The 288,358-nt window shown below is 41.2% G+C and overlaps 1 protein-coding gene and 1 long non-coding RNA gene across 36 annotated transcripts; one reads left to right on the top strand and one right to left on the bottom strand.

The window, feature by feature from the left end:
• Positions 1-58,752: 58,752 nt before the first annotated feature.
• LOC143838184 (uncharacterized) lies at positions 58,753-288,008 on the bottom strand. 35 transcript variants are annotated; one of them, XR_013231261.1, is made up of 16 exons: positions 287,848-288,008; positions 278,902-279,020; positions 273,960-274,052; positions 273,615-273,667; positions 249,925-250,009; positions 219,754-219,813; positions 190,613-190,683; positions 133,133-133,271; positions 131,319-131,352; positions 99,655-99,864; positions 97,520-97,667; positions 79,805-80,056; positions 68,599-68,697; positions 63,504-63,646; positions 59,342-59,480; positions 58,753-59,250 (listed from the first exon to the last, which is right to left on the bottom strand). XR_013231261.1 is itself a non-coding variant. In XM_077339129.1 (7 exons), exons 4-7 carry the CDS (start codon positions 249,986-249,988, stop codon positions 188,481-188,483), a joined length of 237 nt encoding a protein of 78 aa, XP_077195244.1. In that variant the 5' UTR covers positions 249,989-250,009; positions 273,960-274,052; positions 278,902-279,020; positions 287,848-288,008; the 3' UTR covers positions 178,538-188,480. The 35 variants fall into 35 exon arrangements, 5 of the variants coding, with proteins under 5 accessions (XP_077195244.1, XP_077195243.1, XP_077195241.1 ...); XR_013231263.1 differs by lacking the exon at positions 219,754-219,813; XR_013231262.1 differs by lacking the exons at positions 190,613-190,683; positions 219,754-219,813 and adding an exon at positions 173,502-173,609.
• On the top strand, positions 61,540-67,915 carry LOC143838185 (uncharacterized). Its single transcript, XR_013231290.1, has 3 exons — positions 61,540-61,736; positions 62,327-62,358; positions 67,850-67,915. It is a non-coding gene; the product is annotated as an uncharacterized LOC143838185 (long non-coding RNA).
• Positions 288,009-288,358: the final 350 nt, after the last annotated feature.

Genomic DNA, 288,358 nt, shown 5'->3' with positions numbered 1-288,358 from the left:
GGTGTCATGCTTTTTCCCCTCTTGTGCACTTTCAGTCCAAGCTAGTGAAGATCACCTGGGTGGTGGCAGCATTGAAATGAGAACCTGTGAAACAGGGAAGTTTATCAGGGATGGGGAGGGAGGAGGGACATCTTCTGAACCCTGCCCTCCACAGGGACAGCCCTGCTCTCCAGCAAACTTTTTATTGTTTCCTATCAGCCATGGGGATGATGGAGATTCACATCAAGCATATGTCACAAGGAGGAGGAATTAACTCCTCCCCCCCCCCCCCCATGCTGATTTCCCACCAGGATATCTGAAATTGTTTTCTGTAATTGGGCAAAAAGCTGTCTGTGACTGGGGAAACGGTGCAGTGAGATCTTTATTTTATTACTCAGCTTATATACTGCCTCTCTCCCTGCTGCCCCCCCCTCCCATCAATGCAATGGGAATCCATTTATGGATATTACAGTATCTCAGCTAGCTTGATACTAAGACATCCAAAGACCAGGAATTCCTTGGCCCCTTTATATCTGAGATCTTAAGGAAGGGCGGGGGCTCAAATAACCTGTGTGGGCTATTTCTAGAGAAACTGTACTTGTCTCTGTCTCTGTTTTGTAACAAGCATAGTGACCTTTTTTGCTCTCCCAATAATTCCAAAAGTGGCTTGCTCTTAAAAGTTCAAACTTGTCATGCAGTTAATCCCGTATGAAGACAAGGGCATATGACATGTCAAGAAACAATTGGTTTAAAAATAAAAAGGTATTAATATTCAAATTAGCTAACCTTTGCAATGGTATCAAATCTGTGGGTGGAAATTGTATTGTGAACTGGGAGCTTATAAATATTCTAATGTGCACCTGGTCACGTCTTTCAGACATCATGTTGGCCTCATGGCCAAGCAACCGGTGACATTTATGACATCACTTATGAATTCATCATAGCTGTTTGTATACCCAGTAATCCAGTGGTAGTGTGGTCAGAGTTTATCACTAAGGCTAATTCTGTGGGAGCACAAATGGCTGAATTAGGAATTTTCCACACGGAAAAAGTCTGGAAGTTGTTACATGTTTTTGAACAAGAAATTAGAAGACAAAATAGGTTGTGACATGTATGACTTTTGCAAAAAACAAAACAGTTTCATAAGATGAACTTTAACTTCTCATTATAATGTGATGGTGTGTGTGTGTGGGGGGGGAGTATGTCAGGCATTCTTAATCTTAAGAGTCTTAGTCTGTAATTAGTAGCAAGATACACTTTCAATTGATATCCCAGTTTGAGCCGATGCAGTTAGCTTTCTTTGAATCAGGCCATCAAGGCTGCTGGTGGCATATCCTTAGAACCTGATTACTTTAACCCCTGATTCAGCTTCGTTCAGAAACTGCCCTTCCTTCTTAATAGCTGGACTTGAGGTGAGTTTTGTTAAATAGCATTGTAATGGCCAGCTTGGTGTAGAGGTCAGGAACACAGACTTCTAATCTGGTGAGCTGGGTATGAATCCCTGTTCCTCCTCCACATGCAGCCAGCTGGGTGACCTTGGACTTGCCACAGCATTGATAAAGCTGTTCTGACCGGGCAGTGATATCAGGGTTCTCTCAGCCTCACCCACCCCACAGGGTGTCTGTTGTAAGGAGATGAAAGGGAAGATGCTTCAGATAGAGAAAAGTGTCATATAAGAATCCACTCTTCTTCTAATAGTTTGAACCAATACTATAAGGAATTTAGACTTTGCTAGAGGCTGACCCCCTAGCAGATTCAGCTATCCAGGTCCCCTTCCATATACATCTCCTGAAACCAATCTGAGTGATGACTGGAAGCACTATCAACAGTTTTTCGCTAGTGACTAGTTGATGGGTTGGTGATTTTAATGTTAGATGGTTTTAATAGTTTTAGTAAATTATGTTTTAATTTAAATGAACTTCTATGAATTATTGCATTTGTATTTTTATGAATCATTGTACTAGTAACTGTTGATGTTGGAAACTGCTCCAAGCAGGCTTGCTGAGGGATGGCAGTCAAGAAATCCCCAAAAATAAAATTAAAAAATAATAAATAAAATAAACTTTTGGTAGACTGGTCACACCAGACTATATCACAGGAGTAGTCAAACTGCGGCCTGCAGTTTGACTACCTCTGCTATATCATATTCATCCTCTTCAGGGATCAACAGTCACAGCAGAAGAGAACAGACAGTTCCAGGGGTGATTGAGAGGTGGAATCCCTGAAAGATAGCTACAGGGCGGCAGCAGTAGTGGCAGGGGACACCAGCAGAGGAGCTATCACAGACAATGGCAGTGACATTTCAGCTCTCTCTGGATATTGTGTAAAAAAATAAAAGGCAACAGAAAGCCATTTCTGTTCATCTCATATCTTGAAAACCAATTCAAAATAAAAAGATGGAAACAATACACTGAAGAAATACACAGAAGTTCTGAAAGGATGACAAGATTTCTTCCAGGAAGAATCTTCCGAATAAGAGCCTGAAATTTTAGAGTCATCAGGAGAAATAAATCACTAGGGCCAGAGTGGAAGGTCCGCGTTCGGGGTGGAATGGCAGTGGCTAAAATCACCAATTATGCACGCTGCAGGCAGCAACCGGGCACAGAGTCAACGTATGCCGCCGAAAAAGCCGTGTTAGTGAGATGCGGAAGAAAGTGGAGCTTGCTGGGACCAGGGCGCAACCAAAAGCGGCTCCGGAGAAGCCACGTGCATAATCGGATACTCTGGGTTTTGCTGCCGTTGCGTTCCATCTCATGCATACGCTGTTTGCTTTGCTTCTTCCTCCTCCGCGTTCTCCATGCCGCCGTTTCAGCGGCCGTGCATAATAGGCCTAGAAGAAACTGGGATATCAATAAAGCTATTCCAAGCCACAGAAATAGAGTTTATCAAAATCTTAGCAAGAATATGCCAACAAATATGGAAAACAAAATGATGCCTCATAGCATTGATATGTTCAGTCTACTTTCCAATTCCAAAAAAGGAAATGTCAAAGACTGCAGCAACTGTTAGACCACTGCATTAATTATTTATATTAAAGTGATTCTCAAAATCTTACAACAAAGACTATTACCATATTTGAAATAAGAGATGCCAATGTTCAAGTTAGATTCAGAAAAGTAAGCAGCAATGGAAATCATCTTGCAAATTTACACTGGTTATTGAAGGATACAACAGAATTTCAGAAAGATATCAGGTTTTGTTTCATAGATTACCACAAAGCTTTTGACTGTGTGGATCATAAAAAATTATGGCTGGTTTTAAAAGAAGAGGGTGTGGACTGTCAAAAAGACAAATAAGTGAGTTCCAGATCTAGAACATCAGTATATAGTGATGATCTACATTTTCCATATACTACAAGAGAAATATGTTGCCCCTATAGCATAGTTGCCCAGGTGCATGTATCATTGACCGGGGGCAAGCATAGTGCCTATGTTGGGGAACCACAGTAGTGGTTATGAATCTGTGTTGCTTGAATTCCTTAGTTCAGAAGATCAACCATGCTTTTGGTGCTCCTTCCTGTAGTACACAGGAGTGGTTTCGACCAACAAATTAACCTAGGAAAACTGCCAGTCATTGGACTCCAACTTTGTTCAGTATCAGTCACTGCAGGACTTGTGGAACTTAAGCAGGATTCTAGACATGTCATTTTAACCAAAAGCCTCATATAGTACTATATCAACAACCAAGTTAGCCTTAATGTTTCTACATTCAATAAAACCTTAAATGTATCATTATTATTTCTGGTTTAAAAAAGTAAAGCAGTTGTAGTCAGCAGTGAGCAGAAAAATACCTTAATGTAGGACATACAATTTTTAAATTATGCTGCTATGCTACCTTTACAAAGATAGATCCACACTTTAAAAAAAAATCAAAATAAGGTTTAAGGATATGGATATTAACAGAGGTAGTGGAGTTGAGAAACAATATATACAGGACCTTAGCATTGTGTGCATAATATAAGCTCCCTCCACTGCACAGCCAGGATTCTGCTGAGTTTATTCATTCACATCCCACAAAACTACAAAGGTTACTGTGGTCTTTTGCATCAAACGGAAGCCTCATGGAGGTTTCATTACAATTGTCAAGACTTCCTGCCAGCACAAATCAGAGAATTTTGTTATAAGATGCATAATAAAAGGTTCCTGGCAGTATTTTGGCAGAATTATAGGTTGTGTCGTGTATACTGAAAGCTCTTTGAGTTGAATACTTCTTGTACTGCCTAGATTGCAAACATGGCAACCTGGAAATCAGTGAAAATTATAGCTCCAGACATTAGGCACCATCCACAAACAGTTTGTTTAAAAAATAAAAAATAAAAAGGAATGTAAATTATTGTAATCATTGATGGCCCTACCACTTGGGAATCCAAAGAAATGGAGGCAACATACCGATCAGTCTGTAAACATGGTACTAATTTCTGTAAAGTATCTACATACACTCTCTTTTAGGTAGAAAGGCAATTTTGAAAAACATGCGCTAAATGGCCCAGGGATTCCCTGCCCATGTAAATCAAGGAACTGATTTGACAAAGTTGGAAGTTGTTCTGGGCTAACTAGAGTATGGTGCCGAGATATGGAGAGCCTGGGAAATGATATTGGGCTTCAGTTGGTTTGTCTGGGTCTCACCTCTCCTGGTTGTTACCACCTAAAGACAATCTCTGCAGACTGGAGTTCCTACAGACACTTAGGAGTATGTAGGTTTACCCCTAGCCAAAGGAATCGCTCAGTGTCTGTGTCTGTCTGTCTGGATTCTGCCTCTACTTGTTTTCTCTGCTTAGATTCTGTTCTTTGCTGTGCCGCTTCTGCCTAGATTCTGCTCTTTGCTGTGCCGCTTCTGTGCCGCTTCTGCCTTCTTCCAGGGCTCCTGCCTCCCTTCATTGACCTGACTCTCCATGTCCAAGAGGCTGGATGGTTACAGATATTCCTGCTGGATCTCCAATTGGGGATTTGGACCTGATGAAGTTCTGCCTTGGCCCTTCTGTTGCCAGGATGCCACTTCTGCCAACTTTCTAGTTCTGGGATGGGCTTCAGATGGAAGATCAGCTCAGGAAATTGCATGCTGGCTAACATGTTCATGCCACAGACGTAATTTGGGATAGTATCCCACTCTCATGACAGCCTGAATAAGGTTTTAAAAAATTCAGACTGTGCTGGTTTCATTCTTGGGCATGAGTCCCAGTACCTGTCTCCATAACCATAATTCACTGTGGTCATGATGTGGACCTGCAGCCATGTGGAGAGTATATGGGTATAAGTATTAAGCACTTTCCACGTTGCAGCTATAAACTATATTGAGTAAGTTATAAGAACGCAAATCAGGTGTAATGATATAGCTAAAGAACAACAATGTTTTAAAGGAAATAAATGGCAACAACTGCAAAAAAGAGTTCACTGCCCCATGCTTCTTGCCATTTGGATCAAGAATTCCAGATTTCCTGAACACTCCATGCCAATGAAATCTGGGTCAAGGCAATAAGCCAGTCCTGGCTGTGAAATGCACTGAAAACCTAGAGCAATGTTTAATTGCTTCTTCTCCAAAGTTCTTCTCCCTCCTCTTGCTTTTATTCATTTCAGAGAACCTTATTAACGTGTGCTAATGAACAGAAGCAAAGAAAGAGCCAAGGGAAGAGGTGTCAAGCTAAAGAAAAAGGAAGCAAGAAGAAAGGATTTTTTTTAACAAAAATTAAATGTATTCTCTGACCCAAAGAGAGACATATATTGGCAAGCTTTTCTGTTTAAAATGCAATCAAGGGCAGGAAGATGAAAATAAATATTAAAAATAAGGGGGAAAGGAGAAAGTCGGAAAGATTTTTAGAATAAAAGATAAGGTAATTATAAGTGAACAGGGGGAGGCTTTTAATTATTTCTGACCAAATATGATGGTGATATGTATGTTTCAGAATACTTTTTTACTGTTGTATATAACATAATTCAGTTGCTTTCAAGGGCATCAGAATAATGTTGCAAAAAGTGACTTAAAGTTCACTCTGTATTAATATGAAATTGAAAACTAGAGTTCAAGCCCTGTGATTCTGACTGAAACACAGGTTCAGGACCTGTGATCATTTTTCTCATGTATGATATCTCTGTGGGGGTACTTGGTGTAGTGCAGGGGTAGTCAAACTGCGGTCCTCCAGATGTCCATGGACTACAATTCCCATGAGTCTCTGCCAGAATTTGCTGGCAGGGGCTCATGGGAATTGTAGTCCATGGACATCTGGAGGACCGCAGTTTGACTACCCCTGGTGTAGTGGTTAGGAGCAGTGGCTTCTAATTTGACAAGCCGAGTTTTATTCCCCATTCTTCCAGATGCTGCCAACTGGGTGACCTTGGGCTAGTCACAGGTCTGATAGTGCTGTTCATACAGCACTAGTCCTAGTCTTACAGATTAGTCCTTTCAGAAGTCTCTCAGCTCCACCTCACAGGATTTTATGGGGTGAGAAAGGAAAGGTGATTATAAGTCACTATGAGACTCCTACGGGCCATGAAAAGCGGGGTATAAAAACCATCTCTTCTTCTTCATATGAGTACATGAAACCATCTAGTTCAATCGTATCTTCTCTGACTGGCATTGGTTGCTCAGGGCCCCAGGAAGAGAAAAGGCTTTCCCTGAAAAGTGATGCCAAAGATAGAAATGGCAATGTACTGCATTTGGTGCACCACTGTTGGTATTATTGATCACCTGTTTGTTCAGACTTCTTCACCAATGGAGGCATGGTGACACATAACACCTTGACACTTAATGGGTATAATTTCTTGGAATGAAGATTCAGTGCTGCATTTGCTAAATTCCTCCCTGTTTGTGTAGGAAAGTTGCAGCTCTAATTAGAAGACAATCATTAGGATATAAGCAGTAGTTATTCCAGGAGGGAGGTTACACAATCAGAAGGGCCATAAGAACCTTGTAGAAGTTCTCACCACCAGCTTTTGGGAAAATGTATTGTATCTTGGCATTTTCTGGCATCACACATTTTTTCTACTCCTCAGCCAACAAATTGACTTGAAATTAATGAGCATCAACAATAACCAATACATTTCTGATGGGATTCCTGTAAATCTTGGAATAGCATTGTTAACAGGGAACACCAGTAAAGGTCTTGGCCTCCATGCCCTTTGTTGACCCTCTAGGACAGTTGGTGATCCACTGTATAAGACTCCTACCTGCTGGAATACATGGATAACTGGCATTCTTATGCCTTCGAGATCCCCTGTACAGTATTCATTACGGATTGCCAGTTTATTATGCATATGTTTCTTAAGAGCTGCTTGATAGAAAATTTAACATCTGAGATTTTACCAACATACACATCAGGAATGCATATAGCTCTTGCATTTCTTCCTATCTGTAGCTCTTAAATGCATGGAAGCCTATCCATTAGAAAGGTGATAACCCTGGATTAGGCACAATCAGCAGTGACAGTGTGTTGAAAGTTAAAAAAAAAGAATCCACATTAAAATGACATTTTTCTTTCATTCAGGGACAAACAAGCATGAAACTAATAATGAAGTTGTTATGTACGGCATACTGAGGTAGAGGACAAATTCCCAACAAAGTGACCTATGAATGATTCAAGTGATTGAGCATGGATGTCTTTCTGAAACACCCTTAAACCTAGTGATTTTAAGCCAATTTTCACAGATCAGAAACAACCAAGCAAATGATGAATGCTGAAAGCATAAAGGAGGGAGACTGAAATTGCTAAGCTCTTTCCATAATTTCCTAAATACTCTCACCTGCATCCTCCCAATCCCTTTATTTTTAGCAGCAATAAAAAGGTATAAAGATCTCCCTTGTGTTTCTCCCTCCTATGGGTTTGGTAGTAACAAAGACTACAAAATGGAGGGAAGGAAAGAGGCCCCAGTTTTTCTTCCTCCCTCTCCCTGGTGTGCTTAGTACTACCCTTTATGCTTTTGCCACTATGCTCTCCATGTTCCTTATACCTTGAATGCTACTTTAGCAGCCTATGAAGCACAAGTGAGTGTTGAAATGAGCGACTCACCATGCCTGGACATTGGAGGGTGCTGGCATCGCTCTGTGTATAGGTGTCAGCTCCTTGAATGGGTCTTATCCTAGACACTGCTCTCTGACTCCTCCTTTCTCTCTGTTTCTCTGTCTCTTGCTTTGTCCTTTCCCTTTCTGTACATGAGCTTCCATGGAGACACAGGTCTCTGCAGGTTTCTCCTGTAGATACACACACATGGTGCTGAACAAGCTGGCCATTTGTGATGGGGAAAGTACTCATTAGATCAGGCTTCTTTATCTACTTTTGACTATGACTTGAATATGAACTGGATCTCCCTGAATGAATGTAAGTTTGGCTTTTTTTGCAATCTACTTGGGAGATGTAGCTATTGCACTCAGTAGCATGCTTCTAGGACTGGGCAAACTCTGCTATGTTACCCAAATATCCCAATAGTGAGGATAAGATCTCCTTCCTACTTAATTAGGAAGACAGTTCCCCATGCCACGGCTTGCTGGTTGGTAAGTGGGAGGAAGGACGTTTTCTCTGGCTCAAAAAAACTCCATCATAGGAGAATTCAGGACTATAATACTTGGCCTTTGTTTCAAAAATGAATGTTACAAGTTGCTGGGGTTTCTATTCGGGAACATAAACTTTGAAATCATCACCACTTTAATCTCTTACTCCCCATACTGAGTTTTTCTCTGACGAAAAGCCACTGGATTTCAGCCATCTGAAGGAAGCTCTAAAGCAGGGGTAGTCAACCTGTGGTCCTCCAGATGGGTCATCTAGTCCAACCCTCTGCACTATGCAGAACACTCACAACCCTATCGCTGCCACTGTAACCTGCTACACCCTTGTAGACTAACAAGTATTTTTGCAACAACCTGGAGTTTAAACAAATCATGGATTTTAGTGGCACCTGACTACAGCCTAAGTCTCCATTGAAGCACTCTCTCTTCCACCCTCTCTGCCCACAAGGAACAAGCCTTTAAAGGGGACATACCATTGCTTGCAGAAAAGCAGGGAGAGGAAGGGAGGCTTCAAACACTGTTGCATAAGGAGTGCTTTTGGATTGTGCTTGAGTACCACTATGAGTGGCAGACATGATGATCACGGGAACATAAAAAATGCAGTTGACTGCCAATTGGCCAGATCCTTCACTTTTACATAGAAGGTCTGAAATAGCAAAAAAAGATCAATATCCAATCAATTTTTAAAATTAATGTTGGAGACTCATTCCATTCTAAATGCTACTGAGAATAGATTTCTAATAGTAAGGCATCATTATGCAATAACACTTGCTGATATTAACAACACTGACCGATTAATAGATTTTCTAAACTTAGAAACAGTGGCTGGGAGTGCTCTGGAAATCACCATTTGCACAAATTCTGCTGCTAGCTCATATTATATCTTTCCCAACTCTTTAATCACAGCTGTATTTATGATCCTCTTTATAGCCTCTCCTCATTGCTTCTCCACTGAGTGCCTCTTCAGTATTTAATATGGTCAGTCAAATAAAAAATATTGCCCAGCCACTGATATGCATTTCTTTGTTTACAAGGTGATATAAATAAATCCATGAAAAAGGTGGCCCTGTCTGTCTGCGTTTCTCTTATTGAAATATTAGCAGGTTATCTATGTGTCTTGGCACTGCAGCAACTCGATTTTGAAATTGGTTTCACTCTTGCCCTCTTCACCTCATTTCTATGAGGGTTTAGTGTCATATATTCCCATTGATTTGTCTCTTCTGACCTGAGAGAGATAGAATAAATACTTGGATTCTGCTATGATTTTCACTAAAGCCCAAATTTATATCCCAACTTTTCGCTGCCAGTTCCTTTTTGGATCACTGGAAAATAAGAACAACCTCAGTGTGGTATACAGTGTGTTAGGTCTGTATTATATGTGGAGCAGGCAAATGAGTGACCTCATTGTCATACTAAATATAAACTCCTTCCTCTGTGATGTCAGGCAATTAATATGTATATTTGTTTAAAACAAGAGTCTTAAAACAAGACTCTTTCCTACATTGTTTAACATCTTTATGTGCCCTCTGGGCCAGCTGGTTCAGAGTTTTGTTCTGGGTTGTCATCAGTATGCTGATGACACCCAGCTCTATCTCTTGATGGATAGTGGCTCAGAATCTCCCCAAGAAACAATTTGAAGCAGTGGCAATATGACTCAGGCACAACTGGCTGAAACTCAACCCTTCCAAAATGGAGGTCCTGTGGTTTGGTAGGAAGGGGCTGGATCAGGAAGTGCCATTCTATGTGAGATTGTGAAATTGTAGTAATGTTTAATTATCTTCTTCCTGGCAAATAAATAAATTCATAAATACAGAAGAACAACAAAGCCATGTAGCTTCAGAATTAAAAACCTAGGCTGGACTTTCTGGCACACAGGTATTATGAAATAATGTTGTAGATTAAGGATGTTATCAAACTTCCCAACTTTCATGGTTTGACATTAAAAATCACCATTTCAATTTTGATTCTCCTTCATGTAAATCAAGTCCATGAATCTTTTTAATGACATTTTTATTTCCTTGCATTATTATAAAGCAACTTAAACTGTATGTTTAAATGGCATATAATTACATGTACATATCAACAATGTTTAAATGGCATAGAAGAAACAAGGAATTATCAATATGAGCAACAAAATTGGGGCAAACCAAAACTGTTCACAATGACATGTCATATAAAGGAAAAAACAAAACAGTACCCATTCTTGCTACAGAAACATAAGATGCAATTTTCTGGGGAGAAATTACTGGAGTCTTAGTGATGTACAGGGCACTCAGTTCTTATGCGTAGCATGCAGTTCAAAATGCTGAACTCTAAATCTTAATAAAACCAAGAAAAGAAATGAGCCAATTCAGAAATGTGATAGAGCACAAAGAATGTCATTTAAATCTAAACATTTCTTTTCAAAAGGGAAACAGTTTACATACTTATTTGGATATTTTTCACTTCCTTGGTTCGGTAAGTTATGTTAAAGATTAGAATTTATGACAATAGAATAAATGAGATATATTCAATTTGTAAAAGTCATCTTCAGTAAGTTAGCGGTGTAGGAGAGTCAGACTTCACAGTTCCAGTGAGTCACCTAACTGCTTGTACAGATACTTCTATATTAAACTTGGTTGACATGTAGTATTCCTGCGCTGATTTCTTTCTTGATATCCTGGGTTTATCCTGTATGTATTCCTCTAACCTTCTGCAGGATATCTGGGGGGGGGGGGGATCATGGCCATGTAAGTGAGTGGGTGGGTATAGAAGATTTTATTTCTAACTCTTGGTTCACTTTCTTCACAGCTTGACAGGTTCTTCCATGCACAAGCACTGGTCAAATTCTTTGTCCACAGTGACCATGCCCCTGAAATAAAGTTAAAGTTAATAAAACCTCTTCGCAGACCTTGCATTTACTGCATCAAGAACTGCATCTAGACAGTTCCATCTGTCCATGGTCATTCCTGGAAGTGGCTAGCTCCATGCTACCCTTGGGCTGATGTTTGTTCTGAGCACTCTCAGGTATCCACTGTCTAAAACAAGTGGCATACAATGGGACTACTGTAGTTGCGAGGGCACGATGTGTTTCCTGGTGCTCTCTTCTTTCCCAAAATATCTCTTTCCTAAAGCTATGTGCCAATCACGTCCTTTCACCATTTCAGTTATGTAGAAAGTGCTTAAAAAGAGTCCCTCATAATTCTCTTTGTTCTGTAGGGATCACTAATTTGGAAACAGCTGCCTCCATTGTGAAATCTCACAATATCTTGTGATTAGATGCAGTCCTCCCATGTCAGGGATGGGCTGCCCTGACACTTCTGAGACCACTCCCACCCAGGAGGCCGTGATGTCCTGCAATAGCCTTGACCCTATTCACCAGAACTTGCAGCATCTGCAATATTAGCTCCAACCCCCGCCCCCCACAACGTCCAGAGACACCATGAGAGGAGCCGCTACCAATGATCCCATGGAGGCACTCAGGCAGGCAGGAGCAGATGGCCAGAAGCTAAGCTTGGCAGTGGATGGAAAAATGGCCCAATACCAGATCAGGCTCAAGGTTTTGGTTATTACCTTCAAGGTCATACACGGTCTGGGCCCAGTATACCTGAGGGATCGCCTCTCCGCCTACACCCCTCAAAGAGCCTTGCGCTCTACCTCCTCCAACCTCCTGGTGCTCCCTGGCCCCAAGGAAGCCCGCTTGACCTCGACCAGGGCCAGAGCCTTTTCCATTCTGGCCCCCACCTGGTGGAACGAGTTCCCAGAGGAGATCAGGGCCCTGACAGAACTAAAACAGTTCCACAGGGCCTGCAAAAGGGAGCTCCTCCACCAGGCATTTGGTTGAGGTCGAGCTGTCCATCACTTCCAATTGGCCCCCAAGCCCTCCCCTCCTACCATGACTAAACAAATCCACCCAACCCCCTGGGTCTCAGTATGAATTGAGCTAAGGATGTTGTAGTTGCAGTTTCACCGTCCTTTAATGTTATTATTGTTATTGTTATTATGTAAATGTTGTTATCATTCTTGTTACCACCTTACTGTTACTTGAATGAAGTTACCTGTACTATTTTGTTGTTTCCTGTTAACCACCCTGAGACTTTGGGGAGGGCGGTATAGAAATACAATAAATAAATAAATAAATAAATAAATAAATAAATAAATAAATAAATAAATGAGTGTGGACCCTGGAGAGGGCTCCGCATCTGGAAGCTAGTGGGAGGGCAGAAAGCAAGGGAGATCTCTTGAGTGTTCAAGGGTCATGCACTGGGAGTGGGAAAGAGTTAAGAGAGATGAATGGTGGAGGTTGGGAAGGAAGTGGGGGACAGGGGGAAAGCCAAGAACTTGCAGTTAGTGGCAACCCCAATTCTGAGACCAAGTCCTCCTCACGGACCATTTTCCTTCCTCTGTGCCCAGCTACTGCACAAGGTGGTGGAGGGTGGGGGTAGCAATGAGTGGCACCCTGGCCCCTAACACCCCAATGGCTCTATCTAAGTGTATTGATGAAGGCAACAAGTAAACTGGCATCCCAGACTAATCTAGTGTGTCATTGTGGGGAAGTTTCACCATCCCCACTACTGCATGGTTTTACATGAAGCCAATAGAAAAAGGGACCTGGTTTGAGGAATCTTCCCACAACTTGCTGATTATTAGGCAAAACACTATATCAGACAAAATGCTCTTGCTATACAGCTAGGATTTTTACTTCAAATGTTTTATAAATTCAATAATCTTAAATGTTGTTCTCAGCCTCTTGACCATAGTCTAGAAATCTAGGGTTGTGAATGTTTTGGGGGGAGGCATTAAAATGCAGTTCCATACATCAGCAGCTTTTGGAATCTGGAAGATTAGCATGGTGAGGTTTCTTTCTATATAAAGGAAATAAAAGAAAAATGCCTTTCAATGGTTACATAAAAATGCTAAAATTCAAGAGACACAGCATTTTCCCCATCTCCTGCTCTGTTGAAAGTCTGTCATGTAGCTGTTAAAGAATGAAGAGGAAATAAGACAGTGCTCTAGCAGGAACAATTTATTGAGAACCAGTGAAATTTGAACTTGCTTCTTCAAGGTCTACTGACTTCATGGCCTCCAATGATAGTTGAATTTTTTCTACCACTTGAGACATGTTGGACTTTAATCATTTCTCCTGGTACATCTATAAGATTGCCTCTCTTCCTATAGCTGTTGAAGATACAGGATCACATCCCACAGAAAAAATCATTGTAGGTTGCTCTTCCTGCTTCTCTGCCTTTCTTTCAGAAACCTTTCTTGAAGGAGAGAGCAATTCTGATGTTGTTCTATAGTTCATTGGCCCCATCCAAATGCCTGGCAGAAGAGCTCTATTTTTCAGGCTCTTTGGTACTGAACAAGCTCCTGCAGGGACTGCAGCTTTCCTGGGAGCTCGTTCCATTAGGTGGGAGCCACGACCCAAAAGGCTTTGGCCCAGGTTGAGGCCAAGCATATGCCACTAGAGTCAGGATTCACTAGCTGGTTGGTATTTGGAACTGCAACATGTTTTTTTTTTAATCCAGTATCACATTGAATCTTATCATTGGTCTTTTCCCATTCCATACAAATTTATTTATTGCCCTTAACCAAGATTAATAATTGTGTCTTCAACATTTGAGACAAAAAGTTCAGTTTAGGCAATATATTCATTCTAACTGTCAATATCCATCCTAACAAAATGACCCCGCCCCCATCTCTGCATGTCTTCAATTATCTTTACCCAAGCTTTCTGATAATTTTCTTTGTACAGATTATTAGTCTGGTATGTTATATTCACTCCCAAATATTTAATGTTTTTGAAACTATTGCTCATCCCATTTATTTTTCTATTCATTCTTCCTCTTCCTTTGCCCAAGCTCTTGACAGTGTCCACAGTTATCAACTGGACCCTGTGAAGCGCTGGCAGTTGTAGTGCCTCATCTGGGCCTTGCTGACCCAGTCAGAGGATCTCCATCTTAGCTAGATTCAACTTCAACCAGTTCCACTTGAGCCGATCTGTCACCACCTCCAGGCAACTGATCAATACACTCAGAGGTGTAAACAGATGGCTGTCCATTAACAGATACAGCGAGGTGCCATCCTTATACTGATGACATCCTAGCCTGAAGCTCCAGATGAACTAAACAAGGGGGCAAAGGTATGTATATGATATGTACTTTGTGCAATAGGACCCACACCTCAGAAGAGATTTGTGGGATGTGGTCCTTTGGCGGAAGGAAAGGGGGGGAGAGAGAAAGAGCGGCTTCATGAACTTCAGCAAGTTCTTCTATGGAATCCAACCCACAGGCTGAATATGGCAACTCTGTTTCAATTTTTAAAAACAACAAAATCAGTTAATTAGGCCAAGTGCCTTACATATAAACAGCGTGAACAAGCTTGGCTGTTATTTCTCAAAATTTCACACAGGTGTCAGTAAAATCCATTTTAAAAAAGGTGTCCCACAAGCTTATGTCATGGTATGTCCAAGTTCCACATATGCATCTCTCATGAGTACATGTAAAAGTTCACTTTGTGACCACAAAGAGCAGATAGAAAAAGCGGGAATTCTATTGCTTTATACTGTTTGTCATAATCGGTGAAGCAGCTCTAATATTTGTCCTGTCATTTTCTCATGGATAATTCTCTGGTTTAAACTTCAGGCATCACCAGCCTCCCTGCAGAAACTCGATGTGCTAAAGATCTGGGCAGGGACTACAGCCTACTACAGGACCAGGAAGCGCGCTTACCCACCCTGGCAGGGACGCAACTCACCATCACGTCCCAGGCCAGGAACTTGGGTGTGACCATTGATGCCTCCCTGACTTTGGAGATGCAGGTCAAAAAAGTAGCGGGCCAGGCGTTTTTCCACCTTTGCCAGGCCCAACTATTAGCGCCCTACCTGTCCCCCGAACACTTAGCCACAGTGATCCATGCAACCGTCACCTCCAGAATAGATTTCTGTAACTCGCTCTATGCGGGCCTTCCCTTGTCCTTGATCCGGAAACTTCAGCTAGTGCAAAACGCAGCTGCTAGGGTCCTCACTGGCACATCTTGGAGGGCCCACATCCAGCCAGTGCTGAGGCAGCTGCACTGGTTGCCAATTGCTGCCCGGATCCGGTTCAAGGTTCTGGTTCTAACCTTCAAGGCTTTACGCGAGTTGGGACCCACATACCTGAGGGACCGCCTATCGCCCTATGCCCCTCGCAGGGCCTTGCGCTCTGCGGGTGAAAACCTGTTGGTCGTTCCCGGCCCTAGGGAAGCACGCCTGGCCTCGACCAGGGCCAGGGCCTTTTTGGTCCTGGCCCCAACCTGGTGGAATGAGTTCCCGGGAGAGCTGCGGCCCTGCAGGATCTTTCAACGTTCCGCAGGGCTTGCAAGACGGAGCTCTTCCGCCAGGTTTATGGTTGAGGCCGGGGCTGATAATAGATCTATGCCTCCCCCTGGGACTCGGGTTCTGGACCCGAAGCAAAACATCATTAGGACCTCCTCTCCACCCGCTAGTAGTGGGAGGGAGGGGGGGGAGTTGAGCTGCCATTCTTGCCATGCTGGCAATATTGGCAATGTTATTATTGTTTTATGGGGTTTTAATGGGGATTTGTGATATTGTTACCCGCCACGAGCCGCAAGGGAGTGGCGGGCTATAAATCTAATAATAATAATAATAATAATAATAATAATAATAATAATAATAATAATAATACTCTGCACACAATAGATAATGCACTTTCAATGCACTTTAGAAGTAGGTTTTCCTGTTCCGCGCAGGAAAATCCAGCTGCCAAAGCACATTGAAAGTGCATTATCCTATGTGTGCAGAATGGGCCCAACTCTCCTGAGGGCGGTGATTTGTTGCTGTTAGTGGGCACGAAGGGAATGGGGGAGATTATTGCATTGGATTGTGCCACCAATTTTATGGATTTTATTGTAAACCGCCACAAGCTGGCAGGGTCTGGGAGTGGCAGTTAATAAAAGCTATTATAAATAAATAGACAAACAAATAAAGACTGCTGCATATATGGATAGCGGAAGCAGAAAGGTGGAAGGGCCCCACCCAGATTGCTAGAGCTCCTGTTAATATCCCACAGGCTGATTCTCATTTTTTTTCCAAGCTAAGGAATTGATTTGTGCTGGCAAAGTAAGAATGGCCAGCCACTTACGATGCAAGCCTGTGTAAATCAGAAGCGGGTCTCATTGGTATTGCAGATGAGGCTCACATGAAGCCTAACAAGGCAGCCTGTCAGCCTGGGGTGTCGAGGCATACACTGCTGAAGATTTGTAATTGTGCTGAACACACACAGCAAGCTAATTCACTTCTTAGAAGATCAGTCATTTTACTGTTTCAATCTAATTAGAGCAATTTGTGTTTAAGACAATATTGATTTTAGATTATAGCTTTCTCTTGCATTACATTAGGCAGTGTTTCCCTTCTTTAACCTTGGTGACAAATACACAAGACACAAGTGAGACCTATTTGGCAAAGAGTACCATTAAAGCTACTCTGACAGTCTAGGAGATGACTTGAATTGCCCTTAATTGCTCCAGCAAATAAATAAATATAGGATGTTTAACCATTCAATTAAAAGGAGGAAAGATGCATGTTTCCTTTGCCCAAAATAATTTTCATATTAGAAGACCTTCATTGCTTAACAACAACAACAACAACAAATTAATATATCCAGTATATTTGCTCCAAAGTATATGCCTGCATTTATGTTTGCATTCAATTTTAAATCTCGTGATGATCAATGGTAACTTCCCATGATTAACATGCCAATATTTGGACTTGACTTTCTTACTTTTCAACATTTCCACTTTTCAACATTTGATCTCTGTGGCCAAAGTCATACCTGTACACACATCACTTGCTTTGCCTGTACTTGAGGACAGCCAAACTCTAGTGAGTTCAGTTGGCATTGCTGTAGCAGAGCAAAGCAATGGCATAAGCTCCCTTCCTTCAAGCACCCAGGTAGTCTCCAAGTATCCAGTATGGCCAAAGTAACCATGTGACATATATATCAATCTTATATACGTATTTACTCAAGGGTATCTAGATTCCAGTGGCTCTTAACTCCATGTACGCACCTGTGCAAATTCAGCTGTAATTGCATCACACTGCACAGGGTTGCAATTTGTATGGGGGAGGAGTCCTCAGGTAGAAGCTCTGGAGACTTTTTTAGTCTTGTTCCACTAAGTTGGGGGGGGGGGAGACCATTGGGGTATTTTCACTGATGCCCAATTGCAGCTACTTAGTAACATTAATTTGTTGTTCTTTTTTTGCCAATGTGCATGGTTTTCTCTTTGTGATTTTCAGAGACTGCCAAAATGGTTATCTCCCCCAACCCCCCCCAGTTTTGTTCACTAAAGCATGAAAGGGAAAAATGTTTTCAAAGCTTTAGACTTCCCATCCCAGTGCCTCTGTCTCTTTACATCTCATGTCAATTTCATTCCATGCTGATAACTCCCCCCCCCCACACGCACTATTTTGTTTGCATTCAGCAATCCTCATTTTCTCTTCTTTTTTTAGCATCGGGGTTGCTGCCATTTGCATCCTCTCCAGTCCCCCTTTCAAGTCAATACTACCAGGGAATGAAATCTCTTGCAACATTTTTTAAGCTACTTCCCCCTGCTTAATTTTTTTTAAGAAGAATTGTTTTTATGCCCCACTTTTCACTGTCTGAAGGAGTCTTGAAGCAGCTTACAATCACCTTAAACCCAGAGGAGGCAAACTTTTTGTGGCCTTTATTGATTTACGTATGCCATTTGATTCCATCTCAGAAAAAATTCATTCCTCTTCAAATCAATCCCTATTTATTATTTCTAATACATACATGTAACACTTGCCAAATAAAATACTAGCCCAATAGTAATCTACTTGAGAAAATCTCCATCAACAATGGGGTTAAACAAGGCTATATTCTGCCCCCCCCCACTTGTTTAATCTCTATCCCCATGATCTTCCAGACTTTATTTCAAAAATTAATGGGCACTCTCTAATCCTTGGGGGAAAGGTCCACTCCAGTGTTACTGTATGCAGATGACATAGTATTAATTTCAGTCTGCTACATTATTTTTGAGGTTTCCTTGATTACCGTAGTAATAATTACTTAGATATAAATTTTGAAAAATCCAAAGATCATTCTTGCCAAAACTGATCACAAGTACCTTTAGACTGTTGGAGGCACATCCATTGAACAAATCAACCAATTCAAATACCTTGGGTTAAATTACTACTATAACAACAAATGGGTTACTCACAGAAAGAAAATAATCAATAGCATCAAAGGGTCCGTGGCTGTTTTGATTACAGTTTTCCATCATCAGAAAGGTAATAATAATGTCCCAGTCATTCTAAAAGTATACAATCAGAAATATTTTCCCAGAATGTTCTATGGAATTCCAGTCTGTATAGAGGTTTTCAGTAACTTACTGGAGTCTGTACATTCTGCTTTCTTAAGATCTTTACTGAAGGTCCCCAGAAGTGTATCCAATCATTATAATTGCTGAACTAGGACAGCAGCAACTGGTGACCAAAGCCTGGTTGCAGACCAGTAAATACTGGATAAAAATTCACTACACAGCTTTTTTTGGAAGTCTAATTACAGATATGCTTAGTGATCCATTCATTTCAGGTTGGCACAATTAAATTCTTTTCAGGATCAAAACTGCAGGGATTGATGGCTCTTGGGCCAAGAAGAAAAAAATATTTTTAAAATGATTTCTCAAAGATTTGAAGATTTAGAACACCAACTTCTAAACTTAGCTTCCTATAGCCCTTGCTACTCCAGTTTTTGGGCTAATCCTGCATTGAGCAGGGGGTTGGACTAGATGGCCTGTACGGCCCCTTCCAACTCTTTGATTCTGTGAGTTTTTGGGCATCTTGGTTTCCTACAAAGCTTTGCTCTCTTATTTTTATTCTTTGGACTCTCTTCAGGCAATGAAAGCACTACTCCTAACAAGATTAAATTTCTTCCCCTCGAAAGTGAACCATGGCAGGTTTTGCCATTTTCCTAAAACAGAGAGACTTTGCCTCCATGGTTGTGGTCTGCCTGGCTCTTTGCAGCAAACACATCCCATTCCAAGACTATATAACTAAATTGGGGATGAACTGCAGGAATAAACAGCAAATTCTTAACAATAAGAATCATGATCTATTGGCTAAAATTGCAAATGTACTATATTCTATGTTAAAAGTTAATATTTTGTATTCGCAAAACAGCTAGCCTGTCCATTAGTTTTCAGTATATTAACTATGTCCATCTGTGTTGTGGTTATCTGCATTTATTTCAATTTTATGCCATTAAATGTAACCTATATCTACAATCACCTTCTCTTCCTCTCCCCACAACAGATACCCTGTGAGGTAGGTGAGGCTAGGAGAGCTTCTGAGAGGACTGCTCAGTTAAAACAGCACTAACAGGTTTGTGATGTGCCCAAGGACACCCAGCTCGCTGCATGTGGAGGAGTGGGGAATCAAACCCAGCTTGCCAGATTAGAAACTACTGCTCTTAACCACTATACTATACTAGCTCAACAATCTGAGATAGCCTCATATAACTGGACTAGCCTTTCTCAACTTTTTTACCATTCAGAAACCCCTGAAACATTCTTCAGTATTCTTCAGTATTCGAAAAACCCTAGAAGTGGTCTAATTGTGCAGAATATAGTTGGGAAGAATAGCTGTGTACACACACACTGGGGGCCTCTCCTCTTCCCACCCCTCCCATCACTGGCCATTGGTGGGGGGGCAGGTTAACATGACCATATATGTTTAACACATTTTAAAAAATTAATTAACTCCCATCCATTTCAGAAACTCTTCCAGGGCCATTAAGAAACTCCAAGGTTTCACAAAATCCTAGCTGAGAAAACCTGCACAAGACTCATACCATATGTAAAAAAAAATTAAAATTAAGGGGAAAATGGAGCGTATACACCAATGAAGGGAGGAGGATGGAAGAAAGTGCAGAGTGGTTAGAATAACAATGTAAGCATGGGTGTGATCTTTGAGGGGTGGCAAAAGGGCAGGGGGAAATTGGAGGAAATCTGTAGGCTTTTGAATTACCTTCAGCTTGGAAGCAAAACAAGGGGGAAATTGGCACAAAAGCACTCTCTGAAAACCTGCGAAACAGCAACCAGAAAGCAAACTGAGCACTGAAGGGAGGAAAATCAATGTAAAATGACAAAGAAAACCCAATGGACATGCACAATGAAAGTGAGGGGAAAGGCTTATGCCTAACAGGCCTCTGTCAGAAAAAGCTGGAAGCTCAAATAAGTATTCAATATCCAGCTGTTAACCACGTCTGATTTGAAGTCAGTTCAATGAATTGACTTGCTCAGAAGTGACTCACATAGATTGCCATTAATAAGCTTCCTGAACAACAACATATCTTAAACAATATTTTAATTAAAGTATGGTAGTAAGGTTGGGCATAAAGGGACCTATAGCCTGCCATATGCATTGGTTTATCAGCATAGACAAGTGGCTAGAAAAGAGTTTTGCTTTTTTGCCCTGTCACACACTAAAACCTTTATTTCATTTTGGAATCATCTTTCAGTAGTTCTCAGTAGTACTTCCGCTTTCTCCATTTGAAATGATGCTTTTAAAATATCTCTGAAAATATTCACTCTTTTCCAGCCCTAATGTTAAATTTTATGCTTATGTGGCCAATATTATAATTTACTGACTGCCACTTTTAAAGATGACCATTGTATATGCCTGTCCACATTCGGTTTCCATGATACTGACTTCTCCAAGTATCTCTGCTCTCTCACCATTCACCGAATCTCTTTCTATCCAAAATCATCACCCTTGAGATGGATATTTGAGGCATTCTAGTGAGACACTGTTGTGTTGTGGATAAAGTGCCAGAATAGGATTGGGGGGGGGGGGCAGGTTCAAATCCCTGCTCTGCCATGGAAGCTTGCTGAGTGATCTTGATATTCTAAGCATAATTTACCTCATGTGGTTTTTGTGAGGATAAAATGGAGGTGGGGAAAAACAATATAAACCATTATAGGTTACCACTGAGGAGAATGTTCTTGCATTGTTGTAAGAGAATGGGCTTCTAAGAATGAAGGGTAGGGCGTGCAAGGGGCAGGTGTTTTCTTCCTGTTCAGTTCCTTGACCATAGTGAGTATTGAAATTATTTGTATCTTTGCCCCTTACTCTTATCAGGACCACAGTGGTTTTTCAGCCACTTGGCCCCTTGGATTATTTTCTATCGTTCCCAGAAGGTATCTTTCAGAAGTTGTAAAACCCTCGTCAGGCCTCTACACTAAGTCTCCCATTGTTTCAATCTATTATAGTTAGAAGTGACTGGTTCAGACTCAGTTCAAAGACCATACTTTCTGCACAGATTAAATAAAGGCTTCAGATCAACGAACCATACCTTGTCCATATGCAAACATGCATTTTATATCCTTGCATTCCTTTTTCCTTCCAAGATTCAATTTTCAAATTACTTTTTGTTGTGGCAGCCTACAGTTTGAAGGACAAAATCAGGTCTCCATTGATAATTTCTGCCTAATGCCACCAAACAATTTAAACAAGAGCATTTCTTTATTTCTTCTCTCCTCCATTGTGATAATATCAGGATATTTCCTCCATTATTTTGGTAACTTCTTAATTATTCTATTTTAATATAGAATAAAGACAAACGCTACCAGTCTAGCAACAGATTTAGGTAATGCCAAGATATACAATAATCTGCACCATGGCTGCAAATCCTAATTGAATATTTTTTCCCCTTGATCCTTTTTGCCATTAATCTTCTTTTCATTCTGTCTGGCTTGTCTGGCTATTTTGCTCTAACTCCTTCAGTGTGTCCATAGAAAACATTTTAAAGAAATAGATTCTGATTCTACTGTGCAAGAAGGTCTTTCTTCTTATCATTAGATTCTGTTTATCAGAAGATAAACTATTGAGTTTCTGTGGAACGGAATAGCAGAAAACTCAGACATAGCACTTAATTGGTATGCCAGCCCACGCAGAGCTATCTGATTGCATTTGGTAACTAGCAAGAGGCAGCCAGCATTTCCAAAGGGAAATAATATCTAACGGTGAGTGTGTGGTTGTGTGTCAGAAACTGAACAGTAAACATCAGCCTTAATTTTAATATCTCACATTATACAAAACTTTAAAAAAAGATGAGTGCTCTGATATCCACACAGCCCCCACTGAGTTAGTAATGTTATCATAAGAGTATTATGGAAGCCAGTGTCAAACTTCCAGCTGCCATGAGATGCTCAGACTTTTAAGAGCATCTAGAACTCACGTTTTTGTCTTTTGTTTGATGTTGTTTTACCTATTAGGAGCAAAAAAACCCACCCTATTATTTCGCAGAGCTTGTAAGACTGGAGGCAATATTGTGTTTCACGTTAGGTTTTTATGGGCTAGTCAATATTATTCTCAATAGCCTTTAAAACTGAAAGGTGAAATTGTAAAACCATGAATCCAGTTCTAAATGGTCTCTTTAAAAGTGATCACACCAAATTTCTGGAGAACTCATTTCTAGTTGCTGTGGCATCTGAGATGTTGATGTAAACTGTGATGTGACCAAAAACCTGAGATAATTGATGGCAGGATTCATTTCTCAAAACAGGTGATCTACATCTTCCCACACAAAGATCTGGGCATGGCAGAAGCTTGATTCTGCTGCTTCAGAAGAAGAAGCAGTGATTACTGGAGAGCTACAGTACTGCTACTGGTGGTGTTCTTGACTAGCCCCAGTCTCAGAATCATGATGGAAGGAAAGAAGATCAAGGCAAGTGGTTCAGTAGTACAGATGCCCTGGTTTATGCATTATCACAAAACCTGGACCCAGGAAACCTCCTTTCTCATGACTCCAATTGAAAGGAAAACAACTTTTAAGAGTATCAGACTAGGATTGGGGAGACCCCAATTCAAATCCACACTCTGTCACATAAGTTCATTGGGTGACCTTGTACTAGTCTCTGTCTCTAAGCCAACCTACCCAACAGGATGGCTGTTACAAGAATAAAATTGAAGCCGGGTGAGTGCTATAAGCCACTATGGGAAACTACTGGGGAGAAAGTGTGTTATAAATAGAGAAATAAGTAAATGAAATGACATGTATGGAGTACTATTCTCTACAGAATTCCACATAGCTCTCCATGAAACTCTCTGAGGCAGATAGAGAGTGCAAACTTGCAAGCCATGTTCTACTTCCATAAAAAATGTTGTGGCAAAAAGCACATACTCAGTCTAACAATCCCGTAAAAAAACACACACTAGCTGGGAGAGGGTAAACCGAGGGTGCTGATGTAACTTGCTACCGCCACTCATGTAGGGGGGCCCTGATCTTCCTTGCTGTCCAGCCTCAACTGTAGACCTGGTAGAAGAGTTCCATTTTGCAGGCCCTGTGGAATGCTGAAAGATCCTGCGGGGCCCGCAGCTCTTCCAGGAGTTCATTCCACCAGGTCGGGGCCAGGACCAAAAAGGCCCTGGCCCTGGTCGCAGCCAGGCATGCTTCCCTGGGGCTGGGAATGACCAATATATTGGTGCCTGCAGAGGGTATAGCCCTGTGGGGGGCATAGGGCAACAGGTGGTCCCTGTGATATGCTGGGCCCAGACTGCGTATGGCCTTGAAGGTCAAAACCAGAACCTTGAAATGGATCTGGACAGCAACTGGCAACCAATTCAGCTGCCTCATCACAGGCTGGATATGGGCCCTCCATGGTATACCTGTGAGGACCCTAGCAGCTGCATGTTTCACCAGTTGCAATTTCCGGATCAAACCCCCAGGCAGGCCAGAGTGGAGCAAATTACAGAAATTTAACCTGGAGGTGATTGAGGTGATACAACTAGCCTATGGATATCCAAGGTAACCTCCTTTCATTCCCTAACTGCACATTTTTTCTCTTGTCATTCCATGGTGTAAACCCTAGATCGATTCAGTCTCTGCCCTCTACACAGAATGCGATTTCCGTTTGGATTTTGGGCGATTTAAATTTTCCTTCTGCAGAAAGAAGGATTGATCCAGAGTGACCCTACCTTTATTGTGTGATATCTTAGAGTGCTTTTAAGCCTCGATATTTAAAGGCTGTTTTGAATCTGGGCTCTCCTCCGTGGTAGAGGATCCGTGATTGGCCACAGGTGGTCATGTGACAAACTTGCCTTAAAGGAGAAGCCCCTAATTTCTCTCAACTTCTGCCAGTCCTGGATTTTTTCTCCCTTCTCTGCCTTTTTCGATCCTCTCCCACCCACCCCCCTCCAAGAAAAGAAAGAGGCTGTCTGCTTGGCTTCTCTCCCCCCCTTCAAGAAAAGAAAGAGGCTTGGCTCCCCTCCCCTTCTGAACTACCCTAACCACGTGCAGAAGACTTTCCTGTTTCAATGAGGGGGGGGGGGGAGGAAGACCCGAGTTCAAAGCGATCTGAATTCAACAGGATTGACAATGGAATAAACAAAGTGCAGACTTTGCCCATGCTACTGGATCACATTGTCCTGTTTAGTAGATAGACATATTTGTTTCAGGATCTGATCGATCTTACATTTCCCCCCTACTACTCCACTCCTCTTCCATTGTGTGTCTGATATCTTGTTTGAATCCAGAGGTTAGACTTTGTGCCTTATTTTATATCAATGCATGTTATCTTGTTCTTATAGGCAATAAATAAACACTAAACAGAGTGTCCATTTTCAGAGGCTGCTGAGGCAAGGGACCCAGAAACAAATGGAACTCTAAAGTGAAAGAAAACAGGATTGGGCTGGGAATATGCAGAGCTACAGGACCGAGCTGCATACAGTAAAATTAGAATGTGTAAAAAATCTGCATAATCTAAAATAACCTCCATATCGGTTTCTATTGTCTGCTGCTAGATGGAGGCAAAACAAATCACTAATTACAATAAGAAATTAGTTGGGGAAAGGATTAAAGAGGACCTTAAACAAGAGCTCTTTAGAAGAAAATGGAATAATAAAATCTTTTGGATTACCATAGCTAATAATCCAATTTTCTTCAAGCACTATGCACAAAGGAATGATGGAAGGGGGACACTGAGTTGATTTTTTGAAGAACACAGTGAATAATAAGAAGATATTTTTTGTGCACTATTTAAAAAGCAAGTATGTACCTGAGAGCTGTTCAAGATTTTCAAATCAAAAAGGAAGATATAGAGCAGGTCACCTTTCCTTGTAGCTGTGCTTAATGTAAAATGCAGAGTCACTTTGTTCCAACTATAATTCCATGACATTTGAATAAGGTGGCTTTAAGCCTTTGTATAAAAAATGTTGCTCTAATTAAAGGATTGTAAACCTGGCAGAAATGTCTAGCCTACTTGAAAAAAACATTTTGTGGTGGAATAGAAAGTAAAATCTGAAGTGAGCTTCAGCAGAAAAGAACGTTGCTAATGATATAAAATACAAATTGGCACTTCCAAACCAATGCGAACTGAGGAATTATGTTCATCACTCCATAGTTAATTAAACATATGCAGGACAGGCCTTAAATATAAGGTGGTGTTAGAAGGGAAACATATGAAGGTGATAGGCAGCATTTAACAGATCCATGCATATCTGTCCCTCCATGCCCAAATCTGCTTGTTCCAGGGAACAATCAGGGAACAGTGTAGCTGTTATCCGTGGCCTTCTGACTAGTCTCCAAAGTCCTGCTTTGTGCTTCTGTAGGTCATTTTTTATATCAACACAAAGGTCTAAATGAACTCAGGGTGAGGACAGGGAGAAGACCACAAATGGAGGCCACAGTAGTGACTTACTATGACCAATCTCTTTTCTACCACAGTAATTTACAAATTGCCTATTACAACTATAGAGGGATTCAGCTGTTTTTGGATGTACTCCTGATTTAAGACAATGTAGCCTATAAACCTAAGCTGTGCATTGCAGGACTGTCAAAGAATAGCCACATCAGAGAAATTGCACAACTGGAAGTAGAGGACAAACACCTGGTTAACCGAGCTTACTGCCAGGTTAATTGTAGCTAAGATTATTTTTAAACAGCCCCAAACATTTGGGTGTGTTTTGGGGAGAGGGTATGATAAAGTTTTAATTATAGAAAGGGCCATTCTAGCAGTAGAGCAGAGACTAGGGATGTACATCAGGGAACAATGGCACTTTTCAGATTTTGGGTTTCTTGATTCAGTATAACTCGAATCAGCTAAATGATTTAGTTCAGTGATTCAAGTTGGTCAGCTAAGGGGAGACCCAAACTGCTTCATCTAAATCAGTCACCAAACAGCTGATCCTGCAGTGGAGAGAAGGCTTTCTGGGACCATTGCTGCATGAAGAATTTTCCTTGGTTCACCCTCTGTTCGTGGGGTTTATTCAGGCTTCCTTATGACATTGCCTCCATCCCATGGCTTTCTCGGGGCTGGCACAAGTCTGCCTGGCCATTCCCCTGCAATAAGGGAATGCAGATAAATCCACAGTCCCTTTTTTATCACGCGAGACAATGAGCTGCAAGTGGCAGCCGGGACATGAGGAAGGGAAAACTTGGGCAGTCCCTTTCCTTTCCCTCCCAACTATTCACCCACCTGAAAGTCACTTCCGTCCTCCTCCTCCTTCCCTTATTTCAAAGGATTATTTTCCAAAGCTCACTTCTGAAGGATTGGTAAGGGAGCCTACTCCCTGGAGCTGCACTACAGAGGAAATCTTGTGTGTGTGTGTGTGTAGGTATGTGTGTCTATATGTATATGTTTATACATATATGTATATGTGGATAGAATGGCATTGCTATGTGGTTCCAGTGTAATAAAATCACACCCAGTACACTTCATGCATGCATTGCTTGACTCATGCGTTCTTTCTTTCTTTCTTTCTTTCTTTCTTTCTTTCTTTCTTTCTTTCTTTCTTTCTTTCTTTCTTTCTTTCTTTCTTTCTTTCTTTCTTTCTTTCTTTCTTTCTTTCTTTCTTTCTTTCTTTGGGGCTGTAGCCTGACCATTTGGGAAGGAACTGAGGCAGAGAGCTGGGTCACCTCGCTGATTTTTCCCTCACCTAGATTCACTGCTCAGTTCAGAGCCACAGTGCGGAGTTGAGAAAATGCAGTGGGGCACCCCACCGCCTTTCCCTTTACCCCTCTGCACTGCTTGCACCAGCAAAGCCTGACCTGTTCCCTGCCATCTTCCCTGCTGCTTTTTCCCCTCACCCGGCTGGACTGCTCTGTTTGGAGACATGATAAGGAAAATGGCTTCTTTCTCTTTCATCCCTCTGTGCTGCCTGCAAATCAATCTGCCCTGCAAAGGGAGGGGAGGAGACATCAAAACACTGCTTGCTAACTTCAAAACATTATGTGTTGCAGCAGATCTGTGTTGCTAAGCAGATCTTGATTTTTTTATATAAAAAATTATTTTTCTATGTTTGGAGGGTGGGGGGAATGCTAGGATGGGAGATTACAGTGCTGAAGGGCGATTGGTGGCCACATCAGTGATTCACAAGCCAAAATGGGGGTGGGGGTGGGTTGACCTTTCTTCTGCTCAATCTCCTGACTTTTCAGGAAGCAAAATTCCAAGAAAAGACTAGGGGATAAAGTGAGAGGAGATACCTGTCAGGAAGACAGAAGCCACACAGTAAGTAGGCATGGATCTGTAACCAGAAGGCAGTGTGCCATGGCTGCAGGAATGGTCTGGGATCAACTGTCTGGGGTCTCTGGGGGCATTTAAAGGGGCTTAGGTCCCCTTAAATGCCTCTTACTAGCCCTTCCTGCACAGCCATGGCTGTGGGGGGGGGGGAACCCCTGTTAAGCAGCTCAATCCAAGTGTGAGCTCTTTGGTAGGCTCTTTAAACCTTCCCCCCTCCCAGCCTTCTGCAGCCCCAAAAGGATGTTTGAGGAGAAAGAGCATGCCCAGCAGCTCACCTGGAACTGATAAATCAGTTGTTTGGCAGCTCTCCTCTCCCCCAGAGCCTTCCCAAGCAGTGGAGATCAAGCCTCTGCTGCCTGTGAAGAATCTGGGAGAAGTCATTTTAAGAGCTCCCAATCAGCTGACCTGGCTGATTGTCTTTGGCAGTGCTAAATTGAATCAACCGAATCAAATCCAAAGCAATTTGGGCTCCTGTGATTCAGCTGACATAAACTGTTGGGATTTTTGATTTGGCTTGGATAAGTCCGGAAACCACTCAAATCAGTATTGATTTGGATACATTTTTGCTTTTCTGAACTGAATCACCCATGTCTAGAGGTGACTTAGTCATCATCACCATTCTTCAAAAGGATGCTGTGCTAAAATGACGAGAGTCATACCATCTCTTCAGCCTGACCAATTGAATTAAAATAAGGTATTGTTCTGAGACTGCCATTTTGGCTTCTGTGAATGTGTCTATCACTGTGATTAATCTTAACGTCCCCCCTAATTAGAGACCTAGAGAACTGGCAAAATAAAATAATAGCCTTTTCATGACCATGGATTGTTGGGGAGGGATCAATCAGTAGTCGATCAGTAGTCTCTCCTCCATATTATCATCACAGTGACTCTTATAGGCAGAGTGCTAAGAGAGATACTTTACTGGGTTTTGTTTTCTGAGGTTTTTTTGTTTTGGTATTTCTAAACTGAGCACAGACTGGAGAATCTATTTTAACTACTGGTACTACTGACTCTTGTGGCGCAGGGTGGTAGGGCAGCCGACATGCTGTCTGAAGCTCTGACCATGAGGCTGGGAGTTCAATCCCAGCAGCCGGCTCAAGGTTGACTCAGCCTTCCATCCTTCTGAGGTCAGTAAAATGAGTACCCAGGTTGCTGCTTGGGGGGTAAAACGATAATGACTGGGGAAGGGAATGGCAAACCACCCTGTATTGAGTCTGCCAAGAAAACGCTAGAGGGCGTCACCCCAAGGGTCAGATATGACCCGCTGCTGGCACAGGGGATACCTATACCTTACTTGTTGTTGTTATGTTACTACTGACTCCAAATAAAAACCAAATTGGGGGGGGGGACTTTTATTCAGGCATATCAACTATACTGATCTGCTGTGTGTGGCTGCAAGAGATTGGAGCCATAAAAAATTGGCATTCCCAAATATTTCCAGAATCCCAACACCACGCCAATATTAGAATTTGAAAATATCAAGAAATACGTTCCCTCCATATATTCAAATCCACCCCCCCTTTTTTTTTTGCATATGCCTAATTGTAACCATTATGCCATGCTGGCTTCTTGATTTTAATTTTCAAGTCCCTGAGAAGGTAGAAGCATAAGTTGGACTAGATGGTCCTTGTAGTATCTTCCAACTATGTATGATTCTGATTCCAATACATACTGTCAGGATGCAGGCTTTGAAAATGATGTTTCTCTGCCGGAAGCCTAAGAAACCAGAGAAAATAATTCTAAATGGAACTGTTTCCATTTAGTGAATGTGTCCAACACTCTGTGTCTGAATTGGGACCCCTGCCACCTGTTCTATCCTTAAACTTTTGCTGACATGAAATAGCTGCTTCTATTTACCCTTCCATATTGGGCTAAAATCCAGTCAAATTAAGATTTTTGAGGAGTTTGTAGGCTATGTAACATTTTTGTGGGTCCTAATAAAAGTATTACCCTACTGTGACTCTTGATTATTTTTCAAATGAAGCAGCAGGGCTACACTTACAGGAATACATTTGCTTTCACCATGTTCTTAGCTTGGTGGTTAGGGGCATGGAATTCTAATCTGGCGAGTTTTGTAAATTATGAATGTTAAATGTTGGAGGGAAAACACCAGCTCCTTAGGCAGCTTTTACCAATGCTGAACTACTGACTGAATATTTCTGATATCTAGATATTTCTTTAATTACTAGGTCTCCCTTTACAGTTGGTCTAACAAGGTTTTTTGCAAAAGTCATTTTCTCTATAAGTAAACATTTCTAACATTTCAGGAAATCTCTATCTGCAGAAAGTTTATAGAAACACTAGAAGAACATTTAATTTGACACATGTTCATTCACAGTTCTTTGTAGTGTCATTGCCTTGTCAAATCGATTGACCTGTAACCCATTAATAAGATTTCTGTGATCCAGAGATGAATGAACAGACTATGATGACCACCCCACCACTATAACCTTTGACTTATTAGTTCTGGCTTTCTAGCTGATAAAATATCTAACATGCACTGACCTACAAATAATTGACTACATTATATGTTAATGAGAGAGACTTGGTGGATAGCAAAATTAATTATCTAGATCAAATATTGGAAGGCAAAATCATAAGTGAAATGACTGATACATATCTGCATAAATTGGTATGCATTCCAAATGTACAGGAATAAGTTTTGAAAAGAGCTGATGTTCAGAAGACAACGTAGATACCATTAATTGAAATTATGGGAACTAGGATGCTAGAATTTAGCTAAAACATGTGTTGTGATGAAAGATATTAACTATTATTTGCTATACCAGAGAGCTCCTGCATCTAACTGTAGTTGAACTCTAGCAATTCCATGTAAACTCTTTAGACTTGGTCAGAAAATTAATATTAAAACAGGAAATTTAAAGTAGTTGGGGTAAATGGTCCCTGTGTGCAATTGAGAGTTGTTTTTTATACCCAGCTATTCACTGCCGAAAGGAATATCAAAGCTGCTTACAATCACCTTCTCTTCCTCTCCCCCACAATGGACACCCTGTGAAGAGGTGTCCTGACAGGACTGCTTGGTCAGTACAGCATTCTCAGGACTGTGATGAGCCCAAGTCAGTGTTGGCTGTATGTCATCCTTGGCTGTATGTGGAAGAGCAGGGAATCAAACTCAGTTTGCCAGATTAGAAGCTGACATGCTTAACCACTACACCACATGAAAAGAAATATGAATGATGACATCAAAAGATTGTAATAAACATGTCATTAATTTGGAAAATGGGAAGTGAAATCTTCACCTATTAAGAAAATTACATTTTTGGTTATTCCCATTGTGCTAATTTTATCACTGGCCTGTTTAATAGAATTTTATCTTTGCTGGCTTTTAATTGCACAGTGCTTTGGATCTGTTGGCCACAATCCAACACAGGTTTAGGTGTGCTTAAGCTCATTGATTCAATGAATTTAAGTGCACCTATGTGTTGAATGTGGCTATGGTGTTTTTCATTGTATATATGGCATACCGGATTACAGCAAATCAGGTTTTAATGGAAAACAATTAGGCATCAAATTAGAAATAGACTGAAACAATCTAGCTCATTTTACATTGTGCTGAAACACACTCATCCTTAGCTACCAAACAGCTCTTAATAATGGAGTTTTTAAAAAAGATTAATTATAGGATCCGTGCTCATATATCTTTGCCGAAGGATGATATTTTAATCTTCTAAATCACACCAGTAATGAAATTATTATCGTATCTACATGTGATTTTGAAGCCAAGCCATGTCTTTATGGGTACTAAGTATAGTTCCTGGAGTCATTATGGCTTATTAAACATCCTGATTTCTACATCAAAATGAAATAAAAAAAATAACCAGCAACCTAGCATCTTGTATTTTCTTCAGGCAACACTTCAATTTCCTTCAAAATTCAATAGATGTATGTCATGCTACAGCCACTGACAGCCTCCTGGGACTTTCAAGCAGTTCTAAATTATGTTTATGCTAAGGGGTACTGGAGTACAGTAAATCCAACCTTCTCCATTATCTCCCAGTCTGAATGCTGCCTATTGATTAAAAAGACTAACAGCTGATCCCATAACCACCTTTCAACTGTGCAAACATAAAAGCAACCAAGCTACAGACCAAAAGAACTTCAAATATCTGTTACAAGAAAAGCATTTTTAGCACTTTGGAAAAATGTCCTAGATGAAGTTGAGCAAATTTCTTAGGTCATTAGAAGTACCACTACCATGGATTTTTAAAAAATCAATCTGAAAAAAATGCCTATAATTCTTAGACATTGTCATTCCTCAAGGCATGAGGCAAGACCTATACTGTATTCTAATAGTGAAGTCAGGATATCTTTGGATACTTGTATCTAGTGACTGGGGCTATGAACAGGCAAGACAGATCATTCTACAAACCTGAAAAAGACCCTGGGTTTGCAGGAAAATGTGAAATCTAAAAAAAAGAGAGACTTTACTGAGGGAATCTTTTTAAAGCTACAGGCACTCCTTTTATCTTTATGGGCCCAGGGGCACAGAGGGGGAAGGTGTGCAGATGAAGCAATCAATGACCCTATGACAATGGTTTGAGTAAAAAGTGCCCACAGCTTTTTACTGACTATAGTGCAGGAGCATTGGCACTGCATGGGCATGAATTCTGAACTGGATGACCCACCTACTGCCTGATGAACCAGCACCCTCAGCCTGTCTGCTGAAGCAGATCCAAGGAGTGGCAAAGCCACTATATGGTTCCCCTGCCTCATGGTGGTGAGCCTGCTGGCAGCCCCCAAACTGGGCATGCTGATAAACTGGCTCCACTCAATGCTTCAACCATCACAAGAGCCAGGGGTTACTTCCAGCTAATGTACCTATGCCTGTAACCAGCCAAGCAAACCATCCTTCATGCCATGCGACCAAATATCCATGCTCCAATTGGATAAAAGCACCTGCCCTGGAGATGGCCAATGACATGCCCATTCAGGGATTCAACCACCTGCATTGTTAACTTGCATATCTTCCTCTTAGCCAAGTTAACCCAGGACAGCAAAATGTCCCCATGACACTTGCATCACTCAAGAAGAGCAGATCAAATGATGCAAATGCTGAGGAGCCAGGAGTGGAGGGTTTTTAAGTCAGTCCAACAAATAGAAAGTCATTCAAAGAGTGGATGATGTGAGGGCATTGAACACTATCTCCTTAACTACCCACTCAAGAAATGTGCTGAATATCTCAAAGGTGGCACAGGTCACTGAGCAGCACATGGGTATGGCCTTGTCAACAAACTAGGTACCTAATTTAAATTTCAACCCAAGTAAACAAAAATTATCCTGGTGAACTGACAACAAGAAAAATGCTGACTAAATGGGAGGAGGAGGTGAGGTTATATTTGTTTAAATTCCCCACAAAACTTTCTGAATGTCAAATCCTGATATTACATTTTAATTTTAAAATCTTTGGTAACTTCTTTAACCTGTTTATGTGGATTGTATTTTTAGTAGGACCTTCCATCTGAACTTCTGTATCAGTACATATTTCAGCTCACTGCAGAAGCATACCAATAATAAAAGAAAAACCAATTAGTTACATATTTATTGAATGTTATATAATCAAACCTGCTTAATATAGCATCTGTCTCTTCTATTTAGAGGGATAGGGAGAGCTTGACCCATTCATTATATCTGGAGAATCCTATTAGCATTTGTATTAAAGTGAGTTATTGACAGTCTTCCCTCTCACTGCCTATTGTTGACCTTAAAAAAAAAACCTGTTAAAATTCTTATTACAAACCTCCACAGAGACATTTCTTGACAATCCCATTCAAGGAGATAACACCTATACATAGAGTGATGTAGCGCCCCATCCCAATGTCCAGGCATGCTGAATCCAACATGGCATAGTGTTCAATAAAACATCTTTGCTCTTGTTCCTTCCCTTCTAGGAGTACTGCAACAGGACTTGCTGATTTGAATGTACGTCCTATATGCCAGGTATAAACAGAAACCTGATTTTTCACTGATGGGTATGATAGTCCATTGATGGGTATTCAGCAGTCCTTACTGACAGCTCAAATGGCTTTCTGCACATGTGCATTCTCATACAACCTGAGTTTTGTTACATGCTTGAAGCTGACCATTGGTCTGTCAAGATCAGTGTTGCCTACTTGGACTTGCAGCAGCCTTCAGGGTCTCAGACAGAAGCCTTTCACGTCAGATGTTGCCCAAGTGATCAGTGACTGAACACAGGACCTGCTGAATGCAAAGAATAGGATCTTCCACTAAGTCACTGATCCTCTCTCTTTGTGGTATAACTGCTTCACTAGCAGTCAATTGTTTAAATAGAAAATTAGACTACTCAGTATTATATAAATGTCTTCAATAAATTTGTACTTCAATAAAAATTTCCTCTTTAGGGTTTGGCTAAGTAGTACATAGCCATGCTAAGGGCTGCTGATAACTTTGAATCAGAAGTGTCTTTGCATGAGCACAATTTGAGCCCAAACTGGTTTGGCAGGCAGTTAGAGTTTCTCAGAAGGAACCAAACCAACTGAGTAATTGAGCACGGTTCACCTTTGAACGTGGTGCATTAACTCTTGAACATGTTTGTGTTGAAATTCACAGCATTCCTTGCGATTAATATGTATGGCTGCCTTGCTCCTCACTAAGACTCCACATTGCAAGTTACCGCTGCCCAAAGTAACGTTTGTAAATATAACTTGTTTGCTTTGAAATCAAACCCAGGCTAGAGTGGAATTATGACGGCAGACCTTTCTTCATGATCAGTCTATTTTCTAGCCATCAATGTGCTGCTTTCACTAGATCCAAAGATTTTCCCCAAATTATCATCATTATTTTCCAGTACCTTGGGAACAATCATGACACTGTGTATATCAGCATGCACAGCTTCTTTCCTTATTATTTCCATAGAACTTTACTGAATGAGATTTTTAATGCTGATTTCCTCCATGTTGGAAAAAGAGAGAGAAAAGAACATAATTCTTTGCACGGTCCTAAATTATATTTTTTCCAGGAGTTGGTTCATTTATCATAGTAATCCTGTAAAACCCTGCAAAGGGAGAGTGCAGCTGATTAAGTTAAGACAAACGTTCCTAAATTATGTTTCATCTCCGGGCCAGTAAATCAGGAGATGCTTTCTAATCAAGCAGAAAAGTTTGTATATTAATAACTTTGTGGAATGCTTAAATTGATCTCATACAGTGATACAGGAGAGGAATGAGGAAGAAAATTAAAGAGTCTCTGAAGAGCTACATGACTGAGTTCTCATTTGTCAAAAATATAGGCTGAATTTAATGGATTTTGAAAGCTGGAACAGCAAAAGGACTACAGGATCAAAGAGAGACACTGGAATGCCAACAAAATACCAATTTTGCCATTTCCAGTGGATCCTAAGTTCAGTTAAAGAATGAATGTCACCATTTATCTAGTACTTTTCAGTTCAGGTCTATTGAATCCAGGAAAAAAACCAGTATTTCTGAAAAATCCTGAATCCGAATAGCAGTATGTTATTTGAATCTGGAATTTTTCAGAAATCCCCAATTTTTAGGTTCCATTAGACAAGAGGTCCGCTGCCATGGGGTGGGGGGAGAGGGCGACCCGGGGCCCTGTGCACGTGCGGCAGCCCCGGCGCAAACGTGCATGCACGGACTTGCTGCTTCAGTGGCCAATTTGCTCTCGGCCTGGTGAGCTTCTTGCTGCGGGGGGGGGGGGGGAGCCATGGCCTGGCACCGGGCCACGGCCCAGGGGTTGGGGACCACTGCATTAGATGCAAGAACACCAGTTTAAACCATGCTACAGGAGAAGTTATCCTAAGGATCTGTGTGTGGAGAGGAAGTCTCTCCCTGCTGCATGCAGATCCTGGCTAGGACAGCTTCTCTTGCACTGCAGTACTTTAAACTATACTAAAGGAGAAGCTGGCTTCAGGATCTGTGTGCAGTGGGGAATTCTCTTCCTACAACACACAGATCCTGGGGGTGACTTGGCTTCTCCTGCAGCTGATCTTGGCTGGGCAGTCCAATTTAAACCAGGCTGCTGAATAAGCGAACCCCAGGAGCTCCATCTCCATGCAGAGTCTGCTTCTCCTGCCCCACCCTAGATTGTTTCTAATGAAGGGGGAAAGGTGTTGAAAGGGACCACTGTCATTTCTGCAAGCTGAGAGCCTGTGAATGAACTTCAAATGAACCTGTGAATGAACTTCAAACTGTATGCTAATTATATTGATGTTTATTGATGATGTTACACCAACCGGTTTGGTATAGTGGTTAGGAGTGCGGACTTCTAATCTGGCGAACGAGGTTTGATTCCCCGCTGCTCCACATGCATTCAGCACTGATAAAGCTGTTCTGACTGAGCAGTAATATCAGGGCTCTCTCAGCCTCATCTCCCTCACAGGCTGTCTGTTGTGGGGAGTGGAAAGTGAAGGCAAATGGAAGCAAATTTAAGACTCCAGGAAATGCATACGTAGTAGAGGAGTATCTGCAAACATAAAAGGATGGGAGAAGAAAGAAGGAAGAAAGGAATAGCTGAATGCATTGTCTTAAAGGTAAAGGTAAAGGTATCCCCTGTGCAAGCACTGAGTCATGTCTGACCCTTGGGGTGACGCCCTCTAGCGTTTTCACATATTGATATTTTAGATTAATTTTTATTCCTTAGGCTGACTGGCAGACTATATTTTGTTCATGCAAATAAATAGTTTTAATTGTTGATATTTAAAGAAAAGTAAAAGTAGAAATTCATTTTAAAATGCTCTGTAGGCTCTGTATAAATAATCAGGCAGGAAAAGGAAGTCAGGAGGAGGACAGAATTCCTGAACCTGAGGGTGTTCTACAAACCAGCACAATGATGTCCATGGATGGATTGCAGCTGGATTAGGTCAAAGAGAGACAGACTCTACTTTGCACAAGGGAGAAGGCAGCAAGCGTCCATGCTGCCTACTTCACAGCAGAATGAGGCCTCGAGGGAGGCAGTACTTGCTTCCACTGCTCTTCTTAATGAGTGTAGATGGTAGGAATTGCTCTCCAAAGAATCATCCCACAAAGAGAGCTCCCAGTAAATTAAAGTGGCAGTCCCTGCTGGGAGAGGCTAGAAGTTGGAGTCAAACCAAGTCTAATGCTCTCTTCTGCTCATAGAATTAACTGTATGGATCTTTGGACACCAGCCTTGTTATATTAAACAAAAATTGTTCTGCTTCCATCAGCCACTGCTTTTATTAGAAGCTTATACTGGTGTGAACTGTGAAAGCTCATGCAAATGACAAATTGATAGTGTATAGAATCAGCACAACAACATACACTCCAGAAAAATTGGCTGCCTGCAGTGTAAATATAGGTGAAGAGCGAAAGGTCTTTTCCCCTTGTAGTTCCTGCTCAACTTTTGTAGCACATGAATTCTCTGCCTGCATACCAGTTTCTGAGTTTGGAGCTTGGTGAAATGCTGGAGGGTAGCAAACAATTATCCAATCATTTTTGTGTGTTGTTGGACATGATCAACTTGGATCCTCTCTGATTCCATTACTTCTTGATTGCCATTATTTCTGAGTACCAAAACCACTGCATAGCAACTGGTAACAGTATTAGCCACTGTCCTTCTTAATATGGGTGATGGCAGCAACAATCTCACCACCAGAATTAGAGGCCTGAATTTGAGAAATAACACAGTTCAGCTGGCTAGGACTTCCAAGTAATAACTGCTTAAGACAAAAGTGAAAGTCTTTATATAAATAAATAAATAAATAAATAAATAAATAAATAAATAAATAAATAAATAAATAAATAAATATATATATATATATATATATATATATAAAGATAGAAATATAGAATAGAGACAATATAAGTTATTAATACAAAGAATAGTAAAATATAGTATTCGTTTGGAAAGTGAAAGTCTTTAAATAAAGATTCTGTTTGTTGACTTGGCATTTAAGTTCCACTCTGCAGGTCCTCTGCTGCAAAAGCAGTATTTCTGTAGAATTAATGACACATCATTATAAGAGCTTCATTGCAATCTCTCAAGTGTCTATAATTAACAAGTAATGCTGTACTTTAAATGATATAAAGTATCATTATATGCATGATAAATCATTGAAAATTACTGAATGATTTGTCACCAAAATTGCTCAGGTAATTTCCTCAACTTTGTTAATAAGAGATTTCATATGCTTCCCTTTTATACTGGGAGGCTTAGAACCACAAGACCTTTGGTGACCTTAAGGCAGCACTAAATTACTGAACCAAGTCCGCAATGTAAATGTTACTATTGTGAAAAGCAGTGTTGACCCATATCTGGTTATGGACAAAGGGGAACTGTTATCTGAAATGTATGAAAGGAAAAACGTGTGAAATGGGGAATGGCTTGTGAGAGGTCAAGTAGCTTAGCTTTAGGATCAAATTGCCTATGTTTATCAGGTAATAGAGCCCTTAGGAAATGAAGGTAGACAAACCCTTAGTAAAAAAAAAATTAATAAGCAGTCTGTATTTAAATTGAAATAAAAACAGAAGTGGACAAACATGTATCAGGCACGCTGACAGGCTATCTGAGATGGAAACATAAGAGGGGAGATCAATAGAGTTTGTGTTAGCAGGTCAATGGAAAGAGATATTTACTAATCCTGGAGAAGGTGGAGAGGTGCAGCAATGCAACACTATGAACCAGCAGAGTGAAGGGCAATCTGGATGGTCCTGGAATACAGAGTGGCAATTTGGCTTGCCAAAACAAGGACTGTTGAGAAGAGATCATGCTTGGAAGTGCACCTACACAAGGTGGGCTGTCTCTGGGTTGAAACAATAGTGCAGCGGCTGTTAATGAGCTCAGATGATGACTGTGGGTAGCCATTAATGGTTCTGAATAAAAGAAACCATTGGGGTACAAAAGGGATGTTTCCAGGGGTTTCTAGAGACTAGTTGTTGGGGTGGGAAAAATGATTTCTCCTGGCAGATCAGCCAAAGTGATTTACATGTGTGAAGACAGAGCTTGGGTAGGAAGCCCTAAGAAACTGAGATTTTGCCAGCCATTTTATCAGCAATACAATGGAGTGGGGAGAAAGGAATGCAGGACATGTTGTAGGTTGCAGCTGTCACATCGGATCAGTGGTTTTGGGTCATACTGAAAAAGAAATGGGGCCTGGCCAAGCTAGTGCTCTGGCTGACCAGGGAATATAGTGTCTGGCTTAGCATAAGCCTAGAGGGATATCACTGGTTGTTGGGAACTGTGTGCCAGTTCAGCAATCATATGTAACAGAACATCCTATTATATTCAAACTAAAAATTCTGATTTTGTCTCCAGCTTTTAGAAAAACCTTTTCCTATGATAACTGAAGAATACCTGAATTGAACTTTCATTTAAATAGTTTAGCCACCAAGGAAGGTATTATTGAAAATGGGACATCAGTCCAAGGAAGTTGGTGTCTCATTAACTGACATGTGCTTCCTCTTTTTCTTTTCTTTTTTCTCAGTCAAGAAGGGCGTTCAAGTCATTAATTTACACTCCATGCTATTTCAAGAGCTATCCAGCCTCACCCAAACTTTAGTGTCCATGCAGATCTGGCACACTTCAGTCTAATTAAAGTATGTTAATCATGTCACCTCACCCAGGCTCTTTGTGCTCATGCAGACTTGGCTCACAATAGCCTAATCAAGGTATTTTTCCCATCAACTTCTGGCAGCAATTAACTTTAAACCAGCCAGTGAGTTTCAAACTTTTCATCTTGACCCAATCCAAAACCAGAATGGCTAAAATCCCACTTACTTTAGGGATCTTCTCTTCATTAAATAAGGATCCATTACCTAGCAAACTGTCCCTCCTGGGCCAGATCTCTATGGCCAGAATTCAGGTTCCCTTCTGGGAACCCCTGCTATGTTCTGCATACTTTTTCTTCTCTTTTCCTCCTTGGACTTCAGTTTCATCGGTTCCTGGACCTCTCCAGACCTCAGGCCTCAGATTTAAGGCTGTATTTCCCTTTCTTAAAACTTCACAATTTTCTCCCTTCTATCTTTTACAAGTGTGCCCTCTTGTTGGTGTCTTTTTGTGTGTGATTGCCTTGTGAAACAGTTCTCAGGTGCCTCGTATAGGTTGTTCACATATTTACTCTTTATTTTATTTTGTATGCAATAAAACTATTTATTTGTGTTTACAATCACTCATGCTCTTTTTTCATAATTTTATTTTGGGCTATTCACACCTTGATCCACATTATTATACAGAGGCTAGAAAGTCTCATGTTATTCCTTTCTCAAGCTATTTTAAAGCTAATTTCCCATTTTCAATTTGTATAACAGCAGTGAGATCCTAAACAGAGTTCCACATCTATTGATTGCAATAGACTTAGAAAAGTATAACGTTGCTTAGAATGAACATTTGGTCATTTCCAAACCGACCCAGTCATTAGTGTATATGGCTCACTTTGCTGTAACTTTCCCCTAGTTCTTTTAATCTCAAATTCAGTGGCCTCAGGTGGCTCTCTTTAACTGAAGTGTACAAGTTGCTGGGGTCGGTGAGGGCAACCACTTTCCATTTGGATCCCTCTCCATTGTGGCTGCTCAAATCGGGTGACCAACGAATAGGAGGCCCTTTGAGGGATATGGTTAACCTTTCTCTGACATTGGGAGAGTTCCATGAGGGGCTGGAGGAGGCAGTGGTTCATTATATTCTGGAAAACAAATTGCTGGATCTGTGGGACCCTGCCAGATACTGCCTGGCCTAGAAACTTGTGTTCCTGGACAAGGTGGTTGAGACTCCTGGCTTCCTTGGAGGAAATTTTGGCCCTTGACCCATATTAGTTGGGCTTCCATCCTGGCCACGGGGTGGAGACTGCACTGGTCACCTTGATGGATGATCTCCAGAACCAACTGGATCTAGGTGGTTTAACTATCCTTGTACTTCTTGATCTGTTGGCCACATTTGATGTGGTTAACCACAAGTTGTTAGTCCACTGCCTTCCCAGGCATGAATTAGGGGGACAGCCTTACAGTGGTTGGCCTCCTTTCTGAAGCACAGGGCACAGAGGATGGCAGTGGGGGAAGAGTTTTCTGGACCCTTTGCATTCCCCTATGGGGTGTTCCACACTTTTCAACATTTATATGTGCCCTCTGGCACAGCTGGTCCAGGGCTTTGTGCTGGGTTGTCATCAGTATGCTGATGATACTCAGCTCTATATCCTGATGGATGGCCAGCCAGACTCCCCCCTGGAAACATTTGCCAGTTGTTTGAAACCAGTATCTGGATGGCTCAGGCATAGTCACCTGAAACTCAGCACCTCCAAGATGGAAGTCCTGTGGTTGGGTAGGAAGGGATCAGGAAACATGCCTCCCTTGCCTGGATGGGGTACAGATTACAGCTGTGCCTGCAGTCAGGAATTTGGGGGTGATCTTTGATGCCTATGGAGGCTCAGATCATGAAGGCAGCCCAAATGGCATTTTACCATCTTTTCCAAGTTAGGCTACTAGTGCCCTTCCTGTCCCCTGAACATTTGGCCATAGTGATCCATGCAATGGTCACTTCCAGATTAGACTTCTATAACTCACTCTACATGGGCCTCCCCTGTCTCTGACCCGGAAATTGCAGTTGGTACAAAATGTGGCTGCTAGGGTCCTGACAAGATCATCTTGGAGGGCTCATGTCCAGCCAATGCTAAGGCAACTACATTGGTTTCCAGTTGACTTCCAGATCATATTCAAGGTTTTGTTTCTTACCTTTAAGGCCATCTGTGACATGGGCCCTGTTTATCTAAGGGACTGCTTGTCTCCTTATGCCCCCCACAGGATGCTTCACTCAGCAGGTATGAGCGTGAATTTGCTGGTGGTCCTCGGTCCCTGGGAGGCTTGATTGGCCTCAACGAGGGCCAGCGCCTGCAAGACAGAGCTTCCAGTGTTCTGTATGGCTTGCAAGATGGAGCTCTTCCACCAGGCATTTGGTTGAGGAAAGACAAGGAAGATCGGGTCCCTCCCTATATAGGCCCCTGTGGAGGTTTGTAGAGGCACTGTCTTTGACAACTGGCCATAGCTTCTCTCCAGAGGATGTACTCTTTTATTCTGTACTCTTTTATTCTTTTAGTGTAAACCTCCACGAGCCAGACTGGTTTCGGGAGTGGCAGGGATAAATCCAAACAGAAAAAAATAAAACAGGGCCTGGCTCTACTCTGGGAGCTCTTTCCACCAGGTGGGCACCTGGTTGGGCCAAACATGCTTCCTTGGGGCCAGGGATCACAAGTCAGTTGGAGCTGGCTTAACATTGTGCTCTTTGGGTGGCATAGGCAGAGAGGAGGCCCAAATCACATATGGCCTTAAAGGTGATTACCAAGGCTTTAATCTTGATTTGGGACTCAACTAGTAACCAGTGCAGCTATTGGTGCATGGGCTGGATGTGGACCCTCCACAGTGTTCCCATGAGAACACTGACTGTTCCATTCTGGACCAGTTGTAATTTCTGGATCAGGGTTAAGTGTAGGCCCATGTAGAGTGCATAAATCTATTCTAGCTCAATTTTCTCTCTTCAATTGCTACCATCTGTCCACAACCCCTGAGGAATGAAATCAGTCATTGGAGGGGGGGTTCCCTGTGTCCCGGTGTCAGCAAGGCAGCAAGGTAGGAGCTCATGGTCAACTAAATCAAATGCTGCGGTGAGGTCAAGTAACACAAGCAGTGCTAACCTGTCCCAGTCCAGCTGGTGGAGGAGATCATCCATCAGGGCAGCCGGTGCTGTTTCCACCCCATTGGTAGACTGGAGCCCTGACTGGAGTGAAGTTTCATCCAGGAATACTGATACTTGTTCTGTGTCAGCCCTTTCCACTATTATCCCTAGAAATACTAAATACTAGATGGTTCACATTTTTAGTTGGCAGGTTCACATTGAGCCAGATATGGTTTCTTCAGCAACGGGCATACCATGTATGTAAAAGAAGTGCTGTTTTTTAATACCTCATGTTTCACCAGCCAAAGGAGTCCCAAAGTGGCTTACCACTTTCCTATTCCCTGTGAGGCAGGTGGGGCTGAGAGAGCTCTAACAAAATTGCTCTGTGTAAACAGCCCTAAGAGAATTGTGACTAACCCATGGTCATGCAGCTGGATTAATGTGGAAGCACAGAGAATCAAACCTGGTTGTCCAGAACCATTTCTGCATGAGTAATTTACCCACCACCCAGCCTCTCATTGTTTGCAGGTTCTAATACTGCTTCCTCATGACGTCAACAGCAACCCATAGCTCTTCAGTGGGTGGTGTGAGTTTTTGTCTTCTTCACCATGTGATAGAGGGAAAGCAGTATAATCCACTTCTTGTCACAGTGCACAATGAGGCACAAACAAGGGCAAGCCTGTCTGAAAGAAGAAATGCATGACAGTCTCTGGAGCATTTTGCCCGCCCTTGCACCCACCCTCCCTTCTCCGTTTCCGGATCGATTTTTTTTTTTAATGGTGCGGTCCTCATTGCTACAGGGCTGCAAAACAACATGCCGTCAGGAAGCATGCAAACATGTGGTTTACTATTGCACGTTTGCAAGCAGGAGATGGTGCACATTGTCCACCTTCATACAAAATGATCAGATTAGAGTCCACTGTACCTAACTGCTACAGCACGCTGATTCTCTATGTGGCTTCCTATGTAGTGCATCATATCTTCTCTGTGCTATTTGTCTAATCTTAAATACCTTTTCTGTATCTACTATTTGCTCTACTTGGAAAACTGTACAATGTACCAAGGGGATAATAAATATTTTCCATTATAGTCTGCAAAGAGATTAACAGTGCAGTTCTAAGAACACTTTCTTGGGAATGAGTCCCACTGAAGGATTCTGAGTAGACTTGCTGGGGGGAAAGTGTTAAATATACCTGTCCCAGTAACACTTCACTGGCTCAGTTCTGTACATTCCATGACTGCTTCATGGATCTCCCCTGTCATATCTATTAAATGGAAGCATCAGGGCAAAATTTAGAAATAATATTAAAACCTGTCAACCTTTTGTCCCCCCTCCCTGCTGAACTTTCTCATCCCACTCTGGAACATCTGTTTCTGGCAAGCAGGGAAAAAGGCAACCTGGCTTAGCAACTGCCAGTGAATTGCACAATTCTAAAATACAACTTTGTTGAACTCAAAGCACAACTTCAGCTTTAAGAACAGCTGATTTTACGAGGATTTGGGGGGAAAGACATTCTGTAGAGCAAGAGTAAAGGACTGCTAACTCTAACAACATATCTTTTCCTTAATGTTTTTGAGATCCTGCAGTCTCTCTTCCTTCCATGCAGCTGCAATGTGTCAATGCCCCAGAAGGACCAACCAGTATAACAGGTTGCCCATTTAGGTATTGTCTTCTGCCTGGAAGTTTTAATAGACCAGGGCACAGCAGCACTCATATTCTGAATTCCAGCACTCTGCTCCAGCTGCTTCTCATTACCTGATGTTAAATATATTCTGATGACGCATCATTGTCAAGATGGTGAAAACCAATGACCTCCAAGCCCAGCTGGCAGCATCTCAGCTGTGCCTATTAAGTTGTCTACATAAATACTTAGTATTAAGTCTTCTGCTTTCTCCCACTGACAACAGTGGACAACAGAAAATTGAAGCTAAAGATTGTCATTAGCCCCCCCTGGATTCTACAAGCACACATGGACATCTATTCAGGCATTCATTTGTTTAGTAAATGCCAGCAGTCAAGTGTTAAGAATCTTCCCAGTGACAAGTTTTCATACAGCTCAATTTTTCCACCATCACTAAGTGATGTAAATATACAAGGCTCACACATCAGTGAGAATATGCCTTCCTACCTTCTGGTAGCACCAGCAAATTGCATTGAGGTGATTGTGACCAGGAAACAGAGTACCTTTCCCCCCCCCCCCATATTTCCATTTGTAACATTGCAAATGAAATTGTGAACAAAGGCCATATTTGCTCAGGGAAAAAGGACGTTAAAGCCTTGCTTTAGAATCCACTCCACCTATCCTGGGGGCGGGGGGAGAGAGAAGAAAGAAAGAAAGAAAGAAAGAAAGAAAGAAAGAAAGAAAGAAAGAAAGAAAGAAAGAAAGAAAGAAAGAAAGAAAGAAAGAAAGAAAGAAAGAAAGAAAGAAAGAAAGAAAGAGCATTTGTCACGCACAGCTTTCAAAGCTCTGCCTAACTGTCAAGTAATCCATTTCATCAATCAGAAAATTAAAGAATGTGATACATCTCCAAGTAGCTTGAGGTTAAAACTGTGCCAAGAATCCAGATATAATGGGAAGCTGGTGTCACAATAGCAATTACTTAATGGTTCATTTTCTGCATAAATGTTGATGTAGAAATGCAATTTAGTGTTCAAATTATTTGCAGCTGCACTTTCATCTTGAAAGAGAATATTTAACCTAAGGAAATGTTTATATACATGGTTGCTTTAACCACCCTTCTCGGAAACATAATCTTTTCTTGTCAGGCTGCTTCCATCAGTAGAAGCTCTTGCTAGCTTAATACTTACTCATACACCACAGCCAGTGACAGGAAGCCTCCCTTAAGACGACGCATCAAATGATCCCACTTATGTATTCATAGCATTCACATTGCAGTGGTAACCTAACATCTCACCAAGTGTAAGGCTTTCATTCTGCATTGTAAAGATATGATGTGCTTTTATGTCCATTTTTACAAGGGTGGAAGATGTGAGAAGAATCCTGAAAAGAGGCTAGCAGTTCAGGGAATGAACCCAAAGTATTGTGGTCTCTGAGAGAGATGGCAGTCCTTAGCAGCAGAAGCTTAGTTTCCCATTTCTGGTTGGTTAGAGAAATATATGTAGGGATGCAGCAGAAGGGTATGGTTCAGCCCGATCTTGTCAGGTGCTGTGACTCATGCTCAGAACTCCACAATGCTCACTGCTGTCCATAGGTTCTCTAGAAATGTTCCCTCACTGCTTTTCCTCTCCCGCATCATCTTCGTTTTTCATTATGAAGAAGTGACACCAGTTGAAGGCACATATAGGGTGGACATACAACATCTTTGTGCACATGCTCAGCATACTTACACGGAGCGGAACTATACACATGGCTACAATCGTCCACTTCACATGATCTCAGCACCTACACGTGTACAAATTGTGCTCAGGAAGGAGGCTGCTTTTTTGAAAATAGAACTTATACATAGTCATACATTATATGTGCTGCAACAAGACTGAGATGAGTGTCTGTTTGTATGGGTTAGACTAGCAGCCTGCATTCCCTGTGCACATTGCCTTGTCCCACAACAGCTCAGCCCTTGACTTTGCTGGATAGCTCCTACCCCTTGACTGTCCACCATTCTCCAGCAAGGCACAATCCCATCAATCTTGTGTCCTACCACCATCTTCTTGCTTCCTATTTCTTTCCATTCCATACTTTTTAAAAATTAATTTGTTCTTGCTCTAGTTTTGCTCTATTACCCAGTTTGCTATCTGGGATTCTTGTTGCTCAGGGCTGCAGGCAGGATTCATTTGTTAACTGCAAGTGGCTCAGTAAGACATGTGCTGTCTAATGTGAGAGTTTCCAGCCTGGGGTTTATCAGGGAGTTAAAATTGGGCTTCATAAAAGCATTTTAAAGGATGGAGTAGATACTCACCCAACCCATTACTCTTTTCATTTGTACCAGGAGCCAAATGCTGATTTATTTAATGTGCTAAGTAAAGAGAAATGGATTCCATCTAGCAGTTCTCCTTTTGGGGACTCGGTAGACAAATATACTTCACAGGACACTTCACAGGACAAAAATGTTATTTATTATGTTTTATATTTTCTGCATACTTTCATACTGGTGTACTCTTTCACATTTTTATCTCCCATCCTTTCTTCAAGAAGCTTAGGGTGGCTTACATAGTTCTTCCTACTTCCAGCTTACAAACTGCACAAGTTGGCCATGGATACTTGCACCTGCTTGTCCCTGGTGGCAGCTCATTAGTAAACCTGCAGTAGGACCCAGTTTGGACTGAAACTGCGGCAAGTGGAAAAGAAGAATTTCTGCATTCCTCCCTGTGCTGTTTTTGGTGACTGAACCACCTGGGTGTGTTGGAAGAGTGTTATTTGCTCCATTAGGAGACAACACATGCACTGAATGCTTGTACATGCTGAATCTCCACAGAGGGAATAATACTCTTTCCCCTGCAGCCCCTGGCCCTGCAGCCCCTGGGCTGTTTCAGCCCCCCCCCCAAAAAAAACAGCACAGGTAGTGCCAATCTCAATTTGGCCTAGCTATGCATTTATTCATTAATTGCTACCAGGAACTAGTAGGCACAGTATGTTTGTGTTGGAATATGCAAGATCTGCAGTGTGCATGATTCAGCAGAGTATGATTCTTTCTACAGGGGACATCAGAGAAAATATGTCTTTAACATAGTTAGATCAGGAACTTCCTGGAATTTTTCAAGTACTATCCTCCAGTGTTGTAATTGGCTCACTGGAGACTTTGAACACACTACCTCCCTGCTTGCCATCTCAGTTAATAAAATGACTGCAGACAACAGGTAGACAGAGGGGATTTTCATATTACCATTCTAAACGGATTGTTATTCATTGTTGGCCTGATTTCAAGTAAAGTGATACAGGGGTAGGAGTTTCACATGGCAATTTCCCTTCCATTAATGAGTAATCTCTGAAGTGCTATGCTAGTTTCAAACAGTGCTGTTTTTCCCCCACCCTTTTTTGATCTACCCTGGAGGGTTTTAAAAAAACATTCTAAGTTGAGCTCTATAATGCTGTAGTAGCACTACTGAGATCAATCAAAATGAAATTAATTTATATCAAAAATACTGCTATAACGCTCCAACATTATAGTGCTATAAGGCTCAAAACGTTTTTTAAAACCCTCCAAGGAATATCACACAGCAAAAAAGGCAGGAAAGAAGTGAAAGTGCTATGACATTTTACACAGCATACCATAACGATTCAGAAATACAAGGAAGAGGTGAAAGCAGTTTGTGTCAATTGTGATTCAACTACACTTTGCTGACCCAATGCAAATGGGTTTTTCTGAACAGGTAAATAAATTCCTCTAGCAGCTGGTTACTAAAACAGGTCTGTCCAAAATGACAGAAAAAAATCTGTTAGCAACCAGTCACTAAAACAGAATAGAAAGGCAGTTTGAAAAACCCTCAGCCAGTTAGGAATTTCTCTTCTCTTCTGTCCTCTTTCTATATAAAGCTATGCTATTCCTTTAAACAGTTAGTTAATAAAACTATGTTATTCTTTTAAGCAGCTGTGTTTTCCCCCTCTTTTTTTTGTTTTGTCCCTCTTTTCATATTTAAATTCTGTCAACAAACTGCATGGTCAGTTTGAGCAGTTTTTGATGTCTAGTTGAAGCTCTCATAGTTACTACAACCAGTTACGCTAAAAAAGAGTGGTTGTTCTATGGCCACTCAAGGCTTGAAATCTTCTTCCCATGCAGTGTGATACTGATCTGAACTGGGACTGTACACATCTGAAATATATGTTTAGTAAAAAAAAAATGCTCAGAGTTCTAAGATGGTACTCATAGCATGCATCTGTTTTGGCCTTAAACTGGAATTTGAACCCAAGTCTTCCTAATCACAGTCCAGTCTTCTGAGCACACTATTGCTTGTTAGAATATACACGATCTGCAGTATGCATGATTCAAAAGAATATGAAAAATATCTTACAGGGGGCATCAGGGGAGATATGTAATAGCAAATTTAGATAGAAACTTCCTAGTATTTTCAAATACTCTCCTTCTGTGTCCTGATTGGCTCACTTAGAAACCTCCTGCTCCTTTGAGGACACTTCCTTCCTGATTGCCTCCAGAAGAATAAAGTTAGACAGACTGCTAGGACTCTCTCTCTTTACAAAGTTGTTTCCATTCTCAATAAAGCTATTCATTCTTTAAGCAGCTTTGCATATTTAAACTCTGCCAACACCACTTTGGCCAGGAGACTGAGGTGTGACCCAAAAGTGCATTGCTTAACTCTAACCTCTGCCATGAAAGTGGGTTTAGCAAGGCCTTTTTCTGTGCCCTAACAGCCATCTTCACTGAAGCATGCCATCAGAATGGCTACATCTGAAAAAATCAAGCAAGCTGTTTGAGTGGAGGCACAACCTGGGTGCTTCTTAGGAATCCCTTTCATCTACATGTCAGCATTTCACAGGAGGTAGGACAATTCAGATGTACATATTCAGATTTTACATAATTAGGGCAGTTGCTGACTTTTGATAGAGCTTGGATGCAGGCCAGTTCCTCAGTCCATTTCATTCCGTTTTGCAGAATCTCCTGGAAAAGGAACAGCAATATGGAAGCAATCTCTGTGACTGTATCTCTTTATTAGGTGCTGCATTCTGAACCCTTACTTCATGTTTTACCTGGCTGTTCCCACCAGATGCTCAAGTGCTGGCGGTGAAGTCCTGCCAAGGCAAGCTATCTCCTGTCCCCAGCAGTCACATGACAACCTGTCAAGCCTAAATGTGATGCATCCTCTTATCTTATTTTTATTATGGCTATAAGAATTAGTTTCCAACTGCAGCATGGGGAATTCCTAGAGATTTGTGGGTGATACTTGAAAAGAGTGTGACAAGGAGGCATCTGTCATAGAATCCTCTCTCTTAAGCTGCCCTTTTCTCCAGGAGAATTGATCCCTTTAGAGAGGTGATCCATTATAATTCCAGAAAAATTCCAGGTCTAATCTTGAAGCTCATAACCCTAGTAGGAGCCTCAAAAACTGGAAGTAGCCAAGCCTCTTTGGGTTTTTGAGAGCACCTGATCCCAAGCATAATAAAAGCTAGTACAATATCTCATTGGGGGATATAATAAGTCCAGATATGTTTTCTCTTTGTCAATATTGACATAAAACTGCTCACAATTTTTGCAGATATTCTTGAACTTTCTGTAAAATCTCTTTTTTTCAAGCATTTTGGACCGTCATGTATAATTAATCTCTTTTTCCCCCTAACTAGAAGAAATTTTGATAGAAATATCAAAAGGAAGAGTATTTTAGAAGACCTTTTGAGTTGTCTGCATTCAGCCTTTGCAAACAGCAGAGGCCAACCAGAGAGGCACCTTACCATTAATATGGCTATTCTTTGCTGAAACTACCTCTTCCCATTTCTGCAGGGATTTGTTTGTTTGTTTAATGATCTATATACTGCCCCTCTCAATTACTCGTCTTGGGGTAATTGCGCTGCTGGTGAAAGATTGCCCATTGTATGCTTGTACCACATGGCAAAATGATACCTACGTCTCGTAGTAGGTAAAAAATGTTAGCAGTGAACAAAGATCAAGGTAAGACCACTAAGTAAGGATATACCTATGTCTGAAAGTAGAGCCTCTTGTGGTGCAGAGTGGTAAGGCAGCAGACATGCAGTTCAATCCCAGCAGCCAGCTCAAGGTTGACTCAGCCTTCCATCCTTCCGAGGTCGGTAAAATGAGTACCCAGCTTGCTGGGGGGTAAATGATAATGACTGGGGAAGGGAATGGCAAACCACCCCAAATTGAGTCTGCCATGAAAACGCTAGAGGGCGTGACCCCAAGGGTCAGACATGACACGGTGCTTGCACAGGGGATACCTTTACCTTTTTATGTCTGAAAGTAAGGATTCTCTGAATCCAGAGAAAATTGTTTAGATTAAAATCCCATTGAAATCAATAAGCATATTTGCCACTGTTTTGAACATATGAAGCTCTTCAATGAGCCAGATTGGTGGTCAATCAAAGTCGATACTGTCTACTCTGGCAGTACTCTTTAGGGTTTCATACAGAGGCCTCTCATATCATGTCCTAATGGGTCCTACCAACTTAGTTCCTAGAGTACACCAACTTAGGCTTCCCAATTTAGGTACCATAAGTGAATCTTAAGGGGCAATGAGTTTAGATGGCAGGGAGAGAAAGATTCCATACCACATGGATGAAGACATTTTCCCTTTGACCACTTATGCACTAGAGGTTTCATGCTGGGCTGCAGGCTGGAGTTTGAATCGTGGCAGGTTGCCTCACCTCTTCCTGCACCCACATGGGGGAGCATTTTGCCTGGTGTGCCTCATCCGCCCCTGATTTGTGCTCCTGCACAGGAGCTGGGGCAGTGAAGTTCCCAGTGCATAAACGGTCTTTGTTATCTGTGTGTCTCCCCTGAGGAAAAATGTGCTTTCTATCATAACATTTTGGACATTACCATCTCTGAACATAATGCCCAAAGCTGTTCTCAGAGGAAGTGTGAATTGGGTAGTTCATTATGGATATACCAATAGATTTCTTGATGAGAAACAAAAAAGTAGGAATAAACATAGAATGAGTTTTGCTCTGACCCAGGCAAATTATGTTTGTACAATATCCATTCATCGTTCAATGGATGAATAGCCAATATATATGCTTACTTCAAAAAGCTTGTCTTTCGTTCGCAAACTAATGGCACTCAGGTACACTAGGTGGGAATTGTTTTGTTGTAGCTGTCTGTTCATTTATTTTGGCAATGAGGAACCAATTGGCCATGAAGAGCAGAGCAATAAGGAGAAGAGGCAAAGAATATATCGTCAGTGAAAGCGGGATTCGAAATCCTGCACCATCTTTTAGAGATTACTCAGTTCTGGCATGTGTGGAGTTACTTTGAAAGGCAAAGGCATCTGCCTATAATAAAAGATTTTAAGAGAAGCTGCTGTAAGGTGCACATGTAGTATAAGTACACTACTACAGATTATGAATGGCATCCTGGGAAATAACATGGACAGGGAAGATCACTCAGTCCCAGACAAGGTACTTGGTTCCCATTGTAAGTTTCTGCTAAGAGAAAGGGGGCTATTTTCACCAATTCCCCCTTCTCAGTGCAGGCCACCAATTCCCCCACCCGGTACTGTTATTGAGAGTCACATACCAAAACCACAGCATGTTGGGAATCAGTTGAGATCAGAGAGGGCAGAGGTGAAGTTATGCTGATAGAAATTCCTTCAACCATATCTTACTACAGGATACAAACCATTGAATCTCCCCTAATGCACACAGTTTAATTCACTACATAACCTTGTGTGACTGTGGAGGTAATTTTGTAAATATGAGAATATTCCTAGAAAACTGCAGAATTCTTCCTACAATCCATTCTGCCAGTCCTGCAACCAAGTTTGTTGGCTACTCTTACAAAGAAACTGTGCATCACACCCTTTCTTCAAGCTGGGAGTGAGGGGCAGAATATATCATTTTCAACTTCCTGTTGAAATAAGTCACCTGACTACAGTCCTGTTTGTAGGATGGAATGGATCATACTGTTAATGGATTGTGGGCTGTTTTTTTTTTAAATAAACTACACTATCAATTTTAAAACAAGGCAATTCATTGAGACTTGGTCTGTATGGGTCAGGCTGGCCTGATATCATCAGATGTCAGAACCTAAACAGAACTGGCCATAATTGAAATTTGGATGAGAGAAGTTTGGGCTTACTATGCAGCAAATAACTGTTGTACAGCTGTATGGGGTCACCTTAAATTGGTTGTGACTTCATGGCACTTCTTACCACAGATTCATTTTGAGAATTGTTTTTACAATAACTTAATAGATTAACATGATGACGTTTTCAAGAGGTGGTCAGCCAGCCTCTGTAAGATCTAAAGTCTCAACAGTAGCTTTGCATATGTTTGAATGTTTAAATGACCAGTATATGGGAAATATAGAGGAAAATTTCAAACAATCATTGCATTAAAAGAATATTTGATTTTCCTAAACCTCATATTCTGGCTGCTGAACTGTTTGTAGATGCAACCAACAGAATCACAATAACAGTATGATGTAAATGGGAAGATTATTTTTATTTGGTGTAGATTAAATGAACATTGTCACACAAAGCAACCTTTGACTATGTTGTGGCATCTGTGGTCATGATAACATCTAGACTGTTAAGAAATCTCTTCTCAATTTCTTGAATTTTAGAGATTTCCTCTAACTCTGTTATCACCCAAATTCCATTACATATGCATGAAGGGTTTTTTTTAATCCTGCAATTTTTTTCCAATGGAGAAAGTAGAAACCAAGACTTGTTCATGAAATTCTTTCAATTTTCCATTAATAGTTCATGCCTAAGCAGAGTTACACCATTCTAATCCACTGGATCCAATGAGCTTAGGTTATAGCTCTGTTTAAGACTGCATGTTCCATCACATACATTTTTCTAGTGTTGTGAAGTGAGAATCCTTTAAATTAATGTATCAAAGAAAAAAGCTTCTCTTGGGCAACACCATCTGAATTAGCAGGGTTTCCAATTTACACAGTTCATCTTTATACATATGGATAGACTTAGTTTTGATTATAACTCAGATTCTAATATATGCCATTTGAAAATTGAGCCTCTTCAGCTGATTTTTGAACAGTAATTTCTCCAAAGGTGTTTAGTCTTAAGGCATCTCCATAATCACACTTCATAGGAGGAAACACCAAGACAACAGATATTTAGTGAGAGAACAGGATGAATTCTAGCAATATACTGTGTACACACAAGTCTGTGCATGAAATAAAAGGAGGGAGAGAAAGGACTTGTTTCTTCTAGAGGACAATTCTGATAAGGCTTTTCTTTTTTAAAGTAACAAATCAGGAACTTGTTTTACCATTTCTTGCCATTATTTAGTTCTTAATCTGATATAGACTTCCAGATCTGGCAACAAAGGGTAAACTGCAACAGCAATACAACCAGTCAACTGATGAAGAGCTTGGATTGTGACAATGATAAAAAAGTGGTTGCCCACACCTATTTTCCCATACCTGTCTCTCCCCCACTCTTCCATATACCATTTACATCCTCCAACTCGATAGTCAGTCCTGTGTATGGCCAGCAATTTTCTACTTCCAATAGTCTAGATCATAACATGTATCATAGCAGGCTGAGAGACAGTTAGCAGCTATTAATATCGAGCAATTTGCTGCCATAAAGTTTGGGAGTAGTTTGCATGGTACACTATTAACAAGACACCATTGTGTTCTGGTTACAATAGCCACAAGCAGTTTCACATATGAAAAGCAAAATGGTTGAGTGGTTAGGACACTTGACTGCATCCTTGAGTATGGTGTGCCTGACTCTTGCACTGAGTGACAATGGTAGATCTATTCATCTGTAAAAGGATACTTAAATCCACTAGAGCATGAGTTCTCAGGTTTTGTTGCGTTTCAGTGGGCCTGACTTGAAAAAGAAACTGCTTCAGAAACTCCACATGTGACTGAAACTAAGGAGAAACAAAGGTTTCTACTATGTTCTTTTCTTCAGGAAAGGCTTCCTAACTAACATCCATACTTCTACTTCAATCATACTACTGTGCAATAGAAGTGAAAGCGAGTTAGAAACAGTATGTTGTAGTTATTTAATTGATTAGATATGATCAGAGGAACCTGGGTTCAAAGTCTCATGCAGCCAGGAAGTTCACCAATTGACCTTAACCACTGACTGACCACACTATTATTCAATTCTACTTCATAGGATTATTGTAAAGATAACATTGGAGGAGTGGAGAACAATGCATAGTGTCTTGAGTTCCTTCAAGAAAAATCAGAATAAAAATATGGCATAAGGAAGGAGATTCAGCCTGTAGTAGTTACTTAGGGAGGAGAGTCTTATAATACCACCACACCGCTGACCACACTTGAGTATCAGGATTATTCCAGATTGTGCATGTTGTACTTCCTCTCCATATCTGACATATATAATAGAAAACCGTACAAGAATTTTTTAAAGCCAGGCTCTGTTCATACAAACAATCTGTTTTATACTTTAACTGTGGTTTAAATAAGGTTAAATGTGTGTGTGATTTTATTTCTATATGCCATGTATTAAATATACTCTAAATTTCATCATGTTCAATGAGAAGTTTTAGTTGTCCCATCACCAAAATGCCTGAAATAATAGATAAAACCAAGTTTATTCCTTTGAAGAGAAACAGAACACAGAAAGAGTTTTAAAAATTTATTAGAGGTAGTCTGTGGGGGGAAATGGATAGTGAAAAAGTTCTAGACCTGTAACAGTGCTTAATACTTCTCAAAGCATAGCATGATCAGAATAATCTTCAATAAAATGGTTGAAGAACTCAGCAACTCCTCTGTGTTGAGGAATTTTTAGTAACATTCAGACATACCTTAGGTCTGATTTAAAGATTCTTTTAGCTCCGTGAGAGTCACTGTGGCCTGGCTGGAGCTATGCCATTCTAAGAACATTTGTAAAGCAGCACTGTGTAGATTATGTCCTGAGGCAGGCCTCAGGATCATTATCTCCCTTCCCGCCACCCCAGTCCATGTCTCATCTCAAGAAAGGGAAAGGCACAGCAAGCAGAAGCACATTCAGCAGAAGTGTCAGTGCAGAAAAAAAGTAATTGTCACTTATGCTTTGGCTTACCAGTTGAATTGTGAGTATGGGAGTAAAGAAACCTGGACCTTCTCATAATGCCATAGATTATATTGTTGGATGTTTCATGCACAGTGTTAACTTTAATAACAAAAAAATAAAATGTATTAAAATATATGTCTTGGATGCTGGCTTAAAAGATGAATTGTTAGAACCTACTTCCCTTCTCTCTCAAATCCTAAGTGTGAGGCAACACGGCAGCAGTGCAAGTATGGCAGTCAACAACATAACACACTACATCATTTTCCAATCATAGTTAGCATATCTACACCTAAAACCATTCTATTCTGATGGCTCATCTTAGTTGATTTTTCACAATGTATTTCATGGCTTCCATCCCTACATGAGACTTTATTACTATCACATAGGAATAAAAAGCCATAAAACACTAAAGTGAATTTATCTTGATCAGATGCAATACTGATTTTCTTCACATGATTTCACATCACACCCAAACTAACTGAGAATTTCATGCTACATTACTCAACATTTTAACACTGCATTTCAATTATTAAGAAAAAATATACACCACAATAGTTACATCACAGATTAATAGTACTTTAATCTTCAGAGAGTTTGCTAACTGAACAGATTGGGGGGCAGTCACAACAACACACAGCCAATGAATTCACTGAATAGACAGGACACCACAGAAAAGTTACACTATGACAGACATCTGTGAACACATAAAAATGGACAAAACAGCTGCTTATTCCCTCTAGGAAAGGTTTAAAAATCCCTTTCTCAGTGCAGCCTCCTGGTATAGCTACAGTAGGGGGAACCAGTAATCTGTAGCTTTAAGGCATCTCGGATGAACAGGGATTATAAAAGGTAGTACATTGAGTTGGACCCCAAAATACTCTTCTGCTACATGAGAGTTTTCTTCCAATGGAATGGAACAAGTCTTCTTGTTGGAGAAAGACTCTCATTCTTCAGAAGGGAGTTTTTGGATCCAAGACAATGCTGTAAAAGACAAGGCCATCAAGTCAGGCTAAAGGGCAAATCCTTCCCTACAACTTAATATGCGCTGATCCTGATAACGCCACCATATATCCTACCATCATATTTCTATTCTCTCATGAAGAAATGATCTTAGCCTGTTAGTTCCAAAATCAAGCTAGAACTTTAGAGGTCCGAGAACAAATTCAGTAATTTGCAGGAGAAATTGCTATTCTTCCTACTAATTGGCCAAGATGAAACACAAATGTCTCCAGTAATTGACTAGTCAATCAAATGAGTTGACTCAAATACAAAGTATTTGAGAAATAAGTTTACTTGGTCATTTAGTGCATATACACTAAAGGAAACACAACATGTCTCAAAAGGCTTTAAGTCTAAGATAGTATTCATTGGTGTTAGGATTAAACGGCTACCTCTGAAAGTCTACTTCATCCTATGGATTGATCACTATTATCTGACTGCCTATCAAACCTGACTTCTTTGCATGTGTAATGTGATTAGCATAAATGATAGCAGGAAACCCATAAATGAAAACAAATACACAAACAAATGATCATGCTAAGGCATGCAAATGATTTAAAAACTGCATATGAAACGGTTGTTTATAGTCATCAATTTCAAGTTGCACTTTCAAGGGGCAAACTGGGTCCAGATTAATGCACTCCCAATCCTAAACCCTTCAGTGTGTTTTAGGTGCATTTTCAATGAGATGTAGGAAGGCACACACAGCTGCTCCTCTCCATTTTTCTCCCTTGTTTTGTGAAGGACACGGACAGCAAATTAAAAAATCAAATTGCAGTAACAAATCTCCTCCATAAATCGATTGGTCTAAACTAATCTCTGTACACTGCACAGGATGTATAGAATCTATTCAAGTTACTAATTTTTATTGTATTCGAATTAACACCAAGCACATAATTTATGTAATAAAAAAAGAGAGAGGGGGTATTGTATACCGCTAAAGGCACTCAGTATCCCTATATATTTCACTCTTCCTTTCACATATTCTCCAAGGCCGTTTATGCACTGGGAACTTCACCTCCCCAACTCCGGTGCAGGAGCACAAATCGGGGGAAGATGAGGTGCACTGGGCCAAATGCAGGAAGAGGTGGGGCAACCTGCCATGACTAAAATTCCAGCCTGCAGCCCGGTATGAATCCTCCAGTGCATAAACAGTCCAACTGAACAAGGAAAAAGTTTCGATGTGCTCGGCCAAAGCAGATGCAGATGAACATCTGGTAGCTGCCTCATATCGTCTATCTGGGACCACTGAACTAACAGGATGTGTCTCTAGTAGTATCATTGGAGACTACATTATTGTTAAATTCAGGTGGGTTGCCCTGTTGGTCTGAAGCAGCAATGCAAAGTTTGAGTCCAGTGGCAAAATCTTGGTGGTCTTACAGGTGCCACTGGACTCTAACTTTGTTCTCCTGTAGGTTGTGCATGACTTCTTGTGTTCACTCTGGAGCTAGGTCATTATCTGACAGCCTGTGTGTTTAAATGCATTTCTTAAAATACGTTTTTTTTGTTTCACTAAAAACACATGGTGAAATGAATCCAGCTGAACTTAAGCGAATCTGAATCCCACTGCTTTTATCAGTAGAGTTTTATGTGCATTCTGAACTTTTCCATGGAATCAGTGGGATGTAAAGGGTCTTTAAAGCTTGGCCCAGTTGAGCCCCGCATTTTTAATCAGCTTTGGCTTTCAGAGAGTTGTATGCAAATTTTCTTTATTTTTATTTTTAAACTGTGCACTCACTTTGGAGAGGATTGATGCTGAGTTGGCATGGCAAGGACACTTAACTCAAAAGGGTGAGAAACTCAGAGTCACGAAACTTGCTTCTATTTTGGCAAGAGAAGCAGAAGAAGAATACATTTTGTCTATTGTATGCCAGGCTCAGCTAGCCAAAATTCAACGTAACAAAACTGGCTCTGGGCCAAATTAATCCTTTCATTCTATGGGTGTGCTTAAGAAATGCAGCTTTTGGCTGAAAGTTTCCTCTAGTGCCTTTGCGCTGCATGGCAGGCTTTATTTGTGGAAGCACGGAAATTGTTTGTCTCAGCTGCACTGTTGTTGGCTGGCAGCCTGAAATGAAGAGGAAGAAGCAAAGAACTACAGGAGAAATTCAGCTGGGACGGGACACAGCCCCCAATATTAAAAAAGAAAGGCTGCATCCCTGAAAATAGGCTTTGGGTTAGGGGCTTGAGAAGAATTGTCTAGGTTGTCTTGTTTGTTGAAATGTGGTAATAAAAAAACAGAAAGAGAGAGAGAGACCTAAAGTTAGTTCATCCTAGGAATAATTGATTTGGGGAAGGATGAACAACTTGTATGTATGTTATCGGTGTCCCCCTGAGCATATATTATAAACTAAGGTTTGGCTGGAGTCTACAAGTTTAATGTGTTCCCATATTTAACTTGTTTTAGGAAGAATTCAAGCCCCAATGTGTTTCTAGACCTCCTTTTGAAAAATGGACAATAAAAAATTACTATAAAGAAGCAAAGACACATACAAAGACACACACACACATTCACATAGATGCTTTCAGACACACACATTTATTAAGTCTCCCACCCTGGGAGCCTTTTGGTGGCTATTTGTGCATATTTGCATAAATTGAATTAGTTGCAATAAATAACAGTAATAAGGATGCTATCTGGTCTTTCAACATGGTGACAAAGTTCTGACAGCCATTTAGCCTAGAAAATATGCTTATGCTTAAACATGTTTAAATTCATGGTTCCTAAAAGAGAAAATGATTGTACAGTTACAAAACCCCAAGTAACAGCTAAAGATATTCACCTCACGAAGCCATTTCTCAACTAGCCCCTTGGCACTTGCTGGAATTATTCTCAGTAGGCATGCTACTTTTTCATTTTCTGCCGACTCCATGTGGGTAATTTTTCTCTCATTATTAAAAGTGAACCTGGCAGTTCCTTCGGAGCTTTCCTTTAGGTGTGGCTGGGACCAGAGTGGATCTTTTGTCTCAGAAATGTAATGCTGAAAGCTCATTGTCACACAGAAGGGGGGGACCTGAAAGTGATAAAGCAAACTTTATATATATATCTATATATACATATTTTAGACCAATATATACAGCTGACAGATGAAGTGGACTGTTTACCTTGGGAAGAATAGTCTTTTCTTCACCAAATAATCATTCAGTCATCCATTCTGACTTCTTCAACTTATCCAGCATCTGGGGCCATGAGATAACCTTCATGGCACTGGCCTCCTTTACTGACTCCTTCATTATTAGCCTCCTGGTGAGTGAGATAGAATACAGTGAATGTAATGGCCATACTTCACACAACAGGCCATCTCTCGCTTTTAAATTGAAAATCCCCTTATTCTAAAACAAGGGGTGTCCTTTTTCTTCTACCTTTAAGTAGGACTGCCACATTCATTGCTTTTTTTTTTTTTTTTACAAAAACGCAGCTGCTTTTTAAGCTACAGATAAATAGAGTCTGCTAGGCAGTAATTCTGTTCAGCTGAATTGCATTATACTATGGCACACACAAACACATATATATGTATACATGTATGTGTATGTGAAGGGCGAGGGAGAGAGAGAGGAATGAACAGAAGTATTTTTCTTTTTCTATTATAATTGCTCTCTTTTTTACTATTAAGTTATGCCACATGGGTGGATATGTAGGGCTTTTTTGGTTCAGTAAAACTACATTTCCCCCCATCTTAGCTAAACAGAACTCTGATTATGAATGTTGCACTGACTAATGAACAACAGAAATAACATTAGACATTAGACATATAGGCTCAACAACAAACAGCCTTCTGAATATTTATATGGATTGTCTGGCTGGGGTTTTAAGAGTCCTGGTTGAGATGCAAATATGCTGGTGAAATCACTGGTAACCTTTTACAGTTCCCTTCTTTATTATTCTTTAAAATGAATATATACAAGTTTTAAAAATGACCAGTGGTAATTGTCCTCATTTACCTCCATATATATTTGTATATTAGGTGTATCACCAAAGAAGAGGAAAACCAGAGAAACACAAATAAATACGAGCTATAGTGCCTTCTTTTTCTAGTCCTAGTACATTATGGATAAGGCAATAATCAAAATAACTAGCATTTCCAATTGTACTATTACCAGTGCAGTCCTAAATAGAGGTATACCTTCTAAGACCATCATCTTTAACAGATGTTGAGGTGGCTAATTATGCTTAGGATGGCACTGCAAAGTGTGATTATTTTCAGTTTTGTATATTACTAAATAACACACAGTATCAAAATTAGCTGAGACCTTTCATAAATTAGCTGACATTCTAGGGTTATCAAGCAATTCAAGTTAATTTTAATGAATTAATTGATTTTTACAAATATCATGGTTGTGAGGACATTTGATTGAAGGATTATTTTTACTATAATGCAGATTAGCTTTGTTTGAATTGTATCTTAAATATTTGGGGGGGGGGGAATGAGAGATTAGCATGATCCAGGGCATCTTTCATTAAAATCAGATTGAAATCCACAGTCATTTAAGAAATTATTAATTAATTACTGTGGATTTCACTCTAATTAATGCCCTAGAGAAATGATACTAAGCAATCTATCCTCATTTCTTTATTCTGCCATGTATTTAAGAAGATTTTCATACAAAGTAATTTCCAGCATTTAGTCAAAAGGTTAAATGCCCATTAAAGATCCTCAGATTGTGAAGATGGAGATGCTGTGATATTTATTTTGAAAGTTAATTAATTCATTAAAATTTAGACAGACTTTGATTGGTTGTGTTGATAGTTACAAATAGCCCTAGAAAGTCATTGCTTATTCATAAAACGGCTCAATTTTGAAAATATCCAATATGCTCCCTAATGCACAAATCAAATATAAGCCTAGCATTGCAGTGAAACAAGAGAAGAAATTCAGTGATACACCAACAGAAATACAATTTTGTTCTAATAAATGCTGTTTTGTCCAAAGCAATAGAAAAAAATGGATCAAAGATTTAGATACCACCACAGGTTTCGTATTATGAAAGAGACAATTGACACCAACTAAATGTCAGAAACTGCAGGGATGAATGAGTAATCTTTTATATAATGTCAAGTTCAAAGTTATTGTTTGAAAAAAAAAAGCACCTTGCACTGTGGAAGAAATAAACTCTCTTGTGGGATGGGCGATTTAATTCCCTGTTCCCATTTTTTTTCTTCAGAGTGCTCAGGTGGCACATGTGAGGTTTCCCCTGATTTCACTCTCATGAGAGCCTTGTTTGATAAGTTAGGTTGAGAGATAATGACTGACCCAGGGATGGCCTGTGAGCTCATAATGGAGTGAGGATGGCATTGCAATTCCCCCTGTTCCTGGCCTGACACACTACACTGACAATGGGCTCAGGGCAATGCTTACCACAACAATATTTATTATTGAAATGTAATCCTTATATATGAAACGTGTACACTTAATAATATACTCTTAATAATGTGTCATGGTCCTGAAATCTTTCCTGCAACAAAACTACACCATTCCTTGGAATTGTTGTCCACACCATGGTGAGTTATTTATTATGCCTGGGATGCTGCCTGCATTTGTCAAAGCTGATTCTGGTAGGAAGATACATAGAAGCAGTGAAGAGTGCTGACATTAGTGTGAGATTCTAAAGCCTGCTACCGCCAAGAGGCTTTTTTCACTGGCAACCAGTGGGGCTCTTTAAGTTGGCTGTCTCCATATCAGGGTGTCCATCTCATGAATCTGTGCCAAGAGATGACTAATTTGCTCTACCTAAAGAGCAACAAAACCTTTTGAAGCTATCTATCTAGCAGTCCTCTTATATACTTGGCCTGTTTATTTGCCAGCAGGCCTACTAAATCGACCGGAAAGAAGTTTGTGATGTTATATGAGGGCAAGAGTAGGGGATCTGTAGTTCCACGGCCCTTATTTATTATAAATAAATGTCTGGTGTGGTGGGGGGCAATGTGGATTTTCCATAGGTTCTGTCTTTGCACTGAATCACACTGGACAAAAGAAAAAAAACTAAAAATTAATGAGATCTCTCTGTTAATTGCTCAAATGAGAGGTCCTTGGGCTCAAGTTCACGGGAAGCCCCAGCCGCTGTCATGACAATTTTTCTCTTTACTTTCAGGTTTATTAGGTAGCGAGGCAGATTGCACAAAGGTGAGTGGGAAACCCTTTTATTCTACTTTATTATTATTTCACAGCTGAACCTCGTACTGAAAACAAGTCCCAAGAAGATTCCTAGTCTTTAAAAATGTGGCAATTTCTGCCACTAGATGTGATGTCTCATCCAAGAATGCCTACTGAATATCGTCACATAGTTCTTGTTTATCCTCTCTGTAGCTGAGTGCTTACTGCATTTGAGGCAAGACCTGGTTCCCTAAGGAGCAGAGATAGCAGCACAAAAATCTGCCGCCATGGTCCAGTAAGGAATATAATTGGACTGTTCATTTCCTCTGAACCAATGCTCATTTTCTTTAACAGGGTAGCATCCTTTGGACAATAAAGGAATTATCATGAAGGAAGACAGCATGAGAAAACATGGGTCATTTACCTTTGAAATGCTGTTATTTGATTATCCTCCCCCCATTTTAGGAGATCAGGGTCATTAGGAAATATAATAATTTCAGAAATGATCTGATATTCCTCTGAAAGCCTTAAAGATAGGTCACTGACAACTGCACCAGGAAACAGTGTCTCTTGTGATGCTAACTAATTTCTGTAGTTTCTGTGTAGTATTATGGCTTGTGGTCTGACACCCACCCACCCTGGCCCGTCCTTCAGCTGGGTTTTCAGCACCACTACTCTAGTGCAAGAAGTTTTAGAAATTCTTAACAGTATGTGAGCAGTCCTATTCTGAGCACCCCAACTCAGTTCAGGAACAGAAAATGACACAATGACTGTGGTTGCTCAGAGGACAGGCAGTCTGCACATGACTCGCTGAATAATGGCAATAACTTTATAAAAGTTAAATAACACAGTTCTGAAACCAGAGAGAAGTACTGTTAAAACCAGAGGCACCATCACGAAAGCTCCTGGGACAAGAATGTCTAGCTACAGCTCAGAAGTGAGACACCAGTATTGCAATTTGCAACTTGTACATGGTAGCAGCCACTGCCTGGAATCTGTGCAGAAGCCTGCCTGTTGGCTAATTCTGTGCAGTGCAGTTTGAGTAGGTACAAGACTCCACAACTAGATAACAAAACAAACATCTTCTGGTTGGCTATTCTGGTCAGCAGAGATAGGTGAGCTGAAATGGAGCAAGGAGGAAGTGGAGGTAGAGTCCAACAGAAATGATCGCTCACCTATTTTCCACTTGGAACTTGGCTGTTGAAGCCATTGAACGTCCTTCTCTCCCAAGATTTGTCTTGATCACAAAACCCCCTCCAGACAACAGAAAATGGCAAGAACAAGGGACACTGCATCTGGAAGGTTAAAGATACCAGGGCTGGATTGAAAAAGAAAAAAGAATTACGCCACATTGGTAGAACTGGTAGGGAATTTATGTTTAAAGAACAATAACTTTTTAATATGTTTCTCCTGCCCTTTTCCTTAGGAACTCAGTATGGTGTGCATGGTCCTCTCCTTATCCTCACTACAGTCCTTTGAAATAGGCTTATGCCAACAAGTGCTGCTCAATTTGACTTGCTCATTGTGGCTTGCTTTTAATGGCCAGTCTCCACCTGGTGAAGCAGTGCTCATTACTCTCTAACTGGGATGAGTGAATCAGACCATTAAGTCTAGTATTTAAAATTACCTAACTGAACCACTAAGAAAACCAGTGGGCTGGATGCAGCTCTTCTGTATAGAAAATGATTCAAGAAAAGAATCTTTTCATCCTTCCCTTGACTAGTACAACTTCCTGTATGCTTTTTTCTGTGGGTCAGAGAATTTTAGGGATAGTATGACATGTATCACAGACACTACATCGAGAAAAAGAAACTGGTAAAAATCATGTACACCAAACTGCACTCTTGCATGAATGATGCAAATTCTAGTAATGGAGCAAATATATGGATTTTATTGGGGGTTTTAAAATGTTGTAACCCGCCATGAGCCGTAAGGGAGTGGCGGGCAATAAGTCGGATGATGATGATGATGATGATGATGATGATGATGATGATGATGATGATGATGATGATGATGATGATGATGATGATGATGATGATGATGATGATGATGATGATGATGATGATGATGATGATGATGATGATGATGATGATGATGATGATGATGATGATGATGATGATGATGATGATGATGATGATGATGATGATGATGATGATGATGATGATGATGATGATGATGATGATGATGATGATGATGATGATGATGATGATGATGATGATGATGATGATGATGATGATGATGATGATGATGATGATGATGATGATGATGATGATGATGATGATGATGATGATGATGATGATGATGATGATGATGATGATGATGATGATGATGATGATGATGATGATGATGATGATGATGATGATGATGATGATGATGATGATGATGATGATGATGATGATGATGATGATGATGATGATGATGATGATGATGATGATGATGATGATGATGATGATGATGATGATGATGATGATGATGATGATGATGATGATGATGATGATGATGATGATGATGATATATTTTTGCCAATTCTACCTTTTCTCGGTGGTTCATGGGAGAGCTAACCACCCCATGCTATTCTTAGGGTTCCTTGACTCCCTGAGTCTCAAGAGAAGCTGATGACCTTTCTGTGAATTTTTCCATTCAAAAAATTGAAGGTGGCAAATATCCTTTCTGAGTACTTTTCCATTCAAGGAACAGCTAAATCAGTCTAATGGTCCCAATCCCAATATAGTTATATGCAACAACTAAAGGTCTATTAATAGAACTAGTATCACATGGGATACCAAGTTATGTATTATAGTACTGAAAATATTGAACATCTTGAAGTACCTTCTTGAGAATGTTATATACATCTAGAGTATACATAGGATTTCCCCTATATCCACTGTTGAACCTGGTCTCCACTCAGATTGATAGAATTAGAGAAATGATACTAGATGGGTATTTTTCTGCAGATCTGCCCCCTCCCCAGGTTTTAAGAAAAATGTCAAAAAATTTAAATGAAGGGGGGTTAAATTCCTCCTGAAGAGAGGAAGATTGTCTACACAATATATACCATGAGTGAGAAGGGAAGGAAGAGCCAGCGGAGTCTGTGCTCCTGGTTGCAGCTGGGAGGCTGGCTCAGACATCACCAGCTACTGCCAATGCCCACCTTGCCATTGCCTTTCCTCTGAAGGCAGGGAAAAGGACAAGGAGGAGGAACCAGATTCACTGAAGCTCCTGCCCCCACTGCAGGATCCAGGCAGGTGGGTGCATGGGGGAGAGAAGAACAGGAACCACTATTGCCTTCTTCCACTGCCAAGGTGGCACCAATGTAGGCAGCTGGGGAAGGAGAGACCAAGAAATCCTCCCCCCAGCACCATTTGAATTAGGCATGGGAGAGGGGGCAGGGATCCACCAATGCCCCACCACCATTTGCAGCTGGGAAGCGGAGGCAGTGGTAGCTCTGAAATTGGGGAGTCTGACCAACAAGTGGAAGACCTATCAGGGGAAGGACTGGATTCCTCCATGAGTCTGGTGGTACCCCTGCTTGTCATCTAATACTGTAGATTGCCCAACATTTTAAAAAATCCACATATTTTGAATAAGTAAAACCATGTATTTAAAACATTTTATTTATCCAAAATAAGCTAAAATATTTAATTAGAGGTTATTTTTCCAGTCTTCCCCAAAATTTCTATTTTTTCTCTGCCTTTTGGTTGGAAGAATTTTTCTATTTTTCATTTATTTAAGAACAGTAGAGGATCAGCTGGGCATTCCTAGGCTGAGCAGGAATTTTTAGGTCTACCTTCAATCGACCTGAGTCAGTCCTTTTTTTCATCTTTGATGGTAAAGAGGTAAGAATGAAATTGATCAGATCAAAGTAAGTATTCCCTGAGGTATCTTAGAATAGGGAGAGCTAGCCAAATCATAGAATCATAGAGTTGGAAGGGGCCACACAGGCCATCTAGTCCAACCCCCTGCTCAACGCAGGATCAGCCCAAAGCATCCTAAAGCATCCAAGAAAAGTGTGTATCCAACCTTTGCTTGAAGACTGCCAGTGAGGGGGAGCTCACCACCTACTTAGGCAGCCTATTCCACTGCTGAACTACTCTGACTGTGAAATTTTTCCCCTGGTATCTAGCCTATATCGTTGTACTTGTAGTTTAAACCCATTACTGTGCGTCCTCTCCTCTGCAGCCAACGGAAACAGCATCCTGCCCTCCTCTAAGTGACAACCATTCAAATATTTAAAGAGGGCTATCATGTCCCATCTCAACCTCAGTCAGTTCAGGTTGTCTGATTCAAGTAGCAAGGAGGGGATTCTTTCAACTCAACCAAAGATAAATACTTTCAAGAATTCTAGCCAAAGCTCAGTAGTTTTTGTGTACCATTCAGTTTGACTGGCTAAAATCCCCCAGGCTTAAAAGAACTTAGCTATGGATGAATTTGTTCACACTTGGAGTCGATATAGTGACAAATAACTCAGAGATGGCTTCTCGGTCAGAAATCTGAACCGAAAGCAATGTTCTAGATATAAATTAAATAGTAATGGTAAGATAAGTGCCAGTATTTCCCATAAACTACTTTCCCAAGCTTTAAGTGAAATATTATGAACGATGGCTCATTTCCAAGTGGATCAGGTGTTTTATTAGCTCTACATACTAATGCTGGAAGCGATTGAGGGCAGAAGAAGGGAAAGACAGAGAATGAGGTGGCTGGATGGAGTCACTGAAGCAGTAGGTGCAAACTTAAATGGACTTCAGGGAATAGTAGAGCACAGGAAAGCCTGGAGGATCATTGTCCATGGGGTCATGATGGGTCAGACACGGCTTCGCACCTAACAACAACAACATTCTTTAGATGTTTTACACTTGTAATGATGCCTGTGACATTTCCTTCATGTAGGAGACAATCATGCAATTGCATAGAATCACAGAGTTGGAAAGGGCCATATGGGCCATCTGCTCCAACCCCCTGCTCAATGCAGAATCAGCATAAATCTTCTATGAAAAGTATCTGTCCAGCTGCTGCTTGAAGACTGATTCAAGTGGCTAGCCATGTTAGTCTGAAGCAGCAGAACAAATTTAGAGTCCAGTAGCACCTTTAAGTTTATTGGTATTAAAGGTGCCACTGGACTCTAAATTTGTTCTGTTTGAAGACTGACAGTGAGGGGGAACTCACCTCCTCCTTCGGCAGCCTATTCCATTGCTGAACTACTCTGACCATGAAACATTTTTCTGATATCTAGCAGGTACTGTCCTATAAATAGTTTAACCCCATTACTATGTGTCTTCTGCCTGCCAGCAGGAACTGCTCCCTGCCCTCCTCCAAGTGACAACCTTTCAGATTCTTAAAGAGAGCTATCATGTCCCCTTTCAACTTTCTCTTTTCCAGGGTGAACATTCCCAAGCCCTTTAGCCTTTCTTTGTAGTGGTCATAGATACACATAAATAGGGTAGATTCCAGACAAAACTGGTGATTTCCACTGATTCCTTCTTCCCGCTACAGAACCTTCACATGTCATTCCTTTATTCCCCAGGATCAGAATTCTATGGAGATCAGTGAGATGCAGAACGGGCAAGGAAGCAATAAAGTTCATTCAGACTGGAAAATTTTGTTTCGTCTATCTGAAGTCTCTATCTGAAGTCTCCATGTGGCTAGATTCAGATATATTTGAAAGGAATTGGAGGCCCAAGCTTTAGGTGCAAATCCCTGTTTGCATCAAAAGACACATGCAGCCAGTCAAATATGGTGATAGCAGGATGGGGATGTATTTAGACTGGAAATGGCAATACATAGTCAAGGCAGTTTATACACATGGATTTGGGGGTTTAAATGCAAGAGTATTTACAAGAAAAAAGGCAGATTCCAGTCGCTTTAAAACTGCCAGAAACCTTTGGTACGCTTATTAGGCAAATGTGTTCTGCATTTCTATTTTCATCTCCGTTTCTCCAAAAAGCAAAAGAGAATAGGCTAGGATAGCTGTCCATTTCTGTGTCTCACTTGGGTAATTCACTTACTTGCTGAGCCATTGTGTCTACCACATTCCAACTCCTGCAATAATAACTAAAGTGAAATCAATTTAACATGAAGAAATGTAGACTCCTTTTCCCTTCCACTTCTTAATATTCTGCCAAGTGTAATGGCACAGCTATGTTCAAGAAAGTTTTATGGAATGAAAGCAACTGAGGCATAAATCACACAGGATGGTGAAAACGAAGATGTGGTATGGAGATGAAATCTAAAAACTAATTAAATCCCACAAGCACCTCTCAAAAGGCAACATACCAGCTTAGCCTCCCATGCTAATAGCACAATTGCAGAGAGCGCAATAAATGGAGGGCCTTTCATGGTTGTAGTTTTCACAGTGTGATCTGACAGCAAGACCTGAGAGGGGAGAGAGAAAACACACACACACAAGATTAGATGCATGGATTACAGCCACGAATAGATGCCAAGGCCAAGATAAAAAGAATAGATAAGTTAAGGCTTCTGAGGAGCTGAATTCGAAGCCAACTAGCAAAACGGATTGAACCTTATTACCTCTAGTCGCTGAGAAATTCCCCAGATACTTGGATGTAATTTGAAAAGGTCGGACAGGGGTGGGAGGGAGCCTCCAAAGTATTATAGCTTCATGGTTAAGGGCGTACATTTTGTGAGGTGCCAACTCTAATCATTTTTATTGACTTGCTATCAAGAGATAGACAGACAAAGCAGAGGCAATGCAGATAGATGATCTCCCATCTCAGCTGTCTTCAGGAGACCTACGGTTTTCTGCACATTTTCTGCCTATTAAATGCCTGTTACATGATAGAGGAGATGCAAGTGCATTATGATTTAGGTGTCCCCTGTGGGAGAGGGACGATGCATTTCACGCAAACATATTAATTTTTAAAATAAACTCATGCAGAACTTTGGATTGCTTTTTTACTGTTTCCATAGTATTTTTTAAAATTAAGATGGTAGTTTTAATATTTAGCATACTCTGCCATGGATGTAGTTATTTTTACTATGTTTTAAAAAGAATCTGCTGCATTACCAGCAGTAAGAGAGCCAGTTTGGTGTAGTGGTTAGGAGTGCGGACTTCTAATCTGGCATGCCGGGTTCGATTCTGCGCTCCCCCACATGCAACCAGCTGGGTGACCTTGGGCTCGCCACAGCACTGATAAAGCTGTTCTGACCGGGCAGTGATATCAGGGCTCTCTCAGCCTCACCCACCCCACAGGGTGTCTGTTGTGGGGAGAGGAATGGGAAGGCGACTGTAAGCCGCTTTGAGCCTCCTTCGGGTAGGGAAAAGCGGCATATAAGAACCAACTCTTCTTCTTCTTCTTCTTCTTCTTACTTAATGTTCTTGCTCAACATGTTCAAATGGCTTGTGATCAATATGGCAGTGCCATACGTTCAGTCAGTTTTCTTCCTCCTGCAATTTAAATCAAATAAGATTTGCCACACAGAAGTCATGTTATCCCTGATGAAGATTAATTAACATTAGATTTTCTTTCATGAAGAAGTCGTTTGTCTTGTAGCTATAACACAAAATCACTATTCCCTGCTCAAGTGCTCTGAGACATTCTTAATGGACTTGAAAAGTATGGTTCTGTGCCTTCATCTGCCATATTATGTTTTTGGAACCTGTTTAAAAGTGCACTAAAACATTTTCCGCTTGAATAGGAGAGAGATTTCCACATCTACTTCCCCTAAGACCAACACATTTAGAGCAGCAAGGGATTGCAACTGAAGGCTAGGTACAAAGCTGCAACATGTGAAGGCTTTAGAAGACAGAAAGGGTGAGGAGGATGCAGTATAGAAAAGGAACTGGATCCGTTTCCTAATTGAGGCACGGGAGGAGGGGCAGATGGAGAGAAGAGAAAATACATTTAAAGACAACACTTTCCTCAGTATTTAAAAGTTGAAAGAAAATATTCGATGTATTATTGGCAAAAATGACATATCTATCTAAACAATCAAACTATGGCACTTTATCAGTTAGCTTTGAAAGTGTTTTAAAGTTATGTCCTATGTTGCTGTTGACCATATGCCATGAGAAAATACAGTCATGGGCAATTTTGTGCAAAGACCTTGGTGAACTTTGCTTCCTAGTGAACAACAAATGGATAAGAATTGATTTAGTTATGTCATAAGGTTGTGGTTATGGCCAGGCAAAGCTGCAGGCCAGCAGAGAGTTTTACCACTGAGTTTTGGGAAATTGCTAGAGTGTCCTGGAGTTACAGCACGAGACATCTGGTTACTGACCAGAAGTGACATTAATTTGTTCACCTAAATTTTTCCTGCTGCTGCAACAGGCAGTGGAAGGGAACTGGCACTCCGACTAAACCAACAGTTGGGTATAAGGAGCATACCACAAAAGGGAAACTCATAATGAAATTCTTCCACAGTGTCCCCATTTTTTTTAATCAAAAAGTTCCTTATTCTAGTTTTTTTTAAATGTATGCATGCCACAAATTTAAAAGCCTTTTAGAAAGTTGTGATGGAGCATATCAGTGATTAAACTATCACTGTTTCTGCATTAGGAGACATGCCTTGGTTTAGCCAAGTCAAGTCAGACTTCATTACATGTATCCATAGGTTATTGCAATATAAAAAGAAGATTTAAAACATTTCAGATCAATAATGAAATAGTAAAATAAAAGAATGTGAAATACAAATTATAATTACTAATCACCATAAGAATACTAAGAACATTTCTAGATACATATATCCACTACAGTTATTCCAAGTATATGCTCTCTGCAGGACCACTTTGGCCCTTATTTTCTTAGCCACAAGAGCAAATAATGACATTCTGTTAGAGACAAATGAATTAGTATCTGATAACATGAATACAAGTTTTTTCTGGTTGGATTAATCATTTAGCCCATCTAGTAGGTGAGAAATATAATCATAGAATCATAGAGTTGGAAGGGGCCATACAGGCCATCTAGTCCAATCCCCTGCTCATCGCAGGATCAGCCCAAAGCATCCTAAAGCATCCAAGAAAAGTGTGTATCCAACCTTTGCTTGAAGACTGCCAGTGAGGGGGAGCTCACCACCTCCTTAGGCAGCCTATTCCACTGCTGAACTACTCTGATTGTGAATTTTTTTTCCTGATATCTAGCCTATATCGTTGTACTTGTAGTTTAAACTCATTACTGCGTGTCCTTTCCTCTGCAGCCAATGGGAACAGCATCCTGCCCTCCTCTAAGTGACAAGCTTTCAAATACTTAAAGAGGGCTATCATGTCCCCTCTCAACCTCCTTTTCTCCAGGCTGAACATTCCCAAGTCCCTCAGCCTATTTTCATAGGGCTTGGTCCCTTGGCCCCAGATCATCCTCTGTACCCTTTCAATTTTATCTACGTATTATCTACGTCCTTCTTGAAGTGAGGCCTCCAGAACTGCACACAGTACTCCAGGTGTGGTCTGACCCGTGCTGTATACAATGGGACTATGACATCTTGTGATTTTGATGTGATGCCCCTGTCAATACCGCCCAAAATGGCATTTGCCTTTTTTACCGCTGCATCACACTGCCTGCTCATGTTTAGTTTACAATCCACAAGGACCCCAAGGTCTCGTTCACACACAGTGTTACCTAGAAGCGTATCCCCCATCCAGTAGGCATGCTTTTCATTTTTCTAATGTGAGAGCTCTTCCACAACTAAGGCTCCATAGATATAGAAACATTGATCTTTTGGTATTTTACTGTATTGTCCACTCAATAGAGCTGTTGGCTTTGTTTGGGATCCCATGGAAGTAAAAGCTACTCTGAGGTTAATTCTGCACAGGACGAAAAGCCTGGGGCAATGTCAGTATGGACCCCGGGCTAATAACCATGTTCATATGATGTCGTTGCCAGGCTGCCACTTCCCCAGACCTGGCACAGATTGGGCCCCAGAAGCTCTGCACTAAGGGAACATGGATTTTTCTGCACTCTCTTTTGGCGCTACTGGAACCAATGGGGCTTCTCCCACAGCAAGCCTGTCTAGAGGCTGGCAGGGGGCAAAAAATGCCCTGGGCAGGTTCATAGTGCTTCACAACACCATGGGGTGGACCATGGATAGTTTCTAGGTTGGTAACAATACCTTCCTTCCAAACTTTGTTTTAGCCCTGCTTTGGATTTCCTCTGGATGCTGCGAATCAAATCTGGTGTTTCTGCATTTGGACTTTCTTCCCCTCATTTCCCAGGCTGTAATTCACAGTATACTTTATTCACTGAATCTGACAGAGGCAGCCTCCCATTATGCTTTGCTCCTTTCCCCTTTACAAAAAATATGTTTTTGGCAGAATGGTGCCTGTTTGCACATTTGTTTTTGTTGTGCCCTTTAATCCTGCCATTCAGTATCCTTGATCACCTCCCCCCTCCCCCCCCACGTGTCCTGAATACAGATTTTTAAACATTGCTGGGTAAGACTGACTGGCATTGTAATGCAATCACCCCCTTTTTTTAAAGGCAGATATTTGGAAGGGAGGGAGGGGGAGGAAGGAGGAAGGATAGCAATAAGGAAAGGGGTGTTGCCAAATGACTCAAAATGTGGGGGAAACCCCAGTTGCATGCTCTTCTGCATTGGCCAGCTCCCAGTTAGACCACATTAGACTCCGCTTGAAAAGATGGAATCTGGTTTCCAGGGGATTCCATTGCTGTGGGGCAAGTGAGATGGCAATTCTGGGCTATGCCTGAAGAAGCAAATTTTAGTGCAGAAATGGACAAAAAGGTTGACCCTTTAAAAATGCAAGTCTGAACGATATTGCTAGTGTGGAAACAGTCTATGAGTATGCCCTTATTAACCTCACCAGACCTAGAGTGAAAATTATTTCACACACACAAAATACATTCTATTTATTGTTGCTGCCTTGGGAGTTTTTATTGGCTGGAAATGTGGGATACAAATGTTTAAAATAGATATCACTAAATATTGTTCATTAGATAGTGACTAAGAATACAGGCAATAGTATTGATCACTTGTTTAAGGGTAGGTAAAGGTAAAGGTATCCCCTGTGCAAGCACCGAGTCATGTCTGACCCTTGGAGTGACGCCCTCCAGCGTTTTCATGGCAGACTCAATACGGGGTGGTTTGCCAGTGCCTTCCCCAGTCATTACCGTTTACCCCCCAGCATGCTGGGTACTCATTCTACCAACCTCGGAAGGATGGAAGGGTGAGTCAACCTTGAGCCAGCTGCTGGGATTGAACTCCCAGCCTCATGGGCAAAGCTTTCTGACGGCTGCCTTACCACTCTGCGCCACAAGAGGCTCGATCACCTGTTTAGAATGTGTTAAATATTTAAGATTTGGCTATGATTTTTACGTGTGATATTTACAAGCTTTGGAATTATTAAATAAGAGGAAAATGTCATGAAGTAAACCTCACATATTGTACTTTGGATTAGAGGCTGAGCCATCTGGTGACAGAAGCAAAAAGCCAGGTTTCGGTAACACTTTCCTGTAATGTAATGCTTGGATTTTTGCAATAGGAACCAGCAATAGTAATTCATCTTTACTGATGAAAACAATAAGTACAGTTGGAAACAGTGTTGGAGTATGATCCCGCTTCTCTGTGGGTATCACAGATGAGGCCCAGGATCTGTGTAAGTCACAGATGAGGTCAGGCAGTCCTAATAGTGAGCAAAGCCCTCTTCAACTAGAAGTTTAGGAGGGGCTTAGGGGTCAGCAGGCTGACCATATTCACAAGCAGAATAGGTAAAGGTAAAGGTATCCCCTGTGCAAGCACTGGGTCATGTCTGACCCTTGGGGTGACGCCCTCTAGCGTTTTCATGGCAGACTCAATATGGGGTGGTTTGCTAGTGCCGTCCCCAGTCATTACCGTTTACCCCCCAGCAAGCTGGGTACTCATTTTATCGACCTGGGAAGGATGGAAGGCTGAGTCAACTATGAGCCGCCTGCTGGGATTGAACTCCCAGACTCAAGGGCAGAGCTTTCAGACTGCATGCCTGCTGCCTTACCACTCTGTGCCACAAGAGGCTCTACAAGCAGAATACAGATAGACAATTGTCCCAAATCCAGATCATTCCTATTATTTTGAAAACTTCTCACATTTCAAACTCATTTTCAGACTAGAATTTAAGAAGTTCCTATGCAAAACTAAAAGTGTAATTTTGTTCAGATACTTTCTTAAAGGTATTTATTTACTACATTTAGCTTTTAATTCCATTTCTTTCAGTGGTAAACACATTTTTGGTTGAAACCTTTTTGTCCCAATCAATTGGGTTAAAATTTTCAGAGATTCTACCTCTTACCCAAAGAATTCTTCTTGTCAAATTTCTGCCAGATGAATATCCCTATTTTATCAGTCATAAAAATGTCACTTGCATTTCCAAAATAGGAATGCATGATCACACTGGTATATGGTTTGTGTCCTTTCCTGATACCCTAAAACAGGGGTAGTCAAACTGTGGTCCTCCAGATGTTCATGGACTACAATTCCCAAACGCTGGCAGGGGCTCATGGGAATTGTAGTCTATGGACATCTGGAGGACCATAGATTGACTATCCCTGCCCTAAAACATATGTGTGTATAGGTGACGGGAACTAATCCCTGCTCCACCACCTTTTTTCATGATCTGGTTGACTCTCTCAAAACAACTGATATCCAGTATCAGAATCAGACAAGGAAAAAATGCACCAACAAATACTGGGGTTAGGCAGTGTTAATGGAGGAATATTTGTCTCCATCTTCTGCAGTCACTGCCTTTGGGGGAGGAGACATAGCTAGCCTAATGTCTTCCACTAGGTCTGATCTGGAATATTAAATTTATTTTTAAAAGACAGAATTAAATTCTGATTGTCACTAGTAGATTTCTGAGAGCACATCCTTAGCCAAATCCAGTGTTCATCAACATGGTGCTCATGAAAGGCAGGGCTTGCTATTGGCTGCCTTCATTCAAATGAAAGGCTTTTCTACTGAAAGATCAAGAAGTATGTAGTTGGGTTTCCCTTAGTCCTTGTGGTTCTACTCCTCCTTCAGCCTTTCCTTCTTCCTAGGAGGTACAAGGATAGAGGTATTTAACTTGGCTCTACCACCTCTGAAATTCATTTTGAAGACATTTTTGAAGTGATATTCATAACCCCTTATCAATTTTCCAAATGCACTCACAGGCTCAAAATGTTTGGGGACACCTACAGGAAACTGTTGTTGTTATACTATAGCCCTATAGTTTAACATAGGCCTATTATGCACAATTGCTATTATAGGCCTATTATGCACAATTGCTTTTCCTTGCTTTCACCATGCATGTCTGTTGGTTTTTCCTTTTTGTTCTGCATTTCCCCCTCACTCTCACCATGCATGTATATCTGGTTTTTTTTCCCTATTCTGTATTGATTTTCTCTTCTTCAGTATTCAGTTTGCTTTCTGGCTACTGTTTCCCTGGGCTTTCTGAAAGTGGTTTTCTGCCAGTTTTTTCCTTGCCTCACTTATGATCCAAAGGTAATTCAAAAGTATATAGATTCCCCCCTTTTCTTCTGACCCCCAGGGGCCACTCTACCACATACATTGGGGTCACTCCTAGCATTCTGCACCTTCTGTCATCCTTCCCTCTTCATTGGCGTCCAAGTGAGGAAAAGTGCATGCACTCGAAAGCTCATGTCTTGAATAAATCTTTGTCTTAAAGGTGCTATTGGACTCTATTTTTGTTATGCTACCAACAAGGCTACCCACTTGAAGTTCCACCATTGCTTACTTTTTCCATCATGTAAATGAGGATGAGTCTAGTGATGAGTTTACTGCTAAACTTAGATCACTGGGGGGGGGGAAGTATTGACAGGGAAAGGCTGAGATATATGCAGAAATCTTTTTGAAGGCTCATTCTGCATACATTGGATAATGCACTTTCAATGTGTAAAGGTACATTAGTGAATTATCCAATATTTGCAGAATGAGCAGAAATGAAAGAGAACATAGTTCAGAGGTGGTGGTTTGTGTGTGTGTGTGTGTGCCTATGCACACATACGTACGCACAGGTCAACAAGGACTTTCTCACAAACTGTGGCATTATTCCCCCCTCCAATCTCAGTGACTCCACAGCTCCCCTGTTGTTTCCCCATGTCTCCACGGGCTTCTGATTGTGTTATTCTGCTTTGAGCACCTTCCTGGCATTCGACTTGATTGTATTTCTTTGTGTTTCCATTCATGCAAGGAACTGAACCACAAAGATTTTAATAGAAGGATGGAGGGAGGGAGGGGGTCAAGTCATGTGCCACTGATCAAGCACGGTGGCTGCCACTCCCCATCTGGTGGGTGTGGGAAAGGTATGCATGCAGTTAAAAGTTTTGAAATATGTGCTTAATGAAATCATTAACCATAATGGTGGCTCAACACAGCAAACTCATGCCTCCCATTCAAATCCTGGATTTGATGATTCAGTTACTTTTATGAAAAGAAACGCAAAGAAATGCAGTCAAGTCAAAAACTATTCACCATGAAACTGACTAAACCTGATTTAGAAGAAGAAGAGTTGGTTCTTATATGCCGTTTTTCCCTACCCGAAGGAGGCTCAAAGCGGCTTACAGTCGCCTTCCCTTTCCTCTCCCCACAACAGACACCCTGTGGGGTGGGTGAGGCTGAGAGAGCCCTGATATCACTGCTCGGTCAGAACAGTTTTATCAGTGCCGTGGTGAGCCCAAGGTCACCCAGCTGGTTGCATGTGGGGGAGCGCCGAATCGAACCTGGCATGCCAGATTAGAAGTCCGCACTCCTAACCACTACACCAGACTGGCTCTCTTTAAGTCTGATTACAGCAGATGCGTAGTTCCTTTTTATTTCTAGGAATGATTCTCTGTCACCAACTTCCTTCATTGCCACACAAATACAAGAAGAGTCACCGACTCTGTAGAAAGAGATGCAGAGCGCTTAAGTTTTGCATGAAAAAATCAACATCTTCATGGCAGTGGTTGGGCTGCAGGGTGCTCTATGTCCCTAGAATCACCACATCCCTCAATTTCTAAAGTAATGAGATTATATTCCCTTTGGTAGTTATGGGGAACAAACAACATGTGGCTTGTAGCCAGACTCAAAACATGTTTTGTCAGTTTCATGGTGAATTTTTAATGGTATCACCAAGATGAGAAGGGAGATATTTTGTGGGAAAGTTCTTGCTAGCCCATTCTGCATGTTGGTATACCCGATTACTTCTGAACTATGTTCTCATTAATTTCTAAAGGTCTTTCACCTGAACCTCAGCCTTTCCCTCTCAATAATTTCTCCCAACAACCTATAAACTCATATAATTAGACTTATCCCTCTCACTTATAAAGAAACAAGACCCCCAAAATTTACATGATGGAAAAAATACGCAATAGTGAAGCTTATACGCCAATGAAGGGGGGCTGAACCACAAGTGCTCTGCTAAGATGGCTATTCAAGAAAAAATACAGCTTGAAAAAGTTCCTTTTTCAAAAAACACATGCCAAGTGCAAAACTGACCAATAAAGAGAGATCAACCACACTGCAAAAAAAAGAGAGAGAGAGAGAGAGAGCAAGAGAGAGAGAGAGAGAGAGAGAGAGAGAGAGAGAGAGAGAGAGAAAATGTTGGCATCGGTAGACATGTCCAGTTTTCTATATCCTAGGGTTCCTATGAGAAACATGGGGGGGCAGGGGGCAGAGTGCACACACAGCATTTGAAGTAAAGCCCTAGTGACTCGACTTCAGTGAAAATCAGAAGTTAGCTGTGTGTGCATTAAAGGCCTATTTCAATGCAGCTGTTAAAAGTAGAGGACCTATGCTGGATCTTCAAACTCCTTATTTATTTTAATTAAAATTATTTAAAGCTCAACTTTACATCCTAAAATAGATCATCAAAATAGCTTACAGCCTTTGGAAATGTAGAATTAGTGAATATCAAATTTTAAAAATACTTTATTTCTTACAGCTTACAAGACCATAGCTTCACTGCATAACTGTATAACAGCTTCACCTTTTAGAACGCCTAAGGTGAACTCAAAGAAGGAGATAAAATGTGGGTAAGGAAACGGACAGGTGAACTTGCATGGGAAGTCATTCCATGGCTGCACAGATCCTTGTCAAAACCCCTATCTCTTGGGGATCACCAGATGTGCTTCCGTGAAAGGAATATATACATAATGGTCTCCTAAGATTATTTATATAGGAGAATGTAAACCTTGAGACATTGTGGTCATAGAATCATACAACTGGAAGGGACCTCCAGGGTCATCTAGTTCCACCCCCTGCAGAATGCAGGAAATTCACAATTATCTGCCTGCCCACAGTGACCCCAATTCCATACCCAGATGATGCCCCTCCAGAAAGCCAGACCATTTATCATTTTAAAGATAGCAATAAAATATTTTGAGCTCAGAAACTAACTAGCAATTAGTAAAAATGATACTGAATAAGAACAATATGTTTATGTTTATTAAATTTCTATACCGCCTATGAGGGTTATGCGCTTCGGCCACTGAAGTGGCTGTTCGAAACCAAAGCAACCAGCACCGCGGCATGGAGGGGGGACCTGATCTACTTTGCCTGGCAGTCCCGGCAAATATTGTCCTAGTAGCTTCCACTGAAAATCTGGCTGGTGCAGGATGAACCAGTAGCAATTTTTTAATACTCTTTGCCACTTACCCTTCCCTCTGATCATTCTACTTCACCTGATCTGTCTTCCTGACTGACACTTTGGGTCTTTTGGTATTAGCTGCCTTTTCTTTTGGAAACTTTTTTTCTCAGTTTTTCAGATTACAGCCTGGTTCACATAGCTAGGCCAACCTGAAGTATGATAATTTCTTTTAGTCCTTCATTGCTGAATGACAGGGTCATTCTCTGAATGCCTGAAATGTTCCTTGGCAACAGAGTAGCTAATTACTCCAGTGTTTTTAAAGAGAGATAGGACAAGCTCTCAGCACATTTCAGCTCCAGTGTCTTTAAAGGGAGGTAGGACAAACTCCCAGCACAAGATGGTATGATTGCCCTGGTTGAGAAATGAGAGGAACAGAGTGGAATCCTAAAACAGTCCTGGAGGTTGCAGAGCAGCAGCAGTAATGGATAGGCCCATCATCACTGCCACTGGCTAGATCTTAGGCAAGTGTCTCCTGGTGCCAGCTTGTTCCTGGATGCCCGCCAGAAACTTTCCTAGCAAGTTAACAGTGCATACACTAGCATTCATAAGTAGAGGACTAACCAGTTTCTGGATATCTCACAGTTTATATCTTTAGTGTTAATACCTTATAAAGCACTAAACATTATAAAGTTGAAGCTGTGTGTAGACAACTCCCTACCTGAACCTCCCTGGGTGTGCCACCCATAGGGATAGAGCACACTGCTAATGAGGCCAATCAGTTCAAATTTAACTTTGCCAATGGGAGCTAATCAGTTCAAATTGCATGCAGACAACTCCCTCCCTACTTGATTGGCCCTCCCTAGGGGTGGGCTGCTAATAGGGAGAGAGCACTCTGCCAATGAGGGCCAATCAGTTCAAGTTGCATTCGGCTAATCAATTCATATTGCATGCAGACAATTCATTTCCTACCTCATTGATCCGCCCTCGGGTTGTGCTGTCAATAGAGAAAGAGTACACTTCCAATGAGGGCCAATTGTGGGGCTTTTCTATCCTCTTCTTCCTGCTGCTTGCGAGATGAAAGAGGTGCTGGCCTCTCTGAAAGGCCCTGCTGTTGGTAAGTTGCCCCATCATCAGCCTCTTTCTATCCTTCATTTCCCCAAGGCAAGGGAGGGAAGCCAGCTGTTTCTTTTGCATCTTGTGCTGGTTTCAGGTTTCACACCTCTGCTGGAAGGAATCACAGATGAGCTTAGGAGAGAATCAGTATTTCAAAAAAGGCAGAGAGAATTAGTATTTCAAAAACAGAATGCCAAGGGACAGACAGTGAGTCAAGGGTTTGTTTAGGCAGTCCAAAGGCATCACCAGAAGGAGCAGTTCCACCACCAAGGCCTTTAAGCCTCAAGTTAATGTGGGCTGTCAGCAGCCTCAGTCCTCACTGTGTCTTCAGTCCTCACTTACAATCTTCTGCAATCAGCAACTGTCTTGCTAACATGGTATGGTGTCTATTAGATTTGAGCTCTCTTCTAGCATTTACTTAATAGGCTCAGGTGAGCTGACAAGGCAAGGAGCTCTAGCTGGAGGCTGGGAAGAGGAATGAAGAGCTCCTGCAACAACTTTGGAAGCCCTGGTATGTCTGCAGCTCCATTCCCTCCTGCTGGTCAAAGCTCTCTGTCTATTGAACATCTGGCTGGGCTAAACCCCAATCCAGCTGAGGCTCAGGTGAAGCTGGGAGCTCCTGGCAAGGCTTTTCCTCCAAGGAGTCCTCCAGAACAGGGCCTGGGCTCATAACAACTCCTCATGGCCCACCTCCCTGTGGCCTTCCCTACCCAGCCTGGTGTTTGGGACATCTGGAGGAAAGGGCAGGAAGGAGGCAGCCCCCCCCCTGCTCCCTTTGCTGCCTGTCCCAGCCGTTAGGAAATGTGGGGGGAGTGGTGGCAGCCCACCCACCCCCTTGGTCCTTCCTGTTACAGTCTTTGGAACATTTTGGGGGTGGGAAGGTGGCAGTCCACCCCTCCATGATCTGCCTGGCCTAGCCTTTGGAAGATATGGGGTTGGATGGGAAAGTGGGGACAGCGGTGACCTGTGTAGATACTGTTGTATGGGATTGGGGGTAGGGGGGGCAGTGCCCCTTGAAAGTAGCTGTTTTCTCCAGGAGAACTGATGCCTTTCTTCCCTCCTTCCTTTCTTCCCCCCTCTTTCTTTCTCTGTCTCTGACTTTCATCCTGTCTTTCTCTCTTTCATCTTCCTGAAGGTTTCCAGGCTCCCACCTGGAAGTTGGCAACCCAGCTGGCTGCACATGGAGGAGGGGTCAGGAATCCAACCCAGCTCTTGAGATTAGAGTCGGCTACTCTTTAACCATTTCACCACACTGGATCTCAAGATTTAGTGGGGGGGGGGGGTAGGGGATAGGAGGGCCGGAACCCAGGAAGGTCACAGTGCAGGTGTATGTGCTCGTGCCTGTTGGATCCCTGGGTGCAACAGGCTTTGCTTTTAGTAGGTATGTAAACAGCTGAAATGTTTATTTGAAAGACTGTCAAACATACCTTGAGAAGAGGGGTTTGAAATGGCAAACATTATATTGTGGACAGTATATCTAAGCACAATTATTTGAGAATATGAGAGTATTCACATTTCTCAGAGACATTGCCCTGGATATGAATCCTTTATATATATATAAAAAAGCAAACTCTTTCAAATACTCTGAAATGTTTACAGTTCCAGAGCTAATTATAATGTTTATGCAATACCACCAACTTAATAAAAATGAAATACATTTAAAGGCAGCCAAAAATAGCTTTAAAAGATAATAACCTTGAGAATCTGTTGTTTATTCATTCCTCCCCCCCCAATCTCTTGGGTGGACAGCAATTTAACTACAGACAATATAATCAGAATAAGCTTGAAAAAAATTAGATCTGGGAACAATGCAATTGAATCTTGTATATGTTACAGCAGAATCTGATTAATATTTCGTTGCTTTGAGAAGAAAGAAGAAAAAGGATGTCTTCAATAAAAGGAGATATTTTAGCATTTCTTTAATGAAGCATTTGCAAACATGCCTTGAGTATTAGCCTTAGACAAATCATTCAGATTTCTTTACAAGATAGAAAGCTAATATTTCCTCCCATCAAATATTTCTCTAATAATTCTTCTATTCTTCCAAGAGCATGCCACTGAATTAACCACAAATAGTAAATCCTGGAAGTAAAGATAAATACAAGGAATAGGTAGATTTCTTTTAAGTACAGGGGCTTCAATATAGTTGGCAATGTAACACAAGTTACACACAGAAATGGATCTTTATAGAATTCCAATTTTGATCTCTAGTCATATGGGAGTACAAGTTCAAGGCCAATTCAACCATACAGTTTCTGTTCTTAACTTTTGTATCCAAAGTCAAAATGTTCACATTTTGTGACAAAAGGTGCTTCCAGAACATTTTGCAGTGCTTGCGCTGCCATTGTGAAACAACTGTATGCTAAATCAAAGCATTAGATACCCCTTGCGTTATTGGCTATTTTGGAACACTGTTATCCAAGTGTATTAGCTGAATCCAATGAAGTCACTTACAAACATGGAGAATAACATGGCCCTGTCTATAAGGGACTTCCTGGTTAGCATTCCAATTTACAACAGCTAGTGGTTCTGAGGAATGCTACACCTGGAATTTTCTTGAGCTTTTCTGCTTCCAGAATAGATGACAACCAAATCCTGTTACATGCCTACATTTTCCCCATGTTAAAGTATTTTTATAAACTTTCAGAAATATAGTTGTTGGAATTTTATACTATTGGAACCATTAAAATGAGATTATCAAACTTGCCATAAATGTGCAGTACTACAATAATATACTCAATCATTACGTCATTGTGCTGGCAATGCATTGGTTGAATTGGGTGTTAGTCTGTGGTTGTCCTTAATGGGTTTCCTAATGTTTTAGGCTAATTCTGTCAGCACTAAAATCAAAAAGGGAATGATTCAGTTTTAACTTACATAGCAATTTTGTATTTATTTGAGCCACCTTGTTATGATTAAGTACCCAAAGGTTAATTCTAAACTGTAGAGTGCTATTGCCAGCAGATGTATCCTCAAGCTCAAGGTTCAAAGATACCTGCAACCTATCCTCTGCTGACTGCCTAGTCTTTACTGATGTATACAAAAATATTGCGTATCCAGGCTAGTGAGTCTTTTAGATGAGGATGAAACAGGCTACAGATGCAATGTCTGAGCTTTCCCCTAAGCCCAGTCAAGTACTTCTACACAGATGGAGCATGGCCAAAGGCATAAGCCAAAGGATTCTTTATCATGGCCTGCAGCCAGTGCCTAAGGAAGAGTTTGCTGTGGAATTCAGGACCAGCCTCAGGTATAGTTTCCTGTTCTCTCTGTTGATAATAATTTATTTCATTTCCCCCCTTCCTGTTGTGAGCTACTTACAGTTCCTTCAGTAATAATGAGATAACAATTGTGTGGAAGATCCCAAAATGGAATTGTATACTTTAACTTCTGACACTTGATGCATCTCCACAAATACCAGCACTGTGTCTGCTTGTCAGCTGATTTCCCCTCTAACATCCACAAAGAAAGGACCAGGAACATATAGAAATACTGGAGGCTTAGGATGTCTAAGGTGCAGGTTTATATTCCTATGCTATTCACTATCACTGTCTTAAAGATCAGCCCCTAAACTGCTTTGGATAGTAAGTTAGTCCTGTGCTGACAAAACTCCAAAATATGGTAAAGCAGCTGGACCACTGCAGTGGCCAGAAATGTATAGCTATGGGTGCATGACAGAGAAGGAACAGGATTTTGTTGATTTCTAAATGCTCTCAGCCTAGGATTTTTCTGGGGAGAGGATTTTTTTTTTCAAAATTCACTTTTTAATAATATATTTATTTATTTAAAACATTTTAATGCCACCTTTCCACACAATCAGGGTTCTTGAGGTGGCAACAGGAAAACATTTAAACCATTAAAATACAGTTTTAAAAAATATAAAATGCAGTTTAAAACACTTAAAGAGACCGGGCTACAAGAGGGGGCCAAAAACATTACTGGGAGTATGCCGGACAAATTAAAAGAGCTTCACATGTTGGTGAAAGATACCAATAAAGGGAGAGAGAATAAACTCTCTGGGGAAGAAGTTGCAAAGTGTTGGTGCAATGATGGAGAAGGACCTTTCTAGGTTCACCACCTATCTAATTTCCAATGGCTGTGGTGAGCAAGGCAGGGCCTCTGAGGATGAGAGGAATTGATAGGTTCATAGGGGAGAAGGATCACTATGCAGAATTGAAACAAAGTAGAGGTTCAAGCAACTGGCAAGTTTGTGGATGACATGTTTGTTTCAATGCATTTCCAGGATGGCACAGCTCTTGGCCTCTCTCTGCTGATGCAAGAAAAGTGAGGGCCAATATTTTATCATGCTGTGTGCAACTTCTGCTGCCTAGAATCTCTTCCCTCTATCTCTGCAGTTTCCTGTCTTTATGAGTTCTGAATTATTTAGCACACATATTACAGTAGCACCAAGAGACTGTGAGCAGGCTCACAGAGGAGCTGTTGTACTTTGCATTGTACAACGATAGGCATCCTTCTTGCCCTAAGGATCTTAAATACAAGTTTAAAAATAAGCAGATCATTATTATTTGACCTTGGCAGTCTTGTGTTCTTCCCTTACTTCAGCATGTATAGAACATTGACACTATCATTGGGCTGGCATGCAGCTATTACAGATCTGTATATGTGACCTTCATTCTTTTTCATTCTTTCATGTACATCAATCTTCCCTCTTGCTATTGTTTCCTCTCAATTCTAGATGAATCTTCTCTAGAGAAACTCCCCTCTTTCTGTAGAAAGAACCCATTCCTACACTCTCCCCAAAATACCCCTTACATAAGCAGGTTGTCAAACTGTTCTTAATTCCAGACTGCAAGAAGGAAAATGCCATAATTTAATACTCTCCTCTGGTCCCAGTGTTTTGCTTTTTTTTAAAGCATCAACTTATGTAGAAAAGTAGATTTTAGGGAGATGGGAAATAAATTAAACAGTCACCTCGCTGCTAGGATTCTTATAATGAAATAGTATTCCAAATACAGTTCCCCATCTGTAGTTTGAAATGCTATTAGTAAGGAAAATTTGACCATGTGAGATAAGCTATTAGTTAAGTCCAGGCCTCAGCTTAATAGGCAAGAAACAAATAAGTACGTGCAATATGACGAGCACATTGTGCTGCACACAGTATACCTATTAGCAATGGACTTTCAGATTTGTGGCAACAGTGGAGCCAATAGGTGAACACAGTTGATCCAGAACACTTTATGTCCCATCTCTTATGGTCATTTCAGCACTCACTCTCCTGTTCAGAATGCAAGGTGAGGAATAAAGGTATATTGAAATGTTTTTTCCACATGAATAGGGAGGTCCTCAGCATTGGCAATGGTCTCCCTTCATATAACCCTCTCCAACTATGGCTGCCAGGATTGTACCTTGAACTTTTTTTCTGTTCAGGTGGACAGCTAAGCATCTGATGAATATGACAGATGTTATTCCAGTCCTTATTCCCTTCCATCCTGTCAGTTGTAGTTAGCTTCTATTTTCTTTGCTCAGGAATGAAGAGACAAAAGAAGCCAGCACATACAATTCCTTTCTTTATTTAGGAGATTTCTACTCTACTTTTCCTACATTCAAAGAAGGTAACACACAGTAACCACTAAATACAAAATCCAAGGAAACGATAATATCCGTACATAAAATCATTTGAAGTACAACTATACCCTACCATTTCCTTGTAGCTCAAAGCTCAGAATGAAACTAAACACAATACAATTGAAACCCAATACAATAAAACATCCCTTGCAACAGATGCCTGCAGCTTAAATCCCATTAAAAGCCTTTGCAAACAAAATATCTTTACAGTGCTTCTAACTCATTTCTAAGGACAATGCCATCCTCACAATGGGAGGCTATTGAAAAGGACTAGGCTGAGATGGGATACCAAACATGCAACCTTCTACTAAGAGACAACCAGAGAGATGCAGTCAGATGGGGACATATGGAAGAGAGATGGTCCTTGAGATCTGTGGGTCTCATCCATGCTTGTTATAACTATCACCTTGAATTGAATACGGGAAGAAACGGGCAGCCAATGTAACTGGTTTATCTAAAATCAATTGGGCTTTCACTGGATCAATGTGAAAACCTTGATGAACGACAAGCTTAAAATATCATTAAGCAGTGAATCCTTGACTATCAAACTATCGTAGCAGGAGCACGTAAAACGTGCTTCCTGATAACCTTTGATATCTTCCCTTCTGCAGGAAGAATACTGGATTGTTTTTCACCACTGACCTTGCCTTCTATGAGAAGATGCTTCATGTTGGCACACATAAACTCCTTACATTAACTCAAGGGCATTTTTTAAAAGTTCCTCTGCACCTGCTCATCTAAACAACCAGAATCTATTGAGCATGTTCTCTTCTACGGTAAGCAACATATACACCACAGAGAATGTTTCCTGAAACCATTAATGAGAAGGGATGGCTCTCATGACACCAAGAAGTTAACCAGTTACTTTCTCCAAGATTGCCACCCTCAGATGACCAAAATTATCGCCAGGTTTCTATATCTATCCTAATTCACACTTCACAACACCTCTTCCTGACTGCTTGGGTATAAATTTTGATGGCTTACTCTCTTTTATGGATTAAATTTTATTGTTTCTTTTCTATATATGCCAATAAAGGTATTGAATTTTAATTTTTAACTGGTTTATCTTTCAAGAGAGGTGAGGTGTGTTCCTCTCATCTAGCACCTGACTGTAATTAAAGGTAAAGGTATCCTCTGTGCTGAAGAAGGAAATGGCAAACCACTCCAGTATCTTTGCCATGAAAACCCAATGGACAAGTTCAAAAGGCAAAACGATATGACACCGGAAGATGAGCCCCTCAGGTCGGAAGGTGTCCAATATGCTACTGGGAATGAGCAGATAGCTAGTAGCTGCCTCTAATCTGGAGAACTGGGTTTGATGTCCCATTTCTTCACATTAAGCTTGCTTTCCTCACATTAAGCTACCTTGAGCCAATCACAGAAGGGAAGGGAAAGGAAGGGAAAGTGATTGTAGGACACTTTGAGATTCCTTCAGATAGTATCTTTAAACCGCTCCTCGGTATTAAATAAAAGGGTAAGGGCTAAGTGGGAGGAGAGTGGGCGGGCTCTGTCCAGGATAAAAACTTGGAGGAGCGAAACGAGCTCCTGATTCAGGCTTCACGGCTCCTGATTCGCTCCTCAGAGTGGCACTCCAGGGCTTTGCATGCCTCCCTATTGGCTACTTGGCCCGTCTCCCAAACACCGCGCCGCTGACTCTCCAGTCCTCCCGAGCTGCCACCCTCGCCAGATGGCCGCTGGGGAGGAGGCTTGCCCCACGCTGCTGGACTCGGGGAAAACTACTTTCCCTCTGCCCAGAGACTGCCCTTGCCCGCCAATGGAACTCGCCCCTACTCACCCCCATTCACCTCCCCAGCTGCCACCACCGCCCGCACCCTTCCCACTCCAACCCCGACCCTCCATCCCCGGCCACCCCAGCCCGTGCCCTTCCCACCCCGACCATCCATCCCTCCCTGCCGCCTCCCGTGCCCTTCCCACCCCGACCCCAACCCCCCACTTACAGGTTGGTGCTTCCTCGCATGCTCGCCTATCCCCGGCCTTCACCACCACCAACACGGCCAGGCCCCAAGGACCGCCTACTTGCCGCCACAATAGCCGCATGAACGACGACACCACCGCCAAGCCTCTCTGCCACCGAGCCTCTCCACCGCCAGTGCCGGCCATGCCCCAGTACATGGCCGGCCGCTTCCAACCTCGCCTCTACCCACCGCGCGCCTGGCCCCCTGGACTGGTGATACTGCCGACCACCACCGACAACCACCGCCACTCCCAGCAAGCCTCCGGAAGGTGAGTCTGAGCAACAGGCCGCAGCCCCGCCGACCACGCCTGGCTACCCAGCCGCCTGGAATCCCACGCTCCTGCAGCTAGCGCCCGCTGTATTTACACCACAGCGGGCTTAATTCCTAGTAAAGGTATAAAAGCCAACTCTTCTTCTAAAGTAGGCTCAACTACTATAAAACCTTTGTTCCCTTAGCATCCTCATTTCACAGCACAAGGAAACCCAGTAAACTTTGTTGGTACCATTTCCTTTTGAAAATGGTACAGAGACATTATTTCAGGGCAAGATTGATAACCTATGCCTAGAGATTAACAAGGAAAACCATGCTAATAAGTGTGTGTTTGAGTGTGGCCATTTCTACATTTTCTGGTATATGTTTGTGGGCTTGCTCTCCAAAGTAGACAGTAAAGCCTAAGACAGTAATAGTAAATGTTTATAATCTTCTTGGAAATGTTTCCGTAGATCCCAAAGGACTCCATTCTCTCCCTACACAATCCAGTCTTCAGACCAAACACTTATTGGATCAATAAGAAGGCTGTACTATATGTACCTCGGCAACCACATGCAACCACACTTTATTGATACTGGTCATTGACCAGTAAGATTCCAGCATACAACATATGTCCAAACCTCAATTTGTTAATGTAATACAAGCTAAGCAACAGGAGAATCTTGTAGGGAATAATCAGTAAGAAAGAGAGGGGCTTCACTTCTTCATCACACATGCTCAATTCTATCCCCCCTCCCCCAAGCAGGGATGCCGTGGGGGAGCATTTTCAGGAGTGAAACCATAGCCAACAACAGATTACTTCCATATATGAATCACTTCAGCAAATACAAGACTTAGAATTTCTTCTCAAAAAAGAGTGATTCTTTTAAACAAAAAGAACAGAAAAGAGTGTATAATTGAAGAGAACTAAACACTGCTCCTCCCCTTTCTTATTGTGTAGTATTTGTTTGAAACTTTTCCAGCCCAATTCAATTTCAGTATTCTAGCTGCAATAGAAGAAAAATGTCTTAAAGAAAATGGAGCATGGCAAGGGAAGTTGGAAAGAAAGGGGGTATATTTTCTGTAAAAGGAGCTGATAACTCCAAATATTTCCCGATTTACACACAAATGGGTGGAGAGATGCATAGGTAACTGTGGATCTCCTCCCCATAGTTTGGTTGCCAGTTTAAATTCTTCAGAGTTTAAATTCTGGTTTTTCTTAGTTTTTTTTAAAAAAACATTTCTAATAAGAGGCTATTCCTCCAATTGAATTTTTAAAAAACAAACCTTTTTATTGCAAGGGGATAAAAATAAGGAATTAACTCTTTCTTGAATTAACTGATACTTGTAACTGTTCCTTGATTGTTTTGGCTTTAGTAAATGCATGGCTGTATTTCTTAAATTGGCAAGCTATTTTTCCAGTATTGTTTGGTACAAAAACTGGAAACAATTTGCCAAGATATGGAATGCTAATTGTTTCTGTTTAGACATAGTTATGTAGTATAATGTGAAATAATATAATAGGTTGTTCTCTATTTTTACATCCACAGACACACACACCCTAAACAGAGTCTGTGTTATCAGAAAAACACAATATTCACATTAACTCTCAAAGTGAGTCATGAGAAGCCAGCCAACATCCCATCTGGACTTACGAATTAACCTTAGGAAATCGTATGTGATATAGACATTTCTGCCTGCATATCATAAAGACCTGACATATCCAGCCTTTCATTAAAAAGGCTCTGAGATGTGACTTGAATAACAATCCATCTCAGCTAATTAGTGTTTTCAGTTCAGCATATTCACTTTCAGACGTATTGCTGTTTGCACATGGTAATTTAGGTAAACAGATCCCATCCACAGCTGCATCAATTAACACTGCTAATCAAAACTGAATTCAGGTAATTAGGCACATTTATGCAAAAAGTGTGTAATTTTTGGGGGGAAGCTAGATCCTGTAGTAATAGTTCAATAAGAAGGAGCCTCTTTTTGGCAAATAAGGAAAAAGGGCGATTTAGCATAAGTGTACACATTGGGCAGACTCAGTGAAAAATATCTAAATTAAATCTTCTCTATTAATTGGTTTGTTTTTCGAAACTGTGTGCATTTTAATGTAATTATCTTCCTCAAGATTTCCAAAACTATGGACTGATTCACCCCAGAACAAAGAAACACATTCAAGGTCAATGTACCTACAAATATGTATCAGCAAGAATAAATTGGCAACATTCAGTCTTACAATACACAGGAATACTGTTAGGGAATGTTTTTTTTAATATGCATGTCTACTTATGTCACTTCTCTTTCTATTATCCATATTTAAATTGTTAGATAACCTATATGCTAAAATAGCTTAAGCACCATCCATGGAGGGAGACTAGGGGCTAAAGAAACCCCATTAGGGAGCCAGACAGAATGCATGAAGCTGCATGGTTAGTGGAAGCTCCACAAGAAATGGCAGGAGAATACGTCAATGATTGGGGGGGAAATGAAGGCATTAAGGAAAAAGTTAAATGGACTGTAAAAATTTGACAGGCAGCATGATGTAGTGGTTAGAGTATCAAACGATAATCTGGGGCAATCATGTTTGAATCTCCACTCCACTATGGAAGCTTGACTTGCAACCCTGGCCAGTTACACACTCTCAGCCTAACCTTCTGCACAGGGTTGTTATGATAAAATAGAAAAGTGTAACAATATAAGTTTCTCCGGATCCCCAATGGAATAAAAGTAGGGTAAAATGAAGTCAGTAAATAAATAAAATGATACAAACACACACACACACCTGAACCTAAGTGGCATCCCAACTCTCAATATGGAGAACATTCACACCCGTCTTCCCTTTCAAGGAGGACTACCTGCCTAAACTCTTGTTACTGCATAGGGCTGGAACTCTGGATTGGGAATTTTCTGGTGATTTGGAGGCGGTGGATCCTAAGGGATCCTAAGGGAAAAGGGAGGGATTTCAATGGGGTATAATGCAGAGTCCCCCTTTCAAAGCAGTTATTTCCTTGCAGGGGAACAATCTCTCTTAAAGGTAAAGGTATCCCCTGTGCAAGCACTGGGTCATGCCTGACCCTTGGGGTGACACCCTCTAGCGGTTTCATGGCAGACTCAATGCCAGTGCCTTCCCCAGTGCCTTCCCCAGTCATTACCGTTTACCCCCCAGCAAGCTGGGTACTCATTTCACCGACCTCGGAAGGATGGAAGGCTGAGTCAACCTTGAGCCGGCTGCTGGGATTGAACTCCCAGCCTCATGGGCAGACAGATTTCAGACAGCATTTCTGCTGCCTTACCACCCTTACCTCTCTTACCTGGAGTCTAATTCTGGGAGATCTTCCACCATCACCTGGAGACAGGCAAGCCAACTGCCACAAGTAAAACAGTATGCTAAGCTGCAGCAGTTTGCCTACATTTTTATGGTCTTGCAGTGTTATGTAATGGGTCTTTCCTCTGTCCTCGGAACACATTGATAGCGCATGGTGCTTGTGTACAGGGTTGACGTGGAGCATTACATCGTTTCTGCTATGCTGGTGCTGAAGCAATTGTCTGTATCTTCTGCTGGCTACTTCCACCAATTACCAGAAGCATCACAGTCAAAGACAAGAGTCAGATTCCATAGATGAGTGCATGTCACCATCAATACAAACAAAAACCATACAGTATAGGGTTGGCTAGGAAATTATCTGTCTCATTTATAAATAAAATCTACCCTTGGAAAGATCTATCAAACAACAACAAACAAACAAAAAACCCTAACAAGCAGCTAGACATTTATCAGCCCATTTTTGCATGAGAATGGCATAGGTTTGAGCAATTACTTAATTTCCTACAGGATAATCTATGTAGATAGTCACTATTACAAAAGTCGCTTGCTGCACTCATCACACACACATCCATGTCATATGTTCAGTGTACAGGTACATGGCAAAATAGGATGTCAATCCATGTTTCCTAACCAAATATGTGTCATAAAAAGTTAATAAAACAAATGTAACACAAAGTTCATTATGGGCCTAATCATAAATCTAATGTAACTAAGAAGCCAATATTCTGGTATCAATGCATCTTGTTCCAGTGTTTATTTATCTGCTTATGACAGAACAAAGACAAAAGCATTATACCAAATGTACATGTTATTATTGGACCTTAACTTTAGTCTAGAGATTTCAGCTATGTATATGCAACACAAAAAAACAGGTCTACCCAGAAGTAAGTCCCATGTTATTCAGTATTGCCTCTGTCTAGAGCACGGCTGCCAAATCCAAGTTGGAAAATTCCTGGAGTTTTAGGGGGGCAGCCTGAAGAGGACAGAGTTTGAGGAGGGAAAAGAGCTCAACAGAGATGTGCTGTTGTAAAGCAGACACTCTGAAGTTGCCATTTTCTCCATGGAAATTGATCTCTGTAGTGTGGAGATCAGTTGTGATAACAAGAGATCTCCAGGTCCCTTCTGGAGACTGGCTTTGCCAACATACTGGCTTGCATTGCGGAGAAAAGGAAAGGGCAATTGTTGGTCAAATTTTTTATAGGAGTTTGGCAAAAGTGGTATTCATGCTCCTTTAGGCAATGGTCAATTAATGCATTTTAAAATAAAAATGGCAGAAAAGTACTTCTAGTTCTGATTTACTCACATTTGGAGTTTTTTTACAATTAAGCTTGAATAATGCCATGTTGATTTTTTTTTTAAGCCAGGCAATTTTCATTAATAAATGTCTTTGTCATGTTGTAGCTGGAATTCCACGGATAACTTTACAAAGGGTAATATTGATTTTTTTTTTACAGATGTCTAAAATGAACCTATGTGCCTACCCCTGGCAAATTCACGATTTCATAATAAACCAATATATGACAAAATTGATTTGTCACTAAAATAGCATATTATCTTTTCACAAGAAATAGCAAACTTCTTTCTTTAAAAACATTCAAGCTTCTATTACTCATTTTCTAGAACATGCCATGTGAAGAGTAACCAAATTCAGTAAAACAATGTTTATAGGAGTCTTTTTCCTCATGCAAATTTATGACTGAGAATCTCTCCCAAGTTGTTTCACAGACAGTGGATTCAGGCTTGTTACTCTGGGTGAATATTCAAGTTGGTTTACATGACACAGAATCCCAGAGTATTTTAATCACATTCTATTATTCACTTTCCTTTGTCTTCTGTATCACTTTGAACTACTTTTATATATGCATACTCAGGATAATATATTATTTTCACATTATCATTTAAGTCCAATTGGCATATGGCCCAACAATGGTACTGCTCTGCTGCAGTATGCATAAAGATACTGTAACCAATGTGCCTTGTCTGTCATGCAGTTTTTTCCCACCCAAAGTGTTCTCAGTATTTACAAGCATGTCACAATCATGTGGGTATGAACATGGGAAGAAGCTTCTGTAGAACTATGTATAAATGTGATAGGACTGTATCCTCAGACAAAAAGAAACTGGGTGAATATCCCTAAATAACTAGGATTTGTCTTAGTTTAATCCACTGAATCCTATGATAACAGCTTAATTAAAGAAGATATTGCAAGTATATGTGTAGGAAAATCTGTATGAGCTGTATGTGTATACTGCCACTATAAAAACATAGATGAGTGATGTGTGTGTGTGGTATGGTACAGTGTGATGTGATAAGTTGCCACCAGTTGGGGATTTTCGTATGTAGTGTCATCACATATAGCAGTGTATGGTTAGGATATGCAAAATTTCCTATGTGGAAGTATCTGAGAAAGTTATTTTAGACTTCCTTACAGTGATGTTACTGTGTGAGTGGAGAGAGAGAGAGAGAGAGAGAGAGAGAAACTTATAAGGCACCAAAGTGGTTGTAGAATCTGGTCACCATCAAACAGTCTTCATTTTCAGGCAAAAACCGTTACTACTGTAAATAATTATATGTACTGTTCTGCCATCATTGTTCATGGACACTGACATTTCCATAAGCAAGGACATAAGACTCAAGGCCATCAGCATTCTCTTGAAGAACCCAGGGAAAGTTTCCTCTGATTCCTCTCACACCATCCATAGCCATCCCAAATGTCAGATGAAAACAAATTAGATATATTCCTAGCTTAATATGTCTTCCCAAGAATTTGAGCTCACTACTCCCTATCTCCTCAGCTACCCTGATTTTCATTTCCTCCAGAGTCCTCAAAAAGATTTTAGACATTCATATGGCACTTCACCATTCTGTCATTTGTATAGCACCAAACCCACAAATGACTGGGTGGTTTACTTACAAGTACAGCTGAAGTAGTAGTTGCAGCTTGCCATAAAGCAAATATGTAGCCAGCCAAGCAGGATGAACATCAGAAGAAAACTCTCAGAGGATAGCCAATGTTTGTCTTCTGTAGAACAGTTAGATTTGAGTCCAGTAGCCTCTTAGACCAACAAGATTTTGGGAGTATAAGGTTATGAGAGTCAAAGCTTTGTTTGTCAGATTTACAAAGAGGGCTTTCACTCTTGAAAACTTATATCCCCAAAATCTTGTTGGTCTTTAAGATGCTAACAGTCTGAGATCTATCTGTTCATCTGGAGAGCCCATTATGCACGGCCGACAAGACGGCGATTTCGGGTCACATGGAAAACGCGGAGGGGGAAGAAGTGAAGCAAACCGCTTATATACGGGATGGGACTCACGGCAGCAAAACCCAGAGTAACTGATTATGCACGTGGCAACCCTGTCGCTGCTTCTGGTTGCGCCCCGGTCACCCGGAAGCTGCGCTTTCTTCCGCGTTTCGCTAACGTGGATTTTTCGGTGGCGTGCACTGAATCTGCAGCCAGTTGCAGCCGGCACCATGCATTATCGGTGATTTTAGTCACTGCCATTCCATCCTGAATGTACATTATTCCCCCCCCCCCCCCGTGCATAATGGGCCAAAAAGGAACCTGGGGGCGTGATGATCATCTAAGTAAGGTATAATTTTTGGTTAAAAAGTATGAATGGAGCTCCCGAAGATCTGCAAGAGAAGAATGCCTCAGTGGGATTTGGCCTTCTTGCTCTTTGGAGCTTTGCATCACTGTTTTTATACATCTGATGATGAGCAACAGAGTCACAGGAACTTAAGACATTTATAAACATTTATGGTTTTTACAAGGTAAATGTTAAGAAACACATGATCAAAAGATGAAGGGCAGGAACTCCAAGAAAAGAGATAATAGAAGGGAGATATAATTAAGAACTAGAGAGTAAGAGCTAATTATAAGTCAGTAAAGTGCCTTTAAGCAAATATATCACTTAGTTAATAATCAGGACTAACTCAAGCCTCTAGATGCATTATTTAGGATATGGAAGGATTTTGTTCTGCCCCCCCCCCCCAAACCCTCCACAGTGAGTTTAGTTTTCAACTTCGCATATCCCATAAGAAGAATACTTTTTTCCCCCTGTTGGCTTGTAAAGTGTAAAGAAAAAAGCTAGAGAGAAGGAAAATGCTACCTCGGAGCCTTTAATTTCTTTACTTTCTTTACTACAATGCCTAGGATTCTGCTACCTGATGAAAGAGAAATGTGTTTAATAGGATATAAAGAGCCTGCATATTTATTATCAACTTTAATAGCATAATTTTTTAAGAGAGAAATTTTTGGAAGACTGAAGTAGAGAATTTACAAATGCTGACCTTTGTTGATCAGCACTGTGATAAAGGAAGCAAAATCTGTAGAGTTGTCTCTTCTACAGAAGAGTAAAAGCTTCTTTTCTTCTGCCTCTCAGTTGATGCATAGGCACATTGGAGAATCTGGGACAGTCAGGAATTCTCAGACTATTAGCTCAGAATGTCTTTGTGTCTCAGGGGAAGTTATGGTCCACTTCAATCCTGACTAATGATCTATTTGGGTCTCTCAAATATATTCAGGATTTTGGGGATGACAAAAACGGTCCTGAAAAGTTCCAGAAATATTTGGATTAACTGGGAACATCAGGACCTAGTGTTTGGAGGCTCCCCGGACTGTTTATTCCTCCCTCCCCCATGTTTCTGTGTCTCCTTGGGCTTAGTATCAACTTGTCAGGTGGCTTTAGGTAAGATCCTGTGAGTTTCAAGTGGTCATGTTGTTTTTTAAAGGTTTAATCTTCACTGGGATTGGTTTGTGTGGGTTTGCTTTTTTGTGGCTTCACACATTTTACATGGAAATTCTTGTATTTTATGTAGGTTGAGATACTCATGGTTTATGTAGATTCATATTTTCCCATTTTAACTGCAGCACCCCAATGGTAAATCAACTATCTTAGCTATAGAATTATTTTTTAATCAGAATTATAGGGTTGATGCTGATTGTTAATGGGTTTTTATTATGTATTTTATAATGTTTTAACTGGTTTAATTATATTTTATTGTATTGGTATGAATGTTGGAAGCCACAAGTGGGTAATCCCAGGAGTGGCAGCATATAAATTTAAAGAAATAAAATAAATTGTAAGGCTTAGCAGTAGCTTCCAATAGCTTATATTTTTCATGAAGTTGTCTCCCTTCCAGAGGAAACAGTGAAGGGCATCTGGGAAACCCTTGTTCAAGGGCTCATAGAATAGGAATTCATGGTCCAATTGACTTGAAATTTGGGGGTTCTTTAAAGGGCATTATTTATTTGTTTGTTTCCTGCACACTCCTAGTCCTCACTGCTTTACTTCCCAAATTCAACCTCAATCATGACCTTCAACATAAATTTTTCTGGGCATATCAGGGAGATGAGAGTATAACCCTTCTCCATACCATCTAGCTTGTAATGCACATCAACTTTTTAATATGAATGGAAAATGGGGAATTTGATAATGTGATAGTCTGCCTACAGTCTGAAAAGGAACAATGCAGGCACAGTTAGGACAATCACATATCGCTTTTGTAGACCAGCCCATAGATTTCAGCATTATGAAATGTTCTCCCCAGCCTAGAAAAACAGCTCCCTGTAAAAAGAATGTTAACTTTCAGCAAGTACAGGTTTACTCACCCTTCTCCTTTTTTAATCTGCAGGGAGATTTTGTGATGTCACAGGCTTGTACTCTACATTAAAGTTCTATAGCCATATAAGTTATAGGATGGATACAGAAATAGGTCCCTTAGAAAGTCCCTCAGAAATCCATATGAGAATCACTGGTTCAATTCCACTGACGTCTTTTGTGTAGTAGCATGAAAATCAACAGTAATGAATTAAATCGCAAAACAATATTATGTTATGGAATATTGGGGGGGGATTATAATTTTGATTCTCCGGTAGCCTCCAAATCTCTTCCTTAGTATCACCCCCACTCAGTGTTTTAGCACAAAGAATCCAGTTTAATCATCAAGATCTTATCAACTTTTTGAACTCTGGCAAAGTTTTAATTCAAACAGTAATGCTGAGTCACTATCTCAAGTATGAGTCATTGCAGGGACAGCATAACAATATTGACTTTCATGGGAAATGCTAAATCAAGATTTTATTCAGAATCCTGGTTGAAAGTTTGTAAGAAAGAAATTAGGTATTTATGAACATGACCTGTTTAATCAGATGATGCCCGAAAACATAGCAAACATATCATGTCAACCCCTACATTAACCACATTGACCAATGCCATGATATAATGAAGTTTCGCTTTAAACTGATCCGCTCCTAAACACAGATTATCTCTCTTCAGTGAAGAATTATTATAATATGATTTCCATAGCAAAATCCTGTTTACGATTGTATAGGAAATTCAAACATTTTTAAAGATCTGTATTAATTGCCTTCTGGGAACACAATCTAATTGATATCAGCGGCAGTAAACAGATAACTATTAACCTCTTACCTGTTTTTTGATAGCTTCAGTTCATTCTTTCTTTGTTCTGAAACTCTTCTGCAGGACATACTTTTCCGTTTTCTTGATTCTTGAAAGTCATTTTGCTATTCAAATGGATTTGCCCGAGCTAAATCATGCTCCTTTTTTATTATCGTATCTTCTCACCAACAGGTACAAATGAAAATTAAAAGGGTTTTTTAAAAATATGAATGATATTTCTCCATGTTTGCATTTAAATTGAACTCAGCCCATCAGCTTTGGGTTTTAATTTCTGAAGGGTTAATCACCCGAGCAAAGGTCCATCAAGCTTTAATCTTCAAGAAAAATTACTGCAGCCTGAGTCACCTGGGGGACATTTATTATATTCTTATTTCGGTGCAAAAGAATGCTGCGCTAATCTTCTAGCCCTTTATATTAGCACATTTGCTATTAACATATTTCTCAAAATTATGAGTTCCTCAGAAACTATTACGAGGAGTTCATTGCTACATATCCCAGGAAATAATCCTGTTAAAAGCCAGACACATCTGCTGTGACATTGCTTTAGCGTTTCCTCCTGTAATCCATGTAGACATTTGGTTCTCCAGATGAGTTCTAACAATACATTAAGTCTCAATTACATGAAATATTATGGGAGTGCCGAATGAAACAATGATTTGCTCGTTCAAGTAGCTTAATCTTTCCTTCTGTTTGAAATTTGCATTACTAATCTATTGTTCCTTCCGTATTTATATCACTTCTTATTCCAAGCAAAGCAAATTATTGATTTTTAAAGCTGATATTGAACAATAAAAATGCCAGAAAAGATTAAAATTATTACCTATCACAGGCGATACGGAAGGAATAATTTTGGCCAAGCAATGAAATTTTGATTGAGAGCAATGTCTTTTGAAAGGGAGAATGCCAGCCACCACATCTAATTTCATTTGAGGAATGAAAATATATATCTTTGCTTTATTTAGGCAGGCAGTGTAAAATAGCTAAATGGTATACTTATTGAACACTACTTGAAATGTTTATGCATTATAATATTCTCATATATCTTAAAATCTACAGATGACGTATTGCAAAAAAGAAAATCTCTGAGAGACCACTGTTTCCTTAGAGTTTTTTTTTTGCAGTTATCATTAAAAGTCAGTAGCTATTGCATATTCAGTTGAAAGATTTTAATAAATTTCATAATAGCTCAAAGAACATGCAGTCGAAAATGGTTCTTCAAACAGATTAAAATGTGCAATTTCATTTAGAAACAAAAGCAGTTACAACAACAAATAACAACAAAACACCATTCCCACCCCCCAGGGATTTTCTGCACCTAAATGGCTCAAAAGCAGGCAGCCTTTATAATGTTTTCTTGCTACTCTTTCATGGACTGCTATATGAAAAAGCGACAGCAATTGTTTTCTTTCTCTTTATTTCTATCCTCTCCTAGTCTCTCTCTCTCCCTCTCTCCAAAGTATGTGTGCTCACATACATAAACTCACATAGATATACACACACTCATCACTGTCAATATTCCTGGTCATATGTTAGCCTGGCAATTGCAGCATGGACTTTGGGGACAACTAGATGAACAAATAAACCTTACAAAGAAGAAAAATACAATCACAAAGAAAGAGCTCAGTGGAGTATTTTTTTTTTTAACCCTCCACCCCCAAGTGTAAACCTTACAATGGCGTAACTGAGACATTTGGATAATATTTCCAAGATGTTCTGGGCATTGAAAGTTAAGGCTATTAATCAACTACAATTATAAAGTTTAACTTCTAAATTATTAAATATTCACTTATCTATATTTTTAATGACATTCTTTAGCTCAATGGAAACAGGTGCGGAGGCTCCTTCCATGTTTGATGCATGATTTAAGTCACATTTAAATGAAAAGTGGAAACCATTTTATAACACCTACTGCTAGAGAAAATACTAACCATGGCAACAACCAGCACATTCCTAGCTTTTTAAAGATAATATTTGGCATGATCCTGAACAATGACAGGCAGTAATAAATTTGTTGTCCAGATAATAAATAACAAGTAACATGAGATTTGATTAAATGTGAAAAAACAGTCTTGAAACTGAAATTAAGATTCTTCTGGTTGTTCAATGAAGTGATAAAGATAACGCAACAGGGAAAAGAGACATACCATGATAGCTTTCAGGTGTACTACTTCTCATTCTTCCTACATAATTCTGCAGCTCCATTAGTCCAAAAGTCGACTCTGCTAGGTTTGTGATCTTTGTGGGCGACAACAGAATCATATTGCCAGCAAATTCTTTCGATTAAACTTCTTGGACACGGTAGCAACTTTGTTAATTATGATATTAGCCAGCTGGCGGGTACGATCAATCATCCACTATAAGAAAGCCAGACAACGAGACATCTAATCATTGCAACCAGAGCAGATAAATTTTGTTCCTTTCTTATACGTGTCAGAGATTCTATCCCTCCTGACCCCTCTACACTGCCATCGACTGTCACATTTAGATTCAGCAAGCTCCCGGCTTTTCTTTATCCCTGCCTTAGATCAGAAAGTCCTGGTTATCAGGAAGACAAGCGTCACCAGCTGTCTTAGAGCAGGAAGGCAATCAGGTGAATAGTACTTATTATCGTTGGTTGCTTTCTGAGGAATGACAAGATTGATTTGAGACCAAGAGCGCATCCATATCTCAAGAACAGTTTGTATGGCTTCAAGTTCAGATTGCGGTACATATGCAAAGTTGCATATGTCAAATGTAGGGGACTAGACCAAACCCTTGGAAATTTAGAAATTCCCTAAAGAACATGATGTGAGGAATTCCCTTTGCCCTTCCCCTTAAAAAGGCAGGAGCAGGTGATCCCTTGCGTACCCAAGGGACTGTATTCCACAGTTGGGCAGTCTTAACTGGGTCCACGGAAACAGTTGGCTTCCATTAAATGTTGTGTGTAAGCACATTCCATCTCAACCAGTCTGACAGTCCATGAACTCTTACAAGCAAAACAGATTCCAGAATTCTAATCTTATTATAGAAAAGCATTCACCTACATATATGTGAGATCATAGTTAACATTTCACTCTTACTCTTATCTATTATATGCTTGCTATTTTTAAGCAGTTAAAAATACTAGCGAGAAGCTGAAGCTTTTGGATTTACTGTCTTTACCCAGTAGTACAGTATTACATTTCAAAAATTAGATGTAAGTTATTCATCCAGCTACAATAGTTTTATAGTATAATGCAAAATTTATCTTGTAGAAGGGTTATACACACTGTAGAATACTGTTTTAACTTGTCATTGCTTACATTGATCATTTGTATCCAGGAATCAAAATAATATTTCTGTATGGTTTACTGACCTGGAATTGCTTCCTATGATGCAGTAAGGACTACCTTAATTGTTCTTCCAACCATCTGCTGGTAAAAGTCTGAAATCTATCTCTATTCTTGAGGTTAAGTAGGGGGGAAAATTAATGCCATAGAATCCTAAGCAGAGTTACAGCATTCTGAGCACATTGATTTCCATGCACTTTGAAGAGTATAACTGTTTAGGACTGTGCTGTTAGTTATAACCTGCATCTTAATCTTGAATTTGAAATTCCAAGAGAAAAACAATCTATGCAACTACAAAGTTATCTTCCAACACTATTTTTAGCATCCCATGTTAAGACTTTTAGACCTCTAAAATACCAAGAGACCTTACAAATGCAGCAATTTATATAAACAAACTAATCAAATGCTGAAGATTCTCAAATTGACCCTTGAATCAGAGTCCATCCTATTCCCTTCATTGGCCAGAGGAGGAAATACAATAACACAGCTGCAAAAATGTTGAAACATTTATTGCGTAAGAATTATCTCTCCCATTTTTTGTCATAATTTTGTAATGCATAACTGCAGAGAGAATAGGACGGGGACAATCATTGTGAAAAGACATGGTCCATAAGGGCTCTCCAATGTTACAGTAACTCAATACAACATGTATGTATATTAAAAATGTGATGCAATGAACAAAATGAATTAATTTAGAAAGAAGTTCATGGGCTATCCATGCCAGATTCAATCATCTGCAAGTGTAAACAGAGTTTATAAAACTGAATGGTTCATTTGTGCATTTAGTTTACACACTTCCAGCTGGAAATTCCCAATGGATTTCAAAATGAAAATGAATAAGGAGCTGAGATGACAGTGGAAGAGTCCCTGAATGAATAGTGTTATGTCAATGCTCCCTATCCCTTGACAAAGGAGTTGACAGCATTATTATGGAGAGGAGAAGAAGTAGGCAGAGAAGTGGAATAGAATAACGTTAAAGAAGGGACATGTCACACCACCATGGAATATCAGTCCTTCTGTCATTGAACCACACCAGCCCTTTAACTGGAGCAAACATTTCATTCCTAAGACTGTAGCCCCTCACTTGCCACTCAAACAAATGGAACAATGAAGTAAAGTAGAAGCAATTCACTCCGTATAAATACTAATTGCCTGTTTATTTAATTAACGTTTCACTGCACATGCCAGCATGGTGCATTTTTTCATTGAATGTTTCATTAAATACTGGTGGCGTGAAAGTTACATTTACAGAAAAATGCATAAATCTGAGGACACTTGTGTTTATCTGACTGCAATCATGTTCACTATATCCAGTCAGCTGACTAACATTAAAAGACTAATATGGACACCTTACAACATAAATTGTTTGACAGTCTATACATTCTTGCAAGTAGAGGCCTGATAAATAAGAGTACCATTCACCTAGAGTTCTGTTGAGATAGCTCTTGGTATTGTTTGTAAAATATTAAAAACAGAAATTTATTTTAATAATATTTATCTTTAAACTTTAAAAATGTCTATTCCTTAGTTGACTGACATCAAAAATATCCTATGTGCTCAAAAGTGTTATTTAGGCAGCAGACAGGCTATATTTTAGTGGCAGAGGCATATACATTGCATATACAGAGTATCCGTATTTCAGCCCCTGGCATCTCCAGGTAACCCACCTCAGGTAGCTGGTCTGGAAGAGATTTGCTCAAGATCCTAAAGAACCATTACCAGTTGGAGTAGACAATATTAACTCAAGCGCAGAACAAAATATAATATGTATTTGTGAAAATGCTGGTGTGATTACAAACACAATGGTGTAGGAAAAAAGGGTTGTACTTGGGAAGGCACATTTGGAGCATGGTGCCACAGTGGTACTCCCAGCATCTCATGGTCTTGATTGATTGATGGTTGTACAGGTTGGGAAGGAGATAATAGTCATAAATCATACCTGTTGTCCTCTCCTCTACTGCTGGACCTAAAATTGCTCCCAGTCCCCTTGGTTGCTTGAGTGGTGATTTATTCTCACCTACCAAGCAAAATGGTGTGGATGTGTGTTAGTAGTTTCCTACACCTCAACTAATAAAGCCACTTTACATTTTCATAACTTTATTGTTCTACTTTACTCACTGCAGTTTACTCAGTAGTTTACTACTTTCATCTGCTCAGTTTCCAGGCATTCAAAACATCTGTCCAGTGAGCCATTCTAGATCACTCAGAAAGCATCAGAATATGAAGAACATTAAAAAACAAAAAACAAAAGTAGAACTCAATCTGAAAAGGGTAATGAAGAACTAAGTAAGAATAATCCTTTCCCAAACAATGCAAATGCTATTAATTCCTGCCTGTCACTCTTGGCAGTCTTGTGTAAAGAAATTCTGTTTCCCAGCTAGGCAAAAATCTTCACAGGATAAGGTAATAAAATAGAAGTATAAGGTGAGAAAGGTGAGAAAGAAGTAATCTTTATGTACACCATTTTGATGGAGTAAAGAGACCAATATCATCTCCTAGATGGTTTTTTCTATTCTCTTTCTCCTACTTCAGTCTGTTAAAAATTCCACAAACATACACAGTTATCTAATATAAACCATACCACTAACCCATATAGCTCCATATTTTTTACTGGCAGTGACCCTAGAATGTCCCAGGTGGAGACGTATCTGCCCCCAGCAACTGCAACTCAGGGTCCTGAGTCTGGGTCAGATGCTTAAACTGAATGGGAAAAGGCTGAGCTGGAGCAAATCATGATGCAAACAACGTGAAAGTCAGTACAGGTATCCAATCTCTGCTGCAATTGACACAAAGGTGTCAAATCTACTATTCTGGGATGTATTGCCTAGCTTCTCAAGAAATGACATATCCCTGTTCTTTTCATTGACGGCATTTGTGAGTTTCTTTTGTCACACATAATCTAGCAAGAGAAGATCACACTATGAATGAAGCTGAACAATACAGAAAGTGTTTAAAATGACTGATTTGTGACGCTGAATATATTGCAGGAAATTCTTCAGAAAAGCACAGATTCTCTTGATCTGCTGTTTATTTTCCAGAACCAGCAAGTCTGAAGTCCAATATACTCTTCAACACTGAAGAGTATGGACACAGAAACAATTTTGTGACATAGATGACCCATTCAATCGATATCTCTAAAAAGTAGGATGAAGAATACACTTTGTCACCATTAGTGTAAGTATTAAATAATTAGCTATAATGCAAACTAAGCTTTCCCCGTTCTTAGTAAACTAGGAAAGCCTGCTGAATATGAGAATAAGTTTGCTTTTTTAATTCCAAGGGATTAGCAGATGTTTGACTTTCAAAATATGTGGCTGATATATGGAAAAGATTGTTTTGGAAACTGACCCTTCAGAAATCTCAGAGAACCTTTACGGGAATGTTAAAACCAATTAGCACACTTAGCAATCAGATTACTAAACCTGCTTGAGTGCAGTGCATTTGCTGTGACATGGGAGTATTTCCTGTGGCATTGTCTCTTCCTGCTTCTATCCCTTCTCCCTGCACTCTAGAGTGCTTTTTTGCCCACTTAAAAAAAATGGCAGTAGGTATATCGAATAGCAATGCTATAATTTGCTTTTGCCTTATATCTCCACAGTTGTGATGGTTTTTCATTTAGTCTGAGGAGTGCCTGCACTCAAAAGCTCATGCCTTGAATAAATCTTTGTTGGTCTTAAAGGTGCTATTGGACTCTATTTTTGTTAGATTACTAAATGTTTAACATAGGTCTAAGACAAAGTTATCATCATCAAGTATACACAAATTAAGAGTTCAACAGAACTGGAGGTTCTGTACTATCTTATATATGGTCATATTATATCTGATTTAAACATGTTGGTAAGGCAAAAAATCGTCTCCGTACAACTTTTCACAGGCTCAGCATCTCATTGAAACTGTGCTGCAGTTCATGCAAAATAGCTCCACATGCTTAGTTTGCCCACAGTCACTGCCACAAAGCAAACCTATGTACTTTCCACAGATTTTAGTGAAGGAATTGTTGAGTCTGTGCACAGTTGACCACTCTCACTCAGTCATCTGCACAGCCAAAAAAGAAGCATACACAGACAGAAATGTGTAGGAAGATTTGTAACCTATCTCCCAGCAGAGTCTGTAAAAGTAGCTTGCCAGTTGACTTGGGTGCTCCCCAGTAGCAATGGCCATGAACCAGAAAAATATAGTTTGTGTTGGTTTATTGTTAGTGATTAGATCACAAACTGAACCAAACTGATTTGTGACCACAGAAACCCTGCTGAAAGGGACTGTGGTCCCTTTAAATGGGGTTTGCAGGAAGCACAAAGAAACAGCTGAGTGGCAGGGAGCTGGCTGCTTTTGTTCTTTCTTGTGCAGTTCTTTTAAAAGGCCAGTCTTGTGGAAAGACTTCTCTCTGCAGGGTCAGTTGTTTGGTGGGCTCTGTGTGTGGGGGGGATTTACAGCAGGGGCCCACAGCAGACCCCTCTTCCTGCCAAAGAGGGTTCTTTCCACAAGATCAGCTGTTTGGCAGGCATTTAAATGGATCTCGGTCCGTTTATATGCCTGGGAGTGAAAAAGTTCAGCTTTCCCAGATATTTTCTGAATCCTAATACAGGAGCCATGAGTATAATTGGTAATAAGTGCTGGATACAATTTTCAATAAATAAATTTTAAAGCAGCTCATTTTACTATGGGTTCATTGAACTAAATCTTATCCATAAGGTTTACTGAAAAGAAAGATTAACATTAGCATACAGTCATCCCAGATTCTCTCAGTGTTGCATAATTGTCCTGTGTCTTTCTTCTAGAATCTACAGAATCACATTTTATGTCAATTTTAGAGATTGTTCTAATTTCCATCTTCTTTTGCTTTAAAGCAATTGCTTCCATTGCTTCCATTGCAGTTTTCTGCCGGAGCAAATGCAACTGCAGTAAATTTTCAATTACAAGGAAAAACTGTCAGGACAAAAGTGATTGTAAAGCTAGAGCTAAAACACTTTATTGGAGCAGTTCTATCACTAGTGTAGTATAACACATTTTATGTTGAACAGAAGGCTTCTTCAGAAAAAGCCCATAAAAGGTATACTCTAAAGCATTGGGGATATTTCCTAGGAGCTGAATGAGTATTCTGAATGAGTATAAAACTAACTGTTAAGTTTAGGGCTAATTTTCTTGGAATCGTTTAGTCACCCGAATCTACATGCTGGCAACACTGTGAACTTGTTAATGTTACAATGGGTTTTTTTTCTCCCTATGGAGTGACTACAGGAAATACATTCAATAAAACAAGATTTCTAGAAATGGTTCCCATGCATTTAAAAGCTGGGTTCATCTCGAATAGCTTTCCAAAATAAAACCACACATCTTGGTCAATGTATTTTCAAATATTATGTACCAAGCAGCGGTGGTTATATTCAGATTAATGACATCAAGTTCAATGCACATTAAAAAAAGTAAATGCCAAGAAAAAGCAGAAGAAAGTAAAATGGATGAATTCAAGTGGAAAAAAATAAAGCTGGAATTGGGGAAGATCATGCATTAAGATGAAAGATGAAATAGATGCAATACACAGCAAAGATCAAAGAGCTTCATCAATTCATTCTGAGAGTCAAAATCCAGCTGAGCATTGGAGCCCTGCACACATAATAAGAAAGGTTGACTAAAACATAAGGATTAAACAGATGAGCTGTCTCCTGTGGATATATGGCAAAGAGACCCTGCTGAGCCACTTGTAAAGACACTTCGGAATGGTACACCTGCTATTCTGCAGTCAAACCCACAGGAAGTCAGCCTGGAAGGAAAAATAGCCACTTATGTACTAAAGAGCTGTCTTCATGGAAAGTAGAAGTGCCTTGTCTGAATGCACTTTTCTTTGATACAAAATGGTACATTTCAGAAAATTATTGTCTAATGACATGCATTTTTCTTCCTTGGTTTAACAAACTGTTTACTAAAGAAGGGAAACAGCAAAAAATATTATCACAGTCACACAACTTAGGAATTCACCTAATGTCTTGATGTGGACATCATGGTTGTAGCCCAGTGATATATGAGTTGCTTTGAATATCTGCTCCATCTCTGACAAACATGCACTACCTGTCCTTTGAGGCATTAAAGACCACTCAGGTATAGCCCACAGCAATTTTTAAGAGACACATTTCCATCTTGAGCTTCCAGAACTATAGAAGAATGCTTTAAAGTGTTGATCATCAGCTACTAGAGTAGCCAAACTGGCATTCTATCAGCTCCACCAAGCTGGTGATCTACCTGTCCCTGGAACACCTAACCACATTGATCCACACAATGGTTACCTCCAGGCTAGACTGTTGTAACTCATTCTACATGGGCTAGCCTTGTCCCTGACACAGAGACGGCAACTGTTCCAAAATGCGGCAGCTCGGGTTCTCACTAAGTAATCATGGAGAGCCCACATAAAGCCTGTTCTCAGGCAGCTGCACTAGCTCCTGGTTGAATTCTGGATCAGGTTCAAAGTCTTGGTTTTAACCTTCAAGGCCATCCATGGCCTGGGCCCCTTATACCTGAGGGATTGCCTAGCTGTCTATGCCGCCCAAAGAGCACTTTGCTCTGCCAGTGCAAACTCTAGCCCTCAAAACAGTCATCTGGCCTCAGCCAAGGACAGGGCCTTTTCAGTTCTGGCCCCCACCTGGTAGAATTAGCTCCCAGAAGAGCTGCAGGCCCTCCATAAATGTGTTCAATTCCAAAAGACCTGAAAAACAGAGCTCTTTCATTTGGTTGGGGGTCAATGAATCGTAGCGTAACATCAATCTGAAGGCAATGCTCAGTCATTGGTTCTGATGGAATTGAACTGCACTTTATTGTTTTTAATTGTTTTAACTGTTTTTAATGCTTTTATGCTCCATATATTCTTGTAAACAACCCTGAGCCAGCTTGCTGGGAGAGGCAGTTATATAAGTCCAAACATAAATAGACAGATTAATAAATAAGTAGGTAAGTAAGTAAGCAAGCAAGCATTTTGGGCAGAACTGATGGCTGACCAGCTTTACTGTGGACTTTCAGCACATCCAGACGCATCAACTATTGCTACCTTCCTGTGGGCCTCTTGCTTCTGGGTCAGAACTGTGCGGAAGTCGGTTTGAACAGTTCACTGGGCTGGATTCAGCCCTGGGTTTTTAGTTGATGATCTCTATGCTAACAGACCAGAGAGGATTAAAAAAAACAACAACCTGAAGTTGATGACTGACATCTATGCATATGTATACCACACTCCTTTCCATTGTAACCATTAATTAAAGTTTTTTCTGCATTGGAAGATAATTGGACCGATCCCTTTAGTTTATTGTAAACCACCATGAGATGGGTGAATTCTGGAGTGGTGGTCTAAAAATACAAGCATAAGTAATAAATAGTAGAGAAGTGAAAGAAAGCAGGGAAGTTCATGTGGGCAAAGTAGTTTCAGGTGTATAGCAGACTGCTTTAGGCCTTTGAGCATTGGCTGGAATGTGGCATTGAACAATCATCCTATATATTGTACATGCTGGGTGGTCACTACATTGAGACCAATAATGCATAAAATATATAACTATTTTCTACTTAATACATACATAAACTAGTTTGAAGGAGTAAGCAGTGACTTGTTTATTTATTTATTATTTATTTTTAAGCTTATACCCCGCCCCTCTTGACAAGTCGTCTTGGGGCAGCTCATAAAAGCTCACATTTTGCCATAAATTTTACTAGTCTTTAAGGTGCTACTGGACTCTTGCTCTTTTCACAAACTAGTCTGGCATGGGTTTTTGCAGTTTCTTAAGACTCAAATACTTTGGCCACCTCATGAGAAGGAAGGACTCCCTGGAGAAGAGCCTAATGCTGGGAGCGATCGAGGGCAAAAGAAGAAGGGGACGACAGAGAATGAGGTGGCTGGATGGAGTCACTGAAGCAGTAGGTGAAAACTTAAATGGACTCCTGGGAATGATGGAGGACAGGAAGGACTGGAGGATCATTGTCCATGGGGTCGCGATGGGTCAGACACGACTTCGCACCTAACAACAATACTTGGGAAATGGCTGTTTTAAGCTGGGATACATTTGAAATATAAGTCACTATGCCATTCTCCAGGTTTAAATACTTGCACTCCAACAAAACAGGAATGGTTTGTACTATACCCATAAAATGTTGCACTGAATAAAAAAGGATTATGTGTCCAGTATCCATGCTGATCTCCTTTCCACAGTCAACGAGATGTGTTTTCCATTCCATTTTGAGTATATATTATATATTATGTGATGATTGCACAAGTTATGTTGCACGTGACAAACTTTGGATTGGGCCCACCATATTTTAACGTTAAAATCATTTCATGGGACAGTGGATTTTTTATTTGATATATGTTGGTATTCACAATCAGGTCTTACTTTAAAAAAAAAACAACTATACATACTAGGTCTGTAGAAGGCCAGTAGAAGACCATCAACATACACTTTTGTAGGAATACTAGTAAGTAAATAAAATTAAATTCAGTGTTCTATTGCCTAGGTTCATTTGAAGGAACCTCCCGTGGTGTCCACTCAAATACAATCCTTACAAATAAATAATTCAGCAGAAACTGTTATCTCAGCAGTTGTAACAAATGCAAAATTATTCCAATTGGCAGCAACATCAAAATGCAGTTCCAGTTGTCACTAGAGGGAAACTAGTAGATGGCTGATTTCTTGCATGCTGTTTTAATGAGGAAAACACATCTCCATCGTAGGATTCATCCAATTTCCATAATGATACTAAATGGCATTGAGTAAAAATAGATGCCAAGCAAGGTAAGGCAATATATTTTATCAGATCATGTCTGGAGTAAATTACACAGAACGACTTAAAAAAATGTTTTGATATAATAATGTCCTGTACGAAAGCTGATAAACTAATGCTCAGTCCAGGTAAGACTGAGATTTTGTTTGTGTGTGTTCATTGTGGTACTGGGAGACTGCATATTCTAGATGGAGTTGTATTCCACGTGAAGAACCAGGTCCATGATCTAGGAATGCTCTTAGATCCAGATTTACAGATGGAGGATATTTACATTCCATCATTGAGCATAGCTCCTTTAGCCAGCTTTGACTGTTTTCAGAAAGAGTGTCCTGGCCACAGGATCTGTGCTCTGATTACTCTTTATGTGGGGCTGCCTTTTAAGAAAGTTCAGAAACGTCAACAGATCCAGAATATAGAAACAAGACTACCAGTTGACATGATCTATAGGCAGCATATTATGCCAGTGTTTTTTGCTGGTTGCTTATTTCCAGTCTCAATCCAAGGTGCTGACTGATCTATACCTCTGAATATGACCTATGGCCTGTATATTTAATGACCCATCTGGCCCCATACAGTTAGGCTTAGATATTACACTTTTTATCTCATGTTGCCCTTTGTGTCTTTCTGCCTTCAAAAATTAGGCTGATGTCCATGAAGGGCAAGGTCCTTTCAGTGACTGGGCCAGTCTCCGAAAAGCACTTCACACCACCTTTTTCTGGTACCGTTGTTATCTACATTGTCATGCTTGGTCAAGATTTTTTTATTTCAATTGGTCCTGAATCCATTGTTTGTTGATTGGTTTGTTATTTCCCCTTTATATTTATGGAAAGCCATGAAGAAAAACTGATAGTCACGCAACATGTGAGTCTGTAGCAGAGATGAGAGCCGAATTCAGACAGATTCAGTTCCAACAAAGTAGCACCTTTCTGAACTCACCGGTATCAATAGACTTAGAAGGGAGTAATTTAAGATGGCATTGTTGTTTTTGTGTATTTGTGAGAACTGAGATTAGGCCTCAAATGTAAAAGATGTCATTTATTAATCTGTCAGCACATATACATAATGAAATGCTCAGCAGAAGTACAGACTTCTAAACCCATTGGCTTCAATGATCTTAGAAGGGAAAGAGTGCTTAGGACTGCATCGACAGTATATGTTCCAGATAACCCAATATTAAATCCTTCTCCTTCCACTACAGAAGGATTCATATTTGTATACGTAACAACTGGCATCATTAAAATGGAATGACCAGTTCGACCATGATGACTAAGCATAAACCTGAAGTACGTTTCTTCCCATAACAAATATTGCAAAATAGCAATGTAAACAGAGGCAGTATTTCATCGTGATTCAAAAAGTACTAAGCAAAATGCTTCAGTATTCCCATGTGGAAACAATGGTATAGTTTTGCCTGTTGCTTGGGGAGGGGGCACTACTGCAATCACATCTTTCATCTTTGTTTGGCTGACAGGACAATCTTTTTATAGCTCCATATACTGCTGATATATTTGGTTTCCAGGATCTCTACAGCCTGCAGATACAAAACCTGTGATTGTTTACAGCAAGGGAGATTCAGGTGGCCATGTTGGTCTGAAGCAACAGAAGAAAATTTGAAATTCATTGGCACCTTTTGTGTATGCAGATCTGTTGAAGACCCTAGCCTGAGGTCCAAGGCAGGACGGTAATCCTGAGCCATGATTGGTTCATGCTTGGCTGGTCTCCCCATGGGAGCAGGTAGATTTAAAAGGTGTTGCCATGCCCAACTGGGCAGCATGTGACCAGATCCACAAGGGATCCAATTGCTTTAAATCAATCTGTTGGCCAATCGGCTGCAACCGCAAGTAGTTCCTTTGTTCTGACCTGTATATATTTGGGGGTTGGTTCAGGGGTTTTGTAGTACATGAGCTGAATCACAATAGAGAGCTGAATGATTCCAGTGCCTCCATGTTCATTGACCCACAGATCCAACAGCACCTTTAAGACCATCAAATTTTTATTCAGTGTCTAAGCTTTCATGTGCATACACGCATCTTCAGGTACATGGAAATGGAAGTTACCAGTCCATACAAATAGGCAGAGGGTGAGCAGCAAATTAGCATACAGCATAATGAAGATGTTTATGCTTGAGAGGAGATGGATGGAGACTTACAACAGGGTCCCAGTTAATTACTATCAGCATTCCACAGTTAAAAAGGGCACATTTACACATCAGTCTCCAATTTTGATATATACGTTTGCTTCACTATGTTTCCCCTTGAATTAAATCCAAATAAATGGTGACCATCTAAACTAAGCTTGTTATTTGTGTTTGGTCCTTGCATCTGTTAAACATCTTCATTATGTTGTATGCTAATTTGATGCTCTGCCTCCACCGATATGTACAGATTGGTAACTTCTATTTCAATGTATCTGAAGAAGTGTGTATGCACACAAAGCTTTCACCTTGAATAAAACTTTGTTGGTCTTAAAGGTGCCCCTAAACTCGAATTTTGTTCTACCACAAGCATGTAATTGGCAACAGCTAAGTAACTCCAAAGAGACTGATTTGAGAGCCCTTTAGCCATTACAAGGAATCAGGTGGTTGATTGTTCAGTCATTGCACAGCCAACATTCTGATGCAACATACAAAGCAAAGCATGAATGAATGAGGGAATGAATACAACAATATTTTAACATGCAATCACCAACATTAATTATCCATAATTATATTCATAGAAACTTGATTTATATTTACAAAACAAAAATGAAAGTAAATAGTTGGTAATTTGCAGCATGATCAAGCTATTTCAAATGTAATTACAGAAAACTAGCATCAAGTGTATTTGTCGGGTTCATGTGAAAATATATTGGCAATTTCAGTACAAAACCCTTTAAAAAGAAAGATTTAACATAAAGGCAACTGCCAGCTTTATGCAATACTTGATTCATTCTTGGGGCTTCTGACATCATATTTCTGTAACAACATCCAAGCTTTCACTTTTTAAAAAGTCCCTAAGAAATACTTTTCAAGCGTGTTATTCTAAAGGTCTCATTCAACTCAACAGGATTTATTTCTGAGGCTGAAACTAGACATTATGTAAAATATCTAGTAATGCCACATCTTTACAAAGCAGGGTGGTGGGAAGATTTAAATTACAGCACAGGCAAGCAGGCGAGGCAGCTGAATTTTTCTTCTACCCACACATATTCATACTGGTTTTTATTTTATTTTTTCCTGAACAAGAAGTTTCTGGTCATGGAACCCCACCAGAAGAAAACAACCTTAAAGGGCATTTATGAGAAGCTGCAGAATGGGGAAAGAGTTTATCACCCTATTCCCATCTGCCTATGCTGGCCCTTGAAGTTCTTTCTAAATCCAGACTTTGTTGGGATTCGTCAGTCACTTGATACTGAAACAAAGTCTACAGTTACCATGTCAAGTGTGGCAATGAGTGTCAATGCATAGGAATCCAATTCATTGCAGTGGGTTCAATTTGGGAGTTCCAGAACCAACTTGCCCCCTCCCCTTACTCTGGAACCTGGAACACACTCCAATAGAATCATAGAATCATAGAATCATAGAGTTGGAAGGGGCCATACAGGCCATCTAGTCCAACCCCATGCTCAACGCAGGATCAGCCCAAAGCACCCTAAAGCATCCAAGAAAAGTGTGTATCCAACCTTTGCTTGAAGACTGCCAGTGAGGGGGAGCTCACAATCTCCTTAGGCAGCCTATTTTACTGAACTACTCTGACTGTGAAAAAAAAATTCCTGATATCTAGCCTATATCGTTGTACTTGTAGTTTAAACCCATTACTGCGTGTCCTTTCCTCTGTAGCCAACGGGAACAGCATCCTGCCCTCCTCCGAATGACAACCTTTCAAATACTTAAAGAGGGCTATCATGTCCCCTCTCAACCTCCTTTTCTCCAGGCTGAACATTCCCAAGTCCCTCAACCTATCTTCATAGGGCTTCGTCCCTTGGCCCCAGATCATCCTCGTCGCTCTCCTCTGTACCCTTTCAATTTTATTTACGTCCTTCTTGAAGTGAGGCATCCAGAACAATACATGAGTACAAACAGTAGCATCCTTTGGTACTGCCATTACAGTAGCAGAGACAGGCTAGCATGCAACTTTATGGTGGTCTGGTGAAGAGAAAGGCAGTATTACAAATGCCTTGCATCACATTCTGCTGTTACCCTGGTGCGTAGCAGTTACTATATTAAGGACAAGATCTGAGTCCAGCAGCATTTTCAAGACCAACCAGATTACCAGGGTATACATTTTTGAGAGTCTAAGGTCTCTTCATCAGGTATCTTATTCTCAAAATCTTATACAAGGCTTTCTCAACTAGGGTTTCTAGAAACCCTGGAGTTTCTTGATGGCCCTGGAAGAGTTTCCCAGATGAGTGGGATTTAATTCACTGTTAATACATTTTAAACATTTGTTTAACATTTATTGGGTGATATGACCATATATAGTTATGCTATTGATCAATACCGGTTTTACTGTTACAGTTGTGATTAGTGTTATTGTGGTTATAATGTACTCCCCTATGTTTTATGTAAACTTCCCTGAGCTTTAGGGAACGGTGGTATAGAATTATAATAAATAAACAAACAAACCCCTCTCAAAATGGCCAATGGTGGGCCTGGAGGAGGGAAGGGGAGGGCCTCAAGTGGGCATGTACACAACACCAGTTTGGTGTAGTGGTTAGGAGTGTTGACTTCTAATCTGGGACGCTGGGTTCGATTCTGCACTCTCCCACATGCAGCCAGCTGGGTGACCTTGGGCTCGCCATGGTGCTGATAAAACTGTTCTGACCAAGCAGTGATATAAGGGCTCTCTCAGCCTCACCCACCTCACAGGGTGTCTGTTGAGGGGAGAGGAAAGCAACTTGGAGGCTCCTTCAAGTACAGAAAAGCGACATATAAGGACCAATTCTTTTTCTTCTTCTATACTTCCCAACCATATTTTGCATGATTGCACCACAAAGCCTGAAGAATATTCCAGGGGTTTCTCAACAGTAAAAAAGTTGAGAAAGGCTGGCTTACACTTTTGAAATGATGTGGATCTTTAAATTTCTGCTGGACTGGAATCCTGTTCTTGTATTGCAGACCAAATACACAGCAACTCACCTGAAATTTGTATTAAGGAGACTTTCATCTCCATATGAAAGCAAGCAAGGTTCTATAAGCCTCACACTGGCCAATTTCACATGAGCAGTAAAGGTTGGGTGGTGTCTATATGGACCCTGAGCTAATTCCTGAGTCTATATGATGCTGCTGGCAGGCCACTACCCTGCTGGGCCTGGTGCATAGCGGGCCCTGGAAGCCCCACACTAAGGGAACACGGAACCTATCTGCCACCATCACATTTCTCAGGGGGACTCCTTTTTGTGGGACACCCAGTGTCCCACTGAAATGTGTCCCCCATGTGGATGCAACACACTGTGGATCATGCAGCTCCACAGCAATGTACTGGCAGCAGCCTGGAATGGCACCACTCATAATCACTCACTGAATGCTACCCCATAGCTGTGTCTATGCTACCAGAGGATGTTCCAGAAGATCACGTAAAACCTTAATTTGTTATAAGAGATACATTACTTTTCTTTCTTCCCAGTTGTGTATAAACAAGCAAGAGTTATCTCCTTAAAACAATTAAGAAGTCATTTTTCTAAGTTTATTACCTTTAACAACAGAATTTTCACTCTCCAAGGCAAATTTTGATTTTTCAACAAATGGAGTGAAAAATAGCAAGTCATAAATCATCTTGCATTATCGTGTTTCCAAATGACACTCATGTATCATCTTATTACCAGCATATCTCCTTTTTGCTCCTTATTAATACTGGGAGATCCTTCATAAATCATTTATTTGGGCATAGTTTCAATTGGACCACAAACAGTAAACTTGAATTTAAGATTTCACATGTCTAAAGACTGTTAAGTAATTGCTGGCTCCAGGATGGGTAACAGGTTTTGTTTCTATAATTAGGCAAATGCTTATGAATAAACTTGATATTAAAACAATTGATATCTCCCTTCATTATCAAGGCAATGTGTTCAGAAGCATGTAGCTCTAGTTAGGAGAGCATAGTGAGTAAACTGTTGGCATTTTAGATATTTTAATATCACAGTCCTAACATATCACTTTTTTTTTGATCACATTATTGATTTCAGTTCTTTTATGTTTACATTTGTCTGGCTGCCTTAAAAAAGATTTATGCAGGGCTAGAAAGTGTATTTGATCACTGGAGTAGGGGGAGATGAACAAGGTGGCAGAGGGGTCTAGTTGAGCAGATTCAGATCCCTGGTATGCCTTGCAAAAGAATCAGGAGCTAGGTTCTAAAATTCAACCAGATCCTGTCCAGGATTGTTAAGATGTTTGTTCTGGCATGTTTGTTTCCTTACTCCTATCCCATTTTTCTTTAAACAACTTAAAAAACAAGCAGATTTTCTCTGTAGCTCTCCAGTGCTTCAACTTTACCATGGATTAAACAGGGCTCCAATTAATCAGTAAATCATGGCATTTTGCACCATACAGTGCACTGCATCCCAGCCGTCAAGCAGAGTTTAAGTAATAATCACCTGAGCCCATATAGTTTGTGGTTAGCACTGAGGCACTTAAAGGAAATTCTAATGAGAAACCACTATTAACATAATGGCAGACTGCTGCATTGGTATTTAACATTAGAATTACCTGCTATGAAACTTACAATCATTCTTTTAAGGATAGATACAATGCTTACCTATATATGGTTGGACAGTTTTCCACCTCCCCCCCCCCGTATTAATGGGAAAATAAAATTTCTATCCACAATTCAAAAGGTTTCAGTTGTTTCAAAAATAGTTTCCCCCATTGATTTAAACGGATGAGAGTGATGTCAAATTACTTGATAGGAAGAATTCTATTTCTGATGACTGTTCATCCTTGAGAGCCAGCGTAGTATAATAGTTAAGAGCAGTAGACTCTAATCTGAAGAACTGGGTTTGATTCCCCACTCCTACAGATGCAACCAGCTGGGTGTCCTTGGGCTCATCTCAGTTCTTCTCTTAGAGAGCTCTCAGTTCCATCTACCTCACATAGGACCTTTTCTGGTATACCACTAGGTATTTGCGATGGGGCAGTTTCCCTCACCACTTCCTGTGTCACCAGGGGGTACCATTTTAGGTGGTGTACCCCATCTACCCTGGATTTCTGCCTCCGGATGAGGCAGCTGTGGTGGAAATGTCTACCACATAAGGGGCCATTTTTTTCTGTTTAGGAATGCAGTAGCAATACTACATTCCTAAATGGGGAGAAAATGCCCCAGGTGGATCGGTGATGCTGTGCAGCACAACGGAGCTGGCCAGGGCATTTTTTGTCCCTACAGCATTCTGGTATGCTGTAGTTATGCTGTAGGAGGAGCCAAGCCAGGTTAGCACGACCTGACGAGGGCCCTATTGCCACCTGGGGCAAAAGAGGGGATGTGGATATATCTGTATTTTCTTGTTGTGGGCTAATGGAGGGCTTGAGTCAGACCATGCCTGGGACACGCCCAACTAACCATCAACATCTTGTGGAACCTAGAATTTGCCCCACCACCAGACAAATGGCAAGGCAGAGCTAATTCCCAGTGTGAAAATAGTCAAGGTTTCTGTTGTGGGGATATGAAAGGAAAGATGTTTGTAAGCCACTTTGACACTCCATTGGGTAGTGAAAAGTGGGACATAGAAATAGCTCCTTCTTTTTCTTCTTGATAAAGAGCCTTGAATATTTAAGAGTTCTCCTTGTTGAGTGAAGTACAATGGATAATATAAACCATGACAGAGTTATACCAATCTAAGTCAATTAAAATAAAATTCTTTTGGAGGCTAGATCTCTTGCCATGCCAAAGTGATTACTTGGGGTGGCACAATAGGGAGGGCACCAACACATGGCAAGAACTTGGCTCACTTCCAATCTACTGGGACCAGGCTTGAACCAACATAGGAGGAAACAATGGGTAGATCTTGTTTGGAGTGGCAAAATATCATGAACCACACTTAGACTTATGTGCTATAACTTTTGAAGTAACCAGTCAGTGAACTTGACCTTGTCATTGATGGAAAGCAATGGAAAGGGTTTTGGAGAATGGCTAGTAATAGAAATAAGGGATTAGGAAGCACTGAGGTACAAGAAGCATTAACTGCAGTTCACGGGGAGAAATTAACAGTTTCTCTTTAAGAGCACAGAATTCTTTCTTTTTAAGATCAAACATTTGTACTCTGAGTCACTGAAAGCTAAAAAGCCAAGAGTGTGCCATCTAAATTTTAAATCTGAAGACCCAAATACTTGGCTATTTTCCCCAAGTTTTTAGTCACAGGCATTTTTAAACACATTTAATTCACCATCTAGTAATGACCATGCCTCTAATCTCCAAAATGTTTCAACTTTATCATCAGCCCATGAATTCATTAATTTCTTTATTAATTCAAATGATTTTCTTCAATTTCACATACTCCCCGAGGCTGTCTCACCAAGATCAACTCCCTCTGTGTTCCATAAAATTGTAATCAATCTCTATTATAGTCATGAAAATGGTATTTGTCACTTTGCTGAGGAAAAAAAATAATCAATATGTCTTCTAGGGCAGAACAGGCATTTAATACATCGAACTGATGCCTGTTAGAGAAATTTAGCTTGCCAGCAACTCGAGACAAGCTAATAGAAATCCAGAAAATTTGTTGATGGTTGGCAGATGAATATACAGACATGCCTGAAAAATTAATATTGGGGCATTGAGAATGGGCTGTCATTTCATATGCTGAAGAGAAAATGGATTTAGACCAGCAAGTCCCAGTGGAAATCCTTTTCCTTTTTAAAGATAAATTTCCTGCAAAGTGTGGACAAAAATGAGCATGTGCTAGCATTATCCTTTGGGGCTGGCAGCATAGCTTTCAGCAACTGAAAGATTCTTCTGCGTATACATGAACCATAGAACAACATCAAGTTGCTCCCCTGGAATAGGAATAGTATCAGCAGGTAAAACTCATACACCAGTGGATAACAGGATTTCGAATGCACTTCATTGTTTTTAACTGACTGGAGTCATGAACAAACAAGAGAGATCTTTCTACCAACCTGAGAAAACATGGGTTTGAACCCGCCCCCCCCCCAAAAAAAAATAGAAAGATGCCTGTAGTTTTAAGAAATAAATACTTTCAGTAGCTCTTGCTAGGCAATAACTACATTGTCTACATTCAAACTTTTGTCAGTAAAAGGCATGGGGTGAGGGAGGGCCCTTTCCAGGGCTGCTTTGGCCTTTGAAAGAAGACTCATCATGGCCAAGCTGAGTAGCAGTCCTCAAGCAACTCAGTGCCATGTGACTTGCATGACTCCTCCAGGACTGGTTTATTGCTAATGTTCACAAAATAATGTGATGTAGTGGCTAGAATTCTGAATATGAAAGAACCATGTTTGAGTCATTGTTCTGCTATGGAAACTGTCATATATTCTCAGCCTATCTTACCTCCCAGGATTGTTGTCATAATCAAATGGAGGACAAGAGAATGATGATTCTATGATTGTATGTAAGCTGTTGGGGTACCCATTGTAGAAAAAGGTGGGGTATAAATAAAATAATAAATAAACATAGCTGAAGATGGGTGGCAGATAAAAGTTAGGTTGGTGGGTAGATGGGAAGGAGAGATGAAAGCAGGCAAAGGGGTACAGGGAAAAATAAGGGGATACAGGGAAAATAAGGTACCCTCCCAAGTCCTTCTAGGTTCCCCACTCTGCAACTGGGCCTGGCCCACTATTAAGCACCATGTAACTGAGCCATAGTTTTACCAGGCAGAGGGTGCCAGGTTAAGGAAGGTGCGGACACTGAAGAAAAGAGCTGATAAAGGTAGATTGGTAAATGTTAAGAAGCAGAAACGAGGCTATGGGGATTTTCTGGGAACAAAATAGAGGGGAAGGGGGAAATGTGATGTACCTTGCAAGTGTCTTGCCTGTGTATGTGTATGTATGTGTGTGTGTGTGTGTTTTCTGTATTCTTAAATGAACTTTCTACCAGGAAAATTGCAGGAACAGAGAATTATTTTAAAAGTTAAAATGCCATTACAATGGTAACATATAAAATATTACTTAATTTGTGGATTTAATACTATTTTAGGCACCCTGGTGAAGCTGTATTAATAAGAAGTAATGTTTTGTTCAGGAGCCTCTTGTGGCGCAGAGTAGTAAGCAGCAGAAATGCTGTCTGAAGTGATGTCCATGAGGTTGGGAGTTTGATGCCAGCAGCCAGCTCAAGGTTGATTCAGCCTTCCAACCTTCCAAGGTCGGTAAAATGAGTACCCAGCTTGCTGGGGGGTAAATGGTAATGACTGGGGAAGGCACTTGCAAACCACCCCGTATTGAGTCTGCCATGAAAACGATGGAGGGCATCACCCCAAGGGTCAGACATGACTCGGTGCTTGCTGACACATTCTTCTTCTCTCTGTCAGGTAACTGCAATTATTTCAATTGTGTTTTACTTTGGAAGTCACCTTTCAGTTTGCAATCAAGGTTGAGAGTTTTTGGTGTATGCACACAAAGGTTTTATTTGTAGACTGCTTCCCAAAGAAGGGAATGTCTAGAGGGAACGGAGATAGAGAGCACAATATAGAATCCTGCTAGTGAAGGCCATTGGTTGGCTTTACTGGTACTCTCGCTTTCAGGGAGGAATTTTTGATTCACAAACAAAGCAAGCATTGACTCCTGAAAGCTTATGGTCCAAAATACTTGTTGGTCTTCATGGACTCAGATCTAGCTGTTCCATTCACAGAAACATTCTTATATAATGACAGACATTGGGGACTTGGAGGGAATGGGTTGATATTTGACTATCTTGTGCTGGAGGTTCAGTTAAGTGGCCTTTTCAGCTCTGGCAGCCTCCCACAGAAGAATTAGTGGGAGTCTTTGGATATAAGCTAATTAGCATTCATATATTTTGATGAAAATTTGGGTGTTAGACCAGTGGTCCCCAACCCCCAGTCCGGGGACCGGGACCAGTCTGTGGATCAGACGGTACCGGGCCGCAGCTCCTCCTCGTCCTCCTCCCTGGCTGCTGCCTTGGGGCTGCCCTGCCACTCTGCCACTGGCTCACCTTTGGTCCTCTCCACCGGCTGCCATGCTGGGGCTCCCCCTTGGCGTGGCACTGCGCAGCTGCTGCTGGCAGTGCCCCCCAGCGGGCGGTGAGAAGTCAGGGGCTCTGGTGGGAAAGCAAGTGGAGCAGGGGCTCAGGCGGCAGCAACGTCCCTTGGCAAAAGACTACCCCCCCCGGGCCTCAGTAAAATTGTCAAATGTTGACCGGTCCCTCGTGATAAAAAGGTTGGGGACCACTGTGTTAGACTACATGGGATGAAGCACTATCCTTGGAACTTGGAGGTACTTTCTGTGGCATGTCTAGTACTCTTCGTTTTTTGGATTCAAGCAAAAGTTTTGTCACTGCAGAAGAAAAAGTCCATCATTTCTTTTTGCCTACATATTTTAGTAGATATTGCTATTTCTCTCTCTCTCTCAGTGACTCCTAGAGCTAGAACTTAAGTACCCAATCACATTTCTAACGTATAAACATTGTCTTAAAAATAAATACCAATATGACGATTCAGCTGTGCAAAGCTGGCTAAATAGATACATTCTATTGTCTACCAGACAGACCCAGAACAAAACCTTCAAAAATGAATATAGGTACTGAAATATTCCTCGACATGGAATGGGTAGTCAATTGTGCTCCAAACCCACTTTATATTACAATGCTTGTGAATTTAAAACAAGTAAGACAACAAGCATGTTCACATGTAAAAATATTGCTTAATTTACTTCCAAATGTAACTTCTAGTAAAAATGACAGAAATCCATGTTATATGATATTATCAGCATTCACAGTTATTCTCTGCATGACAAGATTTTTTTGTAATTCAAATTTGAATACCAAAGTATCATCACAGGTGATAACATACTGCAGGTCATCATTATTGTAAGATATTATATCCACGTATATGATTAAGAAAAGGGTATATCTATGATATAATTCCTGATTGTCAAATAGTTGTGCTCCGCTATAATTGCATTATTTAGAAATTTTGTTGAAGGCAAAAACTGCAGCAGCCCAATTGACATTTGGGAAGAGTTTCACATGCTGTTTATTTCATGCTCTCCCTTCTCCCATCCTGTCTTTGGCTGTATAGTCAAGAGCCGTAAAAGAGGCATTAAGTATTAATATTTCCATAATCGGTATTCTAAAATCGGTATGCTGAAACCTGAGGGAAATATTCCCATTGATTTTATTGAGATAATTTCAAACACCCTATGAGTGCATTTCACCTGTTAGAAAGCACAGAATCCCCAGAGAGGAGAAGCAAAGCAAGGTATTCTTTCAATAGAATTGACTTGCAAGAGGTAACTGACATGAACTGAAACAAAGTGTGAGCATTCTATGAACATTAAAATCCGTTTAAATTTATGTGCATTGAAACAGCGGAGAGCAGCCATGGAGGAATTAGAAAAAATCCTTAAGCATAGGGATGTTCCTAAGAATGGGCCTTGCAAGGGTCCCCTCCCCTGGCCCCTGGCCAGGCAGCTTAAGGTGGCTTTGGGCCGCAGCTTGCAACCGGATCAAGTGGGGGGGGGGCGGGAGCTGGCAAGCTCATTAGCAGGCCTGGGACAGAGCTCCTTAGCAGGCAGTCAGCAGGCTGGGAGGCCCTCGTTAGCAGGCCCTCCACCAGGACCCTTTGTCCAGGGCCCTCTACCCTTACCTGCTGCTGGCTCCAAGCACTGAGGTGCATCTGAGAGGAAAGAGGCTAGAGTCCAGGGATTGAGGGCAGGAGCTGCAGGGGCTTGGCCAATTCCAACTTGGACAACTGGACAGGGCCCTATTCCAACTTGGACAACTGGACACATTCCACCCCCAGGCTGTTTCACAAATATATAGAGGAACCATGGATAAGGATGGGTGTGAAAGTTGGATGTTGAAGAAGGTTGATTCCTTTGAAATGTGTTGTTGGAAGAGAGCTCTACGGATACCGTGGACCTCCAAAAAGACAAATAATTGGCTTCTACACCAAATGAAGCCTGACCTCTCTAAATGACTAAACTGAGGCTCAATAAAATCAGAGTCCAGTAGCACCTTTAAGACAAACAAAGATTTATTCAAGGTGTGAGCTTTCGAGTGCAAGCAAGACTAGTCTGAGGAAGAGTGCTTGCACTCAAAAACTCACTCCTTGAATACATCTTTGTTGGTCTTAAAGGTGCTACTGGACTCTGAGTTTATCATGCTACTTCAGACCAACAGGGCTACTCATTTGAATCTAAACTGAGGCTATCATACTTTGATCACATTCTGAGGTGACAAGAATAAAGTTAGCGTCCATTGGCACCTTTAAGAAGGCGTAAGCTTTCATTTGCATACACTTCCTCAGACAGACAAGAGACTAAGAAGTAGACCCAAGTGCATTTACTTATTCTTTCCTGTCTTTATGTTCTTGTTTTTCTTGCTGTTCCATTGATGTAAACAGTAATTTATCAGTCATCAATGACAACAGAGGTACATTTTTGTTACCAGAGGAACCTTTTTGTGTCTGTGAGATCATATACAAGTGTGGTCAGTAAGCTAGACAGATTTTAAATGAAATTAGATCCATACCAATTCAAGTTAGAAAATCTGTCCCTTGCATTTTGGTTGCATTTATAAGGCAAAATCTTTTAAAGACAATGTGGAGTCTTTCAATGGCTTTTACCACATGTTGGTTCATGGGCTCAAGGGTCTCTTAGGGATGACAATTCATAAGGGTTCTGACGGGTGTTTTATTAGTTTGATGCTTTAAAAAAATTTGTGCTTTTTTGTGTGGGGGGGCAGGAAGAGAGTAGGGTCCCAGTTGCCTAAAAGAAAGGAGGGGTTTTAACTGTTAGCCAGCTTGGTGTAGTGGTTAGGAGTGCGGACTTCTAATCTGGTGAACTGGGTTTGATTCTGCGCTACCTCACATCCAGCCAACTGAGTGACCTTAGTCTTGCCACAACACTGATAAAGCTGTTCTGACCGGGCAGTAATATCAGGGCTCCCTCAGCCTCACCCACCTCACAGGGTGTCTGTTGTGGGGAGAGGAAAGGGAAGATGCCTGTAAGCCACTTTGAGACTCCTTTGGGAAGAGAAAAGTGGCATATAAGAACCAACTCTTCTTCTAAATAAATAAATGGATTCCTTTGAATCATGGTGTCGATTACCCATACTTTTCTACCTCTCCCAAAACATTTCAAAATGATGTTTCCAACTTCATTGTATTTAAAATTTCCCAAAGCAGGGATGACTTCTCATTGACTCACAAAATTGCTCTGACTCTGAAACAATATTATCTAGCCCTGTGCACCAATGACAGATTGAAGCAATGTAAGGGATAAAGTTAATTCCTATTTTATCCATAGGAAAAAGAGCAAGGGTTAAAAATTGTATGGAACAAGAATGGTGAACACTTTAATTTCATTTTGCATATAAAACATATGTAATATACACACATATAATATTATACTTAGGCCACTGTGTAACATAATTTGAAGACTTTATTTCTAGATAACATCAGCTTCACGAAGGAATCTAATCGTGTAGAGAAGGAAAATAAATTGCATGCACCAAATCCCTAAATGAAGACTAAAATCCAAAGTCTAAAATTTGCCTATACCACTTTAAAGAATTTAAAGAATCCTGTTCAATTTTATTAATTAGCGAAAAAAACAACACTTTCAATTTATATATATTTTCAAATAACCATTAGCATTTTTTAAAATTGTCTGTTTCAAAACAGAACTACAAGACTTCTGTCACATTATTTTCTGGGAGGACATGAAGATGGAACTTGATTTAATCCAAGTTTTGTTATTGACCAGGTAGAATCTGGCCAATTGCGATAACAACAAACAGCATGGATTTCGTATAAATTACTATAATGTTCCTTGGGTCATGTATTTTACAATTTATGGCAATATCTGCTGTCCTAAAGAGAACAGCATTATATTCTCATTTAAAGCTTAAAAATAAAAACAGGAATCAAATATTTCCTCACTCCTGCCCCTGTAGTCATCATGTTATAGTATACAGCAGTGATGGGTAATTTTCAATTCAAAACATTTCCAAATCAAACAAATTAACATGGGAGCAAATTAGTCATTTAAGCTCAGGGTTTGAACTTGGCCATGTCATCAGAGTGCCCACACTTCAGAACTATCTGGTCCTAATTAAGGCAGGGGGTCTTCAATTTGCTGAAATTGAGGAGAAAATGAACTTAAATCAAAATAAAATGAAATGCATTGTGGCCCATTTCTTTGGATATTTTTGTTAATATGCAACTCCATCCACCGAATATATCCTGGCTAAATTGCAAAGGACTATTGGAAGATGGCTATATACTATCTGAGATTAAATACACTTTATATTAGATAAAACATTATTAAAAACAGAAATACTAATATATGAGTTTGTTGTCTAGTTAGGTTCCTAGGCAGTGTCTTCTGGATGGTCCATAGTCATGTCCCTCTTGGGTAGTTTGCATACAGCTTTTCCTTATTTTATCATCTGGTCACCTGATGCATACCAAAATGTGAAAGTCTGACCAAAATCCATAGGGCCTTAGCCAGCCAGTGACTTCTGCTTAGGGATGCCAGCTTCCAGGTGGAACCTGGGGATCCCTTGGAATTACGGCTCATCACCAGAGTACAGAGATCAGTTCCCCTGGAGAAAATGATTCCGTTGGAGGGTAGACTCCATAGCATTGTACCTCACTGAGGTCCCTGTCCTCCCCAGGCTCCATATTCCAATCTCCAGTACTTTCCCATACTGGACATGGAGCCCTATTGCCCAACTCCCTCTGATGGCTAGAAGGTCTCTGATGACCCTACTTCTTTCTGTTAGTCAAAACAAGACAAATGGTTTGAAAGCTGTTATTAATGCAAAACAATTGTTATGCCATTTCTGCAAATACCTGCTCAGAACAACTCAAGCTATAAAATAGTTTGTAACTTACAAGGAGCCCATAACAATAGCTTAGAGACTAGCCCAGTATGCTTTGCATCCTGCTTGTACTGCACTCTTTTCTGTTATAGGAGCATTCCTGGGGCTGGGAGTTTCTGCAAAACTAGTATCTTTCAATGGCCAAAAGGCACAAAGTACAACACAAAATATCCTCCACAATATACAAAGAGAGTCACAAACAAGACTTTGGACCTGTTAATATTTCAGTACATAATGTGGTTAGGAAACATAGCAGATACTCCACGTTTTTGCCAGTAGCCAAAGTAGAGAGCATATGTAATTAATAATGAAATCCTATAGCAAGTTACTCCAGTCTAAATGTAAAGAAATCAATGGACTTAGAGTAGAGTCACTATGCATAGAATTGCAATATAAGATGGGCAAGCAGAATGACTCCAATAACTGTGATGTTTACTCTGATCTAAATGTCAGCAAAACAATAGAAGGCCAATATGAGACTCAATCAAAATGGATGTCAAAATTCAGATTCTCTTTATGTAAGTCAAGGTAATATTACAGAATACGGGTGTTGTCACATAAATCTAATATCGCATTCCCCCCTGAGATTACCTTCCTAGATGTAAGGGCAACCTTACTGACATGATGTACAGAATTGTGGGACATAATGTGTCTTGATTAAATCTCAGTGTAATAAGAACAAACCCCACTGAAATATTTTTAAACAACAGGGGACTAAAGGTTTCCAAAGCTATGTCATTATAAACAGCAATGGTAGCTATAGATACAAAGAAGTCACTATGAATGAGAAACTGCACAGTAGAAAATATTTCACCAAGCAATTTGGGCACCAGTTAGGAAATGTCATAGTATTTCTAATTGGTTTCACATGTTTAAAAAATTTCTAACAATGTGATCCTAAGCAGAGTGCTACACTTCTAATGACTTCAATTGATTTAGGTTTATAATTCTGGTTAGTGTTGTTATTTACTTTATTCCTGTAATAATCCATATCCTATGATCATCACTGACCAAAGCCACATGGAAATGCACACATTCTTTAAAATAATACTCTCCTCTTCCCTGCTGGTGTGTGTTGGAGCTGTTCAACGAACATATTGGACAGAGGGGAATGGGGTATCGCAAGAAGCTTATAGTTGAGTTAAAGGAACATCAGCTCAGAAGTGACTAAAGCACTTTTCTCAGAGACCTTGCCTTGAGGCTGGCAGGTTGGCCTCACTGGAGGTGCTGCAGCCTCTTCTCTCGTAGAAATATTGACATTTACAGCAGAATCAATATTCCACTCAGTGTAACAAAGTGACTCTATCATGGCTACAGCCCATCACTAGCAATGTGTGCAAAGTCAGCCCGCAGAAAATGCAGGTGGACACCGGGAAACAATGCTGAAGTACAACAATTAGGCTAGCTTAAATGTGATAATGGCAGATCCACATGTTTCAATATGGAATTGCTCCATACAAGCAGGAAAAAAGGCACGAAGGTACTTTTAAAAAGTAAACAGATCCACGGAGGGAGCAGACTGAAGAATTCTTACCTGACTCCACAGCATGACCACCTGCTGGCTATTCCTTTGGGTACTTTTCTCAACAATGATAGAGGGACTAAGGGGTTCTTACTTCATGTGGCCAACTGGAGGCTGTTGGCTTTTTCTTGATAGGGGGGGGGGAGTTTTCACATGATGCCATGCTCATTCAGAACATGGGGATCATATATGTTTTCCCTTAGGACTAGGAGGGGAAGGAGGGGAGACCCTTTACATCTGCTGAAAAGGAGAACTGTTGGGTGACTGCAGGTACTCCTCATAGGGTACTCTGCCTGCAGCCACTCCTCATAAATGGCAGAACTAAGTTCCATATTCCACTCCACCCCAAGCTCTTTAGTAGGCTTGAAGAGAGGAACTTTGATCTTGATAGGCTCGAGAAGTGGGCTAAACTGAATAAAATGAAGTTCAATAGGAACAAATGTAAAGTTCTGCATTTAGGTAGGAAAAACTAAATACACCAGTATAAGATGGGGGAGACTTCTCTTGGCAGTAACATGTGCGAAAAGGATCTTGGTGTCTTAGCAGACCATACATTGAACATGAGTCAGCAGTGTGACTCAGTGGCTAAAAAGGCAAATGGGATTTTGAGCTGTATCAAACTGAGTATTGTGTCCAGATCATAGGAGGTGATGGTACCGCTTTACTCTGCTCTGGTTCAGCCTCACTTGGAGTACTTTGTTCAGTTTTGGTCACCCCAATTGAAGAGGGATGTTGACAAACTAGAACATATCCAGAGGAGGACCACAAAGATGGTGAATGCCTTCCCCAGTCATTACTATTTACCCCCCCCCAGCAGCAAGCTGGGTACTCATTTTACCGACCTTGGAAGGATGGAAGGCTGAGTCCACCCTGAGCAGGCTGCTGGGATCAAACTCCCAGCCTCATGGGCAGAGCTTCAGACTGCATGTCTGCTGCCTTACCACTCTGCGCCACAAGAGGCCCTTGTGGCTTTGCATAGCAACCTTGATATTCTTTGATGGTCTCCATGCAAATACTGACCAGGACCAATCCTATTTAGCTTCTATGATCTGATGATCCCGCTTATGCCAATAAAGGTATCTGAATCTGATCTGATTATCCAGGGCTATCAAGGCCAGTCAAACTCATACTTTATAGTTAATGTGATCGTCTGTGCAGTTGTAATCCAGCGCCAATAATTAAATTACCCATCTGCAACCCCTTTGAAGAGTGCTGGTTCACTTGCTATTTGCATCTGCTATTTAAGTTGCCACAAGTACATTGGTAGACAAGGGAGAATTTAGACTCCCTGTATTTCTAAAAGTAAATACATAATAAGATGAGTTATTGATTGATTTATTAGATTCATAGCCCACCACTCCCAGAATGGCTCACTATAGAAATAAAAGTTTAAAAATGCCAAGTTAACATTCAAAGGAAGGAATAGTATGCCATTCCTGGGACATGGATGTTTTTCTTTTTAATTCAGGGAAGTCCTCTGTTCTAGGTTATTTCAGAAAGTAATCAAGTATTGCAAGGGACACACCTTACAGGGGAAAGATCCATGTTCCTGTAAGGCAGAACCTAGCGCATCCATTACCAGGTGAAAGTGACATACTGGCAACAGAAGCAGGACTTTGAAAACAAGATGACAGGTTCAGACAGCGTGCATTGAAAAGGTAACAACCACCACATTTATTGAACTCAAAACTGAGTGCGTGAAAAGGTCTTAGAGGGCTCTGTTGGGATGGTGTTTACATAGTATGTGATGTCTAACAAGATACAAAAACTAGAAAGGACAATGTATCTTTGAAGTCAAGATCAAATCCTGAGAGAAGGTCTCTACCTCTGTGAACCCAGGCTCATCTAGAGAAGAAGATATAAATACTTAATGACTGTGCCCAAGAAATTTCTTTCTGTTTTTTTTTCCCCAGCAGTCATTTACACATTCTCTGAACTTTGCTCAGCTTTGCTCTCTTACTCATCATTTTTTGAAACCAGCTAAGTGTACCATCGTTAACAGGAGAAAGGATGGTGCGGAAAGTGTGAAGTGAGGCAGCTGGGTGCTACCCTGGTTCCCATTCATGCACCGACTAGTTGTCCAAGGCTATCCTTGCGACCAATTCAGTCAGTATTTCCTGGAGTACAGGCCTTCAGTGACATATTTGCATTAGAATAAACAGCACGTTCTCCTGAAAGTAATGTGTGCTCGGGAATGGCGCAACAGGAGCGCAAGCAGGCTGCGCGGCTCCTTTTATGCTGGCTGCTGCCCAACCACACTCCATATGAGTGGCATGGTCACCCAGGGGGGAATTCCCTCACCCGGAGTCCACATGCCGTGACATGCTCTTTGTTCTCTGGGTCCTCTGTCTCCACAACGGCCACTGGGCGTTTAGGGCAGCGTTGGCTTTTATCCTTAAAGTGCGCACCTTTGAAAAGTCTTAATTTCTTCATGGGAAAACCACCTTGAGGCACCCACTTATTTCTTCAAAAATTATAGCTTTAAAGGGAGCATTATATCTTTTCAACTGTATGTATCTAAACTAAAATAAATCCCTTACCTTGTAGGAAAACTGGAGGACATTTTGTGTGTACATGGTGAGCGACAAAGTTCTTTTCAGTTGATTCCTATAATTTACACTTTCATGATAAAGATTCTTCCATTTAACATCTTTGATGGAAAGCTAAACAAAATATTTATTTTAAATAATCAATGAAACACCCAGTAAATGACTGTAAAATGCAGAAAAAGATATGTTCCCTAACAGATTGGGTGGCTCAGTTCTTAACATGAATATGTAGAAAAGAAAATGGTGGGCATCAGTTATTGTCAAATAATTATAGTAAGAGGTTTGAGTACATTGGTACAATCTAGCAGGGGTGGCCAATCTGTGGCTCTCCAGATGTCCATGTACTACAATTCCCATGAGCCCCTGCCAGCATGCTGTATCATCTGACTCCTGTATCATCTGACTCCAAAAAGTTACATAATTGTTGTTGTTGCCAAGTCACAACTGACTTATGACAACCCCACAGACATTCAGACGTGGTTTGCCATTGCCTGCTTCTACATCATAGCCTTGGTATTTCTTGGAAATCTTCCATCCAAACACTAGCCAGAGTTGATCCTGCTTAGCTTCCAAGGTCTGATGAAATCAGGCTAGGCCATCAAGATCAGCGCTAAGAGTTACACAGATCAGAATTTTTCTGTTAATCACACTGTGGGATTAGTTCAGCCGTCAGGTCTATCTATCCACCAAGTACATTTCCATCCTTTTTTCCCTATAAAAAGATGCAGCAGCACCCCCATTGCTCCTTGCTGCTATTTATACTCACAATATTCCTAGGAAGTAACAAATTCAGAAAAAGAGTGCTAGGTCCAGGGTCACACAGGACACCTCATAGAAGAAAAGGAATTGAAGCCTGCCCCCTAGCCCAGCTGGCACCAGTATTCATATTTCTGAATTTCAAACGATTTACCCTGAGAACCTGTTTTCCCACCTGCTGGTAGTGGCTGGATCCTAAACCTATAAATAGTCCCATAGGTCCTTTGTTCAAATTGTCACTTTCCTTGCTGTGATGAACCTCCACTGAAACCTGTCCCTGTGCATTCCTTCTAATAAACCAACTCTGATCAAGTGCCTGATGCTCTGGGACTTTGCTCCGTTGGATCAGCAGGTAAATTTCGGAATGAGTTTCCTATGGGTCGTGACACCTAGACTGTGGCACAAGACACCTGGTGTGAAATTACTACTGTCAGCATCAAACTCATAAGCACAGACCCAAAGACAGACTTAGGTACAGACTCCCCCCCAACATCTCCAACTAATATCTCCTGTTTCTCCCTCCCCCTCTTCTACTGAGCTACGAGCCTGCTGTTCTAGCCACTGTCCTCTTTGTTCCTTCCATGCCCTTTGCTGCACCCAGCATTTGCAGTGAGAGGTTTGCAGTCTCTTTCTGGCTGTCTGGCCAAGGAATATGCTGGTGCTGCAAAGTTCCTGAAGGCGTTGCCATATGTGCATTTTTCTGGGACATTCCAATACGGTAACGTTGTGCAAGTGGCATCATGGCTGCTGCTGCTCTGTTACAATTTGTTTCAGCAGCTGTCATGCTGCTATTAAACATGTAGCTTTGAGAAGATGGGATTTGGCACCACAGGCCCAAAGGGTTGGTCCAACAAATTAAACCTACTCCCCGCCCTGCTAACTTAATTTAGCATGATTGTTGTTCATTTTAAAGAATGAGAATATTTATCACTGTCTTACCTTTGGAGCTATGTCAATGCAAAGCTTGTTTAGTCTGTGGGTAATAAAGAAATACTTCAGTATGAAAGTCTTTATAGATCCCTAGACAGCAACATAAATAAATATACTAAAATGATCAAGGAAACATTGTAAGAAGTATTAGAATAATAATTGATATATTTTGTCATAAAAGAGTTTGGCTTGTTTTGGAACATGTTACTGCCAGTCCATATTGTAACTTAGAATTACACACACCAAAACAGGAAAACCATGACTTGTTCAAAAGTTAACTTTTGGTTTCTCCCATCCCTGATTTCCCTCCCTCCCCATTCCCAGGAAATTTTGAACCGGTCCTCCACAAATGCAGTTCCAAGCAACTAGGGCTTAGAATAAACAGTTCATGTCTCCAGGCATATGCGGACTTCCCTGGTGTAGCATGTGCCCATGCACAATTCTGGGGCTGGAAAGCCCAGTGTGCTGCCTGGTGGTGGCAGCCAGAGGGGAGTGGGAGACATGGGGCCCCCACTACACAATGGCAGGGGAGTTGCATGTCAATCTCCCACCAAGGTGGGGGTGGGGGTGGGGGTGGGGGAACACCCCACCAGCTCTGTGGTTTTGGGAAGCTGACAGGGGCATGTGGTGTCCCCGCAGAGACACTGTAGGTTGGGGGAAGCCTTTGGGCCAGGCTCTTCCAATTATGCACAGCGCTGGCCCAACTAACACCCACTGGTGCCCATGGCAGCTCAGGGAACACGGAAGACTCTGTGTTCCCTTACCGCCGGCCATCCGAGAGTCTGAGTTGGGCCAGGGCTGGGCGGTGGCTGGGATGGCGGTGACGTCAGACATAATGGGGAATTAGCCCCGCAGCCCTGTTGCTGCCAGCCCAGGCATTCTGCCCCATGCATAGTTGGTCTCTAAGTGACAACCTTTTAAATACTTGACAGCAATTGTGTCCCCTTTCAGCCTCCTCTTCTCCAGACTGAACATTCCCAAGTCCCTCAGCCTTTCCTCATAGGGCTTGGTCCCCAGGCCCCAGATCATTCTCGTCACTCTCCTCAGAACCCTGTCAATTTCGTCCAGAACCCTGTCCTTTTTGAGGTGAGGCCTTCAGGACTGCACACAGTACTCCAGGTGAGGTCTGACCAATGCAAACAGTGGGACTATGACTTCTTGGAGTAGCCAAGACATTTTTATTAAGAATGGCAGGATTATTCTCTGGATAGGATTGTAATCCAAGAAAGTAAAGAATTATGATTTTTGTATACTGCACCAGGGAATGTCAAATTTGTTGATCTCACTGGTTATTGTACAGATATTTTTTTTTAAAAAAGCAAGTCAATGTTTTATTTGCTGCATACATTCATGAGATATTGTGTGATAATGGCTGGGCACCGTTTCTGACTAGAATCTAGTGACAGATGAAACCTGACCATCATAATCTAGAATGGACACTCTTTCCAAGCTTTAAAAAAAATCTTAGAAGGGACTTGGGCTTTTTCCAAGAAAGAAAAACACATGAAAGGTCAAGGACATGAAAGGTCAACGTGTCACATTTCAGAAAAACATTTATTCTTCCAGGACACTTTTAAAATCAAGATCTGAATTCCCATGTGTGCTTTCCTGGTTGCAAACTTCACTATGTCCAGTGGTTCTTCTTTCTCAGTAGGTATAGAACTGGGCATCTGGTATACTAAAGAGATGTACACTGTGACATTTATTTCATATAATGTTTTCTATCGAGGGCAACAGTCATCGTATTTCTGCCTCCAACTCTACTTGTCAAACATTAATGGAAAATCAATAATGAGTTATGTTCCCAACATTTGCCAACACACCTGTGCTAAATCCTGAAGGGAGCAGCCTCAGTCTTTGCTGCGTTCATCTGGAATGTACACACAGATTTCCTACAGCCATTTTGGACTAAGCGGATTCACTTCAGAAGAATCGATGAATTGGTCAATAAACGTGTAGTTTCTGCAAAGTGAAAAGGCAAGGTGTGGGAGAGAGAGATTATTTCTGATAACTTAGCAAATCATGAACAAAACGAAAGGCTACCACCTTTTCTCTACCACAAACAGAGCATTCCACCTTGAAAAAGAACAAGTGAGTATTATTCGGTTGGCTAGCCCTGTGCTGAAGCGCAAAAGTTAAGCTTGTGTTCTGCCAAACACAGCAAAGCTCACAGTATGGCTTTGACTTGATGTTCCCATGATTAATCTCTACCCCAGTGCATATTTTTATTGCCTTTCAAACATATTCTGAATTAAGCTATTCTGTATTTCATTGTAATCCCAAGCCTTGAATGCTCCTGCCAATAAAGACTGTAAAAGTCTTCTGACTTAATCAAACATGTCATATTGTGGATTCATAGGAGGGGGGATGTTACTTGGTCTAACAGCCTGATCCTATGATGATTTAATGAATATGTGCTACTGTGTTCCAAGTAAGTGTTTTGGTCTTTGAATATTGTTATTACTATATAAACAGTGGAGGAAAGCTATTGGTTCTAATAATTCTAAGATTTAAGGCCAATTTAAGACTGCAAGTTCTGTAAAAGAGCTCCCAACATTTGTTCTGTAAATGCGTTCCCAAACATTTGTTTCTCTTTATGTGCAGAAATCTGAGACCCTAATCTGAAACCATGAGACAGGGAGACAGAGATGTAAACCTCCCACCCAGCCTAAATTTTGCAACCTGAAATAACCATACGTGGTTGCTATTTATTCCTGTTTTGGAGTAAACCTACAACTCAAGAGTTCTGTGGGGTCATTTCAGTCTAGGCTTAAATCCTCTTCACACTGCATTGGGGGCCTGGTCCAAATGAGAGCCCTGTGCACCTGTTTTTTAAAAGACAAGTGCTCAAGAGCTAATTCTGAGAACAGCTAGCACCAGGGAGAGTTCAAGTGCCATTCTCAGAATCACTTGTGGAAATGCTGCTCGATAGACATGTAAACTGCCACTCCCAGTCACCTGAATTATGCTCAGAGTTGCTGCCAGGCAACTTTGCAGAGTGTCTTTACAGAAAGTGATTTCTGTTATTTCCACTAGGAGCCGATACAAAAAACAATTCAAAGAGTAAGTTTAGAGAAATTATTTTGAATGACAAACTGAAGGTGGCTACAGTTGTATCAGTAAACTGCCCTTTGCAGTCCACGTCCACTCAGCATCCATCCTAAACAGGCTTGGTGTAACGGTTAAGAGCAGCAGCTTCTAATCTGGAAATCTGGGTTTGATTCCACACTCCTCCACATGCAGCCAGCTGGGTGACCTTGGGTTAGTCACAGTCCTGTCAGATCTGTTCTCATAAAGCAGTTCTGTCAGAGCTCTCCCAGCTCCACCTACCTCACAGGGTGTCTATTGTGGGGAGAGGAAGGGAAGGTGATTGTAAGCCACTTTGAGACACCTTTGGATAGTGAAAAGTGGGATATAAAAACCAGTTCTTCTTCTTCTAGTCCCATTTTAATACAGTCATTTAGATCCACCATGTGTGTGTGTCAGGTTTTCTTTGTCATTCAGCACTCATCCCCCCCCCCCCTTTTCAGGGCTCAATTCACTTTCTGGTCATTGTTTTCTTAGATTTTCTGAAAGTGCTTTTGTGCTGATTTCCCCCTTGTTTTGCTTTGAAGTCAAAGGTACAGCCAAAAGAGTACAGATTTCCTCAGGATTTCCCGCACCCTTTTTCTGCCCCTTACAAATCACTCCCCCAATGAGGTCCTTCCATCCACTCTGTACTATCTGCCATCCTACCCCCATTCATTGGTTTACAAGCTCAATTTTCCCTTCCTTTTACATTTTGAATATTTTTACAAGCAACATGAGTCTAGAGATATGAGACTGTTGCTAATCTTGGGTCACTGAATTAAAAAAAAATAAAGGGTGGAGTTTGAAAGGAGTTGCGTGAGGTTTAGTTCCCTGATGGTATTGACTTGAAAGGGGGATCAGAGAGGAGGCAGATGGCAGCATCTCAAATGCCCCCCATCCAAAAAAGGACTTTTGTGAGTTGCTGAACTTAAAAATTGCTTGGGATTGATCCACTTGAAGGACAGACAGCAATCTGCACAGGAAAGGCTCTAAAACAGTGGTTCTCAACCTTCCTAAAGCCGCAGCCACAGAGCCCTGCTTTCCATATTGCCAAGCACTAGGAGAGTCTCTGCTGTGTTATCAGCCACTGTGAAAAATGAGTCACACTATTTCATTGTATGGGGGAACATGTTGAATGTGAAGAATTCATGGTAGAATCCATTGCACGTTGGGATCATTGGCAACAAATATGTATGTCTACACACATGTGCAAAGTCAGCTGCAACAAGACTAAGAAAGCTCTCCAGAGCTTCTGGCATATACAAATTCCAGCCCTGTGCAAAGCATGGTGGAGTTGCATATTTGTTGCGAATGATCCCAACGTGCAATGGATTCTACCATGAATTCTTCACATTCAATATGTTCCCCCATACAATGAAATAGTGTGACTCATTTTTCACAGTGGCTGATAACACAGCAGAGACTCTCCTAGTGCTTGGCAATATGGAAAGCAGGGCTCTGTGGTTGCCTGTCAATTTAAAATAAAAATGGTCAGTTTCAGTAGTGGGTCTTCTTCCTTTGATTGCATTCCTTTCTGTTCCCTTTCATTCAACGGACTTAAGCTAAAATACAAATGCAAAACTTAAACCATGATTTAAGTGGAAGGTGCTGACTAAATGAGACTGTGCAATTTCCACAGGGCAACTGAGTAACCTAAAAAAAAATACTGACATCACCCCCCACTCGTCACAGGTAACATGCTACCGCAATTTGCAGCTGGAGGAGAAAGAATGGTGCGTAACACAAGCACAGAATTCGAAGTCAAGATTGAAGGCTTACTTCTAGGAAAGTCTGCAGTAAGATCTGTGTGCATAATAAGTCCTGGTCTCATTAGATCTCAAAAGCTACACAGGATCAACCCTAGTTACTACTTGGATGAGAGAGCAACAAAGAAAGTCAGAGCTGTTGCAAACCACCTCAGAACATCTCTTACCTTGGAAACCCTGCAGGAGGCTTCTTCAGGTTTCTTAATGGCCCTGGAAGGGTTTCTCAAATGGGTCTGTCTGTCACTATAGATATACTTATATGGTCATGTCAACCTGCCTCCCCTTCCCAAAATGGCCAATGATAGGCCTGGAAGGGCAGGGGAGGGGAGGGCCCCTGGATGGGCATGTACACAGCTATGTTTTCCTATCATATTCTGCACCAGTGGTCCCCAACCTTTCCGAGGCTGGGGACCGGCAGGGCATCGGACCGCGCCCCCGCGGACCGCACCCGTGCGGGCCACGCCCGCGGATCGGGCCGCGCCCACGGATCGGGCCGCGCCCGCGGGCCGCGCCCACGCCACGCCCGTGGGCCGCGCCCACGCCGCGCCCGCGGATCGGGCCGCACCCGAGCCGCGCCCACGGGCCGCGCCCGCGGATCGGGCTGAGCGGGCGTGGCCCGCACAGGCGCGGCCCGGCCCTGATTCCCTCTCCCCGCCTCCCGCAGTAAGAAGCTTCCCGGGCCGCAAGCTTGCGGCCTGGGAAGTTTTTTACTGCGGGGGGGGGGGCGGGGAGAGGGAGCCGCGGCCCGGTGCCATGGCCTTTGAGGCCCGGCACCGGGCCGCGGCCCGCAGGTTGGGGACCACTGTTCTGCACAATCGCACCACTTCTGTGAATTCCTGAAGCCTGAAGTTTTAGGGGTTTCCTAGTGGTAAAAAAGTTGAGAGAGGGTCACCATAATTTGGTTGCATTTCAACCGTGACCAATTCCTTTCTGTGAAGAGAGGAGCTGTTCTCCAACAAAAGGAGGTCACCAGAAGAAGGGCTCTTTCCCCTAGTAGAGCCATTGATAGGCAAATGGAAACCTAAATGAACCTTGAGATCTTTAGCAACATCTAATGCTTTCCTTCCTGCATCTTATAGTACTCAGAAACTGCTTGCACAATATCTAAAAAGGTAAAGGTATCCCCTGTGCAAGCACTGAGTCATGTCTGAGCCTTGGGGTGATGCCCTCTAGAGTTTTCATGGCAGACTCAATACGGGGTGGTTTGCCAGTGCTTTCCCCAGTCATTACCGTTTACCTCCCAGCAAGCAAGCTGGGTACTCGTTTTACTGACCTCGGAAGGATGGAAGGCTGAGTCAACCTTGTGCACAATATCTAGGGATGCATTAATTTTAATTCATCACAAGAGGCGAGTGTGAGGTTGATTTGTCTTCTGCTTGCACAAGGGCCCTCACATGTACTGAAATCTTCTAGTAGATTCAAGTGACTCTTGTTCCTGGCCAAAGGCTTAGCACAAAAGGACCAGCAGCATTTTTCTCTAAATGCTTGTGCAAGAGTACTATACTTTCTATAGCATCTCTCATGCTTCTGCAAGAGATTGGGCAGTTCCTGTATAACCTGAATCACATGTAGGAAAGTTGGGTTAAGTTGGGTTAACTTAACCCAGCATGAGCTATATAGCAGCCATCCATGAGTAGATGATGGCTTTCTAAGTGCATTTCTGGATCTAACTCAAAGTCAGGAAAACCTGAGTATGACGCCTCTCTTCTGGAAACAAATGTTGGGACCAGAGTGTCTGGAATTATTGCCAGAAATTTTTGCAAGGTTGGGGCACTAAAGTTATTTTCAAAGGAGATTTCTAAGTTCTGTGACTATTTCAATTGACAAAACAGGAGGATCTGATACAGGATGAACAGTTCCTAATAACCTTTCAGATAGAAATGACAAAAAGCAAATAAGCCATTCACTAGTAAAAGGGCATGATAACGTCTTACACTGCACTTTTCCATCTTGATGGGAAGCCCCTGGGGTGCAATGTTCAGGATCTGGGTGCCGCTTTGGACCTGTTCTGGTATATGCTAATGCAGCCTATTTCAAGGTCTTTTTTTTTGTTTGTTTTGTTAACAATGCTACAGGGAAATGATTTTCTAAGCAGGGCTGAGGAACAATAGCAATATTTTTAGATATCACATAAGTGGCTTGTAAGCAGCCCAACATGTGGCTGCCTCCAGGGAACAATTTCCATGCCAAATGTTTTGATGAGACAGAAAGAAAAATGCAACAATTAGGTGATGGGTTGTGATGTTTGCTTGTAAAGCCTGAGACATTTATGTAACTCCTGAAAACAAAACAATGAATTAGCTACAGGAATAATACCTGTAATAATAATACTTGGTTTGGGTAGTGGCAATTGGTGTTAGGTCTTGTTACACTGCAAGGAAAAAAGCAATACAAAGAAGTGAAACGTAATTGGTTTACCTTCCCAGCTATTGTGCAAGCCTACTATCAGGGGCAAGGCCTGAGTGTGGGGAAACAAGACTGTAATCCTGAACTGATATAAACCCTTTTAAGACCGTTATTTATGACAGAACTCTGTCCCATTTCAATTTAGCAGGATTTATCCATCTAAAGATAGTTAGGGCCAGGCTGTATAATCAATTGTAAACTGCCACAAACTCGGGAGTGGCAGTGGCTTGGGAGTGGCAGTGGATAAAACTAAATTTAAAAATACCGAGTACCATCTCAGAATTTGGGTCATCATACTTCCTTGGGGGTAAACTGGCAGTTAAATAAAGCTATGGTTATAGGAGGTTGTATTAGAATAAATCCCGATTACAAAATCCGTTTAGAGTTTTATAAGTATAAGACATTTTTCTTATACTTGCTTCTCGCTGACACGGATCTCAAAAATTTACAGTCCTAGGAAGACACACATTTACCAGAGAACTGTGTAAAGACAAAATATGGAGATACCTAAATATGTTAATTGGTAACTTCCCAGTGGCAGTTTCTGTCCCCTGATCTATGTGTCTTTCTTAACTATGCATGTCAGTTGGGGGGTTTGATTTCTGTAGCTTCTTCCATTATAGTGACAGTCAGATCTACATTTTAAGGCTTTTTTTGTATTTATCTAATGCAGGAGAACATCCTTCAAAGACAAACATTAGCATCTCCACTTTTTGTCCAGCTGATTAAGACCTTGACTACAAGGGCTCAAAAGAGCATGTTGAAGCAATGGTTTAGGGAACATTAAATTGTATGAAAACGGATAAGGAAAGAGGATTCTGAGCCTATTTGCACCTGTTTGGCTGAGAGATGCTCACAGTTCCACCTGCAGCCACTCTTTCAATTATTACACACTTGACATAGTGCAAGTGTAAGAAGCAGCACAAGCCACCTAGCTGTAATGAGGGGCTGATCTCGATCCCATCTGTTAGCAACCTGTAAACATCTGAGGGGGGCCTTCAGATCCTGTCTGTAGCCAGGTGTTCCATAAGTTGTTTGGCTGGCACTGATTTTAATCATAGAAAACGGATGCTATCATTTCCAGCATTCATTTGAAGCTGCAAGAAGATCATCTGTTTGATGGGCAATGGATTATTCTGATTTTTTTTTTAACAAGAGAAATGTGGCAGCAAGAGAGGCTAAACAGAACACTTTTTTTTTTTTGCTGCAAACTATAAATTCAGGGGCAGATATTAACAATTTGCATGCACAATACTTGGCCCACAAGCAGAATGTACAGAGGAAAGTTATAGGGAGAATATGAAAATATGACCTGAGCAGAATGTCTCAAGATATTGCATTCTGCTTCTGTCTATTCAAACAGTTATATTGGAGGCACCTTGGTAACAAAAAGGGATGAACTATCCTGTTTGGATTGAAATCGCAGAACTCAAGATGTTACATCCAAGTTAATATTCGACACACACTAAGCAATTCTCTCCTGCCAGCACAGAGATGGAAACACTGTGATCCGGAATCTTACTTCCAAAAGTAATTGTCCAAGGTATTTCATGAAGTAAAAAGAGGCATTCATGCTAATAATAGAGCAGATGGAGAGAGTGTTTCATTCATTTAAAACATTTAACAGTATAAGATTGTCAAAGCTAATTAATCCTCCAAAGGCTGATACAAGCCAAAATTTTACTTCCTGCATTTCAGAGAGAGTATACCATATTCAAGGTCACAAAGCCTCCAAATAATATTTTACTGTTATTACTAATATAGTACATACTTTACACAGCTGCAACAGTACACAGTCATTATATGAACACAGAAGTGACATTGGCTCTATCCACTGTCTTTTAATGTATGTTAGATAGACACAGCAAAGATAGTCAGAAAAAATTAGAGGTTGGATCCTGAGGGAAATTGCCAGAAATGGCAAAGGGAGCAATTTATGCCTGTTTCCCTCACTGGTTCCTCTCCCCTCATTGGCCTGCTGTGGGAGAAAACAGAGAGAGAAATCCCATCTGCCTGATACGCCTTCTGTCCTTGGCTGACATGGGACATAGCATCCCATCATAATGATCCATAAGGGTAAGGGAAATGGGCTAAAGAATATGATAATTAAGGGAGCTGGGTAAGTGTGATTGTGCAAGTCAGTATTTCAGAAATCAGCTCTTAAAGAAGGGCTTTAAAAAAAGATGAAAAGAATATGTCTAAATCTTTGTAGGTAAGTGCTATGAAGGTTTCTTGTATACTGAAGAGCAGGATATATATATAAATATTGTAAACAAAGGAGAACAGGAGCAAACCAGCAGAAGGCAGATGAAAATGAGTCGAAGACCTGGTGATTAAGAATGGCTGTGAGTAAACGGCGGCCGTGGTTGCCACGACGAGTGGGTGGGACAAAGAGATGCAAAGGCGTCTGCCCACCGGAACTGGGATGCGCCAGCTGGCACATCCTGATTGCGCAGCAAGGAGCGGGCCTTGGCCACTGGTATTTAAGCAGCACGAGGAAGGAGCTCGCCCATTTCACCGCCCAGAGAGCTGGAGGACAGTCACCCACCCAATATGGGAGTTTGGAGTTTATTCATCACAACTGCAGAAAAGGGGCACGAGGTGGAGTAGTTTGGCCAGGGACCAGTTTGCGTACTGGGACCCTGGGGTTGGGGGTCTCAATAAGAGACTGGCTAACACCAAGCATGGCCTTGCCCAGCTGGAAAGGTCAGGGGCTCAGAGCCAGGAGGTAGGGATGGTTGAATGTGGTGGATGCCCGACGACCATTAACCGGACTCCTCCCTGGGGAGGGCATGCAATGGGCAAGGGAGGCTTCCTCCCAGCTGGGAGGAAGGAGGACCCAGGGTGCCCATGTTAGCAGCCGGACGGCTGCATGGGATTTACTCCTCACCTCATGCCAGGCCATCCCTAGTTTATGAGTTAGTTTATATAGTTGTGGCCTTGTTGGTGCCAAAGACCTGTTTCATTTGTACTGAATTTTTCTATATGTGTAGTTTATTGCTTCTTACAAATCATGTGGGGAAAAAGCAATTTCATTGTCATAGAAAATATCTGAAGTTTATTTAGCATGTTTTTACCCTATTCCTAAGAGCCTCTTGTGGCGCAGAGTGGTAAGGCAGCCGTCTGAAAGCTTTGCCCATGAGGCTGGGAGTTCAATCCCAGCAGCCGGCTCAAGGTTGACTCAGCCTTCCATCCTTCCGAGGTCAGTAAAATGAGTACCCAGCTTGCTGGGGCGTAAATGGTAATGACTGGGGAAGGCACTGGCAAACCACCCCGTATTGAGTCTGCCATGAAAACGCTGGAGGGCATCACCCCAAGGGTCAGACATGACTCGGTGCTTGCACAGGGGATACCTTTACCTTTACCTTTACCCTGTTCCTTGTACAGTGAGTTTAAAGCCTGTCTTTCCTTTCCATATTGACTTGCAGGAGGGCATTATAGGGTGGAATAAGATACAACACACCAGTGAAGTATATAGCATGAAAGTAATGACTCAGTGCTGCAGCCAGAGTGGAAGCAGTGTGTATAGTTCCTTACAAAGAGAGACCTGGAACACTATTTTGCCCCTCCTAAGACTGGGTATAAGATCAAGTTTTGCGGATGGCACAGGCTTAAAATTGTTTTCAAGCTGCAATACATAAGTAAATGAAACTTATCAACCATGACTGAACCATGACCCTGTAGCACGAACAGCTACTGTGCTGACACAATGGTGGGATTAAGACAACATTTAACATCAAACAGTAGCTCTGAGGTGACTGGACAAGTGAATGTTAGTCTAGCAATTGTGCTCCCTTCAAAATTCACAACATGCATTTTCCTCTTAGAGTTTTCATATTGCCCTCCAGTGGTTCATTTATAAAAAATAATAACTAGGAAGGCTTGCTGTGAATAGGTGGCTATATTGTAGGCACTGCTCGCTTTATTTTTATTTTATTTCTTTGCTTATTTGTTTTAAATGCCAGATACACATATATGACTACTGCACTGATTTCCCCCAATTCTGCACTCAGCTTCAGAGAGCCCCCGCCCAAATGTGCCTGCACAATCCCAGCGAATCCTGCTGTACACACACAAACAAAACAGGCAACAAACAATAAAAGCAAAAGTCAGTTCTAAAGATTTATAATGCATTTTGGAAGCTGCCCTTATACTTGTGGCAAAGAAATATCTAGACTGTGATCATAATATATAGCATGTGCACTGTAATTTCCCAAATATTAATATCTATAACATCATTATAGCACAATAAAACCAGTTGAGAGTCATTAAGTAACTGGGGATAATTTCTGGATCTGGCATGGAAAGACTCAGGCTCAGATTCCCTGGCTTAACTTGGACAGTCAATAGGGTTCAGTCTGACCACCCTTACAGAACAGTTGGGATGATACAATAGGAAAGCTCTGTGTATCTCCTGAGACTCCTAGAAGCACAGAGTTTTGATTTTTGTATGAACATCTACAGATTTGTTTCTTAATTTTGGGAGAGACCTTTCCTTGTCTGAGACAAAAGAGTGCTGCTGCCATGCAGAATAGACAACACCAATGGTCTGACTGGATACAAGACAACTTCCTATGATCGTATGCTACTACTCCATTATATCTCTGCAACTATAAAGCTGAAGTGGTCGATACAAAGGAAAAGCAGCTTTAAAAATACTATACATCTGAAGAACTTCTGTTTTAAAAGTCCAGAGATTTCCCAATTCCTCAAGGGACTATCACCAGCCAAAGATTTTGCATTTTGATCTTGGATTCCGCCAGCACATGTTTAAAAATGCATGTAACTAGACAGCTCCCTTTTGGCTACATGTCTGAGAAGACTCGAAAAACCTAATTTATTCTTTCAAAGGTCAGCTGTAACAGACACCCAAAATTGGTTTCGAATCCTCCTGGGAAAAACTGTAGAATAAAAAGTCCTTCTGTGTTTGAGTAATTTTACCCATTTTCAGCAAGCATTCATTTCTTTCACAGGCGAATAATACATCTTGACAAGCTTATATCATATATGTGTTGCTGGAATCATATTATACATTAAGGTCACAGCATAACCATAAATACACAGTGTAGATGGTGTGACCAAATATATTTTGATCTACCAATAGACTTTCAAGATTTCAAGGTAATGATTCCTAAACTGTCATCTAATACAAGGCAATACTACCTGTCTTTTCAGTTGAATTAAATATACATTTTATTTGATAAAATTAGTCTGAAAAACTGAGATATTCACTTCAAACTGGAATGCATAATAGGAAATTATCTTCTGGCAGGAAGAAGTCTTGAACAGAGATGAATATTTTTTTATTTCGAAAGTTCTGTGCTCTGTCTTTTTAAAATGAGAAATACGGATTTTTGAATTATTTCTGTATACATATTTTTAATTTCATCTGAGATACAACATAGCCTCACATCTGATACTCAAAGCCATAGTATGCCGCATGATTTTATTTTAATGCTGATGGTGGTCTGACTTTCATTTTCATGGCATTATCTTATGGATATATTTTTTGAAGCTGCATCAAGAATTGTCTTAGGAGTGATAAATAAGGACTTAATACCACTTGCAAGCTATATCAGTTACTATATACTACTAAGGAAAATCTATGAAAAATATGTAGTTATCCTCTCTAGCATATCCAACAAACTAACCTACCACCCACAGAGTAGATAAGAATCAGTGGCCTAAAAAAATATCTTCTGAAGCATGGTAGTCATACAGGTATCCCTCTCCTCCTCTTTTCCCTGTGCACTTAGGTTGATCATGCTTATAGCAGGGAGTTGGACCAGGTGGCCTGTATGGTCCTTCCAACTCTATGATGTTCTCTCCTTCTCTAAGTGGGGATCAGAACAGTGGTTGGCTAATACTAGACTCTTTGCCACTGACTCCATGTCACCTGGAAGATCAGGCACTGCTAAACTATAGTTTGGTGTGTTCTATGGTACTGTTAGGTAGTTTTCAGGCCTGGAGTAAATTGTCTTGTAGAGGTCAGGAGTACTGTGAATTTCTTTATGAATGTGTTTGACAGACAAACTAACCATGATAGTAGGTGTTGATTAGACAGGAGCTGAACACCTAGTCTTGACCATTCATACCAAACAGCTGCACATGCATGTGTTTGTGTAGATCTACACACCTAGTTGCCATTTCAAACAAATCAGCAACCTTTATTGTCACTAATGGCTGCTTAGACAATTACTGAGGGGTAAGATTTAATTAAAAACACATGACTGGTTTATATGATCTGTGACTGATTTAATTGTCTATTTAAACAACTGTCTGCTGACCAGTAGTCATGCAGCAAGGTCAGCATGCACACAAAAGCCAGTTGTGCTATACTGCAGGCCTAGGCCCTGAAGCCACTTACTTAAAAACCACAGTGGAGGTCAGTGATCAGTTCAACCAGCCATTGAAATATCAGCTCTTTGTTCCCAACCATCAAATATGAGCTGAATCCGAGGGTGTTACTGCTGAAGTTCCTCTCTCTGATAATATAAAGAAGGAGTCCATGCCCTGAGACCATGAGCTTCTCCTCCAAAATCCAGCACAGAAGAGAACTACCCAAAATATTTATCTCACCTGTTCAGTGTCATTCTCATCCATCCAACAGCATCCACGCATATTTTCTCTTTCTTATAGAAATTTGACAAGTAAAATTACATGCATGGAAGAAATAAAACAAAGACTGTTTAGAGGATATGGGAAGGATACGAGATGAGAAGTCTGAATGAAAGTTCTATGGATTGAATGAGGGTGTCATGGATGGGCAAAGGTCCTGTGCTTTCTGTCAGTCATCAGCCTGTTTGGTGTATGAGCAGAGCAGCTAACAGCCGATCAGGGCCCATGCATGGCTGAACAAGCCAGATGGGATGAGAGAGAGAGAGAAATCAGTGACATTGCTGGCTCAGATAGGGTTGTGTCTTCAGAGGAAGAGGCTGACAATCCTTTCTCAGGAGACTTTGGATGTTTCAGTCTTATGCACAAGCAGGCTAAAGAATGAACTCTTGCACAGAGGTTTTGTACTAACAGAGGGGCAGATTGAAAATCCTTTCCCAGGAGACTTTGGAAGACTCAGAGTCAATCGTTTATGTTAAAGCAGGCTAGCCGAATAAATATCCTAGGAAGATAATGTAGTTGTCAGAAGGCCCAGTTTCTGATAGAAAGTGACTGAAGGTTTGTAGTTTGGGGAAGTTCACATTTACCCTGTTAGAATCCTGAGAACTATTCTGCACCCGTTAAAAAAAAGTGAAATCCTTACCTTTTGTAAACGCGCATTTTGCATAACATCATGAACATCCAGCCTTACAGCAGCAAACCAGCAGCTATATGCTTGCAGGGGAATCACATAAACTGAATTCCCCCTGCCATGTAGCATGAGCAGGATGAGAGCAGCCAGGAAGCCACTAGCAAAAGACATGTGTGTTACCAAAGTAGCAAGATCTCCAGCTCCAGTGCCTGCCCTCAAGCCGGCCTCCCTTTCTCTTCACCCAGAATGGGGCTTTCTATTTTTTAAGAAAAAACTGCCTGGAGCAACAAATAGGCACACAATCGCCCAGGTAGAGCACAAAATAAACGTTTCCCCACCAGTTTGCCCATAAAGCATGCCTCTTCCCCACCCAAAAAAAAATTTGCCAAAAATATTTTTTTTAAGCTTCAAGGCTCCGTATTGCAAGATGGCTTGCAGTAAAAGGAACCCTATGCATCTATGAATACATTCAGATGCATTTAAACACATAAGTCCAATTTTTTTAAAAAATTAGCTGGCATCGCAGTCCCTTTAAAAGAGGGAGAAAGGTGATTGGCTACCTGTCTTGATTTATAGGCAGAAGAGAGGAGCGTGTATAGCATGTTCCCCTCTTCCGCCATTTCAAGCAGGCGTGCGGAGTGGCAAGACACACAAGACAGCAGCAAAGGAGCCAGCAGGTGAGGAATTCCTGGAGGCGTGGGGTTTTTTAGCATTACGCCATTGTACTGGTGTAACATTAGTCTTTTTTTTTATTGTGCAGAATGGCCATGAGAATGAGGGAAAGCCAAAATTCACCTCAAAAAATTACAAGCTTGTCTGTTAATTGTTCTGTGCACCAAGCTGGCAGCTGAAATATTATAGCGTAATGAGCCCAGCAAAACTTGTATGTTACCTGTAAATAGTTTTAAGCCTCTTTAGTAAACATCCTTATTTCTTCTTTCCCTGAATAGAAGATTTTTTTTTAATTCCCCTAATGTCTGATATGAAATAATGACTTTTAGAAGGCCTCTTGGGTTCAGTCTGCCAATAAGGGGTTAGAATAGAAACAGCCTGGTCAAACTACATAGAATGCAACCTCTTATTAAACAGAATTTAACACCCTGGACATTCTTGTGGCAGGAGAAGGGCAAGAATAAAATTGCTCACTGATGATCCCATAAAACATTACATGTGTCCATTACATGTGTGAAGAAGTGGGAAAGAAAGCATTGTTCTAGCTTGTGTAGAAGACGATACAGGACACAGATACAACAAAGTCTTGTTAAAAAGGAACCCAGAAACAAACATAACCTGTAGCTGCATCATCAATATCATCACCATCATCAATATTGGTAATAAAATATGCCTAATGGTTCATGGAGTATATAAAATGTCAGACCATAGACAAATAGATCAACAAGGAAGAAAGTAGAGATTCAAATTACTTTTTTACAAAAGATGGGAACAGCTGGCAGACAGGCTCTACTGACCTCTCTCTTGCTTCTAATTCTGCCCAACAGAATGTTTGTTGTTATTATAATGACATGAATATTGTCTTTTGCTGATGGTTCCATAGCCAGTGTTCACTGTAAACTAGAATGTCTGAGGATTGCAGCTGCAAACAACCCCTTATGAAGAAGAGTTGGTTTTCGTATCCTGCTTTTCACTACTTGAAAGAGTCTCAAAGTGGCTTACCATCATGTTGCCTTCCTCTCCCCACAACAGATACCCTGTGAGGTATGTGGGGCTAAGAGAGCTATGTACGAACAGCTCTAACAGCCCAAGATCACCCAGTGGCTACATGTGGAGGAGTAGGGAACTGACATTATCCACTTTCAGCTGGTCTTCGTTGTTATTTGTAGTTGTATATATATATAGTGGAGAAGGTTATAAGGTGCACCCCTCCCCCCAGCAGTTCTGTCCGTGGATGTATCGCAGAGTATGGGAAAGGGGTTTCCCTACCATCCGCTGGCAGTCCACTGGAGAGAGTGGTGCAGATGTGGTGAGCCTTTGGGTGGGCATGGAGAGGGCAGGGTGTTGTCAGGGACTGCTTCTCTGCAGTCATGAGACATGCCCAAAGCAGATTTCGGGCCCTCACTGCTCCCCCTCCCATGGTGAGAGTGGTGTGGAGAGCATGGGGGTAGGCATGGAGTGTGTGGGCTGGTTGTACTGGTGCTGCTGGTAGAGAGGAGGGTGAAGTGCACAGGACCATCTTGCTGCCACTGGGGGATTGGAAGGATGGCAGCCTCCTCTGTGGAGGTTGTGACACCCTTCAGTACCTTGTTGCTACAGCAGCAAGGAAGTAGTAGACACCAGCATGGGCTCCATGGAGGAAGAGGCTGGTGGTGAGGAGGTACTCTGACTGCCATGCAGCTTACCTCACACCAGATCTCTGTGGTGCAGGGAAGTGAAGAAGGAAGAGAAGGGTGGGGAAGAGCGTTCTTCTTTGATAGACCATCTGTTCATGCATGACTACAGTAGAAATTGATTATATACCTCTGAACTAGTACTGCTTTGTGGAGAAGAACCTCGTTTACAGAAATTTACTTTTAGATATAGTCATTAATTCCTCTTATTATATATTTTTCTTTTTTAAAAGAGGGATTGCTCTTTCATTTATCTTTAAAGAGAAATCTTTTCTAACATTAGCCATTTTTAATGTTATGATCCAGAGGGTAGCACTCTAGCAGGAGCATAGGAAAGTCTGGGAAGACATTGCTTGCCTCTGAGAATCTACAGAGTGAAATTCTGAAACTGTGCATAATCTCTCCTTGAATTTCTCTTTAATCTAATGGAACTGATTAGACCAGCCTTTCTCAACCCCTGAAACAATCTTAAAGCTTTAAGGAATCCTAGAAGTGGCAAGATCATACAGAATATAATTGGAAAGCATAGATGTGTATATATTTAGGATGCTTGGGCTGATCCTGCGTTGAGCAGGGGATGGCCTGTATGGCCCCTTCCAACTCTATGATTCTATGTCCACCCAGGGCCCCTCCCCTTTCCATCCTCTCCAGGCTCGTCATTGGCCATTGGGGGGGGGGGGGAGCGACAGGCCAATATGTCCGTATGACTACATATGTTCAACATTTTTAAATATATAAAAAATTAACTCCCATCCATTTGGGAAGCCCCTCCAGGATCACCAAGAAACCCCAGGATTTCACTAAACCATGGTTGAGAAAGCCCAGATTAGACACTAACTTCAAATTCTTTTTAAAAGAGGAAAAGAATTGACAGATTTCAGGGAGAAATTGGATAAAGAGGAATTAAGAAACATTTCTCTTAACAAATTACTCTCAACACACTGTAATGATGCTTCTATTTAAATAATCAAAGTGATTAAAACAAAACAAAAATGGTTCTTTCAGTCCTTTCAGTGCATATTTGTGCATTACATTCCAAATCATATTAGTAACTGTGAGGACAAAAACAAAAGATGGGAGCTATTTAATCAATCAGTCCTTGCCAGGAAAGAATATTAATAGCTTTGCAAATAAGACCAAATGAAAGAAACACAAATAATACTTCCTGTTGTGTGTAGAAATCAGCCCTGATGGTTTCACACTTGTATAGACCTGGTAAAGGCAGCTTTGATTCACAAAACCTTATGCTGTTAATGGTGTTAATCTGTAAATTGCTACTAGACTCCTGTTTAAGTTTGCTACAACAAGCAAACAAGGCTACCCCTTTGGAATACATAAACCATTTAAACATTCCAGATGGAAAGCAATGGTCTGATAGGAGCTGTCCAATTCTTATGGTATGCCCTTCAAGCAATGCATACATAAAGTTTCAAAGGAAGTAAGGAAATCCATGTCTGCATAAAACCACACAGAGTAGCTAGGAATGTTACTTCGTACCACAGTAAAATATAGTAAGGACTCATGGTAATTGTAATCCATGGATATCTGGAGAGCCACAATCCAGCCAACCCTAGAATATGCCAACTGGTCACCAAACTAAACTGATGTCCCTTTAACTGATGTCCTTTTAACTGAGTTAAATGCATCAATAGTTTTGCCCACAGGCAGTTTGCAGTTAAATGCTGAGTAATAAAAGATTCGTGCCTGGGAGCAATATTTTAACAGAGTACAAGCCCTCACTTTTCTGGTCCCTCAGTTGAAGGTATCAGAGGAAATTGTAGAACAGTGATTTCTACTGAAGCATCAACGATTCTGAAAGAAATTTGAAGAATTTGTCATAAACGTGAACTACTGCATAAAATGATGGTTTATAAGGCTGCAATCCTAAGCATATATTTCTTTCCCTTTGTCTAATTATCCTACTCATTCGCCATATGGTAAATAAATAATCCTACTCACTAGTTGGCTCCTTTGCTTTAAAAATCACATCGCTTTACAAAGCTTCATATCTATTTCTTTAATCTACTTTTCTGGCAAATTTATATCCCTTATTTAATCCAAAAGTGATATTCCCATGTCAGATAAAAGTAATTCCTATAATTAAGCATATCAAAGGTAGCTGAAAATCTATTCTACTTAAAAAGAAAACTGTACATGAAAAAAAGAATATATTAAGCAATTTCCTTAGATATGAATGTAGTGTTACCTGGGACAAAGGGGCCCATTTATATTTGTTTGTTTGTTTCTTTCTTTGTTTATTTGTTTATTTGGTGTTAGTGGAGAGCCAGCTTGGTGTAGTGCTTAAGATTGCAGACTTCTAATCTGGTGAGCTGGGTCTGATTTCATGCTCCTCTACATGCAGCCAGTTGGGTGACCTTGGGCTTGCCACAGCACTGATAACGCTGTTCTGACCGAGCAGTGAGATCAGGGCTTTCTCAACCTCACCTACTTCACAGGGTGTCCATTGTGGGGAGAGGAAAAGGAAGGCAAATATAAGCCGCTTTAACTCCTTTGGGAAAAGAAAAGTGTCATATAAGAACCAGCTCTTCTTTTTCTCCCTTGAATTTTTATTCTGCCCCTCCCTGCAAGTAAGCTCAAGGCAGTTCACAAAGATAAAATAAAATACAATCATAAAAACACAGTTTAAAACCAGCCCCACCTTAGCCCTCCCGCTTGGGCAGGTTCCTACAGTAGGTGTTGTGCAGGGACAATAGGGAAAGAATCTGCAGGTGGTGCAAGCAACTGAGTATAGGCAGTGTGTGTGTGGGGGGGGGGGGAGGCACAGAGTAGGTGGTGGCAATGCATATGGGATGGAGATGTGAAGAGCTGGTGGGGAGCAGATGGGGACCCCAAATCTGAAATGTACCTGTCAGTGTTGAGCAACCCTATGCCCACAGGGATCACAGCCACTGGCCAAATCTTCACCAAGCGGCCTCAGCCAGATTACCAGCACAGTTGGAGCCGTTCAGCTTGATTTGCTGATAGACCTGCCCCTGTGTCACATAAAAACTGGCAGTGAAATCCAAGGCACGGATTCTTAAAGAGCTGTCTTTCTCAGATTTCAGCCACCAAATGAAATAACCAGCTGCTTAAAAAAAAACCAAAACAACTTGTAAAGTTTCCTCCCAAGGAGAAGTGAAAATGAGCCCCTATTGTGGAGCTAACACAGAGTTTGCATATTCACCGTGCTGTTCAGCCCTCTATTGTTTGAAATTATTATTAAGGGGTAATTTTCATATGGTCATGAAATACATTTCAAATTATATTTGATTGAACACTTTTAATGTTGGCATAGTTATAACAGTGACCCTGCTGCTTCAGAGCAACCTATTAAAAATACAATTTTCTGTAGGTGTTTTGGCAGGCAGCCCATAGCAAAAGCTGCACTGATCCACAGAGACATGGAAATGCAAATAATAAAACAGGAAGAATATTTCTTACACAAATTGGCCTATCTTATACTAGGTGTTAAGACCTAAGGATATCTCTAGGGCATGTCGGGTCTCACAAATGCAGAGGCTTCCGGTGCAATGTTGAATTAATTATGACATTGACCCCAGGGTGCATAAGACCCCCTTAAAAATATTATGTTGCTACTGCGACACAGGACTGACCACATGATGCCTTGCCAATGGCAGCAAGGAGCTGTGTGATTGGCTCCCTCAATCTGGCTGGCAGCAATGATAGTAAAACACATACAGGTAAGCTGAATTTTGTTGGACTGGCTGATGCATGCCTTCTCCCGGCCACCAGAACAGGACACTTACTCTACTTAGCCCTTCTTGCCTCAGACAGCCTTGATTACCATCACCTCTAACCAGAAATTAAACATAATTAAGAGAGCTAGCCACAGTAGATCTACTCAGAATCCTCTCAGGCTTATAATGTGGAGCCATACTCTTCAGATTGCTTTGTGGAACTTTTAAATTTCACCACCAAAAGGAGAGGGAGACATTAATAAATTCTCATAGTGTTAATAATGGCTTGAACCTTTAGAAACTGATAGTTATGCACCTGTTTGGCCTTCTGCAATATGTCCTATTTCACAATTCCTCATGCTGCACTGAATGGCATGGAGCAATGTGGTGTCATCAGAGTTATGGGGTCTATCAAGCCAAAGCCTAATGTCAATCCAAAAACTCATAATTATACATATACTAGTAAATAAGCCTGCTGCACTCTGAATGCAGCGGGCGCTAGCGAGGCTCGGGAGTCTCCGGGCCGGCGCGGGTGTGGGGCAGTGCGTGAGCTGGATCCGGCTCGTCCTAGGTCCCCCCCCGTGGTGCGGCCTACCTGGGCCTGTGGTGGCGCTGGAGGCAAGGCTGCGGCAGCGCGGTGAGGCAGCGACCTGCCCTCTCGGATCCGAGGCAGGTAATGGCAGCGGCCAGGTGGCTGCGGGCAAGCAGGAAGGGGGACGGATCGGGAGGCACTTCGCACCTCCCAATTAGTCAGTCCGGCAGCAAGGGACCAATTGGGAGTCGCGCTGTGCGCAGCTCGCAATAGGTCCCTTGCCGCCGGGCTGACAATCGGAGGGCCCAATCCAATTGTCAGTCCGGGGGAAGGAGCCTATCGGCACCCTTCCTCATCACGGACAGGGCCTGCCCTCGGGGCCCTTAACGAATTATTTAATCTGCTCCGCTAGGAGCGGTTAAAGATTATAAACATGTTATGTATCATAGTAAATAAACAATTGGTTTAATAATTAAATAAATAAACAATTGCCTTGTTTATCATTTGTTCCTTCATCTCTACTTCTACTTGTTTCAACCCTGGAAGCTTCTAACAGAAGATTTCCATTCTGACACATGTCAAAAGCTTCTTTGCAGTTTTTTTCTTTGAAATTAACTTTTTGGATGATTTTGTTGCATTTGAAACCTTTGGAATTGCATTCTTCTTGCTTTCAAGATCATATATGAATTAAGTTCATTGGCTGTTCATCTGATACAATACTACAGTCAGTGGCAATAACACAGAAGTAAAATAGATCAAAGGAATTCAAATGATTTGGATAATTCAGTCAACGTTATCTGGAATGCATAACTCTAGAGAACTTTGTGAGAGATCAGAAATAAATCATGGAATGCCTTGTAAAACCTGGCAGCCCATGATTTATTCTCAGGAGACAGAAAGAAGAGAAAGCCCTGGACTTTACTTTGCATGATGATACCTCAAAAGGGCAAAGAAAGCTAAAATACCAGAAGGCTTTGTTTTGGGGATGGGATTCTCTATATTCTATCTGCAGATGAAACTTTCTGGGCTTTTCTGCACATTGGGCATTATTGTGTGAAGCCTGCTATATGGCAAAGCACGAAAAATAATGGTGACTCAAAGGCACTCCACACCTCTCAAGCTGTCTCAAATGTTTCTGGGTGCTTTTTGCATGTCTTGCATTCCTCACTTGCTGCCGGAAACACAAGGAGCACAACTGAAGAAGAGCTGTTGCTTATGTGATATCCTGTACCTGTAATACTGGTGATATTATATGGTGTTATATTAAGACTATAATTGCAACCACTGAAGAAGCACTAGAAAGCAGGATTGAATACCTGGGACCCCGTTCTGAGTGCAAAATTATTCAGGATTGCATTTAATAAATTCCAAGAAGACACAACTTTTTGCCTTTTGGTTTTGTTTGCTTTGGGTGTATTTCTACAAGAAACCAACGGTGTTTCTTCATATGGAAACATGAGGAGCAAGGCACTTTAGTCTTGTTTCACTTTGGCCTGCCTACCAACCAGTCCCCTCTCCAATCAATCCCCTCCCAGACTTATTAAATATACTTATTCATTTAAATGCTTATCCGAATCTTCATAGAGGCACCGACAATCATAGCTGAGGCCCGTGTCCGCCTATTCGTTGCTCCAGGCGGTTCTCCATTTTGAAAAAGAACTTCCCATCCTGGGAATAGGGGAGAGGGAGGTGGGTGCGAGGGTGGGACACTGGAGGCAGATGTAATACTTTTTCACCCCATACATTTCGTTTGCTGGTGGCCTGCTGGTTGTCCACCAGGGGATAGCATTTTTTAGGTTGGTAAATCCACTTTTGGGGATTCACCAACTTGTGCTTTAAAATGACAGATGCAGCAAGCAGTTTTCTGGCCAGATGTGGTATGTTGGGGACATCATGCTGAGCAGCTGGGATATAGTGTATTCAGATGGTAAGCATGATGCTAAATTTATGACATGCAGAAAAACCCTCTAATTCTGCTTTTAGAGACCCTCTCACTTCATCAGAAGAATACTGGAATGAATTGTAAAGAATATCTCCTTGTGCTGCATTTCAACTGAAGTTCTGAGTTCTACTGCCTTCTTATCAAGTATCATCCCAGAAACTAAAAACTTCATAATATGACATTATGATTTTAAAAAATGCCTCATGATGAATTTAAAAAAAACTGGAATAGTTTAAACTGATGGATGGAAGACAATATGAAAATATGCAACACTAAAAATGATTTAAGATTAAGAAAAAATAAATATTATTCAAACTTTAATGTAAAAATTATATAAATATTCTGAAATGGATGATTATTCATTTCTATTCAGGAACACAAGCTAGTCATAAAGGGATTGAACTAGTTATCTGAATGACAGTAGAAATTCCAAGGCACCATTTGGCCTTGGACAGAGAGGGAAAATGAGGAGGGCTGAGTGGACCTTCAAAGTGCTTGGCAGACAGAGAAGTGACAAATGTCTCTCCACCATTTACCTTATGATTTACCTACCAAACCTTTCCACAAAACTAGAAAGAAGCAAAAGGCCATCCAGCTTGAATATACTGTCTAAATCCTACTTTCTCAACTTTTCTACTGCTGAGAAATCCCTGAAGCATTCTTCAGGCTTTGAGAAACCCCAGAAGTTGCACAATAATGCAGAATCTGTTTGGAAAGCATAGCTGTGTATGTGCCCATATGGGGCTCCTCCCCTTCCCACCCCCTACAGGCCTATATATGGTCATGCCACCTGATAAACATTTGACAAATTTTAAAAATATATTTAAAAATTAATTAACACCTGAACTTTCAGCCCTTTCAGGACTATGAAGAAACCCCAGAATTTCATAAAACCCTGGTTGAGAAAGCCTGCCCTAAAGTATAAAATATGCTTCCTACAATTCAATCTGTGCAAATAATACAACTGATGGCACAAGCTGTTTCCTATAGATGTTCAGTCTATGTTGACTCATTCAAGATACCACAGAACTTTGCATATCATTTCTACCACAGTGTACCACAAGACAGTATAACCTGTAGCATTGCCTAGGCCAGTGTGGGTTAACAGTAGCTTTATACATCATAAAACCAGTTTCAGAAAAGTTTGGTATGGATCTTCAGATTAAAATTGAATCTATATAAAAGTGATGGTCACTCTGGACGAGGTATGGGCATGAACTGTAAAATTCCAGTTTGGTTTGCAGTTCAGGGTTTGGAATGTTCCCAAACCAAATTTCCAAACTGAACCAAACCAACAAACCAGCCAGATCAGGGTACTCTGTTTCACTTCCATACTTCTTAGAAGTGGTGGGAAGCAAAACATTTCACTTCCCCTCACTTCAAAGTGGGGGCAGTGAAATGGATTATTTAAATTTCTCAGAGCTATTTAAACCTAACAGCTGATGGGCAGACTGACTTCTCAGTCTCTTTACACAGGTGTATCTTGTTTTTCTTGTGTATCAATGACATGTGGGGCTTTTTTGCATTTAACTCATTCCACCAGTCTGGAGCCAGGACCAAAAAGGTCCTGGCTGTAGTTGAGGCCAAATATACTTTTTTGGGCTGGTAAGGGCCAGCAAATTGGAATTTGCAGGGTGTAATGCTCTTTGGGAACAGCATGAACTTAGCCAAATTCATGAACTGATTTAAGCAAATGAAACCAAAAGGCAAAAAGTTGTGTCTTCTTGGAATTTATTAAATGCAATCCTGAATTTTGGCTTATGAACTGGTTCATGCTCATCCCTACTCTGGACTTCTGAAGAACCAAAGAATGAGGAAACATAAAAGACCCCTACTTCTTCACCTTGTCTGAACATGGAAACCTCTTCCTCATTTGTTTATTTAAAAACATTTTCATAAATTAAAATGCTCAGATGTTCATTCTGCTGCCACAGGGACAGAAAGTACATTACTTGAGGGGGGAAAGTCTGCAACCTTCAGACATGACCCGAAACTCAATCTCTTTCTATTATTGCTTCTTAAGAACGTGAGAGTGGGTTGTGTTCATCTATTTTCTTATCCATGAAATTTGTGATCTCATGGTTTTCCAGAGTCAATTCTTTCGCTGGCTTCTAGAAGTCTAACTGGACTCCTATATTATTATGGGCACAATTCAAAATATTTGTTTATTTGCTTCATGAAGGAATAGAGAGATGACAGTAAATTGGGAGGGATAGCAAACATATCAGAAGACAGAATCAGGATACAGAATGATCTTGACAGGTTGGAAAACTGGGCTAAAATGAATAAAACATGTTTCAATAGTGATAAATGTAAAAGTCTGCATTCAAGTAGAAAAAATCAAATGCATCATTATAGGATAGGGGAGATTTATCTTGGCAGTAGTATGTATAAAAAGGAACTAGGCGTCTAAGTAGACTGAACATGAGTCAGCAGTGTGACTTGGTAGCTAAAAAGGCAAATGGGATTTTTGTTGAATCAAAAGAAATATATTGTCCAGATTATGCGAGGTGATGGCACTGTTTTACTCTGCTCTGATTAGACCTCACTTAGAATACTGTGTTTAGTCTTGGGCACTACAATTGAAAAAGGATGTAGGCAAACTGGGACATGTCCAGAAGAGGGCAACAAAAATGGTAAGGGGTGTGGAGACCAAGATGTATGAGGAAAGGTTGAGCTTGGTCTGTTTAGCCCGGAGAGAAGATGACTGAGAGGTGATATGATAGTCATCTTCAAGTTAATGAAAGACTGTCATACAGAGGATGGAGCAGACTTGTTTTCTGTTGTCCCAGCAGGTCAGACCGGATTCAATGGATTGAAATTAATTCAAAAGAATTTTCGGCTAAATATCCAGAAAAAGTTCCTGACAACTAGAGCAGTTCCTCAGTGGAACAGGCTTCCTCGTGACATGGTGGGTTCTCCATTGAAAATTGTTAAGTAGATGCTAGATAGCCATTTGATAGAAATGCTGATTCTGTGAACTTAGGCAGATTGTGAGTGAGTGGGCAGAAGAGATTGTGTTGGTGCTTGGCTCTTGTGGCATTTTCCTGCATGCCCAGGAAAATTTTGGAATGGGGAGGCAAATTTCCACTGGACCAGACTAGCCAAGGATTCTGTTTTTGGGGGGGACGAATTACCTGGGCATGGAATTGGTATCACTGTTAGTGGGCAGGTGGTTGTGAGTTTCACGCATTCTGCCAGGGGTTGGACTTCCAACTCTATGATTCTATGATTAATTTATATCCCACCTTTCTCTCCAATATGAACCCAAAGGAGCTTACATCATTTGCGTCATTGTAGCCTTGGTCTATGTATTTCTTTGGTCTTTTTCTATCAGCACCTAATCCCTCATGAACTCCTGCATAAAACTAGTCCTTAATTGTTTTTTACTGGCATCATACTCCAAGCAAAAACCTGAATCACAGCATTGTCAAAGGCTGACCTATGACAACCTATTATCTGTTGGAGATTTGCCAAAGCAAAAACATTTTCCACAATCCATCCATATATATTTTATAGAGATCTTATTGGGAAATCATTTGGTATCTGCAGTTAATCTGTCATTTGTGTGTGGACATTTAGCATGCTTAATATATTTAATAGCTTTTAAACAATGGTTGCTCATATTGAGGTGATAACTTTGAAATGTTAAGTTAGCAGACCTAAGCTCCACTAAAATCACATCAGGACGTAAGTGTGTATTTCATAAAATTACAGCTGCAAAAATGGTATCCTGTCTGGAAAGTGAAGTAGGTTCTCTGGAATATTTCCTCTTAGCCCAGAAAATTATATACCTTACAAACTGCCATGAGCTTTAGAAAACTGAGATACTTTGATATAGCCGGTATATCCAAGTGTCAAGAGACTGCTTTGGTGCTTTTGCTGGCAAGCACATCTTACCATCCTACAGATTCCTTTCCACAGAAGGGAGACAGAATGGGAATAAATAAGACGGTGTTATTTTTCTAAGGCAATATTTTCAAATTAGCATCCAACAGTTGAGTATGAGCTTCTGTTAGCTACCCCTCCTTACTGTCATCTTGAGTTTCTGTTGCCATAGAAACCACCGCAGACCGTATTCAGGATAGCCTTGGCTTAATATATTCCTTCCTATTCCCAAATCTGACCTGACCAGGATCTGTGGAAAAAATTATGCTAGGAATTGTCAGAATCTCAGCAACAGGCTTCCCAAAGGTAATTCCACGGAGAGGTGACAATTTATAAACTGTTTCACCCACTTTTACCCTCTGATTGTGTCCTTCCCTCCAGTCTTCAATGCAGCAGCTGCTTCCTCTCATCCAGCTCTCAACATTGAGCTCAGGCACACAGGCTGATTAGAATGATGCTGAGGGATAGAAGAGCCTAAATGGCAAACCGCTGGCACCCTAATACAGCCAGGCTAAGAGCTCAATTGTCAACAATGTCCTGATGTGTTCGCCATAGAAACAAGTTCTGTAAAGACCACAGAAGCCAACTCCAGGGCTCATCAACACAAAATGGGCATTTAAACCAGGAGTTCTCAACTTAGCTGAATGGCTGGAACCGGTAATTTGAAAGCAGCGTGAAGAATCACCCATTTACTTGGATACCAAGACATTGAGGAATTCAAAGCCAAAACATTTACATTCAAATGGTCTACTGCTTAATGATCAAACAAATTTGTGTTTGACACAGCACTTTTGAGAATGTCCAGTAAAAATATTTGAGAACCACTACACTATTCCTCAACTTAGCATATGAGTAGACACAGTTCATCTGAAGAAGTGAGCTCTAATTTATGAAAGTTCATGCTGTTATGTCGTTAGTCTTTAAGATGTTGTTGGAATTTTGTTTCAGAAGAACTGTGTAATTCTTGTACCATCCGCCATTGCCATTTTAATTCAAACAAGCTCAACTAATATTGGCTATTCCCCCCCCCCCAAAAAAAACCCTCTTATATTTTTCCAAGCCCACTCCAAATTACTTATTTGTACATGTATTGTTAGATTTTTATCCCACCACTCTTGGGAATGACTCATGGTGGGTAACAAGTGTTACATAAAACCCCTATTAAAACTTCTGTTAAAACGCCACACAACACCAAACACAAGATTGGCAGCAATATTTCCCCCATGCCCCAGCCAGCCTTTTCAGACAATCCTCTGCCTCAAGGTATGGGGTTCGCCTGATATTCTAGTGTAGCCCAAGAAAGGGCCCCTGATCTTCCTCATTCTGGCCTCAGCAAAAACCTGGTGGAAGAGCTCCATTTTACAGGCCCTGAGGAACTTTGACAGCTCCAATTACACCCAATGATACTGAGACCGTATCAGGTCCTGAAGAAAACTCTAATTTCCTGCAACTCCTGAGTCCCTCTCTATCTTTCATCTATGTAGACTTCAGTTTCTTTCTCTGACTGCAGATGTCACTGTTGAAGGACAGAGATTTCTCAGCTTTACGAATTCCTCAAGTGGTTTTAACAGAAGGGGAATACATTCTACCTCTTAGCCACAGCCCCCCCCGTCCCCCCCACACATACCATTGCTACTGCCCCTGGGGAGACAACCACAGCTCCTATCCCCTCATCAACTCTACTGCCAGCAACCCAAGTACAGTTTCAGATCCTCTGTTTCCTCCACCCCAATGAGGTTGAAGCGGCTCCCTGTCTCTGCTGCTGGACCTGTCGCATCACCCTACATTCCCAGTGCCAGTAAGTCTAGAGCAGCTCTGGCTCCCCTCAGAGAGCACAGCATCCAACCTCTGTTACCAGACCCAACATGTCTCTTGCCCCAGTCAGTGTAGGGCAGCTCCATCTTCCATCTTTTCAGAACGCCCAGCATGGCTCTCGGCCTCTGCCACCCCCATTGCCTCCAATATTTCAGTGATCCTGGCAAGGCATCTACCCTCTACTGCCAGGGCTCCAATGACTCTTATTATTCCCACCATTGCAGCCACTGCTACAAAAGGTAGTTTAGATGCCTGCATATACAGAGACCAAAGTTGTGTCTGTTTGACATTTCAACCCCCTGGTATACTTTCGTAAGTTTTCAGGGTTTTTTTCTGCAAGCCTGTGGAGTCCCCTAAGTTTGCATAACTTTCAAGTATGAGTAAGAATGGCCCCAGTCTGCAGATTTAGATAACCACAGATGAGACCATACTTCACTGTTAGAAATATAGAGAGTTGTTAGGACCTGGATTCTAGCACTTAAATGACAAAAGAATATATGTAGGAAAGCTGATTTATTCAAATCCAGTTCTCTGTCACTAGAAGTCAATATACTGCAGCCATATCCTCATGCTCCAGGCCCAAAAAAGATGACATTTCTAGGGAGAAAAATTGTTGGAAGAATAGTTCAAGGAGGTACTAATAAATTATGGAAGAGGCTTAGAAGAAATTTGAAATGAGGCAGACGATTAACACAAAGGAAGTAAAATAAGTTTCACAGAGAATAACTTATAAGATGTAAGAAGAGAAACCTGAAAGTTAAGCCTATCTACTTTGCAAAGCATCTTTACTATGGAATGAAATACTGAACAAATATATAAATATACATAAATTATGGAGAAGGATTTAATAGATTAATATTTGGATGGGAAACCACCAAGAAATACCAGACTTTCTTGAAGAGGCAGGCAATGGCAAACAACTTCTGAATGTCTGAATATCTCTTGCCTAAAAGGTTGTCATAAGTTGGCTGAGACCTGATGGCAAATAAAAATTTGATATAATATATGGTGTGTGTGTGTGTATATACAAACATATATACACATACACACATATATATGTAATATATATAGTATATGTAATATATGTAGTAATATATGTAGTAATAGAGCCTCTTGTGGCACAAAGTGGTAAGGCAGCAGAAATGCAGTCTGAAAGGTCTGCCCATGAGGCTGGGAGTTCGATCCCAGCAGCCGGCTCATGGTTGACTCAGCCTTCCATCCTTCCGAGGTCGGTAAAATGAGTAACCAGCTTGCTTGCTGGGGGGGTAAACGGTAATGACTGGGGAAGGCACTGGCAAACCACCCCGTATTGAGTCTGCCATGAAAACGCTAGAGGGCGTAACCCCAAGGGTTAGACATAACCCAGTGCTTGCACAGGGGATACCTTTACATTTACCTTATGTAGTAATATCATCATTAACTGATCAGTCAAAAATATTTATCACATGGCAAACTTCATTGGCTGATCCTCTTTGGTATGTAAAGAACCAAGAGCAATACCACTTCTGCTGCTCTGCATTCTTCCTATCATATCCTAACACGTTTTTGTAATGTTCTGAATCTCTTTGGATCAGCATTTTGGGTGGTAGACATTTAATTTGTGTGAGTGCTCTACTTGATTGCAGAACCTGACAAAATTGTAGCAGTCTCATCTTTCCTCCAGTTTGTGATAGGAATGGCGCAACTATGTGCTTCTTTTTCTAACTTTGTTTTTAGAATAAAATTCCATGGTCACCATGGGATGCCATGAAAAACCAAATCCTGTTATTTATGCTATACCTGCACAAATCGGGAATATAGACTGTCTTGGCACTGAGAGTGTGATGGAAGTTTTTTGTGTGTCTGTCTGCTTTACTAGGGAAAGGATTCTCTTGCAATTGAATGACCACAAAAACACCCTGAAAAATTCAGGTGGCAATGTACATACTGTCTTATATAGGAGACCCAACTGGGAGAATTAGGGTTTCTAGCTAGGTTAAATGTAGAATTGAGCAAGCCTGAAAAAATGAGTAATTTTTGGAATATGATTAATGGGAAGTTCAAATATTGATGTTTCAAAACTAAACACAGGCTGATTTTTTTTCTTACCGAGGAATATAAATGTAGCTTCCTCTTCATGAGCCTTATAAAGATCACAGAGGAGAAATCATTGCAGCAAATCTTCAATATCAGTCTCTGTTTCCTTTCTTCCAATAATTCACATTTACATTTTTTTTATTCTACACTATACTGAAAATCATGTTGCTACACCTCACATTTCAGAAGATGGGAAGGGGATAGATTTGTGAAAAAGTTTATAAAGAAGGTTTTGAGAATCAGCAGTACTTCTAGTGACTGGAAAACGACAAGAAAAAAATATAGCCAGTGGGTCAAGAGGAATGATATCATCAACACTCTTGATTCTGGAAGACTAGCGATTAACTACTGAGGGGACTTCAAAAGCCACTAGCAAGTTCAGATTTCTTTTCCAGATAGGAAACACCATCTGTACTTCTGTAAGAGTATTCTGGGTTGCTGTCCAATGTGTTTCAAAGCCTTGAGTGCTTTGATCCTCATGGAAAGTTGACAGTGTTTTCTTCCCAGACTATCCCTTCCAGGTCCTGTTCTCTTAGCAATACACCTTGGATGTCTAATAATCAAATAGTATGTCTGATAATCAAATAGGAACATTGATATCAGTGTGCAAAGGTGAGACACACACATGAAAACAGATAAATCCTTAATGCATACCACCCTACTACAGTTTATATGAGTGCAACAAATATAGAGTTGCAACAAGAATATAGAGTTGACTAAAGAGAAGCTCTAAAGAGAGTTTGCTTGTTGCCAAGAGGGGACAAGTCATGAGTACCTGAGGGAAAGGAAAAGAATGGAAGAAGAATGGAAGAATATTGACTGAGGAAGTGGGCATGCACACAAAAGCTCATGCCTTGAATAAATCTTTGTTGGTTTTAAAGGTGCTATTGGACTCAAATTTTGTAATATTCTTTCTAATTATCCATTCAAGTGCAAAACAATAGCATTTATCAACCAGAAAATCATGATCATTGAATATATGGCACTTCTAAACCAAATGTAACTACAGTGGCATACTGAGTTGCTGTTCAGATAGGTGTACCCTTCCTTTAAATTCTGATTGCAAGATAAATTGCCTATGGATTCTCCCACTTATTTTGTACCTTCATTTGTTCCCTTTTCTCCCCGCTGTGCAGAACACCTGGAGCTTGCTCATTACAACATGTGGGGAGGGGACAGATGAAAGGCCTTGGGAATGGGTGGGAGAAGCCACAGATGTCTCACTTCCTAATGAGTAGAGAATTTAAAGGAACAGTTGCATTAATTTAGGTTGCAACCTATCAATCTTGGAAAAGCCCTTTATTAATTGAATGCATAAAACTGTCAGAATGTACGTCAAAAAATACAAATGCGTTAAATGCTAGGAATGTTTTCTGTGGGGCAATGGCCAGCATGGTAAGCATTAGTGCTTCATTTTGGGGTCATATATATTGTATACAACATTTCTTTTAAAAAATGACAACATTGATTTAAACACCAGAGGAAGAACAATGATGAGTACAGCATCGATTCAATGCAAGGGTGCCTGTTATTTAAATTATATATGCACTTCAGAGAAATATATCTCTAAACAAAATTATATTTCTTAAGTAGAGAACAGTATGAAATGACAAAAGTTAAAAGCAAACAGCAAAGAAAGAAGACACCTTCATAGGCTCAATTACATTAAATCATAAGGAAGAAACACTTCTCCGTTTGCTATGGATTCCTGGAAAATCATTCAGTGGTAAAAATGGTACACTGTCTCCAACAGAAGGGTGACAGCTGAAACACTGAAGCCAGCATCTCCTGCTGGTTAATCAATACTGCAGTATTTGGCAACAGTTTACTAAGACACTGTAATTCTATCACTTTATCTTTTTAAGTAGGCATATGGAACATTGGAAAGTGAACTAAGGACAGTTTAATTTTTATACAGTGACAATAAAAACACAAAGGTATTAGCTTAGCTTAGTTCCACACTACTTCATACAATTTCTAAGAATTTCCTTTCGGTATCATTGCCAAGAATATCTGGCCATTCACCTAATCATTGATTTATGCAGGAGAACCAGTAAGTTATTGTTGCTGTGACATATGAAACAACATTTTTTGGGGGGAGGGGGGTGGAAAGTTAATATCAACTCAGGAATATTTAAAAACCCTGGAACTGCATATGTTTACAGCCTTGAAATCCAAAACGTATCAGATGAAACTGGCTCTAGTCCCCAAAAGCTTATGCTAGGATAAAAAAAATGTGCTTGTATTTAAAGTGCCAGAAGACCCCATTAGTTTGTCACAATTGTAATATGACACAGTGCCATATTATTTTTTAGGGTAATGCCAAAATAAAGTTGTTCAACTCACCCCCCACCAAGCTAATGACAACACTTGGTGAAATTCAGAAAGTTGGACTGTATTCTTAATCATATTCTGCTTACAATCACACGGTTACACAAAGAAGTTGTACAAAGTAAAGGAGATCATTTTTTCCACAGTGTTCAATACTGAATTAATAAAACAGTTTTCCTTTTGAAATCCTTGATCATCTTGCCAAATTCTGCTATTTGTCTACTATTAAGATACAGGGGGGGAAATGTCTCAAACAGATCCCTTTTCCAAAGTCTGTTCTCTTAAGAATGTAGTAACTTCTGTTTCACAATCTTGATATAGGATTCAGGTGGATAGCCGTGCTGGTCTGAAACTTAGCTCTTGTGATATAGGATTGTTAAGCATTATCTCAGCTAAGCATCATCTCTCCAAATACTATAAATTGTCACTTCCAATTTACAAGACAAAAATACATAACAGATTTAAGCTGGCATGCCAAGGTTAACAAGTGTTTTAAAGAAAACCTTGTTTTACTTTAAACCTTCTAGACTGGCAATTATGACATTCACCAAAGAACTTTCAAGTGGTACCTAGTTAAGAGATTCTAACTGCAGCCAATTAGGTGTTTCTCCAATTGCACCTGTTCTATGCAAGATGTACTCTTAAAAAATATCTTTCCTTTAAAGGATTACTTTTAAGCTATTAAATAAAGAAGGAGTGAAAAGACCTGAAGGGCAGTAAGGAGAAATTTGTATAATGACCAATTAACTTGAATTATCTTTTATTTATCATGCCAGCAATCATATCAGGTATAACACTGCATTTGATTGTTCTTACAGCAGCAATCTTAGTCAGTTTAAGAACAAAATTCATTACTAAAGAGGAAGACGGGGAAGTATTGCTATGTTTTTCTGCTATGTGAAAAAGCAACAAATCATATTCCCTGCTAGCCTGGAATCAATATTGTATTAGCTTGACACACATTTCCCAAACAAGACAAACCAATAATTTTCTTCTAATGGGGTGTGTGAATTATTGTACCCCTCCCTGAAGAAAAGCCCTCTGTATTGAATAACTTCTTAATCAGAGTCATTCCTTGCTATTCTTTCATACATAGAAATGCAAGGGCCATTAAGCATCACATGAGCAGAACATTTCTAATAGTAACAAAATCTGATAGTATTTGAATTCAAGGAACTTGCATAAGCCTGAAACAGTGAGTTCCTTTCAGAGGAATGAAAGTACTTCTGACTGCATATCTTTGTACCGTCAGTGATAATGGAGTAGCAGACAAACATTATCAGATAAAAGCACTATGGACCTTTTTTGGCCTTGTGGGATAAATATACTTAGGACTGATCCATTATATCGTCAGGCTGGGAGATGGAATACTGGGCATTCCTTGTCAATCTGCATGTTGTCTCATCGTCAGATAGCAGCAATGAAACACTTTTGCAAGGAAAATGAATGCCAATTTCCTCCTTTTTGATCCAAGTTTCAGTAGCTCTCTGAATAATAGATAGCTATTCATGGAGACTGGCTTGTTCCATACCATTAACTCAGAACAAAACATATTTTGAGTGGGGCAGCAGTGTTTACTTCTAAGAAATGATTAATTGTACGCCACCATTTATCACAGGGAAACAAAGACATTTAGGCACAATTTTGGACATAAATCAAGGTACATGCTCCTAAACATTAAAATGTGCCTTAAAATGGCATAGATTGAGGTTAGATTGGTCAGAGCAACTAAGCACTTTGCTTAGGCTCCTAGGAAGATTTCGCAATGACAACATGAACAGAGATCTCTTTTTGTGTCCTCCAGTGTGAAAGTAGGAGATGAGATCACCCCGCACCCATCACAATAGGTTTCACAATGAAAAAGCCATTTCTTGCCTTTGAATCACATCAAATAAATAACATTCATCCCAGCTATAATGAACAACTTTCAAAGTAAATTGAATCTCCTTAGCACTGCTTTCCCCCGCTGAACCATATTTACATAACAATATATCACAGGAAGTTCAGAATGAATCTTGCAAATGGGTAACTGAATAAAATGCATCTCTTGCACTGATTACTGTACACTCAGGCTTCAAACTGCTTCCCTTTAAACAATGCACTGACTTGCAATAAATGGAAAATACTGTACAGCACACGGTGTCAAAGTTGGTCTTTGATTCAGACCATACATTTATATTTGTAAGGTGTTTGTTCACCATAGCAAAGATCTAGTTTGTGATCAGGAGATGATGGCATGTTCTTTGCATTCTATCCAAAAAAGGGAATACATTATACCAGGATAGAATCACTTATTATCACGTGGCTTCCTTGGGTTAACTTTTATATTTGAAGTTGTTTTTCTGGAGTGCTTCTTGCTCTAAATTTTCTGTTCCAGCCAGACTAGGTTCATTGTACTTATTCAGTTCACATCTAGGATCTTCTAAATACCTTATATTCTTACAAAGCATCAACAGAAAATGCCCTAAAGATATTTTAAGCAGGATTTTGTTTTGTTAGGAGGGAGATTGGGAGCAGGAATTCTATCCCTAGTTTTACTGTATCAAGCAATGCATTTTGCTAACATACAGCTTCAATGCTTTTTACTTAAATAGTTGTTCCCATTTTTGACAACTTCTGACTAATGGAACACATTGGAAAGCAACATATTAAAGTTTAAAGGTTACACCTGCACTAAAATGTTTCCGGAACAATCTTTCTCCTAGAGCAGCTCTTGCGGATTATATTATTTCATCTCAGCAGGGGAAACCATTAATTTTTAAAACTCCCTGACCATGTTATGGATAAGAAAGTAAAATAATTTAAAAGTAGGGCCGAGGAAACGGTTTAAGTTCAGCATGTACACAATCAGTGCAAGGTGGCATTTCACCCCATTGAGCCGTAATCAATAAACGCCGAACTATCCAATGTAATACCATCTCAAAGACATCCTGGTGGTATATCTTTAACCATGAAAGATGGGAACTGGGATTTCTACTAACTTGGGAAATGAAAAAATAAATTTGGTTTTGTATATGCAATATACATTCTGGAAGCTGATCAGAAGAACCTGCATTCACAAATAGATAATTACACTCCCCCCCCCTTTAAGATATCACTTAAAGCTAACAGAAAGCTCACAAAAGATTTTAAATCTGAGAGGATAAACATTCTCTCTTACCAAAACTTGAAAACGGACTGTGTCTTCTCTCTTGCTGTCACCTCCAGTGCCCCCTCCTGCCACCATGGAGACTGGTTCAGCTCTCTTCAGAGTGCTGTGCCTTGGTTGGGGCTGTGACACTCCGCTGTTTGCGTAGACCTGTAAAGGGTGGCTGTGTGTGTGCGTGTGCGCACGCACAGGCAAAGTAAGTGCAAAAGGCAGCCTGCTGACTACTAGACTGGGGACTGAAATCACAGGCCGTGTGAGTGCTGAATGGAAATAATCAAAGCTCTTTCGTCTGTCAGAGCAGAAGTTGGGACCCCCCCCCCCCAAAGAAAGTGGGACTGTCAAAAGGGATTCTCAGGAAGAAAACCCTAGCAGAGGCAGACCTTCTCCAGGCTCCTAGAGCCTGCTCAGCAGCCCATGCAGAATACAGGTACCTATTGTTCCTGAGACAGATATGTAGCCAGCCACTCAGGCTCTGACAGATCTCTACAAACCAGTGAGCCTGCCTTTATTTTAACTCTTTACTTTCTGGCTCATTAATTCCCTGTGACACAAACGCAGCCCTCTTTATACCCTTCTGAAGCGGGAAGTGGTTTGTATTGGGGGGGGGGGGGAGTGGGGAAACACAATTACTAGACAATTGCTGGGCTTCAGTGACAGAGCTGGAAAACAAAAATGTCTATTTGTAAAAATGAAGATCAATCTGAGAGAATGCACTAACATGATACCAAGTGAATAACAGTCTCTGTTTCAAATAAAAGCTGAGTTAGAATTATTTATTGTTTTGTGTGTGTGTGTGTACATGCACACACATACACACACACAACATATATAAATATGTTTCTTGTGTAAATGTATTTTATTTTTTATTACTGGATATACATGATAGCCTAGGTATTGACAATCTACTTTCTTTGTCCCATCATTATTTGCTTGAAAAATATATAAGTCTTTAGCTTGCAAAGCCATTTCTAATTTAAGTTTATTACTTGGTGATAATACCAAAGACAGATACAACTCTGCAATAGATGGCACAATTACAGTAGGATCTTAGGTAGACCCAATTAGAATTGTTCTGCTGCAGCGCAATTCTATGAACCCTTTCTCGGGAGTAAGCCTCACTGGACAGACCTGAGCATGACTACAGACTGACTTAGGACTGTTCTCTGAGTCACCTACCAAAAAACCTTATTCAGAAGTACTGTATGAGAGCTGTATAACTTGCTACTGTGAATGTATGCCTTGCCCTAGAAATAATGTTTATCCTGTGAGAATTTAGGACAGCAGGGTGTTTTTTTTTCTGTGTCACATCTCAAGGCAAATATTTGGCCCTAGGGAAGGCAGCATGGTATAGCCCAGTCTTTTCTTATCTCATAAGATGAACAGAGTTGGCACTTGGATGGAGGACCACCAAGGAAGGCTCTGCAGAGGAAGGCAATGGCAAGCAACCTCAACTTCTCACTGTAAACCCCTTGCTAAAGTCTCCATAAGTCAGTTGTATTTTGACAGCACTTATGCGTGAATTTGCACCTGTCCTTCTGGTATTTGTAACCTTTTCTTTAAAAAAAATTCTGCCTCCAAGCAAAGTTAAGAATTCTGTCATAGACAAAATAAACAAAATTCAAAGCCAAGCCGGATATTTTAGAGTGCTTTAGCAAAGTTACATTTTTCTTAGCTTACTGAATTCAACAGTTGTAGAAGGGCTATCTCTGGTAAAGATGGCACATACCTACATGACCCAGAGCAGATTTAGATTCTGCAAAGAAAGTTTCCATTGGTTCAAGCAAGACCTGCATCCTAGTCTTTATAACCAGTTTCTTTTAGATCAACTTGTATTTTAACATAGGTTCTAGTGGAAGTCTTTGGACATGGGCTTAAATATTGAAATCCAATTCCTTGAATGTAAGTTGCTGAGATTCTTCTTTTTAATGGAATGAAACCTTCTGGTGTCTTTTGGGAGCAACACTATGTCTTTGAGGAATGCATTTGTATTAATAGTGCATCACACATACCAAACAAACTTAGTCCAATACTGGCAAGTGCAAGGCAAGAAGAAGAAGAAGAAGAGTTGGTTCTTATAAGCTACTTTTCTCTCCCCAAAGGAGTTTCAAAGCGGCTTACAATTCCTTCCGTTTCCTCTCCCCACAACAGACACCCTGTGAGGTAGGTGAGGCTGAGAGAGCCCTGATATCACTGCTCAGTCCGAACAGCTTCATCAGTGTTGTGGCCCAAGGTTACCCAGCTGGCTGCATGTGGAGGATCGGGGAATCAAACTCGCCAAATTAGAAGTTGGTGCTCTTAACCACTACACCAAGTATAAAGTGCTTATATACTCATATGTATGCATGTGAACAAACACCTGCTAATTTGTAGAGAATGAGGAAAAATCTGGAGACCAGATTGTTTATCTGTTTTGATACATTTTGCCAAAAAAATAAATATAATATTTTCTAAATATAATTTTAAAATAAAAATAGTGCTATTATTTTCATTTTACAGGAGACACTTTTAAAGTGTCAATTTTCTAAGTGACTGACCACAAACACTGCCTTGATTCGTAAAGTTAATGTTTCTCCCAGTATATACATTTATTATGCACTGGACTAAGCATTATGAAAATAGGGTTGTTCTCCTGAAATACACATTTTTAAAAAATCAACAGCTGAAGGAAATGCATAGAGTTTACCTGTTAGGAGAACGAATTCCTAGTTTTCCGCAAAACAGAGGGCACAAGTCTATCTCCTCACTTTTCACTAATAGTCAAAATACAATCGCAGACTAAAATCCAACGTGTTAAACCATTTACTGCAGAATCATTAATCCCATGGGTCTGCTCTTCCTTCAAGGAGCTCACAGCACTTTCAGAGCAATCCTTTGAGATAGTAAATCCCCAGATCTGAGAGACCATGATCCTCAAATTCATTCAGTGAGCTTCATCACTGATTCAGGGTTCTTTGACACCTACAAACTCAAGTTTAGTTCTAGCCAAAGCACTAGAAAGGAACAGATTCCTTACTTTCCATAATTTGATTTGAAAATCCATGAAAGTTTAAAGATTTTTTTGTTAACAGCTAGTCAGAAAAAAGGTATGAGAATATAACCACAAAATCTTGGCATTTGGAGGAACAATGTCAATCAACTTGAAATGACAAAAAAAAAAGAAACCCCTAAAAGCACATTGAATTTAAAATCTCTAGATAAGAATATCTCCTGACTTTCTTGGTTATATGGATGGGAAAATGCAAACACACTCACTCACATGGTGACGATTCATATATCCAAGAAAACTGGGAAACACCACCCTATTTATTTCTATGATCAGTACTACCTACATCTTTCCCTAGAGTCCAATGCCTAATAGCTCCATTAGCGCTAACAAAAGTAACTATTTTATACTGTTAAGAAGTAAAGCCGCATCTATCATTCAAATGCCACTGGCCTTTATCTGTATAATAATTTTCTATAAACAGAATAAACGGTGTTATTATCACAATGACCGTTTATGCACTGGAGGTTTCATACTAGGCTGTAGGCTGGAGTTTTAGTCGTTGCATGTCGGCCCACCTCTTCCTGCACCCACACCGAAGAGCATTTGGCCTGGTGCCCTTCATCTGCCCCTGATTTGTACTCCTGCATGGGAGCTGGGGCAGTGAAGTTCCCAGTGCGTAAACGGTCAATGATGGCAAAAGAATCCTAATACCAGTATCTGATTAATAGTAATTATGTAGTAAGAATCTCAAGATTCGGGGAAAGGCAAATAATAAATTTAATAAATAATAATGTAATAAATAAGAGCTGATAAGACTTTACCAAGTGTATTCAGGATACAACACTACTGTGTTCAAATACTTTCATAACATAAACCTGAAGATTTGCAGGATATGTATTATATCCCTGACCCTTGCTGTAGTGGGAAAGCCCTACAATTAGGGAAAGAGTGTGAAAGAAGCTTCTCATTTCAGTAAACTAGACCAAAACCTAGTTTTGCAGCAGTAGAAAAAAGTCCAGTAGTACCTAAAGAAAATGTGTGGCAAGGAGTCACTGCTCACTTCTTCAGTGTCATCAGGTTTTGAAGGCACATAAAATAAGCTCACTATCCAAACTAAGAGAACTTGGATACTGTCAGGTGGGGAAACCACCTGGGAACCTTGGGTAAGCCACCCTGAGCACTTCAAAGGAAAAGTGGCATATAATGTAGCAAACGATCGACCTAGAGATATTTTTAAAACTATTTCTCAAAAAGTAAAATACAGCTTTAACTTTTGATACCGCTTGGTGTAGAATCATAGAATTTGAAAGAGACTAGCACAGCTTGTGGTCCAACTGTTCGTAAAGCAATATATCCTCTACTTAAAGCATCCCTGTCCAGTTTGTTTTACCCTCTAAGAAAAATGCTTTTGTAAGTTCTTTTGGCACCTTGTGCCTTAAAACATCCTTGGACAAAAGAAAAATGTGCTTAGGATGCACTATGTTCACCATAGCACCTCTATAAGTATTTTAAAAGCATGACAGGACACTGTAAGGCAGCAATCTAATGTACTGTGACTTGGAAGTAAGTTCCACTGAAATCCAGCCATCAACCAGCTGTACATTTCTTAATTCCAATCATCACTGTGCTACCCAAAGCACCTTTTATACAAAGTGGCACCTTGGAAGCAACCAATATCATAATATAAAATACTCTTTAGATATATTCTTTTTCTTCTCACTAAACTACATTTACATTTAGTTTAAGATACTTTCTTTTCCACTGGATTTTATTTAGAGAAACTAAAGAAACACTCATAAATTGCAACAGTTGTATGTCATATTTATATTCTCTAGGAGTTGTTCTGATTATTTTCACTTTGTATCTTATCCAAGTGCATAACTTGCTTCAAATGATATGGATAATATTTCCCAGAAGGACATATAAAATGTGAAAAGATGTGTCTACTTTTTATTGCCTGATACACTGGTGCATGACAGTTTTACCTGAGGATACAGCAATAGCATTCCCTTAATCTAACTCATAATGTTATGTGCTTTCACACAAAGGCGCTTCCTGATACCTCGGATTCATTTACCCTCAAGGACAGTTTTAATGAATTAGCGGCAAATCCCCTAGATCTAGTGAAATATACATATCAAATACACACAGAAGTATCGGAACTGCATCTACTTCATTCATGATTTTCCTATATGAAGTCCCAGGCTATGCACTCCAATATTAGTTCTAATTAACCTCTGAGAAATGGCAGCACCAGAGATCAAAACATAACTGCAACAAAAACACATTTTAAAATTGAGGTATGATTCTCCAACCATTTATGCAGCTGCAATAGGACTGTCCCTGTATTACTGATTCATGGTGGAGGGAGGAAAGAATAAGTAGATTCTCCAAAACTTACCTCAGGTAAGACTACATAATTACATGGGTTTGCAAAAATTAGTTCAAGAAATTGCTATTTAAACATGATTTCCATCAAAATATAATAAGGTTATTGCATTATTTGTCCAGCACTATAAAATGAACTGCAAAAAATAAATTGCCAATATTCTGGTCCAAAGAACTAGTTCTCCAGATGCTTTTCATAATCATACCCTTACATTTATGTTGGATTATCTCTTCAAAAGGTTAACTGAAAATGGTACCTCTGTCATTTCAGTTCCAAAGGGGACACAACTATCCTCTGAAAAAATCACAACTTTTGGTTCATTACTTAGACATTTTAGCATCTATAAATAGTCTTGGCACCCAAAGAACTAAGGTGGGAATCACCTTTGCATACAAGCAAGTTTCATCATTTCTGTTCAATTTTGTAACTCATAAGTGCCAAGGGGCAAAAGGATTTTTATCAAATAGTAATTTTAAAAATACTAATCTCATGTTTCTCATCCCACATAGAGTATTGAGCTAGCGAAGACAGTATTCACTTAAAAGTGTTGCTTACCATTAAGATTTTCCAAGTTATCTGTCTGGTTGTCCGAAGGTCAGTTCTGACTTGCCTCATATATTTTGTTCTGGGGAACTGGTTTGGAAAGGCCATAAGCAGAGGAGCCTGACGGGAGAAAAATATAGACATTCAAGAACTGCCTTCAGAGCATCGGTCTGCCCTATACAGTTATTTTCATCGTCTTCTTCTGATAAAAGTCTGAATGCAACATGATTTATAGCTGCTTACAACCCAGAGTGCAAAATGTTATTGAGTTCATACTATTTATAGAAGCTCTTAAAAACCAATTTACTTTCATTCCAAAGAAACGCATTTTCAACAGATAACTGGTTTTTGTGACAGGAATTAAAAGCAACACTGAATCATATATATATATAATTTAAAGAATATGTGCTTTATTAAAAGTCTACAACTATCCGGGTTTTGCAGTAATTTCCTTGTTATCATTGTTATTTCTAGTTAACTCTGATAAACAGTATCCTTCAGGAATGCTTCCTGTGCTTAAAACCTCAAATGCACTGTAAATTCTAATTCCAAACTCTTAAGAGTTTTTTGATACACAATTTTTAACAACGTGACAATTAAATGTTTGACTTAGTTATGCTTCTTCAGTCTAGGCTCAAGTTATGCTGCATGGTGAAAAGAAACTCAAGTTACCCATCAAGTGTGTTTTCTTAATGCAGACTTGCTATAGTGACCACTGGCATCACATAGCAATGTAAGCAGTCTGTGAAGTGCTCTCCCTACCCCCCTCCATCCCTAAGCACAAGCATCAACAACCTGAACTAAGTCAACAAAGCTTATACATCACACAGTGCAAAAGAAATCAATAAAATGCACATCCATAACTTAAAAGCAAAGAAATCCGGGGGGGGGGGGGGCAAAGCATTTTCTGAAATGAAGCACCCAGATAACAGCAACACTGAGAAGCAATTAAATAGTAATAACAATGACTGACTTACCACTGTCGTTTCTGCATGCATGCCATCTGAGCTCAGAAGAGTTTCAGTCAGTGGCAAGGACAGAGGCAGCCTGGAAAGCACCATTGCCTGGCCTCTGCAGGACCAGAGATGCTGCATTGTCTCTCAGCTCCCAACAATCTTCTGAAACTCTTCCAGTGAATCCAGTGGCAGCTGTCTGTTGTACCCAAACAGGTCCACGCGAGCTGTTACGACAGCAGGCACCTTCATGTGTCAGTCCTTAGAGCTCTGGGTACTGAAGTGAAGCACGCTTTCTTCCCTTTCACATTTATTTGCTTTCGGATTGGAGGGAGAGGGTCACAGCTTTGCAATGTGAGATCAAAGGTAGACACGTAATAGGATGAAACATGGCTTTCTCAATTGTATTCTTCTCCCTGAGTGACTGCATTTCTGGAAAGCATACAGTGTTTCCTGACTACATAAGCACTAAGGTTGGGGGGGAGGAAGATTTTAAACACATTAGGTCTCCCTTGTAGCATTGCCATCTCTCTCTCTCTCTCTCTCTCTCTCTCTCTCTCTCTCTCTCTCTCTCTCTCTCTCTCTCTGCCTCTGCCTCTGCCTCTGCCTCATTCTGTCTCTTGTGGAATAGTAAGTGTCCTTGCAAAAGAAAGTGCTTAATAAAGCCATGGTCAGACTGCTTACACTTGGCATTTGCTGTGATAACAAATCAAAAACGATAGCATCACACAGATTTATGAATTTTTTGCCCCCGCAGTCACAAACATCAGGCATTTACTTTTATAAAGAAAGCTTTTAGATCCTTCCTGCCGTTTCCATAGTGATCTCATTTTTTCCCTTTTATCACAGATTGGATGAAGTCCCGCCACCCTTTGTGCATTAAAAGGCTTGAGCTTCCAACCGCCGATGGGATGGTGCTGTGGCTACAAGCACAAATGGAACAATAGCTTTAAAAAAAATGGAAACAGTTAAACGTTTGTAAAAGGTTTCCTAAATTATTTCCCCTGTCTTCCACAGAATGGTACAGGGGGGGAAATGTGGTGTTGTCAGAATGAATGGCATTAACTGGAGCAGAGGTTCTGCTCCACCAAAATCTATGTTACATTTAAAGCGTTCACCGCAGATATAAAATAGTCTCCAAAGCCTAAGTGTAGATATTTAAGCTTGTTAGCCAAAGTGCGGGCAATCTCACAGAAATTATTTTAGCTTCACTCGTAGACAATGTATATATAAATTATATTTTTATATATTGAAGGTATTTTGAAATACTGTATTTAAATAGCACTTGTTTAAGGACCAAACATGCTTTACTCTGGAATACAAAATTCAAAACAAATTTTGACTTTGCCCTGTAATATGCAGGATCTCCTCTATCGCCATCTCCAGTTTATATAAATGTGTTGAAAAGAGTTCAGACTATACTTCTAAAATGTCTTGGAATGTGTTTGTTGTTTTCATATTTCTTGTGAAATGGTGTGAAGCATTACATAGTCTGTGACAGTCCTGTGGTGCATTCTGTTTGAGACTAACTTACTAACTTACTAAAAAGGCTATGTTCAAAATACGAGCAATGAGCAGATTGCAAATCTATCTCCAACTGCAGATAATTTTTCAACATGCCATAAAATAATAAAATGTCCAGTTTGGTGTAGAAAAGCGAAAAAGTTAGTGTGCAGTTCTTAAGGAAAGATTACGAAAAATGAATCCCCTATAAGTCTGCCTCAAGACACACTTTGATTGGGTTTTTTAAAATGAAAATGCAGAAAACTTTGTTCTGTAGTTTCTACAAAATATCTACTCTGCCCACTCTATTCTGAATGGTAAATCTACAGGTAGACACCCAAACAAATTAACAAGAACTTAGACCACAGACACCACAATCTTTATTTGGTCCACTAAAATGAATGCAGCTGATTAGCCAGGACTATCCTTCCTATTTGTTCTGATAGAGAGTGAAGCATGAAAAACTGTAGGTGTCTATGTACCTTTATGGTCATTGGTGCTCTTAATTTAACTGAACTTAAAACTACCCAAAGTGTCCCACTAACTTTTGTCAGGTGAGGTTGACTTGCAGGAGAGCATTTAGGCTGGAATAAGATGCAACACAACAATGTTGGGTATAAACATGGCTAGGGCTTTATTACCCCCCCCCCCACACACACACACACAGGAGGGTTGGCACAGCATGGGAGAGGAAGCCTGACCTAGCAGTCAGTGGACTGCACCAAAAGCCCGCAGAGTCCAGAGGTGCCCTGGGGACATGCACCATTCCCGGCCAGGAGAGCAGATCCCCTTGCATTCTAAAATCTGCCCTACAGGAAGTGACCTATATGAGGTATCCAATGGATGCCCATTTCATTTGGCTTTTCCCCAGCCACCTGGCAAATGAGCCCATGGTCACCCAGCAGAGTCAGCCACGCTTGTTTACATGCTGCCTCATAGGGGGGCCCAAACCTCAGGGGGTCCAATCGGCCCATGGGGCACACTGCCAACAGACTTCATCCCATGCAAACCTGCAGCTGTGATGAATTATTGAATATGAAACAACCCCTTAAGACACAGAACAAGGCTGTATTCACATTAAGATAGAGTAGGTGGAAAGGAAGCTGCTCTCCATGGCATCCTGGGCAAGAGGCCTGGGAACCACACACGTGGTTATATAGGTCCGTGGGTCCTGGTTCACCTTGATGCCGTGTGTGCTGCATGCCAGCAGCGCACCTGACCCAAAGGCTGCTGGGATGGTTGCGTTTGCCTCCAGCCAGCCCTCTGCGGGCATCAATGAGCGGCCACAGTAAGCCGAAGCTGCTTTTTATTATTACAGAGAATATGCAAAAAGTATAAACTGTGAAATACCCACTCTTATCTTATCATTCACACATTCCATATTACTCATTCCATATTACTTTGGGCTGATCCTGCGTAGAGCAGGGGGTTGGACTAGATGGCCTGTAGTCCAACCCCCTGCTCCTTCCAACTCTATGATTCTATGATTCTACTCCACCTCAGCCATACTATGGTGATCCTTCACAATTAATACAATAAAGTAACAGAAATGCCATAAAAACTAAAATACCAAACCATTTCAATAAAACCACAACAAAAAAGTCAAATAAGAGGCCCCAAAAGAAAAACTGACCAAAATCAAATACCTTCATAAAAACCACAGGTCTACACAGTATTTAGAATGTTAAATCTAGCTCTCACTCTTAAAGCTGAAGCATCATTTGTGCCTGGGAGGGGGGGGAGGAGGAGGATGACTCTAAGCATTTGGACCCAATGTACCCAACATACAGTGTTCTGCAGCTCAAAGCCAGGATCCAGCCCACTGAAGAGAAGGATCAGCAGACCTGATGGTGGCAGGTTTCTATCTGGTCCTTAGATCAGAAATTCAATGAAGATGAATTTAGGAATAGTACAGATTTGATAATCTCCTTCTATAAACAAAAAGGGGTGTCCCCTTAAGGAGATCAAGGGGTGGGTGTACACCAGCTAACTTTATTTTGTTTGTTTGTTTGTTTGTTTGTAGGGTAGTCCTGTGTAGGGCGAGTTACAGAAATCCAGCCTAGGGGTGACCATGGCATGAATCACTTTGCGGCTAATGCACTGACCATAACTCTAGGAGGAGGGTAATGGGTAGGAATTGTGGTTCCCATACCTCCCATATCAGCCCTCTGCCCTCAGTTATATAAATCCAAAAATTAAAAAAAAATAACTTTACCCCCTACAAGTGGGTTGCAGAAGGTGCTAGCAAGCAGTTGGGCTGTCAACTGCACTCATTGTTTCAGGCCTATGCTGCGTTGAGACATAAGGAACCTGCAATCAGTAAAGTTGTATTCTTATTCTTCCTGTGCTGCTTCAGGCCTTGATGAACCATTATCAGCAGCATCATGGTCTAATTCTTCCTATCACAGAGTATCTGTATCTTTCTCCTCTTCCTTCATGTGGGCTAGTGTCCAATCCAGGCCCCCATTCCAGGTTTCCCAGGCTTTGAAAAAAAATGTAAAAGGTTACAGTAATATATAAATGATACACAGATCCTTTAATCATTTAAACACTTAATGTTTTACATCACTATGGTAGGCCTGTCCAAAGAGACTTAATTGACTTAATGACTATTTTAATCGGTATCTTACTAATTTTGACATATACTTTCAGTGACACGCAGGGGTATTGCCATAGGAAGGCTGGGCAAAGGCAGCTGCCACTACCACCAACATGACAATTGTGTTGGGGGAAGAGAAGCTTCACACAACAAAAATGCAAATAGTTAACATAATGAAACGCACAACATTCTTGGGGCAAAAATGAAAGAAACTGCAGATCTCTATAAATGGTCCAGTAGAAACAGCAGAAATAAACATTAGTCTAATCCACCAGGTAGCACTTAAGGGCAGACAGGTACACAAGTGGTGGACAATAGAAACAGAAAGTAATGGTTCTTTACCATTTACACAACAAGCAACCAGTTTACATAATATGAAAAATAGGCTGCCCAGACTGGGGAACTGGAATATGGAAAACCTTTACTATTTTACACCCAGCTTTCAAAAATTGTTTTGAGTTTGTGAATAAATGTATGAAAAATGCCTTGGCATGATGTCCACCGACCCTATTCGCATCTATTTTGACTAGTTGTCTCAAGCGGAGGTCTTTCCTGGTCCTGAGACTTAAGATTTGCTTTAACTGGACCTCCCAAAGTCTAATTAATCTGGAGTTCCCACTTGCCCATGCTCTAGCACCCTCTCTATTGATACTTATTTCCTCTTCATTAACTCAAACAAAGCATTTGTGTAACTACTCTAATAAGTTAGGACATTGTGAAATATATAAAGATCACACATCTCTGAACCACACTAGCCTTAATCACGAGTCTTTCTCACTAGTGCAAATGATTCCAGTTTTAGCAGGCATTCTAGAAATCCTTGGCACTCTCAGTGCCCAGCTAACCAGTTCCTTGAACCAGAGTACAATCTCTTTTTCTTTAGACTCCTCCCAAACTTCTCTTTTACCACAAAGAATAAAAGGATATGATAAAAATGGTTAGGCCCTATTGTTTTGAGAACTGGCATCCAGCAGGAAATTAAAGCATAAATCCTACCCACCAGGTTCTGTATATTTATTAAGGAAAATAAACATCAGAAAACAAGAAATATATTGGCAGGAGTACTTAATAAAACATACATGGTGGTCCAAGTAGAATCAGACCTAGGGTCAACAGAAGAAATTTTTTTGTCAGAATAGGACTTCTAATCAAGATCTCAATATTTCTTCATATTCTTGGCAGCAACATGTGTATGTCCTCAGCAGTTCAAAATGCTAGGAAGCCTAGTTGAATCTATTACTGATTTGACTCAAACTCAGGAGTTTCTTCTGTTAAAATTATGATAGAAAATGGACTTAGAAATTTGGTTGGCTTCGATATCAAATCTCAAACAGAATTTGAAATGTTGTCAGTACCACAATAAAATATTACATGTCATGAAATCTACAAACATATGTTTTAATGTCTTCACAGTCAGTCAGAGCAATCCTAAGCTACACCTGTGCTGTGACAGCTGTCTGCACACAAATATGGTGCTAGTAGTCACTTTCCAAAGAAGAATGTTACACAGCAGCCCAAAAGGAAAAAAAAGGCCTCCAGTATGTGCTAGCAGCTGTAGCTACATTGGCATCCATGGCGCTTCCACTACAGCACTCTGTCTGCTCCAGGTGCCTGTCCACTCGTCAATGATTTTATTATGCTTTTTAATTCATTGATAGTTGGTTCAATGAATATATTTTCTGGTAAGTCAATAAGTGGTGGTTCTGGTGGTGGTCCCTGAGGTGCATCATGGTTGTATAGCTGGTTAAAGAATTCTTTCCATTGCTGCAGGCGTTTGGTTTGTAGATCTCACAAAAGTACCATCTTCTTTCTTAATATTCTCATTTGTCAACTTAGTTTTACCGCTTAGTCATTTGAGGGTCTGATATAGGGCTCTGTATTCATGCCTGGAATACAGACCTTCTTCCAGGTCTGCTGCAATATTGTTCCTGTAGGTTTCTTGCTCCTCTTTCACCTTCTGTCTAACCTCTTTGTTCAGTCTTCGGTACTGCTCAAAGTCAACACGTTTGGCTCATTTACATTTACACAGGGCACACAGGACCAATGAGTGAAGGGGACTGAGCCAAGTGGACAGCACTGGCAAAGGCTGAAGAGGAATCACTGGGATAAGTATTGCTTCTCCCCTGAAGAACACCCCTCCTTAAAGGGACCTTCTCTTGTTAGAAGCCCAGATTACGTGTCAGCAGGAAGGGGTCTGAACTATGAGTCTCTATGAGCATCCCAGGTACTGTTGTACACAAAATGCACAGAGTACACACATACCCCCAGGCTATGACCTTGGATGTGCAGGTGCAGGATGAGAAGGAATAGACATGGGCTCCATGCCCTGGAACTTGCCAAGAATCCAGAATCCCCCCCCCACTCAGGCCACCAGTGGTCATGACACCAGGCCCAGGGAGAGTTGTCCTACCATTGCCACCATTCCCTTCCCCTCTGTCTGGCAGGACAGGGCTGCTGCCATCCAAGAAAGTTGAGTCCACTCTATGCATCAGCTCCCCCTTTAGTAAACATGCCTAGGGACCCCTTTCTTTCTTTCTTTCTTTCTTTCTTTCTTTCTTTCTTTCTTTCTTTCTTTCTTTCTTTCTTTCTTTCTTTCTTTCTTTCTTTCTTTCTTTAATTGATTGATTGATTGATTGATTGATTGATTGATTGATTGATTAATTAATTCGTTCATTCGATTTATAGACTGCCACTCCTAGCAAGCTGGCTTGTGACAGTTAACAATAAAACATTATAACATTATAAGTTTAAAACACCCCATAAAACAATGATAAAATCCGCAAAAATTACAATTACAATTATCATTAAGCTTGCGATAATAAAATATAAAACCCTTTTCCCAATTACTCATAACAGTGGTATCTGGTATGGTTAGCAATGCTCTGGATGTAGGTTGGGTAAGTTGTTATCATCTGGGTTTGGTCTAGCACTAAGCCTGAAAGCTCTGTCAGTGCTCGCAACTTTTCTGGGAACTCATTCCACCAGGTAGGGGCCAAGACTGAAAAGCTTCAGCCCTGGTTGAGGCCAGGCACGCTTCCCAGGGCCCTGGGATTTGTACCCGCAAATAAGCAGATTTGTACCTGCAGAGTGGATGGCCCTGTGGGGGGCATAAGGAGGTAAGTGGTCCTGTAAGTAAGTAATTATACCCAGCAATTGGAGGACCAATGGCTGCTGTTGCCATGCACCTTCTCAAAGTCAGGGCACATGATGTCAGGGTGGACAATGACATCAGCTTCAAACAATAGGGAATACTGAACTAGGAACAGGGGTTAAACATAATAGACTGGAAATGAACCACGGTCCCATACAAACAGAGATTGTGCTGCCCTACCTGGGAGGCAGGGGCATAACAGGGAGGTTGGTTTGCAAACCGAACCAGTTCATATTGGTTCATGAGCCATTTAAAGTTTATACCACTGGTTTCCACTTCCCACTGCTGTTTGGAGGGAGCAGAATGCAGAGGGTATTTTAACCAAACAGCTGAGCAGGGCGGAGTTCACCACCACTCTGCTGTTCAGTTTAAATGGCTGGAAGATATTTAAGGTAATCAAAAAGGTTGAGACAAAGACATAGAAAGTGCATAGTAAAATATAACTATGTACACAGTGCAAATGTCCATAATATAATAATATAGTAATGAGTGCTGCAATAATCCTGTGGTTAAGCACATAAAAACCGTCTAATCCCAATATAAAGACAATCTTTATATGCAAGAACGAATACCAAGCACATTTCAGCAATAAGTCTTTCCCAGTGGTATAATTCAAACTGAGTACTCCATTAAATTAACAAAGAAAGGTATAAACTGGTCATAACTATAATGGACACTGCAATGTTCACCCGTGGAGTAAATGATGTCAAATATTCTTGAGATACAAGGGCAGCTCATCAAGATGTAAAATATTTCATTAGCCCATAGATCTTCTTAGGTCCACTTTGCAATGCCCAAAGCTCTAATGGAGAACTAAGCTATGAGTAGAAAAGAATTAGCTTTTCCTGGAGAGCATAAAGCAGTAGTTTAAATGGCTCCCAGCTATTTAAACCAAGCAGCTGAATGGCAGGAAGTGAAAAGTCACAAACTATATCAAAATTCATTAAAGTTCATGGTGGTTCTTCATATCATGAATCACTTCTTGAACCACACATCAGGCAGGAGTAGGACCACATTCATCACACAGCACCTCATTGCCATTGCCTCCCACCTCTATGGAGAGTACCACTCCTTATTCTGGGCAGACTTTTATTCATTGCCCACTCATAAAGGGCACCTTTGGCCACGAGGGCTTGAACATGCTTCTTTGCAAGACCAAAGAAATTGTTCAAGCACTTCAGAGTGGATACCTGAATTCAACATTTTGTCAAAGGCCAGGACACCCACTACACGGCCATGCGCCAGAAGGCACAGTGCCTAGGGGTGGTGGAACAGCTCTTGGTAGTGGCCAGGGCAACACTTGCATGTTCCCCCATTAACGTGTATAGCAGTGACTTCATTTATTATTATTATTATTATTATTATTATTATTATTATTATTATTATTATTATTATTATTATTTATATCCTGCCCTTCCAGTGCTCAGGGCAGGTAACGACATTTAAAACAAATACAAAAATTAAGATTTAAAAAACAGCATTTAAAAGACATACAATGATTAAGATTTTTTTTAAACATTACATTTTGTCATTCCTATAATATAATTTATGTCCCTGACTAGAATCACAAATGATGAAGGTTATGGCCAGAACTGGCCTTCAACATACCAAAATCTTTCATAGAGTTGGAAGGGACTATGCAGAAAACTCGCAACCCTATTGCTCATCCACTGTAACCTGCCACCCCTTTGAATCTTCCCAGAATCAGCCTCTCTGGATAGAGATGGCTATTTAGCCTCTCTTTAAAAATCTCCAAAGATCGAGAACCCACCACCTCCTGAGGAAGCCTGTTCCACTGAGAAACCGCTCTAATTGTCATGAACTTCTTCCTGGTGTTTAGAAGGAATTTCTTTTGAATTAATTTCATCCCATTGGTTCTGGTCCATCCCTCTGGGTCAAGAGAGAACAACTCTGCTCCATCATCTATATGGCAGCCTTTTAAATACTTGAAGATGGTTATCAGATCCCCTCTGACTCATCTCCTCTAAACAGAGCAAGCTCCCCCAACATTTGCTCATACGTCTTGGTCTACAAACACCTCACCATCTTTGTTGCCCTCCTCTGGACATGCACCATTTTGTCTACATCCCACTTCAACTGTGGTGCCCAAAACTGAAAACAATACTTGAAGTGAGGCTGAAGCAGAGCAGACTAAAGCGGTACCATCATCTCCCGTGATCTGGACACGATACTCTTTTTGATACAGTCCAAAATCCCATTTGCCTTTTTAGCCACACAGCTGACTCATGTTCAATATATGGTCTACTAAGACTCCTAGATCCTTTTCACACATACTACTGCCAAGACAAGTCTCCCCTATCCTATCTTGGTATATATGAGTTTTCCTACTTAAATCCAGAACTTTACATTTGTCCCTATTGAATTACATTTTATTTAGTTTAGCTCAGTTCTTGAGCCTATCTAGATCATCATGTATCCTGATTTAGTCTTCTGTTGTGTTTGCTACCCCTCCAAGTTTAGTATCGTCTGCAAATTTAATAAGTACCCCATCTAATCCCTCATCCAAATCATTTATACATATGTTGAACAACATAGGCCCCAGGATAATCCCTGGGGCACATCACTTATCACTCTTCTCCACGTGGATGCTGAACCATTTCCAAGTACCCAATCTGTTAACCAGCTATTGATCTGCCTGACAGAATTAGGATCCATACCACATTGTACCAATCTGAAGGGTCATCTAGTCCAACCCCCTGCACAATGAAGGAACTCACAACTATCTGTCCACCCACAATGACCCAATGCCGAAGTGACACCTCCACCAGCTTGGCCTGGAGGAAAGTCATATAACATCCCACAGTGGTGACTAGCAATTCCCTGGGTATGCAAGGAAGGGCCACAAGAGACAAACATTGGCACATCCCTTCCTTCCCACCTACTCAAAATCAGCCTAAGTTCATAAAACCAGCATTTCTGTCAGATGACTATCTAGCCTCTGCTTAAAAACTTCCAAAGAAGGAAAACTCACCACCTCCAGAGGAAGCCTGTTCCACTGAGGAACCGCTCTGTCAGGAACTTCTTCCAGATGTTTAGCCGAAAATTCTTTGGAATTAATCTCAACCCTCTGGGGCAACAGAAAACAACTCTGCTCTTCTATATAACAGCCCCTCAAGTATTTGAAGATGGTTATCATATTACCTTTTAGCCATCTTAACTCCAGGCTAAACAGACCAAACTCCCTCAACCTTTCATGGCTACAAATTCTATTTCTATTTAGATTGCTGTGTAATAAGTTATAAACAAACATGTAATTCATGGTATGTCATTTTCTGAGCAGAAACAACATATATTATAGCATATCATTGTGATCGTAAAAAAAATTCTTTTTCATTTTAAATCTATATCGGACCAACCCAAAGAGGTCTACTTGGAAGTAAGTTCCATATAAATCAATTGGTCTTATTCCCAGGAAAGTATTCTTAGGATTTCAGACTATGTTCTTTTGATTAAGCGGCAACAATTAATACATCAATTTATTTATGAAGCATCTAAATAATAAATGTAAAAAGATATTTTAAATCAATGATTTAAATGAGGAGTTTTCTTGGCAATTTAAATCAATATATGTCACTAATTTAAACCAATCCATCCTGGGAGAAATTGTTAAGTCTGCATAAATCTGACTCTTACAAGGGTCAATACATCTACTGCCCATAGTGTACACTCCTCAGCTAAAAGGCGACCTATGAATTCTTTTTTATAGACTTCCAGGACATCTACTTTGAGTATCTGCACAAGATTAAACTGGCCAGTTCCTACTCATTCCCACTTTTCACAGCAGACTCTCCTCATATCATTCCTCTTTATCCCCTAAAAAAACAGTCTTTTGTAGAGATGAGTGATAGGGTGAGACTGCAGAAAAGTTCCATTCTGCTGATGAAAAGGTTAGTCTGCATCTAGCCCACTATGGTTAAGTATATTTTTATTTTAAAATTATAATGCCTTTTTGGTAGACCTTTAGCTCAGCTTTCAGAAAATGTCTCTTAAAACCATTTATAGACCCTGTTAGAGCAGTAATACGCAACACCATTAATCATGCACACAGTGATATGATACCTTTTAAAACTGCCTTCTAAGCATCAGAAGATGAAATGCTAAGTAGAGATGTGTGGGGAAGGCATCCCCTAATTCAAGTGTCACCACAAAGAAGGTCATTCCCCCAGTAAATAACATCTTCTCTCCACAGCTAGCAGAATCCAGACCAAAGCCCTTAAAGGTGAGCATGCAGATGCAGTCATTTTGGCTGCCAGCTTTCTCCTCTGGAGTGAGGCTCCCACAGGCTGCTTGCATTGCCTTGTTGGTGCTTTGAGGTGGTGGTAGAGAAATTAAGCACATGAGTCATAGAATCATAGACTTGGAAGGGCCATCTAGTCCAACCCCCTGATCAATTTAGGATCAGTCTAAAGTAGGCTTTCTCAACCAGGGTTTTGTGAACCTGGGTTTTCTTGATGGCCCTGGCAGGGTTTCCGAAATGGTTGGGTTAATTCTTAAATATATTTTTAAAATGTGTCAAACGTTTATTGAGTTACATGACCATATACCTGCCCCCTCAAAATGGCAAATAATAGGCCTGGAGGGGATAAGAAGGGGAAGAGCCCCAGAAGGGCTTCCAAAGTATATTCTGCTTGATCACACCACTTCTGGGGTTTCTCAAAGGCTGAAGAATGTTTCATGGGTTTCTCAATGGTAAAAACATTGAGAAAGGCTGGTCTAAAGCATCCAGGATATGTATCTGTCCAACCACTGCTTAAAGACTGTCAGTGAGGGGGAGTTCACCACCTCCTTAGGCAACCTATCCCACTGCTGAACTACCCTGTGAAATTCCCCCTTCTCCTGATATCTAGCCTGTACTGTTCTGCATGTAGTTTAAACCAATTACTGCAGGTCCTATCCTCTGCTGCCAACAGGAACCGCTTCCTGCTCTTCTCCAAATGACAAACTTTCAGATATTTAAAGAGAGCAATCATGTTCTCCTCTCAACCACCTCATCTCCAGCCTGAACATTCCCAAGTCCCTCAGCCTTTCTTTATTGGGCTTGGACCCAAATCATCCTCATTGCTCTCCTCTGCACCCTCTCAGTGTTGTCCATATAGAGTTTCCAGCAATTAGTAGAACTGCCCTAAAACAATTCTGGGTTTTCCTTAGAAGTGATGCAGCAACATAGCTGATGTCATGAACTCTCCATTTCCTCCTGCTTGTTGTAAGGCTTGGTCTGACAACATTTACTTAATTACATATGGCTAAACATTTGCATTGATTGAGCTTCTTTTCACTACATCATTTGTTCTGTTTTGTTTGTCAGAGATGTTCATTAATGATAGCTATCTAGTGCTGAACCAGGGCAGTGTTCCCAATGCCATCTGTATATTTGGCTTTGGAAAAGTGCACATATTTATTTGTGTAAATAAGGAAGTGGCGGAAACATAAACCAGAATATCATACCAAAGTACGCCAAATCCGTAGCTTTAGTATACTTCACTTCCATACTCTTGTTCAACAGCAAGAAGCCTTGTTAGTTAAGATTCAAGTATTATTATTATTCATTAGACTTATATCCAGCTGCTTTCCAAAGACTCATGGCGGCTTACACATAAATCTCCCATAAAATTCCCACATAAGACCCCATTATATCCAGGTCTCTAGACCCCCTACAGCCACAAAAGAATGGTGGCCTAAAAATCCCTCCCTTGAGCAGACCTCCCTAGAGGTGGGGGGTGTAGATGTAATTGACTGAGCCTGAGGAGCAGCCATGATATCTCTAGTGCTAGCACAGACCTCGACTAAAAACCTGGCGGAAGAGCTCCATTTTGCAGGCCCTGTAGCACTGTGATAGCTCCATCAGGGCCCTCAGCTCTCTTGGGAGCTCATTCTACCAGGTTGGGGCCAGGGCTGAAAAGGCCCTGGCCCAGGTCGAGGCCAGGCATGCTTCCTTAGAACCAGGGATCTCCAAGAGATTTGCACCGCAGAGCAAAATGTTATTCAGGAGCCATAAGCAGGCAGATGGGCCCTCAGACAAGTATCATGTAAAAAGGCCACATAAAAAGCAAAACAGGAATTTCCATCCTCCATAAGTCTAGCCAAGTAAAAAGACCTGAGGATTATTAAGGATGTCTACTTAATGAATATGAGAACTCTGGGTGTGTCAGGAAAATGCATGTGTTAAAGTGATCCAAATTTATACTCAGTGTATGAGTATAAAAATTGTCTTCTCCTGAGGTTGTCTCCTGAGTATAGGATTGAAAGGCTAAGTGCTTCTGAATGTGGAGGTTCCCCTAGGTCACTATGGATAGTACCCAATGGTGGACTCATCCTCCAGGAATCTAGCTTAGCACCCTTTAAAAGCTGTTTAATATTCTGACCAAACCAGAAATGCCCCAAATTAGCCAGTTTGGATTACCCTTTCTCCAAGCTATGGGGGATTGCTTGGAAGCAGAGGGAATGAAACAGACAGGCTTAATACCTCGCAGCTATTTAAACATAACATCTGACAGGAGGACCCACCTTGCTGCTAGGTTTAAATTAATGGTAGCCATTTCACCAGAAGGTTTTGTTCTAACTACACAAATCAAAGCACTACGCCCTTCAATTGTTAGGATGAAATGGATGAAATTTGTTTCTCAAAATATTTTTCTGTCACCCAACTTTTGGGTACTCCAACTTTGCTGCTTCTTAAGGTTGGTTTTTTTCCCCTTCTGTTTTGGTTTACTTCATGCTTCTTGTACATGCAACATATCCTCAGATGATACTATAAACATTATATATTAATCACATATATTTGAAGGAATCAACATCTGTATGTCTAGAGTCTAAAAAGAAAGGGCAGATAATAAATTGAATTACAAATGGAATATTATCACTTTTTATGATTATTTACATTTCTTTATGCAACTAAGCACCGTAAAATGGTTCCTGCTTCAACAGCACCTGCCAGGGCTATAGTCTGCTCACCTTTGACCAATTTCTTTCTGTTCTTTCCTGAAGATGACTATCTTTGGGTGAGGACAGTATTTTATTACTTTTTGTCCCAAATAAAATAAAACTGTGGACACAGCCACAATGTGTAAGAAAAATGTTAACAACAACTGTCAATCTTTCAAGGGTATAGCATCGTCCCAGGAGAATCTGGAAACTTTCTCAGTTTTGTTATGGATGCCATTTGTAGTAACACATTTGACGAAAAGCCATGGAAGGAGTTTACAGCTGACAGTGCTGGACGATTTCAGATCTTTTCTATTACAGTTTTTGTCAGCACAAGGCAGAATTAACCGTTCTCTTTCTTACAAAAATCAAGTAATCCTTGGACAACAAAAAAGGATTCCTCTAACAAAAGAATAAAAGGGGGAAAGTGAGAAAAAAAGTATATGTATTGCAAAATAAAAACCTTCCCCTTCAACATAACAATGCCACATTTAAAACATTTAAATCATGATATTAATTTTAGTGGGTCCTGAATTATGCCTATATCCTGAAGACATTATTATTTAATTTTGAAAACTGACAGATATACATAGCAAAGAGCATTGTAATGAGTTTTTGAATACTTTTAAAAGTTTCACTCTGGCATTAGGTCTGTTGCTTTTTCAGAGAGCAAAGTGTGTTTCTTAAAAAGGAAATTAACAAGCAGAAGACCCACAAGGACTCTTCATTTCCTCTTCCTACCTATTTCTCTTTCCCTTTCCCAAAAGTTTTGAAGTCTCTCTTTTTCTGCTTCCTTCTGACCGCACAAGCCCAGTCAACCTACTTTTATATGCCCTTCCATCTCCAACTTTTTCTCCATTCCAATTCCTGAAAGTTTCTCCTTGGCAAAATTCTGTATGGTTCTAGCAATCAGGCTTGGGGGGGGGGGCTTATTTTCATTGATATTTTCTTCTTAAGACTACCTCCTCTTTCCCTTTCCCTGGCAGCCCATGTATCCTCACCTTTCCCAACTTCTTTTTCCCACTCACCCACCCACTAATCTACCTTTTCTCTGCACCCATCTTCAGCTACATTTATTACTTATTTGCTTCATCTCTACCTTACCTTTGTCTTCAATGGGTAACAAAAGCAGCATACATCATTCTCCTGTCTTCCATTTTATGCTCACAACCCTAAGATATAGGTTAGGCTGAGATTGTGTGACTGGCCTAACATCAGCCAGTGGCCAGTATGGCAAACTGGGGATTCAAATCTGGGTCTTACTTTACCTTACAATCAAGAAATAATAACAATTGGTATGGTTAATAATTGGGGCTTGGAGAATCTTACATAGTAAATGTTTTCTTGGGACCTTTCTCCATCTTTCTGTTTTTCAAACCACAGTTGTCTGTTTGAATATCAACTCCATCTAACTAAACAACCAATACAAAAAGTAAAAACATTATTGCTGTAATTCTAAACAGACTTACATCCTTCCAAGCCAATGTTAGAGAAGGGTATAATTCTGCTAAGGACTGCATCTTCAGCTGATCAATATCAAGAAAAAAATACATCAAAGAAGGGTGTGAAAGTACTAAATGTAAAATTCCAATAAATCATGATAGGGCAGGACAACAGACAAGGTTGCCATGTGCCCACTGGAGGAAGGAAAGCTCAGTTGCCTGCCAACACTCCAGTGACCAATGGGAGAGAAAGAAACATTTAAATCACTGTTGGTGATGACATGAACCTGGAATGACATCATTGCTTTCTAGGAATTACTGGAATTCCTACAGAGGATGGTCATCACTTTGAGCAGTCTTTTTCAGAAACGCAGAAGACTTTCAAAAACAGTTTCTGATAGGTTTGCTGTTCCAATTTAAAAAGTGTTTTTTTTTAAGAAATCAGGGCAAATATTGAATTTACAGCATTTCAAAGTCTTTCCAGCATATGGAAATCCATCCTTGATTATGAGAAATCCACACAACATACTCACCCTGGCCTCACCAAACTTCTGCAAGCTTTGATACCAAATCTTCTCCCGCACACCAACATATACTATATTATCTGGAATTGAAGAAAATGAGTCATGTGACAATTTGTAGATCTAACCACCTGCTGACTGCATTTTCCAAATATTATTGTGAGGCAACACTAGGGGCCTTTACGCACGGGGATCTTTGTTGCAAATTGTTTGCGGAATGAAAAATCGCCATTTAAAATAGTGGAATTCGTCGTTATGCATACCTGCCTTTGTAGTGGAATCAGTTGCGTTTTTTAGCGTTTCCCACAGGCTTCCGGTCTCGGCAGAAATCGCTAGAAAGGAAGCGCTATTGCCAAGCTCGTCCCGCCCCTGGCCGTCAAGCAGCCAATGGGCAGCCGTTAGCATGCTCCCAAACAGCCCCTTTCCCTTTAAGAAAGGTTTTTTTTTAAAAAAAAAAAACAGACCCATTGCAACGAATCTGTGTAGATTCATTACAATGGAGAGACCCATCCAGCTGCCTAATGTGAGCTGTCGTTTGATCGTATGATCGTTGCCACGCTGCCTCGAGTGATAAAAAAAAAAATCCCCCCCCCCCCGCTCACGGGCCCGATTTTCGGCTGAATTAATGTGTAAAAAATAAAGGGACTTTATTTCAGCAAACGGGCTTTTATGTGGTTTGTGCTTAGTGACTAAAGGTGAAGGACTGAAGCCAGGGAAGCCTCTAAACAGAAAGAGGCTCGCTGGTGCGTTTATCCCCGCTCGCTCGGAGAAAAAAAAATGGCGATCGCTTCGCTGGAAGTTTGGAGGACAGGCTCAGGAGGAGGGACTTTGAAGAAACCACAACAATGTTAACGCACAGGTCTTTATCGCTAGTGTTGCAGATTGTTTGCAAGAGTGTAGCGCTTTCCGGAGGATGAATCCACTTTTTGGGATTCCCCTGAAAGCGCTACAACGAAGCGCTTTTTGCTGATCGGTTTCAGGAGTGTTGCAGATTGTCTACGACGTCGTGCGTTATTCCAAATCAGTAGCGTTTTCAATTAGCAACCATTGTGCTATTTTGAAGCAGTGCAAAAAGCCCCTAGGTATTCTTCACTGTACACATGGAAGCAATTTCTTCAAAATGAAATCCTGCTGTTGATTATTAAATCGTATGTGGCATATGCGATAAGTATTCTGAGAAATAAATCATAAATTCTCTTTTTATGTATCTTATATTAATACTAGATTTTAAGCCCATTTTAAAAAGGAAGAAAATGGGCGCTAGAAGAGGGAGATAGATGGCACAGTGATGTGCAAAGAGTTCTGTGTGGGCAGGGAGGCAAGGAGAAGAAGGGCAGAAGAAGGGCAAGGGGAAGAAGGGTTAGGGTTCCGGGGGGAACCTACCTGGGCGAGGCATCTGCGGCGTGAAGGAGGCGAGGAGGCGTCCGCGGCCATGTTGTGGTGGACGGGAGAGCGAGGACTGAGCGCAGAGCAGGGGGCGGCGCGGTGGATTGCGGGCGGCGAAGCAGAGGGCGTGCGGCGATGTCTGGGGCCGCGCGTCCCGCAGAGCGGCTCGGCGGCGGCCTCCTCCTGTCGGCGGGCGGCGAATCAGAGGGCGTGCGGCGATGTCTGGGGCCGCGCGTCCCTCAGAGCGGCTCGGCGGCGGCCTCCTCCTTTTGGCGGGCGGCGAATCAGAGGGCGTGCGGCGATGTCTGGGGCCGCGCGTCCCGCAGAGCGGCTCGGCGGCGGCCTCCTCCTATCGGCGGGCAGCGAATCAGAGGGCGTGCGGCGATGTCTGGGGCCGCGCGTCCCACAGAGCGGCTCGGCGGTGGTCTCCTCCTGTCGGCGGCGATCTTCGAGGGCGTTGGCTGGGCGCGGCGGCGTCTGTAAAGTGCTCCTCGTTCCGGGGGCGATCGTGGAGGTCGCAGGCTGGGTGCGGCGGCGCCAGCGAAGGTGGGACGGCGGGGAGCATGCAGGCTGGTCCCGGCGGCGTACAGGTTCCCGCGGTGGGGCTCGTCAGGGTCCAGGCTGGGCAGTGGAGACTGGCGGAGGTCAGGGAGCGTGTTTGCTGAGCGGCCATTGAAGCTGGCAGCGGGTCGTCGGCGCGTTGGTGGTCGGCGCAGCCATTTTGAACTGCGGGCGGCGGCTCGGCAGCGTCATTGTCTTGGCGGCGAGCAGGCACCGTAGGCGAGCAGGTAGGACATGGGGTCCGGCGTCGGGCGGTTGGTGGCCCCATCATGTCGGCGGCGGCCTCTCCGTTGTGGTGGCGAAGTCGGAGCGCGGGTCATTCGCAGGCGGCTGGGCTGTGCGTCGTTGTTGGAGGTCGGGCCGCAGCGGCGGCAAGCGCGGTTTGAGGGGGCGAGCGAGGAGAGTTTGGGAAGGGCCTCCTGTGGGCGGAGGGGAAGCGATTTTCCCTGAGCCCAGGGAAGTGGGGTGAGGCTCCTGCGTGGTAGCCATCCGACCAGGATGGCTGCTCGGGGAGGACTGGAGTGTGTGGCGCGGTGTCTGGGAGACGGGCCAAGTGTCCAACAGGGAGGCGCGCTTCGCGCGCCTCCCAATTGGACACTTGGCCCTGGAGTGCCACTCGGAGGAGCCAATCAGGAGCCGCTTCGCGGCTCCTGATTGGCCCCTCCGAGTTTTTATCCCGGACCGGTCCCGCCCTAACTCCTCCCCACTACCCCTTACTCTTTTATTCAGTCCGTGGCGCCCGTGGCGCCACGGGCTGTGTACAGATGGATTGCAGATTGATGCAAGAATGTTCATATATATATTGGTCATAAATGTATAGAACTATAGGTCTGCATACCTGTCAGGTTTCCTTACTTGTAAAAAACTGACACTGCACATGTGATGAGGAGTATTGCTGTACTCAGTACTTACAATAAAGTCTCTTGGTAAACTTGTTCAGAGTCCATTTCCTATTTTAATTATAAAATGCCAAAGAGATGTGATCCATAGATAAATGTCAGGCTTGTTCTTGGCCCAGCAAGTGAGACAGTGCCACCTTAATGATTTATATAAATCTCTACAGTTCTGTCCTCCATCAAAAGTTACCCAGGTATTTTTTATATACAATTGAAGAAAATCTTTACAGTGTTCAGTTCTCCAATCTTTAATTCTGTGAGCAATAAGAAGTTTGAGATGAGTTTATTGTCACAGATCAAAAATACTTGTACTTGAAGAAAGGGGGGAAACTACAAAAATAATCCTCAATCAAAAAACAAATCAGATAAAGGGATCCAGTTCAATTCATTAGTTCAAATCATCCACTTCGATCATTTTAAGTTAAGGCACTATAAATGTGCTTATTGCATTTCTGTTTTATTTTAAATAAGATTACCACTTCAGCCGCAAATTATATTTGCATTCTACATGCTTCTTCCAGTCAAGTAATGGACTCAATAGTTAGCATATAATTTGGGTGCAAATCAGTAAAATGTTTATCATACCAAAAACATTGGCTTTCTCACATTAACACTGTTGTAAGACTTTGAAAATATTAACTACACAAGCAAAATTTACTCATTAGCCTTAATATGATCACAAACAGACGAATACCCTAGCTTTAAATTGCTTTTCAAAGCTGATGTTCTATTTTTGTAATCTATTTTCTAACTAAAGTGCATCCATCATTATGAAAAGAAATAATGAAAGTCATGCACATATTTCTGTCTCGTTATGACAGTGATTGAGAAAGGAACAACTACACTCAGCCGACAGTGAGCAGCTGGTATCGTTAGATAAGAAAATCATGCACATGGACAAGCTTCCAGTATTATGTAAAAATAATGTAGGCAGAGAAGATGTCTCAGCAGTTGGTCCTTTTGTTCAGGTAGCATAATTTATAGTCAATATCCATAACATAACTCAATTATAAAATAACTCTTAAAGTCATTGGCATTAGTGCATTCCATCTTGTCACCATATATCACTATCAGAAAGAACTACATTTGAGACTGGAAATGTTGAAATGTAACAGGTAAATTATAAATGCATGAGATAATTCAATCTTCATATGAAATCTTTATATATAATAGAAAGTTATAAGACTATTGTGAAGTAAAAACTCTGAAAGCTGTAGGTCTGTATATAATACAGCATGCCTCCCTTTGCCATCAGCTCTATCAAAGCCAACACAGTGATGAAGTAATATGACACCCCCTCTTCAGGTAAATAAATTTGGAATGCAGCTAGACATCATATTTTGAATCATAACACTACTGGGGGCTGGTTCCATAATGCTTCAGTTTATATCCTGACTTCCACTTTATTTTCTGTTTTAGTTCTCACTTCAAGTCACTTTGTTGGTTCCACCCTGGGTTTCTTCCAGTTCCTTTGAGAGCATTTTTTCCCTGATCATGGGGGAAATTTTGAGCGGTTGTTTTTGTCATGTGTTGGTTTTCTTTGTCCTGCCCACTCCCACTCACTGCCAGCGCACTTCTAGATGATTTAACTGTTGTAGTTTAACCACTCTCTCTCCTCTCCCCTACCCTGAAGATAAGCAGTTATTTTTTGGCCTCTGCCAAGTAAGCTGTGATGGTAGCTGGGTAATGAAGTTTAAGTGCTATGCTTCCTTCTCAGTGAGCTGGCCTATCAAAAAGGAACATGTATACATCTATAGAACTTTTTAGAGTGCAGTAGTTACAAGAATCCCATTGAGCATGTCCAACCTACAACAGAGGATTCTGTTCATTTCCTTCCTTCCTTCCTTCCTTCCTTCCTTCCTTCCTTCCTTCCTTCCTTCCTTCCTTCCTTCCCTTCCTCGCACTGGTTGTGGGATTGTTGTTTTATATTCTTTTGGACTACTCATTACAATTTTACAATTTTGTTTCTGAACATGCTCTAAGAGTGATCTGTGTTATTTATATTCAAAACAATTTTATGTACGAAATTACAGAGTATTTATGTATCATCTGAGTATTTATGCCTGAGTATTTATGCACCATAATTAAGGATTGTGTTCACACTGCTCAGGAGGATGCTGAAAGAATGTAGGCTGTGGGTGGAGAATGGAGGTGGCTGAGAAGGAGATCAGAAAGAAAAACTGATTAAAACAGCACAGAAATATTGCTGTGACTTAACTACTTATTTCCTTGCTTTCCAAGGTGTGCATTGAATGCTCAGGAAGCCTCACACATTGAATTCATTTATAAGGAAGGGCACAAACTGGAAAAACCCAAACCCAGTTGCTCTTCCAAACCAAACTAATTTGGGAAGTTTGGGATTCAGAACAGCTGTCCAAGGTCCTAGGAACTCCAGAAATGCAGGGCATCTCCAGCTGACTCTCCTCTACCTGCCCGCCAAGTTTGGTGAAGATTAGGGGGATCCAATGTATGGATGCCAAACAAAGTGTCCCCAGGAAAGTGCTTTTTGAGGAGATGCCAGAAATGGGTTATGGAGTGAGCTAGATGCATCAATCTCATGACCTCAGAATATGGACTGATTTGAGGGGGTTGAGTTACAGCACACCAAAACAGGTGCCCCTAGGAAGTGCTTTCTGGGGAAATGTTGTCAAGTAGGTTTTAGGCCATAGAATGGACAGGACAGGCCCTATTTGACACATACCCTAATCACAGAAGCATGTGGGAAACAATTGCTGTGGATGGATGTGTCTTCAACTGGGCCTATTGTCTTTCCAACAAAAAGATGAATGTAGGACCAATTCCTTCTACCCTGACCTGGGAGCCACCCACAAAGTAGATGGCCATAATGCAGGGCAGAGAAAACCCTCCTGCCATGTCTGAGAACTACCTACACGGTTGCAAGTAGCTGCATGTCCTCAGGTTCACCCTCCCTCTATGGACAGACATGATTATAGGGCAGAGACAAACCTCCCACCCCGCATGGAGCCCAGGATCCCGGAAGCCACACACATGGTTGTGAGTGGCTGCATATTCCTGAGCTCACAGTTTGGGGACAGATGACGTAATTACAGGACAGGGCTAACCCTCCTGCCCTGCCTGGGACACATAAGCCACCTGCTGTTTGGGTGCCTGAATGTATCTGGGTCCACCTTCTCACCACAATCAATGTGATCACAGGGCAAGGCCAATCCTTCTACCCTGACTAGGGCCCATGGGCCAACTGCACAACAGGTGGCTGTATATACCCAGGCCCATCATCCCACTGTGGTCAACATAACTGGAGGTCCAATCCTCTGGCTCTTCCTAGGGAGTGGATACTACCCTCAGTTGTGGGTGGCTGCATATCTTTAGGCTTGGTATCCCATCACGGTCAAGGTGACTGAAGGGCAAGGTCAGTATTTCTTCCCTGCTTAGGGCCCAAGAGCCACCCACACAGCTGCATGTTCCCACCACAGTCAACATGACTGCAGAGCAGAGCCATCTGTCTAAGGCAGAGCTGACCGGGGACTACCCCACAGGTAGTTGTTTGTCCCCAGGCCCACCCACTGCAGTGAGGTGATTAAGGCCATTCCTTCCACTCTGCCTGGGAGCCACCTATATACCTGGAAGCTCATGGAAGCCTACCCATGACCAGGGAGCAGGGCCAATTCTCAAACCCAGCCAGGTGTCCAGGAAATATCCACACAGTTGCTGGTGGCTGTGCCCCTCCATGTCCCCCCACCCCCCACCCTGCACAGTGCCTCACTGTGTGGGTGGCTGAGTGTCCTCAGCCCCATATTCCCATGGTAGTCAACCCTTTTGCCCTGCCTGGGGTATGTGAGCCACCTGCATTGTTATAGATAGATGCATTTACCTGAGCCCATGCTGCACTATGGCCAATGGTCAGCCCTTCTACACTACCTGTGGAACAGTGGGTGGCTGTACGTACCCAGGCCCACCCTTCCACTGCAGTCAATCTGACTGCAGAACGAAGCTAACCCTTCCACATTGCCTGGGGCACAGGAAACATTCACACAGTTATAGTTGGCTGCATGTCAGAATATCCACCCTCCTACCATAGGAAAGGTGACTGCAGGGCAGGACAAAATGTTCTGCCCTACCCAGGATCTGAGAGTCACCCACACAGTGGGTGGCTGCATGTTCCTGTGCCCACCCACTCACCACAGTCAACATGACTGCAGGGTCCATCACCAAGTATTAAAGGCGTGTTTATTTGTGTAATATATTCCCTTTCTCATATTTTCTGCTACTTTTTCATATATAAAAAAAATAGAATATAAATCTCTTACTTTGAATACACATTGGAATACTGTCAGAGAGGCAAAGCAATATTTCGGTTTTGTTTGGCCTATGAAAACAAGATCCATTCTAAAATCATAGCTGAGATATTTTTGGAAGCCTACTAAAAGCTGGAAGTGCTTGAGATGTTTGCCACTGATCCCTCAGCTTATACCACTAATGCACAGAAGAGTGTTTTTAAGCACCACCACCAAATGCAAAAGCAGCCAGGAGCTTTTGAATGCTAAAAGTAGTTAAATGCTTGTACATCAGTTAAGGACTGTCCTGGTCTATATGCCCCACAGTCCTGCTGGTTCATAGCAAATGATTCATCTTATATAATATTCTTATACAGTGACCAACCAGATGCCCCAGAAAGCCCACAAGGAAATTATTTTTCTGTTATTGCTCCTTACATCAACTTAATAGGGGTTTGGCTTTAGCTATTAAAAAAGTATGTTATACATATATTATGCTATATATAACATAAATTAGTAGGAGCTTCACCATATAGACTTTCTTTACCACCCAGCAAACCTTAATTTTACTATATTAGTGCATTTTAAAATAACCTGACCACTGAGGAAGACTCTTTGGGTCAAAATACATTGGATCTCAGTTCTATGATTTATTGAAAAATGTAATATACAGTATATTATTGTGGTTTATCTATGTTTTTATTTTTTAATATGTGCATTTTATTGTAATAAACATTTGCATTTTAAACTTTCCTTCTAACTCAACCTTTAGGTTCCTAACTTGTCTAGTTAGGTTGGGTTTTGTTTCCCTTTTTGATTTTGTAAGGGCCTCAGTTTTGCCAGCACAGAGCACAGCCCATGCTGACTTAACGGGGTGCCTATTTCTCTGCAGCTGGTCTGCCTAGGGGACTCAGGGGTCAAAACATACAGGTTCAACAGACTGGGTTGGCCACATGGCTAGCAGTCATTTGCTATCAAACACTTCTCACTACGTAACTGGTAATTTAACTCAAGGGAGGACAAGGGTCTCATGCTTCGAGCTCTTCTTCGCTTAGCCTTCACCTTGGCTAGCCTCTCTTTATTGGTTGGCTAATAGCAAGACTTCATCTTCTCTTGCAGAGGTTACCTTTTCTATCTTTAACGGGGTTTGATTCAGCTATCTTAAAGAAGCCAGAAAGAATGAGTTGCCCCGCAGCCCTTTTGAGGGAGCTGATCCTCCACGAATGCTGATAGAAAGGACAGGGAAATGGGTGCAGCCATTGATACAACCGCCGTGGCTTCCAAATAATCTATCACCCCAAATCTGTATGATTAAAATTTCTAAAATCTCAAATCCCCCCATCCCACAAAGTTCTGAAGGCCTATCCAGATTTATGGATGGCCCTGTGGAGGTCTATATGGTTCCTGTTAAGAATCACCACTTTAGAAGTTAAAATAAGCATCCTGAACTGGGAACAGAAACAACAAGGCAGCCAGTATATATCTTTACACACCAGTGTTATGTGCTGTCTTTAGTCTGTTTCAGCAAGCAGCCTTGCTGCTGCCTTCTGCACTAACTGAAGGACCTGAATTCTCTGCAAGGGAGGCACCTGCTGTCGCATTACATGCTGTGGCCTGGAGATAACCAGATCATGGATGATGCATGGAAGAGATGATCTAATATCACCCCAAAGCAGTGAACCTGCACCTTCATGAGGAGTGCAGCCCCATTCAGAGTATTCAAAAACGTGTGCTAGTCCAGGTGCAAGGTGCAGTCACATCCCATTTCAAAAGAAAATACTATACATTTTGAGATGCCAACACATCAGCACAAGTTGACCCACCAGGACCTTTTCCACATGGAGGACTCTCCCAGCTATTATGCCACTGTTTCCCCTAGTTTTTTGCCTTAGGATAGCTCTCCCGATCTTTTCTCATGTCCACACGAGGGAGCCTTTGGTCCACTTCTCTCCCCCATTTACCCCCAGACTAGTATCTGCACACGATAGCTAAGAGATGGGAAGTGTAAACTTCCTGCCATTTTTTTACTTGTCAATCATTGTCATGTGGTGAAAGCTCCCAATCATCTTTCAGTTCCATTTTGTTGCATTTGAGCACTCCCCTCCACATCTGAAATCTTTTAAAAAAATTATCACAATCATGTTAGAGAGCCAGTTTGGTGTAATGGTTAGAAGTGCGGACTTCTAATCTGGCATGCCAGGTTCGTTTCTGCACTCCCCCACATGCAGCCAGCTGGGTGACCTTGGGCTCGCCACGGCACTGATAAAATTGTTCTGACCAGGCAGTGATATCAGGGCTCTCTCAGCCTCACCCACCCCACAGGGTGTCTGTTGTGGGGAGAGGAATGGGAAGGCGACTGTAAGCCACTTTGAGCCTCCTTCAGGTAGGGAAAAAGCGGCATATAAGAACCAACTCTTCTTCTTCTTCTTATAATGAAAAATCATAGTGATCCAAGAAAAAGGAGATACAGAAAGGTAGGCTGTTTTATTGTGCCATTCACACACACACACACACAAACTGTCCCCAATCTCACTAAAACCAAATATGAAGTTGAATCCCCCCCCAAAAAAAGCAAAAGAAGGAAAGGTGCTGACCAAGCATGGTGGAGCATGTGGGGGTTGCTATTTTGTTATACTGGAACTGCAGTGTAGCACAATTGACAATGTTTTTTTTAGAAGCTGGGGGAGGTTGCAAGAGTTATGGTAGTGACGCTTGGGGAGGTGGGGTGAAAGCCATGGTTGGGAATGTCCAATTGGGGACAGCTCAAATTTTCCCACTTCCACATGGCCCAACCTCAACATATACCCCATTGGATCCCATGGCAAAAAAATGGAACACAGATTTTTGTGTGTTCCCTTGATACAGGGCAACTGAGGGGGCAAGTCAGGTAAGCTCTGAGACCCTGCTAGAAGGGATACAGTTTCATGTAGAACTGGGGAGGGGGTTGAATGGATGCAAACAAATAATAATCAGAGCCTAATCGGTCATGTGGAAGCAGTCAAGGAAAGGTGAAATATAAATGCTCAAATAAAAAAATAAAATAAAAGTTGCTAATAACTTTTTGCAGTTGAACTGGAGAGATCCCCCCATGTCTCCATTGGCAGACAAATGGATAAATAAATTATACTTGTAATGAGATGTGAGTACCTTTCAAATATATTGTGGATTGATTTTTGTTTCTCATAGTGAGCAATAGGAGGGCATCAGATTTCTATTTATTGGGTAAGCTTAATAATAATAGAATTTGCATGAAATTTGAGGCAAAGAAATGGACTCAGGAATATAACCAGCATAAAATTAATTCTTTGCAAAAGTAATTGTGCATCAAGCTGTGTTGCTTTGTATACCGTGGCTTAAAGGGAGAAACAAGCATACCATTTCAGAACCCTTACGTGGCAATTTGTTAGTAAATGTCATTTTAAAAAATAATGGACACTTGATTAATAGGGACCAAAAACTTGTTTAGAAGAATTTTAATTTGCTGAAATCATCTTTCTGGTAAATAACTTTCATTGACAAACAGACAAAGTTAAAGAGAAAATTCTGAATCACTATAAGTATGGTCTAGAATTTCCAAGTGCCTAGAACTGTAAACCTTGAAACTCATGGGTAGGACCTGGTGATATTTATTTATTTATAATTCTATTTTAGGCCACTGCTCAGACCTGCCAGCTCATGGCAACTTACAAGGTTAAAAATACAATGAAATACAATAAAATCCCAACCCCAAGACCCTCCCCCCCCTTGCCCACACCAGTCCTTATCATTCCAACTCCTCCCACCCCCACCTGGACTATCATATCTCCAGTGAGGATGTTCCAGTTGGACATTCAGAGAGGAAAGACCCTCTTTTGCTGAGCCTCAACCTAATACCTGGAGAAAGACTTCCATCTTGCAGGCCCTATGAAACTCTGACAGTTCTGTCAGTGCTCTCAGCTCTATTGAGAACTCATTCCACAAGGCAAGAGCCAGGGCTGAAAAGGCCCTGGCCTTGGTTGAGGCCTGGCAAATATCCCGCAGACTGGGGAACACCAGCCTATTCGCAGTCACAGAATGCAGGACCTGAGAGGGGCATAGGAAGTTAGGTGGTCCCTCAAGTGCACTGGGCCCAGACCACAGATGGCCCTAAAGGTCAAAACCAAAACCTTAAACTTGATCCAGTATTCATCTGGTAGCCAATGCAGCTGCCTCAACACCAGCTGGATATGTGTCCTCCAAGGTATCATGGAAAGAACCTTAGCAGCCATATTTTGTACCAGCTGCAATTTCTTGGTCAAGGACAAGAGGAGGCTCACATAGAGCATGTTACAGAGGTCTAACCTGGAGGTGGGCGTCATGTGGATTACTGTGGCTAGGTGATGTTAGAACCGATAGAGTGCTAGTAGCTGTCAAGCGCTAAAAGAACTCACAACAAAACTTCTATGATAAGAAAGCTTTAATGGAAGTTTACTCTAGTCACTATAACTCAAGAAGTCAAATCTACCCCACAATAGAATTGCAAGCCCTTTTCAATACAGTTCTCCTGCCCAAAACTTGAATGTTCCCAAGGGGAGGGGTGTCCTCTTCCCCAGGTGTCATCCCAGGCATCCTTCCAGAGGTGCTACAATTCGCACATCCTTGGACTGGCCGGCGCCTTGTGACAAGATACAATGTTGCTGTTACAAAAAGCAGAGCGAGCAGTCAGGGATCAGAGCACAAACAATTCGGAGCGGGCACTACAAAACATGATAACATGGGAACAGAGAATAGGCATGGGTTACATGGAAAGCCAGGAAAAAGAATAGTGAAATACAGACAAGATGGGGTAACCCCTGTTCATGGACAATTCATGGCAGAGAGCAGGCACTGATCCTGACAGTAGCCTTGCCTGGTGAAGATTGAAGAATGCCAGCTGGGCTACTATGGTGACCTGGGCCACCAGAGAAAGGGAAGCATTCAGAGTCACCCCCAAATTCCTGATGGTGTGAGGTCTTCAGTTATGTACTGTTCAGTGATGGTAAACATGCTTCCTAATCTGGCCCATTCCTACTGAACCACAGGACTTCCATATTGGAGGGGTTGAGTTTCAGCCATCTTTGCTTGAGCCAGACTGTCACTGCTTTCAAACATCTGGAAAATATATCTGTGGGGGAGTAGGGGTGGCTCTTCATCAAGAGATAGAGCTGGGTGTCATCAGCAAATTGATGGCAACTGGACCAGCTGGGCCAGTGGGTGCATAAAGATGTTAAATAATATGGTGGTGAGTATCACCCCCTGTGGAGTTCCACAGGGGAGTTGGTAACATTGTGATTGCTTTTCTCTCACAGCTACCCTCTGTGTATGGTTCCAGAGAATGGAGTACAGCCATTAAAGGGCTGTCCTCTGAATCCCAGCCTCGGTTAGGCAGTTGCCCAACAGCTCATGGTCGATAACATCAAATGCTACCGACAGATCAAGCAACGCAAGGAGGGCCAATCCACCCTGATCTAGCTAGCACTGGAGATCATCTACCATGGTGACCAGCACCATCTCCACCCCATGGGCAGGACAAAAGCCAGACTGGAATGAGTCAAGAGCTGAAGTTTCTTCCAAGAATGCTAAAAGCTGATCATAGTAAATAGCCATACTAATGGTATAACTTCATATTTTTAGGAATTGAACTCAATGCGCTGATTAATGAGTTTGTGGTCACACCATCATAATCATGCGACACTGAAGAGACAGAGATCTGGCAACTAAAACTGTATGTATAGAGAAGTCTTCCCCGCATTACCTGCTGCCATTCAGTAGGCTGGTGGGAGGACCCTTGGGCATTATGCCAATGCATAACATCATTTCCAGCAAGAAACTGGAAGTTTGTGGTATTTCCAACATTCCACATCACACATAGGTGCAACACCAAAGATCTTATCTTTCCCTCCAAAATCTCCCATCATGGTGTCAGCTATGCTGGCAACCCTAGTACATCCAAAATCCTCCTAGTTGAACAACGCATACCAGCCATGCATGATGAATTTGCAGGTTTATAGTTAGGACTGTAGAAACAAAAAAGGCTTTGTTGTGTTTTATTGTATTTTTCAGCAGTGTACTTTATGGCAATTTGCATGCTGTTGACACAACTTATTTTGAGCTGCATAGGCTTGCTGTGTTCAAGTTCCCCAAAGCCAGATAACTTACTTTGCACATTTTGCACATTGTTGACTAACTGTTTAAATCAAGTACATTAATTGTATTGTCTGCCAGCTAATATGCATTTCCTTCTGTTAACTACCACATAGAAAACATATCATAGAAAATACATCTTTAACTGATTGGTTCGTGCCAGGATTTGTTTTGGCTCACTTCTTCGACAACACCAAAGAGGGAACAAGCCATTGACCCTATAGTCTCTGGCCCCAAGACAAACTGACAGTACCAAAATAATAATTTTCACGGACATTCCATATAGTTTTGATAAATTAAATAGTTCTGAATTAAGCGTACATGTTTCTCAGATTGTTTGTAACCACAAAAATACAAATGCAATGCACCTGCTAGATAATTTTTGTACTGTGAGGATAGTACTAATTGTGAAAATATTCAAATAACTTCAAGATTTATTAAAGGTAAAGGTAAAGGTAAAGGTATTCCCTGTGCAAGCACCGGGTCATGTCTGATCCTTGGGGTTACGCCCTCTAGCGTTTTCATGGCAGACTCAATACGGGGTGGTTTGCCAGTGCCTTCCCCAGTCATTACCATTTACCCCCCAGCAAGCAAGCTGGGTACTCATTTTACCAACCTCGGAAGGATGGAAGGCTGAGTTGACCTTGATCCGGCTGCTGGGATTGAACTCCCAACCTCATGGACAGAGCTTTCAGACTGCATGTCTGCTGCCATACCACTCTGCGCCACAAGAGGCTCTTTCAAGATTTATTATGATTGCTCATATATATGGTTGCCATATATGGTTGCCAATTGCTGTCCGGATCCGGTTCAAGGTTTTGGTTTTAACCTTCAAGGCTTTACGCGAGTTGGGACCCACATACCTGAGGGACCGCTTATCGCCCTATGCCCCCCCTATGCCCCCCGTAGAGCTTTACGTTCTGCGGGAGAAAATCTATTGGTCGTCCCCGGCCCTAGGGAAGCACGCCTGGCCTCGACCAGGGCCAGGGCCTTCTCGGTCCTGGCCCCTGCCTGGTGGAATGAGCTCCCGGGAGAGCTGCGGGCCCTGCGGGACCTTCCATCGTTCCGCAGGGCCTGCAAGACGGAGCTCTTCCGCCAAGTTTACGGTTGAGACCAGGCTTAACATCTACGCCCCCCCGGGACCTGAGGATTGGGATTAGACACGAGTACCATCAGTATCCCCTCTCCACTTGCTAGGGGGGGAATGGGTAGTTGATTAGCCGCTCTTGCCAGGTAGTCATTAACTATTGACATGTTAATTGGTTTTAATGTATTTTATGGGGTTTTATACTGTTGTAACCCGCCACGAGCCGCAAGGGAGTGGCAGGAAATAAATTCAATAATAATAATAATAATAATAATAATAATAATAATAATAATAATAATATATTGTTCAAGCATTGTATGAGACAAACGTCTATTAAGGATACAACAATATAAAAATTAAAGCCTTTTTACATCATACTTTGACCATCAACGTAGAAGAATAAAATTTATTTTTTAAATTTTCAGAAAATTACTCCTTCCCCTGAATTGACTTCATATAATCCTCAAGGATGGAACTTAAATATTTGCAACCAGTATTTACTCAGAGTTATGGAGACTTATTATAAATACAATAATTATTTTATGAATGCAGCAGCCTTATTTCAAAATCTTGACAGGAATATTTAAAATGGTATAAGTAGTAAAATCCTGCTGAGAGTTCTACCAGCCCAGCAAGAAAATTCAAATATGTCATTTCATTCTTCCCTTAGGAGAGTTCAAAGTTTTCCAACATGAGAGAATACTCTATATGCACTTTGCAGCATATTTGTCTATAAATATACTGAGATTGAGAAGCCGGATCTTCTGAGCTTGGCTTTAACAGATATTGCACATTATCTGAGAGCCAAAGCAGTTAAAGGATCAGGTACAAAGTCTGTAGCGGTGGTTGTTCCCCCACATTTTTCACATCAAGAAATGGCATTGGGGAATCTTTACTATAAGAATCCAAAAAGTTGAGCTGTACAGGACAACTATCCACTCAATGAAGCCATATCAGGTGAGGAACATGACCCAGGGGGAAGCAAGTTTGCCAACTACAGCTGAGAAATCCTTGGGGATTTGGGAGGCAATGTCTGGGGAAGGCAGAGTTTGGAAAGAGAAGGGAGCACAGCAGTTACATGATTCTTTAGTCCACTCTCTGAATCGTCCAGGGGGCCTGATTTTTGTAATCTGGAGTTCAGTTGTAATTTCAAGAAAACTCCCAACCCATCCTGGCCGTTGGTAGTCCTAAGGAGAAAGCTTTAAAATCCTTTCTTACATGTACTGAAGTGGATTTCTGTGCATTGTCAAGTGGCTTCTGGCAACCCTATGAATCAATGTCTTCCAAAAATCCTACCGTTAACAGCCTTGCTCAGGTGTTGTAAACTGAGTCAATTCATCACATGTTGGGCTGTCCTCGTTTTCTGCTGCCTTCAACTTTTCCTGGTTTTCTAGTCTTGTACAGTGACCCTTGTCATGTTATGAGGTGCCAAAAGTCCTAGTTCAATCACTTTAGCTTTTAGGGAGTGTTCAAGCTTGATTTGATCTATAACTTACCCTATATACTCGTGTATAAGCCTAGTTTTTTCACCACCTTTTTTCACACTGAAAAAGCCCTCCTCAGCTTATGTTTGGGTATATGCGGTAATTGAACTAAAAGCCTGCTTGAGCCAGCCAATCATTGCATTGCCTTTTGTAAATGTGTACTGCCAGCTGAGCTTGCTCTGGCAGCTTGTAGAACATCAACGGTTTTACTGAGAAACTTTGATCTTTTTTCCCCCCCTTTTGCCTTCACTTCTTCTTCTTCGTAATCTTCTTAAAAAGTTGCTTTGGTGGCAGTAGTGGTAGTTGGAGTGTGATTTAAAGGGAGCAGGCAGGACACCTGTCATTATCAGCTGATCGATGCACTGGCCGTTCCTTTTACATGCTCACCCCACCTTTGCAGCCAGTGTGTCATTACCAATTGTTAGGTCCTGCCTGAGAAAATGAGGTGGGAAAGCATTTAAACTGTTGAATCATAGACTGATTATGCACAGGGCAGGTAATCCAGGATGGTGGCAGCAGAGCAGCCCTGATTGTGCATGACGCTACTGCCATCCCAGCTCTAGCCCGGCACAGTGCTCCAGAAGTTCCGTGGTAAGATTCTGTATTCCCTGGGATGCCACAGGCACCAGCAGGGGCTAGATCGGGCTGGCACTGTGCATAATCGCAATGCAGGGACACCGCACACCCCTGTCAGCTCCGCAGAGCTGGCCGGGGAGTTCCCTCACCTTGGTGGGAGAGCAGCATGATGCCCCCCTGCTCTACCCTGCTGCCAGCATACTGGGCTTTCCAGCCCTGGCATTTTGTGTGCACTATGCTGGGGCAGCCCGCATATGCCAGGGGATTCCCTCCCCCGTGAATATGCAGGAAGTGCTGGGACATGCTGCCCTGACGCAATGCTGAGCATAATGGGTCATGATTTGGCCACTCTGATTTGGACCGTTCAAATGCAGGGAATGTGTGGTTTGGCTCAGATGAGCTGAAAAGTACTTGAAACAGCATTGATTTGGGTACTTTTCGGCTTATCTGAGCCAAACCATCCATGCCTACACACTACATGTGATTATTCCACACACACAAACAAAATCAGAACTAATTCAGAATACAAGTCTGCATCAGTAGCAGAAAGAATTAAAGAATTATATATATATCTACATAGAGCCTCTTGTGGCGCAGAGTGGTAAAGCAGCTCTCATGCTGTTTGAAGCTCTGCCCATGAGGCTGGGGGTTCAATTCCAGCAGCCGGCTCAAGCCTTCAAGGTAGACTCAGCCTTCCATCCTTCCAAGGTGGTAAAATGAGTACCCAGATTGCTGGGGGGTAAACAGTAATGACTGGGGAAGGGACTGGCAAACCACCCTGTATTGAGTCTGCCAAGAAAACGCTAGAGGGCATTCCCCCAAGGGTCAGACATGACCTGGTGCTTGCACAGGGGATACCTTTACCTTTTTATATATATCTACATTATTTGTTTTCTACCTGAGATGCTGAAGCAGAAAGACACACTTTGGAGATGTCTAGCTAAACTTCTAATACAATTGCCAAGTGCTTAGGCCATAGTTCTTGGCAATGCTCTAGATGAGCAGGAGAATGATGGGGAGAAACCCAGCCCCTTGTATCATGATATAATTAGCACTGAAAACAGGAAAACACAGGATAGGAAAACAGAGGCTCATAACACCTTGCAATCTTAAAGAATCAAGTATTTTATTGTGTTACTAGCAAAGGTTTGTCAGTGTAATATTAATAGTTACTCTTTGACTTCTTCACTAGAAACTGTATATCTGAGTTCAGTGTTCAACTACAAATATACTTGAAGAGTTTTATGTCTTCATGAATGATACCTCTTTTGTTTTTTATTCTTCTAAATAATTCTTTATGAGTACAAGTTCTATTGTCAAACAAAAAACATCCCATTATAGTCAAGACCTAACATCTTTAATAGATCTTAAGAAACTGTTTTCAACACTTCTTTTTACAAATACATTTCAGTACTGCTTTATCTTATCCATGGTTCCTCTTAATATTTTGGGAACTGGCTGGGGGTGGAGCGTGTCTGGGGTTTCTGAGCTGGAATACAAGCTGGCCTCTACAGCTCACACCCTCCGTGGCCAGCTGCTTGCTGCACCGCCACCCTGACCACAGACGTGCCTGCCTGCTGAGGCCAGCACCTCTGTGATGCTTAGCCATGGCTGCCACCCATGGCAGCAAGGAGGGGCCGCCTGCAGAAGTGCTGCTGAAGATATGACCATGCAGCCATCAACAAGCTGGCTGCAGTGGCCACTGATGAGGAGGGGCCGGCAGTGGCCACACCATGGCAGCAAGTGCAGCCACAAGGCTGCGCCACCACACATGAGCCCACCAGGGAGGAGGAGGAGGTGTTAGTGAGCCCACCGCAGAGGCAAGCACACCCATAAGCCACTGCCACTGCATGCAGTGCTCACCAAGAAAGAGGAGGACGAGATGGCCCCACACCCACACCCACCATATCACTAAAGGGACCCAAGAGATGCCGCTGCCCATGGATGTGCCCAGCGCCACCCCTTGGAACATGTGGGAGGCCATGCCACCGCCTCTGCTCCAGGCCCTGCACCTGTGGTGAGCCTTCATGGAGGCCGCCACCAGCACCAGTGATGCCACAGTACACTGGCAGGTACCCACAGCCTGCATGCGCCTGCCAGCACTGCACCAGATGCAACCCTGCCTCACCACCTTTGGCCCTGGGAGGTTGCCAAGGAGCCAGGAGACCTCTCAGCATCTCCAGAGGCCTGCCTCTTGCTCCCCTTCCTGCCACTCATGCCCACTGCGTTTAGACTGCAGTGGGCTTGAATACTAGTATATCTGTTATAAAAGTCAGGACTTGACAATGAGGAAGAGGGGGAAAGGGCTCTGTTCCATAATAGGTCTGACATTTAGGGGCTTTTTGCACGCCTTCAAAATCACACAATGTTTGCCAATTGGAAACGCTATTGATTTGCCATAACGCACGACATCGTAGACAATCTGCCACACACCTGAAACCAATCTGCAAAAAGCGCTTCCTTGTAGCGCTTTCAGGGGAATCCCAAAAAGTGGATTCACCCTCCGGAAAGCGCTACACTCTTGCAACCAATCTGCAACACTAGCGAAAAAGACCTGTGCATTAACATTGTTGCGGTTTCTTCAAAGTCCCTCCTCCTGAGCCTGTCCTCCAAACTTCCGGCGAAGCGATCGCCATTTTTTTTTCTCCGAGCGAGCGGGGATAAACGCACCAGCGAGCCTCTTTCTGTTTAGAGGCTTCCCTGGCTTCAGTCCTTCACCTTTAGTCACTAAGCACAAACCACAGAAAAGCCCGTTTGCTGATGTATTTTCCCATTAATTTTTACACATTCATTCAGCCGAAAATCGGGCCCGTGAAAGGGGGGGGGGATTTTTTTTTTTTCACTCGAGGCAGCGTGGCAACGATCATACGATCAAACGACAGCTCAAACACATTAGGCAGCTGGATGGGTCTCTCCGTTGCAACGAATCTACACAGATTCGTTACAATGGGTCTGTTTTTTTTAAAAAAAAAAACCTTTCTTAAAGGGAAAGGGGCTGTTTGGGAGCATGCTAACGGCTGCCCATTGGCTGCTTGACGGCCAGGGGCGGGACGAGCTTGGCAATAGCGCTTCCTTTCTAGCGATTTCTGCTGAAACGCTACAAAACGCAACTGGATTCCACTACAAAGGCAGGTATGCATAACGACGAATTCCACTATTTTAAATGGCGATTTTTCATTCAGTGACCAATTTGCAACAAAGATCCCGGTGCGTAAAGCCCCTTAGAGTGTTAGCATGTCCTTGTTTTCTTTAAATGTGTTGAACATTGGTGCATATCAAATAGAAATGTTTGGTGGAAAATTTCCAATGTGTTACTTTTCCAAGGAAAAATTCCCATTTCCCAAGATATATTGTTTTTAAAAATTAATAATAGCAATACAATGAAGATTTTCACATTACCATTCTAAACTGGATGTTATTCATTGTTGGCCCTATTTCAGATAAAGCAATATAGGGACCTGGGTTTCATACAATGAATTTCCTGCCATTGATGAGCTGTCTCTAAAGTGCTATGTTCATTTCAAACTGTGCCACTTCTTTCTCACCCTTTTTTGCAGAATAATTTTCCGCTTAAAGGTAAAGGTAAAGGTACCCCCTGTGCAAGCACCGAGTCATGTCTGACCCTTGGGGTGACGCCCTCTAGCGTTTTCATGGCAGACTCAATACGGGGTGGTTTGCCAGTGCCTTCCCCAGTCATTACCGTTTACCCCCCAGCAAGCTGGGTACTCATTTTACCGACCTCAGAAGGATGGAAGGCTGAGTCAACCTTTAATTGACTCAGGATTGACTTAGGATTTTTTAAAACATTCTAAATTGAGTGCTATAGCGCTAAACCAATATAGAACTTAAATACTATAGTGGCACCATTGAGATGCCTTGACTCCTTTTACTCCATTGAGTGCAGGTATAGCACTGAAGTGCTATGTTTGGTTTAGTAGTGCTATAGTGCTCCATTCAGAATGTTGGGCCAGTGGGACTCTGGAGAAGATCCCATAGCAAAAAAGGGTGGGGGAAAGTGGTATTCTAGGAAGTATGATGGATATTTTAAACAGCACAGCACACTGATTCAGAAGTGCAACTACATTGTAGAGAACAGAAGAGAGCAGTTTCCCTCAAAAACAGCTCAGCCATGGTTTGATAATCCAAAGCAAGCAGGATTGCATGGACAGGTAAATAAATTCCTCTAGCTTCTAAAATGGGTCTGTCTGAAATCCATTAGTAATCAGTTATTAAAAAGGAAATATAAAGGCAGTTTGAAAATGGAAAATATTAAGCAAGCTTGGCAGTTTCAAAGCTGCAATTAATGTTTTTATCCCCATGAATTGAGTGAAAAATTAAATGAATGTTTTAATGGTCTGTAAACCAGAGGGAGGATAACATGAAAAATATAACAATCCAAATTTTAAAAATCAGATTATGAATTCACTTGTTTGACTGTGCAGGTTAAATCCAAACTACTGCTAACATTACTATTTCTTTGTCTCCTCTTACATGATAGAAAAGGTGCTGTAATCATTGGAGAGGACAAAGAGGACGACAAGAAGGGGAGGAGGCAGCAATCACAGTGGGAAATTAAAAGAAAGTGAGAGAGCAACAGGGACAGTGAGCAAGCAAGTGATGGAAGAGAGCAGATAATCAAGTGAGGGACAGAAAAGTGAGGTATTACATCTCAGGTGTTACATTGATAGAACATATGCCAGAAGCTGTGGGGCCTCATCAGCTTACCCCTTCCCTTTGATCAGTGGTAGGCTGTAGTGGATGGATCTGGTCAACCATGACTCACTTCCATGGATCTAGTCAACCATGGTGAACCAGACAGCGTAATTTATTTTTGTTCCTGACAATAGCTTATTTAGGACCTAGCCAATTCCAAAGGAACAGGCCTATCAGATACTCAGCATTCTTGTTAATTTGAATCAAGTCTTTGCTCAACTAATCTGAGCAAGACCCCCAACATTTCTGCCATACCCCAAAAGTGGCCAGTTACTCTCAATTCACTATTTAGAGCAGGGGTAGTCAAACTGTGGCCCTCCAGTTGTCCATGGACTACAATGGACATTTTTTATTTTGTTGATGGAGCCTGGCAGGGGCTCATGGGAATTGTAATTCATGGACATCTGGAGGGCCGCAGTTTGACTACCCCTGATTTAGAGAGTCGGTGAGCATCTGTACTGATAAATGTCTGTTATGGGTAGGCACAGAGTGCTGTATAGACCACAGCCCTGCACCTCCCCCTATTGGCTTAAAGCATATGAGGCTTCAACCCAAGCCCCAATTTGTAGAACCTAACATTCCATTCTAAAAAGGGAACATTTCTTCTCATTAATGTTAGCAGAACACCACACTGTAAGGAATGTTTCTTACTCAGCGACAAATCATGGATTTCAAACTGAAAATCTAAAGAACATAAATTTTTTACATTTAAAGGCATTTTTTTAACTTTAAAAATCACAGTCAACCAATTCATTGTTGCTCAATCTACAGTAATTAAATGTATAAGGTATTGAGATTACTTTTGAATCACCTCATTCTATCAAAATTGAGTGTCCTATTCATTTAATGATGCAGATTTTCTTACATTGAAAAGTGTGGCAAGACTGTTTTGATGAACATAACCTAAGGATTTTAATTAGGCTCTTACCTAAAAGGTACATAAGCTCATTAATGAATAGATACAGTGTACATCTTTATAACTAGGACAACTATCAAAGCTAATGACATATTTTAATTCCTGTCAGTTGCTGAAGATGTTATTCATATTCACAGTATGGGAGCTTCCATCCATGCTTGTCTAAATGCAAATGAAGCAAAAGGGCAATCAAATGGAAACAGAGAAAAATATAATTTTAAATACTAAACTCAATGATGGATGAAATTCTGGCTCCATCAAAGATAGGACCCTGAGGTCATATACTGAAAAAGTAGCCCCACTTCAATGAGACCTCTCTGAAATAAGGGGAAAAGATTGCAACTAAAATTTTCTATTAGGAAAATTAAGTATGTTAACGCGGAAAGTCAAATTTTAACAAGTGGAGAGTTTATTCTTAGTTTAAGGCCTGCAAATGTGTTTTTCACAAATTGAGACAAAAAGCAGTGTTCTATGTATGTCAGCAAGGTGCAACAAAATTCATTCTAGAAAAGTGAAGAGAACAATTGGCTAGAGCAGCTTCTTCTATCAAATTCATTTTACTTAAGCGGCACATGCAAGAGGAAGAAAAATAGTATGCATAAACCCGTTCACAAGCCAAAATTCGGCATGAACTTGGTCTGGTTCAGAGTCCCCAAGTGAATGTTCAGGGAAAGGTGGCTTCCTTGAACATTTACTCGACTTTTGTCAAGTTGAGCTATTCAGGCCATTTAAACCTAACAGCTGAACAGCATGGATCAGCAGATGACCTGTTGGAAGACGAAGGGGAGTAAAATGGACCAATGAAATGGCTCTCAGACATTTCAGCCTTACAGCTAATGGTCACATCCACCTGCTGTTAGGGTGAAATGCTGTTGCCAGCCATTTCAACCTAACTGTGGGCTGGGCCTTCTTGTTAGGCTGAAATGACTCTGAGTCCTTAAAGTCATCAGTTTCACTCCTCCCCACACACTTTAAAGTGGGATCCCAACAGGTCAGTTCAGTCTGGGACATTTGGGGCTCAATTCAATTGGGGATTCAGTTCAGGGGCTACCCTGAAGGGAACTGGAATGTTTAGATTCATGCCAGTTTGGTGTAGTGGTTGAGAGCCAATTGGTGTAGTGGTTAGGAGTACGGACTTCTAATCTGGTATGCTGGGTTTGATTCTGCACTCCCCCACATGCAACCAGCTGGGTCACCTTGGGATCACCACGGCACTGATAAAGCTGTTCTGACTGAGCAGGAATATCAGGGCTCTCTCAGCCTCGCCCACCTCACAAGGTGTCTGTTGTGGGGAGAGGAAAGGCGACTGTAAGCCCCTTTGAGACTCCTTTGGGTAGAGAAAAGTGGCATATAAGAACCAACTCTTCTTCTACTTCTACTTCTTCTTCTTACATTATACCGGAGATGGATTTCTTCATGTGGGTAAAAGTCTTATGTATGAGTCTGAGAGTATAATTCGGAGCATGTGAAATTAACACACATAGAGATTAGGCCTCCTCGACCCCATCCATCCTTCAATGTAATGTTCCTGGTTATATCCATCAAATAAACTTAGAAGAAGAAGAAGAGAAGCGTTGGTTCTTATATGCCGCTTTTCCCTACCTGAAGGAGGCTCAAAGCGGCTTACAGTCGCCTTCCCATTCCTCTCCCCACAACAGACACCCTGTGGGGTGGGTTATGCTGAGAGAGCCCTGATATTACTGCTCGGTCAGAACAGTTTTATCAGTGCTGTGGCGAGCCCAAGGTCACCCAGCTGGTTGCATGTGGGGAGCGCAGAATCGAACCCGGCATGCCAGATTAGAAGTCCGCACTCCTAACCACTACACCAAACTTACTGGAGCTTGTCAACAGATGAATTGGTAGCATGTGATGATTTACCCATTGGGAGGAATAGAACCAAAAAAACCTGAAGAAGTTTACTAGGAGTGGCAGATTTGAGGGGGAGCAACCTTCTATCCACCCCAGCACCAAAGTGCTGCCCCAACTCTGGACCAGGGTGTTCCATCCCACTGATTACATCAGTTTACACTATGTTATCCTCCTTGGGTTTCAATGACAAAAATGAACTCTAAATAAATTAAATCAATTAATCATCCATTATGAGTCACATCAAAATCTATTCTAACTCCTTAAAAAGAAAACCACACCTGAAAGACTTAAGACATGATTCACACCAAGCTTCTTTCAGCCTTTTTTCCTTTTTCAAATCTACTAAAAATATATTTCTATAGTATATGAAGAAGTGAGCTCTGGCTCACAAAAAGCTCCCATTGGAATAAACAGTCACAGTTTTTCATTCCTGTTTTATTTTGCTGCTGCAGACTAATGTAGCTACTCCTCTAGAATTATCATTAAAGCAGTTTTGTGTTTGATACTTAATGAGACATCTTTTAAAGAATCGTGTCTCTTCAGAAGCTTTCAAAAAGAATGAAGCTGAGACTTTTAAAATGTCTGAAATACATTTAATAGAAACCAAAAGTGAAATGTTGAACTCTTGGAATAAATATTTTGTGAACAACGTGACAGCTTAGACCAGCCCCTCCAGCAATCTCTGGATCACCCTCCCCTCCCCCAACAACACTAGAACATATCATGCATCCTTGAAGCAAATGATTATTTTAGCATTATTATTAGTCACTGTCATAGATTCATGGTTCCTTTTCCTCTTCCTGAAGTATGGCATTAAGAAGTCATACAGCTAGAGATAAAAATAATAAGCAGATCCATTCAGATATCTACTTTTCAGTTATAAAACCGGCCTCATCCAATTTTCTTAAAATGATCTTACATTGAATTCTTGAGGATCTAGTGTTTTGTTACATGGACCAAGAAATGGCCACCCTTCTTGTAGTTCCATCTCTGAGACAAAGCTTATCTAGATCTGGCCTAGACTTGAATAGGAACTGTTATGGGAACTCAGGAGTGCTGTTGTGAGCATCTTGAAGAAAGAATGGGTTAACATTCTAAAGAATAAAGAAGCCAGTACTTGTAGTTTCCAAAGCGGTACAAGTATAGAAAATACCACACTTTTGTGTGAGCTATTGATGCACTATTATGTCAAGAAGTGATAGATGTTTTTAGGCTCAAACCATATGAATAAGCAACATGAAGGCTGTTACCCCTTGTTCACAAATTCCATTTCTCTTTTCTCATTTCTTGGTAATTTTTGCACCTTGACACGGATACCTTTGAAGCAATGCTCCCTCCACCTTGATCTCTTTGTCGCTTTTGATCACATTGCTTTTGACCCCCCCCCAATAAAAAGTAAAAGCAATGGACCTAAAACAAAAAAAGTATAGATTTTGAATTAACCAGCAGCAATCTATTAAAGTAAGCCAGTTGCTCATTTATCATAACAAATTTGGCTCTACTGCTCCAATATGGACAAAAATTCCAAACCTTTGTGGTCAATGAAGCACGAAATAGGTTGTCAAAAATACAGTCTGAAATATGAATCATACAGGAAAAAAATAACCACACTGGGCTTGAAAACGCTGAAGATAAATTTATTTATAAGATCAAAAATTGACTGGATCACACCTCCTATAAAATACCTATCCTCCTTTCAGAATCTTCTGTAATAATGACAAAGGCCCTTCTTGGCTATAGCATATATATTGGTTCTCAGAAAGAACAAATTTGTATGATAAGCCAGTATTTTTTGCAAAAATACGATATGGAACCAGCCGTGGCTCAGTGTAATGGGCTTCTGAGAAAGAAAGAAAGAAAGAAAGAAAGAAAGAAAGAAAGAAAGAAAGAAAGAAAGAAAGAAAGAAAGAAAGAAAGAAAGAAAATTTAGTGCTAACCCACACACTACTTTGTATCCTGTACACAAACTACAACACTGGAATTACCCATGCACTACAATGCAAGCACATTGAATATGCACTATACCATATGACACAACATATATACACCTGTACACTGACTTGGCAAGGTAGGGCAGTTGCCCTAGTAAATTGGGCGATGTCCAATGCTGGTGTGTGTTGTTTAAGATTATAGCACACACCACCTTTGATTGTTAGCTTTATACATGTGAAAAGGGAGGCTGCAGGGACACAGGGAGCCCTTAACAGTGCTTTTTTGGTTCAGTGCAGTTTGTGTGATCATGCTGATATGCATTATCTAGCTAGTAGTCTAATAATGACATTCAGTATGATTTGTGGGCTAACTTGTTAGGCTTGGATTGTGTGTTTTTGTCATTCAGTATACAGAATTGTTCTTTGGAATGAAGGAGTTCAAATCCCAAAGACTTAATCAAGCCTATTTCTAAGCTTCATAAAATGGAAATTAGACTTGGTTACTTTGCGGGTTTTTCTCATGTGAAGGTTAACACTATAAAGCAGTGGTCCCCAACCTTTATTAGGCTGGGGACCGGCAGGGCATCGAGCCGCGCCCGCGGAGACCGCGGGCCACGCCCACGCTTCTGGCCGCGCCCGCGGGCCGCGCCCGCGCATCGAGCCGCGCCCGGCCGCGCCCGCGAGCCGCGCCCGCGGATCGGGCCACGCCCGGAAGCCACGCCTGCGGATCGGAGGGGGTGTCTGACAGCCTAATCAGGAGGTGACAGTTGCATGGACAACTAGCTGAGTAATCTGGGTCCAGGTAGGGGGCTGGTAACCTAGCTTGGCCTAGATGGAAAAAAACACCTGCTAAATTACTCTGGTGACTTGAGCCTCCATGGAGAGAGAGGCATCAAATAGCACCCCCAAATTCCTGGTGGTCTATGTCAGTGGTCCCCAACCTTTATTAGGCTGGGGACCGGCAGGGCATCGGGCCGCGCCCGCGGGGACCGCGCCCGCGCGGGCCACGCCCATGCTTCGGGCCGCGCCCGCGGGCCGCGCCCGCGCATCGAGCCGCGCCCGGCCGCGCCCGCGGATCGGGCCGCGCCCGCGAGCCACGCCCGCTGATCAAGCCGCGCCCGCGGATCGGGCCGCGCGGGCGCGGCCTGGACGGGCGGAGCCCGGCCCTGATTCCCTCTTCCCGCCCTCCCGCAGTAAGTAGCTTCCCGGGCCGCAAGCTTGCGGCCTGGGAAGTTTTTTACTACGGGGGGGGGCGGGGAGAGGGAGCTGCGGCCCGGCGCCATGGCCTTCGCGGCCCGGCGCCGGGCCGCGGCCCGCAGGTTGGGGACCACTGCTATAAAGCACTTTGAAAATCAACATTACTCTACCCTCAAACCGTAGTGATGACACTGTCAGCCAGCTCTGTGGCCACAGAGTGATGACCTCACTAGCTGTGTCAGCAGGTGTGGCACAGTAAGGTGTGGGCGTCAATGGACTTTTCACTTCAGGGATGATAACTGCTGAGGCTGGCATGAGTAAGACTGACAGACTGAATGGACTTTGAGCATTCATTTCGGTGGAACACGTGCACCAGTTCTTGTTGGGTTATGCTCATGATTTTTAATACTTGGGATCATCATACTACAAGCAGGAAGAGTGTTACAGCACTAAAACTCATTAGCAGGATAAAAGCTTGACAGCATATTTTCCACACACACCAAGTAAAGTAACGTGCCCATGACAGCTACAACAGCAGCAATTTTCAGCTCACACTGTACATATACCTCACAGTCATTGCTCTTGCATAAATCTGGGTGTCTTTTTATGTTATAATTTTGCAATCCAATGCATCATTTTGTGTTCTCTACATCTGTAAATGAGCCAGATAATACAGAATGTGCAAAGTGATTTGAACTATCAGTGACATCAGGAGTTTTGCTGCTGTAGTTATTAACAGATATTTTCTCACCCAGCCGAATAGACTAAAATCAATCATTCTGATAACTAGGCATGGCATGAGCTGTCCGCACTGTCATTTCAATCTGATTAATCATGCTTACTCAGACCTTTACCTTAAGGAGCAATTGTTCACATTTAATCACAAAGAAACATTCAAGCATACCACTGTACATTACTAAATTTAACTGCAATTTATGTCTTCTATTTTAGCAAATACATTTATGATAATGTGTCTCCAGCACAGAGATATATTGTTACACTCATTAAAAAAAACCCACTAAATCTAACCTAAGTAAACTAACACATGGTCTTTGGCATCATTTATCATGTTAGATTTGCAGCTTTTGAAGTTTCCATTATCCAGAGTTTTCATTCTGAATTTGTCCTAATAATCATGGTACTGATGAGTTACTCAGTACAATATCTTCTTTAATATAATATCAAGGGTGCCAGATAGCAGATGCCTTTTTAAGCAAAGAAATGTTACCATTGGTTCTTCAACTAGTCTTTAACTCATTGTTCCTGTTCTTTTTCAGGAGAAAAACACAAACCGGTTTATGTATTTTCATTTGCTTCTAATTATTCTCAGCTTTCAAAATCTTGTCTGAATGGAGCATCTGTGTGAGCAGTGAATGACAACGGGGGGGGGGGGGGCGGGTTACAGTTCCCCTTGCTTTCAGAATTATATTTACTTTTCTGTTCAGCAGTTTTGCGGCCAACAGATATAAAAGAACGAGGATGGCCAAACCACCCTGGTCCATCTGGCGCTGGATATCATCCGTCAGAGTGACCAGCGCAGAATCCACCCCATGGCCAGAATGGCAGCCTGACTGGTATGGAACTAGGGCCAAAGTTTCCTCCAAAAACCCAGGAGCTGGTCTGTCATGGACTGCTCAACTACTGGTATGGAAACTGGACAGGTTTATCAGGCAGTTTTGAGCAGCTTGTTATTTACTGTTTCCCAAAAAGTAAGATTCTTATAGTACAATCTTATACAGAATTTGTTTTTGTTGTTAGGTGTGAAGTCATGCCCAACCCATCGCGACCCCATGGACAATGATCCTCCAGTCCTTCCTGTCCTCTACGATTCCTCGAAGTCCATTTAAGTTTGCACCAACTGCTTCAGTGACCATCCAGCCACATCATTCTCTGTCGTCCCCTTCTTCTTTTGCCCTCAATACAGAATTACTCAAGTCTAAATATGTTGATTTCAATGAACTTATATTGGAGAAACTCTGCACAGAATTGCACTATTAGACACCTTTAAACTGAAATGTTTAAATAAACCCACTGTGATAAATAGTACATTTGTCAGCTGATATGTCTTGTATTTAACAAAAACAGAGTCTCAGAGGTTGACATTGCTCTGCATACATAGATATACATAGACACTGAATACCTGAGTCTGGTATAATCTGTCTTCACAGTATGTCTTCATCAACTTGAACCAAAGATAACTCTAGGTACGTGCAGGGGGGAAAAAGACAGTATCAATATTCCTGATTTCCTGGATTCCAAATATTGGTAAGGTATTTGGATGATGATGATGATGATGATGATGATGATGATGATGATGATTTCAAATTTATTTTCTGCCACTCCCGGAACCAGCTCATAGCAGGTTACAACAACAGGCCACAATACTAAAACCCCCAATAAAACCCCATTAAAAATTAAGACATAAAATACAGAGGACATGAGAAATACAACATGGCGGTATTATAAGTCATCTATCCTCCCCCTAACACCATACACAACAGGGGGCATGAGAGGGAGTATGACTAGATGCCATTAGATGTTCGATGGTCATATGTACTTCTTAACAAGGCCCCCCCCATAGATGTTCTCTCTGCCCTGACCTAAACTATAAACCTGGTAGAAGAGCTCCATCTTGCAGGCCCTGCAGAGTGCCGAAAGCTCCCGCAGGGCCCACAACTCTTCTGGGAGATCATTCCACCAGGTGGGGCCCAGGACCTTGAAGGCCTTGGCTCTAGCTGAGGCCAATGCAGCTGCCTCAGAACAGGCTGGATGTGGGCTCTCCAAGATGTTCCAGCCACATTTTGTACCACTTGCAATTTCTGAGTCAGGGATAAGGGCAGGCCCATGTAGAGCGAGTTACAGAAATCCAACCTGCAGGTGACTGTCACATGGACCACCATGGTGAGGTGTTCAGAGGACAGATAGGATGCTAGTAGCTATGCCTGGTGAAGATGGAAAAATGCATCGCAGGCTACTCTTTTGACTTGGGTTAGGGAAGGTTCCAATGAGCCTCTTGTGGCTCAGAGTGGTAAGGCAACAGAAATGCTGTCTGAAGCTGTCTGCCCATGAGGCTGGGAGTTCAATCCCAGCAGCCGGCTCAAGGTTGACTCAGCCTTCCATCCTTCCGAGATCGGTAAAATGAGTACCCAGCTTGCTGGGGGGTAAACGGTAATGACTGGGGAAGGCACTGGCAAACCACCCCGTATTGAATCTGCCATGAAAACGCTAGAGGGCGTCACCCCAAGGTCAGACATGACTCGATGCTTGCACAGGGGATACCTTTAGGGAAGGTTCCAATATTTTTGTCATCATTATTCCCTAAAGGGAATACTCTAGTGGCCCAGCTGAATACTGGGCCTAATACTCTTGGCCCAGCTGAAGTTTCTGAACCATCTTCAAAGGGCAGAATGGTAGGAGCTGAAGAACCTGGAATTTTGTAACTACAACATGTTGGATTGCTTTGTTCAAGAAAAAGCAATCACTGGAAAAGTCAAGACACCAGACAGAATCTGTCATTTCAGGCTACAAGCCTGAATCTTTTTGCAAAAACATGAATCAGGTAGTGTAGCACTACTTTCTCTTGATTTTTTTAAATAAATCTTTGTCTGAATGTGGTGATGCTAATGATAACATTTGACTTTTGAGATGTATGATGCATCCAGCAGTGTTGTGTCATGATCAGCTGTTACAGTAGCAGTCTGCACACTCATTTTCACATTTTACTTCTCTAAAATATATTGTCTGACTCAACCTGCAGAAAGGCACTGTCTGTTTTGAGAAAATGGAACACTGCTCAGAGTCCTGTAGCTTCTCTGAGTTCCCCTTTTTACCCTCTTTACATTTGTGGCTGCCTGATTGTTATTTAAATCAGATATGGCTCTATGGTTGGAGTGTGCATAAAGTAGTACTCATATATTTTAGGCCTCTAAGTAAACTACCAACAACAGTCAACACTTTCACTGCCATGGAATCAATGCCCTGATTATGATGGCTCTTTTTCTTCCCACCAGCTGTCCTCCTTCCTGCCTATGCACAAGAACATCTGGAACTGGTTCATGAGTGAGCATGTCACCATAAACAAATTTGTATCTCAGACCATGAATTCTACTATAACTGCACATATACACTCTTGACTGAGTCACAATACACTGTTTAGAAAATTTGCTTATTCTGTTTCTTGGAAGTGAAGAACTTTACACTGTTTCTTAGCCTCAGACTTCAGGAGGCAACTATAATGCAGTCAGAGGGAGACAGAGGCTCCAACACAGAACATCCTTTCACTCTCTGCTTTGCAGCTATACCTTTGGTAGATACAATGCTACTCTTGGACTGATTATGCAAGGACACGGAAGGGTGGGCTGGTGACTGCATGACAGTCGGGCTAATCCCTGCTTATGCATGATCCCAACACTGTCCAAGCTCCTTCCAGCCCTGACCTGCTTTATAGCCTCTGATGGCCCATGGCAAAGGAACGTGGCTTCTTCTGCATTCCCTTCCTTGCCATGGTGGCCATTAGAGGTCCAGTCAGGCCCATGCAGGGACACAAAATGCCCCATTCAGCTTTGTAGTACTATGAAGCCAAACATGTCATTTTCACACACATATCACGATGGTGGAATAGATGCATGCCACACTCCCACCATTGTGTGGTGGGACCACCATGCCCCCTGCCACCCTGCTGCTGCTGCTGACATCTCCAAGAATGTGTAAAAGCTGTTTGGGGAGTGAAATACAAGTAATAATTAATTAATGAGCAAGGATGTAAAACATTTGTTGTTCCTATGGGTTTTCTGATGCTAGGAGTGAACATGAAACATCCCCTAATAGTTTGGCATTTTTACAGAGAGAGCTTCTCTCTAAAAGCACTTTATGTCCCTGCTTCAATTCAAAACAGAGACACCCAGATCTGTATGGAAACTGAAATTTTACCTACAACAGTTGCCATGCAAAGGTAGTGAATGTCTGCAGGTGACAAAATGCCTAGTTCTGCACACCTATTAAAGATATAGATCCAACCAGCTCAGAGAGTGCAGTGCCCACTTCTCTTAGTTACAAAAACAGCTTCCCTTGGTGTGATCATTTCTGCCTGTAGTTCATTATCCCCTGACTTTTTTGTACATGCCGAACAAGTAAGCCAGCTGATATGCCCCCTAGTGGGAAGTTTCCTATCATGACATAGTAGGGGATTCAGCGCCATGTGAGGCAATTCTGCCTGCAGCAGAAATGCTGATTTCCGAGAATTCGATTCAGCAGCCATCAGACATGGTCTCTGAAGGAATAAATCACATTTTTAGAAAGGAATGCATACTGTTTCTCCAATGTCTTTTAGTACAGTTAATCCATTTCAGATTCCAAGCTTAAAAATATTTAGATAACTTGTATTAGGAAACACTACATGTTGAGAATATCTACCAGCAGGAGGGACAGGAGAGCAAGATAGTTAATAAACAGGAACAGCCGATTCTATTATTCAGTGAAACAGGATTTGTCATGACGCTGACAAATGGACAGCTCCATTACACTGGAGCACTTGAATTTAAGTTTCATTAATTTGAGTAAACGCTTCTTTAAGCAGGTTTCCATCACACTTAGGCATGGCACCCCAAAACAAGACTCAGCTATGTAAAAGGCTTGGAAAAGGAAAGTGTGTGCATGTGGGCATGTGCATGCTCAATGCTTATATATTACAGAGGAAAATACATATGTTTTATAAGCATATTAGCATGGGACAAAAAGCAGTTCCAGTGTAAGCATAAGACAGTAAGAGAGATTTGATCAAGAAAATGATGGAAGGACAAAGGGCCAATCCAGGTCCTTTAAAAAGTTTTTGACAACTGGAACATCAGTTCACAGATCTTCCATCACATCTGCTTTGACCACAAGTAATTATTCTAAGGAATACTAGTGATGGTATGGGGGAGGGTTAGCTCAGATATCACTATGTTTAATTCTCAACATGGTCAGATCTGTGGATAGTTAAACTCAGAGTCTGGAGCCATGAACAAACAAACCAGATCATTCTACAAAACGGAAAAAAGCCTCAGTTTTGTAGAAAAATCTGAACTCTGGGGGGAAAAAAGTACACTGGGGTGTTTTAAATCCCCAAAATCATAGCAGCAGTGCCTCTAGAAATGACTGTAGCTTTAAGAAATAGGTACAATTTAAGAAAATAATATTACCAGTCTTCTGGTTTCTCTCAGTAAAAAGTACCCTTTCAGCACAGTGCCCTTACTGAGGCTGTTTTGGGCACAGAGGCCATCCCTGCTCTCCACCTCCCTAATCTGGATGGACAGTCTGGGGCCAGGCCTGGCAGCAATCACCAGGTGATCTAGTACCCCACGACTTGCACAACTCACCCATGCCCAGCAGCAACCACTTACTGAGCAACCACTCTCTGACAGCACTCACTACACAAAAGCCAGTGTTGCATAGCAGTGTCAGACTGGGATCTAGGAAGCCCAAATTCAAATCTCCACTGTACCATTGGAGGTCACTGGATGATTTTAGACAAGTCACACAAATTCAAATTAACCTACCTCATAATGTTGTGAGACTAAAATCGAGGTGAGGAAATGATGAAAGCTGCTTCCCATAGTGGGAATAGGTGGGATATAAATGAAGTCAGCTGAGGAGAAGCCAAGGAACACATGGAGAATTGCAGGCAAGGGCTGTTTCTTTCTTTCTTGCCTCTTCTAACTGTGGCTGCTGTGTATGAGAACAGTACTTGTGGGTGAATTGAAGGACTGCACTCTGGGATTTTGGATGGTTAGCTGAATAGGTAGCTAGTTAGAACACCAAACCCAAAGAGTGGTTGTCAATGATGTTTTGTTCAATTGGAGGGAGGTGAGCAGTGGGGTGCCACAGGACTCAGTACTGGGTCCAGTAATTTTCAACATTTTTACCAATGATCTAGATGAGGGGCTACTCATTAAATTTGCAGATGGCATCAAATTGGGAAGAATAGCAATAGAGATAGAGTTCAGTGAGATCTGACCACACTGGAAAAGTGGGCAAATGGGAACAAGATGCAATTCAATAAGGATAAGTGCAGAGTTCTACCTTTAGGTCACAAAAATGAGAAGTGAGTGTACTGGATAGGAGATACATGTCCAGGTAGATCTTGGGGTACTTCTTAAATATAAGAAGACTGTGTGTTTTGGTGTAAAGAAAGTGAATGCAGTCTTGGGCTATATCAATAGAGGCATCACATCAAAATTGCAAGATGTCATAGTCCTGCTGTAAACTACATTGGCCACACCACACCTGCAATTATATATGCAGTTCTGGAGGCCTCACTTCAAAAATGCTGTGGACAAAATTGAGAGGGTACAGAGGAGAGCTACAAAGATGATCTGGGGCCAGGAACCAAACCCCATGTGGAAAGGTTGAGATATGTTCAGCCTGAAGAAGAGGAAGCTGAGTGGGGTCAAGATTGCTCTCCTTAAGTATTTGAAAGGTTGTTGCTTGGAGGAAGACAGGGAGCTGTTCCTATTGGCAGCAGAACATAGAACCCACAGTAATGGCTTTAAACTTTGTGTAGAATGGTACCAGCTAGATAGCAGGACGGGGGGGGGGGGGGGGGGTTCACAATCAGAGTAGTTCAGCAGTGGAAGCAGTAGCTGGACAGATACTTATCCTGGATGCTTTAGGCTGATCCTGTATTGAGCAGGGGGGTGGATTAGATGGTCTGTATGAACCCTTCCAACTCTATGATTCTAATTAACTATATACTAAATATGAGGACAGTAACAAGATAGATGGGTGGGTGGGAAGAAGAAGAAAAAACTAAGAAAGTAGAGGATATGGGGATGCTAGTAGGGAAGAACTATTGTGAGGATGGAGATACAGGGGAAAGTCTGGTGCTTCCTGCAAAAATCTTCCAGGTTGCCTGCTTGTATAACAATAACTGTGTTGACTGCAGTAGTATGATAATTCTAAAATTAAAATTAAAAAGCTACTGTGAAAAACTCATCAATGTGCTATTGCTATTTTGCTTAGCAAGACAAGAACAAAGGTAAAGTGGCTGTTTGCAAAATAAGAAGAGTTGATTTTTATACCTCACTTTTCATTACCTAATGGAGTCTTACGATTGCCTTCCCTTCCTCTCGCCATAACAGTCGTATTGAGAGGTAGATGGGGATGGGAGCATTCTAAGAGAAACTATAACTGGCCCAAGGTCATCTAGCAGACTAATACAGTTGTCCTCCCCTATTAAACTTTTTCTTGATTTCTTTTGTGGATTCTTTTTTCAATGGTCTTGATTTATGTACAAGTAGATTTCTGGTGGGCACGAGACTTACGCTGGTCATGGTGCTTGTACCCCAAGGATCATGTGGTCACATTCTTTTTGCCTGCCAAAGTTTCTCCCCTCCATGGAGCACATAGCAGCTGCCAATGAGAGACCCAGTTTGGTGTAGTGGTTAGGAGTATGGACATCTAGTCTGGTGAACCAGGTTTGATTCCGTGCTCCCCCACATGCAGCCAGGTGGGTGACCTTGGGCTTGCTACAGCACTGATAAAGCTGTTTTGACTGAGCAGTGATATCAGGGCTCTCTCAGCCTCACCCACCTCACAGGGTGTCTTTTGTGGAGACAGGAAAAGGAAGGCAACTGTAAGCCACTTTGAGACCCCTTTGGGTAGAAAAAAAGCAACTCACATTTAAATAGCACTTCTGCAGTGCCATATTAAAGCAAGGTTACGCCCATCTAAGCCCATTAATTTCAAGTCAATGGACTTTGAAATCAAGCTTGCATTCTTCTCATCAAATCCACTGTGAAGGATTTCTGCCACATTTTTAATGTAAACACTAAAATAAAATATTATTCCCTTGTTTATTTTAATATACTCATCATCCTCTTTATAGGACTGTTCAGAGGCATTATTCCTCTCCATGAGAATGTAACCCTTTGTAAGTAAGTATTCTTGTTTCTGCAGAATTCAGTTTTCTAAGCAGTTCCTGCATCCCTCAAATGAAATGGGTTGCTCAGACTGAACATGCAAGCCAATCTTGCCAAAAACTAAGACTATTTTAATTAAAGTTACAATGTAATTAACGTCCCATTAGCACTAGGTTTGTAACCATTTAATGTTCACATAAGGAGAACTTAAGACTTAGGTAAACAGTGTTTACTGCTAATAGCAGATCTCTAAAAGTGATGACTGAACTCCCACTGTCAGGCATAGGATCAGGCTGCTGGGGCAGGAAAAGCAGAAGCCAGCTTCCCATTGGCATTATAAATGTGCAGCCAAGGCCGTTATTTCAAGCAAACTCTATTTATAAAACAAGGACACCACTTACAACAATTTCTGGGGGAAACAAAAGGGTGTTTTTAAAGGCACTGTATACACCAGGGTTTTCCTTTTCCAAAGCTTTTTCACATTAATTGCAAAGAGCTAAATATGAATGGTTAGACTACATCTTTATGACAGCATTTTATCTTTTATTAATTTTGCAGTGGCTCCTTCTCACTTTTCTCCTAGGAGCTTTCTCCCTGATCCAAACATCTCTCCCTCCTGCTGTTTGCATCTGCTGTATGTCTCTCTGGCTTGCTCCCCCCCTGCTGTGTACATTCACCGTTTCTCCCTCCCCCATTCCCACAAGCATAGTTGCCATCTATCTCTTTCCTACTCCCTGCTGTGTCTATCCATGGGCTCGCTCCCCTCTGATATGTGCATCCACTGTGTCTTTTCACTCAGCTCCTGCTGTGCACATGCACCATTTCTTCACAACTCCCATAGGCATCTACCAAGACTCTCCCTGGTCTCTGTCCTTTTGCTTTGAATCCTGCTCACCTCTTTCTAGCCACAGGTCAGTGTATTTCTCAGCTGTGCTTCCTTCTTTCATTTCCTTTTGCTCTGTGCTATGCTACTCTCCCCACATCGGTATGCTGCTACTGTTGCCCCTCCTCCTGGTTTTAGAAAATGCCAAATTAAAGCAATGTGCAGCACTTTCAGCGCATGAGATTGCCCCCTCCCATATTCAGTTGTCTTCTTAACACAGCTATTTGGGGTGGGGGGGGGGACTCTGAAAGAAATTTCCTTCTTTGCCATTAATCTCTCTTTGTCTTCACTCATCCTCCCTGCCTATTTGCAGGCAAATTCACTAGTAGTACTGATTGTTCCAAGTTACATGTTTATGTGAGCAACAGTAATGAATTAATTGGTCAATGATGTTTTTTTCCAATGCTGCAATCAGGACTCTGAGAACCTTATCCACAGGTTTACCATGCTGAAAAATGCACTCCGTGAACAGACCATTTGTGATTAAAAAAAAAAAAATGCAGCAAGTTCCACATCAACCTTAGATTCAGTTCAGTGGTATCCCCATTTTAAACTTTTTTGTGCCCTAACTCTAAGAAAACTTACTTGGAACAATGATGTCTTATATTTAGGACCAAGCTCCCACTGGATTGAGATCTAGGATAATTTCCCATAAATTTGAGTAACATTTGTTTTCATTCTGTTTTCCAGTTCATTTGCTGTTTCAATACTTGGGAAAGTTGTGAAGGAGCACCAAGATTTTACCTGCAAAAAAAGTTCACAAAAGCCTCACAGCTGAGAGCCAATTGTGTACAATTGGAGTGGTCCTCATCCAAGGTCATAAATTATTGAATAATTTTGAATAATTGAGCCAAGCATGAGCTGGCAGATGCAACTGAAGCCATGAAATACTCCTTTAATGGCTTTCACTACTCTCTCATAGGCCTTTAAAAGCATCCTACAAGATGTTCTTGACATCTTGTCATGAGTCTTCCTCCAAACTTGCTCTAGCCATCTCAATGTCCACTTTTTTGCACAGTTCCCCTGTATGCCAGGATGCCAACTTGAGATAGGGTCGAAGAAGATATCAGGGTGCAATTTCATTGATGGTAGTTAAAGAGAACTCTCTGGCTTTCTTAATGGCTTCTGTAGTTTGCTTCTTTGGAACTAGGATCTCTTATTTGACTAACAATTTTTTCTGACTTTTAATATTTTTAAGACTGTATATTTAAATCATTTTCGATCTATTACTTACCTGGGTCCCCAATTACCTGGGAGAAAGGTGGGATTACAAATGCTTTAAATAAATAAATGAAGAAGAGTTGGTGCTTATATGCTGAAGGAGTCTCAAAGAGGTTTACAATTGCCTTCCCTCTCCTCTCCCCACAACAGACACTCTGTGAGGTAAGTTAGGCTGAGAGAGCCCTGATACTACTGCTCAGTCAGAACAGCTTTATCAGTGCTGTGGCGAGCCCAAGGTCACCCAAATGGCTTCATGTGGGGGAGCACGGAATCAAACCCGGCTTGCTAGATTAGAAGTCAGCGCTCCTAACCACTACACCAAGCTACATCAGAAGTAAATCTCTGTGAATTCAATAGGAATTATTTCCTAATACCATCAGGTTTTGGACTGGAACATTAAACTTAGATCTCAAATTATATAATCCACAGTAGTGTTACATATAATTTATAACAAGTTATTTCAGAACACTTTTCATTAATTGTGCAAGTTTAAGCTCCTTGTACACCCCACTGTTTTGGGCTCACCTTCCCAACCATCTAAGGATTTTAAAATCCCTGAATATTATCAGAAACCATGAAGTGCTATAACATAAACACTCTAACACTGAGTAGAGGCCAAACTCACACAGTTCTGAAAGCTGGCTAAAAAAATATGACAGTATCTATATCAGCTGATGGTTTTGTGTGCCAAATGTCCAATCTTTCAATAAAACTGTAGTGTTTCAAACATCTACAAATTGACCCTGGTATGTTTAACCCGTAGAGAGCTATTTTGGGGGGAAGAGTCTCTTTTATGTAGTTATCTACCTGTCCAGAGGGCTGCTAACACTCTCTGCTGCCATCCCCCCCCCACACACACACACATACACACACCATACCTTGTGTTTTATATATATATATATATATATATATATATATATATATATATATATATATATATATATATATACATATATATTTAAAAAAACAGGGTTGGCACCGTAAGATTACTCTAAAGAGGCGCCACGGAATGTGTTAGAAGTGAAGCCTTTTACACTCTCTCTTAGTCTCAGAACTTCAGAGACGGGCTGTAGAGATCCAGAGTGTCAGATAGGTCAAGACCTACCTATCCCTTCCTTTCTACTGCTCTGATACTGTCCCTTTGATGTGTAGATTGCTGTTCTCAGGGAATCTTCCTCCTTCTGGCCAACATCTTCTCTCTCCCCCCCCCCCCCCATCTTGCAACCATGAGGGCAGGCCATGCCTTATATCCATCCTATTATGGTTAGTTAGATGAGAATACTATCTCTGCTGTGCTCTAACCTATCATGAATGAATACCTTTAAATCAAGGACTTGTATTTCTTTAATAAAGGCACCATGCGAACTTTATATCCTCAGCAACAGCCCAATATAAATTCTGCTGTGCCATATGCACTTTGCTCAACAAAAAATAGTCTGGGAAAGTTTTAATGGGAAAAGGCTATATGCACAATCTGTGTGTGTGCAGCCCCTGCATACAGAAGGTTCCCCATAGGACATGCTATAAGACAGCAACCTCTTTCCCTCAATATGTATGCATGGCTTTCAGCACACTGGGTCACACTAGGGAGGCCTAAGTGCACTTTCCAAATCCCCATCCAACCGTCCCCCAGCCCTTTGCAATCAAGGAACATGAACTCTAAGCTCATGTTTCTTGACTGAGTGGAAAGAGTAGGCCAGTAGGCCAAATGGGTTTCTGGAAGGCATACTGCCAGAACCTACAAGCTGAAATTGGATGTGATTTCCTCAAAGAGAATCCCCTGCTCTCTTATCTCAGTATTTCGCAGGTAAGGGCCCCACTGGGCTACTGAGAATACTGGGGCTGCAAGGCTACATATAAAATCTGTGCGGCTGCTGCTCAGAAACTGTTGGTAAGTACCACTTTCTGAGTCCTAACATCATGCCCCAAGCTCTGTCTATTAGCAGGACGGCTCCCTTTCCATCTCAGAAGACGTTTCACTGCTTCACCAACAGATGGAAAAACTGAGTCCCATAGCCCCAGGAGTGGCAGGAATGAGACACACATAGCCTCTTATTCTCCAGAAGAGTACTGCATAGCACCGGGGGGAGGGGAGAAGGACTCTGTTATGCCTTAAGAGGATCCTTCTGTACACCTGCACTGGGGAGAACTGGATGGTGCTCAGAGTAATATGAGGGGACATGGTACTTCTGCTTAGATATGGAGACTGTTACATTGAACATTCTATAAAGCCTTTATAAGTTTTGTCAAGGTACCTGTATACTGTATACTTTTATTTTTTTGTATGAAAATGCTAAAACCAATACAGCCCTAAGAAAACTCAGTTCCAATTCTGTATTCAGAATATATATTTAAAATCCATTTATTCCTCATAATGGGTTTTTTTTTAATGTATAATTTAAAACTCACGATCCTGGTAGAATCCCCATTGTTTATGTCCTCTTCTTGTAACTGAAAGTGTTTGAGCAGGAGACCATTGGAAACAGAACTAGTAGGCACCAGAACATCGGGGATACATTTCCCTAAATGTTTTGAACTTTTAAAAAATGTAAAGTGAGAATCAGTGGCACAAAGTGATGGCTTGCATAAGCCAAACTGATTTAACACAGCAGAGCATGCTTATATCTCCAGTGCAATATTTCTCAATGGCATCACTCCAAGCACTCAGCTGTGAATCAAGGAATGTCTTTGAACAATGAGCCATAATGTGCCAGCTCACACAGGGCCTAGGGCATTAGCCCTAGACAGGGTAGAGTCTAGAATCATATATATTACATATATATATTTCTATGCCACATTTCCACCAATCCAGGTCACCAACGTAGCCAAGATTCGAACATTTAAAACATTAAAAATAGTTTAGAACATTAAAAACAGTGTTTTCAATTAAAAATATACAAATTATTAGAAACCAAACACATAAATATACAAACAGGAAGCACAGCTAACATGAGATAATGACAAAATGCTGAGCAAAACAAACAAAAAGCCTGTGCTTGTTGGCAGAAGACCAGGATTGAAGGTGACAGATGAATCTCACTGAGGATGGAGCTCCAAAGATTCAGTGTCACAACTAGGGTTGCCAGGTCCATTGGACCAGCCAGGAGGGGATGGGGGGAACTTACCAAAAGCTAGAAGGGAAGAACAAGGAAGGAAACAAAGAACCTGGAAGTGATGCAACATGCCACAGACATGGTTTTGTGGTAGAATTAGCTTCTTAACAAGGAGTTTTGCCCAAAACCAGAGCGTCACTCCCCAACAACTTCCAGGTGATGCACAGATATTGTGTTTACTTTTGAAGTTAATGGGTTTAGAGTAGCATAATTGCTTAAAATTGCACTGATTGACTTGGATCCCAAACAGTGTTTTTGGTAGGTGTAAGGGTTTCCTGATTTGGGAGGCAGGTGATTTGCCTGCTGTGGGAGATCAAAGGATTTAATGTACTCTGTGGAGGAAGATCCTTGTGTCTGTCCAAACATTGTTCTCAGTCGAAGCTTTACTGTGTGCATAATCTTTAATCTAGCAAGACACATGTAAGTATCTTTTAAAGATAGAAATAGGCACTTATGCATAGTTACTTTATGCAGGTAAGGGAAGATTATATCTACAGTGGAGAAATAGGGCTGTCATGTGCCTCCTTTGGGCAGAACATATTCCACTTCCATGAAACTTTGCCTACCAGCACTTTAGTGGCTGGCAGGTGAAAGAATTTTTAAGTATCAGTGTCAGTGACAACTTGAAACCCATATGAAATCATGCCTCTCTAGAAATCTTCAGAAACACTCTAATTTTGTCATAATTTCCAATAATCACTAGTATTGTCACTTCTGGTTGTTCCTGCAAGTGATATCATGCCTCCCTGATAGCTGCCCCTCCATACCTCTTCCCAGTTTTCTGTGGGTGGTTAGGCCAAGCCTGACAACCCTATGGGGAAATGCAGTTTAGTCCCAAACTCTGACATACATATAATCATTATGAATCATACCACCAAGCATGTGACCAGGCCTGTGATGCCCAAAATTCTGTGCCACCAACCGGATCTTGTCAAATTCCACACCACCTGGTGTGCAGAACATCAGGCCTGACTACACGGAATTAGTTATAACACTGAAAGTGTATCAGTGACAGACCCTAATAGAGAGGTACCTTGGAAGCTTCAATCACCTCTGTCTCACTTCCAGATGAATGATATGGTAAATATATGTTGTGTCATCATCTTGTGCATGCAGGGTCATTTGCAACTCAGGACTCACTACAACCAAATAGTAAAATATGTATATCCCAAGATAAGAAATGATGTCACATCGGTAAACTACAAAGGTATTATCCTTTATAGATACAAGCAAAGTATTTGATTAAGGATATCAGTCCAGAACCTCAAGTAACCCTCCAATAATGCAAATATTTTCCATACGTGGGTTTTTTTAAAATCAAATTTTAAAACCTTCAAAATATTTCTTAGTTGGACAAAAAATAATAATCCAGACTTCTTCCTGAGCAAACAATCTAGCATATTAGAATGAAAAGACTAACAGGAGCTTTCTCTTGGTCATCTAGAATTAGGTCACGGACAGTTTTGAATTTCCCTCCTGCAGCCTTTGCTAAATAAGACTGTCTTCACACAAGAATAAATTTCTATGCCCCAGTTGAATTAGCTGCTCACAGGAGAGCATTTGAACAAAAATGACTGAGGCTCTGGATATGAATGTAAAACTGATTGCTTGACCTGCTCTGTAACACAGCTCATATCATGAATATGCACCTGAGAAGCTATTATGATTTTCACATCTTCCATCTCAACAACTGCTATCCTATCAGTAATAACTTTTACCAGTCAAATCCCCATCTGTGTCTCAGATTTTCTAATGTTTATGTCTCCTCACTTTAGCCTTAGGAAAAAAATGAAATTGTGCTTCTTTTTTTCCTTTGAGAACAGAGAAAGTATTCCTCTGTTTGAAATGAGTCTTGTGTCCAATTATCTGTCTCTGAGAAATCAGGCAATAGGTTTTGGTATTTGGGAACAAAACAAAATCTTCAATCCAAAGCAGAAACGGTTGGGGAGGAACAACCCCAACACTGCAGGCAACCATTTATCCAATATTGAGATTCAAGTGTGTTCTAAAATAATTGGTGCCAATTCATAATTAATGTCACTAATAAGGTCCTCTTAAAAAGAACAAGGACTGTAGGAGTTGTTTCATAATAAAAGGATGTAAACAAGTTCTTTTCATACTAATGCTTCTTAACATATCAACAAAATTTGAGTCCAATAGCATCTTTAAGACCAACCAAGACTTATTCAAAGCATGAGCTTCCATGTGCCGGCATTGATGGAGCACTAGGCTGGACGGGGGGGATGGGGAATGGAGCATGAGGCTGCTTGTTTATTTTTCTTTTCCTGAATGAGCAGGGAGGGGGGAGAATGAAGGGGGAAAGACAATCCAAAATGCAAATCTCAGCACATAGAAGTGTAGGCTTTTGGACAAGAGCACAGTCACTTGAAAAATGAGGGCAAAAACAAATCTTGCAAGGGAATGGCAACAGGGAACCAGCAGCCTTTGAACTTATGCCCTGACCAATCAATGACAGACTACTGCACTATGTCAGCATCAGGAGGAAGTTAATCTGGCAAACGACAGAGATCTACACTTAATACTGGGGCTTTCAGAGCAGTTTTCACAAATCTAGCGAGTTATATCCACTCCTGGACATTTCAGGGGAAAGGTGGTGTCACCATGGATCAAACATAGACACTGCAGAGGGAAAATTTAAAGTGCTAAATATCAAACTAGAAATCGAATAATGTTTGTTTGTTTTTTATTCGGGGTCACCAGGGATAAAAAGCCCAGTGCAGATTCAGCTGGGACAATATGCACAGCATCTATAAACCGGAAAGAAAGGCAATGATCAGTTGTTCATGAGCTGGATAGGAGCCCTGGACAGGCCCACATGTCATATATTTGATGCCCCTGCTCTAACCATTTCATCATATATGAAGCTGCCTTATACTGAGTCAGACCACTGGCCTGAAGGTCAGTATTATCTATATTTGCTGTGCATGAACTCAAGCAAAAGTCTTTCATACCACTTACTACCTGATCCTTTTCACTGAAGATGCTGGAGATGCATCCCGCTCAGGTCTGCCAGGTGCATCTGCTCCTGGCCCTCTGCTTGGCTCGAGAGCTCATCACAGAACGGGCTAGCATAGCGCCATCTTCAGTTGTCTCCCCACTCATATATTTTACTCATCACTAAATTCAACTGCCATAACAGAAGACTGGAGAATAGAAAATGTTACACTATTTTTTTTTAAAGTGATCCAAATAGAAACAAGGAAATTACAGGCCAGTTAGCCTAATATCTGTCCCAAGGAAATTAGTAGGTGTAATCAAAGACATAATTATTAAGTGTAGAGGAACACAGAATGGCAAAGTCTGTGGAGGGGAAATCAGCATGGCTTCTACAAAGGGAGTCTTACTTCACCAGTCTTTTAAAGTTCTTCAAGAAAGTGAACAAGAATGCAGATAATGGCAACCTTGGGTAGACATTAAAATCTTGGGCTTCCAAAAAGCTTTTGACAAGGTACCTCACAATACACTCCTCAGTAAGTTTCGCAGTCATAGGAAAAGAGGACAGGTTCTCAGATTTAAAAATTGGATAAACAATAGGAAGCAGAGAATAGGAATGAATTGACAGTTCTCTCAGTAGAGGGAAGTAAGCAGTGTAAGGCTAGTGCTATTTAATTTATTCATAAATGCTCTGGAACTAGGGATGAGTAGTGTAGTGGGATGTTGAAAACCAAGAATGACTGTAAAGAGCTCCAGGAGGTTCTCCACAAATTGGGTGAGTAGTCAACAGTGTGGCAAATGAAGTCCATTGTTGGTAAGGGTAAAGTGATGCAGGTTGGAACAAAAAAAATCCCACCTTCAAGTACAAGCTCATGGGGTCTGAATTTGCTAAGACTCACAATAAAAAAAATCTTGGGTTCATAATAGATAGCTCAATGAAAATGTCAACCCAGCATGCTGCAGCAATGAAAAGGGATTATTAGGATAATTAGGAAAGGGATTGAAATGAAATGGCCAATATTATATAATGCCTCTGTATAGATCTATGGTGTAGCCTCATTTGGAATATTGTGTATAGTTCTGGTCACCATATCTCAAAAGGGACGTTGTAGAGCTGAAAAAAGTACAGAAGAGGGCAAACAACATGATTAGAGGGTTGGAGTACCTACCCTGTAAGGAAAGACATAGGAGTCTGAGATTTTTCAGTTTAGAAAAGAGATTATGGGAGGGGGAGAATGACATGATAGAGGTTTGTCAAATTATGCACAAGATGGACAAAGCTGACAAAGAGAGATTTCGCTCCCTCTCACAAATACCAGAGTCTGTGGGCATTTGATGAAACTGATAGGCAGTAGATTCAGGATGGACAAAAGGAAATACTTTATATAGCAAATGATTAAAATGTGGAATTCACTGACAGAGATATAGTAATTGCCACAGGTGCTGACCACTTTAAAATGGAATTAGACTGATCCATGGAAGACATGTAGCTACTAGCCATGGTGAGTAAAGAGAATGTGGTGACTAAAGGGAATGTCTATGTTTAGAAACAGTATAGTTCAGTGCCAGGAGGCAACATTAGAGGAAGGCCTCAGCTTCTATGCCCTGTTGATGTACCTTCAGAGGCCATTGTATAAGGCAGGATTCTGATCCAACTTGACCACGGATTTGATCCAGGTCATTAGAGGTCCTTAACCTCTAAGACCATAGCACTGGACTCCATCCCCAGCTGGCATGGCATGCCAATTTAGACATATTAACAGCAGTGTCCACCACACAGCTGATTTTACAACTGTTGCCCAGTCAGGGGAGCTATCTTGCCATCCCCAGCAAGGCTTTTCAAGGGCAGCTGGCACACAGTGTCTCTTCCTCCAATCTCCTCAATGCAATGGTCAGCCAGTGTGCCTCCTCTTCTTCAAAAGTGTATGTGTTTTCATTCTGACCATTCCCATTTACACTGCCAATGACTACTGAGGGGGAAAGCCTTGTGTCCAGACAGTACACAGCACTGAGGTTCTGTTCTTATTTACACTTGAGGCATTGGCCATTTGTGGGCAGACTTACAACCTAAAACAAAGCTGGAGGAATGAAAGATAAGGAGACTAAACAAAGAACTGCCTTATAAAATGCTCCTTCATCTCAGATAGGAACCTGAGTTTATTTTGAATTTCTAATTGAACTAAGGGTACCTCTGTGAGAAATGTGGGGACTAAAGTTTTGGAAGTATTTCAGATAAGAATCTGCAAACACTCTTGACAGCTCCCACAGGGAAACAGTGATGATAATGACAACAATAGTCGTAAAGACAGAATAAATTATAATCTGTCAATAGGACTTGTTTGCTGAGAGGAATTCAAAGCCATGGGGCCCCAGATGCTATATGTATTCTCTTTTATATGCAAGAGCAACACCTAGGATTGATGGGGAAAGAATATCATGCTAGAAAGCTTTGAGAGAATGCCAGGGCTCAGGCACATGGCAGTAAAATAGAAGTATTTTTATATACAACCTCATCTTTAAGCCCCAATTTCCTTTCCAAGTGGCAAATGTAACACTTAAATCAGGTATTCACTACTTACACCAGAGCTGCAGGGTCACGTGTGGGCAATGGCCCTTCATCTCAACCACCCTCTCTAGATTTCAAACTTTAGTTTTATAAACTTTATTGAACTTGGGATATTCTGCAAGCCAAGAAAGTTTTCTATGTGTTTAAAAACAGGTAAACAACATCTGCATAAGATAAGGACCCAAAGACTCACAGAGATAAACCATGAATGTGAAGAAAAGAAATAGGGTTAGGGAAGTCACAGCTAATTAGAAATAACCCAGGTTTTTAACACAGTAATGTCTTCACTCAATATTCCTGTAACTTTTTATAGTTTATGCACACTTTTACCTCACAATTAAAATTTGTATATCCCCAAAGGCATGCTTGTAGAAGATAAGAGAATACGAATGATCAAACAGCAACTGAACAAACCCACTTTTAATTTTTCATGGTCACTATTCTGAGTCTGCTTCATGACTGGCAGCACCATCCTATGCCCAGCTGTAACTCCTAATGCCTAAGTCCTAATGCCTACAGAGATATAACACAAAGCCTCCTATGTAGGCTGTTTCTACTGCATCTTCATGTTGGGAGTAGCTGAATGACTGAATCACATGACAGAGAAAAAATTACCCATCCACAAAACAGGATGATTGGTAATAGCCTGGACCAAAACAGTACATCATGTACAGGTGTAGTGACTAGACTTCTCTGTGGGTAAGGACCTTGTGCTCAGAAGGTATTTTTATGATTCATCTGTTCTTGCAGCACACAGTTGGGGGATCAAAAGCCATATTTTCTTCATTGGGTCCCTGGCATGCTGTCCCAAAATGTCTCTGGTTTCCTCTACAAAATATATTTTGAGAGCTGAAGGTAGCAGAAGGTTGAGCGTAGCAGTAAGTGCAAATAACTGCCTTTTAAAAAGCAGGACTCAGCTGCTGCTTGAAAAGTTTAATATATCTGTTGAAATTAAATGTCCCTTGAAGGTGACCTATTGCTTGCCATTAAAAATATTGGAGATTTTAAAGTGGCACACACATCTATAATGCTCATATAAAATGGCATTATATCTAACGATTATAACATATAAACTATTATATGTGTTAGCATCTATTTTTAAAATTCTTCCAAAATAAATGCATTTGTATATGTACAGTGATCCAAGCAAAGTATTTAGTATTCTGTTCTTCCTGGGAATAAGACAATCCACATCAGCAAACACCCATGAGCAGTAATCCTAATGCAGTGGGATTATTCTCTTGCTTAAGAACTTTTTAAAGTGCTACATTGAATTTACACCCAGTTTCAATGCCAATTATGCTGAAGCTTTAGCTATTTAAAATGCAAATCTATAACTTTAACTTTGCTATAAGGCAAGTTAACTAGATATCAACAGATCTTATTTCCCAACAAACAGATTTAAAATCAGGATGCCAAATCCACAGATTATAATGAAATATAATAAGTGGGCTGTGAGTGAGTGGGCAGGAAGGGATGTGCCAATGTTTGTCTCTCATGGCCCTTCCTTGCATACCTAGAAAATTGCTGATCACCACTGTGGGATGGTAGGTGAATTTTCTCCAGGCCAGGCTGGATTCTGCAGATTTGTTTGGGGGGGGGGATCACTCGGGCATGAAATTAGGGTCACTATGGGTGAGCAGTTCCTACATTGTGCAGGGGATTGGACTAGATGACCCTCTGATTCTACACCACAAACCACAAACTGAATCACATTTTCCTGGGTCATGCTCATCCCTAAGCACAATATAATTCATGTTAAGTTCCTGGTAACTAAGGTTGCTATCCTCTAGGGAGGGTCTGGAGTGCTACCACTTTCACAGTGATCTGCAGACTAGAGGGATCAGTTCCCCTGGAGTAAATGGCTACTTTGCATGGTAGACTTGATGGCATTATATCATGCTGAGGTCCTTCTAGGCTCCATTCCTCAAATCTCCAGGTATTTCCCAAACCAGAGCTGCCAACCTTGCCAGTGACATCATAACACTAAAATCAAATAAATAAAGGGAAACTGCACCAGAAGTCACATATTCTGGAGTCATATTAGTCCCAAATGCTTAGAACAGGAAAGAGAAGCCACCTGGTGTATGTCTTACATGAAAAACTGTTTGGTTTCCATGCAAATATTCTGCAGGTCATTTTACAGCGTGATACAATGAACTTGAAGTGAAGATATGTGTCTCTATTAGTAATCACAATACTTAGGGAGATCCCTTGTCTACTGGCATTTTCTATCAAATTTTCATACAGGCGCCACTCTGTCTAATTGCTGTGTGTACTGCTGGAAGCTTGCCTCCAAGCATGGACCATATGGCATCCTCAGAGGAGAAGGTATCATATTTTTTCTTTGCTTAAAACATGCAAGTCAGTTGGTCATTGTTACTCCTTTGTGGAAATAGTCAAACAGCTGCTCCTTCCAGCTAAGAAGAAATACATTGTTTTGTTTTCCTTTATTTAAAAAAAATTATTTGACGAGCTCTGTCATATTACACACCATTCCTTCAAGGCTGGATAGCTTGTACATGGCACAGGTTTGATCCATGATGGGAACAAATGGGTCTGCACTGAAATGTGTAACTCTTTCAATGCCTTTCATCTGGTTTAGTCACTGCCATGTAAACAAGAGATTGTGCTATTACTGTAGAAGCAGCATCCTATATAGGATGAGACGAGGGTCTTTTATACATGAGAGACTGGAGCAATATACTGATGTTAGATGTCACTGAAGAATGGGCAATGCAGCAGAACATGTCCAGTACACTCCACTTTCTTTGTATAATATGTGCAATGCAATTGAGAAAGTGGGACATGGTGCTATCTCCCTTCCAGAAGGGCTGAAGATAAAGCATTAAAGAGTGCCAGGTTAAAAATTCTCTGATATTTGGAGATCTCAAGCATTCTAAGTTCATTTGCTGGTTGCAAACAAAAAGCATTTTGCAGAATAACTGGATATTTCTGTATCTGAGCCCTGTCTGATTATAAGGCATGATCCCAGTACTCCTGCTTAGTTGTTTCTTTCGCTTTTTGATACCCAAGATGCAGGAAAATTTGAAGGGAGAGGTTGTGCTTCTGGAATTTTCCCTGAACTACTCTTAGCCTGTTTGATGAGAGAAAATTACCTTGGTGTACTGGTTAAGAGAGGCAGCCTCTAATATGGAGAACCAGGTTTGATTCCCCACTCCTTCACATGCAGTAAGCTGGGTGACCTTGGACTAGTCACAGTAGTGTTAGAGCTGTTTTGTAGAACAATTCCATCAGAACTCTCTCAGTCTCACCTACTTCACAGGGTGTCTGTTGTGAGGAGAAGAAGGGAGGTTGATATTAAGCTGCTTTGAGATTCCTTTGGGTAGTAAAAACTAGGATATAAAAAACAACTCTTCTTCTTGAGCTCTGGCTATCAACAAAGATCAAGGTTACTAGTCCCACTGGATTAAAAATGAGTTTTAGCCAATTGGTGGATGAGAGTAGCCACATATGTGCCTCCAAGAACATCAGCCCATCCTCTAGTAAGAGAAGGACACTTGGGATACATTACGTGGGCACATTTCTTTATAAATATAGAGCTGGAAATCATATAGAGGCTGAGTGATCACCTTTCCTTGTAAACACTTCAGTGATACATGGATACAGGATGCCACTTTTGTGAAGAAGAATCTTAGAATTATAAAGGTTGTTCTGTGGGCAGTCTCTGTAACACGCATTGCCTGAGCTCTTCAATGTCCAAATTACTGGAAGACTATGCCAAGATATTTAAAGTCTTTTTTTTTTTTTTGGTCTGTGTTGTGGCCCTCTGTCATCTGTGGTTTTGATGTTTTTTGACAGAATTGAGTACTTTTGTTTTTTGGTAATTTATCACAAGCCGTTCCTCTTTACAGTGTGTAGTGAAGGCATGAAGTACTCTCCTCAGGCCCATGTGAATGGAATAAGATAATAGCACCAACCGCAAATGGTAACGCAGAGATAGTTATATTGGCAAGCACTGGAGAAAAGAAGCTTGGATTTCCTAGGTGTTGCACCATGGAGCTGATGTAAAAGTTAAAAAGTAGAGGGGCCAGAATGCAACCCTGTTTAACTCCTTGGTCCAATTGGATCTTATTGGAGTGGTGGCCTTGAGGACTGCATCTTAATTTTAGGAAATGTATTCTATCTGTTGAGAAGTTCTCAAGTTTTGCCCAAAGCCTATTCCTGGGGATACGATCAAATGCTGCTTCAAAGTCTACAAAAGCAGCATGAAGTGCACTATTAGGCTTAAAGCTATAGTTCTCCACAAGATAGTGCAAGATCAGGCACTAGTCTATGGTAGAGCAGCAAGCTCTGAAGCCTGCCTACTTGTCCATCTTATGTTTTTTTGGTCTAGCCAATCAATGGGTTTCCAGTATAGGCCTCTAAATTATAATTTACTAATGACTCTGAAGAGACTGGCTGGTTGATAATTGGCAGAATCTGACTTTTCTCCTATCTTATATACTGGAATAATAATCACAAGGTCAGAATTTATGACACCAATTTGGGAGGACTGGCAAATACTAGATAGAAACAGAGTTCAACAAGATCTGAACACAATGGGAAAATGGGCAAATGAGAACAAGATAAAATTTAATAAAGATAAGTGTAAAGTTCTGCATCTGTGTCAAAAAAATGAAAAGCATGCCTACTGGATGAGGGATACGCTTCTAGGTAACACTGTGTGTGAATGAGACCTTGGGGTACTTGTGGATTGTAAGCTAAACATAAGCAGGCAGTGTGATGCAGTGGTAAAAAAAGCAAATGCCATTTTGGGCTGTATCAACAGGGGCATCACATCAAAATCACAAGAGGTAATAGTCCCATTGTATACGGCACTGGTCAGACCACACCTGGAGCACTGTGGGCAGTTCTGGGGGCCTCACTTCAAGAAGGACGTAGATAATATTGAAAGGGTACAGAGGAGAGCAACGAAGATGATCTGGGACCAAGGGACCAAGCCCTATGAAGATAAGTTGAGGGACTTGGGAATGTTCAGCCTGGAGAAAAGGAGGTTGAGAGGGGACATGATAGCCCTCTTTAAGTATTTGAAAGGTTGTCACTTGGGGGAGGGCAGGATGCTGTTTCCGTTGGCTGCAGAGGAAAGGACGCACAGTAATGGATTTAAACTACAAGTACAATGATATAGGCTAGATTTTAGGGAAAAAAATTCACAGTCAGGCTAGTTCAGCAGTGGAATAGGCTGCTAAGGAGGTGGTGAGCTCCCCCTCACTGGCAGTCTTCCAGCAAAGGTTGGATACACACATTTCTTGGATGCCTTAGGATGCTTTGGGCTGAGCAGAGGGTTGGATTAGATGGTCTGTATGGCCCCTTCCAACTCTATGATTCTATGAGGATGTAGACTGACAGGTTGATATGAGAAATGAGTGCAGCAAGCTTTGAGGTCTACTAGTCCATATTTGATTCCCCAGGTATCATCTCTCCTCGATCAGGAGATACCTTTCCACACTGAAAGTGGTTTCCTTCCTTCCACCACAACTGCTTCTTATGCACATTGACAATTATTTTTATTTCTCTACCAGAGAATTAATGAAAATAAAGACTAAACTAAATAATGAACAAAAGGCTTGCATGATGATGAATGGGTAAATAAGCTGAAGTCACCCAATAAAGTAAGAAAAAATGGAAATATGAAAGTGGGAAAGTCAAAACACAATTAGGCAGCCATAAGCACCATATGTGATCATCAGATGTTTCCATTAAAAATGGATGGGAGTGATACTTCTAAATAAATCTCTCTCTTTCTCTTCCATGCTTACCGGGGAATCTTCCCATTCAATTCTCATTTAATTACTTTAACATTTATTTGTAAATGAAAAACAGAAGTATATAATGTCAATTCAAATTTCTTGATACAAAAACCTCTGAGTCCTTACAATGCACAATACAATGTACCCCAATTACCTTTCTTTCATATATGTGTGTATACACACACACACATACATACTGGCATACATATATATACATACATACATGCATATACACACATGTACATAGAGATAAAGAGATACTATAGTTTTAATGTATCTAATTCCTATAATAATGATTTCAGTGTAAAATATTTTACATATTTAACATCTTCATCTTAAACTAAGAATAATGCCTTGATATAGTCCTGCACAGTCCTAGAAAAGCCACTCTTAAGGGTCAACAGCTAGAATCAATTCTGGTAGCACCCAAGAGTCCAACAAGATTTTGGGATCTTAAGTTTTAAAGAGTAAAAGCTTCCTTCACCATATATCTTTGTATGTGATGAAGAGATTCCCAAAGTTTTGTTGATTTCTGAGGGGCTGTTAGATTTGAATCTAGCTATTGTACTGCAGACCAACATAGCTATCCCTTGAAACCATCTTAATGGTCAAGAGACCCTCAGAAGTCATGATGAATGCTCAGAAGCTTCAGCAAAATATTTCTTCGTGATAAAAGATACATGTTTCACTGTTGCAGCAGTAACTCCTAGATCAGTGTCACAGTGTTATTGGAAGCATCCCCAGCAGAATTCTGGATGTATAATTACAAAACCAAAGTACTGCTATATGCAACTAAGTATATAATATGGCTAGTTCGTATCTATTCCACAAAGAAACTATTATGCTTAGATTAGATACCATAACACTGACCTTCACCTTGCTTAGAAATTAGGTGAGTTTTTTAAATTGAATTAGATCCTGTGGAAAATGTCTGCTGTTGGAAGCAGGTTGCTGTTTCCTGATTCCCGAGATCAACTAAAGACCTCTTGACTCCCTAGTCATTATGCTCCTGGGTTCCCTTCTCCCCCCTGATGAAATTTTTCAGAAGGCATTTGTGCTGATGTAGAATTCCCAATCCCCCAAAGTAAATCCCTTCCCATCAGCAGAGTTTTACAACAGGATTCAAAGTTATTAAATTGCTAGCTTGAAAATTACATTCCTACTTTCTGTCTTGGAAAATCTTGCAAGATAACTTGTCTCGCAATTTATTACACGCTTTCAATCCTGCCCCTTCCTCATGGAGCATAAAGTGGATACATGGTTCCCTCTGCTTCTACAATCCATTGAGATAGATAATGACTGACTCAAAGTCACACAAGAAGTTTCAATGACAATTTGAACCTAACCAGCTCTCCAAGTACCATGCCACAGTTTCATACTGTCATTATTTTTAAAGCAATAATCAAAATGGACAGTACGTGCCTTCAAAACAGATTCTTTCATCGTGCCCTGTAAGCTAGCAAAAGCAAGTAACTTCTAAATTTTATTAATTTGTGAATTTCAAAACAAGGGAAAGCATATGCTTAGTGTTACACAAAAACGAAGATTTAGTGGATGAAGTTACATACTGAAGCACAGATTGTTAGGCTGGGCAAAGTGGTCTGTGATTGTCAGTTGATGGACCTGCAGTGCAAAAAAAGAGTTGATATAAACTAGCAACATGAATGTCTCCAACTCTTTGATAATTTAATGTGTTTTGATAAACAGCCTAACAGTTAACTCCTACTAATTCCCCACTTTCATCTTCATGGTTATGTAATATTGCTTTCAGCAGAGGAACAATTTATAAGTAAGGCACTAAGAGCCTGCTTGGTGTAGTGGTTGAGTGGCAGCTTCTCATCTGGAGAACTGAGTTCAATTCCCTGCTCCTCCACATGCAGCCAACTGAATGGTGTTGAGCCAGTCACAATCCTCTCAGAGCTCTCTCAGACTCACCTACCTCACAGTGTGTCTCTTGCCAGAAGAAAAAGGGTAGGCAATTGTAAGCTGCTTGAGACTCCTAAAAAACGGTAAAAAAAAAAAACAGCTCTTCTTTCTAAGTAAAAATATGCAAAGGTTCACAGAAAGGAGAGAGACATTTCACAGGCAGGTGCTCTGTCGTTCCCCTTCTGTTTTTACTCCTCTTACTCATCTCCTTGCCTTCCTGACCAATTCTATGCCTGGACTCACCTTAGCTCATGTTTTAGCCAACCTCAGCTCACCATTTCTTTCACTTTCCTGTTCAACCACAATGGGATCAGAAACACAGCGAAGAAAACAAAATCTTGGATTAGCAAAAGACAAAAACCTTTAGAGCTGGTTACTATATACAGAGAGAAGATTCATATGTTGTTTTGTTTCTTTTATTCTATACAGGACAATTTAATAGATACTTGAGCAAATGTGACATGTTGACATGTTGTAGTCAGAACTATTTTTCTGTAAAACCGTCTCCCACCGAGTGAAAACATTAATAGTTATGGTTAACGCCAAAAACTATGAATACTGTCACTGAGTTGGCGGAGGAGGGGGGAAAGGGAGAAAAGAAGCAATAATGGTCTTTGAAATGGCCAATATTGTTTTCGGACAAGGAAGAATGGCAGGTCCAATAATAAACTGTTGAAGAGAGACAGTGCTTTGATGATGAAGAACTTCAAGTAGTATGATTTCAAAGGATCAAAAGGTGGATTGTTTGAGAGTTCCTTTATAAGGCTGACCTTTATAACATCTTTCAAAAGGAGAATGTCTTCAAAAAACGTTCTTTGTGAAGATGTTAAGGATACTAAAGCAATAGCAGGTATTGTTACAGCTCCAATTTCATTTTGAAAGAACACATATTGTAAAATGAGCTGAAATCTGTAGGTCCAATCAAGGATAAATTAAATAAATGTACCAACTTGGTTACTTCTTCACTTTTTAATCTTTTTAAATTGGCTTTCTCATCATAAAGAACAGGAGAAATCTTCTTACAGTGCACCTGAGGAATTCATTCACCAAAGATTTTGGGATTTTTTTTTCATTTGAAGTTTAATAAGAGTTTTTCTTAAGAGAGAAAAGACTGGGTAAAGCAAGATTACAAATATAGATTTGTGGAGAAGGCAAAAAGAGAACATAAGGCATAGGCTGGAGGAACGGAAACAATTCAAAAGATAATACATGTTAATGTCCAAATCACTTCACAAATTTTGAGTTTTGCTCTTACATGCTGAATGATTTTCTTTTCTTTTTTAATTGCCAGGTCCAACACTGCTTTGGTCCACATTTCAGTGTGTGGCATAATTGCTTCTTTCCAATTTCAAAGAGTTACTCATTTAGTAACTGCCGAATCTTATATATCCAATCTTTGTCAGTTCAAGAGTCCAGGAATATTGAGTGTACCCAAGTTTTGAAGTAAGTAACTAAGTTCCAGTGAGTAATCTAGCATTAAATTAATCGATCTTCAACTATCCAAATGGGTTTGATAATCAGACGTCCAACTAGTTTTTGGCACATTACATCCCAAGTTCCTAATAGCCACATGTACATATGGATCAAATTTTGACACTAATTTTCTTAGGAACTTATATTTTTCTTAGGTAGCTTATAAACTCCTTGGACAGCAAGAGTCTAGGATGCAGGCATAGGGTTTTACAGGAAGAAAGCATGTATAGGAGAAAAAAACATAACTCTTTTGTGGAAGGAAATTGCCACAGCTTTATTAATTATAGATCCAAGAGCATTGGCACAGCATAGGGACAGATCCTAGCTTTGGCCTGCCTGCCACCTGATGAGACCTGCCTGCCACCTGATGACCTGCCTGCCACCTGATGAGACCAAACTCCCCAACCCACTTCCTGAGGAGCATGGAGTGGCAAGAACTGTGGTTACCACATGGGGAGGTACCACTGAGTGGTTACCCCTGCGACCTGATAGTGAGCCCACAGAGAGCCCCCAAACTGGGCTTACTACATAGTGAGTCTTCAATTGGGGGAGGTGGACATGCAGGCCTATTTGCCCCCAAAGGATCCAATCCAATGCCCAGACCTTCCCACCTGTGTCAAGATTCAACCTTTAAAATTGCAAACATACAATAAAATGAAAAGAAAAGAAAAGAAAAAAAGGAGGGTGGGATAGCAGAGAATGAGCCCAGCAATACTGCTTAAGTCCACCTGCCAGGCTCTGACATATCCCATGTACCAGACCCATGTCAAGCTCCTATTCTTAGCAGGCTGGCCAGTGTTAATAGTGAGACCCCTCCTCACTCTTGAGGGGCAGTTTATTGACAGCTAAAACAAACAAACTTCCACAAAACCTTCAAATACCACTTTGCAACATGCTGTCTAGCAGAAATGGTCTCTGGAAGAGATGGCCACTGAATGTAGGTACAAAAAGGCACACAATACGCTCTCAAATAGCCATTGTGTGAATGCTAACCAGATGCCAGGTTTCCAGGCTTTCCCTGGACTCTTTCAATTAGATGTCTAAGGATTGATTAACTGTTTGTTTTCTCTCCCCATGCAAAACTGAGAAAAATATCCTTGGGACAATAGGACCTCCGGTAAGGTGATAATAATTTTAACAATTCCCAATCTCTCCTCTGTCACACCTGTACAATTCCTTTAGCAATCACTAAAAGCATGCTCCACCATAGCAATTTTCCATGGAGGGGTTATCAGGTCACATTTATATCTCTGGTTCTACCTAGGTAGAACTATCACAGTTAATTGTTTTGATTCTTAGTAAAGAATCAAAGGATTCTGAGGTTCTACCCTTGACTTTGTACTTACTTTACACAGACCTAAAAAAGGCCTTCCAGTCTCTTTGTCAAACACAGAAATCACATCAAGCATATTGTTCCAAGGAAGCCTTTCTCAACTTTTTTTTACTGTTGAGAAACCACTGAAACATTCTTCAGGCTTCGAGAAACCCCATGTGGCACAATTGTGCAGAATATAGTTGAGGAACATAGCTGTGTATATGTACCTGAGGCCCTTCCCCTTTCCACCACCCCCAGGTCCATCATTGGCCATTTGGGGAGAGAGGTGGGTAAACATGACCACATATAATCATATCCTTATCCATTGTTGTTCCTCTATATATTTCTGAAACAGCCTAGGAGGTGGGACGTGTCCAGCAAGTTGGAATAGGGCCAATCAGGGTGCAGTCAGCTTTGTCCTTATTGGCCCTGCCCTTGCAGCTCCCGCCCTCTGGCCCTGGACTCTAGCCTCTTTGCTCTCAGACGCCTCAGTGCCTGGAGCCAGCTGCAGGTAAGGGGAGAAGGCCCTGGGCAAAGGATCTTGGTGGAGGGCTTGCTAACGAGGGCCTCCTGGCCTGTTGACTGCTCTGTCTCGGCCCTGCTAATGAGCTGCCCAGCCCCCACCCACCCCATTTGATTTGACTGTGAGCTGCGGCCCAAAGCCATCTTAAGCTGCTTGGCCAGGGGCCAGGGGAGGGGACCCTTTCAGGGCCCGTTCTTAGGAACGGGCTTTGAAGCTAGTCACCTAATAAATGTTTAACAAATTTTTAAAATATATAAAAAAATTAACTCCCACCCATTTGGGAAACACTTCCAGGGTCATCAAGAAATCCCAGGGCTTCACAAAACCCTCATTGGGAAAGCCTGTTCTAGGGGTTAGTGTGCCAGACCTTATCCTAAGGTTACAACTTCCTTTTTAAGCCAAACACCAGCACTCTTCTGTGTATGCCTTCTCTAGTATTTTTCGTACCCCACCCCCAAGTGTAAGCCTGTGTTAATCTTTCCTGTATATGTTCCTCTGCTATCCCACATACATTGCCTGCTCAGGCTCTTCTATTTTCCCAGGGTGCCTGGCATTTTGTTGGATTCTTGGACCTTCTCCTTCAAATTGTGATGGTAGCTATAATTCCCTCTACATCCTCACTTTATTCTCATTCAAGTCTGCTTTCCTCAGTTTAAATTCTTGTGGGTGTGTTACATTATTAGGTATGCAAGTTTTTAAGTTATCTCAAGTTTCTTCTTTCACTGATTTCAATCTGGCTAATTTGAGAACTTAGAAGTTCCCTTTTAAATAACTGTGATATACACTGGGGGAGAGACCATTATCAGCCTTCATGCTCGCTCATTTCCCATTCCAATATCTAATTTGGGTAATACCACTAGCAACCACCTTTAATGTGCCTGGCCATGCAGCCAGGAGCAACCATTACCTTCTACATCTTCTCCCAGGCTGGGTAGCAATTTCGGCCTATGATAAGTCATGACAAGTGTTCATGTAGAGCTCAACACCTTCGAGTAGGGATGCCAATTCTGGGTTGGGAAATACCTGGAGATGTGGGGGGGGTAGAATCTAGGGATAGGAGAGTTTGATGATGGGCAGGACTTCAACAAGCATAATGTCATACAATCCACCTTCAAAGCAACCATTTTCTCCAGGGAAAACTATCTTGGTCATTTGGAGATCTCCAGGTACCACCTGTAGGTTTGCAATTTTACCTTCCAGCCAAATATAGAATTAAGTTTTCTCTGTCTGTGCCCATAGAAGACATCACCAATGGTGATATGAACCTTAAGGCCTTCTTAAGCTATTGAGTATAAGATCCAACTCCTTACCACTTAGTGAGGAAAATATACCTTCTCAAAGGGTAGTGCATGACTCAAGAGTGTTTCAGAGGTGAAGGAAAGCTCAAACACACTAATTTTTATTCTCATTGTTTGAATAATTATTCCTTGCCTCTTTCAAAATACCACTAGATATAAAAAATTCACATGACCTACAGTACTTTTTTGACAGATTCGCAAGTTATAAAGGTAGGGAGATACTGAATTCTTCCCCCAAGAAGGAATTTTGTATTTATAGGGATACTTAAGATCCAAACTAGACATTAGAAGTGTGATACAAGTCAACACAGAGATGGTTGACCGCACTCTTAACACATAACAACATGTATATAGTGAGTTTACTCACCTAAAAAGCATTCCATTGTGCTCTGGAGCACTGCAAGGGGGAAGGAGAAGCTTCCAACTTCCATCTTGTAGTACCTTCACAAGACCTGGTACCAATAGAGAACAACACTTTATTAGAGCATAGGCATGGTTTTGTCTGGGACCTACTGGGCCATAAGTAGCCAAAACTAGAAACCAATATAACAAGAGAAAATTGAGACTAAAGCAAAGGCTTTTTTTCCTTGAGGGAGTATGTTAAAATAACTATACAATGCAAAGAGGGAATATTAACAAATTCACAGTTGTCCATGATATAACACCCACTGTGCTGTTTTCACCAGTGGTAATGGCCATGGAGGAGTGTTTGTGCTTTCTGCTAGCAAAAATGGCACTGCAGGGAAGTGGGAAGCCCCCCTCACCGTGTTCCAGGGAAAATGATGAAAACTGTATGGAGCAGTGGAATGCTTTTAAGGTGTGTAAATCCACTTTTGACAAGTTGGGTTGGACAACCATGTCCTGATTTGTGTGTAGTTTGGCTCTAAGCCTTTGACTGCCCAAACAGGAAATAGCTGCAGTCCTGCTTCAGAGCATTCTGTACAGAATTTCTCCGCCCCTCGCCTCTTGTACATCTGACAGACTAAACACCACATATGAATATACATATGAATCCAGGTGCATTTACAAGGGTTGAGGAATGGTATTCAAATAACAAGAGTTCAAAATGCGACATGAACTTGTCTTCTGATTCATTGTATGCTAGTATAATGATAAATTATTCATTGAATCATAACAACTAAAGACACATATTTCCCCCATAAGCAATACTAGCCAGGCTATTTCTCCATGACTGCCCTGTTGGAAGCAGTCTGTGAGGTTCTACCAGGGTCCGGTAACTACCTAGTCTTCTAAAGATGTCTTCCCATCTGCTTCTCCAGTATACAGTGACAGGATTGTTCCAGTAAAGCAAGGAAGGTAAGTACCAGTTCTACCCACTGAGAGAGAGTATGTATCTTAGAGATGAAAATATATTAAGACTTTCTGGGAGATGAGTATGATTCCCCAAAACTCAAGAACATTTACATGAACAAATTAAATTGAATTAGACTGTTGGTCCATCAGGGTCAGAATTGTCTGCTCAGACTGGTAGTGGCTCTCCATGGTCTCACAGGTTTTTCACATTACCTACTACCTGATCAACTGGAGATGCCAAGAATTGAACCTGAGACCTTCTGCATACAAAGGAGATGCTCTACCTCTGAGTCATAGCCCATATCCTAAACATCTGTGTGATGATGATATCATTTGAACATATAATCTTCTGATCTCGAGCCAGATATGCTGTCATTGCACTGCAGTGTCCAGAAAAAACAAGGATTAAAATCTGTTCTTAACTCTGCACAAACCAGATTTCAGTGGCTTAGCCAGTTCTCCCCTAACTGCATTGTGTGAGAAAATTTCTTCACACAGAATAATTAGGAGGTAATTCACACCATTATCAACCCTATCACATACTGCAAAGCTTTACAGATACTTTATTTCTTCATTAGAGGATGAGCAGACCAATAGCACCATTAGGGATTCTGTTCATTATAGATGCCATATGTCTCCATCTAGTAAATGCATTCTTAATAGACAGCTCCTGTTGAGAAAAATCTGTACAGTATTTTTGGATATTGTGTCCTGAAACAAACAACAACAAACCAATCACTGTGCCTAGATTTGTTTTGAATTTTTTCTCATACATGCATTCTTGGATTTTGATTATATATAAAATGTCACTCAGAACTTCATTTTCTCAGGGAACTCAAAGCAGCACACACAGGGTTCCCATGAGGTTTCTCATCCAGCCACAAATACCTATTTCACTTGAGCGAAGTTGCTGTATCAGACATCTTCAGACCAGACACTGGGACCTGATGTCTTGGGACAGAATAAGGATTGGAGAAGAAACTGAGATCTCTTCAGCAGATTTCCCTACTGGTTAGGGCAAGCTAAATTTAACATTTAAATACTATCTAGCTCATCTTTTGGGAGTTTCAGTGTTGTCCATCAACTCTTCACTTAAACTCTGATCTGGATCAGAGTACACTAAAATACACAATGATTGGCTTATCAATTCAAAGGTATGATAACCTCCTTTCGAAGACTGACATATCTATTCTTCATTAGAGCTTTCAGACATCTCTAGCAGCAGGCAAGACATTTTTACCACAGTGAAATCTGAATTATCCAAAAGCATTGCCTTCATATTCATTTTTGCAGCCTTATAAAGCAAATGCAACAAACCAAAAAGCCTAGTGTCTGCAGCTCTGTCTGCAGCTAGTTCAGTGATGACATTTGTGTGTGTATAGACATGCTTATGAGAGATTACTTTATACACAGCATATATATAAATAATAACACTGCATTTCCCAACATGTCTCTTATTATAACCCATGAGCTTAATTGTTTTAAAAGTGTAGTGACAGTCATCCCACTGAAATACCACTGTAGCTAAAAAATTAAAATCACACGTGTGACTTGTTTGATGATTTAGAGAATAAAAGATTAGATGTGTCTAATCCAAATGCTAAAGTCTAAATGTTCGTGATGTTGTGACGTGATAGAACAGCCCCCTGTCATTATAGATATACCAAATTACAGGGGATCTCCAGCTAACTCTTCTCTATGTATCCTCCATGTTTGGTGAGGATTGGATTTACAGGATTCAAGTTACAAATTCCCAAAGAAGGTGCCTCCATGGTTCATTATTTCCAAGGGGGGGGACAGCAAACAAGTGAGGGTAATAGAGGCCCAAGAGAACAGAATCAAAGTCCCTGAGAATCTCTGCAGTAGAAACTGAAGTGGGGGAACATTTTTTTCAAGCCCAGCAAAACCAATAAAACCTGCACAGAAGAACCAGTGCCATTGTGGCAGTGTAAACCAAAGCCAGGAAAGTGCCTTGGGGGGAAATGCCGGGCACAGGTTCAAAAGTGTATAGAATAGACCCCCTGCAAGCTACACAGAGCAAAAATACAGGGAACATCACCCTGCTGCCCACTCCTCTACACTATTTTCAAGTTGGGAGTGGATTACATTCCTGGGATCCCAGTCACAGACACACATATCCTTCCAAAAATCCATAGGACAGGTGCACAGTTGACAGAAGTACCTCAGTTTGGTCACCTTAGCAAGAAAGAATTGGTTCCATTTCAGAGCTGGAAATTATTTATATTCTTTATATTGTCTAGAGCAGTGGTCCCCAATCCCCAGTCCACAGACTGGTACCGGTCCATTGATCAGTCGGTACTAGGCCACGGCTCCTCCTCGGCTGCTGCCTCAGGGGCTGCCCTGTCACTCTGCCGCCGGCTCACCTTTGGTGTTCTCTGGTGGCCGCCATGGCTAGGGCTCCCCCTCAGCATGACACTGCACAGCTATTGCTGGCAGCGCCCCCCAGCGGGGGGCGGGAAGTCAAGGGCACCAGTGGGAAAACAAGCAGAGCAGGGGCTCAGGCGGCAGTGGCGACGTCCCTCAGCAAAAGACTACCCCCCCCCCGGGCCTCAGTAAAATTGTCAAGCATTGACTGGTCCCCAGTGATAAAAAGGTTGGTCTAGAGCCTTTGCTGTTGAAAAAAACTCTGGTGAAAAGAGGGAATAGCAGAACCTTGTCCAGCATTGTTAGGCAGATATATCTGTGCAGCATTACTTATTGGAAATATTTTTCTCTGATTAATTTATTCTTGGTTATTTTCACTGCAAATCAAGATATCAAAATTTAAACAGGAAATAAACAACACTTCTTTTATTACTAATGCTTTATTGAACAAGCAGATATTGGCCATGCATGGATCATTGGTTCATTTCTGTTAGATATGGTGAGAGACAGGCTTTCTTCTTCTGAGTTTAATATGAGTTTCAGTACTTACACTGGCTTTTTCAGTGGTTTAACATTACACCAGCATCAGGCCAGGACACAGACTAGGGGGATTAGGATACTAAATAAGCCCCACTCCACTCCTGCCCTCCAATGTTATCCATTTCTGGTCCGTACACCATGGGTTCATTGGTTCCAGATTTACACTGGCATGGTATCAGGTGAGATCTGCAGTATATTTCTATTACACCATTGTAAGGCTTGGTTGCTATACTAAGATGCTTACCAACTACACTATGAATTGGACTGGTAGACATATTGCTATTTTTCCCCTACCAACATCTGAAATAACGGATGTTTCAAACAAAAAACATGGGATTCTCTCTTTAAGCATCACAAAAATAAAATACTCCAAAGGATAAATGGGCTTTTCCTGCAGCTATCTAGCAGATCAAAGAAAATTGTGTCATTTTGCAAGCGGAAAAAAAAAATAGTTCCATACTTCAGGAATACTGCTGACAAGGTTTTATTGCCCAACATCTATGATAAAATTCAGCTTGAAGTCTCCTTACATATAAACATTACTTTTCTTCTCCTGGAGTTCTGTGAAAAGCAATCATGGTATTACTGTCAACCATGGTAAAAGTAATCTAACAAATATCCTCTGTGCTTACCTTTTTATTAGTGTTTCAGCAGCAGTGCTATATACTACAGTTATGGTTGAGGTGGCCATTCCATTCTAAGCTCCTATTTTCAGAGGCTTACCATTTTCTTTTATAAATTACATTTTGCACTGAAATCTGTTGTGCCTGGTCATCCTAACAATGATTTGAGTGTTTCCCGGGGGGGGGGGGTCTCTTTTCGGTTATCTGAAAAAGACGGATTTGTGTAGGGTTCTATTTATATTTGAATACTTTTTTCCCCCGGTGCACTTTGGTGAATCCAGAACACAATTTCTGTTTATCTGCTTCATATGATGTCAGTGTCAGGAACACACCTTTGAGAAATTAGCAAAGAAGTAAAAGCTCATACATTCATAATTCCTAAAGTTTCACAAATGATACTTTCTCAATTAAAATATCAAATTTATCCAAATGTCAGTAAAGATGGTCTTTCACATTCTTTTTAAAAATAGTGCACATACTTAACACTTTTCTGATTACATTACATTTTATGGTATCTACCTTTTTATTCAAGGAAAAGATGCAACTTAAATGCAATAATTCTACTTGAAAACTAAAGAAGGGAAACATGCCTTAAGCACTGAAATGCTTCACACAGTGCAATTTCCTTGTTCCTTAAGGAAACCAAAAACAATGAAATAATTTTGGCTTCATTATACCTGTCAAGACAGATCAATGTTACTGTAGTTTATGCAGTCTCCAAGCAAAAATGTTGTAACATCCAATATTAAAGAGGATGCAAAGAATTATTTTGTTAAAGCAGCACTACTGCAAAGTGTCACAGCAAATTAAGACCAAGGCCATGTGCCAACACACTGTACAAAGTTAGAATATTCAAAAGATAGAGCATGAATTCCAAACCCTTTCCTTTTTCAGCACAGAGCAAAAATAGTACAAGTCAAAGCTTCAAACATACCGGATTTTTGTTTCCATTCTTGTAAAATATACCACATATAAAATAGATTGCATACAAGACACCCACATAATCACAGAAATGTTATGTGTGAAAGTCTGTTCAAACCAGAATTAGTAGCCGCCCACTTAGAGGGCACTATGAAACATGTGCATTTGTATTAAAACATTGCAGAACATCTCTTTCCGTGGGAAGTGATCATGAAACTGTGTTAAAGAGCAGAGTTGTAGTATAGAATGTTAGTAAAAAGCTTCCCCAAGCTTCACAGCTGGTATTATTCTTGCAATACGTTTTGGCAGAACAAATTATATGTAACACTGCAAAGCATATATTTTGTTTCACATTGGCCTTACATATCAAATGACATATACAACTCTTTGAGATTTGTTTGTATTCAAATAGAAAGAAAGAAATTGTGTTGTCATTCTTACAAATAGGCAACATGCAGTAAACAAGTCTACAGAATACTGAAGTAAGCCTTTATTATCTGGAATACAAAATATCCAAAGTGACTGTCTAGTTCAGCCTTTCTCCTTCCTATAGCATTGTGCTTTTTTGCACCTTGACAAATCAGTTAGGAGGGACAATGATGCATCACTGTAGTCAGTGAGGTGTTGATTAACAACTTATTAACAAGCAAGAACACCATTAGCAGCAGGTCTCCCTATTGGGTTTTTTGTGTGATTATTGAGTCACCTTCCAGATTCTACGCTCATCTGATATAAACCTTGATAGAATATTTTATGAATAATGGGTATGATACAGTTGAATTAAAACATCTAAAATTAATTCTTATTGTATTTCTTCATGTATCATTAGGAGACAGCAACAAGGCCACTGTGTGACTATAGAATGGCACACAGCAAAACATTTATCTAACAGAGTTTGTAGGTATGGATCTGAGCTCAAAATCTTTGTCTAGGTATACTCCTAGGTATTTAGTTGGGATTACTTCACATCCGGTATTTAATTGTATCTCCTTTACTTTCTTACCTGGGCTGAATCTGCACTTACTTTGTTTATTCCATTGTGGATCCTGCTGAATCCAGATCGGTTTGAAATTGGGTCTTCCCCTCCCCCCTCCCTATTGAAACAGAAGAGTTCTGCACGTGATTAGGGAAGCTCAGAAGAGGATGGGGGAGCCAAACACAGCAGGAGCCACTTTCTTTTTTTGAACAAGGGGGGGGGAGGATTGGAGACAGCAAAGGAGGGAGAAAAAAAACAAGAGGCAAATCTTTACTGAGAGAAGTTTAGGCTTCTGGAGCTTAGAATCATAGAATCATAGAATCATAGAGTTGGAAGGGGCCATACAGGCCATCTAGTCCAACCCCCTGCTCAACGCAGGATTAGCCCTAAGCATCCTAAAGCATCCAAGAAAAGTGTGTATCCAACCTTTGCTTGAAGACTTCCAGTGAGCTCACCACCTCCTTAGGCAGCCTATTCCACTGCTGAACTACTCTGACTGTGAAAAACTTTTTCCTGATATCTAGCCTATATCGTTGTACTTGAAGTTTAAACCCATTACTGCGTGTCCTCTCCTCTGCAGCCAGCAGAAACAGCATCCTGCCCTCCTCCAAGTGACAACCTTTCAAATACTTAAAGAGGGCTATCATGTCCCCTCTCAACCTCCTTTTCTCCAGGCTGAACATTCCCAAGTCCCTCAACCTATCTTCATAGGGCTTGGTCCCTTGGCCCCAGATCATCTTCGTCGCTCTCCTCTGTACCCTTTCAATTTTATCTACGTCCTTCTTGAAGTGAGGCCTCCAGAACTGCACACAGTACTCCAGGTGTGGTCTGACCAGTGCCGTATACAATGGGACTATTACCTCTTGTGATTTTGATGTGATGCCTCTGTTGATACAGCCCAAAATGGCATTTGCCTTTTTTACTGCTGCATCACACTGCCTGCTCATGTTTAGTTTACAATCCACAAGTACCCCAAGGTCTCGTTCACACACAGTGCTACCTAGAAGCGTATCCCCCATCCAGTAGGCATGCTTTTCATTTTTCTGACCCAGATGCAGAACTTTACACTTATCTTTATTAAATTGCATCTTGTTCTCATTTGCCCATTTTTCCATTGTGTTCAGATCTCGTTGAACTCTGTCTCTATCTTCCGGAGTATTTGCCAGTCCTCCCAATTTGGTGTCATCTGCAAACTTGATGAGTAGTCCCTCAACCCCCTCATCTAGATCATTAATAAATATGTTAAAAAGTACCGGGCCGAGCACCGATCCCTGAGGTACCCCGGTACTCACCTCTCTCCAGTCTGATGAAACACCATTGACAACAACTCTTTGAGTGCGGTTCTCTAACCAATTCCCTATCCACCTAACTATCTGAAAATCCAGATTGCAGTCCTTCAACTTATCCATCAGAACATCATGGGGAACCTTGTCAAAAGCTTTACTAAAATCCAAGTAAATGACATCAACCGAATTTCCCCGATCCAGCAAACCTGTTACTTGGTCAAAAAAGGAAACTAGGTTGGTCTGGCAGGACCTGTTGGAGACAAATCCATGCTGACTTCCTTGGATCACCAAATTGTCCTCCAGATGTTTGCAGATCACTCCCTTTAATATCTGCTCCATTATCTTCCCCACAACAGAGGTCAGACTCACTGGTCTGTAGTTTCCTGGGTCATCCTTCCTCCCTTTTTTGAAGATCGGAATAACGTTTGCTCTTTTCCAGTCCTCCGGGACATCTCCAGTCCTTAAAGAGGTTCCGAAGATGATGGACAAGGGCTGTGCAAGTTCTCTGGAAAGTTCTTTGAGTACTCTTGGGTGCATTTCATCTGGACCAGGGGATTTGAACTCATCCAGTGCAGCTAAATGCCTCTCGACAACCTCTCTATCCATGTTAACCTGCCACCCAGACACTATCCTTTGGCTACAGCCAACTCTAGATGTGCCTAAACACTTTGACCTGTGGGAAAAAACTGATGTAAAATAGGCACTAAGCCTTTCTGCTTTCTCTGCATCTTTCGTTAGAGTTTGTCCATCTGCACCCAACAGTGGGCCTATTGCCTCCTTGACTTTACGTTTGCTCCTCACATAACTGAAAAATATTTTCTTGTTACAGTGGGCTTCCCTGGCCAATCTTAGCTCACTCTCAGCTTCTGCTGAGAAAAGTTAGGGCTTCCCCCTTTAAGCCTGGAAACCAGGAACTGATGCCCTGGCCAATCTCTGCCACAGAGTTCAGGAACAAATTCAAAACAGGCAGAGCTCTGCATGCTTTCTCATGCCTTCTCAATCCAATTCTTCAAATATTGAGGATTATATCCACTCTAGGATATTGCAGGATAAATGTAGGGTCACTCCGGATCAATCATGCTTGTTGCAGAGGGAAAATTTAAATTGGACAAAATCAAAATGGAAATCACATTCAGTGGAGATGGCAGGAACTGAATCGACCTGGGATTGGAATAAAAGCTCTGTGCAGACTACACCCTTGTGCTTTATGATTTTTGATTATTTTTGTCTTCTTATTTATTTTGCATCTAGAAACTGTGTCAAACTCATTCAGACAATTTAAAAGTTTTGGCATGAATGTTTCCTGGAAAGCCAGTTTGGTGTAGTGGTTAGGAGTGCGGACTTCTAATCTGGCATGCCAAGTTCGATTCTGCGCTCCCCCACATGCAACCAGCTGGGTGACCTTGGGCTCGCCACAACGCTGATAAAACTGTTCTGACTGGGCAGTGATATCAGGGCTCTCTCAGCCTCACCCACCCCACAGGGTGTCTGTTGTGGGGAGAGGAATGGGAAGGCGACTGTAAGCCGCTTTGAGCCTCCTTTGGGTAGGGAAAAGCGGCATATAAGAACCAACTCTTCTTCTTCTTTCAGGATTTACCATCATCAAAACTACATCATCAGCATAGCTGCGTATTTTATATTCTTGATCATCAAATTGTAAGCCAGGAATATCAGGATCTATCCTCATTTTTATGGCTATTACCGCCAAATCCAGAGTAAAATAACAATGGCGAAAGAGGGCAGCCTTGTCTTGTTCCCTTAGCTATTACAATCTTTCCCTGGAAGACCATGCTGTTTACTATGACTTGGACTTCTTGAGAAGAATAAAAATTTTGTATCCATTTGACAGAATTGTTTTCACAATCAGTCTGTTGTAAAACACACGTAAGAAAGTCCCAACAAACATTGTCAAAAGCTTTCTCAGCATCCAAAAAACAGAAAGCAGTATCTTTTGCCGATCTTTTTACTAAGTCCATCGCAATCAGGTCCTTGTGTATCACATTCGGCATACACCTTTTAAACATTCTTGCCAATATTGTTGCAAAAATCCTATAGTCCATATTTAAGAGAAAGAGATGGGCATATATGATTGTGGAAGAGATGGGTCTGATTCCTCCTTATGTATCAATTATATGTATGCCTGATTCCAAGAATTTGGATAATTTGCTTTCGTCTGGTCCAATAAATCATTCATTATCTGTTGTAGAGGAATTGTAAGTATATGGATTAGTTGCTTACAATATTCAGATGTTAGTCCACCTTATCCAGGTGTCTTATTCCTAATCAGTGATTTAATAGTATCGTTGACCTTTTGATTTGTAGTCCTTTGATTCAAAATGTCTTGATGTGCTTCAGTAAATTTTGGAAGTTTCATCTTTGCCATAAAATCCTGTATTATATGTTTTTCAATATGTAGGTTTTTTTATAATTCTCTATAAGTCTACAAAACATTTTTGATATCTTGCTCTGTCCAGCATGTCCCTTCTTTATTTTTCATCATCATTATGCTCTTTCTTTCTGATTCTTTTCTCAATCTATGCACCAGCTACCTTCCAAGTTTGTCTGCAAACTCAAAGTTCTTTTGTTTCAAGAAACTTAACTTCTTCCTCATTTCTTCTATTTGTAATAGATCTCTTTCCAGATGAGCTTCTTTTATCTTCTTTAAAAGTGTCTTTAAAAGTGTTTGTTGATGTTGAATTTCAAGTTTTTGTAGTTTTTCCAAGATATTTGCCATTTTTTCTCTTGCCTTTTTTCAGGGTGGTGCTATATCTCATTAATTTGGCTCTAGTATATGCTTTACTTCAGTATGGTTAATCTGAAAAAAAATCTTTAATATCCTCTTGACAACGTTTTAGCATTTCAAAACCTCCAATAACATTTCATTAACCCTCCACCTTCTTATTCCCACTCTTTGTTGACACTAAATGTGGAGGCTAAGATCTCTATCGATTTGCTAGTGGATAATATCCCCTTGGTAATCCAACATTGATCAGTCCGGGAGTAGGACTGATGTTGTGGCAAATATAAAGTGTATTGTCTCTTTTCTTTGTTTTAGGTTCACCAAAAATCTACGTGACAGTCTCTGGAAATATTCTAAATTAATCTTTAGTAATTTAGATGCCTGCTTCCCCCCCCCCCCGACTTGTCTAAGAGAGGATCTGGGACCGCATTGAAATCATTTAATAAAACTATGTCACTAGTTCTGGCCAAGACATGGAAATCCCCAGAAATATCAACTATTGAGTTATGGCTGGATAACGTTACTGACCTATTGAAAATGGTGAAGCTTACACTATAGTCAACAAAAAGCTAATTGAAGAATTTCAGGAGCAATGGAACTATTACTTGGATTACCTTGCCAAATGAAGAGCTAAGAAGATAATAGGAACTGAGGGAGGACAAGCAATGGGGTTATAATGTATTTAGATGCTGTTTTTTTCTCTTTCTTTTATGTATATTTGTATTTCTTAAAATAAAAATATTGGAATAAAAAACAAAAGACGTTGTGATACCAAATTAAGATAAGACATGTAGATATCCAAAAGCTCTTCTTTATGTGCAGGTATTATCTTTAAATTAAAAAAAATATCAGTAACTCTCTATACCACATATTATAAGAAAATATACCATGTAGTCTACATCACAAAAATATATGTTATTTAATGTCCATAGCTCTGTTTTGCAGAATTCTATCAACAATGGATTTTTTAGTGTAGTTTTTCAACAAAGCAAACAACATCTTCTCATTTCTGTAATGTCTCCAATAATCTATTGGACTGAATTGGTGGTGGGGAATCATGCAGCATTTAATTTTACATTTTCTATTTATGTCAGACTCAATTTACGTTGATAGGAAGCGAGACATTCACATGTGAATATACTAACTCTTATTTATCTGAATGCCCTAGAAAAATCCAATGTATTTGACAGCCTAAAGACAATGAATTTAGAAAACAATGTTCAGTTCATAAAGGGAAGGTCATTTTTGACATCAGCAGAGAGTTTTATGGCCGCGTGCGGTTGCCATCCTTTCCCACCACTTCAAACAGAGCAGGGAACCAAGGAGGCATTTCTGTTCAAGGAAGTGGCACCAGGAAGAATGGTGAACATGCCTTCCCCAACGTCATGGCTGTTTTTTTGTAGTTCAGCTACATTCACAGTATCATATTTATTAATATTTTACTTATTAAAACATTTACACCCTTTATTTTCTTATGGTTCAAGGAGGTTTAAATTCAGCCTAAAATCAAAGGTAGAGTAAAAAAAAACCCAAATCTCTGCCCACCTAAAAGATGCCTGCCCTTCCACGCTTTCCATTCAAAGCCCTGGCAAATAATTAGGCCTTGCAGTGTTCCCTTAAGCTCTCACCTCTTCAGGGAGCCCATTCCACAATGTCAGCCACAATGGAAAGGCCCTGCTGAGCTTCGGCTGATACCAGACAGGCCACCCCGAGGGCCAACAAATGGCTGCCTGATGGCTGTAGTTGGCACACAAGGACATAAGTAAAGACATATGAGGTTAGAACGGGAAATCTTGTTCATATTCCTAATCTGTTTTTTACTTTAGTTGTCATATCAAACTTTCTCAACCAGATGATGCAGTAAAAGTGCTACACTCAATATGCCAGCAAATTTGGAAAACTCAACAGTGGCCACAGGATTGGAAAAAGTCCGTTTACATTCCAATCCCAAAGAAGGGCAATGCCAAAGAATGTTCAAACTACTGCACCATTGCACTCATTTCTCATGCTAGCAAAGTTATGCTCAAAATACTATAAGCTAGGCTCTAGCAATATTTGGACCAAGAACTTCCAGAAGTACAGGCAGGATTTCGAAGAGGCAGAGGAACTAGAGATCAAATTGCCAACATACACTGGATAGTGGAGAAAGCTAGGACTGAAATCATCAAGAGAAGGTGGTGTCTGTGAAGATAGAAGTGAGCAAGGTATCACAGCCTGCCACGAAGATTACAAAGGAGAGTGAGATGGGACTGCAGCCAGGAGTTGCAGAGAGAATAGTTATGCAGGATGATCATAGAATCACAGAGTTGGAAGGGGCCATACAGGACTTCTAGTCCAACCCCCTGCTCAATGCATGATCAGCCCAAACCATCCTAAAGCATCCAAGAAAAGTGTGTATCCAACCTTTGCTTGAAGACTGCCAGTGAGGGGGAGCTCACCACCCCAAATGACAACCCTCCTCCAAATGACAACCTTTCAAATACTTAAAGAGGGCTATCATGTCCCCTCTCAACCTCCTTTTCTCCAGGCTGAACATTCCCAAGTCCCTCAACCTATCTTCATAGGGCTTGGTCCCTTGGTCCCAGATCATCTTTGTCGCTCTCCTCTGTACCCTTTCAATTTTATCTACGTCCTTCTTGAAGTGAGGCCTCCAGAACTGCACACAGTACTCCAGGTGTGGTCTGACCAGTGCCGTATACAATGGGACTATTACCTCTTGTGATTTTGATGTGATGCCTCTGTTGATACAGCCCAAAATGGCATTTGCCTTTTTTACCGCTGCATCACACTGCCTGCTTATGTTTACTTTACAATCCACAAGTACCCGAAGGTCTCGTTCACACACAGTGTTACCTAGAAGCGTATCCCCCATCCAGTAGGTATGCTTTTCATTTTTCTTACCCAGATGCAGAACTTTACACATCTTTATTAAATTGCATCTTGTTCTCATTTGCCCATTTTTTCATTGTGTTCAGATCTCGTTCAACTCTGTCTCTATCTTCTGGAGTATTTGCCAGTCCTCCCAATTTGGTGTCATCTGCAAACTTGATGAGTAGTCCCTCCACCCCCTCATCTAGATCATTAATAAATATGTTAAAAAGTACCGGACCGAGCACCGAGCCCTGAGGTACCCCCCGCTACTCACCTCCCTCCAGTCTGATGAAACACCATTGACAACAACTCTTTGAGTGCGGTTCTCTAACCAATTCCCTATCCACCTAACTATCTGAAAATCCAGATTGCAGTCCTTCAATTTATCCATCAGAACATCACGGGGAACCTTATCAAAAGCTTTACTAAAATCCAAGTAAATGACATCAACGGAATTTTCATGATCCAGCAAACCTGTTACTTGGTCAAAAAAAGGAAACCAGGTTGGTCTGTCAGGACCTGTTGGAGACAAATCCATGCTGACTTCCTTGGATCACCAAATTGTCCTCCAGATGTTTGCAGATCGCTCACTTTAATATCTGCTCCATTATCTTACCCACAACAGAGGTCAGACTCACTGGTCTGTAGTTTCCCGGGTCATCCTTCCTCCCTTTTTTAAAGATTGGAATAACGTTTGCTCTCTTCCAGTCCTCCGGGACATCTCCAGTCCTTAAAGAGGTCCCGAAGATGATGGACAAGGGTTGTGCAAGTTCTCCAGAAAGTTCTTTGAGCACTCTCGGTGCATTTCATCCAGCCCAGGGGATTTGAACTCATCCAGTGCAGCTAAATGCCTTTTGACAACTTCTCTGTCCATGTCAACCTGCCACCCAGACACTATCTCTTGGCTGCTGCTATCTCTAGATGTGCCTAAACCCTTTGACCTGTGGGAAAAACAGATGTAAAATAGGCGCTGAGCCTTTCTACTTTCTCTGCATCCTCTGTTAGAGTTTGTCCATCCACACCCAACAGTGGGCCTATTGACTCCTTTACTTTACGTTTGCTCCTCACATAACTGAAAAATATTTTCTTGTTACAGTGGGCTTCCCTGGCCAACTCTTGTTACAGTGGGCTTCCCTGATCTTGGATGACTGAGAAGCCATGTGAAGGGAACATGGGCAGTGGCTGGAACTGTCAGTCATGCCAGCTTGAATACTAGCAGTGGTCAAAATTTCAAGCCAAGCTGGTGCTTAAAATATTCTAATAGTTTGGACAAAGGGACTTTTTAGAGTCTGTGAAACCAAAACTGTTCACAATTATTTAATAGTCTTTGTGTGCCAGTTATGCAACAATGCCAACCAGGATTTGTAGACTATAGATAGACATGAAAGATATCTCTGGAGAGCTTTGTTTTTAATGTGTCCAGTTATGAAGCGATTCCTTACTAACATTTATTCATTTTAAGTAATTAGCGGTAAATAAAAGTAGAGATGCTGGAAAGTATTAGAACAGAACAACCTTGAAATGTTTCAAATTTAAAAATCACAGTTCAGTAAATTATTTGCTATTGCAAAATAGTGCCTATGGCTTTGGCAAGCGGACTAATAGAAACCTGCTGAAATATTTACAAAGATACGAGACATTTGGTAACAGTTCAGAATTATTCCGAAGAGTGTAGTTCTCCATGATAGTTTGTTTAGCTATTCAGCAGACAGGCTGGATCCTTTCACAAGTGTGTGGCATCTAAGACCAGCCGAGTTCATAAAATTAAACACAACATTGTAGTGACTGCCTTTTACTGTTTTTATACAACATAAAATGTCAATTAAATGGATCATAAGGAGCCAAAGCAGAATTGGAATTAGCACTATGCATCCATTCAGTAGAACTGGGCAGCAATGAAAGAATTTCAGCAATTAGCAATCTGCTTTTACTAATAAATCCATCAAATATTGTAATGTAGTGTATATTACTGAACCCTCAGATTTGGCAATCCTGGAGATTCCCCACCACCCACAATATTTTCAAGTTTTCAATATTGAAGAGAGTGTGAGAGAACATTCTTGTTAGAGAGCAGACGTCATAACAATAATTATTTTCATTCCATAGACATTCAGAGAGATTTCTAAAGAATCACAATCACTGCCATTCTGTATACTCATTCTCCTACTTCTCAAATTATCAGGGGTGGGATTCAGGTTGCTAACTCCAGCATGGAAAATTCCTGAAGATTTAGGGGCAGAACCTGGGGAGTGTAAAGAGCTCAGCTGGTGTGTGATTCCATGGAGTCTACCCTCTAAAGCAGTGGTTCTCAACCTTGGGGTCAGGACCCGATTTAGGGCTGCCTGGCCCCTTCCCTGGGGTTGCCAGGTTGCCTGCTGCCATGGCGTGTGGTGGGCGGTGGAGGCAGGTGGTTGTGGTTGTGGTTGAGGCGGGCAGAGGCGGCAGCCAATGGAGGTGGGCAGAGGCGGCGAAGCCATGGCAATGGCTACCACTACAGCACATTGATTGTGGTGTTCATGCATGTGCACGACACCCGCACACACACATTTCCAGCACCCCACTGGCTCCTTCTGCAGCTGCCCAGCCTGCCTGGAGGGTCACGCCAGGTCCTGCCAATGAATGCGCCAAAGCGGTGAGCCAAAGGAGCAATTTGCGTGCTCAAGACTGGCCTGGAGCGGGACATCGAGCCCTCACCCCCCTCCAGTCATCTCCCATATGGGGTTCCCAATGGCCATGTCTGGGGGGGGGGGCCGTGGAAGCACCTCTGCAGTGCTAAACTGGCAGTTCCTCTGGATGGGTCCCTGCTGGGCTTTGGCACCAAAGTTGGGGTTGCAGCAAAGAAAAGGTTGAGAACCGCTGCTCTGAATCTACCATTTCCTCCAGGGGAACTGATCTTTGTACTCTGGAGAACACTTGTAATTCCAGAAGAACTCTATATCCCATCTGGAAGATGGCAACTCACCAGTGTGAGGACCCCACCCCCTCCTCCAGCTGAGGCCCCCTCAGATAGAAGGGTCCCTCTCCTATTTTGGACTTAGTTGTATTAGGTATTCCCTTCTACAGCCTAAGTGCCAAGGGGAGCTGAAACTTGGGAAGTCTCATAAGAGCACCTGGGTACAGCCATGCCATGGGAAAATGAAATGCAATCTCCCCCAGTTCAGTGGAATATTGTTCTCAATAACAATAAGACTTTTCAACATGGGAGATCACCTACTGTCCTGACATACCCCAAAGGTGTCTGCCCTGCCCAACAAAGTTGCTATTTCATAACCAACTCCCGGTTCCTCTTTTTCCCTTTTTTATTCAGCCAACTCAGGTCATTAATTGGCTCAATATAAACTAAAAAGGTATGTTTTTGCCACCAAATTCTGACAACAATTAATTTTAAACCAACCAAAGTATGCACACAAAATACCCAGAATAAAACTTTGTTGATCTGAAAAGTGCCACTAAACTCACATTTTGTTATTTTAACTGCACATTGAGTTTCAAATTTTTCTTATTTATCTAATCCAAAGCCAGGATGGTCAAACCCCCGCCTACTCTGGGAATCTTCTTCCATAAAAGAAGAACCTAGCAAATTGTCTCTCAGACATAGGGTCCAGAACTCTGGTTTCCTTCTGAGAAACTCTGCTAAACTCTGCAGGCTTTTTCGCCCTTTTTCCTCCTTAGCTCTGCTCCTTGGACTTCCACTGCATCTCTCTCTAGACCTAGAGTCCAGGATTTAAGGTTGTATTTACCTTTTCTAGAACATCCCAGTTTCTTCCGTCCTCTTAAGAGTATGCTGTCTTCATGGCCCATTCTGTACGGGGGGAAATAGCGCACATTCGGGGTGGAATGGCGGCAACTAAAATCACCGATAACACATGGTGCCAGCTGCAACCGGCTGCAGATTCGGTGCATGCCGCCGAAAAAGCCGCATTAGCAAAACGCGGAAGAAAGCGCAGCTTCCAGGTGAGCGGGGTGCAACCAAAAGCTGCGCCGGGGTCGCCGCGTGCATAATCGGTTACTCTGGGTTTTGCCGCCATTGCGTCCCATCCCGTGCATAAACGGTTTGCTTCGTTTCTTCCCCCTCTGCGTTTTCCATGTGACCCGAAATTGGCGTTCCGGCGGCCGTGCATAATGGGCCATTGGGGTGGGCGTACATGCATGTTTCTTATTACCTATGGAATTAGTTCTCAGGTGCCTAGTGCAGACTCTTGATATTTTTATTTCTCTTATTTTGTATATAACTAAGTTATTTGTGTTTACAATTTCTCTCACTCTCTGGCTTCATAATTTTATTTTGGGGCATCCCTACTGAAATTCATCCTGGTATACATAGAATGCAAGATCCTGCACTATTTCTTTATGGAACCCTTTTAATGCTAATTTCTCCTTATCTGAGTCCAGTTTGGGTAACATCAAGGATGAAGTGTTTCCTGATCCCAGCAAGCAAATGGCAATCTTACAGTGCTATATTTACACACCCTGTGGATTTAACCCAATATTGCTAAATATTTAGCATGCTATTTCGCCAGCTGCCACAGCTAAGCAGACTTTCATGGCTTATTTTGTCTTCCATTATCAGAACCAAGCCACATAGACAGGGTTGAATGAATGCAGTCTGCGCTCCCATGTAGCAGAGTGATCATTGTATAGCAGAGTGATCATTGCATTGCATTGCATTGACCACATGGTCTTATGTCTAACAGTTAAAGCTAAAAGTCGCAGCATAAATAATCTCTAGTGGAAAACCAGATACTCATCGTGAATGCTTTCATTAAAGGACATGTACACTAGGTGGGAGTAAGTTCACAAGAGCCGCACTAGGGATGAAAGTTTACATACTGCTCATTGCTCAAGATTAGGCCACCTCCTGTTAAGCCTAAACTTCTTTTTGCCCTTTCCATTCTTCTGATCCTAAAACTCTTTTTCCTGAACTTCATTCTGAAAAGTGGCACCCAGGGTACAGATATGTAAGGACTGAGTCCAAAGATGATGAGAATGCCACACACAATGCATGTACTCAAGCTGAAGGGTGTCATCATTTCAGTGATAGGGAAACTTTTAAATGCAAGGTTGATCTTTTTTCAAGAGTAGTTCAATAGCTCCTCATTTCAAGGGGACTAAACTATTCTTGAAAATAGACACTTTAGGATCAGCTAACAAGTATTCTTTGTAAGGTATTTCAACACAGGCACCTCTTCAACAACTAAACAAATAAAAGCCAATCAGTGAAAATTTCCTATCATCCCTTTCTCCTCCCAAGTCATACTTGACATTTGAAATTTTAAAATGGCCAGTAATTATTTTAAGACCAATCAAAAACAAAAAATAGCAAAACTGCAAAATAACTAGCCAAGTAAACTAATCTTAATCCTCTGTGTGTGCTTGTGTGTGTCTATATGTACATCTTATGTCTTCAGCATGATGTCTGTAGATGCCATGGCTTTAGGGTTTGGAGAACTCCAGATGGCCACAGTGAAAGTCTGAAATCCTGGCTGCAGTATCATGTCAGTTACATAGGCTGTTCTAGGGATATCTAGAAACTCTATGGTAAAACCATAACACCACAAGTGTTCCACTGGCACTTAAAGTGGGGGGTTATTTTAATCCCACTGGCAGGCAATAGAAGCATGGGGTAAGGAATCCTATGTACTGAGAAGGGACTTGGCAACCCCACATGTCACCACCAATATTTTTTTCTAGTGCCAACTTTCTTCTTCCCCAAAGTATCTCTTCTCCCAAGAAACAGCCTTCCTGGTTTTAATCTGTCTCCTTGGCACCGAAGATCATATAAAAGAATCATAGAGTTGGAAGGGGCCATACGGGCCATCTAGTCCAACCCCTGGCCAATCTTAGCTCACTCTCAGCTTTGGCCTTTCTGATTATTGATCTACAGTGCCTAGTAACCTGTAGGTACTCTTCTTTAGAGCTTTGTCCTTCCCTCCATTTCCCTCCATTTCCCTTTTCTTTCTTAGTTCCTCTTGAAGTTCTCTGTTCATCCAAATAGGCTTCTTAGAGCTCCTGCAGTGTTTTGGTCTTTCTGGGATAGTCATTGATTGAGCATGCAATAGCTCTTGTTTGAGTAGCGCCCACCCTTCACACGCTCCCTTCCCTTCCAGCATTCTTGTCCATGGTATGACACTCATCATGTCTCTGAGTTTATTAAAGTTTGCCCTACAAAAATCCAACATCCGCGTCTGGCTACAAGCTTCCTTGGCTCCCCATCTCAAAAGGAATTCTATGAGGACATGGTCACTTCCCCTTAGGGTCCCCACCTCCTTCACCTCATCCATGTTACAGATGAGTTCCGGAGGTATTACCTATATGTATCCAGAGAGCATCCATTCAGAAATAGCTAACTTCATGCTACCAAGATACTTGGGTTGGAACCTCTTAACACTTTCTGATTTTCCCTGCTCCCCATGGCAACCATTTTGTGACTGGATTCATCCTTTAGCCATCGCAGCCATTTTGTGGTAGTATCTACTTGCTTTTCTCAAAATTACAGTACTGCCCGCAGGCTCAACAAGATTGGAGATAAGATTACAAATTCAGTCTACTAAAAACAGAACTATGTCCTACTACCACATCAGTTGCTTGTGAACAATCCTTAGAGGATTGCACCAACAGCAGGAATTGACTGCGGCCTAAGCATTAGAGTTGCCTCTTCTTCATGGGGGAGCATTCAGTCATGTAATTCCCACAACTGCAGTCAGCAGGGATACAGTCCATTAAGAGCCTTCAGAGTCTCTGTGCATCGAATATAGGCACTTTCAGGACATCAAAGGACAGGTGAAGAAAAAGGACCTGAAAAAGCCTCACTATGCAGCCATTTATTCAAGCTAGCAAAATATTTCACCTGGCTTTCCTTGCGGCAATAGCCCAAGCAGGGTGTTTTGTTGCCAAATACACACATAGGGGGCTCTGTCCCATTTTCTTGGGTGAGGATGCTGCAGTAGCTATAGCAACAAAGGCACTGTTTGTGTTTCCAAAATTAGTTGTAAGTCCATAGAAGTGTATGGCCAAAGTGATGCCTTGCAAAGCATCTACTGCATTGCCAAAAGTCCTTGCCCTCTTCACATGCCTCACTGCTACAAGGTTTCCCTTGTGGTTGATACACCCATGTGGGCAGAACTTTTTGTGTCAGTCTTTCCCACAGAATCCATCACTTTGCCCCAGGCAAGGTGCCATTTCCATGGTCAAGACCCATATGATCAGCCCTGCCCATATGGTTATATTATTCACACACCCATGTATGAACATAATGCCCTGTAGTGTGAGAAGATCATGATAAAGCAGCATCCAGCATGCACACATAAAGCAGGACCTTGAATCCAGTTTTCTTGCTTAAGATCTCAGGGATCAAATCCAATAAATTCTATGTCTAAAGTTCTATATCTAATATGTCCTATGTCTCTGCCACAGTTTTGTACAGCTATTAATATCCAGAATGGAATTTTACCCATGGTATTATTAAAAAGTGGGGTATTTTAAGTCATTTCCATGCATCTTTTGATTCTCTAATTTATGTCCTAGAGTTTAAAAATAACTATAATTAACCAATAACTAAATAACCAGACTTGTGTCAGCTTTAGAACATAAGAGGATATGTTCTCTTCATGATTAAAGATGTGTTAAAATACAAGGAAAAATAGCCAGCTTGGTGTAGTGGTTAGGAGTGAGGACTTCTAATTTGGTGAGCCAGGTATGATTCCTTTCTCCCCCACATGCAACCAGCTGGGTGACCTTGGGATCGCCACAGCACTGATAAAGCTGTTCTGACCGAGCAGTAATATCAGGGCTCTCTCAGCCTCACCTACCTCAAAGGGTGTCTGTTGTGGGGAGAGGAAAGGCAATTTTAAGCCGCTTTGAGACTCCTTCAGGTAGAGAAAAGCGGCATATAAGAACCAACTCTTCTAAATGGAAAGTTGTCACAAAGTAGGGATGGTTTGTTGATAAATGATCTGGAATTAGGGGTGAGTAGTGCAGCAGAACCTCTTGTGGTAAAGTAACTGACATGCTGTCTGAAGCTCTGACCATGAGGCTGGGAGTTCAGTCCCAGCAGCCGGCTCAGCCTTCCATCCTTCCAAGGTTGGTAAAATGAGCACCCAGCTTGCTGGGGGGTAAAACGGTAATGACTGGGGAAGGGAATGGCAAACCACTCTGTATTGAGTCTGCCATGAAAATGCTGGAGGGCATCACCCCAAGGGTCAGACACGACTTGGTGCTTCCCCTTTACCTTTACCTAGTGTAGCTGCCAGGTTTGCAGATGATACCTATTTATTCAGGATGGTGAAAACAAGGATCACGGTGAAGAGCTCCAGGTGACTCTCCACTAACTGGGTGACTGGGCAACAATGTGGCCAATAAAGTTCAGTGTTGACAAGTGTAAAGTGATATACACTGGGACAAAAAATCCCAATTTATCGCCTAAAAGAGTTTGAATTTACTGAGACTGAGAGGGAAAATAGCTCAATGAAAAGTATCAACCCATTGCAATGCTGCAGTGAGAAATGCAAACTCTAACCTGGGGATTATTAGGAAAAGGATTGAAAATAAAGCAGCAAATATTATAATGCCCCTATATCTATATTTTACAGCCTCATTTAGACTACTGTGTTCAATTCAGGTCACCATATCTCAAAAGGGACATCACAGAACTGAAAAAAGGAGAGAAGGAGGCATTCAAGATGATTAGCGGCACCTTTTCTATGAGGAAAGACTGAGAAGTCTGGGACTTTTGAGCTTAGAAAAGACATGACAGGGGGGACATGATAGAGGTTTATCAAATTATGATTGGGTGAAGAGAGTTGACAAAGATATTCTCTCCCTCTCTCTCTCTCCTCCCCCCAAATACTGAAATTTAAGGACATCCAATGAAGCTGTTAGGCAGGAGATTCAAGATGAGCAAAAGGAAATATATCTTCCACAAAATGTGGAATTCACTGCCAAAAGACGTATTGATGACCACAGGTATAGACAGTCATAAAAGGGGATTAGATAGATTCATGATGGATAGGCCAACCAGAGGCTAGTAGTGATGGTGACTAAAGAGAACTTCTGCATTCAGAGGCAGTAAACATTTTTATACCAGTGCCAAGAAGCAACATCATGAGAAGGCCTTGGCCTCCATGCCCTGTTGTTGGACTTCCAGAGGAACTGGTTAGCCACTATGTGAGACAGAATGCTGGCCTAGATAAAGCACTGGTCCCATCCAGGTGGGATCTTCTTAATGTTGGCAGAGTTTGATTATGTGATGAGAAAGCAGAGTACCAGGCTGCTTAAAGAATAAAATAGTTTTTATTCAGAAGAGAAACAAATTTGTGTAGAAAAGAGAGAGTGAGACAGAGAAAGAGAGATCTAACTAACTGCTCTGTTGTCTGCAATCATTGTGTTTAGGTGATAATCTGGAGGCATGCAGGTAGGAAGTATGCTCAAAGAAGCAGGAAGTCTCTCATTGAGCCAATCAGGACATGGGGGTGGGGATAATGTGAAATATATGACGAAGTTCCTGATTTAATTATGCTAAATAAACATATCTGATGCCCCCTGCAGGACATTCTTTATATTCTGCTCAATCATGCACACTGCAAATTTTGTATATTACAACACTTAATAGGGTACCCTAACATTCCAAGCCTTGAGGATCCAAATTGTCCATAAAAGCTTAGATTTGTTCATTGTTTCAGAAATGGCACAGACAGGGCCGAAAGGGCAAGTCGCAATGTGGTGCAGAAATGTAAGTCTTTTGTAGGTCTTCTTATTTTAGACCAGTGGTCCCCAGCCTTTTTTAGGCTGGGAACCAGGGGGGGGGAGGCCCAGGGATCAGGGGGAGAGGGAGGTGCCGGCGCTAGCGGGAGGCACGGGTGCAAATGCAAAGGGGGAGAGGCACAGGCACATACGTGCAGGCACTGCAGCTCCATGCCTACGCATTTGAGCCCGCAAGCAAGTTCCATGCTGCGGGGTGAGCGGCGCTTGCAAGCAGGTGCAAACACACAGGTCCGGAGCTGCCACGTCTACGTGTTTGCGCCCGCGCCTCTCCCCCCCCCCCCCCCGCTGTGGTCCAGTACTGAGGGCCTCATGGCCTGGTACCGGGCTGCGGGCCAGGGGTTGCGGAACATTGTTTTAGACCACTTTAAAATATTTTCCTATTTTCCAATCTTTTTATTTAGCCTATAGACAGAACAGTCATAATATTTACATTTTCTTCTTGGCTTTTATAATATATTTTAAAAACGTGCCTTCTGCAAGTTTGGTGTTACATTGACTCTCTTACCTTTCTTGTAATCCACCTGACTATTTTAGTCATCAGCAATGCATCATGACACACATCTAAAAAGCTATGCTCTAAAAGACTAATGCCCCCATGACCATGGACAGTTAAAAATTGTATTTTACTGTTTCTAATCCTACCTCAGACGATAATGTCTTGTGCCTGTGCCTTTTAAAGGAGATTGGCTGTACAGCTGAAAGATTAAAAACAACAGGTGGGACATAAATTTATTAGTTAGAGCTCCATCATTGTCCTCTATTAATAACAGGCTTCTTTCACAATAGAATCTCTCATTATTTTTCACTTTTCTCCTGTCATTTCCTATCTGTTCTATATGACTATCCCTTTCGTTTTCCACCAGGTACTTTATTCGATTTCTATTTTAGTCAACTTTCTGTTTGCCTGCATGTATTACTCCATTATTTCAGAGCTTGGCTTTTTGCCCCCTGATTCTTCTATTGCCTTGATTTGGAAAGCAGACTCACTGCACATCTTTCATGAACCTTCTTCTGCAGTTCTGCATTTTGTCCTTCCTCCCTTGCTTTCTGTTTGTCACTAGAGTCTCCTTCACCACACAGCTGCAAAAGAAAATGGAGAGGCAGAAAGCTAATCAGAATTCCACTCTGTATCTCCATGCACAAGCGCAAGCTATCGAGTGTACATTAATGACGACTATTAATTTAATTAGAATAGCCACCTAATAAGGAGACAGTGAGGCTATACTGTGCATAATTATTGAACTGAGTTTCCCTTGCACTATATTCTTTCCATCACCTGGAAACTAATTAGTATGACACAATCACATATTTCCTGTTTAGTAAACATACAGGCCCCATAGGAACAAATGATTTGTATCCTGAATCACTAGCCCCTGGTTATTTGTAATTATCATATAAATGGAGAGTTTGAATGACCTCCTATTCCTCAGCCTTTGCTGAAGTAATGAACACAAGCCAGTTGTACAAGAGAGGGGAGGGGACAAAATTTGAGGCCATCTGAATTATTTCTCTCCTGGGAATATTTTTGAAACAGTTCTATTGCCAACATTAGCCAAAGTAAGGCTAGTAATGTTAAAGAGGGTGTCACATTTGAAATAAGAAAGGCCAACTCATTGAAACGGTAACTCTGCACGTGTCTCTAGGAGACTGCCTCTTTATCAAATGTTTCTCAATCTGATGGCAGGAAGCTGCATATGCAAGTGGCAGTTAATTTTTTTCCAGGGGTAAGCTAACAGTCTATGCCTAACTTCACTTTCCAACCACTTTGAGGAGGAGTTGCTGCCTGAACATCAGTTCAGGCAGGTCAGAGAGTCCAGCACCTGAAGCGGCAGAAAATTAATGAGGTCTGTCTGAATTTTAATCATCTGAACCCCATAGTCCTTCAAAGTTCATAGAACAGCTGACAGCAAGGCAGCTTCGAGAGCAAATCAAAGGTTGGCAGAACCAGACATCACACCTCACAAGTGACGGCTGCAGAAAGAGGGGTGCACAGGGGTGCCAGAGTCTCTCACCACAACTGTGATTCTTCATGCCAATTATACATCTCACAACTGGGAGAAGAGAGACCAGCAGGCTTTGTCTTCTCAGTTGGCCACCTACTGGTTGTAGGCCGTGAAACGCCACAAAGCAGAGCACAGCAGTTCTTCAGACCTGTTCATAACCCAATCGAGTTTGCTAAGTGTAATATCCCACCCGTACATATCCATTAAGCTGCATTGCTGTGTCACAGCAAACAACCTTTCATTAGGATTGCCAGATGAGAGACTGGTGTTTTTAAGCTTTGCACAGATGCAGAAATTCTGCCAGGCACAGCTTCACCTGTCTCTGTGAGGAGGAAATACACAATTAAGTTCTCAAGCCTTCGCTTCAGTAAGGTAGTATAGCTACTTCTCACCACTCACAAACTTAGAGGCATAAAGCAGCTAGAAAGTTCTGCTTCCCTTAGCTTTACAGTTAATGCCTTGAATATGGCTACCAATTTTCAATTAACAAAAATTTGCAGAATTATTTGCAGAAATCAGCATGCAAACCATTTCCCGGCAAGGAAATAAAATGGCAGGATACGAACAGGATTAAGCTCAGCACAACAGGATACTTTAAAAGGCACACCTAGCAGGGTCCATTACAATGTTGCCAATCTTGACAAGCAACTTAAAGACCAAAAATACATGTTATGTTTTGGAGTGGGTTTTTGGTTTCCTTGACCCCAACTCGGTTGTGGGTGAGTACAAGCAGTCACTAGGAGCCCTGTTCAGTCAGATCTGTGGTGTGAGGGGTTGCCTGAGCTGAAACAAACTCTTCAGGAGGTTATACACATATTCCAGGTATGAGCAAAATTATGCAAATAGCTTCTTGCTGGGGGCTTTTTGGCTTCAAAAAAATGCTATGGAGGAGAAAGTAGGAGTCTTTCCTCTCTTTACTTTCCTCATGCTAGTGAAGGAAATAAATGTGTCAAATAAATATGCCTCTGCAAGGAATAAAAAGCTGTGGAGATGCCGCCATGCTGGGGGGGGGGGGGAGAGAACAGATGTAGTGTAGTGACAGAGACTCATTTAATTACATGCATCATTTCACAGTTGAGGATACATCTATCCAGTAGTCTCCAATCTTGACGTATTTATATCCTTCACTATGTTTTCCCACAGCATCAAATCCAAGCAAATGATAACATTATAAACTTAGCGTATTATTTGTGCACCATCCTTGAATCTGTTAAACTTTTAAATTATACTTTGTACTAATTTATTGCTCACCCTCTGTCTATATGTGTGGACTGATAAATTCCCATTTCATGGTGTCTGATTAATTGTGCATGCACATAAAAGCTTTCACCTTGAATAAAACTTTATTGGTCTTAAAGGAGCCACTGGACTCAAATTTTGTTCTGCTCCAAAAGGAGTCATCCTTGGTTCTGACACCATATAACCACACACACAGAGAGACACACTAAACATTTACTGGTTGATATGACGGTAATGGTCATTTTGACCGAAGGCCACTCCTAAAATGGCCAATGATGAGCCTGAAGGGGGTGGGAAGGGGAGGTGGGAGTGTACACAGCTCTGCTTTCCAGCCATATTCTACACTATTGTGCCATTTCTGGGGGTTTCAAAGTCTGAAGAATGTTCCAGGGATTTCTCAAGCATAAAAAAGTTGATAAAGGCTGCCATATAGTTTACCAATTTTTCAAACTAGCAGTCACAATAAATTCTTATAATCCACAAAAAAGTTGCTAACTTTTGCTTTTTTAAAAAGTGAACAGGATATGGCCAAAAGAAGAAGGTCCTGGCAGACAGACCAGGGGAGGGTGTAGGGTCAGAGTAAATCTTTTGGGCTCCAGTAGAAAGGAAGGGTAACTTCTCCTTTTCTATTCAGAACATTATCATATCTTGAGGGAGCTTAAGGGTATGATTCCTTAAATATCACCCATATGCTGTGTGTGCATATGACAGTCTGCCTGCCACTAACAGGACATCTTAGTCTTTCCTCAACCAAGTCAACTTCTTGGTCACCTTGGGGATCTGTTTGAATTATAACTCTACAGTTATCAGTTCCTCTAGAGAAAATGGATGATCTGGAGGGTGAACTCTCTGGCATTGTACCGCATTGAGGTCCAAATCCTCCCCAAGCTCCATCCCCAAATCTCCATGAGTTTCCAAATATGGATGTGGCATCTCTACCCCGCCCCCCATCTCCCATCAATAGCCAGTGGGACCTGACAATTCTAATTCCTGCTCCCCACATCACTCTACCACTGTCTTCAATAATTAAAATGCACATGATTAAAGGGCAGAACTGGAGATTTTTGAGCTGAGACTTAATACTTAGATATTTATGTGTGCCTTTGGTGTTTGCCCATAGTGTTTGCCCTTGTGGTCATTTTTGAACAGCCGATTGAACAGATAATGTACTCTGGGTTATGTAAGATACATCCAGCTGCAAAAGTAGAAATGGGGGTGAATTAGAACCAATCCCATGTTTGACAAACAAGTCACTTAAAGAGCCAATCATGACTATGGTGTTTATTCAGGTATCCTGTTAAACAGGATTTCTGCCTGAAATGTTGAACTGTTAGCATTGTACATGACCTCACTCCCTGACATTTCTTATTGGCTCCACCTCCTGTGGCAGCCATTTTGTAGTTGTGCCCAGCACCCTGTGTCAAAATTCCAAAAGTGCCTGCAGTTTCAAAAAGGCTGAGGACCCCTTCAGATTAAAACACCGACAGTGGAATAAACTGCTTCTATGAGAAAACAGCGGCATTTAGGGGGAAGAAAAACAACCAGATTACAAAAGAACGTCCATTCAATTTCTGTGCTCTAAAATAGAAAAAGAACACTCCGGTCCATAAATCACTGGCCGGCATTAAGAAGCAAGTAATTGAACGTATGGCGCTAACCAAGATTGTTTGTCTGTCATTATGCAGAGAAAGCCCAGCTTCAATCACTGAAAAAATTCTAAATCAAGTCAAAATGAGACAGCTGTTTGGCTGTAACACTTTCAAGTAGTGTATCCATATCTGGTGCATTAGCTACTGAAGACAAGCACTTTAAGATCTAATGCAGCTTTTAATTAAGGAACGGGGCCCTGGTGCCAGCCAGATTTAATGGAATTGGATACAAACCAGAAACCAGGAAAATTAATAGTTTGTGTAACAAATGAGGAAACATCACAGGTACTCAGCAGCAGGATGGGAGCAGGTCAGGGAGTAACCGAGCACACTTTCCCATTCATTCAGTTTACTTCCTTTTCTACACCCCTACCCCCAAGAGAGAGCCTGGCTTTTCTTGCAACACACATCTTCATTCTGCATAGCAAAAGATCAGCCTGGCAGCATTAAAGCCCTATAGAATGGCATTTTGATAGGCAACAAAGAGAAACTTTCATATAGAAGTCTTTTAGCACAGCTATACAATGCATGCCAGAAGGGTTCAAAACTTAACAGTCTCCAGTATTTCACAGCTGAAAAGAATGATACCCTTTTGAGAATGTATAATACTTTTGTTCATGCTGCCTGTCTCCTACCACCCACCTGTCAAAAATCACATCCTGAGTACAGATTTATTTGTCTACTATGAATGGACTGAAAACACAAGAGGGTATGAGGTTAAAAGATGATGTATTATAAATGAACTGTCCTAAAATGCTATCAGCAGTTGCAGAATAAACTTAAGCAGCTGTACTGCATATGGATGCTTCAGATGCTTTGTTGTCAGGTGCAAGTGTTTATATGCATGTGTACTAGAGACAACATTATGCTTCTAGAGACCTAAGGAACAGGGAAATCAGAAGAATAGCAAGCTTAGAAATTCTAACATGACTTTAAATGTTTATTCACCAAAGTTTAAAATGGGATAATTTGTAAACATAAAATACTGTCCATGATAAATAGGAGCAGTTGTTGCATATGACTTACAAGAATACTTACAAGTTGTTGCATATGACCTTCCAGAACAATTCAGTGGTGCTCATGGAAACATGCTTAACTCGATATATGAATGTTAGTGTTGCCACATCTCCATTTTAAAGCTTTCAAATCTTTCATAACTACAGAGAAATTCATAAATGGAAGAGCTATTAGAAGGACCCTTGCAATTTAATTTCATGGCATCGTTATTGTTATGCATGCAGTTCTGATAACGATTCTACTGGGGACCGAGTTTAAGGTCTGAGGTAGGATCGGTATGGGCATAGTAACTGACCAATGCACTGCTAGATCCCCATCTTGGGATCCAGTCAGTTTTAACCAAAATTGACCAATAGCACACATTGGTGGGAAACCCCACTGTGTGTGTGTGTGTGTGTGTGTTGGGGTTCTTGAGGGGTTTCTTGGTTCAGTTTTGCCTCTTGTAACATCATGCTGAGTTCCTAATAAAGAGCTGATTGAACTCCCAGTAGTGCTGGCTTCCTTCGAACCCATGGATCTAACAATTATATCTTTGAAAAAGAAAGCCATGCACCTTCCTAGCACAAACATAATATTTTACTGTGTCAGTCTGCTATAAGACTTGGTTCTTTTAACATTCACTAACAAAAAAGAGTCTAAAGCAGAATACACAAAACAATTATTACTACAGGAACTATGGAATTCAATAGTCTGCTTAGAAGGAAACAGAATCTGTTCAGGATTCAATGCGCCTACACTGCCTCAGAGCCAAATGCGCCCACAGATTTTGGTCTCCAACTGTCCTTTCACAAGCACCTGGACCAATTCTCACCTCTTTCCTCCAGCCACACTCTTCTTTTCCAGTTTGGAATCAATTCCTTGCACAAACTGACCTCCACACAGCAAGACTGTGTCCTCTTTAAGCCTTTTGGGGCACACCCAAACTCCCATGAAAGACATAACTGTCACTCTTCTTAACAACAATGCCATGATACTTCACCCTTACAGTTTCATTTGCAACCAACACTAAGAACTTCAATGATTTAGAACCCCCACTAAAAGCTTCAACTTCCACTGTCAGTAAATAATACTGTGCCTAACAGTACTATAGTGCAGCAAACCAGAAGGGATTTTCTTAAACCCTATGTGCAACTTCTTGATTATTATCTCAATAGGCAGGGAAGCTTGGTTTAGTATCTGAGTGCCTGATAACTCAACATTTCAAAAATCCTTTAATCCACAATTCAATGCAAGTTAAATTCTCAATCAGTTCTGCTTATTGTGAATGTCTTACAAATGTGCTTCTCATAATCAAACCTCCCCCATTCATTCCTCTTTTTTTAAAAAAAAAAGGACAATTTCTAAACAATCAACTTTCTTCTGATCCATGCCTGCCAAAGTCAAAGGCATTCCTTGTGTACTAAGGATAAAATCAATTGATCAAACATAAATGCAGAGATATAAAAATAGATGACAGCTGTTTAGATATGAGTTGTGGACCAATTCTTAGGTAGAAGGTAAGCCAGGAGACTGACAGGAAAGGCAACACGAGCTTCTCCTGTTATCTCTCTGTTATAAGAGAGGCTTCTCCCAGAAGGCTGTCATGGACTGTTTCCTCATTGGGAACTTTGCTGTCCTGGCTTCCTTGAGGGGGCACAAATTTGGGATGGACGAGGTACACCACGCCAGTTGCTCCCCCGTGCATAAGCAGAAAGAGGCCGAGCAACCTGCCCTGGCTCAAATTCCAGCCTGCAGCCTGGCATGGAGCCTCTGGTGTGGAAACGGTCATGGGCTCTCTTTCAATGCCATGCTTTGGACTTTAAATGAAGTACAATTGGGTCAGATAGGGGGAAGGCAATATAAAGGTAAAGGTAAAGGTATCCCCTGTGCAAGCACCGAGTCATGTCTGACCCTTGGGGTGACGCCCTCTAGCGTTTTCTTGGCAGACTCAATACGGGGTGGTTTGCCAGTGCCTTCCCCAGTCATCAGCGTTTACCCCCCAGCAAGCTGGGTACTCATTTTACCGACCTCGGAAGGATGGAAGGCTGAGTCAACCTCGAGCCGGCTGCTGGGATTGAACTCCCAACCTCATGGGCAGACAGATTCAGACAGCATATCGCTGCCTTACCACTCTGCGCCACAAGAGGCTCTTGAAGGCAATATAGTATAGCCTGATATTGGAAATTAAGCAGTTTCAGAAGTTTGAAGAATTTGGAGACAATAAAATAAGTTGGTTGAGACTTGACAGTACATGTAGATATAATTAGGTAAGCCCGTATGTGGCCATAGTTAGGTTTACGAACACTGTAAATACCATGGGTTACATTCAAACACATTCCAAAAACTTAAGGGCATTTGAGTTTTCTTAAAAGGAGATAGTGATTTCTGCTAATTCCCCCATCTCACAGCAGAACCTCACTATACAAATCCTGAGGATCCCTCTGACCCCAAGAACAAAAATGTCAGGGGCTCAGGGGTAATTTAAGAACAAAAGATACACATTATTTTATTCTTTGGAGATTCTGAAGATACTCAGCATATCAGCATATGTGCTATGTTGGGTGTCTCAAGCTCAGCTTCCATTCAGCCTGGTTAATTACAACACAGAGCTAAATTACTAGAGGTTAAGCAGATACTTAGCATTCTGTCTCTCATAATTATCTGATGTCTGAATTGAAGTTTGGCACTCATTATTACAAATGTACTTGAAAATGTACCCCATGTGTCCTCAGCCTGACTCTAACATAGAAAGATCTTCAGTAACCTTCAGTAACCCTGATTAGTAACAGGGTGGGACCATGGCTCAGGGATGGATGTATGCAAAACATCCAAAGTTCAATCCCTGGAATCTCCCATTAGAGGACCTTAGGTGCTAAGAAAGACCTCTCTCTGCCTCAGCCCCTGGTGAACCACTGACATCCAGACTAGATGTACAAATGATCTGACAGTGTAAAGCAGCTTCATATAGGACGTTTTTATTCCTTAAGCAGGCCTAGCCCACCCTCTGTCATGAACACTAGACCATCCAATACAGTTGCCGAGAAGAGTCTAAAGGGTCACTGCTGGCACCAGGTGCTCTACAAAACAAGCAAGCCAAGTAAAGTAGAACGATCTTGAAAACACAGGCCCTTTAAGTTAGGCATATTATAAAGGTTCAATTTACTTGCACATTTAGTAATGCCATGTCTGCTGTCACTTACCAGCTATGTCCTTCAGGGATTTACATCAGCCAGACAGCAGAGTCACTGTGCAAGAGAATAAATGGGCACTAATCTGACTTACAAAATAGAAATATAGAACTGCCAGTGAGAGAACTTTTCAATCTCCCTGAACATTCCATCTCTGACCTCAGGGTCATTGTACTTAACTAGACCATTTGAAAGGGCAATTGGAATTCATTCCAGTGTTCAGTTGTATTTTTCAGGGTTTCAACAAGGATTATGGGGTTATTTTACCACTAAAAAAGTTCTTATTTGGATTATTGTTTTGTTATATTTGATATATGTAGTGTTTTAGCATTGATTCCCTGTTATTTTTAGTTTTCCCTTCTTAACTTGAACTACTCTCCACTGTACCTTAAACTTATGTATTTTGTAATACACATTTTACAAAACCAGCTTTAATAAACATTTGCAACTGCACAACCTCCAGCAAAAAAGAGGGGGTAAGCCAACTTCCCCCAGGCCACAGAACAAATAGAAACTGTACAAACTAAACCAAGCCAACCAGTCATATGTGCAACAGCACCACCCAAAGACAGGAGGTGCTTATAACAACCATGCCAGTATATAAGCTTATCAGTTGCTCAGTTGAATGAAGCCAGTTGTTGCCTATCAATATTCCTGCCACTCTGAACCAGTTTGAAGACTTTGGGCCTGGTTAGACAGCACTTTAAATACAAGGAACTGGCAGTAAGACAAACAGCCTGCCCCCAACAGCCATTTTCCACTAGAAAACTGGTGAGGTAGAAGGGAAAGGGAATGGTAAAGCCCTTCCTGCCTCTGCACCATGTTCAGGAGCAGTCTTTTCATACACACACATACACACTTGTACACTGCCATTGGGGCAGTGTACATGCGATTGGGGTTGGCTTTGTCTAATCAGATTCTTTGTACATTTTAACTCTTATCCAGTTACTACAGGAACGATTATGCATGGGGAGAAAAGGCTGGGTCAGTTCCTGCATGACAGTGGGGCCCTCTCCCAGTCCTGGCCCGCTTTAGGGCCTCCGATGGCCTGCAGCATTCCTTTTTTTTTTCACAGCCACCATTGGTGGTGAGGCCAGGTCAGGCCCATGCACACAGAGAAGAGCTGGACATGAATGGACAATTCTTACTTCTCAGAACTTCAGTAGTTCTCTTCTTTACACAGAACACTTCCAAATGAGGTTTTTTTACCAATGGACACAGCACTGAACAGGCTAGCAAACAAAGCAAAGCTACCTCAAAAACAACAGATGCCTGTTGACTTACAGGAGGGCAACTTGGGCTCAAGGAAGACATCTACTCATTTCTGTTGGCCTACATAAGGCCACAGCTTTATTATTACTCTGCAGGAGTGTTGGTGCAGCATGGGAGGGGGAGCCTGACTTCCAGATGGCTGACCACAAGAACCTGGGCCCCAATGGCACCCTGGGGCCCACCCAGTTCCCCTGCTGGGAACACAGGCCCCCTTGCCACTGGGATCCCACCATAGGGAAGTATCTACCTGGGCTGCCAAGAAGAAGTGCATACTTCCCTTGGTCCCACCCCAGGCTACGTGGCATAGCAAGCCACATGCCACACCTGCTGGGTTGGCCCTGTTCACAGACCTGCTGACTCTTAAAGAGGCCCCTAACCTAGGGAGTCCAATGAGCAGACTGAACTCCCCGCAAACAGGCTCCATCCCATGCCAAAACCACGAGCTGTGACAAAATGCAATTCAAATACTTTTTTTTTTACAGTGGCCATTCAGACATAAACAATATTAGCCAACATAATAGGTTGGGTGGGTGAGAAGCTGTTCCAGCAGCAGGTCAGGCACAGAAGGCTGAGCCCTTCACATGTGGTATCTTTGAAGATGCCCTGGGCACATGCCTTCTTGCCAACATTGCGTGTGCACTGCATTATTGCCACACACATTCTGTGTGCCGCCGGGGTTCATCCCCCCAGCATGACTTCCTGCTGACCGCTTTTCCACAGTGTCAATGGCAGCTGCAGGTAATTCTTTGCACTTTTAATCATGGGAGTAAGCTTGCAAGTTTTGAGCAATTGTTGTCTGTTTCCTCTACTGATTCTCACTAAAGCATTTGGATTAGTGGAAATTAGTGGAAGAGCCAGTTTGGTGTAGTGGTTGGGAGTGTGGACTTCTAATCTGGCATGCCAGGTTCGATTCTGCACTCCCCCACATGCAACCAGCTGGGTCACCTTGGGCTCACCACAGCACTGATAAAACTGTTCTAACCGGGCAGTGATATCAGCGCTCTCTCAGCCTCACCCACTCCACAGGGTGTCTGTTGTGGGGAGAGGAATGGGAAGGCGACTGTAAGCCGCTTTGAGCCTCCTTCGGGTAGGGAAAAGCAGCATATAAGAACCAACTCTTCTTCTTCTTCAAATCAGCATGGAGAAACCAGAACATCAGTATCTTGTTCACTCACAAAGGCATTCTAATTCCCACAGAACAAGGATTTCTGGGTATCTTCCAGTTTAAACAGTTCCTTTATTTTTGCAACAGCTAATATAAGTGCAGATTGAATTTTCCTGGTTTTCGCTGTTTTTTCTATTGGAAGCATGTTACCGCATGTTACTATTGGAAGCATGTTACTGCCAGGACTCGGAGTATGTTCAGCCAAGTGATAATGCTGGTGACACTTTCATACAAATGGGCAAGCCCATAGCCATTGGGACATTCACCATGAATTCCCTTTTGTATGTAAGTCACGAATAGGATACTCAATCACTCATGTCCCTGCTTTTAGTTTCAAAACAACTTTCATTCATTAAGAAGGACAGGGATGGGGGCAACTGGTTTCAAGACAAGGGAGCTCATGCAGTGTACAATTTTAACTAGCAAACAAAACTGATTGACCAGGGTATCCAACGTACACAAATATCAGAGGAGGGAGTTAGACTGTTCCATTGTTTTACTAACTGTATGTGTAAGTCAATAAATACACCAGAAACTCCCAAGTCTGTCCAAACAGACCCCAAGGCACCACTTGGCTCAGTTTACTTTAGGTCTGTTTAAATTTTACTTAAATTAGTCTTTTCTATCAGTGGAAATAATTTATGTTCCTGAAAAACTGTCATATCAAAGATATTCCAGATTTTTTTTTAGTTTCAATAAAATGTAACCCAACAAAGTACTATTTCCATCAATATTCAGTGAACGTTAAGTATCACCAATGTACAGAATAAATCACTCAGGTCAAATGATGAGAAATGTTGCTCAGTAGGAAAACCCCTACTACTTCCTCTCAGCTATTTAAGATGCAGTGAACAGCTGCATTCTTTCGAATCCAAGGCAAGTCTAGTAAAAGGTTCAACCATCACTACAGCTCTGCGAAAACAGTCATTAAAAAGCAAAACAAAGCGAGAACAGGGGAAGAGTAGACAACACAATATTCCATAGATATGCAAATGTTATCTTTAACACAAAAAATATCAGACAAAAGAAATTAAGAATAGGGGAAAGCTGAATAAAATAATTCTGAAACAGACTTCTAATTTACCATCTTTGAGTCAGATTATTTCCATAATGATGAAAGAAAACATGCAAAAAAGTCTCATTGTTTCTGTCTCTGCATATGATCACTGAATTAGTTTTGAACTATACATTAAGAACAAAGGTGTTTAAAAGAATGCATCACACTTCACTTACAGTGACTAAATTACACTATAACCCTCTCCTACTCATTTATGAGTTGTCAAGTTATTTACATGTAAAAGTAAATAAAATATCCTTTTTATTCAGGAAGATGACTGTATTCCCCCCCCCTAAGAAATTAAACATCATACATCACAGAGGTATACCAATAAAGAGTGTGGCCCTATGTGCAGTTTCCCTTTGCTACATATAAGAAGCTGACATAAACCAAGTAAGATTACTGGTCATTTGGGTTTTTATGGAATGGAAATATGTCTACCAGGTTTCAGGCAGAAAAAAGTATTTCCCTGATACCCACTACCTTCAGCTTGAGAGATCAGGGACTGATCCTGGGTTCTGTTAGTAAGCCACAGGTCCCAAATATCACATCATGTTCCGGGTTTCCCTACTCTCCTATGACAATGATGTGGCGTAGCAGTGATGTGGCCTAGCATCACGACAAGTCACGTCCCAAAATGTGTTCCTGTGCATTACACAGAAGAGGGAGAAAACTTGACAGATGGTCACCATATTTGACCTTAGTCAGAGTGAAAGATTTTAATAAGCAAGAAACAAGTATCATTTACTCAACAACACTGATCAGCATCAATGCATGTATATGTACATGGGACTTGTGAAGAAGAAATAAACAAGATTTTGTAAGACTGAACAAGTTGTTTCTTACTGCAGCAATTTACGTTCCTAAGCTGGGTGTTTGATCACAAAATGAACAATTTCAGGGGGAAATACAGTTGCAGAATTACAGCAACTTGATGGGTTGCCATTGTACTCTGGTTATGAAAATAAGAGGTAAAGCTCAAAACAGTGCTAGGGAATATATTCTTTTTTATTGGTTATTAAAGCACTTATGATTGCTATGTTGTACACATTTTGTGTAGGACATAGAGCTTCAGAGGTTAAAAACCACTCAAACTATCTTCCGTTTCTCACCAGTTAGTAACCTTTTGCCATTGTCTACATCTTCTTTTTATGATTTGTAGATTGTTTCTTTCCCTGCACCTTTGCAATTTCTGATCCACATGTGCTCAGTCCCCTGCAAAGCAGAAGTCTCCTTGATATGAAAATTATGCTTGGAGCACATGATCAAGAAGACCAGCTGCAGTAGTGGTCACTGTGCCCAAATGAATGTAGGATAAGATATCTGTTTAAGTCAGTAAAACATACCCAGGTGGGTCAAGCAAGCACAAGAATAAATCCTCCAGTTTGTAATTCAAGCAATTTATTCTATTACCTAGTTAAGACATTAGGCAAATCAATAAATGTTAAAAAAAAAACCTATTCATGGAATTTCATCCATTTTTCAACCATTTAGAACACCTCCATCTTATTTATTATCCAATCTTCAGGTGGATACCAAATCTCAGAGTATAATCCTACAGCAGATTCATTATACACACCAGAGAAACATAATATTTCACAGTGGCCTTCCAAAAGGAGAAATGAAAGATGGGTAGATTTTCCTAATCCTGAAACATAGATTTGTCCTGTTACTCTTTTAACTCTGCACACAGGTGGGATTTTCTATTTTGTTTATACACATCTGCTCATTTTTGTCCTTAAAATGTCTAGTGTATTGCTCCCCTTTCTGTTACTTAAATGTGTTTCTTATCTTTACATAATTCTAAGAATAAGTGTATCTTGCAAGGAAAATTTTCTCCACTGATGCATTCCTTTCGAAAATGAAGGGGGGGGGGTTCCCCTCCAAAGTTTTCCTCCCTGTTCTCTATAGTAGGTCCATATTCTCGGCTTCCTTAATTTCTTTCACACCAGTTTAAATAGAAACATTTTAAAAACTGCTTAATGTTGAAATGTTGCATTTAGATAATATGTCCCCTGTTTCTTTATAATTTCGTTCACACTCTTCTCAGAACCTTTCCCTTCACACTTAACAATTAAAACCTAACAGTTACAACAAATTAGAAAGGTTAGCATTAACATTTTGTACTGCAGTGGGATTTTCACACAATTACTGCTTCTTTTCAGGTTAGCAACAACAGACAGCATATTCTAGGGCTTGTTAAGAGAAAGAAATGAACCATTGCTATAACAACAGCGATTTGGATACATGAAGACGAAGAAAAATTAAGACACTATTTTTGAAATGTTTCTTGCCTAGAAACTGACCTTTTCAAGTTTGCTCCAGCAGGATTTTTACCAGCTCCTAATTATTGTTCAATATTCTTCCTTTCCTACCAGCACATGAATAATAGTAATCATTAAAAAAAAGAAAGAAAAGACGCCAACAGCTATCACAGTAGATTTAGAGATGCATGTTCTTTACTGTAGCAATGGACACGGGTTTTAAAAAGGCAGTGTGCCAGTCATGGGATCTCTTGGTAAAGCACTGACCACAGCAGGACAGCAAATTGATCAACAATGCAAAAAGCTGACAAAGAAGGACACGATGAAAGCTATGCACCACTTTGCAGTTTGTGGGGCCTTTGTTAGGAAATTATGCTGCCTAACTAAATTTCACCTCTTGATTGTTAGAGGAAAATTCTAGGGTTTCTTTCCAGGTCCGGCAATCTACATAGGACTCCATTTTCCCTATATTTAAAACTAATTTCTTGATTTTAAGGATCGTCAACGAAGGCACTCCTCTGTGACATGTCCTTCTATATAAAGAAAGAATTAC

Source organism: Paroedura picta, chromosome 5 (assembly GCF_049243985.1).
Source record: "Paroedura picta isolate Pp20150507F chromosome 5, Ppicta_v3.0, whole genome shotgun sequence".
Classification (NCBI taxonomy): domain Eukaryota; kingdom Metazoa; phylum Chordata; class Lepidosauria; order Squamata; family Gekkonidae; genus Paroedura; species Paroedura picta.
Note: the sequence above shows the minus strand (reverse complement) of the source record. Positions and strands in the feature narration are given on the sequence as shown.

Bases quoted from the DNA above. Each gene is read 5' to 3' on its own strand.
- LOC143838184 (XM_077339126.1), bottom strand. The intron at 273,668-273,959 runs GTGAGTCTGCTT...TTAATCTTTCAG, and splicing joins AGGTTCATGAAAGATGTGCA to CTGTACAGCCAATCTCCTTT. The intron at 250,010-273,614 runs GTAGGATTAGAA...TATTGGTACCAG, and splicing joins ACAAGACATTATCGTCTGAG to GTCTTGTGAAGGTACTACAA.